At 46.7% G+C, this 288358-nt stretch overlaps 2 protein-coding genes across 8 annotated transcripts; one reads left to right on the top strand and one right to left on the bottom strand.

Annotated features, from left to right (window-relative positions):
• Positions 1 to 118048: 118048 nt before the first annotated feature.
• Positions 118049 to 235639, top strand: CBFA2T2 (CBFA2/RUNX1 partner transcriptional co-repressor 2). Of its 6 annotated transcripts, none has more exons than XM_006271336.4 (11): positions 118049 to 118150; positions 206333 to 206476; positions 211880 to 212115; positions 215640 to 215729; positions 218511 to 218692; positions 219226 to 219479; positions 220216 to 220301; positions 222998 to 223193; positions 226777 to 226845; positions 227951 to 228141; positions 232424 to 235639. In XM_006271336.4, exons 1-11 carry the CDS (start codon positions 118123 to 118125, stop codon positions 232712 to 232714), a joined length of 1767 nt encoding a protein of 588 aa, XP_006271398.1. In that variant the 5' UTR covers positions 118049 to 118122; the 3' UTR covers positions 232715 to 235639. The 6 variants fall into 6 exon arrangements, with proteins under 6 accessions (XP_006271398.1, XP_059589238.1, XP_019337880.2 ...); XM_059733255.1 differs by lacking the exon at positions 118049 to 118150 and adding an exon at positions 118161 to 118244; XM_019482335.2 differs by lacking the exon at positions 118049 to 118150 and adding an exon at positions 143417 to 143571 and having other exon boundaries at positions 227954 to 228141.
• Positions 235640 to 273026: 37387 nt separating this feature from the next.
• On the bottom strand, positions 273027 to 286835 carry LOC102575791 (interleukin-17D). Of its 2 annotated transcripts, XM_006271334.4 has the most exons (4): positions 286572 to 286835; positions 282464 to 282679; positions 274967 to 275214; positions 273027 to 274400 (listed from the first exon to the last, which is right to left on the bottom strand). In XM_006271334.4, the coding sequence occupies exons 1-4, from the start codon at positions 286581 to 286583 to the stop codon at positions 274178 to 274180; spliced, it is 699 nt and encodes a 232-aa protein (XP_006271396.1). In that variant the 5' UTR covers positions 286584 to 286835; the 3' UTR covers positions 273027 to 274177. The 2 variants fall into 2 exon arrangements, with proteins under 2 accessions (XP_006271396.1, XP_006271397.1); XM_006271335.4 differs by lacking the exon at positions 282464 to 282679 and having other exon boundaries at positions 286572 to 286829.
• Between the last annotated feature and the right edge of the window lie 1523 nt (positions 286836 to 288358).

Below are 288358 nucleotides of genomic sequence, written 5' to 3'. Positions count from 1 at the left end.
GGAGTGACATCTGAAGTGCAATACTAGGCGCATCTACATGAGACACTTACTGCACAGTAGCTTGTTACAACTGTACAGTAGCTTATTACTGCTGCGCAGTAACATCACCAGTTACAAACTATGATGCAATGCTACTGTGCAGTAGTAACAAGCTACTGCACAGTAGTAATGAGCTACTGTGCAGTAAGCATCACTAAGCAATTGTGCTGGGATACTACTGTGCAGCAGTCATTTAGCACTTGGTTATGCAAGTACTAAATGACTGCACAGTAACAACTGAGCAGTGGGTGGCTCATATAGATGAGCCCACTGCTGATTCAAACCATGTAAGATAAGGAAGGACCCTGCTGAGGAGATATGCACAACCTTCCCAGCCAGCTTGGCAATCACAGTTCCATAAAGGATTGGCATTGGCTGGTTCCTCTTACAGTCAAGAAACTGGCACATCCAAGGGGCCTAACAGAAACTTACAGGGTATTTGAGCAAGATTTGCCCTAGGAACAGTGGCCAGACACTATGTATAGCTACATGAATCCTTCATGCCTCCTGAGGCTGGGGGTCGGGGGGTGGGGGGGGCATGGTGAGCCCCTGCAGGCAGTGGCGGCAGTGCTGGGAGAGGGGCATGGTGGCAGGAAGTTGTGGTGACTTTAGCAGTGCGGGCGTGCCAAGCAGGGGCTGCCCACATGTGGTTGCAGTGACTTAGGCAGAGAGGGTGGGCTAAGCAGGGACCGCCCACAGGCGGCTGTAGCAGTGTCGGCAGTAGGGGGGTGAGGTGGGTGGTGAGCTCTGAGTGGCAATCAGCGATCACCCGCAGATGCCGCCGGCAGCATTGGCGGGGGCGAGGCGAGGAGTGGCAAGAGGCAACTGTCCACAGCATTGGACCAACCAATCTCAGGCAGGGCACAGCCAATTTCAGGGGATGCACGTGCACCTGCATGCACTCCCTACGCATCACCAATGCATAGCCATATTTTGCACAGCTGTCTAGTCCAGCAGCCAGCAGTTTCCTAGGAGTGAGCCAGAATGACTTGGCTCAGATTGAAGGCATGCTGGCACCAGGACCTGGCCTCTGTCACCACCTGTGTTGCTACTTCTCCCTGTTGCCTGACTGTAGCACAGGTGACGCTTTCTGCTGCCCAGCCAAAGCTACCAGCATCTGGATACTGCCAAAGGCATCCAGCAGACCAGATCCAGTGGCTCAGCAGGAAAGACCCAATGGCTCCACAGGCCAGATCCAGTCCTCAGGCACAGGTTGCTGAACTGTTCTCTACCCAGTTAAGTGCGTCTCTTTTGAGCATCCCTATCCTTTGGGAAGGATGTTTTTTGTGGGCAGAGCATGTGAAAGAGTCACTGCTGTTCTTTTTTTCCCATTTCCAGTTATTTTTTCAGAGCTGAGGCTGCATGAGCACCAAGATCTAGAAGCAAAGCAAAAGCAATAACAGGCTCAGAGATTAAATGCTTTTCCTTCAACTGGTTTTGGTTACATTTTAGCAACTTTCAAAGCCCTTTATTCAATGATCTCAGATTCCCTTTAGACAATTACCAGCCCAGTTAGATATTTCTGATGTGCAGTTAGGAAAAGGAAGATGAGGCATGCAATATCCCATCTTCCAGAGGCCTGAGAGATGATGAAGATCACTTAGGGTCAGAACTAGCTCACTGAGAAACTGTTAGCCCTCATCATCTTGGATTCGCATTCATGGATACTGATTGCCACTGAGGCAGCAAAAATGTGATTTGTGAAGCCTCTTTTATAGCACAGCACTGCATATAGGCAGTAATGCTTCGAGTTATTATAAGCTTAATTTCACTAAAGTCTTTGCTCTTGTTTTTCAGATAAAATCTACAGCTCCCTATGACAATCTTCAGGGAAGAGATTTTAAGTTAATGACTTCAGATTTTTAGCCATGCTCCTGAGCCAGCATCCATTCAGGACTCGGGAACCAGCAGCGGGAAGGAGAGGAGCCAGGCACACGTGTGTCCTGCACGCACGTGTGCCCCCTTAACCAACTGACTAACCGGAGGCGGCGACGGCAGCAGCAGCAGCAGAGGAATCGGCAGCGGGGGCAGCAGCAGCTGATCCCCCGAAGGTAAGTGGGGCGGAGGGATCCGGCGCAGCTGAGCCAGATCCGGAGGGGAAGCCCCCCAGGTCCCATATAGCTGAGCCGGTAGGGAGCCGCGCTCCCGAGCCACGCAGCGCGAACAGAGCATGCAAACAGGTGTGCTCTGTGAGAGCGCGCCGGCGTTTGCGCAGGCGTTCGCGCCGGCGGGCGGGCTGGGAGGGCCAGGAGTGGGACTCCTGTAGGGGTAGGGAGTAGACACCACACAGGTCTACAAACAGCAGTTCAGAATGGTGTCTACGAGGAGTGCTGCTAGGGCCTCTGCCCAGGGGGACAAGGCTAACTGGGGCTGGTCTGAGGCCTCCACCCAGACTGAGCCCATGGGGGACCTGATGTCCCCCTACCTCCTGGCCTCTGGGGGATCCCCAGCAGGGCCGGGGGGGGGGCAGAGATTGGGGGCCCCCACACCTGTCCAGCAGGTGCCCGTCTTGGGGCTCTGGAGGCGCAGGTGAGGGAGCTCTAGGAGGAGGTTAGCAGGCTGAGGGGTATCAGGGAGGTGGAGGATGAAATTGACAGATATTTCCTTTCCCTGCAGGACCAGGCACCGAAGGAAGAAGCAGCCCAGGGAATGCCCTCCGCAGCAGAGTGGCAGACGGTCACAGCCAGGACCGGAGCAGCTCGCAGAGAATCGGTACCAGCTTCTCCAGTTCGACTGGAGAACAGGTACGAGGCCCTGGCGATCCTGCAGGAGATGGAAGGGGAGGAGGAAACCCTTGGGCAGGAAGAAACACCACATTCTTCACACTCCAAACAGATCAAGAGATCCAAGAGGACCCAGAGGAGGAGGCGACGAGTGCTCGTCATAGGCGACTCCATCCTGAAAGGTATGGAAGGGCCCATCTGTCGCCAGGATCCCTCAGCACGAGAGGTATGCTGCCTCCCTGGAGCAAAGATTCGGGATGTGACGGAGGTAATCCAGGCCAGGATCAAGCCCACCGATTACTACCCCATGGTCCTAGTCCATGTGGGTACTAATGATGCGGCCAGGAGAACCCCTGATCACCTGATGGCGGACTACAGTGCTCTGGGCGGCGTGCTGAAGGAGTTTGGTGCACAGGTGGGATTCTCTTCCATCCTACCAGTGAACGGACGCGGAAGACGGCATGAGAACTGCATCCGAGAGACCAACTGGTGGCTTCGGCAGTGGTGTCTCGAGGCAGGCTTCGGCTTCCTGGACAACAACCTGCACATCACGATGAGGGACATGCTCAGTTGGGATGGGCTTCACCTGTCCCCCAAAGGTAAGTGTGTGTTTTCTTCTAGGTTGGCAGATCTCCTCCGGCGGGCTTTAAACTAGGCTCATCGGGGGGAGGGGAAGATGAGGGTGGGGGAAGCTGTGGACCACCAAACCATGTGGCACCCACAAGGACAGCCCAGCCTGAAGAAAGAGAACATTGGGAACCTGAAAGCCATGGGGAGGCCAGCACTACGGCACAGGTAAGAAACAAAAAGGTAAGAATCAAAGGGCCCCTTGGGACTCGGAGCGGGGGGGCAGCAAAGGCACCAGTCGCAGGGCTCAAGTGCCTATATACTAATGCTAGGAGCATGGGAAACAAGCAGGATGAACTAGCGCTCCTGCTTGCGCTAAACACCTATGACTCAGTGGGGCTAACAGAAACCTGGTGGGATTCATCCCACGACTGGGCGGTACATATTGAGGGCTATAGATTGTACAGAAAGGACAGGGTGGGGAAGAAAAGGGGAGGGGTTGCGCTCTATGTCAGTGAGCAATATACATCAACCCTCATCAAGACAGAATCCAAGGATGAGGAAGTAGAAGGATTGTGGGTTAGGCTACATGGGGGGCAAGGAGAACGGGATTTGGTGGTAGGGGTCTGCTACAGACCCCCACATCAAGGGGAAGAAAGAGATTCGGGGCTCCTGAGGCAGCTCTCAGAGACCATAAAAGCTAAAGAGGCGGTAGTCATGGGGGACCTAAACTACCCGGACATCTGCTGCGAGTCACAGACAGCAAAGTCCCACTGCTCACGCAGGTTTCTAACCTGTGTACAGGACCTCCACCTGACTCAGGAGGTACACGGTGCCACTAGGGGGAATGCCATACTGGATCTGGTATTGGCAACGGGAGATGACATGGTAGCGGACCTCCAGATCGGTAGCCATCTGGGGGACAGTGATCACCTAATAATAGAATTCACCATAAGACGGCGAGTGGGTAAGGTAACTAGTAGGGTGAAAGTGCTAGACTTTAGGAAAGCTGATTTCAATGAACTCAGGTGATTAGTCAAGGATGCACTGCAGAGTAGGAGATTTGAAGAGATGGAAGCCCAAGAAGGGTGGCTGTGCCTTAAGGAAACGATCCTTCGGGCACAAAGCAAGACGATCCCCAAGCGAGGCAAAAGAGGGAAAGGGGCCAGGAGGCTTCCCTGGCTGACCAGAGAAATCCAGAGCAGCCTAAGGGACAAAAGGGGAGCACATAAAAAGTGCAAACAGGGAGAAATCACCAAAGATGAATATACCTCCTCTGCTCGTGCTTGTAGGGAGGCAGTTAGACGGGCCAAAGCTACCATGGAGCTGAGGATGGCAACCCAAGTAAAAGACAACGAGAAATTGTTTTTTAGATATATAGGGAGTAAAAGGAAGGCCCAGGGAGGAATAGGACCCCTGCTAAATGGGCAGAAACAATTGGTGACAGACAGGGGGGACAAGGCTGAACTCCTCAACGAGTTCTTTGCCTCAGTGTTCCTAAGCGAGGGGCACGACAAGTCTCTCACTGGGGTTGTAGAGAGGCAGCAGCAAGGCACCAGACTTCCATGCATAGACCCTGAAATGGTGCAGAGTCATTTGGAAGAACTGGATGCCTTTAAGTCGGCAGGCCCGGATGAGCTCCATCCGAGGGTGCTGAAGGCACTGGCCGATGTCACTGCAGAGCCACTGGCGGGAATATTTGAAAGCTCGTGGCGCACGGGCCAAGTCCCAGAGGACTGGAAAAGGGCCAACGTGGTCCCCATTTTCAAAAAGGGGAGGAAGGAGGACCCGGGCAACTATAGACCTGTCAGTCTCACCTCCATCCTTGGCAAAGTCTTTGAAAAAATTATCAAGGCTCACATTTGTGAGAGCCCGGCAGGACAAATTATGCTGAGTGGAAATCAGCACGGGTTCGTGGCAGGCAGATCGAGCCTGACCAATCTAGTCTCTTTTTATGACCAGGTTACGAAACGCCTGGACACAGGAGGAGGGGTGGATGTCGTATACTTAGACTTCAGGAAGGCCTTCGATACGGTATCCCACCCCATACTGGTGAACAAGTTAAGAGGCTGTGACTTGGATGACTACACAGTCTGGTGGGTGGCGAATTGGCTGGAGGGTCGCACCCAGAGAGTCGTGGTGGATGGGTCAGTTTCGACCTGGAAGGGTGTGGGCAGTGGGGTCCCACAGGGCTCGGTCCTTGGACCGATACTCTTTAATGTCTTCATCAGTGACTTGGACAAGGGAGTGAAATGTACTCCTTCCAAGTTTGCAGATGACACAAAGCTATGGGGAGAAGTGGACATGCCGGAGGGCAGGGAACAGCTGCAAGCAGACCTGGATAGGTTGGACAAGTGGGCAGAAAACAACAGAATGCAGTTCAACAAGGAGAAATGCAAAGTGCTGCACCTAGGGAGGAAAAATGTCCAGCACACCTACAGCCTAGGGAATGACCTGCTGGGTGGCACAGAGGTGGAATGGGATCTTGGAATCCTAGTGGACTCCAAGATGAACATGAGCCGGCAGTGTGATGAAGCCATCAGAAAAGCCAATGGCACTTTATCATGCATCAGCAGATGCATGATGAATAGGTCCAAGGAGGTGATACTTCCCCTCAATCGGGCGCTGGTCAGACCGCAGTTGGAGTACTGCGTGCAATTCTGGGTTCCGCAATTCAAGAGGGATGCGGATAACCTGGAGAGGGTCCAGAGAAGGGCCACTCATATGGTTAAGGGCCTGCAGACCACGCCTTACGAGGAGAGACTAGAGAAACTGGATCTTTTCAGCCTCCTCAAGAGAAGGTTGAAAGGTGACCTTGTGGCTGCCTATAAGTTCATCACGGGGGCACAGAAGGGAATTGGTGAGTATTTATTCACCAAGGTGCCCCCGGGGGTTACAAGAAATAATGGCCACAAGCTAGCAGAGAGCAGATTTAGACTGGACATTAGGAAGAACTTCTTCACAGTTCGAGTGGCCAGGGTCTGGAACGGGCTCCCAAGGGAGGTGGTGCTCTCCCCTACCCTGGGGGTCTTCAAGAGGAGGGTAGATGAGCATCTAGCTGGGGTCATCTAGACCCAGCACTCTTTCCTGCTTATGCAGGGGGTCGGACTCGATGATCTATTGAGGTCCCTTCCAACCCTAACATCTATGAATCTATGATCTAAGTCCTATATTTGGTCCAACAGCCTACAATCTCCTCAGGGGCATGGTGTTATGTGATCTGTGTGAGGATCTGACTAGAGCGGAGGGAAGAAAGATTCATGCCATCCAGAATCAACCTTTCTCTTCTATAACTATTCTGCTGTTGACTTCAGGCCTTCTTGAGGTGGGGGGTAAACTGGAGGATGAAGTTTGCCCAGGATATTATCCAACCAATCTCAGTGATGCTTCTATGTCTGAAGCCTCTTGTTGAAGAAGTCACAGATGGCCTGAAGCTTGTTGACCACAGGAACAGTGCTGTGCTAGGAGGGATTCCTAGGTCCATTCTGCCCTCCTCTCTGGGCATTTTCTAGCTGGAGAGAGAAGAATGCATGCAGTAGTGATGCTGCTCCTATTTGTGTTCCAGATGCTTCAGATGCAACAGCACATCGCTGGGACAAATGTGCAAAGGGCTTCTACAGGAGTATATTCCCCTTTTCCTGCACTGGCTGTGTGTAAATGAACCTGGCTACTAACACAGTAGAGTTAGTGGTCAATGATATACAAGCACAGCAAAGGGAGTGCTCCCTGACGTAAGAGTCAATGGCTCCTGTTCCAGCCCATGCTACTTTCTTAGAAACAAGGAACTGTCACAGAACTGCTGCATTGTGAAACTATATCCAAAACAAGTGAACACTGAAATAGCCCCTAATGTTTCCTACAGAGACAGGAGGACTAGCCAGGCATAGCCTGAACCACTGTGTTTGGAAATAGCACCAGTGACCCTTCAAGGCTCATAGAAAGACGCAGTCAGAAATAGTTTTTGTTCCTTTCTAAACAGATGTTTTAATTTGCCTTCTCTGTACACTAAATTTCATCCAAAGCAATTCCCTAGTCATTTCTCCAAATCACAGTAATTACCTCATTATGCTGATATTAAAAGAATTCATATGGCACAGAGAAGCTAATTGAAATTAGCCCAGTGCTGTTTGTGTTCAGGAGAGATGTGGGGACATGGACAATCAAGGCTTGCTCTGATCCAAAAGGTGCTGTGACAAGTACCAGTTGTTCCTCTGTCTGAATAGGCAAGCATCTGAGGTTCCCATTTTTCTACTAGATTAGTGCACTGATGCACAAACAGGGACTGCAGAAATGTTCCTGGGAATAAATGTGAGACATTTCCTGTCCTTATGACAAGCATATCTGATCATTTTTGGGAGATCATCATGGCACCAGACATGACACTAAAGCCATTGGGAGATGAGGGCTCCTTATAAGGTTAATCCCATTCATTTTTCACAAGTGTTGTCCACTGATTATGGAGGACTTAGTGCTGTTATAAGAAAAGAGATGGGAAGCCCTCACTACTAAAACCTGACTATTTATCCAATTGAACCCAGCACCAATGGAAAAGAATGGAAATTTTCTCATCAACTTCAGAGGGAATCAAATATGTCATGTGTACAGTGCAGGCAGCCTGGTTTTTCTCATCAAAGCCACCAGTCGAAGCATACCCTTGGTCAGTAATGATAGGGAATTGATGTCCTTTAACTAACTGCTCAGTAGGGCTGTGCGAAGCTTCAATTCATGATTCACTTTGGAGAAGATTTGGCCTGATTCAGAGGCTGAATCTCTGAATCTGAATCAAATAGCTAGAAGCTTAAAACTTTCTGAAATAATTTGAAGCCTCCAAATCAATGCGGAAAAGATTTGGAAGAGATTCAGTGTTTCAGAGATTTGGAAGGCAGTCTTTGAGGGGAAACAGAAACTTAGAAGAAGGAGGGAGAGAAGGGGGGAGGGGGAGCAGTGTGTGAAGGACTGACATGTCTAACTGGCCAGTGAGTGTGATTTCTCCCTGAGTCCCCTTCCAAGTACTGTCTGGGAGAGGGACATAGAGCCAGCATTAAAGCCTCTGTCTGCAGGATTTCTGTGCCTTTTGTGAACTGGTTCTGAGCAACAGTGTCAGAAAGGTACTGGACTGGCTTGCTTCCTAGTCAGTTCCCTACTCCTTTTTGTTCTTAGAAAGGATTGTATAGGATATGGCAAGTTATGCCTATTAGCAGCTTGAGGTGCAGGGACCCAGAATCCAGACTCCCCCTGCACCTATCTCTTTGACAGCAGGCAGGCTTCATGGCCACAGCAGGGCCTAGGAGGCCTGCAGTTTTTCACTCCATTGTGCCTTAACACACACACAGTGTCACCCATGTCATGAGTTTTGCTTGTCAGCAGCTTGTCGTGCATTTTCCCAGAAACCCCTGCACCTATCTCCTTGAAATTTCACAATTTTTGTGGCCTCAGCAGGGGCTACCATCCCTGCAGTTTTCACCCCACTGTGGCTTAACACACAGGTGACACAAGTTTTGTTTGTCAGCAGTTTGAGGTACAGTTTCCTAGAAACCCTTGCACCTATCTCCTTGAAACATGGCAGGCTTCATGCCCTCAGCAAGGGCTACCATCCCTGCATGTTTCATCTGAATCATCCAAAAAATTACAAAGTTATAGATACTTCATCGATTCCTCATTATACTCTATGGCCGAATCTCTGAATCTCTCTGAATCGGCACCGAATCTTCCGAAGCCGATTTCATTCAGAAAAGCAATCCATATTTCCAAATTGAATCACTGGCCTCCAAATTGGCCAAATCTGAATCCAAATTGAATAGTTCTCTATTCTCACAGGCCTACTGCTCAGTAGCCTTTAGGAATGAGTTGTTGGGCCTCATTTGCAGGTAGAAAGTTGTAGCCATCAAATCCCCACCATCAGAACTGGCACACCTCTTGGGTTTAGCCAGAGAAGCCCAAGGAATGAGTGTCACTCAGACAACACTCACTCCCAGGGGGCCCGAATCAGTGTGGAGCTGTGTATACATGTGTCCAGTGGGAACTTTATTCTCCAGAATGACCAGGTCACTTTGCCTCTTTCTCCTGCACTAACTTTGCTAAATAAGCAGAAGCAAGGACACACTGGTTATCTTTGGAGAACATATAGGCTGAACAGATTTTCCAGCTTCTGTTCTTTATGTCCTTTCCACCTTGAGAAAGAGAATTGTTCAATGTGGGCTTGGCTTACCAGTCTGGATGTTAATGTTTGCTGGCTAATTACACCTCCTTGAAATTTATGCTATGCAGCAGCTTCAAAACACAGCTTTTATTTTAGCTTATTGAGGTTGAAAGCCTGGCTTTTTTTTCTTGTCCATAATGTTTAGTGTTAGACCCCAACTCCATGCGGTGCCCAACAACTAGGGAGATGATGATCCAATTGCTCATGGGTCCTCTTACTCATTAGCCAGAGCAAGCAGGGAGCAAACACCAGCACACATTGCTTGCAACAGCTTTATTCAGAATGGAGACAGCTTCAGACAAGGGTCCCTCACAGACCCACAGCCCATGAACCAGGGGACCCGCACCAAACAATAGTTTTTTCCCACATTTATACACTTTGATTTATGCTCGTTACCATTTATTTTACCCTCGCTTCTCCCATGTTCCACCCATTTCTCCTCCTATCTCAAGCTCCGCCTGTTTACTGTTTGCTTCGTTAGCATGGAATTGCCTATGCATTTTGTTCATTTACATGCCTTTTTGCTATGAGCGCATATCTGAGGCCATGAACTCCCTTCTTTCAGTCAATAGGCGGACTCTGGAGGCTTCTTTACCAATCACTATTCACCCTTTTGCATATGTCTATCTCGGTTACATGTTATCTTCCATGTTCCAATCTGTTTTTCTGTCCCATGTTGTACCATCTTCCACCTTTTTTGGGCCCCTGTATCTTATTTCATTCCTTACTGTAGCTGGTTCACAGCACAGACGTGTTTGCTGCCTTTTCCAGAAAAATGATTAACACAGTTAAGATGATTACTTAACGTAAGCACTCATAAACAAAATCTTATATATAAAAGCTATATATTGCACAACAATACTATTATATGGTTAAAACCTACTTGCCTAAGCATTCACAAAGTTACTTTTGATATATATCATTCTGCCTTGTGGTCAGCAGCTTTGTTGAGACACAGATTAAAGCCTTGTTGCAGCTGCAGGTCCAATAATCCGCAAAAATCCACATAGTGATACCCTAACATTTAGTTAAGGGACACAATACCTCTGGAGGCAAGCGTTCTGAGCTGAGACCAAAGACCAAGTGGTTGGTGAATGGTAAATTTCCAAAAGCACCAGGGAAGTTGTCACCTGTCAGCTGTGTGTTCCTGGGGAACCCTGGCACAGTACCCAGCCTATCTGATTCACGATGGCCCATCCCCATCCTCTCCTACCACCTTTGCCTGAATCAGAACTGATCAGAAGAAGGACTTACGAAAGGCAATGAAGATACAGTGAGAAACACACCTAGACCCTTCTGGATAAGGGTGACAGGATTAAGGCAACTCCCCTAGTCCCATTTGCATCAGAGATGGGAAAGGGAGGCACATCCATTAGCATTCAAAATGGAGAATAGAGATTCTAAGGCATGGACCGCACTGAACTCTGGGAACAGAGAATCAGGGGAGCACTGTATGATGAGGGATCCCTGATCCAAATGCTAATCAACCCCTGTCTGCACACACCCAGATCAGCATTTATCAGACCAATTCTAGTAATGACTCCTTTTGGTACCCAACACACTGAATCTGCCTGCCTGTATTGTGAGCTCCCTCAGAGTAATACCACCCATAGCCAGGAGTGATCAGTTCCTATTATCCAGCATATGAGCCATCGTTTACCCATAAACAGACCTAGTGTTCTCCCTTCAGCCATAGTTAGTTCTCTACAGAAACCCCTACCCAATCTCAAGTTTCTGTTTTGGTGCTTGGATCCAAACACTGGACCAGTGCCACTTCCCTGCCTGTAACACCTTCACTGATCATGCTGAGGGCTCTGCCTGTCTGCAAGCTCCAACAAACACCTGGGAACCTTGACCAGTTCAAGCTTTGCTGAGTGGCGAGACCCCAAATCTCTCTCTTTCTTTGTTTAAGCCCACTTTCTAAACCGCAGACTTGGTTTAATGTCTCTCTCTCTCTCTTACTCCAGGCATAGCTTTCTAAACCTGACTTTTGCTGATCACACTTGAGTAAACACACTTTCTAAACCTCAAACCTGGTTTAATCCGTCTCTCTCTCCCTCTCTCCCTTACTCCAGGCACAGCCTTCTAAACCTGACTTCTGCTGATCAAACTTGAGCTAGGCTTCCCCAATTACCCAATTGAAACGGTGTAATAGTGTACCTGATTTGTTTGTTTGTCTCTCTTTGTATGGTTATTATTACTAGTAACATTATAAGTTTCATATACCTGGCAATAAAATAACTTTTATGGTCAAGCTGGTTGCCATACTCTCTCTGAACCTCATTTACTCTTCCTTCTCCTCAACCTCGCCATTTGCTCTGAAGCAAAACTTCTTTTACCTAAGCCAAAGATCCCTGTAAAGTCCAAAACTCCTGTGGGGTTTGCTCATCAAAGGAGTTACTACCAGGACAATTGGGACAAGAGATTGGGAAGTGCTGAGTTCAGGGCAGGTGAGGGTGTCAGCCTGGAAATGCTGAGTAACCCTGCCTGCTCAGACTTGCTCTGTTAACTTGTGCGTGTGCATTGTGTCTGATGGCATTTTATTGCTGCCCTGCTAAACCAAACTCTGTGCTGAGTCCAGGACATATGAGGGTTTCAGCCTATAAATGTTGATTGACCTAGCCTGGCTTAGACATGCTCTGTTCCTGTGCTGAGTCTGGGGCACGTGAGGGTGTCAGCCTGGAAATGCTGAGTAACCCTGACCATTCAGATGTGCCCCGTTAATGTGTGTGTGTGTGTGTGTGTGTGTGTGTTCAATCGATTCAGTGGCTGGAAGAACCCAGTCCCATTGAAACTAATCACTAATGCAGAAGGGAGAGATAGACCTCCGTATAGAAACACAAGTGACACAAGCAGCACATTGACAGAATTACAGAGACCCCAGAAATGTAACTCTAATAAATGAGCACACCCCCAAGGGACAGGCAAATCTGGTAACAAAGTTAACCCAATACCCTAGCTAAATTTCAATACAAATTATTACATTTTTACTTCCCTGAATTCCCCAGATAACTTCACTTCTGTTCCCAACCAAATTGCTGTCTAATATGGGTCATCACTGTTAAACAACAGTTGTGGTCCTGGTCAGTTGTGGCGGGTAAATGCACTGTGGAGTTTGTAAAGCACTTTGATTAGTCTAAAGGGTCTATAAAAAGGGAGAGTATTTTCTATATATGCTGTCAAACTATTGTACGATTAAATTATTCAGTTACCTTAACTCTTTTTTTCCTGTCCATGGATCAATCCTGATTGCTGCAAATGAATTAATTAATCAGGAATACTTGCTGAAGTCCTGGGACAAATGTGTTCTGACTCCCTGGGTCTGAAGCTGTTCCTGTTTGTCTTTCACTACTCCTGGCATGTGCCTGGTCACCGAAGGCCATGTCAACACAGTAAATTTACCATGCTGGCAACTGTATGGTCAGGCATACTTGGGCTGCCCTGGGTGGGCAGGTTCCATGTGGTACTTTGGATGGGCTCCTTAGCACCTGAAGTACCATTCAGACAATCTATGCTGTTTCCAATTTAGGGGGCAGCCTCCATGAAGCAGCAGTGGGCTTCAGGATATTTCTCCTGGGCATGGGAGGTTTACCCTATAAATATCACCCATGGTACCTGGAACACTTTCTGTTCCCTCTCTGGGTGACTGAAATGTTTTGACTAAGAGAATAAGGAAGAGGCATAATGACAGGAACAGCAGACCCGTGCAGGACAGGGCACTCTCATGCCAAAACGGACCCAGAAATCAGAATTTGGAAATGTTTGACAAAGTCAGGTGTTCAAAAAAAAAAATCCATTTGTGGAGAACCGAACAGAATTTTTCCAAAAAGATTCTGAGGAGTAGGGAGGTTGAGAAGCTGGCTAGCCTGGACAGCAGCTGGTAGGAGCCCAGGCAAACTGGCTCTGGCAATTTCAGTGGAATTGACACATTCCCACAGAACATTTCAGGTCTATCAAATCAGCATTTTGCACTGATTCACTGGAAAATGTTTGCCCCACTCTAGTAAGAAGCCTTGTCCACATGCAGGAATGGGGAATTGTATGAGGAAGACTCAATCCCCAAATGGTCATGCAAGGAAAGCCCTGCTGGTATGGCTATTCATGAATAGTGAATATAAAGGATCAGGCTGAATAGGTGGTTAGAACTGAAATGACTGCTTGTGACCACTGGATTTTAGAGCATTCTGCCAACTCTAACTGTTTAGGACTGGATTTTGTATCTGTGCAGGGGATCCAGGGAGGTTGATGTGTTCCTTTACTCCCCTGTATTCCCCACATACATCACAAAAGAGGAAACAGTTTCTGCAATGCCATGACCCTCCCTTCCATTTAGGTGGGTGGTGAGAGGTTGGCCCTGTCTGAGCCCAGTGACTCTCACACCACTGGCACTGCAGCTGGGCCATATATAGGCCTGGCACATCTAGGAAGCATACTGTGACCGCATCCTGCTCTGTTCCTTGTACAGTGCAACTGTGTGCTGCCTCTTGTTCAAGGCTTGTGGCCAAGACACAATGTATTGTTACCATACCATACATTCTATTCTAGTCCATTCTGTTCTATTCTATTCTATATTGAGACAGCATCTAAAAGTTCCATTCGTGGACTAGGATTATAGAGTGCCAGGCACAGGACAAGAAACTGCTCCCTTCTCCATATAACATTTTCCAATGTTCTTTGCTACAGTATATTTATTTATGTTTATCTGCCAGAATCAGGCTTGAAGTTTTCCTAATTGCTTGAAAAAAACTAGCAGCATCTAATGCTCCAGTATCAAAGATCCTTCTTTCCCAACCCTACAGATCCTGCTGAGGTGGATGTCTGTGCCCCTGTTTACATGAGAATTGATGCATGTGACCATTATTTATTGTATGGTTCTCCGCTTTCAGCTGTCTCTGCCATGTACTGGAGGCCTGCCTAGTAGTGCCTGGACACTGCCATTGACTGTTTGCACAATGGGAAGGATTCAATTCTCTCACCAAAAATTATTCATTATCTGCAGGAACCTCAAAAGCAGTCTGCCTTGAATAGGATTTCCCAGACAATTCCTGTGCCCCTTGAGACTGTCTGCTCCCCTTTCAGGGGCTAGATTGAATCTTCTCATCCTCCCCAATCCCATGCCAACCCCTGCGGCCCTAGATGTTAGGCAGAAACTAGTGACACAGTTCTGTTCCCACCTGCTGTCCAGTCAGATGGAAAATGATCCTAGAGACAAAAGCCAAAGCTACCCCTCCCCACCCTTCTGCTTTGCCCTGACACGTGTCTCTTTAACCTTTTCCCTGTGGCCAGCTGCTATGAGGAGACCCTCCTTTGTAATGACTAATAGGCCCTAGATCACATGATTAAACAGACAAGTCTCCCCATCTGGTCAACAATCCCTTGTCTGTTAGAGACCCTGTGCCCCCAGTGATAATGATATTAACCTTTCGGCTCACTTCAATATGCCCCATCAACTGTCAGCAAGCCTCCTAAGAGAGAGAGAGGGCTGGAGAGAGACATTTATCCCATCAGCCTCCACTTTGCTACTGACTTGATTAAAGTTAATGGTAGCCCTTCCTGCCAAGGCAGAGATTTATAATTACCACTCATCTTGGTTTTATGAGGCCATCCATACATACCCTTCCCTCTGCTGCTAGCCCAGCCATCTGAGCTGCTGTCCTCAGAGGAATGTGTACTGCCTTTAACACTCCTTAGGTTAAGACATGATTGATTTAATTTACATCACTGCAGAGCCAGCCACAGCATCTTTGGCTGAGACTGAAAGAAAGGCCTTCCTTCCCCTTTAAATGTAAATTAACCCCTGTCTACAGTGACAAGGGATGGATGTGACAGCTACTAGGCCTTTGGAATGTGGTGGAGACTAATAATAAGCCTAATCAGGTAGTGCCACACTCTTCTCTTCTGTATGGCATCACATATCAATTTCCAAGTCTGTGAGCCATTGTCTGGTATTATTGCTTAATGTGTAGATTCTATCTCTCCGGCCCAGTAAAGACTGCAGAATCAAAGTTGGAAAAATTGAAAGTCCAGTTGCCTTAGTAGTGACTCTTAGTTTCACTTTACAGCTACTTATGGGAGACATCACGAGAAGGTAGTCACTATTGTCCCCAACGCCACATGAATTAGCTTTCACGCTAACTGGGAAGGAGAAGTAAGGGTTATTACTCCCTTTTTACAGGCAGGGGAAACTCTGACAAGCCAGTGGCCTGGCTTCCTGAACTGTTTGATCCCACTGACTCCTATGGAAGTCCTGTCTTCTTATACCACTGAAATCCAGCCCAGAAGTGACTTGGCTAAAGATAGAGCAGAGGTTGTCAGAAAAGCTGGGACCACAATGTTGGAGCCCCTAACTCTCCCTCTTGCTCTCCCTGGGAGGAGATAATAAGCTTGTCCTTTCTTCTTTCTGAATTGTGCTGCCTCTCCCCCTGCTAACTTTGCCTGCATGACTGGAGGCTGCCCAGCAGCACATAGCCAGGTTTCTTGTAACTCCAGAAGTCACTGCAGGCAAAGCAGTGCTGACTGTCCCCAGAGTAAGTGGGTCTGAAATTTTTCTCTAGCATTGAGACCCCAATATCCCAGGGTTACATAAGGTTTATAGGTCAACCCTGAGCCACTCTGTGGGATTGCTGCTATCTGTGTAGCTCCACTGAAGTTAATGGAGCTATGCCAACTTCCAGTGGTTGAGGTGCTGGACATGGTGTCCAGCACCATGTGGGACTAGGGACTGTTGTCCCCTGGGGACAACATGCATGTGGGGCTAGGGATTGTTTGTAGGTGAGACTAGGGACTGTTGTCCACTAGGTAGCCTCTGACAGGAGGGGAACAGTGTTTTAGTGAACTAAGCATAGCACGATGTTCTGACCACAAGTTTTGCATCAGCTTCTTCTGAACTGCCAGTCAGAAGGACTGACTGTGTGAGTGCGTGTGAGAGATGGACACCTTGCTCTGCAACCACACAACAACCTTATGGTCCCAGTCCTTAACACATTTGAGGAAACAAGTAAAGGGAGAGAGACAGAGAAGGGGAGGGATTCCAGCCCAGAAGAGCCAATAGCCCAATGTTTTGGTTGCTCATCTGGACTACAAAAGACTTATGTGCTTGTTTGTTGGTGACTGAGAAGCCCTCTCTTTCCCACTCTCTCTCTCATTTTTTGCAGGAAATTTCCAAAGCCTTCTTCTAGTTTCAGGCTGGAACAAAAGATAACTTGAATCCCCAAAAACATTTTGAGAAATGAACCACTTCTGCTTTCTACTTTAGCTTCCCTCCAACTGCACAACAGTGGCTATACAGAAGTGATAAAGCACTAGCTGGTCAGGTGAGCCCAAGAAGCCTGCCCTGGTGAAACTCACTTCAAAGAATTCTAACAGGAGGAGTCAAGGAGGAGCAGTAGACACTCCCAGGCTATGTCTGTATGGCCTCTGGAGTGAGCTGGCAAGAGATTAGCTCATTTTACTCTCTTTTCTGCATGCACCTAAGCCCATAAATTAGGTGGAGCTGATAGCTCAGGAGCAGACCCAAGCAGCTCAGAGTGGCCCTCTGTACATTTCCTAGTATCACACTCAGGCTGTCTGAACACAGAAAGCCTGATGGCTCCTGCTCAGGGCAGAATCTGAGGTGTGCTTCTGAGCTATCCCTGCTGCTGAAATTGCAGATTTGGGTGCATGTGGAGTGGATGCAAGTAGGCAGGGCTTAGCCCTCAGTTGTGCTCCTGGGAGCAATAGCTCCAGAGGCCAGGTAGACATCACCCTACAGATGTGTCACCTGGGCTGGGCTTATTCAGATAGGTGACTGCTGAAAGCCAGAGAATGTTGTGTGCTTTATTGAATGCTATGCAGCGAGGATGCAGATGGCTGTTTCATCTAAGATACACAACGGGCAGAGATGCAAGCTTATGAGAAATTCTTGGGATTTTTAAAGCTGTTTTACTGGATGAGTCTTGCTTTGAAATTTTGCATCTATTCAGTCTCAGGCAAAACTCAGGAATCTAGTGTCAAACAAGAGACCACAGCTGTACAGACACCAGGCCAGGGAAACCAATCCCATAGGTTTAGGCTCTCTTTTATCCTGACTCTGGTCTCATGCTCTAACCCCTGCTCCTTGTACACCAAAGTCTGGTGTTAATGCATAAAGACATTAACCATAAAGACATAAAGATGCTAACCTCATCACCAGAAGCAAACTTCCTCAGACCCAGAACACACCAAATGGATCCAGACCATGCCATGACAAGACATGCAAAACCAGCCAACACATCTCCACCACCCCCACAATTACTACACCCCACAACAGAGCCATCAGCATTCCCAAATCTTACAGCTGCATGTCCAGAAATGTTATATATCTCATCCAATGCACCAAATGCCCTGATGGAAAATATGTAGGAGAGACCAAGCAACAACTGCGCACCAGAATGAACGCACACAGGAAATCTATCAAAGACAGGCATACCCAATTACCTGTGGGGGCACATTTCTCACAAGAAAATCACTCTCTCTCCAATCTCTCAGTCCTGATCCTCAAAGGAAACTCACAAAACACTTCCCAGAGACGAGCCTATGAACTCCACTTCATCAACCTCCTGGATACTAAAAATCATGGACTAAATATAGACATTGGATTTATGACACATTATAACCTGCCTGACATCTGACTCCCCAGGTACTACTTCATTATTCATCCCCCTTCTCTCCCCCCAACCCAGCCTGTCTCTTACCCATTGACGCCTCTATCTACATCTTCACTGACTGCTTATCTTGTATGCATACCAGCCCAGCCTCTGGCTTCTTTACTTTTCATTCCATCCAAGAAGAGCACACACCAACTGCTGAAAGTTCCTCAGCCTGACAAAGGATTTTTTAACCTGAAAGCTTGCTTAAATTTTTTTTTCCAACTATTTAAGTTCATAGATTCATAGATTCATAGATGTTAGGGTCGGAAGGGACCTCAATAGATCATCGAGTCCGACCCCCATTTTGCATCTATTCAGCCTCAGTTGGTCTAATAAAAGATATCAGATTCACGGAAAGAACCTTGTCTGCCTAAAAACATTAATGCACTTTGTGCCTGAATCTCTCCTGCCAAGTCCTGAGAAGGAGGGATCACTGAGAAGGAGGAATTTCATGGAAATGTGGAATCAAGTGATGTTAGCAGGCATATACGACTGATGCCTCCCCAGACTGTGGGGGGACACTTTGTGGGTGGCAGTGCCAGTGGCGGGGTGGAAAGTGGCGACTGCTTGGAGAAGCCAGCAGCAGCAGCAGCAGGGGGCGGAGAGGGAGGGTGGCAAGTGGGGACCACCTGCAGAAGCCAGCAGTGGCAGTGATGATGGCCAATCCCAGGGGGGCATGTGCCCCCCCCCCCCCCCATATCCCCTCTACAAGTCGCCTATGTTAGCAGGCTTTACTACAATGTCCAGGGCTTCTTGCTTCAGTGAATCACAACAAAGTAAATCACTCCCACTGGACAGGGGCTGTCAGCCTTCCAGCTGAGAGCACAGCAATGTGGGCAACAGGAATGTTGCAGCTGAACCCCTACAATGGCCCAGAAAGCAAGAGGAAGGAAGGCTCAGGGAGTAGCAACAGCACAGTCTCCCTCCCTGTGAGGCTGATGTGTATGGAGCATAATGATGGATGGAGACAGCAGTGCCAGCAGCACCAAAGGGACTTACCCTCATTAGTGAAGCCCACAGGGAATGCCTCCAGCTCTATGAATGTGGCAGCACCTGGAAAGGAAGGAGAGAAAAGAGTCAACTGGAGTTCACATAGAAAGTTCAGTTCCAAAACACAGGCCTTCCAAGCTCATGGTCTCCCAAGGCCAGGCAACAGGTGACCCCAGGCTTTGTTCTGCTGGCACCAGTACCACACATCCCAAAGAGGACCTTATCTGTTTATGCTTTGTCACATGCTCACAAATGCTTGTGGGCTTGGCAGGATGCTGAGAAACAGAATTTTCTCCAAATTGATTCTATCACTAGGATAATAAAGCACTGGAGAGTTTTCAAAGCAAGTTGTGTTCATAGCCCCAGAACAAGCCAGCCAGCATCCACCAGCAGCAGCTTCTCCATGATTCAGCAAGTCATACAGCCTGTGTGAAAGTGAGGATAAAAGCAGGCCTGATAATAATCCAGAGCTTTAGTTTCAATAATGTATCACAGCCTTAGCCTCTCAGTTCCCACTTCCTCAGAGGATCTGTTTTCAATTACTTTTAACCAGGGTCAGGGGTCCCTGTGTCTTTTGAAGCAAGGCTAGTTGGAAAGGAACTGTTTTAATTGGGCTGGCTATAAAACAATAGCTCCATTTTACAAAACAATGTGCGGGATTCAAATTTTCTTTTGTTCCAGCTTGAAACTAGAAGGAGGTTTTTTGGAAATTTCCTGTGAACAAAATAAGAGAGAGGGGGGTGGGTTTCTCAGGGCACAGACAGAAGTTACATTTGTCACATGATCAGCCCTCTGAAAGTGCTCTACAGCCATGCTGTGACACACATGGACAGCTGCAGAGCACTTTTAAGTGGCTGATCACACAACAAATTGACCCTTATCAAATGAGGGATCAGATGAAGGCGCTCCATTTTTGAGCACCTTAGGGAACTTGTTTTCCCTAGAATTACTTTGTGGCATCAGCCCAGCCCAGCCCCTGGGGCTGTCTGCAGGAAGGGAGTAAGGAGGGGGAGTGAGCTGCCAGCTGGGGTTGGTCCAGGCTGAGCTGGAGAGGGGATGGGTAGATTAGACTCCACCCAGCCTCACGCCCCCCTGTCCAGCTCAGGCCCAGCAAACCCCAGCCAGCAGCTCACTCCCCTTTCCCCCTCCCTTACTGCAGACAGCCCTGGAGCTCAGAGTGGGAGGGGGTGGGGCTGGAGGAGAGAGAGAGTTCCTCAGCTGCAGACAGGGTCCTTGGGCTCCTGCAAGCAGACTCAATACCTGCCCACCCCCACCTCACCTTGGCCCAACTTTATGTAAAATGCCATGAGTTAGAGCAGGGGCCTGCACATCTGCTAGCACCCTGTGAGTCACCCACAAGCAAGCACATTGTTTTCCTCCAATCCAGACAACCAATTGCGGCATTGAGCTACTGACTCTTCTGGGCTGGAATATCTCCCCCTTTCTGTCTCTCTTCCATCATTTAAAAAAAAAATGTTAAGGCCTGTGACCATAAAGTAGTTGTGTGGTTGCAAGCAAGGGTTCCATCTCTCTCACACACTCACACAGTGCCATGGTAGCATTTAGATGAAGTTCACAGTTTCCAGGTAATTCACCAATTTCTTCCAATGCAGTGTAGTCTCAAGCACAGTGGAAGGTCTGAAAGGGGCATGGCAGGCACCAGAAGCCAGGTTGGTCAGACTGGCAGTTGGAACAGGATCTATCAATGTCCAGCTAAGAATCCCCTTTTCTGTCCAGCAAAAGGTCCAAGCTGTGTCCTTCTTCTACCATGAGAGACTACATTGACCCCACAACCTCCTGAAGACTCTTCTGAACAGCAGCTCTGAGAGATCTACCTGATTAAGGAATGAACTTTAGCTCATCAAGCTCATCAGCCAGGAACCCTGACTATTTTCTGGGGAACATGTCTGCTAATTTCCCACTTCTCTAATCACAGTCAATGGGAAATTGATGTAGGTGCTTAGCACTGTTGGAAATCAAGCCCCAGCTCTCTCTATCTAGGCACCCAGTGCTTTAGAAGTGTCTATCTGTGCTGAGTCTTGGTTACAGGGAGCCGAGAAAGCACAGAGACTTCATAGATTTAATAGATTTCATAGGCATTAGGGCTGGAAGGGACCTCGGAAGATCATTGAGTCCAGCCCCCTGCCTGAAGGGCAGGAAGTCAGCTGGGGTCATAGGATACCAGCAACATAAGCATCCAATTTTCTCTTGAAGGTGTTCAATGTAGGTGCTTGAACCACCTCCAATGGCAGGCTATTCTAGACCTTGGGGGCTTGGACAGTAAAGAAATTCTTCCTTATGTTCAGCCTGAAATGGTATTGCAATAGTTTATAACCGTTTGACCTCATCATCCCTTGGGGCGCTCTGGTGAACAAATGTTCCCCAAGATACTGGTGGTCACCCCTGATAAACTTATAGGTGTCCATCAGATCACCCCCGAGCCTGTGCTTTTCCAGGCTAAAGAGCCCCATAGCTCTCAGCCTGTCATTGTAAGGTCTGTTTTCCTGACCTCTGATCATGAGCATGGCTCTTCTCTGGACTCTCTCAAGCTTCTTCACATCCTTTTTGAATTGTGGGGCCCAAAACTGGACGCACTACTCCAGCTGCGGCCTCACCAATGACGTCCCAGGATTTACTTGAGAAGCATCTATGGATGCAAGCCAGCATTTTGGTCGCTTTCCTAGCCAGATCATGGCACTGAAGACTAATGTTCATCTTGTGGTCAATGATGACCCCCAAGTCTCTCTCTTCCATAGTGCTAGCCAGTGTAGCACTGCCAAGCCTATGCTACAGGTTTTTCCTCCCAAGGTGGAGAACCTTGCATTTTTTGGTGTTAAACACCATCAGGTTTTCTGTCCACCCATTTGCTGAGCCTGTCCAGGTCAGCCTGGATCGCCCTCCTGTCTTCAGGTGTGGATGCTTTGCCCCAAAGTTTGGTGTCATTGGCAAACTTGGCCAGTCCGCTTCTGACTCCAATGTCCACATCATTAATGAAGATGTTGAACAATATGGGTCCAAGGACAGAGCCTTGAGGGACCCCACTGGTCACAGGACACCATGATGATTGACTTCTGTCAATTACCACCCTCTGGGTCGGACCACGGAGCCAATTTCCCAGCCAGTGGATCGTGGTGGACCCAAGGCTACAATTGGCCATTTTTGCCAAGAGGGGATCATGGGGTACCAGATGGAAGGCTTTTTAGAAGTCAAGGTATATGATATCAATCTCTTCTCCATTGTCCAGGTGATAGGTCACCCGGTCATAAAAGGAAATGAGATTAGTCAAGCAAGACCTATCTGCAACAAACCCATGCTGGCTATCACTCAGGATGTTGGCATCGGCCAGTCCATTAAGGATGGCCTCTTTAATAAACTTTTCTAAGACCTTCCCTGGGATAGAGGTCAGGCTGATGGGCCTGTAGTTTGCTGGATCCACTTTCCTCCCTTTCTTGAAGATAGGCACCACATTGGCCTTCTTCCAGTCTTTGGGCACTACACCAAAGCACCAGGAGTTCTCAAAGATCTGTGCCAGAGGCTGCGCTGTGATGTTTGCCAGCTCCTTGAGTACCCTGGGGTGTAAACTGTCAGGGCCGGCTGACTTGCCTCAAGGTGTTCCTTCACGAGGTCAGCATTGATGGAGGGCAGGGGATCTCCCTCACCCAGACCTCCCTGTCCTGTACTGGGCATGGGCGTCCCATGGGACTGATGAAAGACTGACACAAAGTACTCATTTAATAGGTTGGCTTTTTCCTGGGTGTCAGTTTTCAGTTGTCCCCTCTGGTTTAGCAGGGGTCCAATGTTGCCCTTGCTTTTCCTCCGGCTCCCCACATATCTGAAAAAGGACTTTTTATTGTCCTTGATACTCTAAGCTAGTTGGAGTTCAGTTGCAGCCTTGACTTTCCTGGTTTGCTCCCTGAAGGACCAGGCCAGTGCAGAATATTCCTCCTTGGAAGTGAATCCCATCCTCCATCCTTTGTAGGCCTTTCTTTTTAGCCTCAGGAGGTCTGCTAGATCCCTGGAGAGCCAGGGGGGCTGCTGTGCCCTCTTGCTGCCTTTCCTCTGAGATGGAATAGAATTAGCTTGTGCATTGAGGATAGCTCCCTTGAGGAGCAGCTACTCATCCTGAACTCCCTTCCCCCTGGGGTCATCGTCCCTTAGGGCCTCACTGACAAGCCTCCTGAGCTTGTCGAAGTCTGTTTTCCTGAAGTCAAGGACTTCAGTGTTGCTGACTGACTTGCCAGCTTTATGGCAGATGGTGAAGGTGATCAGCTCATGGTCACTGTCACCCAGCTTCCCATCGATCACTAGGTTGCTGATTAGGTCATCTTCAGTAGCCAGGACCAGCTCGAGCAGCACTTTACCTTTCTTTGGCCCATAGACTTCTTGAGTCAGGTAGAAGTCATTCACACATGATAGGAAGCTTTGCAACCCCTTGGATTTTGCTGAGTGATCCTCCCACGAGATGTATAGGTAGTTGAAGTCACCCATGACAACCATGGTCCTGGAGCATGTGGACTCAGTCAGTTCCCAGGCAAACTCCTGGTCAAGCTCTTGACTTTGGGTGAGAGGTCTGTAGTAGACTCCCACCGTTGTGTCCCCTGTGCCGTGTTCCCCATGGATTTTAATCCAGACGGTCTCCAGTCATCCACCCTGGTCACCAACATCAGCTTGCAGGGATGCATATCTTTCCTTAACATAGAGAGCTACACCCCCGCCCCTTTTATCTACTCAGTCTGTCCTGTACAAGGTATAGCCATCTATACCCGTGGTCCAGTCATGGGTGGAGTCCCACCAGGTCTCCGTTATCCCTATGACATCATAATTATTTGTGTTAAGCAGGAGGATGAGTTCCTCCTGCTTATTCTCCAAGCTTCTGGCATTTGTGTACAGGCAGGCAAGTGTCCCCTTGGGGAGAACTTCATTCACTCACTTGCAGAAGCTGGGAACCTAGGGAGGGGGATTGAATGGGCAGATGTGCAGCCCTCTGGGAGAAAGTCTGCTGCACTGCTGCACTGAAGAACGCTTTCAAAGAGCAGATAGCTTGGAGAGGGCTTGATGCTCAGTAGCTGTGCTGGGTATGCCAGGGTTCCTATCTCAGACAGAGTATGTCTTTTGCCAGCTTATGCCAGAACACCTGCTGTGGCAAAGCCCTGCTTCTGCAGCTCCAGCTTATGAAAACTGTACAGAAGAGGGTAGGCCAGCAGGGCCTTTGCTGTTCGCCACTGATCTAGAGGAATCACTAGTGTGAGGGATCATCAGTGTGTGTCAGGCCTCTTGTAGATGCCAAAGCAGCTATCCCAGTCCCTGGGAATGTTGCTGTGGCCAGCAAAACCCCCTGACTCTTTATTGCCTGGGAAAGAAGCTGAAGAGAATCTTTGCTCAACTGCCCCAGTGAGATGGAAGTGTGGCAATGGCCTCACTGTGCTAGCTAAGCAAGTGCAGCAGAAGTACTTTCAAAGCTACTTCAAAGCACAGCAGTGACTGTTTCTCAGGGTTACCATATGTCCTGGATTTTCCAGACGTCCTCTTTTTTGGACCCTGTCCTCCTATCCAGGAAGGTTTTTAAAATACATGCAAATTTCCAGGTTTTTGCTCTGCCTCTGCTTTTTCCCCTGGCACTTCCAGCTTAGCTGCTTGGGGCTGGGAGCCACAGGGAAGGTGATTGGCTGTTGGAGGATCAAGCGCTCTGTGCGTGGGCCCTGGCAGCTGCTCACAGGTAAGAGAGACAGAGACACAGAGAGACAGAGATGGAGAGTGTGTGTGTGTGTGTATGTGTGTGTACTTACACGCACAAGCTGGGTGTATCAGCATCTCTGCACTGAAAAAATGGTGGCAGGGGCCCTTTAACTAAAGCTCATCAAATGAGCTTTAGTTAAAGCACCCCCGCTACCATTTTTCAGCACAGGGATGCTGAAGTTTACTTGAGTCCAATAATTGCCACACTGCAGCAGACTCGATTAATCAAGTCTGCTTCGACGCACTATAATTATGGTATGTTGGAGAATCTTCCCTGCATGTGTACAGGTGCCCTTAAACTGCAACTGGGACTGATTCTAGTTTGTGCTAAGGGCCTCTCTTCAGCAACCAGCCATGAAAAGGGTTCTTGAAGCTGGGCATAAAGAGCAATGCTAAAGGCTTTTAAAGTGAATACAAATGCTATTTACCTTTTTCAAGGCTTTTAGGGGCTGGATAGTAATTAGAATCTTTCCCCCAGTCTATGGACTTTACTGGGAAGTAGGATTTGCTGTACTCCAGGGATGCCCAATTCATTTGACCCTGCAGGCCAGAAACAGACTGAGGGATTCTCACAGCCTAGATGACCCACCCTGGAGGGGGGAATGGCACCATCACTCCCTTCCTTTTCCTCTGTTGCCTATTTTAGTCACCAACAGCAACCAAAGCCCCCAAATCCAGTAGTAGGTATGAGAGTGGAGGTCAAGTGGTAGCCGTGTTTACTCACTGGTTCTGGATCCGTGCCAATGCAGATGCTCCAGCAGCCATGCTGACAAGCTCTGTGGGCCACACGAGGCCCACAAGCTACCAGTTGGACAACCCTGCTATAGCCATTCAGATGTGAAAGATCTCAGGTGTTAAGAGAGATTTATACTAACAAAACTTCAAAGGGAACCTTCAGAGTAGAACATAGCTTCTGTACCATTGGGTCATGACTGCAAAAAAGAGGAAGTGTGTAGGGGTAAAATAGTATTTTCTTGAGCCAGCAAGCTGTTTTGGTTTTCTCCCTAGGTAGAAGCTGACAGCAGCATTAGGGTTTCACTAGGTGTGTCTACATGAGGCATGTTACTGTTCAGTAGACTAATTTACTGTGCAGTAAAGCATCACCATTTACATCACCTGAAGCTGGACAGCACCAGGATGGGGTAGCTCTCTCCCCACTCCTTTCCCAGTCGAACCAGGAGCTGAGCAGTGCTGGAACTGGGGAGTTCTCTACTCCCCACGCAGCCAGGAGCTGGCCAAGAGCTGTCCTGCTTCTGGGGCAGCTCCTAGTCAGTACCCAGCTGCCTGGAAAAATCCCCACTGGGTATGAGGCTTGTCCCCATGCGCATGGGGCCAGGAGAGCTCTGCAGCAGCAGGTGTCTCCCAGCCCCTTGCACATCAGGACACCTCTTCAGCTAGCAAAGCTGTCCTGGCCCCATGAACATGAGGACCAGCCCTGTGCTCCCTACCAGCCCCCATATTTGCAGCACAGGCTCAAAATTTGATACCTGGATATCTAGGTATCAAAAAATAAAAACCCACTGAAAAAAGTGGGGCAGGGCACAGTCCAGAACCATGCCCTGAGGCAACTGGAAGCTTTGGTCCTCCAAATAGATGTTCTGGTAGCCAGCCAGAGTGTTTCTATGGTTGCTTCTTGCTCCAGTGCTGCAGCAACCTGGACCAGGGCTCCATCCCCAGGTAAGTAGGGACCAGGGTGGTGGGGATTTGAGCTGGGGCTGTGTGAGTGCAGGAGACTGGGGGGGAAAGGGACTCGGGGGTGGCTAATCAGGAGAGGTGGGTCCCCGCCTTTCCCTTGCAAGGCCCACAGCCCCCCCCCCCGAGCAGCAGGAGCAGCCATCAGGGTGCTTGGGGCCCTCCTGGCACGGTCCACCCCCCTACAGCATGGGGCAGTGCAGCTCGGCCCCGGCCACCTGGCACCCAGCACTGCCTGTGCCACATCACATGGGCCTGGCCCAACTCAGCATGGTGCCATGAGCTTTCAGACAGCTCCAGGCCACTCAGGCTGTCACCTGGGGGCCAGCACCATCTGTGGGGACCACGTGTTGTGCCAGGCCAGCACCATCTGTGGGGACCATGTGTTGTGCCAGGCCAGGTCCTGCATGCACAGAACCAACCCAACATGACAGTGCATGCATGCAGGACCTGGCCTAGTGTGATATGCAGTCCCCACAAGCAGCACCAGCCCCTGGGTGACAGTCTGAATGGCTCGGAGCTGCCCGAAGGCACATGGCAGTGCGCTGAGCTGGGCTGGGCCCGCATGATGTGGTGCCAGGCAGCTAGGGCTATGCTGCACTGCCCCACACTGTGCAGGGGGGGCTGTGTCAGGAGGCCCTGAACACCCCGATGGCTGCTGCTGCTGTGGGGGTGAGCTGTGGGCCCAGTGGGGGAACTGTAGCCCCTGTGGGGCGGGGCATGTGGGCCTTGCAGGAAGCATGTGGGCCCTGCAGGGGCTGTAGCCCCTGTGGGGGGGCATATGGGCCCTCCAGGAGGACTGTGGCCCCTGTGGGGGTGCTGTAGCCTGTGGGGAGGCTGTGACCCTGTGGGGCTGAGGGGAGCTGTGACCCTGGGCGGGAGCTGTGGCCCCTGGGGGGGGGCAGTCCATGAGCTGTATGGGGGGGCTGTGCCCTGTGGGGGTAGGGGACCCACCTCTCCTGAGCAGCGCCCTCTACAGCCCCACACACTCACAGAACACCCACAAACCCCACACCACCGCCACAAACCCCTCACCCACATACCTGGCCCTGTGGGTCAGGAGTGAGGAGACTGGGCTGGGGGGCAGGCTGCAGGTTGAGAGTGAGGAGAAAGGTCAGGGACAGGGCACTGACATATCAGTGCTGCTCAGTGCTGCACATCCTGGTGAGCGAAGTGGGTAGGACAGGGGTGGGCAATTATTTTGGGTGGAGGGCCACTTATTGAGTTTTGACAAGCTGTTGAGTGCCACATTGGTAGCCCCACAGTTTGATAGGTGCCCTGCCTCCTGGTTGCCATCTTATGACTGGAAGTCCCATCCACTAACCCCCAACCTTTGCCACCAGAAGTCCCCTGCCTTGCCCCAGAAATACTTTTTTTCAGCAAGGGGTTGTGCCATCTCAGAACCAGAAAAATACCAAATTATATTCTACAAATTGAACATCTACAACATTCATTAATTTGATTTTTAAAAAATGTTTGTCCTGATTTACACGCGTTTGTGTAGTGTACAAAGAGGTGATTACACAATAGCTTAAAATGAAGTCTTACACTTGTATATTGTGGGAGGTGGGGGGCTGTTTGTGGGTATATGGGGTGAGGTAGCATGTGGGTGTATGTGTGATATGTGGAGTGTGAGTGGGTATGGGGTTTTTGGGGGGATGTGTATGGGGGAAGGGTGGCTGTGGTGTGTGACAGGGTGTGGGTTTGGGGATCTGTGTGTATGGCAGTGTGAGGTGGGGTGTGGGTGCATGTATATGGTGGAGTGTGCATGTGTGACTTGCCCCATGAACACACACACAGTCTCACCCACACACACACAGTCTCTCTTTCTCTCTCTCTCTCTGACACACACACAAAGTCTCTCCCACACACATACACACTCACAGTCTCACCCTCCCTCATTGCTCTCTGTCTCTCCCTCCCCATCCCTCATTGTATGGACAAACACACACACCCCTCCCACTTGGTGGGTGGAAGGGGTGGGAGGGGTTAGGGATGGGGCTGAGCTGGCCTCTTTCTGGCTCCTGCAGGTTCCCCTTGGGTTCTACTGTCCCTGGCTCCTGTAATCTTTGACAAGTAGCCAGGCTCTAGTGCCTTTTGGCTGCAGATCTGGAAGGAGCTGGGCAGGGTTATTTTGCCTCATGGCACAACTTGCCCACACCAAAGTGCATGTCTGGGCACGTGCATCAAGGCAAAAATCCTGGCTCAAATGTATTCTGCTCCTATTTGAGCTGCTGCAAGCGCCCTTGTCTGCATGTGTGGACTGAGAGCAGATTTGCTCCAAACAGGGAGCATGTGTAGTCGTTCTTCCAGGGAAGGCTAATTGTACAGTATATTACTGCACGGTAAGCTTTTATAACATTAATAGTACATGTAGAGGCTTTGGAAGTTAGCTCTCTGTGGGAGAGCTGGGGGTGTCCTACAGCTAAGGCATTAGCCATGGGAAAATTCATGAACATTTCTTACCAAATGTCCTTGTTTTGTGAATTTGCTTCAGCATGAGATTCTGCATTTGAAAGCACTCTGGTGGTTCAGCTGGGGTTGGCTGTCCAAGCCTAGCAGTGGGCAGTCTACATTTCCTCCAGCTGACTCCAGCCTCCTAGAGTTACCCGAGATGGCAGGGAGCTCCTCTCCCACATCCACCCACACAGTGAAATAGCTGTGCTTCAGCTGCCTGAGACAGTCAGCCTGGAAAGTCTGAGTCTGACACATCTTCCAGGGCCATTACTGCTAAGACAAATCTGACACAGTTGTGTATTAGTCATATCTGGACCCGATTTGATAACAAAGGCATTTCTACAGTTCTGCGGCTAGAAATGTGGGTCTTGAATCTTTTGCAGACAGAGTCAAAAGGAAGCAGAAAAACCTGGCTGGGCTTATGGTGTAGAAGGAAAATTCTAGCCTGGCCTAAAAATCTGCTGCTGCCCAGTACCCTAGGGAACTGCTCTGAGATTGGGTTCTGCTGATTTACCACTTCCCATTATCAGTGTTTTCTCTCCTTATTTCTATGTTAATAGGCTCATTGCATGACATCACAACCTTTGGTATTTAATGATTTATCTATTCCTGCTGCTTTTACCCTGCCTATGTGGCTAATCCCATTTGTGACAACACAATTGTTTCCTTGGCAACCATTTGTGATGTCACAGATAAAGGATTATGGCTTTAAATAGGGAATAGGAAGCAGGAAAGACTAATATTGGTATAAAAACAAATGAGAAAACAAGGAGTGCAAAGCAGGAGCTATTAAAAACAGTCTGTTTCTTGATATAGATTGCTTCAGAGGTGTTTGTGTGGTTTAGTTTTAATGTACTTCAGGCTGTACCATGTACTCCAAGGAGGAACAGTAGGTGGTAGAGACAGCATAGCCCCATTCTAAAAGGGGCTGGATAAATTAATGCATGATAGATTTATTAATGGCTATTGAACAGAATGGTTGGAGATATTCCCTCCAGCATCTCTAACCCAATAAATGGTGGTTGCCAGGGGATAGATCATTCTAGACAAATCACATACAATGTTCTTTCTATATAGTATCCACTTCTACCACTGTCAGAGACAGGATACTGGGCTAGATTGACCATTGGTCTGAACCAGTATGCCACTTTTTCTGTTCTTATGAATGAAAGGAAGTTATGCTAAAAAGACTGGTAATAAAAATGATCATTTTCTTTTTAGCAAGAAGCTGGATTTGTGCATTTGTTGACATGCATGTGTTTGTGTGTGTAAAATTAATGCCTTGAGTGATCAAATACGTGCAAATATTTAAACTGAGACCATTTAAAAGCCACAAATCAAATACATGCATTTGAACTTATCTTGAGTGTGAAGGAAGGAACTGGGCATCCAACACACATGACCATAATAGCTACAAGTAGACTTGGTTAAAATATTTCCAGTTAATCTTTTTCCTTCTACTATATATTAAAACCAATATATACATATACATAAATATGTGTGCGTGTGGGGGAAGGGGACAGACTTAACAATTCAGCCCGGCTCAGAAAATCTTCATTCCAGGCAAAGACTTGGGGGGGGGGGGCAGCTTCACCCCTTACATGGGGGGGCAGGTCAAAGAGCCTCCCAGGCCTGGTTGAAGCCTGCGTTCCACAGGTCTGGCAACTCTTCAGAGGCAGAGCCTCTGGAGTGAATAAAAGGTGCTGTGTGCCCAGCATGTGGCAGACGCATTGAGGGACAAAGAAGAAGGCAGGGCTAAGAAGAGCTGGGGAGACCTGCTCAGTGGGTGGAAGCTGTTGCCCAAAAGAGCCCCAGAAGACTCCCTCAGTGGGACCAGAGCAGTGAGTGGCTTTGGCTACCGCCCCAGCCAGTGCACAGCACGGTGCATGGGGTAGACCCTGGGAGCTGTGGGAGGCAGCTTGAGTCTCTGGACACTCAGTGCACATAGTGGTGCATGGGGCCACTGGACCCTGGGAGCTGCAAGTGGCAGCTCGGGTCTGCTATCCTTGGCATGCAGCCGAGGACACTGGTGCACATGACAATGCACAGAACTCCCAGATGTGCGGGAGCCAGAACTCTCAGACCCTGGGAGCCGCACATGGTGGTTTGGGTCTCCTACCCTCGGCGTGTGGCTTAGGGCTCGGCGTGTAGCTGAGTGCATGTGGTGGTGCATGGCGTCCCAAACCATGGGAGCAGCACCAGGTTGCTCGGGTTTGTAGCTTGGACAGCCAACCCCAGCTGAACCACCAGAGTGCTTTCAAATGCAGAATCTCATGCTGAAGCAAATTCACAAAACAAGGACAGTTGGTAAGAAATTTTCTCATGGCTAATGCCTTAGCTGTAGGACACCTCCAGCTCTCCTGCAGAGAGCTAACTTCCAAAGCCTCACAGTGGGTGCGTCTACATGCGCTATTAATGTTATAATCGGTCAGTCTTAGTCCCAATAAACAGTTTCCTAATAGGAGACACTATAATATGAACTTAACTCTATTTTCCAGAAGTTCTGGTTGAAGAGGCAGAACTGTATATGCACAGGAAGGAATTAAGCCTGAAAGTTACACTGTCCTGACTCAGTCCCCTGGATCCTGGTTTTAAAAGACAAATTCTCTGATTTAAAACTCCAACATCTGCGATTAAAATGAAATGCTACTATATATAAGTGTATCAATTGAATACAATGTTTCATTGTAATATTTACTATTTTAAAGCAATTTGGAAGCCTACCAGTGCCTCAATCACTATAATAAAATAAATTTTAAGTACCTATACATTTTGGTATTTGATTTTGGGTTTTTTATTATAGAAAATCAGTGTTCCCCCTCCCCCCATCTCTCACCAGGATGCAGGACCAGGCCCCTCACTCCCAAGCTAAAGCCCTGCTAGTGCCCCTCACCCTCCACCCACAGCTCCCCGCCTCCCAGCCCTGCCAGATGGGGGCTACAGGGCTAGAGACCCAGGTCCACAGCCCTCTGCCCTCCCCACAGCAGTGCCCAAGCCATGGCTTCCATGGAGCAGACCCATGCTCCCCCTTCCCATGGTGCCCTTAGGGTCAGGGGAGGTGGTGCAGGCTGCCCGCTGTGAGCTCTGAGCGCTCCACCCTGCTGCCCTCCCCCTGTGGCCTCCACAGCCCAGTGAGAGGGACCTAGTGTGGCAGGGCAGAGTGGACCTGGGTGGGGAAATTCATTGCCACTGCTCAGAACTCTGCACCACCCTGGCAAGGCTCCCCCTGCCTGCCTGGCAGCACTGAAGGGCAGAAGTCTGCACTACCATCCCCTCTGTTTTCAGAAGGGCAGGGGGCACCTCATCACAGCAGTGCAGGGCTTGCAGTGGCAAGATTTCCCACCCAGTCCCACTCTGCCCTGCCACACTGGGTCCTGCCTGCAGGGCTGCAGAGGCCCCAGAGGGAGGGCAGCAAGGCATGGAGCTTGTGTCCACAGCAGGCAGCCTGCCCCCGCCCTGAGCACAGATCTGGGAGGTATGTGCACCACCCCAGGAGTATGCGCAGTGGTGGGAAGCCAGTCCCACCTCTCCCCACAACCCATGGCTCCATCCCGCTCCCTGCCCAGGCCCTGCAGTTGTGCATTGTGACCCCAAGCCCCATGCACTGCCCATGCTGGGCAGCAGCCCCAGCCCTACCCAACTTACTCCTTCTGTCCCTCCCTATGGGGGCCTCAATCCTGCCATGCCCCTCCACCCCCAACAGACTTACCTGCGGGAGCTGCTCTCTGAGTGAGCACACACAGGCACACAGTGCCCCTGCTTGACTGCCTTCCTCCTGCTCCCCCCAACCCCCTGCAGACTGGAACACTGCCAGCCTGAAGAGAGCTCTTTGCAAATGTAGAAAATCTATGTGTTTCTCTGTTAAAATGAAAAATCTGCATTTTCCTTGGTCAAAAGGGAAAATCCACAGGTTTTTTTTGTTGTTTTGTGGGAAATGGAAAACTCAGATCCCTGCTGATGATCACACAGAGGATAGGATGTCAGCAATAAGTTGGATCCAGTAGGTATATAAAATCATAAACTAGGAATACCAGGGGAGAAGCACCAAAAAAAAAAAAAAAGCAAAGTGCAAACAACCCTAATTGCAGCAAGCTAGATTGATGTCTCCAAGCAGATACACGTGAAAGGAAATTTGTTTAGCAACTAGAAATGCTTTAGATCACTATAAGAAAACTATGAAATTGTAGCTGACCTGGATGAAAAGGAAAACAAAAATAAGAAAAGCCACTAAGGTTGTGCAAAATTTTCCTGGCTGTTTCGTTTCGATTCGTTTCGAGCTTGAAACAGTGAAATTGAAACAAACTGAAATTGAAACAAAATGAAGGGCTTAGAAACAGCCTTGAAACAAAACAAGGGCAGTCAAAACATTTCAAATGTTTTGAAACATTTCGAGTTTCGAAGCTGAAGCTGAGCTTGCCTGCAACAGAAAGTAAGTGAACCAGAAAGTAAGAGGGAGGGACATGGGAGACTGGCGCCTCTCAAGGTCTGGGGGGGTACCAGGTTGCCAACTGGCGCTGGAGGGGGGGGGTCCCCTAGTGGCCAATCACTGAGCCTGCAGCAAAACTGGAAGTGCGTTTCTACTGGCACTTCCGGTTTTGAGGCTAACACTTCCAGGTGGTGCATGGCTGATCTCAGGGGGTACACATGTACCCACTTGCACCCACTATATGTCACCAATGGGGAGGAGGAAGAGGGGGGGATGGACTGCTCTGATATTGACTGTGTAGTTGGCCAGTGAGTGTGATCCTTCTCTGAGTCAGTGAGTGAATGTGATCCTTCCCTGAGGTCCCTTCCAATCCCAGTGCTCTAGGGGAGGAATGGAAAAACAGCATAAAAAGCAGCATTGTTTGAACTGGGCTGCTTTCTGCCTTGGGGCCAGTTACTGAGCTGTCTTCCAGAAGCTCAGCAGCATTAGACAACAAAGGCTACTACTACCACTGATTTCCTACTTGCTAGCCTAGCAAGTGGGATTCAGCAATACCTTTTGCTTTCTTTCTATACCCTTTTATTTTATTATTATTACATTCATTGATTGATTCTTTTCAATTAATTCCTCAGCCAAAATCCTCTCTTTTCTTAGTCTATTTTGATTTTTTTCAAATCTGTGCTTTCTCTCACCGTGTATATTCCATTCACTATGCAGGGAAGCACAGCATAATTTTATTGCATATTATAATATAGAATTTGTATAGGAAGACACATCATTATTGATGCCAAAATGAACATGGGACGGCAGTGTGGGGTCAGGAAGGCCAACCACACCTTGTCATGCATCCACAGATGCATCTCGAGCAGGTCCAAGGAGGTGATCTTCCCCCTCTGTGTGGCACTGGTCAGGCTGTAGTTGGAGTACTGCATCCAGTTCTGGGCGCCGCACTTCAGGAGGGATGCGGACAACTTGGAGCGGGTCCAGAGGAGGGCCACTTGCATGATCAGGGGCCAGCAGGACAGGTCCTACGAGGAGAAGCTAAGGGACTTGAACCTGTTCAGCCTCCACAAGAAAAGGCTGAGGGGGGATCTAGTGGCCTGTTACAAACTAGTCACAGGGGACCAGCAGGCATTGAGGGAGTCCCTGTTCCCCTGAGCACTACCAGGAGTGACTAGAAATAATGGTCACAAGCTGGCAGAGTTTAGATTCAGACTAGACATCAGGAGGTGCTACTTCACAGTCAGGGTGGCTAGGACCTGGAACCAACTTCCAAGAGAAGTGGTGCTGGCTCCTACCCTGGGGGTCTTTAAGAGGAGGTTAGATGAACACCTTGCTGGGGTCATTTGACCCCAGTACTCTTTCCTGCCATGGCAGGGGGTCGGACTTGATGATCTGCTCAGGTGCCTTCCAACCCTACCAACTATGAAACTATGAATATATACATGTATATATTTTTATTTATTACATAAAAATACATAAAACAAATATACATTACATAAATACAGATACATACAATTATTTTATATCTACACATATTGCATAAATCATATAAATAACATTACAGAAGAAGACAAAACAGATTTTCCAGCACACCAAGGCAAAGAAAAGACACTATGAAACACATCATGTAGCATGCTGGAAAGGCAGCTAGCAAGGGGGGGGGGTTGTGGAAGAGGGGGTAGAGGGAGAGGTGTAGGCCCCCCGCACCAAACTGACATGCAGCCTTTTTGCTACAACAAGCAGGCATGAGGCTTCCACTAGTACAAGCAACAAGGAGAGGGGAGCAGTGCCAGTGACTCTGCCTGTGCCAGAGTCTGCATCCCCTCCAAGAGCACCAGCCATAATCCCCACCACCACGACCATGACAACAAGCAGTAGTACCAGCATAACAGTCTCCTCCACTCCCATTTCACTTCCCATGCTGAGCCTTCTAGTGTCAGAGGAAGAGCTGGAGCTGGAGCTGGAGCTGAGTGCCATAGCAAGGGAAATTCTGGGGAAAGAGAGGGAATCATCGGCGTTCATGCTCCACACCCTTCAAGTTTCCCCTAGAGGAGGGGCAAATTACAGCATCCACACATGCATCCCCAGAAGTGAGCGGGTAGTGTGGTCTGGGATCATTTTGAGCTGGCAGATAATCCCACATATGCTATCTGCCTGCACTGCTGAGTCAAAACCAGCCAGGGCAAGGGATCAAAACACATGAACACCACAGTGATGCTGATGCATCTCCGCAGACACCACCCCCTTTCCCTTGCTCCTCCTCAGCCTGGCACCAGTGGGAGCATGCCCAAAGGGAAGTCCCCCTCTCACTTCAAAGCCCCTGTCCCCTCAAAGCAGAGGCAGGCCACCCTGGAACAGTGGGGGAAAGGTGGACAGAAAGGAGGCTCATTGCAAGGATGAGCAAGATCACCCAGAGCACTGGGGAGATGCTTGCTGTGGATGGCCAGCCCTTCTCCTTAGCTGAGTGGCCAGGGTTCAGGCAGCTCATGGTGCTCATGGCCCCATCATACCAAGTGCCTGCATGCACTACCTTCAGCAGGATGGTGGCACCCTTCCTGTATGAAACATGCAGGGAGTACTTGAAGGAGGAGCTGAGCAAGGAAGGTCCGTAGGTGGCCTTACACTTAACCTTGGACATCTAGAGCAGCCAGGGTGATGATCATGCATACCTCTCCCTCACAGGGCACTGGTGCAACCAGCCAGGCTGTCGGTGGGCTTTTCTTCAAGCCGAAGTGCTGGATGAGTCCCACATGGCCACAAAGATCATAAACTGCTTGGTGCAGGAGTGGCTCATTGGGCAAGGTGAGCTCGCCCACAAGTTCATGGTCACCAACAATGGGGCCAATATGGATAAGGTGGTCTGTGATGCCAACTTTGTTGGCATCCTCTGTGTGGCACACAAATTCCATCTTGTAATCAGGGATGCCTTGGAGGGGGATGGGGTTGCCAGCACCACCAGCAAGCTCATTTCAAAATGCAGGAAGGTGGCTGGCTACTTCCATGGAAGCATCAAGTGGGGCAAGATGCTGCAGGACAAACAAGCAGAGCTGAATATCCCACAGCCCAAAATCATGCAGGATGTGGAGACTTGGTAGAACCCCACATACCTGATGCTCGAGAGGCTGGTGGAGGAACAGAAGACCATCCATGAGATTGTCTTCCTTGGGGAGATTGGGATCAGCGGCTCCCTTAGCAGAGCTGAGTGAGATACCATCTCCCAGACCTTGGTGGCCCTCAAGCCCTTCCTCGAGGCCCCCGAGATCCTTAGCGCTGGTGATGCCCTCCTTAGCCAGGTGATCCCTGTAGCGAGGGAACTTCAGAGCCAAATGGAGAGCTTCCAGGGGATCAATGTTCCTAGCTGGGGCAAGCCACTGTCACCAGACATGCAGGCACTGGTGAGGCGGCAGAAGGTGGGCATCAGGAAACAGCTTGATACCTTGCAGTCCAGTACAGTCCACGTGCTGGCTACCATGTGTGAACTGAGGGTGAAGGGCAGTGTATGCAGCAGCCAAAGCCTGAATCAGTGGATGGAGGTGCTGCTGAAGAGTCAGGAAGGCAGAATGGTGAAGGCAGGGGGACGTGGAAGAGGGGAATCCATTGTCCCATGCTAGCATGCCATCCACCAGCCAGTCTCCTTCTCCACCACAGGTGCTGCCAATGTGGGCAAAGGGCTTGGCTTCCATGGTGGTGTCCAGAGGCACCAAACCCCACCATCAGGCAGGTAGCACTCAGGCCTTCGTGGCTGCCTATCTTGCCGGGGATGTGGAGCCACTGGACTGCGACCCCTTGGCCTACTGGACAAGCTGCAGCCTGATGTCGGCAGATCTGGTTGTGGTTGCCTGGAAACACCTGCCCTGTCCACAGGCTACTGTTCCAAGTGAGAGAGTGTTCAGCATTGCTGGGGATGTAGTGACACCCCACTGCACCTGCTTGGATCCTGGTTTGGTGGAGCAGCTGACGTTCCTGAAGGTGAACCTCCTGCTGCTGGGGTTCTTCCTCACTCCATCTGCACCTATTTCCTTTTTTCATTTTTTAAAAGCCATTTAATGCCCTGCTCTCAGAGCTTGAGGGGGCACTAACTGCATCATCAGCCAGCAGGAGAAGAATATGTCCCTGCTGAGCTCCCATGCCAGGATGAACTTGGAGGAATGGTCTGGGGATACAGGGAAGGAGGAGGCCCCAGGTCCTGGGCATGACCACTAAAACTGTGTTCTGTCAGGGTTGGAAAGCCTGGTGGGACTGCTGTTGGTGTGGTAGTCCCAGGAAATGCCAGAACTGAGGATCCCCCTAGAGAAAGACAGGTAGGAGGCACTATAACCTCCAGCCACTGCGCGCACACACACAGTCCTGGCTGGGGAAAGCAGAGACCTGTCATGTCTTTGACAGGCCTGAGGCTTGCTGATTGCAGTGGAATTGGATGAGGATCCAGGTGAGCTCAGGTGAGCTGCCTAGGATGCCAGCTTTCGGGTTGAAAAACCCTTTATCAGGCTGAGGAAGCACCTGCAGCTGGTGCGTGTGCTGTTCCTGGATGGAAGGAACAGTAAAGAAGCCAGAGGCTGGCATGCAATGCAGGCAAGAAAGCCAGTCAGTGAAAATGGAAATGGAGGCATCAGGGTGAGGTACAGGCTGGGGTGGGAGGGAGAAGGGGGATGTAGTAACGCAGGTAAAAGTGGAGAGGTACCTGGGAAGTCAGATGTCTGGCAGGTTGTAGTGTGTTAGAATTTCAATGTCTATATTGAGTCCATCAGTTTCTGTACCTACTACCTAGGAGGTTGATGAAGTGCAGTTCATAGGCCTGGCTGTGAAAAGTGGTTTGTAAATTTAAACAAGCACTGAACCTTGATAACCTCATCACCAGAAGCCAACTTCTTAGGAGTGAATGAAGAGTGGTCGTTCCTTAAAGACATGATCCTCAGAGCACAAAGGAAGTTAATCCCCACGTGGAGGAAAGGTAACAAAAGGGTTGGGAAGCCTTCTTGGCTAAACAGGGATATCACGGTCCTCTTAAGAAAGAAGAAAAAGAAGTACAAACAATGGATGCTTGGGGCATGCCCCAAGGAGGACTATACTTGTAGGGAACAGATTCGAAGGGCTAAGGCAGCAACTGAATTAAAATTAGCAACAGGAGTCAAGGACAGCAAGAAGTCCTTCTTTAGTTATGTAGGGAACAGGAGGAAAACAAATGGGAGTGTGGGGCCAGTGCTCACCAACTCAGGACAGCTGGTTCCTGTCATTCAGGAGAATAGTGAACTCCTGAATGACTACGCTGCTTCAGTCTTTCACCAGGCCAAGGGCAAAATCATGCCACAGAATGAGCAGGGTAGGAATGACTTCCTTCCTACTATTACCATAGAACTGGTGTGTGATCATTGGAAAAAATTAGATATGTATAAGTCAGCAGAACTGGATGAACTTCACCTGAGGATGCTAAAGGAGCTGGCTGAAGTCATCGTGGGACCACTGGTGAAATTTTTCCGAAGCTCATGCTGCTCTGGAAAGGTCCCTGAGGACTGGAAGGCCAATGTTGTGTCCATCTTCAAGAAAGGGAGCAGGGAGGACACAGGTAACTATAGGCCCATCAGCCTAACTTCTATCCTAGGGAAGATCTTGGAAAAAATAATCAAGGAGTCTATATACAGTAGGCTTGCAGATGGTAGGATTCTGAAAGACAACCAACATGGCTTCATCATGGGGAGGTCTTGTCTTACCAACCTCATCTCCTTTTACGATCAGGTAACTCGCCACCTGGATAAGAGAGAGGAGTTTGACAGTGTATACCTTGACTTCCAAAAAGCTTTTGATCTAGTATCCCACTATGTTCTCATGAGAAAATTGGAGGACTGTGGGCTTAACCGTGAGACAGTTAGGTGGGTAGGGAGCTGGTTGTGGGGTAGGACCCAGAGAGTTCTAATAAACTGATCTTTGTTGTCTTGGTGAGAAGTGGCCAGTGGTGTTCCTCAGGAGTTAGTGCTTGGTTCAGTGCTTTTCAACATTTTTATCAATGATTTGGATGTGGGGGTGAAGAGCTCACTGGCCAAGTTCACGGACAACACCAAGTTATAGGGAAGTGTGATCGCGCTTGAAGATAGGCTGCAGATACAGGCAGACCTAGACAGGCTAGCAAGTTGGGCGGATCGGGACCAAAAGAAGTTCAACATCAAAAAATGTAAAGTGCTCCATCTAGGGACAAAACCCCCACTACACACCTACAGGATTTGCAACACCAAACTTACCAGCACCACAAATGAAAGGGAGCTGGGGGTAATAATAGACCACAGTATAAATATGAGCTGGCAGTGCGACTCTGTAGCCAACAGGGCAAATAATACCCTGGCATGTATGAATCAATACATCTCCAGCAAAACTAGGGAAGTGATTCCTCCACTCTACTTGGTATTGGTAACACCACAGCTGGAGTACTGCGCCACACTTCAACAAGGATGTGGTAAAGCTTGAGAGAGTCCAGAGAAGGGCCACCCACATGATCAGAGACTTGCATGGCAAATCATACAAGGAAAGACTGAGGGACCTGGGACTCTTCAGCCTGAAAAAGAAGGCTGATAGGGGGCTCATTAGTGGCTTACTGCTACATCAGGGGCGTACATCAAGGGCTCTGTGACCAACTGTTCACCAGGGCAGCCTTGGGGAAAACCAGGAGTTATGCCCATAAATTCCTGGAAGACCATTTCAGGCTCAATATCAGGAAAAACTTCTTCACAGCTAGGGTGTCCAGACTATGGAATAAGCTTCCTCCAGAGGTGGTGCAATTGCCTACCCTGGAAATCTTCAAGAGCAGACCGGACGGTCACCTTGCTGTGGTCATCTGACCTCAACTGTCTTTCCTGCCTGGTGCAGGGGGTCGGACCCGATGATCTTCCAAGGTCCCTTCCAGCCTTGCACTCTAAGAATCTATGAATCTGTAAGTTCATCGGGTCCCCTAGATGCTCATTGTCAGCATCTGGTAATCATTAGAAATAATTGCAGGATGACATGAGGGGGAACAAACCCTCCTCCCCACCATGCCACATCACCAGTCTTGTGTTAACTTGTGCTATTTGTCTCTGTCCTGCAGGAGTGCTTTCCTCAAACTATGGGGTACTGCTGCTGCCCAAATGGTGTTGGGTTCCTCCATTCTGCTGAATTTCCTGCAGGGTGGGGTGGCTGCCACTTTGAATGCTTGTATTTTAAAAAATGTAACTCAATCATGGTTTTGCTAATGCGGAAAATAAAATAAAAGGTTGAATAGAAACATTAAAGGATTTTTATGTAAAAGAGAATACATGATCTGCCTCCTGTCATTTGTATCCTCTCATTAAACAGCATGGCTGATTGGGGTGGGCAGGGGATGGTTTGGTGTTGTTGTAGAGGTGGATTAAGATTCCTTGGGTACTGGGGATCCCTGTGCCCAGAACAGCTGCCCCACATGCGGGGGGGATCTCTGATCAGCCTACTGCACCTCCTGCCTGGCAATCACCACACCGTCCAGCATGCATGCATGCTGGTGTGGGCACAGGGGACCTGCCCACCAGTGCAAAGACAGCTTGATGAGCTGCCCCATCCCTCCTCCCCTACCTTGCACAGCAGGGGATGGTGTGGTTGAGGTGATACAGAAAACAAAACCCAGGATCAGCGAGAGGAAATTTCTTATCACTTTCCCTATTTGCATTTCAATCCTATTCCTGCTTGCATTCCAGATCATCGCCTGCAGTCATATCCCCTTCTCCCCCCCGGTTTTACTCCTTTTCTTCTCAAGTTGCCTGCCACCCCAAAACAACCCAGACCTATCCCCCATGCCCCCCACCCACTGCAACCCCTCCACCCTGCAGGGAGCAAGTTCTCTTCAAATCCCATACAGATACCTCCCAAAGAGCCTGTTGTGAACCAAGTATCCAAAACTTTATCTCAGTAAGAATTTATTCAATTATAAAGTAATAAGAAATGCAAGATGAAATATAAAAATGATCCATTTACACAATTACAGAGCACATTCCCCCTCCTCAGCAACCAAGATGTATGCCGCCAGGCAATTTGTGATGACAGCTCCCATGCTGCTGTTTGCATGCATCTCTAACCCCCTCCCCCTTGCTCTCTGTGTAAGTCTTGCAGCTTCAATGGCTTCCCTTAAGTTTTCATTCCAAGACTCACTGAAAACCTCGCCCCTTGTCTCACAGATATTATGCAGCATACTGCTATTATGAATAAGGTGATGTTCTCAGCCTCAACCTCTAGCCTGTAGTTGAGTGATCTCCAATGGGCTTTCAAGCGCCCACATGAACACGCTACACTCATGCAGCACTTGCTTGGTTGATGGTTGAACAGTAATTTTTGTGGGTCACACACTTGCCTGCCATAGGGCTTCATAAGCTAGGGCAGAAGTGGGTAAGCCACATCAGCAATTATCAATGGGGGCGCTGAAACACCTTGGATGACAACCTCCTCCAGTACTGGGGCATATTGGCCCTTCTCATCTTCCCAGGCAGTGATGAGTTTCAAAACACACACGCATCATGGGAGCTTCCTGCCCATCCTGTGTAAGTGTTTGTAAATCTACCTCGGTGATCCACTACGGCTTGGAGAATGACCAAAGGAAATCCCTGTTTATGAATGAACGGTTGTCCTGGGACTGTTTTAGGATGGGAATGTGTGTGCTGTCAAGTGCGCCCATGCAGTTCAGGAAGCCCACTGCCCAGAATCCTTCCACCATCTCCCGTGGGTTACTTAGGCAGATGAATTTGTTTGCTACCAGCTCCTGCAGCAGGTGGCATGCCACTCTGATCACCCTCACAGCAGTGCAGGGAGCCACACTGAACTGATTCACAACATGGCACAGGCTTATTGGAGTGGCCAGTTTCATCACAGCCATGGCAACGTGCTTCTCTGGGCTGATGGACTTCCACATGACAGTTGTCTGGCTTTGGATGTATGGTGCAAGCAACTTAATAATGTGGAAGAACGTCTTTTTGCTCATTCTTAATGTTTCCAGCCACTGGTCATCATTCCATGTGGACATGATGATTCTTTCCCACCAGTCCGAATTGCTTCCGTGTGCCCATATCTAGTGAGGCTTGCCCTTAATGTATGGCCAACACGCCACTGTGGTCTTATGAACCCATGCTTTATGTTTGTTGCAACATGAGAGTACCTTGTACAGTTCAGTCCAGAACCTTTTCTTCAAAGCAAGCATCCGAAGTTGTCTATTCATGAGTTTTACAAGACACCAGCACAGGTGCATCAAGTTTATAAAGTACTCTTGTAGAACCATACTTCTGCGATGTGAATCTTTGATGGCCTTCAAGATTAACTTTTGCTTTCTGCTTAGTCCATCAGGATTCGAGGAAGCCATTTTCTTTAGCAAGTAGGCCACAAACCCAATTCTGCCTCTGTTCCCTGTTGTTCAAAGCCTGCAACAGTCAGTCCTATGTTACCATGAAATCACTTGTGTCATTTACGTGTCAATAGCTACACAAATCTTATGCTTTTCCAAATCCTCCCTGTATCTTTCCAGTTTTGGTTGAAAAGATCTGAAATGTTACCACATTCCTACTAAATCCCCAATCCTTCCTTAGCTTCCTGCTTTTCACATTTGATGTGTTAAACACCCCCTGCCCCCACAAAAGGTAGGCTACGTTTGTCTGTTTTTTGTGAAAATTGCCTGTCTGCTTGAACACTAGATCAAACCATACATCATCCATCCTACCTCAGACACTACATGGCATTGGCCCAATAATTAACAACAGTTTTCAATGCAGTGCTGCGAATTCAGGCTTCAGGCTTCCCTGGTGTTCCTTGTAAGCTGAAGGTCAATGCTGGCTAAGCAAACAATTTTAAATGGTGTTATAATTATGGTCTCCCCAGAACAGCTTCTCAGTTCCCCAAGTCAAGTCATGGGTGGCTGTTTTAGGAAGCAGATGGGTGCAGGCTGCCAATGTCTTTGCATGAAAAAATTGCCAGAAAACCATTCAAACGCTGTGACACACTCACTGCTGAAGCCTGGCAGCCAACAGCACCCTGAGCACAGGAGGGGTTTCCATTCCATTCCACAATTTACCCTCAAGCACATGGAATATTCAACTTCTATGCTCTTCACCCAAAAATGAGATTAGGGACCACCACTCAAATTGTACCCCCTCCCACACTGTAAGAACCCTGATCACCTTGTGGAAACTGTTTTTGTTACTGCCTGCATATCTAACGGAAATGTGTTACAATCACCCATTCTAACACATTCGCAGTTTTTCGCCTGCAATGATTGCTAGGGTGACAATATTTAGATCTTGGAGAGCACTGGATCTGCAGCTGAATAAAAGGCAAAACCTAGCAAAGCTGCTAACCACAAGGCAGAATGGTATGTAAAAAGTAACATTGTGAGATACTTAGCAAGCATTTTCCTAACAATATAGTAGTGTTGTAAGATATATAGCTCATTGCGTAAGAAGAACAGGATACAGACCAATGGCTATTGTTAGGAGATAAACCAGAAGTAAGACCTTGGAGATGGTGAAGAAATCAGCAAGAAACCACAAATGACCGAAAGAAGCTGGGGTCAGGGTTCTAGGCATGAGCTCATAGCAAAAAGACATGCAAATAAGACATGCATAGGCAATTACATGCTAATGAAGTAAACAGTAAACAGAGGTGGAGCTTTAGATAGGAGGGAATATGGGTGGAACAAAGGAGGGACAAAGGTGGAGTAAATGTTAATGAGCATAAACCAAGGTATATAAATATGGAAAGAACTAATGTTCGTGGCTGTTCCCCAGTTTGTTGGAGCTTGCCCAAAGCGGTCTCCTTTTTTAATAAAACTGTTGATGAGCAATGTGTGTAGGTGATGCGTGATGGCATCAATCCATTGTCTCCCTAGTCGTTGGGCATCGCATGGAGTTGAGGTCTAACAGTGATCATCACCCACCATTTTCACCAATCGCCAGCACAATAGTTGTGTGAGTATCCTTCTGAATGCCAGCGGCTAGACTATCAAAAGTGAAGAACTAAATGTCTGGAGATTGCACAAACCACACTTGTATTATGCCTCTCTTCATAAAAGGTTCACAGGTCTCAGGTCCTTGGATATACCCCAGAAAAGGTCATAGCAGGCTGTACTGCAAACATCACTATCTCATCTGCTCTGCTATATGTTTTGCTGGCAATGGAGGGGACCAAGAAAAGGCAAAATTTGGAAGACATGCCAGTTACTTTGCAAGGCCGTGGACCAAACTAGGCTTATACAGAAATTGAGGCACTGATTGATATTTGGGGTGAAAGTGCTGACACAACTGGAAAACCAAAGAAATAAGCTAGTATAAGTGGCTATTGTGCAACTATTAGAGGAACGTGGCATCCATTGGGACTGGGAACAGTGTCACAGTAAGATCAAGTCTTTTAAAGTGTGCCTTCCATCATGTCAAGGACAATAACTTTAATTCGGTGCCTCACATAGAATTATTCCATTTTATGAAAGCTGTCTACCATGCTTAAAAGAGACGCTTCACAGGCTTGCCTGAATGAGTTTGGGACAACAGGTTTGTTGCACGAGGAACCAGAAACTCCTCGGTGCCACAGTATGTTGGCAGCCACTTCTCAAGCTCCACACAATCAGCCTCCTCAGTCACTGACTCAGTCACAGACTAACGACCTCACTTGGGGCTGCTCAAGGGACCTCTACGGCATGCAGCCTGGAATGAGCTTGCCCTCTGCTCTGGTTAACCCATGCCTTTTCGTACCAGACGCCCACGATGATGAGCAGGGGACCTGAAACAACTCTTCTGCTCATGATGAGGAAGAAGACTGTGACTCAACCAATATTCTGTTGCAGGAGTCTTTAGGTTCCTAAGCGAGTCCTGTGCCAGAGACCCCACAAGCCTTGCTAACAGTGACCTGTAAGTTACAGCAGTGGTGTTAGCCATGAGGCTAAAATATTACTGCTGCATGCATCCTTAGTCTCTCAGGGTTGGGGAGACTGGTCCCCTTAAACAAATATAACCTATTCCTGCTGGGTGGATGATGATACATATTTTTCCAGACAGAGGGGTACCAGGCATAGGCAGATGAGGGACAGGATGCCTTGAGACTGGTCAGAATATTTTAGGGGTGCAGCCTTCATAACACGGTTGGGTGATAGTGGGTTTTCATTGTTAATTCTTGTGGGGGGGTGACCTGTTAAAATATTTAAATAATGACTGTTTTTAAAATGTTTAAAATTAGCCTAACACCTCATGAGAGCCTTCTTTTCCTCTTGTATACAACAAACCCCACTACTACAGCTGTGTTTCCCGGATCATCAAGAGCAGCTGTTAATGTTCAACGTCAACACAATTATAGAACAAATCAAAGACCAACTAAGAAAAATATTTTTCAGATACTGGCAGAAGTGTCCCAAAATATATCTATGTGCACTGACTGAATGACATCTGAAATTCATGATGTCTTCAATAGGTTAACGAGGAGGGAGAAAGCCAATTTTGATCTTATGGAAACCAGGACTAATGAAATGTTAGAATATTTTAAGGAATTCAATAAGAAGGCTGATCGTAGTTTGCAGCTGGAGCAAAGGTTTAGACAGCAGCTTCTAACACAGTTGAACAATTGCAACAGAACAGAGAGAAGCATTGCTGATAGGCCACCCTAACCAACTGTTCATTTTCTTCCAAAAGAGAGCCGTGCATCTTCTAGCCACAAGAGGAGATCCCCAAGATGATGAAGGGCAGGAGGATACTGAGCGGCCCTGGGGAGGGTTCAAGTAGGGGGCATCTCATGGGGCACCAGGTTCTCGAGTGTACAAAAAGCTGAGAGACATCCTAATAGAATTCCCATTCAACAGGCAGTCCTCAGTGATCAAGCTCTAACTGATGAATGCATGTATTTTTTCCCCAATTTCAATTAGATAGGCTTTTAACACACAAGAGGGGTGATGAGATGCTCTATTACCCCCTGTGGTGGTATGCTTCTTAGGCAATGCTCCCTCATACGCTGTCACCCCAATTTTCTCAAAGCAGATTATACTTCTATCTAGTATTTCTCTTTAACATTAAAGGTTGGGGGTGGGAGGGTGTGAGCTCAGTTAGGTTCACTCTCTATCTGTTTGTTGGTTTAACTGCTTTAGTATTTTTTTGAAAAATGAGAAAGAAATAAAGTTCCCTGAAGGACTTTTTAAAGTGTCTTGTACTGTTTTGTTTTTTTTTCCATACAAGGAAAGGTTGAAATTCCACTTTAAATCCACCTATGTTCCACACTCCAAAGAATACCAAAATTGCATCAACTAGTAGCAATCCAATCCCCATCCTCTAAAACCAGAAATTCCTGTGTTCTCCCACCCTGGCCGCCCAGACAACCCTGACATTTCCCTAAATCTTGGATGACACAGGTAGGCAGCCTGAGGGATGCACTATGACAGGGCTGGCCAACCCCATTAGAAACACCCCCTGATTCAAAATTACTAGGGTTCACCGTGGTCACCCCTACAGTTGCCCAAGTCATGCATGGCACAGTTCATCAGCCACCACGGTGGCTGCACGATGCCAGGCCAGGTCGGAATACACACCAAAACATGCACACTAAGTTATTGACAAGCAAGGTCTTTAAAGGGAAGTGACACTACCAATGGCAGCACCAGCTCTGCACTCAGTGCCAACAGTCATCAACACAACCCCATCGCAGTATGCTTGATAAGGCTGGTTAACCCCAAGGGACATTACTAAACCTAGTTTAGCATATTAGGGTGTTATTTCTTCTGTCCACCTTGCAATGAGAGAAAAAAAAATCCTATTCACAGTACTTATTGCACAGAGCAATCATGTGGTTGCAGCATCTCCCTTCATTGCAAAATTTTGTTAATGATGCCTGCAAAGTGTGCTGCTTTTTTAGATCTGACCTTTCCAAGGACAGGTCACTCAGAACTCTAAAATTGTTGGTGAAAAAACATTTGGGGGTACACCACATACATGAGTCCATCTTTAATAATACACTGTGCCCTGTCCTGCACAATACACAAATGAAGAGGCTTGTGTAAATCTTTAATGATGCAAAGGTATCTTTGCAGGGTGGGGTGAGCAGCACAGCAAAAATTTGCCTTTTAACTGTCTTCAAGATGCTCCATATTCCCTGTGTGGGGTGGGGGATAATTTTCCTACCATGGAGTGCACAATCTGGCCTGGGTGCAATGAACCACTTGTTATTATTAATATTTTCAATAAGCTGTTTTCACGACCCTGTCTTGAATAAGATGAAGTACCTTTATTGAAGACCAAGACAGCCACATAGAGAGGAGGGAAGAGCCTTAATAAAAATCTATTGTGAGGCTGGGTGGGGGGAAACCCCATAATACTAATCACAAGACTGGTGACAACCAGCTTGGGGCCTGTATGACCAAGGCTTCTGTCTTGTGGCTCAGGGCATGTATCACCTAATGACTAGCCATTAGCCCTTTACAAAGGCATTAGAAAACACCCTACATCACGTAGGATAAATTGGACAGGATAACCAAACTGACACAGCAGGAACCCAGAAATCCCCAAGATGCCTTTCAACTGGCCACAGTGTTATGGAAACCCTACTGGGAATAGAGTACGTTTGCCACTGCATCAGGCATGGGCACCCACTCGTGGTCCTACCTTACCCACTCCACGGGTGCTATGGATAAGCCCACCCTGGTACAGATGACTGTGTACATGGTTCTGCACTACTGCCTGGCCAGCACGGCAACACTGGCAATGCTGTGAACACAAGCTGGGGTTCAGGGACCAACAGCCCCAAGGAGAGTGCAGGACAGTGGAAAGTTTCCAACGGTGGAATACTTTTGAAAATGACAAAGATTTTTAGTAGAACTTTTGAATGGGCTAACTGCTCAATGTCATCTCCCCTGACAGCTGTTCCTTGCCCTGACATAAAAGATGCTGCAACCCAGACAGAGGAGCAATGGTATGAATCAGGATACTGACTGATTATGTAGGTATGTAATTGAAAGACTTCTAAAAATAGAAGTTATAAAATTATGGTGGGTGAGAAGAAAGCCCAAGTACTTGGATTCTTTCTAACTATCATATTTACTACCTGCAGAATAATATTGATAACACATTGTAAAGATTTCAAATGTGTCTTTTGACAGGAGTGAAAACAAGATCAGTGTCAAATTCTAGGAGGCACCACTCTTTACTGGTGTATTTGATGAGCATGGTTGTTTGTTTCTTTTTTTCTTTCAAAATAGACACCAATAGGAGTGTTTGCTCAGAGCTCTGAAAGCTTTTTCCTGTTTTGTGAGCCTTTCTTCTTCTTGTTTTGTTTTCCTTCCCCTAGACAGTCTGACCCTTTTCCCACTGTAGTCCCCCATTTTTCATTACTTTTTCCTGCCTTTTTTCTGCTTTTCTCAGCCCTTTCTCCTGCAGTCACCATCTTCCCGTCCCCACCACCTCCCTCAGGTTTTTTGTTTTCCCTCCTTCTCCCTGAAGCTGCTCTGCTGTTTATTGTTTCCCTTCCCTTCCCTCCCACATTGCTTACCTTTCTCCTCTCCCCTGGGGTTATTTTGTTTGTTTCCAGCTTCTTTGTTCCCTGCCAGCCGGCAGAGGGTTGCCTATCCCACAGGTGCACTCTGTGGGGCGAAGGCAGGGAGCAAGCTAAGGAGGGGACTTCCCCCCAGGTGAGTGGGGATTGCCCTGAGGCTGATCCCAGGGGCAGCAGCTACAGCCACCCCAAGAGCTGGGGCTCTCCCCTGTGGGAGGGGGGAGTAGGGAGCAGGGCAGCCAGCAGGCTGTTCCAGGGAAGCCCAGAATGGCCTGATTGGGGCTAAGTTAGCCCGCAGGAGACTGATTGGCTGCTGAGCCGGCACGGGAAATTCAGACTGCAGCCCTTAAAAGCTGCAGTTTGATTAAGCCCCCAGCAATTAGGGCTTGAATTCAGAGCGGGCGCACGTGTGCCTCCAGTGCACATATGCCCTCGTACTTGCAGCAGCGGAGGCAGCAGCAGATCCTCAAAAGGTAAGTGGAGGGCAGAGGCAAGGAGGAACTGGCACAGCTGTGGAGGATCTGGAGGGGGAGCCCCCCAGAACCCTCTTAACTGAACCAGCAGGGAGCCATGCTCCTGAGCCGTGTGCGAACAGAGTGTGCAAACAGGTGTACTCTGTAAGGGCATGCTGGCGTTTGCGCAGGTGTTTGCGCAAGGCGGGCAGGCAGAAGTAACTGGGAAGGAGTCTCCAGCAGGGGAGTGATGAGGACTCATTCATAGATTCATAGATGTTAGGGTTGGAAGGGACCTCAATAGATTGAGTCCAACCCCCTGCATAGGCAGGAAAGAATGTTGGGTTTAGATGACCCCAGCTAGATGCCTATCTAACCTCCTCTTGAAGACCCCCAGGGTAGGGGAGAGCACCACTTCCCTTGGAAGCCCATTCCAGACTTTGGCCACACTAACTGTGAAGAAGTTATAGACTCATAGTTATTTATACAGACTCATAGTTCTGCAGATATGGTAAGGAGACGGCGCATTGCTGCTGGGCACCCTGCGCCAGTGGTGCTGCCTACCCATGGCTCCTCTGAGATCTCCACCCAAACGGAGCCCCTAGGGGCACCCTGCCCCCATCTGCAGGGGTGCCCTGGTGGGGACCCTGCGGCCAGGGGTGGGAGGGGGGAGTGGGAGTTCCCTCACCTGTTCATCTTGTGTCCACCTACAGGCCTTGGAGGAGCAGGTGAGGGAACTCCAGGCGGCAGTGAGCAGGCTGTAGGGGATCAGGGAGGATGAGGTTGAGATTGACAGGTATTTCCATTCTTTATAGCTCCAGATACCTACAGGAGAAACCCCATGAGAGGGATCCACAGCAAAGGAGAGGAAGACTGTCACCTCCGGACCCAAGCAGTGGGAGCCGGAGTCTGCTTCCCCAATGTAGTTGGGGAACAGGTACGAGGCCCTGGCAGCTTTGGTGGAGGATGCAGCAGAGGAGGCCATGGAGGAAGTAGTCCCTGCGACCCCCACTGGACAGACTGGGGGGACCATTGCCCAGTCAGTGGAGGAAACGCCGCATTAATGTGGCCGGTGACTCACTCCTGAGAGGCACTGAGGGGCCAATCTGCCGACCAGATCCTATGGCAAGAGGTTTCCTGCATGCCTGAGCCAAAGATCAGTGACATCACTGAAAGGATTCCTGATCTCACCCAGCCCTCCAACTACTACCCCATGGTCCTTGTCCATGTGGGTACGAATGATGCAGCTGGGAGTAGTCCAAACCACATCATGAAGGACTTCCATGAGCTGGGGGCCAGGCTTAGGAAGTCAGGGGCACAGGTGGTATTCTCTTCCATCCTTCCAGTTGGCAGCAGTCAGCGGCACCAGGATGCCTGCATCAGGGTAGTCAACCAGTAGCTCCAGAGGTGGCGTCTTTGTGAGGGCTTTGGATTCTACAGCCACAATCAGCACTTCCAGCGAGTAGGCTTCCCAGGATGGGATGATCTTCATCTCTCTCCTAGAGGTAAACGTCTATTCTCCTACAGGTTGGCTGATATCCTCTGAAGAGCTTTAAACTAGGTTCGATGGGGGAATGGGGAACCAGTGGTTGAGGAGAACCCAGGGTTGGTGAGCCACAAACAAGGCACTGGACCAAACCAGGTAAGCTCTAAGTGGCACAACTAGACATCAAGGCAAAGGGGCACCAAGGGCACCCATCGGGGGACTAACATGTCTTTACACAAATGCCAGGAGTATGGGGAATAAATAGGAGGAGCTCACACTCTTACTTGCTAGCACCCAGTACAACCTGGTCAGCTTAACAGAAACATGGTAGGATTCTACCCATGACTGGGCAGTAGGCATTGAGGGGTACAGGTTGTATAGGCAAGACAGAGTGAGGAAAAAAGGCGGGGGTGTAGCTCTCTATGTTAAGGAGCAGTACACGTCTTCTATCATCAAGGTAGGGGATACTGAGGTATTGTGGGTTAGGGTACAGTGGGGTCCAGGGGAAAAGGACTTGGTAGTGGGGAACTACTATAGACCTCCTGATCAGGATGATGAGCTACACTTGGTATTCTCCAGGCAGCTCTCAGAGGCCGTTCAGGCGAGAGAGGCGGTGGTCATGGTGGACCTAAATTACCCAGACATCTGTTGGGAGGAGCAGATGGCCAAATCAAACCGCTTGCATAGGTTCTTAAACTGCGTGCAGAACCTCCACCTAACCCAGCAGCTGTCCAGTCCCCCCAGGGGTAATGCCTTGCTAGAACTGGTCTTAGCAACTGGGAATGATCTCATGGGTAACCTGCAAGCAATAACCTTGGAAACAGTGACCGTCATTTGGTCAAATTCATGATCCAGAGAAGGGTGGGAAAAATAACCAGTGAGGCTAAAGTGTTAGACTTCAGAAGGGCCAATTTTAGTAAGCTTAGAAGGCTAGTTAGTGAGGTGGTTGAACTCAAGAGTATTGAGCAAAAGGGAGTTGGCAGTTTCTCAAGTGAGTGATCCTTGGGGCACAAAAGGAGACTATCCTATTTCGCAGGGAAGGGGGCCAGGGGATAAAAAAGCCCCCTTGGCTGAACAGTGAATTTCAGAAAAGACTAGCGTCAAAGAGAGAGATGTACAGGCAGTAGAAGCAAGGGGAAACCACCAAGGAGGAATATACCTCCCTGGCGCGCTATTGCAGGGAATCAGTTAGGCAGGCCAAGGCAGGACTGGAGCTTAGGCTGGCTACAGTCAAGGACTATAAAAAGTCCTTCTACAGATACATAGCAAGCAAAAGGAAGGCACAGAGTAGCAAAGGGCCCCTACAGGACAAATCAGGGCAGTTGGTGACAGACAAAGGGAAAAAAAACGGAGCTCTTCAATGAGTTCTTCGCTTCAGTATTCCTAAGTACTGGCCAAGACAATTCACCCAACTTGAACATAGATAGATGTTTGGGAGACACTAGACCGCCAACAATTAGTGCTGATTTAGTGAAGGAATGCTTGGAGGGGCTGAATGGGTAAAAGTCAGCAGGCCCAGATGACCTCCATCCATGGGTGCTGAAGGAATTGGCCAGTGCCATAGCTAAGCTGTTGGCATGGCTGTTTGAGCACTCATGGTGCTCTGGCCAGGTCCCCGATGACTGGAAAAGGGCCAATGTGGTACCCATTTTTAAGAAGGAGAGGAGAGATGAGCCAGGTAACTTTAGCCCCATCGGTCTTACCTCTCTCCTTGGGAAAACACTGGAAAAAATCATTAAAGAGTACATTTGTGAAGGCCCAGCAGGGCAAATGCTGCTGAAGGGAAACCAGCATGGGTTCATCACAGGTAGATCCTGCCTGACAAACCTTATAGCCTTTTACGACCAGGTCACACAGTGCCTAGACACAGGAGCTGAGGCAGATGCCATTTACCTGGACTTTAAGAAGGCCTTTGACATGGTTTTGCATCCTATTCTGGATGCTTACACAGTCAGGTGGGTGGCCAACTGGTTTAGGGACCTCACCCAGACAGTGGTGGTGGATGGGTTGTTTTTGGCCTGGAAGGAGGTGGGTGCAGGGTTTGGTCCTTGGACTAGTGCTATCTAATATCTTCATCAGTGATTTGGACGAGGGTGTAGAGATTACCCTGTCCAAGTTCGCAGATGACACCAAGTTATGGGGCAAAGTTAACACACCAGAGGGCAGGGAGTGGATACAGGCCGATCTGGACAGGTTGGATCAATGGGCAGAATGCAACAGGATGCAATTTAACAAAGACAAATGCAGGGTACTCCACCTGGGGAGGAGGAATCCCCAGCACACCTATAGGTTGCAGGATGACCTCCTCAGCAGCACAGCAGCTGAAAGGGATCTTGAAGTCATAGCTGACTTCAAGATGAACATGAGCCAGCAGTGTAACAAGCCATCAACAAAGCTGATCGCACCTTGTCGTGCATTAGCAGATGCATGACCAACAGATCAAGGGGGCAAGGGGGCACTTGATCAATGCTCCCACTCTATGCGACATTGGTCAGGCCGCAGTTGGAGTACTGCGTCCAGTTTTGGGCGTCGCACTTCAAGAGGGATGCAGAGAACCTGGAGAGGGTTCAGAGGAGGGCCACTCATATGATTAGTGGCCTCCGTGCAAGACCCTATGAGGGGAGGTTGAGGGATCTGGATCTCTTCAGCTTTCACAAGAGACGGCTGAGGGGTGACCTTGTAGCCGCCTATAAGTTTATCGAGGGAGGACAACAGAGAATTGGAGATGTGCTATTTACCAGGGCACCCCTAGGAGTAACTAGGAATAATGGGTACAAACTAGCGGAGAGTAAGTTCAGGTTAGACATTAGGAAGAAATTTTTCACAGTAAGGGTGGCCAGAATCTGGAACAGGCTGCCAAGGGACGTGGTACTCTCACTTAACTTGGAGGTCTTCAAGAGGAGGCTAGATAGACACCTGGCTGGGGTCGTATGACCTGTTTTTGCCGGAGTGGCTGAAGGCAGCTCCTAGCAGTTCACTGCTGGGGCTTCAGCCCCTCTGGACCAGAGCTTTGGTCTCTGGCTTCATGCCCCTGCCTCCACTGGAGTGGAGGAGTGTGCTGCTGCTGTGGGGGTGCTCATAGGCTGCAAGCATGTCCTCTGTGCTGCCCGGGTGAGTTCAGTCGTCATCATCTTTGTCAACTCCCCTATTTTAGTGAATGAGGTTTTGGTAGCAGGTGTGTCGGTCAGGGGTGTTTTTTGCCTCGCAGTGCCTCTAGACACACTGGCTGTTCATGTGGTAGCCTCAAACATGCCTTCGTTTCTCTTGCACTATGACCTCACTAACCGCCTGCACCCTTATGGCATAGTTACAGGGCCAGTCCGTAGACTGCTGCTTGGCAGCAAGGTCCCTGAGCTCCAGCATGTCCTGTCCTTCAAAAGGCAGCTGTTCATGCTGCTTAACCAGGAGGGTTAGGGTTTGCTTCAGTCCATGTCCTTCATGATTAATGGGCAGCAGTATGAGGTCTACCTCACCATTGGGGACACCTCATGTTTTCACTGTGGTACCAGGTTCCACCTGGTTACTCAATGCCCAAAGAAGTTGGCCACAGTGAAGCCTTCTGTGGCTGTGCCTGACAGTGGCTCATCCACCTCTGGTGCAGCGGTTCCACTGGGTGGTGCAGAAGGGCCTTCCTCCCAGTCACTCCCTGTTTCATCAGAGTCAACTAGCTCTGTGGCGGTGGACCTGGCCCTCCCTTTTCCTCCCCACTCAGGGGAGGATTTGGCCCCTCCTGCTGGGAAGGGCAAATCCCAGAAAAAATGGGGTCTTCTAAAACGGCTTCGTTATCCCCTCAAGACCTCCCCACCACTTTGAGGGGAGCTGAGGTTACTGAGCAGGGCCCCATTTCTCTGCCTGCCTCCTAGGCATCCCCCCCAGACCCTGTAGTGCTCGGGGGTGACCTGGGGGTACAGGAGGTGGTAAGGGAGTCCAAAGGCCCTCCTCCCACCTCTCAGATCCTTGAGCCTGATGAGGTCGACATGGAGGTTGGACCTTCTGGGACCTGCGAGTGGCTCTGGCATCAAGAGTGCTGGGACAACGAGAGTGCCCCACCCAAGAGATCAGGGACTGAAGTCCCTCCCAGGACCCCTCAGGTGATTCTGCTCCCACAAGGCCTGATGCTGAGAGTCCTGGTGAGGGGTCAAGTACTCCCCCTGGGGCTCAACAGCTCTTGGTGCCTGATGTGTACAGCTACTTCTCCTCAGTCAGACTTTGATTCTGCCTCTGAGAATGGGTTGACAGAAGTCCTCCCTTAGGAGGTAGTGTTCCCCAAGTCAGCTAAAGTGCCCCCCTCAATAGGGAGCGTCCCCACCCTGGAGGCAGAACGTGTTTCTACTTCTTAAGAACTTCCCTATGCTGGCTACTCTGTTGAACATCTCACTGAGTTTTAGACCAGACCAAGCACCACTGGAGGGTTGCACAGCATATACGTAAATGGTTCCCATAACCTGAGACATTTGTGGTGTCCCCTAAGGCCACAGCAGCAACGCTGCACTCCTATTCAGGGATGCAGCATTATAGTTTTCACCTTAGCAAGCTTGCGGGTGATGTTGGGCACTTGTTACGAGAAGCGCCAGGTGGGGAGTTGTAGGCCTGGTCTTTCCCTGCCCTGCATGTTTGCTCCTCTCTGCTGTTTCTCTCTCTGTTTTTTTGGTCTGTCTGTTTTTTTGGCCTTGCTTGTCCCCACTTCTACATCTTTCACACGTGGCTGCCACAACCTTTGATTCTCTTAATGCCAATGGCTGCAGGGACCCTGTGAAGTGGAAGACACTTTGATTTCCTGCACGAGAAAAGGCTGGATATTGCCTTTCTGCAGGAAACACACCGATGCAGCTAACCAAGCCAACTGGCATGCCGTCTGGAAGGGCTGCAATTTCTTGAGTCATGGTACCTCCTTCAGTGCAGGGGTTGCAATCCTTCTGTCACCACAGCTGACGCCTGACTCAGTGGTAGCCCAGGAGGTCATCCTTGGCTGCCTGTTCACCATTTGCATCTTGCTCGCACAACATCGCCTCCTCCTTATTAACATCTATGCACCCACTGCGGGACTTGAATGGGCTGTCTTCTTTGAGATCTTGACTGATTTTTTGCAGAGCACTGTTGATGGTGATGACTTTCTCCTCGGCAGGGATTTTTACTGCATGGTCGATGCACAGCTTGACCAGAATGGGCCGGAGCGCCATCTATCTTCAGCCCGGAAGCTGTGGACAGCTTTGGAGGCAGCAGACCTTGTTGATGTCTGGTGCTATCTCCATGTCGATGTGAGGCAGTACACATGGCTGAAGGCAACCGTTGGTGGGCTCTCCACGGAATGACTTAACTGCCTGTACATCACCAGGCACCACCTACCACTCCTGCACAGCAGCTGCATTACCCCAGCAGGACTATCAGATCACAGCCTGGTGTGCTGAGTCTTCCTGGCAGGACACATTCCCAGGTGCCCTACTGGTGCCTCTTGGAGGACCACTCACTTCTGTGGCTGCTTTGCTCACCTCTGGCAGATATGGGAGGCTGCAAGAGCCACCTTCTCCTCCTGGAAGCAGTGGTGGGATGTGGGAAAGGTACAGATTAGAGTTTTCTGTCAGCAGTACATACAGTTGGCAACAAGCAAGCTTTGCCGCTGTATTTGGGAGTTGGAGGATGTGGCGCAGCTTGAGGTGGCCCTGCATGATGCGGGGCTGCTCGAGAGTCTTAAGCACCGCAAGAAACATCTACGGGAGCTGGCAGAGAGTGCAGCCCGAGATGCAAGGGTCCACGCCTGCTGCCAAGAACTCGCAGAGATCAATGCCCCAACTCACTTCTTCTTCAGCCTTGAGAAATGACGAGCTACACAGAAGGTCATTGACCATCTTAAGACCCCAGATGGCCAAATGTTCACAGATCCTGTTGGCATCCAACGCCATGCCATCACCTTCTACCAGGAACCATTTGCAGCTGAACCAATTTTCCTAGAGGCTACTAGGTGCTTACATGACATCCTCCCTAAGCTTTGCTCATCAGATGCTGACCATCTTGAATGAGAACTGTCTTTGGAGGAACTCATAGATGCCGTTGGGGACCTCACCTGGGACAAAGCCCTTGGCATTGAGGGCTTGCCTGCTGAGTTTTATAAGACCTTTTGGCCTCTCCTCGGCCCCTGCCTCCTGCGTGTCTTTCATGAGAGTCTCATGGAACAGACAATGCCAACCAGCTGTTGCCAAGCAGTTATCACCCTGCTACCTAAGAAAGGAGACCTTGGCTGCATCAAGAACTCATGACCAGTGTCCCTCTTGTGCACCGATTACAAGATCCTGGCCAAAGCTTTGGCTAACTGGCTGCACACTGTTATGACTTCCATCATCGGCCCTGAGCAGAGCTACTGCATGCTGGGCAGGACCATCCAGAATAATCTGTTCCTGCTTCGAGACCTGCTGACAGCTGCAGACCTCTTAAGTCTCAACATTGGGCTTGTCTCCTTGGAGAAAGCTTTCAACTGGGTCAGCCATGAACCTTTCTTTTGGACCCTTGAGGCCTTTGGCTTTAGACTTGTCTTCACCTCTGCCCTCCAGGTCCTGGATTGAGACATTTTTAACCTCCTGAAGGTGAATGGCATGCTCTGTGCTCTGTTTCTGGCCTACAGGGGCATCTGCCAGGGCTGCCCTCTGTTGGGAATGCTGTACTCCTTGTCCATCGAGCCCCTACTCCACATATGCTGTCCACCTGATGAGGTGGACAGCATATGTGGACGACATGACTGTCCTCATTAGCACCCAGGGTGATGTCCAGTCTTTGGTCAACAAACCTATGAGCATGCCTCTTCCGCATGTGTAAACTAGACCAAGAATGACACCCTCCTTCTCGGTCTCTGGGTCAGCCCCCTCCCCCCCAACTTTCCCGGGGGTCTTACCTGGCGCTGGGAGGGTCTCAAGGCCCTGGGGGTGTTCCTCGGGCCATCAGTCTTCTGGCACGGAACTGGAGGACCTAGGTGCCAAGGTGGAGGCATGCCTGCAGGCATCTGCCCAGCCTCTCCTACTGCAGACAGGTCCCTACTGTCAACAACCTGGCAGCTGCGGCATTGTGGTACCATTGTGCTGCATTGGACCCCCCACTGGACCTTCTTGAGAAGCTCTAGCTACTGCTTGTGGACTTCTTTTGGGATGTGCGTCACTGGCTCCCCTGAGTCGTTCTTTTTTTGCCGGTGGCCAAGGGGGGCGAGGGCTTGGTTGACCTGGTGGGCAGGATGGCAGCCTTCCACCTACAGACCCTCCAAAGGCTCCTCTAGTACGAGGACCCCCTCCCCTGGTGGCAGCTCGCTAATTTGTTTTTGCACTGGGTGGGGGGCCTTGATTTCGACTGAGAGCTGTTCCTTCTGGACTCCATCTTTCTGGACTGGGGTGTCCTCCTGCCCTTCTATCAAAGCATGGCACGATCACGGTGAGCTACCTTCTGCCTCCTGCCCCAAGCCAGGCATCTGCGGTTTCTGCAGTTACTGCAGAAGCCCCTAGTCCATAACCCCGCCCCGCAGAACAGTCTGCCAAGCCTCACATCTAGTAGCCTTGTCGACTCTCTCATCCAGTCACATACCATCCAGCTGGGACACCTCCTCAATATGACCCAGTCCAATTGGTTGTCAGCTGAGGCTCTGGCCACCTGCTTGGGCAAGCGCTCAGTCCGCTGTGCTGCTCACTTCCTAAGGATGTGCGAGCCATTCTCCCGGAGGATACGGCAGCTGCCCTTTAGGAGCACCTTTGAGCACAGAAAGCCCTCCCTGCCGGGGTGTCCTGGGCGAGCCCTTTCTACCACTGCCTGTTATCCTGGTTGTGGATAGTAACCTGCATGGTGGGTCTGCCACCTTACTGGCTCTCCCCATGTCTCCTGACAGTGGTACCGGGATTTTCTTCAATGCGCTCCCCCAGAAGGCCCTGTATCTGTGGGTGATTCGGGTCCGCCATGCCCACATCCTTGCCACTTGTCTCAACATGGTGTGGTGGAGGCAAGTAGCAATACTGGTGCTCATGCCAGCCCACCCCACGTGGCACATGCTTTATAAACCCCCTATCTCAAAAAAGATTGGTGACCTCCACTGGTGGTTGCTACATGGGATACTGGCCACCAGCACTCTCATCTGCCACATGGACCCGGCTGTGTCAGCAGCCTTTCCCTTATGTCTAGGGAGAGTGGAGGAGGATCTTAACTATGCCTTCCTCTGATGCCCTCGGCTGTCACAGCTGTTTGCTGCCCTCAGAGCTTTGCTTGAGGCGCTAGGTTTGGACCATTCAGATGTCACCTATTTCTTTTCCTTCCTGTACCGGGTGGCCAATGGGGGTGTCATCTGCCTGGCCAACTTCTCACTCGGCCAAGCTAAGATGGCCACCCTCAAGAGCCACAGGAACTGGCTTGCTGGGGCTGGCTCAGATGATGCCCTGAGGGTCTTCCAGTTTTGGTGCAGGCACACCTGTTGCTGGAGTTTGGGCACGCTGTCCTCCAGCAGACGGTGCCCGCCTTCCAGGCAGGTTGGACAATTCAGGAGGTGCTCTGCAGTGTCAAGGGTGGCCATTTAGTCCGCTCAGTGTGATGATGCTAGCCCCCTTCCTGGGGTACTGGCAGGGGTCTCAGCAGGCTGATGTTCCACTGGATATTTTTGTTTTTTGACTGTGAGGGCAGGGCTTGCAGGCCAAAGCCCTAGGCTCTGTGTGTTGTACCTGGGCCTCTGCATGGGCAGTATTTTATTACTTTGTTGAGTTGTTACCCCCTTTTCCCCTTAATAAACCTTTATAAAAAGTCAAAACAGAAGTTTTTCTTTCTTTCTTCATTTGTCATTTTCATTGATTGAACTATTGATTTATGGTTCATAAATAAAATTATATTATTAACATTTTTTGCTCTGTACAAGACAGTTTTTTGTGTGCTTGCTCAAAATAAATAAGAAGAGTGGGAGAAATACAGCCCTCCCCAGTACTGTAGGCATGCATGGCCTGGCTGTGGTGTAAAAGAACACATGCACTGCAGGGGTGTGGGGTCATCCATGCTTTGTGTCGGGGCAGAGAAGCAGAGCATGCGAGGAGCAGGGGGAAAGTTGGGGTGCTAGGAGAGACTTTCCAGCTTTGAGCAGTGGCAATTGGAAAAATGGGCATTGCCTGTCCCCGGGGGTGTGGTGTGAGGGAAGAGGAGAGCTCCAAAATTCATGGCAGGGCCAGCCAGCCCACCCCAGAGGTGTGGGGTCAGTCACCCTTTGGAGGGGGGTACAGGAAAGCAGGGCATGTGAGGAGCAGGAGAAAAACTGGGGATCTGGGAGTGGCTTTCTAGCTCTGAGAAGCCACAACTGGGAAAATGGTCATTGCCAGCTTTTGGAAGGGCATATGAACACCAGGAATAATTGTTTTGGAGTAGAAAAAATAGTATTTTTAATTAACCTGAAACTTGAACTAAATGACCAGTAAGAATTTGCAAGAATTGCACCTGGTGTCTTGTAGCCACATTGCAATAGAAATTCTATGGATTTCTGAGTGAACCCAAGTGGCACCCTCTGGTGATATCATTGCAAGACAGAAAATGCCATTTTTGCCCGTCTGTCAGATACACATTGAAAACATAATACGATAAAAATAATCCTCTTGGCACAAATTACCATGCTAAAAATAAAACATGTTGAGGTGGTTTATCACTATACAAAATGACTAACACAAAAAAACAAGGTGAAAACATAGATTGTAAGACACGATTAAACTAGTGAAATGACGATTTTTGTCACGTGGAAACAGGAAAAGTACTATGTGGATAAGCGACCACAAGTACTATCCTGTGGTGGAGTTCTTTGTTGTGCAACAACACACATGTAGACACTGACAGGACTGGCTGGGGCACCAGGGTGCTTCAGTGCAGGGGTTGCCTGCTGGCTAGTTCTGCACTGAAGCACGCTCATGCCCCAGCCAGCCCCTCCACAGTATATTGAACTGGGGCAGAGTAGCCCTGCACTGGCAGGCTGACCCTCCAGGCTCCCTGTCAGCCAGGGCTGCTCTTACCCCGCTCAACATGCTGTGGTCCTGTGCGGACATGAAGACATAGCATCCAGAAGCAAATGAACTCCAATGAAGTAAGACAATCGCGCCAGAGTTTATTGCTGATCATTAACAGCACATGTAGACAAACCCAGTGTTTGAAAATCTCAGATTGGCAGCAGACATAAGGACCTGGCAAGCACATGGGAAATTGAATGTTACAGGGTCAAGTAAATTCATGAATTCCTTCATGCCACTACAGAAAGACCTCAACAGGTCAGAATGGTTTAACATTATGAATTCCATTTCTTTAAATCTGCGAATTATGTTTGCACACCTAATATTACTAATATTATACTGTATACTAGGGGCAGGCAATTATTTCAGGCAGAGGGCCGCTTACTGAGTTTTGGTAAGCTGTCAAGGGCCACATGGGTAGCTCCACCCTTTGACAGGTGCCCCACTCCCTGATCACCATCTTGTGACTGGAAGTCCCGCCCCCTATCCCTTGACCTTTGCCACCAGAAGTCCCTCACTTTGCCTCCAGAAGTACTCCTTTCAGCAATGGGTTTTGCCATCTCAGAACCAGAAAAATACCAAATTATATTCTAAAAATCAAACTTCTACAACATTCATGATTCCAAAAAATATTTTTGTCCTGATTTACACGTGTTTATATAGTGTACACAGAGGTGACTGCACAATAGATTAAAATGAAGTCCTACTCTTGTATGTTGCGGGGGGTGAGTATGGGTTTGTGGGAGCTATGGGTGTGTGTGTGTGGCTATGTGAGGTGGGGGCGGGTATGGGGGAAGGGTGGCTGGGGTTTGTATATGCAGTGCAAGCGGGTGTGGGTGCATGTGTAGGGTGGGGTGTGTGTGTGGGACTCACCCTATGAACACACACACACACACTCTGCCCTTGTGCCTGCAGACATGCACACACTCTGCTCTGTGCCTGCAGGCACACACACACTCTACCCTGTGCCTGCAGACATGTGCGCATGCGCGCGCGCGCGCGCACACACACACACACACACACACATACACACACACTCTCTCTCTCTCTCTCTCTCTCACATTCCCTCCCTCCTGCTACCAGTGTGGTCCCATGCTCTGTGGTTCAGTGATGCAGCTGGGAGCCACAGCCAGGTGGTGCTGGAGCAGGGTGGGGGCAGGAAAGCAGGGAACTGGCTGGGGGTGGGCGGGGCTGGGCTTCGCAAGCCTACCCCACTGCCCCTGGCTCCTGTCCATACTGAAGGGCCACGCTCATCTGGATGTGGGCAGTGGGTGCATCTAAACATGCACTTTACTGCAGAGTAGACCAATTTGCTCTGCAATAAAGCATCACCATCTACACATGTACCCATATTAGGGTGCAGTAAACTAATTAACTCTGCCATAACTCGGGGACAGTAGTATCATACAACGGAGTAATTAACTGCACTGAAATGCATGTGTAGACAGTGACTGGGCAGGGGCCAGACTCCTGGGTGCTGTCTAGCCACATGGCTCCACAGATTCTGGACCCTCATGCCCCACCCAGCCCTTCTGCTGCCTGATGCTGCCATCTGGAGCCCAGGGCAGACCCCCTGTACCCCCTGCCATCCCAGGCCTGGTCTGCCCCAGCTCAAATTGCTGCTGTCCCAGGTGCACATGCAGACGCTGTGCCCAGGAGCAGCTTACTCTGGCTTAAACAGCTCCAGACTCTATTGCTTTGCCTTAATTTCACATGTAGATGCACCCAGTGAGATGGATCTTGTCCTGGGAGGATGGAGCCCTGGGCTTTGGCCCCTAACCCTAATGGATTTTCTATGCCTTGCATGTAAAGACACCATTGGATAAACAACAGTGGAATAGTTTCTGCCCCCATTGGAAGCAGGAATAGCTTGTCATTGTGCTATTAATAAAGTCTCTTATAGTAACTGCCTCATCTCCTGAACTCTTTGGGTCCTTAGAATATTTTCTCAAAAGACCACTTGTTAAAATCATCTTCCTAAGTCCTTTTAAAAAAAATATTCTGCTCTCAGTCCCTATTTTCCTTAGAATAGGGAGCTCTCCTGTTTTGTGATCATTTTTATCCATATTACCTTTCACCTTCATTTTTCCACCAGTTCCCCCTTATTAGTCAGAATCAAATCTAAAATATTTACCTCCTATATTGATTTATTCTACCTTTGAACATCAAGTATTTCTAACATATTCCAAGAAGTTGGTAGACTGTCATGTTTCCTGCCATATTGTTTTTCCAGAGGATACTCACTTGATTGAACAACCACATTACCAGTTGTTACTGTCTACTGGATGTCTGCTAGGGCATGTCCACACTGTCACTAAGCCACTTTCAAGATTGCTGCCAGAAACAAAGCCCTTTTCACCTACTCACACACTGTAAACTCAGGGCTGAGACACTGAGAATGCTCCCACTGAGAATGCTCAGGGATGTTGCAGGGACTGCTGCACTGGAGAGCTCAGCATCTTGTATGCTTGAGAGTGGTGGCAGTTCTGGGTTTGAAAGGGACCAGAGCTTTGTTTTAGGCTGCAGTCTTGAGAGTGCCTCAGGCTGCAGCATGTTCTTAGTTGCTCAAAAAAAACAACCCGTCATCCATCTCTTCCAGCTGGTTTGATGGTCTATATTATACCACTACCATAACATTATATCTCTTTTTCCCCATTTTCTTTTCACCCAGAGACTTTCAACAAGTTTGCTTCTCACCTCTTCCACTATTTCAGGGAAAGTATCTATAATCTGTCTATGAAATGCAGTACCTCCTCCTTTTCTCCTTGTCTGCCCCTAAACAACTTATATTCCACTACTGTATCAATATCCCATTCCGCCAAATACACAGTGCAGTAACCAAGGTGCTGTAGGGACATGTGTAGATGCGCCCATTTTGTGGTAAAACTTTCTTCCCAGCACTCGTATATAGACATCTCAGATGTTTAGCTGGTTGTCCCATTACACTCCCTTTTTGTCTCTCCCGTTTCGCTAGTGTACATTTCCATTTCTCCCCTCATTTTGGTAGTGTTGAAGTGAAGTAATCACGATGGTCCAGGAAATATTCAAGAGACTTAGTCTATCCCAGCCAGGCAGTTGGCCTGATAAAAGGTATCACACACAAAAATCCTTGCCTATTACATTTCCCCACATGAGATATCATCCCTTCAACCAACACTTTTTACTCACCAGTGTTCTTCTCACCTAGTTTAAAGCCCTCTTCATGGAGGGCTTGTGCTAGGAGTTGTTGTGCTAGGATGCTTTTCTTCTTCATTAGATGGACCCTATTTCTTCCTCCTACTTGGAATACAGCTTCGTGGTCAAGGAAGCCAAATCTCTCCTGTTGATGCCATCAGTAGTGCATCTGCCTCCAGTATTCATCTGTTTTGTCCTGGGCTGTTGCACTCAACTGAGAGATCTGACAAAGTTTTTCATAATAAATATAAATAATCTAGACAGGTTTAGAAATACATTGATGGCTAACTCTCAAACTGGCCATAAAGAAAGGTCTTCCTCATTACATCCTACTCAAGAGTTAGTTCCTTTCATGCACTGACAAAGAGACTGTTTAAAATTCTGAAAAATACGAAAAAAGAATCCTTCTGAAGCTCAACAAAACACAAATTACTAGTCATTTTGAAATCTACATGCTCTTTGTTTTTTCTAGTTTTGATCTATTCTGCCTGTTACATCACTGAACCTATTTCACTGATTATGGAAACCCACTATGCCATTTTTACAGTGTTATCTTTCTAAGTGAAATCACACCTTGGGTCAAGTGATCTCCCTGGTCCTGTGTTGTAAGAAAGCGGAATAAACTAAACCTGCCATGTATCAAAACTCAGCCTGCTTGTTTGTGCACTGAGAATACTCTTAGGCCTGGAAAGAAAGGAACCTTATATACACTCCCTTCCTTACACCTTCCTGTATTGAATTTCCCCTGACTGGTAGAACCAACCAGAGGAAGGAAATGCATAGGCAAGTTTTAATCCTAAGCAGTTGTCTCTTATCACCAGTTTAGAAGGAAAATATTCCTCTACCTCAGGTACCAAAGTAGGCAAAGAAAAGCATTTCTTCTTAATTGCCGATTGATTTGTTTGCATTTTAGACTAATGCAAAAGTACTCAAGCAAAAGAAAACTTAATCCATGCCAAAAGAAGGAGGATATTAGTGAAGAAGATGCCATGCTTTTATTCACACTGATTTATTTGCTGGCTTTAGGATAGCCTGTAGGCAGTAACTGCACCTAAGAGTAGGTTTTATTAAGAACTTTTCTAGACTCAAGAAATGCGCATCCATGTAACTCTGATACACTAACACAGGTGCAAACATAATGTAGGCACACTACATTAGTACACAGTAGAGTTTTTGCCTGTGTGATTTACTTTGGAAATTTCTGGAGCATATCTTACCCCCAAAATCATAGCAGTTCAAGCTTCATCTTATCTTGGTGCAAAACATGTGCTTCTGGTTTGTATGTGTGTAAACAGACTGAGGGAAAAAATGTAAAATGATAGAGCCCATGAGAAAAGGATTAAAAAAAAAAAAATTTACTATGTTAAATTGAATATCTAAAAGGAAGTGCAGTATAGCTAACAATTAGTATTTCCTCAGAGCTAGCTACTTGCACATTTGGATAAATCTATAACTCCACCTCTAATAATGTTGTCCCAGGTTTCCCAAGAATGTTTGTAAAAAATGAACTTAACCCAAATGCGACTTGCAGTGAAGGAAAATGTCCATTATCAATTTCCCATCTGGTCTTAATGTCCAGTGCTCCAGGTCTATTGGGTTTTTAATATTCTTATGGGATGCTGTCATACATACAGTAATAGACACCTGTATGCCTGCTTATGCATCATTGTGTAGGACGCTGATCTCTAGAACTCAGGCCCTTCATCTTTCTGTTGTGTGTTTCATAGCTTTAGATGTTTCAATCATTCTGTCAACTCACATATTCCAAATTAAGGCCAGAGTAGTGTCTCTGTCTTATATAAAAATATCCCTATAAGGAAAAGTATGAACTCAGAAATTAATAAGGCTGATTGACAATCCCGCTTTGGAAACTCTTGTACCATATGGCATCCTTGAACGGCTGCAGTTCTGTTAGGATGGAGCTGACCAGCTGGAGAGTTACTATGGGATGTCTGTAATTGTAACAATGGATATCAGATGGCTGGTGTGGAGAAGTTTATAAATGAGAATAGACAATAAGCTGCACTGTTTGTCAGGAATCATTTCTGATATGGTTTTCATTGAATGAAAATGTTACTCAGTTTTTCCCCATTTGATCTGTTCTTGTAAATTTGTTTCACAGATACAGTACATCAGATGTTATGTTTCACAGCATTTTCATTCCGTCCTATAAAGGGAAGGTAAAATCATAGAGTGGGTAAAAGCTTGCAGCTGGGCTAATCATTACAGACACAATAATAACCAGATTGGACCAAATCTCAGACCAAACTGGTACAGAATATTTTCCCAACCATAAACTAGAAGGCTGTTCTAACAGTATTTCTGACTGTGATGGCTGATAATGGACAATCTGACCACTGATCCCATTCTGAGATTCTAGGCTTTCTTCCACACTAAGAGACAGATATATTTCAGACAGGCTGCCAGAAATCCAGGACCAAGAGCTTCTATGTGGTTTGTTGAGGAAATGGATGACTGTGTTGCCCCTAATGTGCTCAGGAAGTATTTCAAGAGGTACAAATTTAAGAGATGCAAAGAATGTCTCCTAACCAAGTTCCCACATCACAGAGTAGTATCACGATAGGCACTGTTTGCCTTTCTAGTCTACCTGGCCCCTGTGCTCCCTGTCTGATGTGGTACCCTCTGTATTGAAACATCCTTTTGTACCTTGCATTTTGATGACATTGATGACATTAATTACCTGCTGAGATCAAGACCTGAGTTCTCCTTTCCTGCTGGCTTTATCCAAGGTTTGGGTCAGCTGGTGTCTTCAGCATATTTATACACTGATACAGTCTTGTAACCTAAAGACCTTTTTTTAAGGGAAATGTATTGTTTGCTTGAGTCTGGCTTGCTGCTTCTGGATTGGCAGGTGCTGGTAGTACTGTGCTTTTGGAGGCTGGAAAGTGAGTGCTCTTTCTCATGTTGTTGAAATGGAACAGGACTGGCCCACATCAGCTGGAAGGGTTAGCTAGCTTGATATGAGTCTCCGAGGAGACTGCCAAGTGTGGCAGAGCTGACAGTTTCTTGTCCTGCTTGTTCACTAGAGTTCTATGTCGCATACGAGGAAATATGGGTAATTGTAGGAAGAATGGAAGACTTCAGTACTTCATGAGAAGCCACGGGATCTCTCTAGAATGACACTGAGATTAATAGCAACACTTTGCCTGTCTATAGCAACTTCTTGCTGAACATCTCATTATGCTGTGCAGGCGATAACAATGAGTGAATAATCTCTCTGAGAGGCAATGGCTGTTTTTGAGGGTTTGAAATGGTGATTTCATGGATTCCTTCAGTTAATGAGTACCTGAGAAAGTAGACAAGACTCAAAACCCTAGGAGGTCCTTTCCAATCTTCTGTTCCTATGGAGATCATTAGACCTATCCTTTCTGTGTGGACTAGGAATATGAGACACAGTGAAGAGAACTTTGCCCAAAGTCACAGAGATGGGAACAGAATAAGTGGGTTGAAATTCACAATGGCAGTTCTGTAAGGAAATTCTATCATTTCAAAATTTTCCCTTGTTCTGAAATGGGAAAAATAAATCCATGCATTTCAGAACTTTCCAGGAAATTAAATTAAACATTTTGATAAACTTGAAATGCTTTATTCCCATTTCAAATCTTTTACATTTTACTTTATTATTTATAAATAACATACATTTCTAAATGAAAAGTCAATTTGGAATGACAAATTGAACTACTTCTTTCAATCTGTTTCTACAATAAAAATGTCATTGAAATTGTCACATTTTTAAAGAAGTTTCAATTTAGCCAAAATGGCATTTTCTGCCTGGAAAGTTTTAGCTATCTCTCAAACAGAATGCAAACACTGTGTTGTGCATTTCCATAACTCCTTCCATACTGTGTTGCCTTCTTTCCATCAGCTGGTATAAATCACTCAAAAAGGCCTCATAATACCAATGTAGTGTTTTTGTATAGCTAGAGGGGAGGAATCCATGAGGCATGGATCTCTTCCATGCACAGCAATACAAGTGCTAGTCTGAGCAGGTGACAGCATGAGAACCATTGCGCTCTGCAGCTAGACACTATCAGAAGCCAAGTGGTAACTGCAGCATCCATTTGTCTAGTTTATAGATGCATAGATTCATAGATGTTAGGGTTGGAAGGGACCTCAATAGATCGAGTCCAACCCTCTGCATAGGCAGAAGAGTGCTGGGTTCAGATGACCCCAGCCAGATGCCCATCTAACCTCCTCTTGAAGACCCCCAGGGTAGGGGAGAGCACCACCTCCCTTGGGAGCCCATTCCAGATTTTGGCCACTCTAACTGTGAAGAAGTTCCTCCTAATGTCCAGTCTAAATCTGCTCTCTGCTAGCTTGTGGCCATTATTTCTTGTGACCCCCAGGGATACCTTGGTGAATAGAGCCTCAGCAATTCCTTTCTGCACCCACAGGATGAATTTATAGGCAGCCACAAGGTTGCCTCTCAACCTTCTCTTGCAGAGGCTGAAAAGGTCCAGGTGCCCCAGTCTCTCCTCATAGGGACTGGCCTGCAAGCCCTTAACCATACAAGGGGCCCTTCTCTGGACCCTCTCCAGGTTATCCACATCCCTCTTGAAGTGTGGCGCCCAAAACTGCATGCAATATTCCAACTGCAGTCTGACCAGAGCCCGATAGAGGGGAAGTATCACCTCTTTGGCTCTACTTGTCCTGCATCTGCTGTTGCATGATAAAATGCAGTTAGCTTTTCTGATGATTTCATCACACTGACAACTCGTGTTCATCTTGGAGTCCACTAGGACTCCAAGATCCCTTTCCGCTTCCATGCTACCGAGCAGGTCATTTCCTAGGCAGTAGGTGTGCTGGACATTTTTCCTCCCTAGGTGCAGCACTTTGCATTTCTCCTTGTTGAATTGCATTCTATTGTTTTCTGCCTATTTGTCCAAACTGCCCAGGTCTGCTTGTAGTTGTTCCCTGCCCTCCGGTGTGCCCACTTCTCCCTACAGTTTTGTATCATCCACAAACTTGGACAGAGTACACTTCACTCCCTCATCCAAGTCACTGAAGACACTGAAGAGTATCGGTCCAAGAACCAAGCCCTGTGGAACCCCACTGCCCATGTCCTTGCAGGTCGATACCAACCCATCCACTACCACTCTCTGGGTTCGACCCTCTAGCCAATTTGCCACCCACCGGACTGTGTAATCATCCAAGTCACAGCCTCTTAACTCGCTCACCAGTATGGGGTGGGATACCGTATCGAAGGCCTTCCTGAAGTCTAAGTAGATGATGCCAACCCCTACTCCTGTGTCCAGGTGTTTTGTAACCTGGTCGTAAAAAGAGACTAGATTAGTCAGGCAGGATCTACCTGCTATGAACCCATGCTGGTTTCCCCTCAGCATAATTTTTCCTGCTGGGCTCTTGCATATATGAGCCTTAATAAACTTTTCAAAGACTTTGCCAAGGATGGAGGTGAGACTGACTGGCCTATAGTTGCCTGGATCCTCCTTCCTCCCCTTCTTGAAAATAGGAACCTCATTGGCCCTTTTCCAGTCCTCCGGGACCTGGCCCGTGCACCACGAGTGTTCAAATATTCTTGACAGTGGCTGTGCAACGACGTTAGCCAGTGCCTTCACTACCCTCGGATGGAGCTCATCCGGGCCTGCCGACTTAAAGGCATCCAGTTCTTCCAAGTGACTCTGCAACATCTCAGGGTCAATGCCTGGTAGTCTGGTGCCCTGCTGTTGTCTCTCTACAATCCCATTGTGAGACTTGTCTTGCCCCTCTTTTAGGAACACTGAGGCAAAGAACTCATTGAGGAGTTTGGCCTTGTCCCCCCTGCCTGTCACCAATTGCTTTTGCCCATTCAGTAGTGGTCCTATTCCGCCCTGGGCCTTTCTTTTACTCCCTATATATCTGAAAAACAATTTTTTGTTATCCTTAACTTGGGATGTCATCCTCAGCTCCATGGTAGCTTTGGCCTTTCTAACTGCCTCCCTGCAACTGCAACCTGAGGAGGTATATTCATCTTTAGTAATCTCTGCCTGTTTCCACTGATTATATGCCCCCCTTTTTGCCCTTGGGCTGCTCTGGATTTCTCTGGTCAGCCAGGGAAGCCCCTTTCCCCACCTTCCCCTGCATTGGGATCATCTCCCTGTGTGCCTGAAGGATCGTTTCCTTAAAGCCACATCCACCCTTCCTGGGCTCCCATCTCGCCAAATCTCTTACTCTGCAGTGCATCATTGACTAAACGCCTGAGTTTGCTGAAGTCAGCCTTCCTGAAGTCTAGCACTTCCACCCTACTAGTTACCTTACCCACTCTACGCCTTATGATGAATTCTATTATTTGGTGGTCACTGTCCCCCAGGTGACCACTGATCTGTAGGTCCCCTACCATATCATCCCCTGTTGTCAATACCAGGTCCAGTAAGGCATTCCCCCTAGTGGGACCGTGTACCTCCTGCGTCAGGTGGAGGTCCTGTACACAGGATAGGAACCTGCATGAACGGTGGGAATTTGCTGTCTGCGTCTCCCAGCAGATGTCAGGGTAGTTTAGGTCCCCCATGACTACCACCTCCCTAGCCTTTGTGGTCTCCAAGAGCTGCCTCAGGAGTTCCAAATCTAGTTCTTCCCCTTGGTGTGGGGGTCTGTAGCAGATCCCTACCACCAAATCTCTTTCCCCTTGACCTCCACGTATCCTAACCCACAATCCTTCTACTTTCTCCTCCCCCAATTCCATTTTGATAAGGGTCGATGTATAATGCTCCTTGACAGAGTGCAACCCCTCCCCCTCTCCTCCCCACTCTATCCTTTCTGTACAGCTTATAGCCCTCAATGTGTACCACCCAGTCATGAGTAGAGTCCCACTAGGTTTCTGCTAACCCCACTAAGTCGTAAATGTTTTCTGCAAGCAGAAGTGCTAGTTCATCCTGCTTGTTCCCCATGCTCCTAACATTGGTGTATAGGCACTTGAGCCCTGTGACTGGCGCCTTTGTTGCCCCCCGGCTCTGATACCCAATGGGCCCCTTATTGCTTACCTGCTTATTGCTTACCTATGCTTTACTGCTGGCCATCCCATGGATTGCAGTTTCCTGATGTTCTCCTTCTTCTGCCTCCCCATCCCCCGTCTGAGCTAGTTTAAAGCCCAACGTAGGAGATCAGCCAACCTGTTGGAGAAAAGACTTTTACCTTTCGCTGAGGTGAAGTCCATCACGCCCCAGGAAGTCCCTTGCCAGGAAGTGTGGGTCATGGTCCAGGAAGCCAAATCCTGCAGTATGGCACCAACTCCTGGGCCGCAGGTTGACCACTCTGATGCAGGTGCTGTGACGCCTACTGTGACCTCTGACCGGGAGGATGGACGAGAAGACCACCTGTGCCCCTGTCTCTCTAAGCCTGGCCCCCAGAGCCCTGTAGTCACCCATGACATGGTCAGGACTACTCCTGGCCGCGTCATTGGTTCCCACATGGATGAGGCTCATGGGATAGTAGTCCGACGGCCGGATCAGGTCAGGAATCCTTGTCATGACATCCCGGATCTTGGCCCCTGGCAGGCAACACACCTCACGTGCCATGGGATCCAGGTGGCAGATGTTTATGACCACCATCATCTTCAGTTCAGCAGCCTGATAGGAAATGGCTAGAATAGCAATATAGCCATCGCTGTTTCTGACACAAATCTGTTTGCAGGCAGAAGACACGAAGCTGGACTGGAGATATTCTTACCTTTATTAATATAATGTAAAGAAACCTTACCTTTGTGCAAACAAAATGGCTCCTCTAATTCCCATGTTTGTTTTCATACTTTCATTCCAGTGTTGGTAAATAACTAAGAACCTTCTAGCAGAAAGTTATTATTTACCTAAGCAAAGCAGCTTTAAATAAGTTTCTTTCACATGCTAATAAAAAAGTGAGTATAGGTAGATTATTGTAGATGTGATATTAAGGAGTGTAGGAGGGGAGAATCTGTAATGAAACCCCAGTTCTCTTGCTCCTGACCCACACAGATCCACGCCTACTGGGGAATTGGGTGGGCACAAGGGACATCTGCACATGCAGTACCAAGTCCAGGATCGCTCAGTACCCTCTGCAGTGTTGGAGGCATGCAGCAGCACCTAGGTCCAGATGTTAGAATTGTAGGTCTTCTTAGCTTTTCCCTTTTAGTCTGATAAAGCTAGGGTTTGTTGTGGCAATGGGTATGAATAGGGATGCAGTGAGGACAGCAATGACTTACTGAGTTTGAGGAACTCTCTCACCATTATAGATATTTCTTCTTCATTAGCCCATTGCTTTACTTTTTCAGCAACTCTTGTTTGTAAAAATAATAAGGATGAATATACATAGAGTTCCATGCCCGCCCACCCAGCCACATGCACACACACATGTACCTCCTGTCCACAGTCCTTCCAAAAAGGAGGGGAAAAACAGAAATAGCATTTCAACTTCTCAACGGCGACCACAAATCCAGAGCTCTGCATATCTGTGAGGGCAGAGCATTGAAATATACAAGACATCTGCTCCCCAGAGCTTTCAGACATCAAAGTTCATACATGTTCCAATAATCTGCTTGCTTACAAGGCTGGAGGAAGAAAGGCAATGTGGCAGGTAGATGGATTACATACATGTGTTGTGTTACACACGCATGTATGCCTGCAAATCCAAATAAAGCTGGTAGCTATGACAAAACTAATTTTAGGCTCAGGAGCACTGACAACACCAAAGGAGGAGGAGTCCTGATGAATGGACTGTTACCTTTTCTCTTAAGACAGTTACATTGTTTTCAGTAGTCAGAGCTCAGGAGGGGCAGCAAAGAGAGCTTTCTAGGAAAGTGCTCCTGCAGGAATGTTTCCAGAGCTGAAACAGTTTATAAAACAGGTAACACAACAAATGCTGATAAAGACCTTCTGTACAGTAGGACTGCACTGAGGGCTATGCTGTGCCTTTAAGGGTCAGCTCCAAACTGGACATCTAGGTTTTTTTCCAAGAGTGTAGCATCTGTTCTTCTGTGTGCCCGGCTAATTTTACTAGATGTGGAGGGAAAAAAAGAGACTGGCAACTTCTCCTTACTGCCTTCACCTCCAACTCCCTTTGCAGAGACTGTTGCTTGCACTGACAAGAGCTTCATTTGTGCTCCCAAGTGCAAAGAGTGATTGTGACTGGGTGGCAGTGGGACATTAAAAATGCTTTATATCACTTTCATCATCCCCTCCCTACATACTCTGCCAGAGGCCAGGGCCTGAACAACTTATCATAAACACCTAAGAGATCATTGGCCCTAGAAAAGGGCTAGAGAAGATCATGGCTAAACTAAGGCCTCAGAGTGAGAGAACCTACATTTTAGTCCTGTGGCTGGCTCTTTATGATTTTATCACTTCCTGGGTGCATGGAGCTTAATTTAAATAACACTGTAAGGGCAGCATCAGGCTTATCTGGCATAGGGCCTGTTGGGAATGGCTGAGGACAAGGGATAAAACTCAGCCTTCTCTTCCCATCTTGTGGGGGTATAAGGGCCTTTGCAGAAGAGATATTTGGGAGAGTGGATGTGCACGCTTTATGGGAGGTGGCTGGCTGAAAAGTACAATCAGGTTATGTATCTAAAGGGCTGCCCTGTTCTGTTTAGTTGACTCTGGACCCAGTCCAGTCACTAGTTCTCACCTGTGACTCCTAAAGTGTCTCTGTGCATAGTGGCAGCCACACCCGAGGCAGTAGGCTGGCCTGGACCAGTGGTTTTCAAACTTTTTTATTTGTGGATCCCTTTGGAAATTTCAAATGGAGGTGTGGACCCCTCTGAATTGTAAGTGTGGGTATTTGCATACTTTTAATTGATTATAGTAATCTTTAGCAGACCCCTTCAACATAGGCTGTGGACCCTAGGTTGAAAATCACTGGCTAAAGGAACACAGCTGGAAGCACATTCCTAGGAGTGAATGGACTCTAGAGTACACCGCTTGGAGTGACTGAGGTAGTACATAAGTAGCAGATAGGTGTCCAATGATACCCCTCGCACAACAGGAATGAGTTACCAGCCCAACAGTGCAGACACTATAGCCAAAATCTGTGTGCTGGAGGTACAGCAGGCAGGTGGCTGGAGTAAAAGTGTTAGCACTCAGAGGCACTGGGTTCCATTCCTGGCTCTGCCAGTGATGTGCTGGGTGAATTTGGCCAAGTTGCTTGAACTCACTGTGCCTCTCTTTCCTTATTTTGAAAGCTGTCATAATGACACTGATGTTCTTTGCCATTCACTGATGAAAAGTGAAAAAACAGATTTTTTTTTTCTTTGCCTAAGTCTTTTGTTTCATGGGGAAGTCCTGGGCCAGAAGCTGAACAAGCTGTGGCAGAGTTAAGGAAATTGGAAGGTGAAGGATTGTATTGGTTTCGGTCTAGAACTGAGTCAGCATCAGGCCAGTGGGGTTTCTGATGTCACAATCAGAGTCAATTTATTTAACATTGTCTGTTTTCCAGAGACCAGAAGATTTTGTGTTGTTTCTGCATAGCAGCACCTGGGCAGTGGAAGCATCTTGGCACATGGGAAAGGGCTGCTGTTGACCTTTGTTTCCCCATCACAAATGGATTTGGAAGTGATTTTAAACCCGAATGCTGTTCTTGTGTTACTGCAAATGCACTGCTTCCATTAGAGTGATACAGGACACTCCAATCCTTTGAGATGAGGCAGGGACAATCTTTTATATCAAGCAGTAGACTAAGACCCAAGAATTCATAGCTGTACCACTGCCTTTGCCCTTTACTCATTGTGTAGCTATAGGAGCAAGTCCTCCTCTCAGTGCCTCAATCAGCAGCCAAGTAATGAGACTCCACCAAAACACACAGATTGTTTGCACAACTTCCCAACAATGAGAGCTAAGTTCCTTCAATAGTAGCATTCTGTTCCCTTCCTGATCATCTAAGTGTCCAGTTCTGGATGTCTATGTGGCATTTTTGGTCATCTAAGTGCTCAAAATGTCACTTATGCACAAGTAGGACTCTATCCCTGGGCAAATAGCCTCACGGCCATGGATGGCTCCATGTGTGCAGATTGGGCATATGCACTGGCAACAGAATGATGGAGAAGGGGCACTTCCATTGTTTTTTCCCCAGTAACTCCATGTCTAGTGCATTCACCTGGGTTCTAGTCCCTCTCACCCAGACAATTTAAACTTTGGGTTCTTTGACTTGCCAACACAGTGTTCTTGCCACAACAGCACAGGTCAGGCATTATCCAATGCCCTGTCTGGCATTCCTTTTGAACCTGAGCTACTAGCCTTTGTCATTACGAAAAACGGATGGAGGTCAGTGCAGAGAGAAGCTTCTGGGGTTGGTGGGAGTAAGAACTTAGACTAGTCGGAGGGCTCCCTTCCTGCCGGGCCAACAGTCAAATTACTGAGCCACACAGCCCCTGGCTTACCTTTTTTTTCTTCTGGCCCCAAATATTTTCGACATACCTCCCTTTTATGGCTGTCAGCAGGGTGGGGGTGGTGAGCACTTCAAAACAAATGCCAGAAATCAGACTGGATAATACCTGGTCTGTGGCATTAAGTTACTTGGGGAAGTTAGACCAACAACTTTCAGGTGAGTAAAGCCTAGAACCCAGGTCTCCCAGCTTGTCAGCAAGTGTCCTAACTATGCCATTAGTGGGGGCAAAAGATAGGAAAACCTAAATCTAAGTCCCTCACATCATATGCTTTGGCTTGGTACATTTTGGGGGCCTTAAACACAACTATGCACCCACAAGCAATGTGCATGTGTGTCTAATTATATATGCAGCCAACACATAGCTGACATAGATATGCACAAACTGGGCAAGCTCAGTGCAAAGGTTATAAGGTCAGGAATAAAAAAAAAAAATGATCTGTGTATTAGTGGCATTTTGGGCACTTACATAACCAAAAATGCCAGGCAGAGAGCAAAACTGGACATATAGATGACCTGGAAGAGAATAGCACCTGAAGAGGTTGCCCTGATACTTCAGGGTTATTTAATATCCTGAAGGTTAATTCAAGTTTATAAAGCTCTTAGGAATCCTCTGATGTAAGGTGATCTTTAGACCAGTCAGTCTTACCTCTATTCCTGGGAAAATGCAAGAGAAAATAATCAAAGAACACATTTGCGCAGGCCCAGCAGGGGAAACGATGCTGAGGGGAAACCAGCACGGGTTTGTCACAGGTAGATCCTGCCTGACAAACCTTGTAGCCTTCTATGACCAGGTCACACAGTCCCTGGATGTGGGAGCCAATGCTGATATCATCTTCCTGGACTTTAGGAAGGCCTTCGACACAGTTTTGCACCCTATCCTAATTAGGAAGCTAGCAGACTGCGGAGTGGATGCCTACACGGTCAGGTAGGTGGCCAACTGACTTGGTGGTGGATGGTTCCTTCTCGGCCTGGGGGGAGGTGGGCAGTGGGGTCCCACAGGGTTCAGTCCTCTGACCAATATTATTCAATATCTCCATCAGCGATTTGGACGAGGGTGTGGAGAACACCCTCTCCAAGTTCGCTGATGATACCAAGTTATGGGGCAAAGTTAGTACACTGGAGGGCAGGGAGCAGATTCAGGCTGACCTGGACAGGTTGGATCAATGGGCAGAGAGAAATAGGATGCAATTTAATAAAGATAAATGTAAGGTACTCCACCTGGGAAGGAGGAACCCCCAGCACACCTATAGGTTAGGGAGTGTCCTTCTCAGCAGCTCGGAGGCAGAGAGGGATCTTGGAGTCATAATTGACTCCAAGATGAACACGAGCCAGCAGTGTAACAAGGACATCAACAAGGCCAATCGCATCTTGTCGTGCATTAGTAGATGCATGACTAATAGAACAAAGGAGGCGATGCTCCCCCTCTATGCGGCACTGGTAAGGCCGCAGTTCGAGTACTGTGTCCAGTTTTGGACGCCGCACTTCAAGAGGGACATGGGGAATCTGAAGAGGGTCCAGAGGACAGCCACTCGCATGATTAGTGGCCTTCATGATAGACCCTACGGGGGGAGGTTGAGAGAGCTGAATCTCTTCAGCCTTCACAAGAGACGGCTGAGGGGAGATCTTGTGGCCGCTTATAAATTTATTAGGGGAGGTCAACGGGGAATAGGGGAAATGCTGTTTACTAAGGCACCCCAGGGAGTGACTAGGAATAACAGGTGTAAACTAGTTGAGACTGGATTTAGGTTAGATATTGGGAAGAAATTTTTCACAGTGAGGGTGGCCAGGATCTGGAATGGGCTTCCAAGAGAGGTGGTGCTATCACCTAGCTTGGAGGTCTTCAAGAGGAGGCTAGATAGTCACCTGATTGGGGTCATCTGACCTCAGTCCTCCTTCCTGCCAGGGGCAGGGGGTCGGACACGATGATCCATTGTGGTCCCTTTCGACTCCACAATTTATGAATCTATCTATACTAGACATTAAGAAAGCATTGCTGCTGTTGCAAAAGTATTGCCAGGTATTGGCCCATTGGTCTGGAAAAGTCCTTTATCAGGGGGACTTCAACATTTAAAATCCTCAAAAAAGAATCAATGACAGGTTTTGCTGGTTTGGGAACCCCGTTGGGTATGTACAGATGCACAAAGACATCACTGGGTATTTCATATGGCATCTCTCATCCGCAGAGCACAAGGCTCTATTTATGTATTCTTTATTTATCTCTAAATGGGAAGGCCTCTGAGGCTAAAGTTGTGCTCTAGGAACTGAAGCAGACATGAATACATAATAGCCCAAGGGAAAAGAAAGATGAATGACGAGGTTTTGCTGAAGAAAAGAAAGTGGGCTTAATCTTCCTCCCTTCTACTCTGGGGAGGGTCACCCTGGATGAATGGGAAAGCAGGTGACTGTGCTCTGATTGTCATACAGGTCAGGCACAAACTTAATTCTCTCTGCCCTTTCATCCATCAAAAGCCACAGCCCTTCCAAGCAAGCCTTATGCAGCCCTGCTGTCCACTGCCATGTTAAGGCCAGGAAGTTATCTGTAGGCAGCTGCTCCCAGAGACAAACTGAGCATCTGAGCGTGACAGCAGTATCCTGGAGAAGATATGAGCTTTCTCTGGCCATCTGATCAGAAAAGGCATTAATTCCACAGAACATTATATGCATACATATTCTAATATTATGAAAGCCTAAGTCTGTCTGTCTGTCTGCCCATAACGCTTTATTTGCGCTCTGACTGGCTGTCTCAGCAGCCAATCAGAGTGCCATACACAGACACAGACAGACAGCAGAGCCCCGCCATGACAGTGGGGACTGAGGGACCAGAGGGGAAGGGGACAAGGCCAGCTCCACTGGCGTTGTCCCCCTCCCCTGCTCCTTGGAGGCAGAGGAGGACAACGAGGACTGGAGTGCCACCATAATGGAAGGGACAGAGCGGGGGGCAGGGCAGGGCCAGGACCTGGCACCTCGCTGCCCCGCCCCCCCCCCCCCCCAACAACAGCTGGCAGGGAGGGGAGGCAGTGGGGAGGTGGGGTTACTGGTGGCTGTGTCCCACTGCCACAGTGAATGCCACTGCAGTCGCAGTTGCAGGCCCCAGCCCTGGTCCCAGCCTGAAGTGGCAGGGGGAGGAGGGGAATGGCCCTGGCCCCGGCCCTGCCCCTGCCCCAAAGCAACCAGGGGCGTGGGGAATGGTCCTGGCTCCGGCCTGAAGCGGTGGGGGTGGGAGCAGCCCAGGCCACAGCCCTGGCCCAAAGCAGTGGGGGGAGGGGAAAGAAGGAGAATGGCTCTGGCCCCAGCCCCGGCCTGAGGCAGGGGGGGAAGGGATGCAGGCCTCTGTCCTCATCCACCCCCCACATCATTCTTGATAGGGAATTGGCTAGTATATTTGCCTAGAGCAGTGGTCTTCAACCTTTTTAAGTACAAGATCACCTTTTGAATTAAAGAGCAATCCAGGATCTACCACATGACACCCCCCCCTCTCCCCTGCAGGTCAGTCTGTGGGGGAGGAAAGGGGCAAAGTGGGCAGATTGAGGCTCCTGCAGTGAGGGAGAGAGTGGGGCAGAGACAGGGGAATGGGCAGGGGTGAGTGGGGCCCTGGCCAGGACAGGTGGTGGGAAGATTGGAGCCCAGGTCACATCACATGGGTCCCACAGCTGGGTGGGCAGGGGGCATGGCTCAGCCCAGCGGTGGGAAGCACATGACGTCGCACCACTCCTGGAGCAGGTGCAGCTTTGTATCTCAGTCTGGGGGGGACTGAGCATGTGTGCGCACTCAGCCCCCACCAGACTGAGACTGACTGTCAGAGGCTCCACAATTGACCAGTCGATCACAATTGACTGGTTGGTGACTACTGAGCAATTTTTAGAACTGGATCCTACTTAAACAAAACCTGTGTGTGTGTGTGTGTGTGTGTGTGTGTGTGTGTGTGTGTAAAATATATGTACACCCCTAACTTCACACATATACATACACCTACACACACATTTATTTGGTGTAAACAGATATATTGCATATATACATTAGGCATAACCATTTAGTCCTGATCCAGACACAGCTCTCAGAGATCAAACGTATTGTTTATTATTCTTTGCTTATTATGATAATTCATTATATACACTCCAGCAGCCCATAGGCATCAGTCCCACTGTGTTAGATACTGTCCAAATATATAAGAACAACACAGATCCTACCCCCAAAACCTTAGAGCACAATTTATGAGGTGTGTATCTGGACTGCAGGACTGGGAAGGTTAACATCATAGAGGAAATAAACTATTTCCATTTGGTTATTAGTAGGGCTCAATACCACCTTATAAGAGAATCACTAATATCCTGTTTTATTCAGGTAATAAAAGGGACCCAGGATTATATAGATCATGGACCCAGACAAAACCTTTTAGGTAGCAGTAAACAGTGTCCTTCCACCATTTGAGTATGCAAAAAGCAAGAATTGATTACAACCAAAGTGATTTAAATGAGTAAACAGGAGAACATGAAATTTATCTATGAATGCAAAACCAGATTACAATCAATGATTAAAGGTTAATTCTCACAGTTTAGTAGCTATTAAAACACACTCATTTCTCCTCCTCCTCCACCTCAACTGGAAGGATATGCTTGTTTTATACATGTTTATATAAATGGTTCAAAGCTGAACATATGTTTATTCATATTTTTTAATTTTTGCATTTTTATTATTTTAGAAAATGGTGAATGATTAATTTCTTTTTTACTAGAGGATATTTAAGTTTTTATTCATTATTGACATCAAGGTCTATCTGGGTACAATTTAGAATTCAATTTAAAAGAAAGCATCTTTACAATTGTTTTTAATTAAATAAATAAAAATACTTGTAATGTGTTGGATACAGTACAAAAAAGTAAGTTTATCAAAACCAGTTTTGCATTTGAAACTAATTTAACTAATGGACAAAAGCAGTATGATGTGTTGTGAATAAACTGAACTGACTGCTTCTGGTCATTATGTTCTTTATGAAATTAGAACTCTGATATTTCATCCTCTAACTTCCCATGTTCAGAGAATACAGGAAGATGATAACCTTTCCTGCTTTTTCATCCCCCAATCAGCTTCTCAGCTTTGAGTGAACTTGTCCTTGGGCTGTAATGACCAGGGATCCTGGTTTTCTTCATTTAAAAATTGCAAATTCTCTGATAAAAATGTATTGCAAATTCTCTGATTAAACCTCCTCAAAATCTGCAATTTTCTGTGATTAAAATGAAATGCTACTCTATATATATAGTGAACACAGTGTTTTATTAACATATATACAATATTAAAGCAAATTGGAAACCTACCAGTGCCTCAATCACTAAAATAAAACAAATTTTAAATACCTAAGTGATGGTGTTACTATGAGGGCCTCAATCCCCACCTCGCCAACTTACCTGTAGGAGCTGCTCTCCAGGCTGCCTGGTGGCCATGTTCATGTGTAAGCGCATACATGCACATAACTCCAGCCTGACCACCCTCCTCCCACTCCCACTGGAACTCTGCCAGCCTGCAAGAGGAAACCTATGGTTTCCTGTGTTTTCTCCTTTAAAGGAGAAAATCCGGGTTTTTCTCCTTAAAATGAGAGAATTTGCATTTTACCACATTTTACCATGCCAAATGGAAAACCTGGATCTCTGGTAATAACTGAACGAAGTGAAACAATAAAAACCTCTCTCTGTGCCTGCAGAAAAAGCTTGTTTGGCATCAAGAAAATCTGGTTCCAGGTCCCAAGCCAATACTTCTACCAGCTAATTGGTTTCACTCTCTTTAGAACCTTAGCAGCTAATATGTGTGGCTTGATATTTTTTATGTTAATTTAAAATTACTTAAATAGATTATAATAACCTTACGTTATCAACATTCCAAATGGACCTATTTAAAAAAAAATGTATTTAATTTAATAATTAAAAAAAATCAAACCCTGATGCATATCTACCCTGAAAATAAGGTTGTCATTATATTTGAGGGCCATATTCAAATTTTGGAAGCACATTTTCTGCTTTGTTCTACTCAATACAAAGGAAGCAAAAACCAACCACCATTTTTCTAAAGGGTCCCATGGGCCCGGAAAATACTCACAATTGATAATCATGTATACATTTCTTACTGCAGCCACTAGAAAGGCCTATATCTCAAAACCCTGAAGACCACAAGAGACATCATTGGTACTGGCTGGCTGCCAGCATTACAAAGTGTATCAGTATAAAGGGGCCAAATCTGAGGTGGGTTTCAAGATTCCCAGTGATGTCAGTGGGCATTTGAGCAGGTCTTAGACCTAACCTTGAAAAAATCTTACACCCACACTCACTTTCTCACTGACCTCAGCAGGACTACTCATATGACTAAAAACCAGCCACAACTGTGTGCAAACGCTACTGGAATATCATATCTAAAAAAGTAAATTATACATTTGAGAGTGAGGAAATTCAGAGCCAGAGTCAGAAAATGAGGTCCTTTGAAGTAAAAAAATCCAGAAGCTATTTTCATTTTAAGTTCTCAAATCATCCAGAAGTTTGGAAACATTTAGGAATAGATTCTATTCTGCCTAAGTATAACCCTACTCCACGCTGCTTGAGTCCTCAAAAACAGTTAATAGAAAATGAGATCCCTAAATGGAACAGAATCTGGCCTTTGGTGAAGGTTCCACAACAGCCTCAATCCTTGCTCTCACTTCTCTTCATAGCAAGAGACATCCTGTTAATTGCCACCTGAAAAGACTTTAAATACTCCTTGCTATGTGTGAATATTTAGAGGTATGCTTCAGTGGTCAGAGTAGGTCAGAAGATTTAAGTGTCAAAAGATTTGGATTCAATTACCAGCCCAACACTACCTCAGTTTTCCTCTTCTTTTTAATTGCACATAATACTTACCCACCTTTCAAAGATATTTTAAGATCCACAGTGGTAAAGCACTATCCTTCCTTCAACTGGAACTGAAGAGCTACACAGGAGCTTCCTTCTACTTTCTAGATGCAGCAAAGTCTCCCCTTTTCTCTGTCCTCAGGCAGAGACTTCACATCAGACTCCCCAGCCCAGTGCATAATTAGGGTGTTGTTATATTAAGGGCTACATTAGACTCTTTTAGTAGCAAACTCCAATACAATAACTCAAAGTTTAATATTACTGGCAAAGAGCTCAACACACAGCTCTGGTAGCAATGTGCTTTTTTTACAGTAGGTAATCAAATCTACCCACCTCATTATGCCTTGCTTTTCTTCCTGGGCTCTTAGCTGATATACTGTCTTGGGTTAATGGGTATACTTTGTTATGCCTAGTAGGTAATGGCCTCTGAAAGTGGGTGTTAATTTGTTATTTTAAACCAGCAGCTGTGTGGTAGGATTGAGAAAGCAGGTGGCAGCCCAGCAGCAAAAGCAGGCAGGACTTCTTTCAGTAGAGGAGGTTAGTCATGAGATCACTATATCCTGTATTGATGGATTAGACAATGACATCATGTGATACCAGCCCTTGGCATCATGCCAGTTACATTATTTCACTTAGATGCACTTTTCTGGGGCTACCAACCCCCACTCCATGCCCTGCAGAATAAAGATTAATTTTGACCTGCTCTCTTTTTTAGTTAAAACAACATGCCCTAAGATTTCAATGTAAAGAGTTTAAAATTGCCAATTACATGCTGGAATTTCCTTGGTAAATCCCAGAGTCTTAAACCAACTCTGGGATGTTCTGATAGACCAGAAAACTTGAACAGAGGGTGAAAATTCTTTCCAAAAAAGAAAGAATGAGACGCACACAGGACTCCTGATTCGCATGATGGGAGTTATCCGAGTGAAGTGGTGGAGAAAGGAGTGTTATTCATGTTGTCTGTTCCATGGTGTTCCATTGTGAAGCTCTTGGCAAAGTAAAAGTCATGCTAAAGGAATCTTTAGTCTCTTGGGCTGCATCTCCATTTGACCTTTCTCCTTGAAATGTCCCAGTCTTTCTGCCAACAGCAGCTCCAGGGCCGATGGCAGCCTTTAAAGTGCTAACATTTTAACCATCAGGTTTATCCAACTCTGTCTAGATCAGGTATAAATTAAGCAGAAATTAAATTTCTGGTGTCTTCCAGTGCTGTCTATCTTTGGTGCTGGGGGTGGAGCTGCATGGCAGATAGCAGCACTGGGAAATCTTAGGGGGAAATGGCTAATGTAGGCAAGGCCTCCATGACTTAGGAAACAGGTCAGCCAGCCACCTGGATGAAAAGCACTGAAGGAGGAATACAGCAACAGCCAGATACAGAGGTTAACAAGGGTTTGAAGGGGCTAAACAGTAAGGTGGGAGTCAGATATAATGATGAGCAATGGGATAAAATTAAGGAAAGGAAGCAAGTGGAGCAGAAAAGGAAAAAAAAACAACCTGTCTCAAGGGTAGTTTGTTAAAACCTTTTTACTTTGGGTATGAGGACAGAGCTCAAGATGATGCCCTTTTCCATCTGATGTTCATCACCTTTATTAAGAATGCATTTTATTTCCTAGAGAAAACATTTCTTTATCCACAAGCCATCTCTTTTTCCTCCCTGCTCTTTGTATTGTTGGTTTTAGTTGAAAACACTCCAGGGCAGTAACTGTCCCTTATTTAGCTGTACAGGGTGGTATTCTGTTCCCTTCACATCATGAACAGCACATGCCCCTGGAGGCTGGGGGAGCATGGTGAGCTACCGCAGGCGGCGGCATTGTCGGTGGTGGCAAGTGGGGAACTCCCACAGGCAGTCACAATGCTGTTGCGGGGAGAGGGAGAGGGGAGGGAGGGTGGTGAGCGCCAATTGGTGATGACTCCGAGATGCCGCCGGCAAATCCCACTTATGCACAGGTAAGAATTCTATTGCTTCATGCACAGCTCTGCTGAATGCATGGACTCTGCTGAATGCATGCCTGCTGAGTAGGCATGCACACTGACGCCAAAATAATGGAGGATGCACGCATCCATCCAGGTTTATCTTAAACTAGTTTCAGCCATTTTAAAAGTGGTCTATGTGCAATGAACTTCTGTTGTGTTACAGATTTGAACCGGTTTCTGATCATTTATACTCGTTTATGTGCAATTTCTGTCCCTAGCTCTGGTGATCACTACACATACCACAGAATTATGGTGAGATTTTGGAAAACGTTGAATATTTCCCATACCTTGAAAGCCATCCCTCACAGAAGGCTGACATTGACAAAGAAATCCAACATCACCTCAGATGTGCAAGTACAGCCTACGGACACCCGAGGAAATGGGTGCTTGAATATTGCAACATCAGATTAGAAACGAAGCTCATGGCTTATCAAACAGTTGTGATCCCTACCTTACTGTACAGAGCTGAGCTGTGGATAATGTACAGGAGATACCTTAAATTACTGGAGAAGTACCATCAACGGTGCTTATGGAGGATTCTTCAAATCCAGCAAGCGCCAACTTTAATGTCCTCTCACAAGCAAACACCATGAGCATCAAGGTGATGATCATTTAACATCAACTTTGTTGGGCCAGCCACGTCACCTGGATATCTGACTCTATACTCCCGAAGCAAGTTTTATTCTAAGTGCCTCAAGGACATCCTCAAGGCCAACTTGAAAAAATGAATCACTGACATCAACTTGTGGAAGGCTATCACCCAGGACCACCTCAAATGGCAGAAGAGTTTGCTACAAGGATCTCTGTACTTTTAAAACTCACAATGACAACAGGAGATGGAGCAGGAGCAGCTAGAGCCACCCCCCTCCCATATGGAACACGTGCCCAAGTTGCAGTAGAACCTGTTGCTCCCAAATTGTCCTTGTCAGCCATCTTTAGACCCAAAGATAAGACAATCATGTAAGACAATCATCCTCGACTGCAAGAGATTGCCAATGATGACTACACACAGCACAGGTCAAGCATTATCCAGTGCCCTGTCCGACACGCCTTTTAAAGCTGAGCCACTGCCTCTTGTGTTTATAGACCTTCCAGGCCAGTAGCTACCTCACTGATCTCACTGGCTACCTCACTGTATCTACACACTCTCTGATCATCCTCCACTCGTAAGTCTAAGTCCCTCTATGTCCATGTTTCGGCCAAGCACATTTTCAAGCCTTAGGCACCACTTTGCATCCATGAGGGGCAAGGATGTATACGTACATGCCTGGCTATGTACGCAGGTAGTGCATAGTCCATTGCGCATGCCTGGTCTGTCACTTGTGGGCTTTACATGCAGTTGGTCCCTCCCCAGTGAGGTCTGCTAGCTCAGGGTCAGGCAATTATTTTGGGTGGAGGGACGCTTACCCAGTTTTGGCAGGCTGTCGAGGGCTGCATGGGTAGCCCCGCCCCGTGATAGGTGCCCCACCACTTGCCAGGTGCCCCACCCCCTGGTCACCATCTTGGGACCAATGTCCCAGGGCCAGCATCGGTGGGCCCAGAGCAGGGCACAGGCTGGCAAGGGTCTGTAGAGCCGGGCTGGGTGGGGGGAGCTGGCCCGGCTCTATAGAGCCCCTGCCAGCTGGGACCCTGCACTCCTCCCACCCTGCTCTGGGCCCCACCGGCACTGGCCCTGGGACACTGGTGCGGGCCCCATGCTCCCGCTGGCTCCCCACCCGCTCACACCCAGTGCCCCCCAGACCCGTGGTACAGGCAGGGGGCAGCGCTCAGCCCTGACCCCCTGCTCGCCAGCAGGGAAGAAGCTGGTGCTGAGCAGAGGGAAAAGTGGCCCCTCGCATACCCCATGGCCAGCGCTCCCTGCTGCAGCTGCTTGCAGCCCATGCGGGGCTGTCTGGAGCAGGCACAGGCAGCTCCAGGCAGGCTGAGAGTGGGTGCAGTGCAGGGCGCTGGCCATGGGGTGGGCGAGCGATTTTTCCCTGAACTCAGCACCAGTTTGTAACCTGCCCCACTGCCACCCTGGCAGTGGGGCCAGGTTACAAAGTGGTGCTGAGCACAGTGGGGTGGAGAAAGCAGCCCCTCCCTACCCCATGCCTGGCGCCCCACGCTGCAGCTGCTCGCAGCCTACCTGGGGCTGCCCGTGCCTGCTCCGGACAGCCCTGCGCAGACTGTGAGCACCTGCAGCATGGGGCGCCGGGCATGGTGCAGGCGAGGAGCCACTTTTCTCCGTGCAGGGAAGGAGCCTGGGGAAAAGCTGAGCGCGGGGGAACGTGGCCCCTCCCCCGCTCCACGGCCTGTGTCCCACGCTGCAGACACTCGCAGCCCGCATGGGGCTTTCCGGAGTGTGCACAGGCAGCCCCACACGGGCTACAAGCAGCTGCAGTGTAGGGCATCGGGCATAGGACTGAGCCTCTTCCTCCCCACCCCCTGTGCTCCTTCCTTGCCTGGGGTCCCCCCCCCGCCCTTACCTGAGCTTTCCGTGCCAGGGCAGCCACGTTCCCATCCCAGAAACCGTGGCTGGGGCTTCTGGCTGGGGGGCGGGGCAGGGCCCGCTGTTGTGGGAGTCTGCTGGGCTTCCCCTGGGTCCTACTGCCCTTGGTTCCTGACATTTTTGACAGGAACCAAGGGCAGAGAAATGTTAATTTTCTACATTTTTTTTAGGGGCCCTGCGGGCTGGATAGAATGGCCTTGCGAGGAAGGTGTGGCTATATTTTGCCCACCCCTGTGCTAGATAAACATTGCCTCTTCAAGGGCTCAGTCAGCTATGTGATACTGTACAGATGCAGGGAGTTTGGTCTTAATAATCAGCACACACATATGAACATTAGGGCTGTGTGAAATGGGCCATATTCAATTCAGATTTAGCCTGAATCGTGGACAGTGATTTGATTTGTTGATTTGGATCACCGTACCCGATTCGATTCGGCTGAATCTGAATCTGAAGATTCGATGTGCAGGAAGGAAAGTGCACTGGAGGGGCCTGCTGCCATCACCGAGCAAACTGAGGGCTGGCCAGGTAAGCAGAAGAAAAGACGCCACGTCATAGTTGTGGGCGACTTCTTGCTGAGAGGAACAGAGGGACCCATCTTGTCGTCTGGATCCCACTGTGCGTGAGGTCTGCTGCCTGCCTGGAGCCAGGATCAGGGACACCATGGCAAGAATTCCTGACCTCATTCGGCCCTCTGACAACTATCCCATGGTCCTCATCTGTGTGGGAACAAATTACGTGGCCAGTAGTCCAGACTGTATCATGAGCGACTACAGGACCCTGGGGACCAGGCTTAGGAAGATGGGGGCGCAGGTGGTCTTCTCATTGATCCTCCTGGTCAGCAGTTGCATCACATCATCCATGTCAGGGAAGTCAACATGCAGCTCCGGAGTTGGCGCCATTGTGCGGGTTTTGGCTTTCTGGACCACAATCCGCACTTCCATGCAAGGAACCTCCTGGGATGCAAACGGCTTCATCTCTCCACAAAACGTAAGAGTCTTTTTTCCTACAGGTTGGCTGACCTCCTATGTTGGGCTTTAAACTAAGTATGATGGGGGATGGGGAGGCAGGAAATGGAGAGAGTCTAGAATCTACAAACTGTGAGACATGAAGCAGTACACCCCATGTAAGTACCAAGGGGCTCTTTGGGCATCAGAATGGGGGGACACCAAAAGCACCGTTTGGAGAGCTCAAGTGCCTCTGTACTACTGCTAGGAGCATGGGGAACAAGCAGGAAGAACATGCATTTCTGCTTTCAGATAATAACTTCGATTTAGTGGGGCTAACAGAAACCTGATGTGACCCTACCCACAACTGGGCAGTACAAATTGAGGGCTACAGGCTGTACAGAAGGGACAGAGTAGGGAGGAAAGGGGATGGGGTTGCTCTCTACGTAAAGGACCATTATACATCTACCCTAATCAAAATGGGATCAGAGGAGGAGAAAGTTCAGGCACTGTGGGTTAGGATACATGGAGGTCATAGGGAAAGGGACTTGGTGGTGGGGGTCTGCTACTGACCACCAGACCAAGAGGAAACGCTAGATTTGGAATTCTTGAAGCAACTCTCAGAGGCCATATAGTTTAGGGACATGGTTGTCATGGGGGACCTAAACTACCCTGACTGACATCTGCTGGGAGGAGCAGTCAGCCAAATCCAACTGTTCACATAGATTCTTAACCTATGTGGAGGACCTTCACCTAATGCAGGAGGTATATGGTCCCCCTAGATGGAATGCCTTACTGGACTTGGTGTTGGCTATGGGGGATGACATGGTAGGGGAGCTGCAGATTCGTGGTCACCTTGGGAACAGTGACCACCAATCAATCAAATTCACCATATGGCGCAGTGTGGGTAAGATAACTAGCCCCTATTTTCAAGAAGTGGAGGAAAGGGGATCCGAGTAATTATAGGCCAGTCAGTCTCACCTCCATCCTTGGAAAGGTCTTTGAAAAGATTATGAAGGACCATATTTGTGGGAGTATAGCAGGAAAAATAATACAACAGGGAAACCAGCATGGATTCATAGTAGGTAGATCATGCCTGACCAATCTGGTTTTGTTTTATGACAGGGTCACAAAATGCTTACACACAGGAGTAGAGGTGGATGTCGTTTCTTGGACTTTACCAAGGCCTTCGATACGGTATCTCATCCCATTCTCATAAATAAATTAAGAGGCTGTGACAAAGATGTCTACGCAGGCCGGTGGGTGGCAAATTGGCCTAGTGGTCGCACCCAGAGAGTAGTAATAGATGGGTCAGTATAGACCTGGAAGGATGTGGGTAGTGGGGTTCCACAGGGTTCTGTCCTTGGACTTGTACTCTTCAATATCTTAATCAGTGCCTTGGATGTGAACTGTACCGTGTTCAAGTTTGCGGACAATAAATTGTGGGGTGAAGTACACACTCTGGAGGGTAGGGAACAGACCTAGACAGGTTAGAAAAGTGGGCAGTACACAATAGGATGCAGTACAAGTGCAGAGTGCTGCACCTAGGGTGCAAAAATATCCAGCACACCTACTGGCTGGGAAGTGATCCTCTCAGCAGCACAGAAGCGGAAAGGGGTCTTGGAGTCATAGTGGACTCCAAAACAAACATGAGTCAGAGTGACAAAATCATCAGCAAAGCTAACTGCACTTCATCATGCATCAGCAGATGGATAACAAACAGAACCAAGGAGGTGATACTTCCCCTCTATGCGGCATTGATCAGACCGCAGTTGGAGTACTGAGTCTAGTTTTGGGCTCTGTACTTCAAGAAGGATGTTGATAGACTCAAGAGGGTCCAGAGGAGTGCCACTCATATGGTTAGGGGCTTACAGGACAAGCCCTATGAGGAGAGACTGAGGGACCTGGACCTCTTCAGCCTCTGCAAGAGAAGGCTGAGAGGTGATCTTGTGGCTGCCTACAAATTCATTAGGGGGAGACAGAAAGGGATCAGAGATGCTCTGTTCACCAGGAACAATGGTCACAAACTGACAGAGAACAGATTTAGGCTAGATATCAAGAAAAACTTCTTCATGGTAAGGGTGGCCAAAATTTGGAATGGGCTTCCAAGGGAGGTGGTACTCTCCCCTACCTTGGAGGGTCTTTAAGAGAAGGCTGGATAGGCATCTGGCTGGGGTCATCTGACCCCAGCGCTCTTTCCTGCTTAGGCAGGGGGTTGGACTCGATGATCTGTTGAGGTCTCTTCCAACCCTAGCATCTATGAATCTATGTTGATTCAGAGAATCAGTGATTCCGCTATAGACTCAGCTTTAAATGTTTTTTCTACATACCTCGAGGTACTAGGCATGGCTCATGAACGCTGTGATGCTGAGGCGGATGGAGCGTCCCACAGGAGCGTGGGGGGCGGGGGAGGGCCCGCGTGCTTAGCGGCAAACTCAGAAGTGGACCAGAAGTACGTCTGTGCCCTAAAAAACATTTAAAGCTGTGTATATCTGAATCTTTCTGAAATGATTCAGAGTGTTCCAGTTCTATTTGGAGAGATTAAAGGGTCTCCTGATTCGATCTGGATTCAGAGATTCAGCCACCAAATTGGGCCAAATCTCTGCCAAATTGAATCAGGAACCAAAGCTTCGCACAGCCCTAATGAACATACTAACTCCCATAACAGAACATTGTATTCTATTCCATCTCTTATCATGATGAAAGTGAAGCTGAGTTGTTTTGAACCTCAGTTAAAAGGATTCAGGTGAGTACCTGTGACCTGATCTCCCCTACCGCTACTCCACTGACTCCCACATATCATACCTGCCAAGGGTCAGCATCACACATCCTGCTCCAGAACTGTAGACCAAAATTCACTCTCTCTGAATGCTGCAACACTCCCCTGCCCCATGGTTACTAGTCTAATGGGGGTCCACAAGCTGATGACAGGGAGGGGTGGTGACCCAGTAGCAGGGGAGTGATATCACACATGATGGTATGCTTTGCAGAAGAAAACCCTGAAGAGCCATAGACTATTAAACGTTTGGAAGATGGGCATGGTGGTGAGAGGGAGGAGGATGAGGAGGAAGAAAAAGACAAGCAGGAAGGGGTGGCATACTGCAGGGGGCAAAAAACAAATAAGAGGAGAAGAAAAGGGTTCTGTCATCAGGGGTGGGGGGGAGAAAGGGCTGAGACAAGCAGGGAGGGAGATGGGAAAAGAGGACACAGGAAACAGCAGGCCTGGATGATCTTCATCCAAGGCTGCTGGAGGAATTGGCCAATGTCATAGCAGAACCACTGGCATTTGTTTGAGCACTTGTGGCACTCAAGACATGTCCCAGAGGACTGGAAGAGGGCCAATGTGGCCCTATTTTCAAGAAGGGGAGAAAGGATGACCCAGGTAACTACAGGCTGGTTAGCCTGACCTCTATCCTTCAGAAAACCTTTGAAAAAATTATTAAGGATCACATTTGTGGGAGTGCAGTAGGAAAAATAATGCTAAAGAGCAACCAGCATGGTTTCATGGCAGGTAGATCCTGCCTGACTAGCCTTGTTTCTTTTTATGACCAGGTCACAAAATGCTTAAATGCAGGAGTTGACGTAGATGTCATCTACTTGGATTTTAAAAAGGCCTTTGATACAGCGTTGCATCCCATTCTTATAAATAAGTTAAGCGGGTGTGACGTAGATTACTACATTATCAGGTGGGTACAGAATTGGCATATGGGGTGCATACAGAAGTGGGTGGTGTACGGGGCATTTTCAACCTGGAAAAATGTGGGCAGTGGAGGTCCCCAGGGTTCGGTCCTTGGACCAGTGCTATTCAATATCTTCACCAGTCACTTGGATGAGGGCGTGAAAAGCACTATGTCCAAATTTGCAGATGTCACCAAATTATTGATGCAAAGTAAACACACTGGAGGGCAGGAAATGGATTCAGGGAGATTTGAACAGGTTGGGAATGTGGGCAGAATAGAATAGGATGCAGCTTAACAAGGATAAGTGCAAAGTGTTGCATTTAGAGAGAAAGAATCAGCAACACACCTACAGGCTGGGAGGTGACTTTCTAAGCAGCACAGCAGCAGAAAGGGATCTCGGAGTCATAGTTGACTCCAAAATGAACATGAGTTGTCAATATAACGAAGTGATAGGGAAAGCCAACCACACTTTTTCGTGCATTGGAAGGTGCATCACGAGCAGGTCTAGGGAGGTGATACTTCCCCTTTATGCGGCATTGGTAAGACCGCAACTAGACTAATGCATCCAGTTCTGGGCACCGCACTTTAAAAGGGATGTGGATAAGCTTGAGAGGGTCCAGAGGAGGGCTACTCATATGATTAGGGGCCTACAGGTAAAGTCCTATGAGGACAGATTGAGGGACCTGAATCTCTTCAGCCTCTGCAAGAGAAGGCTGAGGAGATCTTGTGGCCATGTACAAATTCATGGGGGGGAAATAAGGGAGACTCTGTTTACCAGGGCATCCCTGGGGATTACTAGGAACAACAGCCATAAACTGACGGAGAGCAGATTTAGATTAGACATTAGGAAACAATTCTTTACGGTGAGGGTTGCCAAAATCTGGAAGGGGCTTCCAAGGGTGGTGGTTCTCTCCTCTACCTTGGAGGTCTTTAAGAGGAGACTAGATAAGCACCTAGCTGGGGTCATCTGACCCCAGAGCTCTTTCCTGCCCAGGGCAGGGTATCAGACTCAGTGATCTACTAAAGTCCCTTCTGACTCTAAAAATCTATGAAAAAGATGACAGAAAGGAGGGGGAGATAGGAATGGGCAGGATCAAAGGGGACTCTAGGGTGTGCCAGCCAGCAGGTGCTGCTTCCAGAACAGCTAACCCAGATTGCCTAGAGCAGCAGGGAAGGGACAAGGCACCTAAGAGAAAAAAAAATTTGGTGTATTTTCAACAAAGGTTTAGAAGCCACAGAAAGCTCACCACTCTATCAGCCTTCAAACTTTGGCACTGAAAAAAGACACCTGCCTATCCCCCAATAATATTTCTAGTTCAGCAAATTCAGCCTCACACTAACATTGGGTATCTCACTTTCTCACTACCACCTCCTCTTTCAAATCAACTGCAGAACCCACTGGGCGTCTCTACACATGCAAATGCTGCTGGAGGAGTTTAGTTCACAGTAATTTACGGTAGAGTAAATCCACCCTGGGCAGGTGTCTACATGTGTGGGCATTTGGGAGCTGGTTTGCTGCTCCTGACAGCAGTCTGCTCCTGACTCATCTGGCCCTGCACCGGTCCCCTGCAGCAGCCAGGGGGAACTGGAGACTATAGGCAGTGGAAGGCTAGGGCTAATGGGCCTTAGCCCCATCAAACACAGGGTAATGGTGGCAGTGCAGAGGCCTGCAGGGCAGCTTGGGTGCAGGCTCCAGGCACCTGCAGCAGGGGACGCGCACAGACACAGACAAGCAGCTGCAGCCTGTGTGCAGCCAGAATCACATGTGGAGCACTACCCACCACAGCAGGCAAGTCTGCAAACAGAAAGGGGCATGGGGGGGGGGGGCAGATCAAGGCCCCCACAGTGAGGGAGAGAGGCAGGAGCAGGAGCAGGTGCTAGGGTGAATGGGGCCCTGGGATGGGTCGTGGGATGGTCAGAACCCAAGCGGCTTATCCAGAGGTGTGGTGGAGGGGAGGAGGGGGGCTCCTGCTGCTGTGCGCACCCTGGGGGAGGCATGCAGGGCACATGCCCTCCAGATTGGTGCACAGGGCGGAGGCGGCCTGCTGCTGTGGGCTGGGGCTCTGTGCCCCTACTGCCCCTGCCCCTGCCTTGGGAGCCATGTAACACCATGTGCATGCCACCGCCAGGTGGGCAGGGGGATGTGGCACAGCCTGCTGGCAGGAGGCACATGACACCGCATAGCTCCCGAGGCAGCAGCAGCAGGGTGGAGAACCCGCCTCCCCAGCCCACAATAGAAGCTCACCTCCACCCCACACACAAATCCAGGAGGCATGTGCCCCCCATGCCTTCCACAGGGTGTGCAGTGGCAGGAGCCCCCCTGTATCCCTGGATGAGTCGGCTGGGCTCCAACTGTCCCATGACCCACCCTGGGGCCCCATTCACCCCAGTCTCTGCCCTGGCCTCTGCCCCAGTACCTCCCTAACTATGGGGCCCTCAATTTTTCCCCCCATGCTCCTTCCCTCTCCCTCCACCCCTTCCTCTCCATAGATTTACCTGGGGGGGTGGGGGTGTGCGCGTGCATGCACTCTTCAAATAATATTTTATCCCTCTGCCTATGCTGGAGGTTCTGGCCACAGCTGCCTGCAGCCAGGAGCCATCCTTAAGAGCTAGCCCCATGCATTGCTCCCTGGCCTCCTGCCTTCCTGGCCCAGAGCAACCTGCAGCCTGCTGGCACAGCACTCTGCAGCTCTATCACCAGAGCCTTTCCTACCACCTGATGACTGCTCCATTCCCAGACCTCACCGGTCTTGCAGATGTGCCACGCCCACCAGGATGTGCTGGGGCACACCATGCTCTGGCTGCATGACTCTCTGGAGGTGGTGGTTGGTTCCATGCCACACCCTGGGCTTCCCTGAGTGCATCAGGACCCTGGACAGGACCCACATCCCCATCATCTGCCTGCCCCATGCAGATTACCCCTACTACAGCCAGCTGGGCTTCCACTCCATCATTCTCCAGGCCATCATCAACTACTGCAGTGTCTTCAAGAACATGAGTGCCAGGTGGGTGGGCAGCATCCACAATGCCTGCATCTTCCACAACTCCACCATGCCAGCCCTGGTGGAGAGTGGGCACTTCATGCCAGGGCTGTCAGACTTCCAGCTGGGAGCAGTGGTGGTCCCACCCCTCCTTATCAGGAACACCACCTACCTGCTTCTCCCCTGGCTCATGCGGCCCCACAATGGCCAGCTCTACCCCCAACAGATACACTTCAACAGGTGCCTGGGCTGGACCTGTGCGCTGATGGAGCATGCCTTTGGTTGCTTGAAGGGATGCTGGTGCACCCTCACTGCCTGCCCCAAGGATGTTGAGGCTGACATCCCCTGGATCATTGTCGCAGCTTGTGTGCTGCACTGTGGACAGTTCTCAGAAAAGCCCTTTATTCCCCTCCACAAACACAGATCCCCTCTCCTTCCTTCTCCATCCCCAACAAAGTCCTTCCCCCCTTCCTCTTGAACCACAGAACCCCTCCTCCCCCCTCCACCACTCATGCTACCCATCACCAATAAAGCACCCTTTTCCCCATACAGACTATGTATAGTGCATGCTGCATGTACCCTTCCAGGGTGGGGGACAGTGGGGTTAGGGCATCTAAGGAATGCAGCAGGTGCCCAGCACCCCCAGAATCACCCCTGTGGGTGTGCATGCTGCGACGTAGCCAGTGGGCAGGGGGCTTGCCTGGGGGCAATGGTGGGTGCTGCTCTGCTAGTGCATCTGGCTCCTCATCCTGCAGCCAGCGGGCTGATCCAGCAGGGCCCGCATGTAGTCCTGGCTCTGCTGCAGGCAGATCCTGCTCTGGGGCCACATGGAGCCCAGGTTAGTGGCAGGCCAGGGCCCAGGTGGGAGGGCTAGCTGATGCGGGAGCTGAAGCAGGGGCACCTGGCTGGTGGAGGCGCTGCTGCATCTCAGCCCAGGCCCAGTAGGGGGCCTGCTGCTGGGCAGCAGGCAGCTGCCGGGCTGCAGGCAGTTGCCATGGTGCAGGCAGGATTGTGGCTGGGGGCTGGGCAGTGGGTGGCATGAAGGCGACTGCCAGGGCCAAGACGGTGTCCAGCACCCAGCAATCCTCCTTCGTGGCTTCCACTACCCTGGCCACCATGGCAGCCTGCCATTCCTGGGCGTCCAGGTGCCAGGACCCTGCCCTGGAACTTCTGGTCCACCTGGTCCCTCTCCCCCTCATGTGCAATGCCCTTCACATAGCAGGCTGGCGAGTCTGCTGGCCACTCTTCGGCCACCATGACCAGCTGGTTCAGCAGCTGGGTCTAGTCCTGGGTCCTCTGCTGCCTGATCTGGCTTATACAAAGGGCCCAGGCCTCAGGCTGGCAGTGACCCTGAAGGCACATCCTGGCTGCCAGCTGGTGCCTCTCCCCCAGCATGCAGCTGCAGGATGTGCAGAGCCAGGAGAAAGAGGTTGTTTGTAAGAGTTTGCAACATTTCTGAGATAACATGCTCTATACCAGGGGGCTGTGCACTGCCTGGCCTCAGGTTGAGGGTTGGCCATGCACGGGTGCCCATGGAGCATGGAAAGTTGGCTGGGCAGGCCCTGACACAGGTGGGTACTGGCTGATCCCCCCCATCCCTACTTGCTCCATAAGGGCAGGTGGGCCACTGGGTGCTGGCCATAGGCAGCCTGCCTTTCCCACCCCCTTACCAGGCTGAAATAGGCCTGGCTCCTGGCAGCACTTGCTGCTGCAGCTCCAGACCTAACTCCCCCCGCCACCCCCCTGCAGGCCAGGCTGCACTGCCGCCAAGTCCACATTGCCCAGGCTTGGGGAATGAGGGACTCCAGATCGACTGAGACATGGAGCTGGTGGTGTCCTCCCCCCAGGGAGCCTCCTTGGAGAGGCGCCCTGGGACCAGTCCCCACCCCCACCCCGTGCCAGCTCTGAGCCCTGAGAACGCCCCTGCTGAGAGTGTCATGGGCATTCCACAAGGAGCTGTTTATTCAGACCAAGGGGTACCCAACCCAGTACACCCTGCTGTTGCTGCTCACCATGACCTAGGCACATCAGAGAACCTGGCATGAGACCCTGAGCTTTGATGGTGCAGTGGGCAATTCCACACTGCCCCACAACCTCTGCCACTGCCTGGAGGGCTACCTGTGGCTGTGCTACATGCTCCTGCAGCTGAGGAGGACACCACCACCAGCATCAACATGTTCCTCTGCATGTGAGAGGCCCATGCCTACCTAGCTGAGGAGGCTCAGTCTGCTCAATAAAGTTTTGCACTATCTCCCAGCTGCAGCAGCTCGCCTGGCCCCCAGCAGAGCATCACCATGTGCCTGCCAGCACCGGAACTGTTGAATGGAGGCCCAGCAGGTTGTCGAGGGAGCCATGCTCGCATCTTCCCCAATGCCACATACAGCCCCCTGGGGCCAGAACTGGTCCCAGGAGACCATGAACCTTGTGACACTGTGGGAAGATGCTGAGGTCCTCCACCAGTTTGCCCAGACCGGGCACTCCAACGTGCATAGCTATGAGGGCTTATCAGGCCACATGTGAGAGTTTGGGCATGACCAGTTGGTGTACCAGTGCCACATAAATGTCAAGACCTTGCAGGCACAGTGGGTCACTGTCACCAACCACAATTGCTGGTTGGGGGCTGCCAGCAAATCCATGCCCTTTATGCAGCAGCTGGACGACATCTTTGTGACCCAGGACCCTGGCTGGAGTCATGCTGGGCTACCTGCCCAAGCCTCCACTGCAACCTGGCACCTGTGAAGGTGTCAGTAGGGGATGGCCCCTTGGGCCACCAGGAGCCTGTCCTACCATCCCCATGCCTGGCCTTGTTCAGCAGCTCTGACAGCCTGGGCCAGAGTCTGCCCCACCAGCTCTGGGTGTACAGCCCCACCTAGGAGGCCAGGACAGCCATGGCACCACCCCCCTCAGTAGCTCTAGCTTCTCCCCGGAGGGGGCCTCTGCCTGGGCACCCTGGTACCACATCCCCGCATCCCAGGACACCACCGGGAGCTGCATGTCCTTGCTGCTAGCAGGGACAGACTCTGGCCAGCAGGCACACCTGCCTTGCCTACCCAGTAAGCCGTGCACTGGCTGGGGGCCTCTGCTGTGCGATGCAGAGGCTAGAGGCTGGCTGCAGGTAGCTCAGGGCCCTGGCATCCCTGTAGGCTTTTAAAGACCTGCCTCATGGAGAAGTTCCAAGCCCCGTGGCCCTGAGGCTAGCCTTCAGGTGTCCCCCTGGTGGTGGAACTGATTGGGAAGAAATTTGCTCCTGGTCATCATCTACACATGCCTTACTGAGCAGTAACTGCTCTGCAGTTGATTTGCTACCTGCAAATGCATTTGCAGGTAGCAAGTTAACTGCAGAGTAAAACAAATTACTGCACATAGTAAGCATCTGCATGTATAGACGGTGACACTTACTGTGCATTAATTTGCTGTACTGCACAGTAAAGAATCTTGTGTAGACACCCACTGAGACCTTCCTGCTACAATGAAACTCATCTGAGCTGGTAGTAGCTCCCCAAGCCTTCCATGTTCTCCACTATTTTGCAGGTGCGCTCTGAACCACTGCTGGCCCCCAGCAAGGATGTGCACTGTGCATAGATCACAGCATGTGCGAGTTCCAAGGGTTTGCTCAGGCTGATGTTCCCCTTCTAGCTCTTCATCTGTCTGGCCAAGGACAAAGCTCCCTACATACCTCTGCACAGCAAGAGGTAAAGACTGACAAACACACAATTCAGTTTGTTCCAGTGTCTGCATCCAGATTGCTGGCCTCTGATTTGGAGCAGCTGAATTCCCTTTTACCTCTGCAGTAATAGTTTTTAAAGCAACACATTTTTTAAAGGAGAACAGGGTTTAGCTGACCATCACCCCCAAAGCAGCAGTAACATCCAGCATGTGTCTGAGAGCCTCTAGGCTCCTTCTCCATCTTTAATTCTACCATTTTAACACATGGCTAAAGGCCTACTGCCTTGTCAAACACTAGATTGCCAATCCACTTTGGACCAGGCCTGATTGCTACAATAGATAATCCCTTCACACCAACCCCCCGCACATAGCTCTATCACAAGAGCTCCACCTTCTCTGATGAGCATGACTAGAGAGGAGATGCACAAGGTGGTGTCCAGGATGTGTTGCAATTGCTCAGCAGTGCAATTTGGTCTCCCCACTCTATCTTCTTATGCTCACAGGGTCCCAGACAGCATAAACCCCAGAAAAAGAATCCAAACCTCCCACTTCTCCAAAGGGCTGAAATTATTCAGTGCTCCCCCCAACAAAGACCCTCCCTCCATTTCAGACTCAGGGCCTGTCCCACAGAGACACACCAATACTTGTTTTTTAAATGCTAATTAGTTGAGAGGTGCCAGACTAACAGGACTCATCAGCATTGGCCTCAGCTTATCCACACTGTAGGCACAGTACAGTCAGTAGTATTCCAAACTCCACTTGTCCCAAACTCATCTCAAGCCAACTTTTTTCAGTTTTTACCCGAAGGCACTCTCACAGGTTAGAGACAGTGGACAGAACACCATATTGTAAATCCAGGGACATGGCTTCTGTCCCCAGTTCTGTACGTGATTCACTGGCATGACAATAAGCAAGTCAAAAGTCATCTTGAGCTTCTATTTCCTCATACATAAAATAAAAGAAATGATACCAGTCCTTTTGTACAGTGGGCTGACATAAATGGCACAATCAACAATTTTACAAACTATGATAGTGCTTTTTGTCTTCACTAGGCTCCGTCTGAAACCACTAACCTCACTCAATAGACCTAAACTGCATGCAACAAAAACTGTGGAAGTACAGAAGAATAAAGTTAATTATATTTATTACAAGGGTCAAATTCCGTTCTGCTACATCAGAATAAACCTGGAATAAATCCTCCAAGCAGATTTAACTTTATGAGCCTGAAAGCAGAATTTAGACTAAACTTCTCCCTACTTATTACTGGTCATTTTCCAAAAGCCTATTTTTTTAATCTTCTTCCCTTCCCCACCTTTCATCTTGTGTTTTTTAAAGGTACTGGGCCAAATCTATAAAGCCAGAACAACTCTATTAGGGTGCCTATACACAAGCAGCAAGGCTGCTTCAATACACTGGAATTTCAGCGCAACACATGCAATGTGGCAATTGCTCTGCTCCAGCAGCCTCCTGTGTCTTATGTATCAGTGTGCCCATGCTTAAAAATGATGGTGGGGGCACTTAAACTAAAATGCTGCCTGCCTCTCCCCCCCACGAGCACATGAAAAAGTGCCTTTCAGGTCAATGAGATTGCTCTGGATTCTCTAGCCAAGAGTTTGCAATTTTGCCCAGTTTGCCACTCAGCCAGGCAGCACTACACTGGGAAATTCTGACAGTTTAGAACAGCAAGAAGGCAGTACAGTGACAGTTACTACCAGGTAAATGCTCACTTATAATACCTAGCCCTTATACAGTGCTTTTCACCAGTAGATCGCAAAGTACTTTATAAGGAGATCAATCTAATTCCCCCTTTATACAGATGAGAAACTGAGGCACACAAGGGGAAGTGCCTTGCCTGAAGTCACCCAACATGATGATAGCAGAGTCAGAAATACGAACTGGGTCACCCAAACTCCACTGTAGTCAGTATCTATTCAATAAGCCACATCAACTCTCAAATCGTATTCATCCTTTCTCTTGTAGAACTGAGCCTCTCTGGTCTCCCCACAGCAACAATCAGGATTAAACTGCTTCTGCCACTTGAGCAGCACAAAGTGAGGGTCCAGAACTGGATTTTTCGTAGAATAATTTTTACTGATCAGACTGCTGGCCCATCTAGCACTAATTTTTGCTCACTGGCTGAGACTTGAGAATTTGCTCTCTTCCTCTCTTTGGAAGTCACAGCTGGTGTGCAATGATTAAGCAGATGATTGTAAGAATGTATCAGCTTGAAAAGAAAGAGACCATCTCTGGCCCCCAAGCTGGAGTGCAGTGGGAGTTTATAGTCCCTTGAGCTATGAAGTAAATTCTCTCTGGTACAGAGCTGTTGTTCCTGGCATCTGCTAAGCAGAACATTCGTCAAACACCCAAAATATCCATTTGCTTTAAAAAGTTAATATTAATTTCAGGACGTTGTTTACATAATAAGACTCATCTAATTTTAAGTCAATGCCTTTTGCTAGTTGCCACATGGCAATACTGTGTATTTAACATTTATTTAACTCTACATAGTTTTGCTTATGGCAGATGGCAGGCAGTCTGCTAGGCTAGCCACTGAGATAGATTAGTGCCACTTTGAAACTAAAAAAATTAGATGGTTTGGAGAAGACCGAACTGTCATCTGCCTTGGAGATCCGAGAGGATATAAAAGTTTGCATATTCTTGTTGTTACCCTTCTCTGAATGTTGCAGATGTGTGTGTCATAACTGGGCCTAAATTCATGCTGATGACTCTCAGACCCCACTCACACAGGGACGACGTCTGAGACGAAGGCAGAAGATGTTGAGCTGTGTATGGCTACTGTACTGGATTCTGGGAGCTTGTGTAATAAGGGGCCAAAGCAAACAACGAGAACTATTCTTCCTGCCTCTACAGAAGAGACAGTCCCCTTACTGCTAAAGAAAAGTCTCAGCCAGCTTGACCTAGGTGCAGAGAGTAAGATGTCAAGAAAATAAACTTAAATGGAAAAGGTCTAAGAGCCCAATACACTTGATGAGATACTCCCATCAATCCACATGTGTTAAGGTATTAGGCAGGTCCAGGTAGTAACTTCTGTCCCCCATAAAGGTATAAAAGTGCTCAACTGACAATAAAATTAGTATAGAAACTATATGTCTTCCTCTGAAGTACACAGTATAAGGCAGAAGCAAAATGCCAAATTAGGCAGACCAGTGATGTTTGGCCTTATGGCTATTCTGAAATGTCTCACGGGCCAAACCACTGGGTATATTGCTGTTTAAATGATAGGAAAGATGTGTTTTTCAGTAGGCAGAACACAGTGCAGGGCTAATACAGGAAATGATATCACACACTCTCCTGTTTAAAATATCAGCTCAATAAATGATCCAACATTTCCTTTTATTTGAGTATTTTAACTGACAGTCCCATCTATTAGAAGTGGTCTTGGCGTCAAAGTCACCAGGGCAACAGGTACGAGCACAGCTCATGAACACAATACACAAGGGCTGATGAAACATTTGGTGTTGGTGAGCTGAGGCCTGCCACAGTGACTGAAACTGAGTCACCAACAAAAACAGTGGTTTTAAAGCGAAAAAGAAGAAGAGGAGCAACTTAAACAAAGGGTACTTCCTATGGATTAAATGAACATCTTGAGTCCTTTTTGGCAATCAGTTTTTTATACCCTAAGGGAGAACCAGCCTCTTCTTTGTTAACTTGTTAACATTATTAACACTCCCTTCATCTTAACCAGTTTGATCCTGTAAGGGACTGAGCACAATCTTCAGCTCTCACTGACTTACTTCAGATATATAAGGCTAGGGACAGACACTACACATAAACCAGATTAAGTGATCAGAAACTGGTCTAAACCTGTAACAGAATAGACATTCAGTGCATATAAACCAGTTTGAAAATGGCCAAAACTGATTTGAGATGAACCTGGTTGAATGTAGCATCAGACTTAACTGATTTGGCTAAGACCGGTTTATGCATTGTCTGTCCCAGACCCCTTCCTGGTTTAAATTAAGCTAGACATCTCCAGCATCCTGGCATGCTCTCTGGGCTGGGCAGGGCTCTGCTCCAGCCTCAATGCTGACCCTGCCCCTCTGTTCTCTAGCCCCAGCAGGGACCAACCCTAGTGGGAGACGCTGGTGGGCATGGCCCCATTAAGGCGAAGTAGGCAGGGAGGGGATTAATTCTTCCCTCCTTCCCTTCCTCCTCCACTGCAGCTGGGGTCTGCCTGTTTGCTGGAAAACAGAGGGGAGGGAGCTGCAGCTGTGGACCTTGGGGCTGGCAGACCCTGGCTGCAGGGCAGAAAGGATGGAGGGAAGAATTAACCCTTCTGCCTGCTGCCTTCATCTTAACAGGGCCACGCTAGGACTCTATTCTGTGCTGAGCTGAGCAAGACTCTTCCCTCTCCTCCACCCCACAGTGTTGGGGGGAGAGGGCTCCGTGTGGCGCTGGAGGGGGGACTCCAGCTCCTGCTTCCCCTCCCTCCTCCCTGCCCAGCCCCCAGAGGGGCTCTTTTCCTGCTCCTGCCCCTGCAGGGTGGGGAGGGGGCTCTATGCCAGGTTGTCCAGACCCAGATGGGGGCTCTTCCACAGGGCAGGGAGGGGGGCTCTGTTCAGTGCTGCAGGGTACTCTTTTCCCTCCTCCTCCCCTCACCCCCATAAGGCAGGGAGGGGGAGTGCTGTGCGGCACTGCCCAGCCTGGCCCAACTAAACAGGGGCAAGGGGAACAGCTGTAACGGAGCCGCAGCTGCCAGGTGTGGCCCCACAGCCCAGACTTGCCTCGCTCAGGCCCAGCCACAGCAGCTGCACGGTCTGGTCAGGCCGGGCCACAGGGCCAGGGCCACCCCTGGAAGCTGCAGCTCAGTGACGTTTTTGTTGAGCTCTGTCAGCTAGCACAGCCCAGCTTGGCCCAGCGCATGGCTGGTGGCTATTAGCCAGACTGGCTAGAGGCACTGCAGGGGCTTGTGAGGCTGCAGCCAGCCCCTGTGGTGGGCAGCTGCCAGGCTTCAGGCCTGCTGGTACTTCTGACCCAGTCCAGCTAGCTCACTGCCCAGCCAGCCACGGCTGCACATTGGGCTGGGCCAGGCTGCACTCTCTGACAGGGATCAACATCCCTGTTTCTGAGCCACAGCTGCTAAGGGTGGCCTGCCCCCATGGCCTGGCCTGGCCTGGCCAGACTGCGGCTGCTTCAGCTGGGCCTGAGTGAGGCCAGTCTGGGCCATGGGGGTGGGGCCACCCCTGGCAGCTGCGACTCAGTGACAGTTGCTCGCCATGCCTCAGCTGAGTTGGACCAAGCTGGGGAGCGCAGTACAGAGTCCCCCCTCCCCACACTATGGTGGCTGGGGGTGGGGAGTGGGAAGAGCCTCCCCCCAGCACTGAATAGTGACCCCCTCCCCTTCCCTTCAGCCCCGCGGCTTCAGGTTGAAGCTGTCGGGACCTCCCCCAGCCCTGAGCTGCGTCGCACAGTGCAGCAGGAGCTGCACCTGGAGGCTCCAGGCAAGGGGAGAAAAACGGCCCTGCCGAGCCAAGCTGGCTTTCTCTTGCCTGCCGTGGTGACTCCCCCTCCCATTCCTGCTGCTCCTGTGCTGCTCCAAGAGGCAGCTGGGGGAGCTTCAGCCCAGTGGTTCGTTCCCCGTGCGTGGAGCTCTGGCTGCAGCCCCTGGGCGGCTTCTACCTGGCTGCCTTTTGCCTTCTAAGGCGTCTAGGACCTGGAGCCGGAGCTCCATGCATGGGCAGAAGCTTCCCACCCCCCACACAGAGCAGCTCAGCATAGCCATAACAGCAGCAGCTGCAGGCAAGGGAGGGCAGAGCAGCCCCATCCCGGCCAGCCTGCAGCTGCTTGTTAGGCTGCAACCCCGGGTGCTGCACAGCACAGGGGGCATGGTGGTGGCGGGTGCCAGGCTTAGGGTCTGCCAGCATTTTTGAGCTGGCTGGGAAAGCCCACTCCCTAGCCAGCCCCCACCTGGCAGGGCCAGACAGACTGGCAGGGCCAGTGGGGTAGGGGGGCAGGGTCCAGGGTTATTCCCCCTCCCTCTGGCATCTAGCAGAGTGGACAGGAGGGGGTTTATTCTGCCGCTCAGCAGCAGGGGTGGGGGTCAGGGTGGGCAGACCCAGCTGTGGTTCCCCCAGGGACAGTGGGGGTAGAGGGGAGAATAACCACCCTCCCTGCCCCCTCTGAGTCAGGGTGGGGCCCGCTGCTGCAGCAGCAAGTGGGTGTGCCTAGCAGACCCAGTTCAGGTCCCTGCTGGTAGGACAGGGAGGGGGGAATTAAACCCCTCCCTGGCCAGTTCAGCCTGGACTGCCCCACCACCTCCAGCCTCCCTGCAGCTGAAGGTGTGGTCTAGTGCCCCTGGCTCCTGGCCTGAGCCGACATGTCTGTGCAGTTACAAACCAGCTCAGCCTAGCCAGGTTAGACTAACCTGTAAAGGTTGAATCAATTCAGGCTCTGGCTTTTTGTATGTCTGTCCCTAGCCTATGAGATTGCGTCCATAAAGTGCCTATCACCAGAGGATTTCAACATGCTTTACAAAATGGTCCAGTCCACAGCTTCTATTAGGAAGAAACCAATCGACAGCTTTTTAGATACACCAGTCAGGGAACTCTCTAGTGGGAAATGAAACAGATGGTCAGGCAACATTAACAGCAAGGCAACTTTTCCCTATCACCGCTGTTCCGTGGAGCTTTGCTCCTCTCCCTTTGTTTGCCTTAGCTCAGCCATGCAGTAATCCAACAGGAGCAGATAACAGAAAATGACTTGCTCTCTTTTCCTGAGATCCATTACAGCTGCAGACCATTTCTTCTTTCTATGAAGGGCAGAGGGAAGTGTACATGCTCATTAATCAGCTCTCATGACTCAACGAGCAGGTTTTCCTTTGGCACTTGCCAGTTGTTTCCTGGTTATGTTGCAGAGCATTTTCATAGTCAGAAAGCACTTCCAGAGTCCTTAACGATTGACCAGAGATGGGATCAGAAAAAATGACCCATGATGTTAAAGCCACTGATGGCACCTTTGTGGCTGCAGCAGACAGAGCATACAGATGAGAAAGATCAGAGACAATTTTAGGGATGGGATTCTGATTTATGATCTGAAATGTCAGTGGGCACCATTAAGTTAAAAGTCACACATTTAAACAGAGTCCATGTGTGTGTTACAAAAGCCTCAGGTTTCAGGAATGGGAAGAATTTTATATCAGTGCTGTAGGCTTACTGTTTATATTGCCCTAAATCTGGATGATGAATGTAGGTTAGTCAGGCTCATGCACAGTCATTTGCTAGTTCATTTAACTTGCAGGTTCCCATGCACTGCACTACTGTAGCTCTAAGAGTATGGACAAACATACATTTTTAGCTGCTTTAAAAACGGGAGTGGGTTGCTAATGAGGAGTGCACCTTGGCTCTAACAGTTCATAATCCTGTAGTAATAAAAGTTAGTGAAATGGCTTGAGCAAAAGGAGAGCTAAGACAAGTGGTTTTGCTACATCTGTATTGCTACAGAATCAAGCAGTTGTAACAGCTGAATTATGATACTTTATATTGGCCTACTAGCCAATTGCCCATCAAGAATGATGAGCTGGGATGGAGTGCCGCCACCTAATCCCCCTGCTGCCACTGTTCTGCTTCTTGCAAGGAGCAGGCTGGGGGAGCCAGGGCCAGCACTACTGGCCTCAACTCTCCCACCCTCTGTCCGGTCCTCGGCGGGGCTTTGGAATCATGGTGGCACTCCCCCATACTTGAAGCACTCTGATTTGCTGTTTCCATCAGCCAATCAGAGCATGAATAAAGCATTACAGACAGACAGACTTAGGCTTTTATATTATAATTCTGATATCAACACAACTGTTGCACCCTAAGATTGCACTCAGCTCAGAGGCTGCACCTCCAGCATAGGAAAGCTCATTTATTTTCATTCCCAAACCTTTTAATTGATCTGAATCTTATAAAATTTTAATCAAGCCGTTGCCCAGATTTGACTCAGTTCCATCCTTTTACCATGTTAAAGACTCCTTTTTAACATCTCGAGATGACTTGGTTCCCTGCTCTGTTCCTCTATTCCCTTATGAGATGCAGAGGCAAAGTTCTCTGCCCTTCAGAGAACCACCAGCCCTGCTGGTTTTAAGTGCCCTACTGAATTACAGGTGAGGCTGGTAGTGCCACCTGTTACTGAGGTTGACCAGCAATTACATATAAGCCCCTGTTTTCAGTTGCTTGCAGTTTTGCCAAAGTTCACCTATTTGGGTTGAGAACAAATCAATAATGCGTGATGCTCTCTCTTTTTCAATTCAGTTATAAAATTTGAGCCATTTCTGAAAACAAGGCTAGGGAAGACTATATTGTTTTGTCCTAAACATTAAGGAATTCTGGAAACCTTTTCTTTGAGATGCTCCAATGCCCACAAGCGTTGCAGCAGACACTTGAAATTTCACAAAGAGCTCACTTCTATGTCACAGGGTGGGGAAGATCCTAGAACTGGGAACTCTCTCTTCTGTGCTCCTTACATTCGCTTCTTGGGGTTGGACCCTGGGAGCATGGGGGAAGACGTCATCTAGTTTGAATGCAGACGGGACTAAAGCTGGGTGGAAGATGAAAGTACAGTACTTGGCACAAGAAGCTGGAGAGAGAAAACTGGGACTGGAACTAAGGGAGGGGAGAGAGAAATTGGGAGCTAAGATATGTGGGAGTCAGACTGTGAGGGCAAGAAGCCTAAGAATTGGGGAAATGGATTGGGAGCCAGTAGTTGGGAGGGAAATTATAATTGGATGAGTTACAGCAGGGGGGAAACCTGGACTGCCTAAGCAAGAAGATCAGCAGTGGGGGAGAAGGATGTGAGGAGAAGACGATACATGTATGACAACCACAGCGTGTGGACAAAGCTGGGACTGGATTAGGGAAGAAGAGGAGAGGGACAAATCAAGAGAGGGATCCTGGGACTCAGGGGCCAGAGGAATTTAGGAATATAGAACATAGGACTGGAAGGGACTTTCTGGGTCACAGAGTGCAGTCCTTGTTCTTGCAGACACCATGTCACATAATAATTTCCACAGATTTAGCAAACTCCATTTTAAAGCCATCTTCTCAGATGTCAGGCTTTTCCAGAACCTCAGTCCTCTGATGGCTGGAAACTTTCTTTAACTTTCAGCATCAGTTGTAAAATCAAGTTTTGAAAAGTTGGGAAATACCAGAAAGGAGGCCTTTTTCAGTGCAAAAAGATGACCCTGGGGATGACTCAGTGTTCGGTACCAAGACAGATTTTGCCTGTAGGACCCCTGCCTCATTCACAGAAGACATTAGAAGGAGCATAATGAACAAGACAGGGAATTGCAAAAGGAGAAAGGATGGCTTTATGGCTATGGCAGCTGTGCTCCTCTGGAATCAGCTTTTATCCCCACCTATGCCAAATTTCCTATGAAATGCTTGGAAATTACTAAAGCCGAGATGTTCAAAGGTGGTCATTTCTTGCTTCTTCATTTCCAGGATACCTCACTTGAGCTCTTGGAGTCTGATTTACAGAAATGCTGAGCACTCTCCATTGCAATTTTAATGTACGATGTGACACGGGTCCATCCCTGGGCCTGCCTAACATAGGCCTAAACCCTCTGTCTCTGAGCTACCCACCCACCTATCTCACCTGATATGCCTTGGTGGAACAATAATTATGATGTTACTCAGGTGAGAGGCTGCCCATTTACAACCCCAAAGCTAGGGGTCGCCATCCACCACTCCAAACCTCCCCTACATGGTGGCCCACACCTCGCAGATGGTATATGAATGTTGACCTGCGCCCTAGGGCATTGGGTCAGCTCACTCCCTGTCTCTGCGCCCCCTGGCGCTGGGGTCTGATCACCCCCTGGCGCTGGGCCTTTGCACAGTAGTGTGCCCCAATGAGGCCTCTTCTTCCCCCAATAGCCTCAGTCCGATCCACGGGATAAAACAACAACATAAATATGAGCCCCTGGGCTATAACATAATACGAGTCCTACAAGCCACACTCTGGCTCCTTAAAAACTCCAAACTGCTCCTCGAGTATTGAGTACCTCCCAGCTCTGGGTACCTTGTAGACTCCTCGAGCCTCATTAGCCATAGCAAGTCTGACCAGCAGCCACAATGTTCCTGGGTAGTTCTACCATGCAGGAGCTCTCTTCCCCTGGCCTCTTGCCAGAGACCTCCCCCTGCCAGCCTCAGCCCTGGGGTTTATATGTACGCAGAGGTCTATCCCCTTCTTGTCAGCTGACTGGCCTGGGTGGTTGGGCTTTTCACCCCTTGTTACCTCTCAGCTCTGTGTTCTTGGGGAACCCTGGCACAGGACGCAGCCTGTCTGACTCTCAAAGAATTTTCCCCTCCTCTACCTGAACAAGAACTGATTATAAAAGACAATGAAGATGCAGTGGGAGATGCACCTAAAGCCCTCCAGATAAGGGAGCAACTGCCCCTGGTCTCATTTGCATCCGAGATGGAACCAGATGACAACTCATTTAATTGGGAGATGGGACAGTTTTCCATTAGCATTCAGGATGGAGAACAGAGATTCCAAGGCAAGGGCCGCACTGAATTCTGGGATCAGGGAAGCAGGGGAGCACTGCATGATGGGGAATCTGTGCTCCAAATGGTAATCAACCCACATTTACACACACCCAGCTCAGCATTTATCAGACCAATTCTGATCTGGATTTACAAAGGACATTCCCTCCCCCCCCCCCTCCCCCCCCCAACACACACACACGTACCTCATCTAACCAGAACTAAGCAGAAGTAAAGTTTAATAGGCATCCTGGGCCGTACATTCCCCGGTCCCACTATGGGAGGCCTATTTAAACCTGATTGACTAAAACTCGGTCACCGGGTTAAGGAATGCTGAGGCAAGAGACCGAGTCAGAGGGGGTATGGGCAACTTTTGAACAATGGTTAAGGGTTCATCACAGCATCCAGCTTGTCGGATCCCTGACCACAAATGCTGTCATACTTTTCCTGGGATGACTGGTGGAAGTCCTCCCCACAAAGTTTATGAACACTCCAAGTAATCCCCTTAAGTCTGTTAAAAGACTACAGTAAGATCTGGAAAAGTCATGCTAAGCTGAGGCCTATTCACAACAGGTAAAAATACAAAACCCTGATGCTGCAAGCTATCTATTGTTTCTGAAGAAACAATGAGGTATCCCATCCAGTATATCTGCTATCCATAAGAATCTCAAGCTGGCTCCTAAGTGTCTGGTTACTCCTTAACCATATGTTTTTCTTGGTTATTGATCAGTTTCTTGAGATGTTCCAAACCAGATAACCCCTTGTCAATAGAAAAGACAATTATTTACACAATTAAAAGAATGCTTTGAAGAAGTTGAACTGAGGGTATAAAAATCTGTAAAAGCAGCAACCTGTGTGCTTCAAGAGGAGATATCTCTCTGACACCATCTGCTGTTGTTCCTGAAAAGCTGCCGCTTTTCCTGGCCCATGCTGACCCGGGCTGGGTCCGTCCCATCCGGAGCAGCATGCAGCTGAAGCCAGCTTCCTACATGCTGCTGGGGACAGGAGGAGCCTGGCCGGGTCTGCACCGGCCAACAGAAGCAGAGGCAGAGCAACGTACTGCTTGGGATGGGATGAGCTCAGCCTGAGCGGCAGGGGTTCAGCTGCATTTTCCCCCTATCTGCGCTGGTCAGTCCTGAGCAGCTCATGGCTCCACCGCCGCTTCTGCTGACCCAGCCGGGGTCATCCCATCCCCAGCAACTTGTGGGAAGCCGGCTTTAGCTGCATACTGCTCCGGATGGGATGGACCTGACCGGGTCTGCACCAGCCAGCAGAAGCAGCGGCAGAGCTGCGTGCCACTCAGGACTGACCGGCACAGGTAGGGGGAAAGTGCAGCTGAGCCCCTGCTGCTCCAGCAGGGCTTGTCCTGTCCTGAGCGGCACATGGCTCCACCGCCACCTCTCCACCCTGGTGCTGACTGGGCCAGAGCTGCATCCCAGCTGCTGCTTCTCCTCCTCAATGCGGGCCCAGCCCGACCCCACACAGCCCAAGTGGCACGGCACACGCCTGCCCAGCAGCCGCTTTCCTGGGCTTACCTGTAGGACAGGGCCCTTTCCAGTCCCACGCAGAAGGCAGAAGCTGGCCCAGACACTCTTTCCCCTCATTTCCCCTCACCAGCGCCACAGGTTCTGGCCCAGCTCCCCCTGTCCCTCTCAAGCTGTAAACGTGGCCTGAGCCAGGGGCGGGGCGAGGCCAGCTAGGTCAGGCTGAGGTCAGGGTTGGTTGCCTCCCAACCAGAACCCAAGTAAATAGCCTGGGATGCTGTAGCTGGCGGCTCGTGCCACCAACTGCCACTGGAAGCTTTTAAGGAGGCAGCCACCATTACCTGGGTTTTGAAGGGGCTCCGCATGCCGGAGGGAAGTGCTTGGCAGGCCAGAGCCAGTCTGTGGGCCGTATTTTGCCCACCCCTGTGTTAAGCACACCTCAGACTTTCCCTTTCCTAGTTAATGTTATTCCTTGGATTCTTTTCACCTCTAGAAATATGAACATGGGATAGATGAATTGATGTTTTTTGCAGCTTGGAGGAATAAGCATCACTACTTTTGTTAGGGCACATATACAAAAACAGAGCTAGAAGGGGCCTTAACAAGTCATCTAGTCCAAACTTCTGCTCAAGACAGGATCATCCCTGTTTACACCATCCCAAACAAATGTTTGTCCAATCTGCTCTTAAAAACTCCCCAAAACAGAGATTCTCTAACCTCTTTAGATAAACTGTTTCAGTACTTAACCATGCTCATATTTAGAAAGTTCTTCCTAACATGCAACTTAAATCTTCCATGTAATATAAACGTATTTAATCTTTTTGAGATCTAGGCCAAGTACAGATGTTATACTTAATATGCGTTAAGCATGCAGAAAGTGCTTGGAAGCTATAACAGATGTTCATGGCACTTAAAGTGCTTTAAAAATGGCGGATCCCATTTTAAGTTAACTGCCGATGGATGTAATATTAGACTGAAGCGCTTTAGGTTAGAGCACTTTTTGAACATCTGTACCATATCCACCATGCTTTACTGTAGCACCAGTCTGCTGCCATGCCAGGGCCCCTCACTGCTAGCCTCAGTTGGTGCTTGTCTGCTCCAAGCAAGGCCCAGCTCCATCCCCAGGCTGTCACAGAGAAGAGACAGAAAAGGCTCAGTTCCCTGCCTGAGCAGCTGGGCAGGGGAGTGGGGAAATGGAGCCTTTCTGCTGCACAGATCCCGTCGCGCCCCAGTGATGGATGTGGTGCAGATGTTCAAAAAAGCGTTCTAACCTAAAGTGCTTTAGTTTAATATTACATCTATCTAGAGTTAATTTACAGTGGGATCTGCCATTTTAAAGCACTTTAAGTACTCTGAACATCTGTTCTGTGACCTCAGGTCTTGGTGGGGGCCAGGCTGGGTCCGCATGGCAGAGAGGCTCTGTTTTCACCCCCTCAGCTCCAGTTCCTGGCCACTGTTGGGGGGCTGAGGTGGCAGGGGGAAGAATGGAGACATCACCCCCCCCTCCACCATGGGGGCCCTCCCAAAGCTTGCTGGCTGGGGTCTTGGGTGGGGTGGGGGTGGGAGGAGCAGGCTAGGTCTGCGCAGCAGGGGGCTCCCTCCCCCACCCCAGCCTCTTGACAGCTGCAGCCTGGAGCTACAGTGTAGGGCTGGACCCTGCTTTTCACTATGCCAGGAACTAGGGCCAGGGCAGGAGAGGAGAAGGAAGCCTCCCTGCTATGTGGACCTGGCCTGGGTCCCTCACCCCGAGACCCCAGCCAGCAAGCTGTGAGGGGGAGGGGCCTTGCGACAGTGGGGGGCCCCGTTCCCCCCAGACCCAGTTCCTGGTGCAACAAGAAGTTGGGCATCCCTGCAGTGCAGCTCCTGGCTGAAGCTGTCAAGAGTTGGGAGCAGGGTAGGGGACACCCCCTCCTACGTGGACCCAGCTTGTTTCCACCCCTCTCCCCGGAGACCCGCAGCCAGCAAGTTGTGGGATGGCCCTTGTGGTGGCGGGCTCCCTTCCCCCCCAGATGCTGCTGACAATCACCAGCTGGCACAGGGGCAGGGCTAGAGAAAGAAGTCACTCTGGCAGCTTCCTGGGAGTTGTGGGGGAGCACCCCCTGCTTGCTGGCCTTGGCCAGTCCAGGCAGGAACTGATCCCCACCCCCACCAAATGGCGAATGTCGCTTCTGTTCATTCCCACACTAACTTATAGAACTTTAAGTAAAGTGAGATACTTAGAATGCTTCCACCAGGAGCTTTTTGAACAACAGTTACAACAACTTTATTTTGCATTTAAAGACTTTTCAAATCTCTCCTGTTCTTCTCTTCTCTAAATAAAATAATTCTGGTTCTCAGCCTAGCTTTATTTATCTGTCTAGACCACTGCTTTTTTTCTAGACCTCTAACCATAATCCAGTTAAGAAGAAAACAGGAGAATGTTCTGTTTTAGATGCACTAGCAAAAGTCAGAGAAGAGGTAGAGACCAACAAAGTCAGAGAACGATAGAGAAAAACTATTTTGAAAATAATGGTGGTTATCAGAAAAAGACTTAGAATCCTAGGCTGTTTCAGAATTTTATTGGGGGTTTTGAAACCTCTTGCAGTAGCACTTAAATACCACAGCCGAGATCGGGGTGCACTTTGCTATGTGCTATACATATACAGCACCAGACCCTGTTCCAAATATGTTCCAACACCTTGGCTGTTGGTTTCTTCTTTGAATATTTTTATTACTCCTTAACAGAGAGAAACTGTTTTATATCAGTGATCTGATAGGCTTTTTCAGCACACTTCTTGTCCTTCCTTTCTGCATCAGATATTTTTCTTAAAATAAGATGCCTTCCTCCAAGGCCAGGCTGCCCAATAGCAAAGAATAAAACAGCACTGGCACAATGAAGAGCAGGAGGTGCTGCAGCAAAAACTGTCAGCACCACAGCTGTTTTCATATCATGTTTGAATGCCACAGCATATGGAGGACCCCTGAGCTGGGTAGCACTCTTTAGGGAAACTCAGTCTGCCTCTGTTTCAGGAGATCTCAGACTGTGGTCTGTGGAGCATTTCCAGGTGGTCAACAGAGCTGCTTCTGTCACGTTGGTGAAGCATCTGTCAGTGTTCAAGCAGTGATGCTTCCTGGGAGATTAAGCCAAGTCAATGACTCGTTTTGAGTTTGTAGAGTCTTTTGTGACCAGCTGAATTAAAAAAAACAACCTTTGTCAGCACCTTGTTTAACCTCTCTCCTGTTTCACTGGCATAAATTTGAAAATAAAGCCTGTAGATGATGCTGAAATTAGAAACAAACCAAACTAAATGGCAAAGAATCTGGCAAGAGATAAGAGTACTGCAGACATGTTGACTGTGAAGGAAGGTTTGGTCCTAATGAGAAACCCTGATCTCAGGAAGAGATTACAAACTTACACAGTTAAAGGAGGAGATATGACTAGTCAACCACACCTATAGCTTTAGAGAGAGTTTGGACCAGATCCAATATAAAGACTTGGGGGGCCTAAAAGCCAGGCACTATAATACATAACTTTTAACTACCAGGCTCTCAGAGTGGATTCCAGACCCCCGACTGAGACACACAGGCTTCCTAGATGTTGCACAGGAGTTGATCTTATTCTGAGGTGTCTGACAACAGCAGGACCCTGGCTGGGGAGATGATTAATGGCAGCATGCTCAGTATGCAACTGGGGAGAAATAACCAATAGGGACTCACTGAAGCAGGAGTGAGCCTTGAATGTTGCCTTTCCAGTAATGTATCCTTGAGATCCACAGCCTTGAATCTTCCTTTGCAGGAAGTTGCTTGGTAGGGCTGTGAGAAATGACACACTTCCGTTTCAACTTGTTTTGAGGTTTGGATGGAACAGTGTTTTCTTTTGAATTTCATTTCGAGTTCAAACAGCTGTTACGTTTTGCTTTGAGGAAACGGGGGCTGTTTTGACGTTTCACCTGACCATCAGGCTGGGCTGAGTTCCCAACCCAAGGCCCACAATCAGGCCAGGGAAACAAACTCAGGCCAGTTGGGCTGAGTTCCCTTCCCTAGCCCAATTGTAGGCACCTGTGGGGCAGCTGTTGTACCACGAGGGTAGAGCTTGGTTCGGTAGGGCGCTGCGCGCTGTCTGGGAACTGGGACAGCTCCAACAGTCAGCCAGAGCCCAGCACTGATCAGCTCCAGCTACTAGACAGAGCACAGCGCCCTGCCGAGCCATGTCGCACCTGCACCATTGGGCAACTGCTGCACGGGTGCCGGGCAGGAGGGGAGGGGGCAATCCCTGCTGCCCCCCACTGTGTTGGGGGGCTCTGCCTTGAGCCCTCAGAGGTCCTGATTGCCACTGCTACAGCTGGTGAGTGCAGGGCTATTTTTTAAGTGCTGGAAGGCTGGGGCTGGGCAGGGGATGGGGCCGGGCAGAGCAGCCATGGCAGCTTCTCCCACGGCTCCCCACACCTGGGGAGAGGCAGGCACACCTGGAGGAGCCAAGAGAGAACCTGCAGCCACCCAGCTGTGCCTGCCTCTCCCCAGCTAATCTGAATCTCTGGATCAGTGCCAAAACAGCACTGAAACTCTGAAACAGATTTGGCCAAAACGGAACAGTGATCCAAAGCACCAAAACGAATCACTGTCCTTCTGAAATGGCTGAATCCAAAACGGAAACAAAACAGCCATTTCGCACAGCCCTATTACATATTACATATGGCCTCTTGTTCCTGGATGATCTCAGATATGAGCTATCTGCCAAGCTACACAGCCTGTCAAAATTGAAGTGCTTCTGTGCATGCACTGGTCTCGCATGTCAAGGTCACAGAATGCAGTGCCTAACGTGCTTAGGTATCTGCACATCGAGATGCCAGATGAATTGGGGGGGGGGGGGGGGGGAAAGGGGGTGTTCAGGACTGCAACTTTGGCCTCAGGAAGAATTCAGATGAATAGATCCATTATTTGATTTGGCTGCTAGGAAAATTTTATGAAAAGAAAATAATACAAAGTGGTGCGGTTTGATCATATGACCAAACTCTTAGGGTGCTACAGGTAGCATAGGAAATAGGAGACTGGTCTATGAGAGAAGCTTTGTCATAGAAAACAGCTCAGCATATGATAGAGAGAGAGGGCAGTGAACCTAGTTTAAACATAACAGCTCTGCAAAGCCTTTCCCTTAACATTATATGAACTGAGCAGTTAGCCACAGCCACCTCTGGTGGAGAGCCCTGTTCCATAGACTGTACAAACATTTTGTCCATATTTTCAGTGCTCTGAGTAGAACTGCTACATGTGAACCATTTGAGTCTTTCCTATAAGCAATCTGGCTACCAAACCTACACATTGGAAAAATCAGCCTCATTTTGTGGTTGTAGGACAATGATAGTGTGTAATCTACCTCCTACTTTACAAGAACATCTGGCTGCAGCTGGTGTAGGCAGCACAAACATACTGAAACTCTGTCAAACACATCCAGTAGTATGCTACTACATTTCAAATTAAAGCATAGTGTGGTACTCTAACAGATGGGCTAGCAAATCACTGTCCACCCTTACTCTCAGGCTCCTCCATCCCACATACTCCCCAGTAAAGCAGCCAGGCACCTCAACCTGGTGATACTAAAAACAGTACAAGTTTACAAAGGGTTTTTTGAGCACCTTGAAGAACTGGGGCCTCCTGTGTTACAAAGTTGCCCATGACATACCTGTGTTATACCTCTGCTAAATGCCTCAGAAATACTAGATGACCTCAGCAAGGCCAAGAAACCAAAATAAACCTTGAATTTAAAAATGAAGTAACTTCTGAGATTGCAAAATCCAAATCTGGAATAACATTTCAAATGCATTTAGATAACATGTTCAACTTACCTTACCATTAAAATCTCATTTCCTAACTTTTATCCCAGGAAACGAACCCAACAGATATATGGTATACAGTATTTCAAGGTGCATGTGGGGTGGGGAGGTTCCCCCCTCTTTCCTTCTTTAATCAGTTTTATAATGGAAAACTGGCTTGTGCTAGAACATGGAGCCTGGCATCCTGTCTTCAACTGTAGTTAGTATCATTGAAAGAATAGACAAAAAACCCACGTTATTAAGAACTATGATGCCCATAACAGTTTTTTTATCCTCCTCCCCAGCTCAAACTTTACATTAATTTGAAATGTTTATCTTGTCTAATATAATTACGGATGGTCTCATGATTCACAAAGTTGGAATCCTGCATTGTTCCCAGCCTCTTTTACTCTTTTTAAAACCTCTATTGCCTTGGTTATCCACTTCTACAACTATCTATGACTTCTCCTGCGGTTCCTGCACTGGAGCGAATGCCTTTCTAATACTGGTTCAACAAGCCATTACCCTTATTCCAGTTAAATATCAAGATTCACTTCTATGATGCCTACAAAAAAGCAAGGCAGAAGAAAAATTCAACTGAATCATCAATCTGTGCATATATCCACTTTGTCTGATCATATCTGTCAGTCCTCTGTTAAACCATTTTCTCCCTCATTGCCAATTCTACTCATTTCACTATGTGTAAAATAAACTAGTCTCTGCCCTGAAGGCTATACTATGCATTTATGAAACGTATATAGAACATTTCTGGCAGCAAATCCTTTATGATTGTAGAAGGTGAAGAGATTAGCTCAGGAATACAGAAATATTAAGAGAAGCTAATGCAACAACAAAAATATAAATATTGAAAATCATAAAAGAACAAAGCCTAAGAATATGTGAAAGTGAATAGGTAAGAAAACACAAGTACTGTCAACCACATGGAAGCTGCTACCACAAAGGCTGAGATGTAATGGTTAGAGGAAAGAAATCTTGCCAGCATAAATCTAAAGAACAGAACAAAAACAAAAAAGGAAGAAAGAACATGAAACAACTGCATCGAAGCAGATAGAAATTGTGTTCACAAAAGCTAGAGGACAATAAAAGAAAAATATCCTTAAAACAAATGAGAATATTAAGAAATTGCACTCGTTATCGAAGTACGGAAACAGGAGTCTGAAAAGCATAATTCTAGTCTCTTTGTACAGTTTCATTCAAGAGATCAAAAGACCCATGGGACTGTAAAAGAAATAAGGCAAGGGCTGCTTCTGGCACCTAGGCACTACAATATGATTTACTTATTAGATTTGTTCCTGGAAATTCACTGTCTTTTGTCCTATATGAAAAGGACAATGATTTTGCTATTTTCTGTTACAGCTAAAGATGTAGAGTCAAAATAAGTAAATGAAAATAAGCAGATCCCATTCCCAAAGTTTAATCTGAAAAAAAAATGACGATACTTCAACCTATTCTTGGTCACATGTCCAATTCCAGTGAAAATTGAGGAAGTCAACTAGTGTAATCAAAGGTAAACTGAAAGCAATAGGTTTATACCAGTACCTTTGAGGACAGAATTTGATTTACAGATTTGTTTTTTTTAGTACATTAGAAGGAAAGAGCCCAACCTGATTTTCACACTGCATCAGTAATGAAATTTGGGGGGGAGGGAGCTGCAGGGCACCATCATCAACCACTCTTTTTACTTGTAAGATTAGTACATTTTGTTTGCAGTCAACAAGACAACAAACACACGTGCCATCAGAAAGCACCACCTTTACAGGCACTTTTGCAAATCAGAAACGACACTTAATATTAAAAGTGGAATCTTAAGGGTTGTATTCTCTTCTTAAACATACTAGCTGCAAAAGCTTCACCAAGCAAAAGCTGTGCTGGTGTTTGTAATGTACCTGATGATCACAATGAGGGCTCGGGCTCCATTCCACTGGATACCCTACAACAGCACCCTGCAACTGCACGGGCATCGTTTGCGCGAGGCGGAGGGTCCTGGAGGAGAAGGAGAGCAGCATCAGACCGGGAGCGCGGGGCCGGACAGGCAAGTCCAGCTCCAAAGAGCTAGGCCCTTCACGCGGCCGCCTGGCCTCGCAACCTCCGAGAAAAGGCAGGAGCAGCGCCCACAAACCCCTCGCTGCCTGGCCAGTCCCGGGCTCCAGCGCACTCAGCCCCACGCGCGCTGACGTCACACGCCTCGGAAGGGGCGGGGAGGTTGGGGGCGGGGTTACCGCTCGCCCTGTCTGGTGCGCGCGCAACCACGGCGCTGGCGTAGAGAGGAGCGCGTACGGGGCCGGCGATGGTGGGGATCCCGGGAGCCTTCCAGTGTAAGAGCGCCCCCGCCCCCTGGCTCGGCTCGGCTCGGCTCGGCTCGTCGCGTCGGGTCGGGCTCGCCTGTGCCCGTTGCTCAGCGGGCCGAAGGTGCCGTCTGGTGGGCGGGGCGGGGCGGGGCGGGGCGGTGGTTCCCACCCCGCAGGGGAGCGGCGGGATGGCCGCCTGCGTGTCCGGACTGCTGCCTGTGGCGCGGGCGCCGCTCTGCGCACTGGGCCGGGGGCTGCAGCTCCTGACTCTCGGGGCCTGGCCCCGGACCTGGGGCAGCTGAGGGGTAGGGCCCCTGTCCGAGGCGGCGGGCCGCGGGCGCCGTTGCCTTCCGGAGAGGCTGCTCCCGGGACGCCGAGCCGCGGGCAAGTGTAGGCGGGCCCTCGCGACTTTCCCGTGGCTCCGCTTGAGCACGTGGGTTTCCTTTGGGAGCGCAGTTGCGGGATTGTTCGGGGTGCTTTGGGTAGGGATGGCTACATGCCCTCCTGAGGTCCCTTCCGGCCCTGCTTTGCTGTGATCCACTCATGCCTGTTGCTCTCGGGGCTCTTGATGCTCTGTCCCTGCCTCCTGAACACTAAGCAGTGTGTCGGTGACATGTATATCTTAGCTCAATCTTTTCAGGTCTCACTGAAAGGAAACTTTCCCCTGTGCCATTTTGTTAGGGCCAACATTTCAGATAACAAATGCAAAGTTTTCTGTTGCTCACTTGCATTCCATTGCTGGATAAGATATTTTTCCAAGAAGCTACAAAATCCTATTCACTTTAAAATAGGGGTGCACCGATAGAGATTTTTTGGGGCTGATACTGATGGCCGATTTTTTAAGGAGGCATATTGGCCAATACTGCTTGGATTCCAATATGCAGCCCAATATGGAGTCCAGCAGCTTGGAGACCAGTATCAGGCTGGTAAATCTGGTGTAGTGGAAGGGGTGGGGGGAGGTTAGGAAGGGGCGTGGGGGGGGGGGGCAGATTGAGGACCTCATGGTGCGGGAAACGCAGCTCAGCTGGGGTGGGGCATGGGAGCCACAATTGGCTTGTCCTGGGGGGTGCAGGGTGGGGCAGCTCCCACCCTGCATGCACCCCTGGAGGGCATGGGGAGGGGGCATATGCCCCCGGATCTGTGCGGGGCAGGTCAAGCTGCCTCTGCAGGCTGAGGCCGGGGCTGTGCCAGCCTGGCTATGCTTGGGGTGGGTGGCAGCAGCACCACTGGGAGGGGGGCTACAGAGGAGGAGAGCTGCAGCCACCCCAAAATTCACTGTAGCCCCCCCCCAACTCCCCCTCTCAGTGCCGTTGCCGTGCAGCTGAGCCCAGCCCCCACCAGGAAGAGCCCAGTGCAGCCCCTGGTCCCAGCCTGCAGCAACATCCTGCTCTGCCCTGCCCTGCCCTGCCCTGCCCTGCACACAGATCTGGGGGCACCCCCATGCCCATGCACTAGGAGCTGCCCCCACCCCGCAAAGAGCTGCTCCCAGCTCCTTCCTGCACCTGCCCCAGCTGAACAGCACCAGCCCTACACCCTCCCTCACCCTCGATCTGTCTTCCCCCCACCCTTTTCCCCACACCAGACTTACCAGACAGATGCTGGTCTCCAAGCTGCTGGGCTGCACTCCTGGCCCCTTGCATGCTGCAGCTGCGCACAGGCACAAGGCATTTATCGGCCACATTATTGGCCGCATCAGGGAAAAAAAGCCGATTTTGATGCTTTCAATTTTCTCTATATCGGTGCCGATCTGTTATGGGACTGAAGTATTGGTGCACCTCTACTTTAAAAAATAATATTAAGTAGACACATGCTTGCTTTTCACTAGAGTTGTCAAATGCCAAGGGCTGGCATTACAGAGATGGAGAAGTAGAAGCAAAGGCTACAGAGAAAATCCTGTGATAATTCAGTGGTTTAATCTCTCCAGTTTCACACATCTATACAGAGCATGTATTTAGGGGGAATGTTAACCTATAAACTGTTGTATCTTAACACTCTTCTGGATGGCTGCTTTAGCCCCTTATTACATTATGTAGTTCTTAGAGAGAAAAGGGTGATTTGCAGAGACGACTCAAGCAGGGTGCGGGGCCCGGGACAAATTAGCCCATGTGGGGCCCCACCCCTGTTCCGATCCCAGATCCGAAGAAGCTGTTGCTGCCGCCATCAGTGGCAGCCTCAACGGTGGGGAGGGGGGTTGTAGCGAGCGGCTGGATACGGAGCCGCTGCGCTGCCCAGCTTCGTGCCACTGCTGCTCCATCCCACTCTGCGGGGCCCCCCATAGCGCAGGGCCCGAGGTGGTCTCCTCAATTCACCCCCCCCTCCCCCTCCCAGGGACGGCCCTGGTGATTTGTCCCCAGAAATCTAAGCTCTCTTTTTTCCAGTAGTGACATGGCATTGTTCTGAGGTTTGTAAACATTCCACCACAAGCATTCTCTTTTATAAATACGAATTCATTTTTCTGGTGCTGAGCTGGTAAAACTGTCTTTTAATGCCTGCATCAAATGAATTGCTTGAAGTAACTGAAACGACTTTGGATCAGAATTTAAGATTCCTTTTTGTTTTGTTCTGCAGCAACAGTAGTTTTTCCTTTGGCCTCAGTGAACCTACCTACATGTGTATTTTCACATTTCTTTCCTATCAGCTCAGTGGCAGTGTCAGATGAACAAGTCAGAGCTGTGTGCCTGGACTTGTGTAATACGGGAAACTATGTGTCATGAAGTAGCAGCTTCTAGACTGCTCTGTTGTTTGGGTGAAAGAAAGGTGGTCAATTTAAGCTTTGGTTTTACTAAGTTTATCAAAACAGGACATGTATTTCTAGGAAGATTGGCAATACTTTGAAAGCTGTGAAGCTGGCAAGAGTACAGGGAAGTATGTTATTGTTGCCAAGGAGTATAATAGATGTTTAGAGGGTATATGTAACGGAAATAGCTTCCTGTTCATTCTTCTAATATCTTCTTACACGTGCAACATTTGTTTATAGATAAACGTGGGTGTTGAGAACTGATTTCAAGCAACAGTAGGCTGAATAATAAGGGGCTAGGACATAGAGAGATGACATTGTATGATGCCTTTCAGTAACTGTGAAATAGGGCTGGCATCAACTAATGTGAATGTTGAATTGTGGCCTCAGTACGTCTGACAAATGATGCAAGGCAGGCAGTGAAAGTGCCTCCCAAAGCTCAAAGGCAATGAAAGAATACTTTAAAATGAAGTGTGATGGCCTCAGAGGGAAGCAATGTGAATGCAGATGCCAGCACTAAAGTGGAGACGGCTCTAAAAGCTATATGCCTGGTTACTGAAGAAATTGCCAGGTGAAGAAAATTACAGATAGAACATAGCTTCTTTTTCATGTTGCTGGGCTCATGGTGTGCTAGAATGTACTGGGAATGCAGGCATTATGCAGTCAAGACAAAAAATATTATTCTGTCAAACCTCATGCATTCAAAATGCGTGAGGGAGGAAGGAAGACCCAGGAAACTATAGGCTAGTTAGTCTTACCTCGATCCTGGGTAAGCTTTTTGAGAGAATTGTCCTGGCGCATGTCCACGAGGGACCAGCAGGGGAGGTTATGCTTAGGGGCGACCAACATGGGTTCATTAGAAGCAGGTCCTGTCAGACCAACCTGGTGGCCTTCTATGACCAGGTCACAAAAGCCTTAGATGCAGGGGTAGCAGTGGACATAGTCTTTCTGGACTTCAGGAAGGCCTTCGACACTGTTTCTCACCCCATTCTCATTAAAAACTAGGGGACTGTGGCGTCGACACCTACACAGTCAAATGGGTTACTAACTGGCTGGAGGGCTGCACCCAGAGAGTGGTGGTGGACGGGACATTTTCAACCTGGAGGGATATGGGCAGTGGGGTCCCCCAGGGCTCGGTCCTCGGACCCAGGCTGTTCAACATCTTCATCAGTGACTTGGACGAGGCGGTAAAAAGCACCCTATTCAAATTTGCTGAAGACACTAAGATGTGGGGGGAAGTAGGCACACTAGAAGGGAGGAATAGTCTGCAATTGGACCTAGACAGGTTACAGGGGTGGGCAGATGAGAACAGGATGGGTTTCAACACTGACAAGTGCAAGGTGATGCACGTGTGGAGGAAGAACCAGCAGCATACCTTCAGGCTGGGGAACTCCCTTCTTGTCAGTGCAGAGGCAGAAAAGGATCTTGGAGTCATTATTGATGCCAAAATGAACATGGGCCAACAGTGTGGGGACGCGGTCAGGAAGGCCAACCATACCTTGTCGTGCATCCACAGATGCATCTCAAGCAGGCTCAAGGAGGTGATCCTCCCCCTCTATGCGACACTGGTCAGGCTGCAGTTGGAGTACTTTGTCCAGTTCTGGGTGCCACACTTCAGGAGGGATGTGGACAGCATTGAGAGGGTTCAGAGGAGGGCCACCCGCATGATCGGGCCGCAGGGCAGGCCCTACGAGGAGCGGGTAAGGGACCTGAACCTGTTCAGCCTCCACAAGAGAAGGCTGAGGGGGGACCTGGTGGCTGTTTACAAACTAGTCAGAGGGGTCCAGCAGGCATTGGGGGAGTCCCTGTTCCTCCGAGCGCTACCAGGAGTGACTAGAAATAACAGTCACAAGCTGTCAAAGGGTAGATTCAGGCTAGATATCAGGAGGCGCTACTTCACAGTCAGGGCAGCTAGGACCTGGAACCAACTTCCAAGTGAAGTGGTGCTGGCTCCTATCCTGGGGGTCTTTAAGAGGAGGTTAGACGAACACCTTGCTGGGGTCGTTTGACCCCAGTACTTTTTCCTGCCATGGCAGAGAGTCGGACTTGATGACCTGCTGAGGTCCCTTCCAACCCTATGAACTGTGAAACTATGAAAATACCAAATTGTAAAGATACAAGGAAGAAATTCCAGGGAGGGATCTTGACCTTCCAAGGGGAGGTCAAGCTACTGCAATATGAAAAAGATCATATGTCAAGCATTAACATACCAGGATTGAAAGGGAGTACTCTTCAGCTTGGGCATGTCATGTGTTTTCTGTTTGCTGGGTCAATGAAGTTGTCTTTGGGTTCCCATGGAGACCTTGGTATTCCACTGAGAATGACTGTAGACCATGGGTGGGCAAAATGTGGCCCAGGGGCTGGATGTGGCCTGCCAGGCCATCCTATCCAGCCCACAGGGCCCCTAAAAATTTTAGAGAATTAATATTTATCTGCCCCTGGCTGCCTACCATGCAGCCGTCAATGACTTAGCAAAACTCAGTAAGTGTCCCTCCACCCAAAATAATTGCCTACCCCTGCCATAGACTCAGTTTGGCCAAGGCTCATCCAGGTTTTTTACCTACAAAACACAAGCTCACTTAATACACTTGGCCAAAGGGTTGCAAGCTATTAGTCCTCAGTGCTTGTGGTAAGATACAGGCACAACTTGCCTGTAGCATTGCCTGGACATGGGGTTGGCAATCTGTGACCTATGGGCCATATCTGGCCTGCAGAACCATTGGATCTGGTTCACAGATATGGGGCTTCAGCGGCATTCAGCATCAGGAGACTTTGGCTGCCTTTGCTTTCCCCAGGTTGTTGCAGGGGCAAGTGCTGACTATGGCTGGCTCCTAGCATTTCCCACCTCTGACTCTGGGTGGATCATTCTGGCCTGCAGCCAGAAGAGGTTGCCTACTCTTACCCTGGACCTAATATAAAGTTCCAAAAGTTTACAGTCCTGCTTTTATACGTAGATCAAAACAATTCTGTTTCCATTAAGTGCTTACCTAGCAAATGTCAACATCTACCTAATCCTTGGACCCTCTGTCATTTTTATATCTTTTGGACTCTGGCACGAGCCTTTAAAACAGGGCATCAGCTTTTAGAACAGAGGTGGGCAACTATTTTGACTGGAGGGCCGCTTAATAAGTTTTGGTGAGCTGTTGAGGGCCGCAAGGGTAGTAGCTCTGCCCTTGACAGGTGCCCTGCCCTCTGGCTGCCACCTTGGGACCAGAAGTCCTGTCCCAACCCCTGACTTTTGCCACTGGAAGTGCCTCCCCTTGCCCTGAAAGTACTCCTTTGGGGGGGGGGGGGGGATGCCGTCTTGAAACAAACAAACAAACAAAAAAATATATATATATACATGTACACACACACTAAAAAAATCAAACATCTACTATAACTTATTTTAATTTTATTAAAAAAAAATTGTCCTAATTTATGTGTGCTCGCATAGTATATTTAGAGTCAATGCATAGTAGCCCAAAATACAGTCTTACGTATATTTTGTGTCATGGGTGGGGGAGGGGTGTGGGGGATGGTATGGGTGTGTATGTGGGTATGGTGGGGATGGGGGAGTATGGGACTGTTGGGGAGGGTGTGTATGTGTTTAGGGATGCACCTCTAGAGAATTTTTAGGCTGATACTGATAGCTGATTTTTAACAAGCCATATTGTCCAATACCAATTCCAATATGCAGCCAGACAGCGTGGAGAGCAGCATCCAGCTCGTAGGTCTGTTGTGGAGGAAGGGGCGTTGGGGGAGGGGGGGCAGATCAAGGCCCCAGTAGGGAGGGAGGGAGCAGGGCTGGGGCAGGGGGCAGGTGCTGAACTGTGGAGCGGAGTGCAGGATGGAGCCACGTGTGGTTCATCCGGGGGCGTGGCGAGGTGCAGCTCCTGCTGCTGCATGACCCCACGAGGGCGTGGGGGGGCGTGTGCTCCCAGATCTGTGTGTGGCGTGAGAGTGGGTTGCCCTTGTAGGCTGGGGCCAGGTGGCGCCAGCTCTTCTCGGCAGGGGATTGGGCTGGGCTGTGTTCAAGGCTGGCAGTGGTGGCGCTGGGCGGGGAGCTGCAACCACCCCAAAATTCACTGTAACCCCCCCATACTTCCCTGTCCCAGGACTGCCACCACCCACACTGAACACAGCCCCAGCCCAACCCTACTGCCAGAAAGAGCTCAGTACCACCCGAGCCCCTAGCTGCAGCGCAGCCCACCCTTCCCCACACGCAGATCCAGGCGCATATGCCCTCCCAGGGTGCATGTAGCAGCAGGAGCTGCCTCCCCCTGCACTCCCAGATGAGTTGCTCACTGCTCCATCCCACGCTCCGCCCTGGCTGGGCAATGCCTGCCCCAGCCCCACTCCCTCCCTCACCACGGGGGCCTTGATCTGCCCCCTTCTATGCCCCTTCCCTCACAACAGACTTACCAGTTGCACCTGGTTGCTCTCCACGCTTCCGGGCTGCACTCCTGGCCACCTATGTGCTGCACTGCAGCTGCGTGCATGCACAGGGAATTTATCAGTGGTATTATCGGCCACATCAGCCAAAAAAAGCCGATTGCTGATGCAGTCAATTTTCCTTGTATTGATGCCAATCAGATACGGCACCGATATATCGGTGCACCTCTATTTTGGGGGGTGGGTTGTGTGGGGGCTGTGGGAGGGTGTGGGTGTGTTTGTGGATATGCTAGTGGCTCGAATATGTTGGGGGGTCCTTAGCGTCTCTGAAGCTGCATGTGGTGGTAGCAAGTGGGGCCAGCCCTGCCCAGCACCATAGCATACAGTTCTCCATGCTCACACCCCAGTCCCCGGCTGTGTTGGTGTTAGCCTGTGGGGCCAGCCCCATCCGGTTCCGTAGTGCACAACTCCTGCACTGCTGCAGCATGCAGGGCCAGCCCAGCTCAGCCCCATAGTGCATGGCTCCCCACACTCCCACCCCTTTCCTTCAGTGGGAGTCCCTGGCCTGTACCTGCATTCCTAGGCTCTCAGGCAGGGAGGCTGGGAAGAGACTCGGGTGCAGCAGGCAAAAACCTCTGGCAGCCAGAGGCTTCTTTCTTGTCTTTGGCTTCTGCTGGCACGGGGCTAGGGGCAGGTCATGCCAGGCTGGGATGGGAGGGGAGTTGGTTAGCAACCAGAGCCACACCTTGTGCATGGAGGTGCTGCCTTGTAGAGAGGCAGTGAGGGCCAGAGTCTATGTCAGCTTTCTCAGAGGTCTGTAAAGCCTTACCTTGCAGGCCCTTTCCAGGTAAAGGCCCTACTGGGTGTATGATCATCCTTTGATGAGGCCTACTTTGCTCAGTACTTTAGTAATACGAGTTGTATATGCACTGATCAATGCTTATATTAGTCCAGGGGTGGGCAATTATTTCAGGTAGAGGGCCACTTAGCAAATTTTGGCAAGCTGTCAAGGGCCACATGGGTAGCCCTGCCCCTTGACAGGTGCCCTGCCTCCTGGTTGCCATCTTGGGACCAGAAGTCCCATCCCCTAACCCCCAAACTTTGCTATCAGAAGTCCCTCCCCTTGCTCCTGGAAACACTCCTTTCAGCAAGTGGTATTGCCATCTCAGAACCAGACAAATACCAAATTATATTTTAAAAAGCAAACATCTACAACATTCATTAATTTGATTTCAAAAAATATTTTTGTCCTGATTTACACGCGTTTGTATAGTGTATATAGAGGACAATAGAGCACAATAGCTTAAAATGAAGTCTTACTCTTGTATGTTGGGTCGGGTAGGGGGAATGGGGGGTGGGTATAGATTTGTGGGGGGCTGTGGGTGTGTTTATATGTGGGGGAGGGTGTGGGTGTCTGGGGGGTGGATAGGTGTGGGGGATAGGGTGAAAGAGCATGTGGGTGTATGGATATGTGGGGTGTGAAATGGGTATGGGGTTTGTGGAGGGTTGTGTGGGGAAAGGGTGAATGGCGTGTGAGAGGAGGGTGTGGGGGTCTGTGTGTATGGCAGTGTGAGGGGGGTGTGGGTGCATATGTATGGTGGGGTGTGCTTGAGGGACTCGCCTTATGAACGCACACATACACACTCTCCCTCTCCCCCCTCCCTCATTGCGCACACACTCTGTGCTTCCCTCACTACACTCTCTCTCTCTCTCTCGCTCCCCCCACTTTGCACAGACAAACACACATTCTCTCTCCCTCCCTCATTACACAGACACATGCTGTATGCCTCTTTCACTACACGCACACCCCTCCCACTCCTGGCCCTGGGGTACTGGTATGGCCCCGCAGTCCGGTGATGCAGCCAGGGGCAGAAACTTTTGGGTGCAGGGGGGTGGGACAGGGCAGGGGTGAGGTGGGGCTGTCCTTGCTTCTGAGTCCTGCTTTCTTCTCCTGGGTCCTACTGCCCTGACTTCTGTCATCTTTGACAGGCAGCCAGGAGCAAATAAATATGAATCTCAACTTTTTAGGTGCCCTGTGGGCCGGATAGAATGGCCTGGTGAGCAGGATCTGGCCCACGGGCCATATTTTGCCCACCCCTATATTAGTCACTACTCCAGTGAGCCCTACATCTTGCAAAAATAATTTACAGTCACATTGTGATCTAGTTCTGATGCATAATGACTCGCCCTAGTGAATAGAGAGAGTGCTAAGATTCCATGTTGCTGCAGGGTCAAGCATCAGATAAACAGGAGACTTGTTAAAGCTTTACTTTTAAAAGTGGTTCAATGAGAGGGCAAGGATATTCTTGTGATAAATGTTTAAATGTGGACTCTTGAAACTTGGGTTCAGTTCTTGCCCCTGTACCACAAACTTTGTGGGTGATGTTAGGTAAGTCACCTAGGCCGTGATCCAGCAAAGTACTTAAACGTGCACAATTTAGGGCTTATGAGTAGTGATGATAATGAAATTGGGCACATGCTTAAATGTAATCAGAATGTTTGTCTCTCTGAGTTGCAGTTCTCTCTTGCCATAATGGTAAAAAATACTTTGTGTGGGTGTGATGAGAAGTACCATAAGTGGGGGTTCCCTGAGTGATGCACTACCCATCTGGTGTGGGGCCCCTCCCCTCAACTTGCCTGCCATGACTTGGTGTTATGATATATAAAGAGAGGGTTTAGTGGAGATATTCTTCCTGGGGGCCCCCCAGGGACAGAAGTACTCATGGTTCGGGTGCGATGTTCCACAGGGCTCTGCCTCCCCTACACCCCATCCACTCGCCAATTGGATGGGCGCCAGCAGTGGTGGTTTGGCCATACTTGATCAACCTCGTCTTGCCTCAAGGGGGCGTCCCACATCTGGGTCGGTTCTGTTGGTACTTGTCAGGCTGCACCCCCCCACTTCAATGAGTAGCCTTCCCGTCTTAGTGACTGGCAGGTTATATGAATGTAGGCTGGCACCTACTTCAGCGCCTCTGAGTAGGGCGCTTGTGATCTTAAGCCTCTTCTCTCTCTTTTTTTCCTCAAAAGAAATAGACCCCTGGAGAGGAGCAGGGTGTGGAGTTGCCTCCTTTCCCCCAGCCTCCTACAGGGGGCTCAAACGCCTCCCCTGCTCTGCCTGCCAGCGTTGAATCGGCTACGCTGCTCCTGTTTTCTGCAGGAGCCTTAGCGTGTCTGATGGGCTCACTGCCAGCATGTTCCTTCTCCTCCTCCCCCACCCCCTGGGTTCTGGTGGGGCTTTTAAATCTTCCCACGGCGGCTGGAACGGCCGCTGTGATTGGCTCAGCTGTTCCCCGCCTGGGGAACATCTGCTTAAACAGCCGGTGTAACTCCGGCTCACGCAGCCACGGTTTCTGCTCCAGCTGCAGCCTGGGAGGTAAGTTCCCCCTGCAGGGGGGCTGTTTGTGGGGTTTGGGACTCACGGGGACTACCCTCTCCCCATCAGGAGCCTGTGGGTGCGTCTCGCCACCACAGTAGGGTTTTATTAGACTAAATACGTCAGTGGGGGCGAGGCACTAGACTGTTATGATGATAGAGGCCACACAAGTAGATGGAAAACAGGCAATGCATATTTTGTGAATACCAGTTATCATTGTTAACCAAGTGGACAGCAGCTGAACATTATCTGAGGAATCAGGTTCTAGTTCTCATTGCACAGCAGTGTTTAGTGTCTGTTCAAAAAGATGGCTACATTTTTACTTTGATCTTTAGAAAACAAGTAAGCAGGAGTGGACTCAAATTCTTTGAGATGGGATTCAGTAAAACCTTGTTAATTTGAAACACGGGGGACCAAAAAATACCAAATTCGAAATGAATGGGTTTGAAATAAGCATACCAGTAGCAATCTGCATGCATGCAAATTACTATGGCTATGTACAGACTTGGTTCATCCATGTGGTGACCTTATTAACTGATGAGAACAAAATGAGTTATCCAGTGACTAATTAAGCAGATTTCACAGGATGTAGCACAAGGAGTACCTAGTGTAGACAAGTAGACCAAGAGCAGTGATCTCAGACCCCTTTTTCTTCTGCTTAGATCAATCTAAGTGCAAGAATGTTGGGCCAGCCATCTGATTTACCCATTGACAGAATTTAAAGTTGTTCTTTTTTGGTTTCCTGTGTTTCAAATTAACAAGCTTTGAATTTCAAAGTAAATGTATTTTGAATTGTATATATCATAAAGGCAAACAAAAACATACCCTTTCAACTGAGGAGTGATGATAGCTTCAAGGTATCCAACACTTTGAACTCTCTGATATTGTGTTAACGTTTTACTGTACATATGTTGTCTTGTGTTTTGGCTAATTGTTTCCATTGCACGAATGGACAAATGATTTCCAGTGAATGTGATCAATAGACTTTCAGAATTTTCTCTATGAAGCTGATAGTGTTGATAGTGCAAATACAGGTGAGTGTTTGAAATGTGGTCATAGTTCAGACTAGTTTAAGACAGATACTGATCCTCACATAAATACCACTTTATGAAGGTGGGAACATGTTATGCACAAAAATAATTTTTTAGCATTTAATCATGGTTCTACCCCTATGTAAATTCATTCACTTCAATAGTTATTCTTCACTTGCAACCATCTGAATAAGACCACAGTGGGCCTTGATATTCTGAGCAAGAGAAGCCTGCTCTGCATTCCTTACTGCTGATGCAAATCAGAAATAAGTGTGTTCAACCTCTCAAGAGCTACAGAGACATAAAACCAGTGTAAGAAACAAGGGAGCTGCAGTGTGTTCTCTGGTGTAGAAGGTCATGGTTCCAGTGTCTCAGCCCTAAGTAGTGATTCACCTGGACGGCTTCCAGGCTGCTGGAAACTATTTTTTTCAAGGCCTGCCATCGCCTTCTCTGAATAGTATCAATAACAGTCTACAGGAAAAAAAGTTCTCCTTATGTCAGTTTTCTCTTCCCTACACCCAGGTCTAAGTCAACTGCAGAAGGTCAGCCAATGGTTCCTTGGTTGTCTGTGTCAAGGCTTTGCAAACCAGCACTTTTGATTAATACTGAAGTTCTTTCTTGGCCCCTATGAAAACATTTTTCTGGAAAAAAGAAGCACTAAGTCCTACAGCAAATGAGTTATCCTGCAGCTGACATTTGTTATATAAATCTTTTTATTTTAAGTTTTAGACAGAGACAAGATCAGTAGACACAGAAGGTGGCATAACTATGCATGGTAGTTTTTTCCCCCCTGAATTTACAGCATTTATGCTTCTAGTGTTAAGGTAAATGATATGCTGCTATCATGGCTCTGAAGTTATGAAATTGTTTGAAACATCTCATTCCACTTGGAGTATTACCTTGTTGAGGTATTCATTTTGAAACCCAGATGGCAATGTAAAATGTTAGGCATTTTTCTGTGATCATCTCTGAAATAGCCAACTAAACAAATACTTGAAACCAGTACTGTAGAAGAACAGTGCAGCCACACTTAAAAGATTAGAGCTGGTCGTCATTACCATAAATCAGGCTGGCCCATGGGCGTGAGACTTCAGCAGTGTTCAAATGGGGTGCTTCCTCTAATGGGGGGGGGGGGTGGGAATGGTGCTAGTGGGCACTTTCCCTAGTGCTGTGTTGGAGGGGAGCTGTGGCAGCTGTGATGGTCAGGTCCTATAAGAAGCCATACCTAGCATTTCTTTAATACAGGCTTGGCCAACATACGAACTGCGAGCCACCATGTGGCCCACCAAGGCATTTTCTGTGGCACACGGTGCTGCGACAGGAAATGAAAGTAAACACGGTTTACTTTTGTTCCCGCCCCTTGTCATCCGCAGCCTTGACTTGTAAAATGTTGGCGTGCCAGTGGCACACAGTGGGGGAGCCACAAGGGGCTCTATCCTTGTTGTGGCAGCACAGCCCTGGCCCTTCCCCTGAAGACTGCCCTGAGGCGCACGTGCCAAGCAAAATGCCTTTGTGTGCTATGCTCTGGCACCCATGGAAGGGGTTGCCTACCTCAGGACATAACCCTCTTGCCATAAACCTCTGGATTTGGTCCCAGAAGGAGCATTGGCACACCCCAGTCAAAGTCCCTAGCCTCGGCTGTAGCCAACACCCAGTACCTCTGAGGAAGACTTAAAAACACCCTGGCACATATAGCAGAAAGGGGAAGGGTGGTGGTGGGGGCAACCAGCAAAGCCCGGAAGCATGAGAACATAGGCATAGCTATGCCTAGATCAGGGGTAGGCAAAATATGGATTTTAAACCACATTTCCAGACCCATTTCATTGTCACTTCCTGCAACTTCGTTCGTGTCAAAGGTCACGTGACATCACATCCTGATGTTATACCACTTCCTGTGAGGTTTTTGAATATGGCTCACCCGCCCACTGGGTGATAAAAAGTCCGTGATCCGGCCCCACATTCAAAAAGGTTGGACGCCCCTGATTTAATATATCTCTTTTTCCTTTTAACAGGCCATGTTTCTGTAGCAGCAAACCCGTGTACACTCATCTGGTGCTTTTTGCACCCCCTTAGGCTCTTGTATTTACTTATCTCGCCACTTTTAATGTAGCCATTAATCTGATGTCTGGATACAGCTTTTAAGTGGGGTTTCATCCCTGCTATTCCTCAAACACAGCAGCTCTGTTCTTTTAGGGTACTTAACATGAAGCAGGATGGCAGGCACACTTAACATGCTGCCTGTAGCAAAGCACCTGTGTAGCCTTGTTTTTCCCCATCCCACCCGCTGCTGCCTTATCTATGAGACTTTTTGATCAGTAATCAAGGGAAGGACTAATCCCTAGATTCTCCGAGTCCCAGATTTGGCCCTCATTTTGAGCTGCCTGGATTGCAGCCCTGACCTCTCAAGATCAAGTCCAGGGGCTCGCTCTCCACCTGGCTCATTCACAGTGTTGTCAGATACAAAATATTGCCTTGGAGCCCATGTTGAGGTGGTAACTTTATATGGAACTTTTTCCAACAGCCATGAAGGCAATTTCTGTTATAAGCTTCTCACTTAGGATGTTTGATATCTTATTATCCTGCATTAAATTATAAGCATCGGATCAAGTAGAATAAGAAACTTCTTTCAGGTTTTGGGGAGCCTAGGCTTCTTGACATTTTTACTAAAATTCCCTGTAGATTTCAGCTTCTTGATTGTGCACTACCATAAAATGGAAATGATTAAAAACTCTGGTCTCTTCTTTCCTGGATGCCATGCCTCCTTAGAGCTAACACATGTTACACAGGCATTGTGGAAGAATGAAAAAGGCATTGTTGTATTTCTTGGAACCAGATTGTTAATTGGCTCTGTTATATTGCAAATTGGAAAACCCTGTAAGCTTATGCAAGACTCCTTGTTATCTACATCCAGCTGCAGATACAGGAAGCTTCAGAAAGTGAAGCTCTCTGCTTATTCTTATGAACACATGAATGAGGCAGGGCTTGCTGTGCCTTAGCTGGGTTAGAATGCTACAACACAGTGAAGCCAAAAGGCTCTCAAAGATATATCCCTTTCCCTCTCAACCAAAGATTGCAGGGGGAAGGGTAGGGGGAATGATGAAACCTTTGGGTAATTGGGACTTTACTATTCATCAGTTATTTGGGGGCAGGGAAAAATACATTAGTCTCTGTTTATACTTGAGTAGTGCACTAGGTTTATCTGAGGGCATCACTGAGACAAAAGACATTTCTGTTTTAGAAGCAATCCCTGTCTCTTATCCATCATCATGTTTTTCTAATTAAAGACCAAGCTCGGTAAATAGTTTTTAAATTGCTGCATTTCCAAAGCATGAAAAACACATGCTAGGAGTCAGACTTGCAGTGTCCCAAAGCCCCCCATTCCAGTATGCAGTCGTGCTGTCAGGTCTTGGAGCTGGGGGTGACGAGTTTATCTGGAATGATCAGCAAAGATTTATAAAGCTGTGGGATTTGCTTAGCCTTCTCCCCTCTGATGTTACTCTCAGAACTAGGAAATTGGGGATCACATTAAAGTCCTAATTAGTTTCGCTCCAGCAATAGTTTGGTGGCTGCTAAATAATTTATTGTGTGAGAGTTTGGCCACGAGTCGAGAAGTAGATTAGCTTGGCAGATGATTTATGTAAAATTGTACTGTGTATTCATCCCATAAGTCCTGTTTACAAGAGAACTCCAGGTGAGGCACAGGAGAAGAGTGCAGCTTGTTTTCCATAACAGTCAGCTCACAGCATGGCCCTCCAGCATGGCAGGGGAGGAGGAAGAGAGGGAAACTTGGGGTTCAGCTGAGCACCTCTCACTGTCTCTTTGAGGGATTCTGTCTGAACGGTGACAGGATTTTTCTCCATCTTCCCCTACCAAAAGGTTTTGGAAACAGTTGGCCTATCAAGTCATAAGAGCAGGTTTTTCAGTTTGACAGTTATTTGGAAATTTAAAATGAATATTGTAAATTTAAGATGAAGGTGGAGGAGGGGGAGCTGTCTGGAGAGAGAATGTGTCTGTGCTGGGTTGGCCAAGTGGGGAGTCTCCCCTCTGGTGGTTAGATTTCTCTTCCTGTATGGTAGAGGAAGGCCAAATTGGAATGTGCTTTTATCTGGCTGGCTTCCTGTAGCCCTGCAGAACCTGGGTTTGTTCTTGCCAGTAGCACTGTGATTCCAGTACCCTGAGAGATCACTAGCACTAACAATCATTTCTCAAATTAGATTTGTTATCCCAGGCTTTTTTCTGTTGCATCTGGTGGACCTAGTAATGTTTGATTCTTGCGTTGTTTTTTCTGAAAAATAAGCTCAGGGTGTCTTGGGGCTCTCACTTTAGCTTTAGTTATAAGCAATGTAGCTTATTTAAGCTATTCTCTTCACCTTCAACGTTATTTGCATGGGAGGTGTATATATTAAACAGGATATTGCAAACTGAGATTAAAGTATTGTATTCCTAGCGTGCCTCTGGGCTCAGAGTATAGTTTGAAAGAGACCATATAAGGACTAAATCATGGCTGTAATGTTGTTTTTCATTTATCACTGACAGTTAAATAACTAACTTCATGTTCAGGAGCTGCTTTCAGCTAAGTGGAAACAATATTGTTACTGCAGTGCCCAGCAGCACCTTTTTTATGTTGGCTTCTGCTTTCATTGTAAATTTGAACTCTTAAAGCTCAATATTGTGACCCTTTTAATTTTCAGCTGCTAAAATGTACTGTACATTCTAACTAAAGGGAGAATTCAAGGGGGAATTTGCACTACCCAGTGCTTAGGAGTTTGTTCGTTCAGATATTTCTAAGTGCTGAGTGTTTAGAAATTGAAGTGGTTGCAGTGCTCTTAGCAATACTTCTGTAACTTTCATCTACTCCTCCAGCAACTTCCTGAGATGTGATAAAATCCATTAAGTCCTGTTTCTGACCCAAGGCCAAATACAATAATATGATTTTGTTGTTAAAGTTTTTGTTGATAATAATTTTGTAGTAGCTTATTCCTGCTACAGAGTCAACAAAAGCTCATTTTTGGGCATGTTTCCACTGGATGTTTCATACGATACTGTCATGAATTAATGTTAACCAGATTTTAGGGAGGAATTGGAGAAATTTCAATTTGCCAATAAAATCAATCTGAACTTCTTTGTACCAGGTTTGTGCCTGGGGCTGCCACATGGTCTTCTGACATGCAGAGTAACACATTCAGCATGTGCCACCCTGAATTTGCCAGTTTTAGCATTGAGATAATGGCAGGTTCAGACAGCAGGTAACCCCTTTTGTACAGACAAAATTGGGTAGGTATTGAAGCAAACTGATCATTGTTTAGCCAGCATATTTTTATTTGATGAGATTTTGGAAAAGACTAATTTATCAAGGAATTTTGCCTGTTCTGTGCATCTTCCTTGGTTTTAAATGCAGCCATCTCTGGGGTGAACTACAATACTTATTTCACAGAACACAGTACTACATGACACTTTAAGCAGGAAAGGGAGAGGGACACAATATTCAGTGGCAGGCAAAATAGAAACAAATGTCAGAATTTGCTTCAAACAGTAGATCCATCTACTGTGCATCTTCATCCAAGTTGGATGAAAGCCATGCCTCCATTTCCCTTTTTGGACTTAAAGCTGCTCTTTAGAACACAGTCCACGTTAACAAGAAACTGATTTTAAAGCAACAAGTTCTAGCTGGCAAGTCTTCCCAGCGTTTTATATTTCTCTTGCTGTCCTTCTCCATGCTTTGTATTTAGAGTCCTTAACCAGTGAGTTCTTGTTGGTTTCAGACACTGATCACCCCAACTTTTCAAATCTGGTTGCTTAAGTTTACATTTCATACTGTGCTAGAAAACTGTATTGTTTTCAGGAAACTGCACATACATGCTCTTATTCACAGCTGTGCTGGCTAGGAATTATTAATAACTGGGTACTTGCAAGCCCAGCTTCGGGTCACAAGTCTCAATATAAGCACCTGCCTCTTGTTTGGACCTGGCATCTCCACTGCAAAGCTTTCTGCATGTTTGGGCATGTGTGCATATTTGTATACCCACACTTAGAGCTCATGTCTGGGGGTAGATTCACCCCAAGTTTGCGAGTTTGAGGGTGTGCATACATACCTATATTGAGCTGTGATCCATCCTGTTAGGGGGTGTGGATGTATTGCGATTCGGGTAATTGGGTATAGGCATAGAGACTCCTGCACTTGCATTCCCACAGTCTCCTGCCCTTGTCTTCTGGCCTTTCTGTGTACTACAGTGTTGCTTAACCTCTCAGCCTCTTATTCATTCCTTAAAAGTTGTATGGCACTTTAAGTAACAATACTTGGCATTTAACCTATCATTTACCACATGAACCAGTCCAGATTGACTGCACAGCTAATCCCTACTCTGCCAACTGGAGGATGACCATCCCTGTGCAGCTAGCTGGCCAGAGAAACATGCAAGGAGGAAATAGTTCCACAGCTGTGACTTTAACCAGTGTTCCAGGAATAGGCACCGATATACTGCGATCGCAGAGAAGCTACTGAATTTGGGCAGTGCACCTGCTTTGTGCCTCTGCTTCTCTGATGGAGCTTAGCAACTGTCTGTCAGAGGCCTGAGCACAGAGCTCAGTGCCTCCTAGGAACCCATTTTTCTACCAGGAGACCTGAGAGAGAGAGAGCGCGTGAGAGTGAGCAGCCTGAAGGAACAGTCTCCTCAGCAACGTCTTGTAAAACAATCCCTTGTTAATTGAGAGCAATCAGCCAAGCCAGCCATTCCAGGTGACATCCTGAAAGAGTTGCTGAAGGAACCTTTTTGAGAATGAAGCCATGGATGGCCTTAGAGAGAGGAATTCATTGAGAGGGAACAGCCCCTTAGCCTGGTAAGTACAGCCTTCTTTGTTATTACTGCATTGGAAATAATGGTGCTAAAGAGGGAGGGATTTCCTGATTTATGGCCAGTACAACCCCTGTAATGGAGGACATTGCATTCTTCTGAGCAGGTACTACTTTAGAGCATGTTCCACTTTTCTTCTGTTCAGATGAGAAGGGAAGGTGGAATGAATTTCCACCACAGTTTGTTTTCCTTCTTTTCTCTACTCTGCCTTCCATGGCCAGGTGATCTTCAACCCTTTGCATCCAAACATGGCTAGTTAGCAAGGGGAAAAAGCTTAATCATCCAAGCACTGACAGTTACATAGTGCTGCCTTTGCCATTTTAAATCCAATGTAGGGTCAATGGCTATTCAAATAATTATTTATTTGCACAAATAGACTTTTTGGTGAATTTGTTGCACTCATGCTGCTATTCATTTGCGTCTTTTGGCAAAAAGATTTGACAGTGGATTTCATCATTGTCAGCTTTGCTAGTCTGCTTAACCTGATATAATTCTTACATTTACAGGGGGCATTTCCATGAGATATTTACTGCAGAGTAGACTAATTAGCTCCACGGTAAACATCTTGTGTCTACTTGTCTGGCTGTATTAGTCTGCAGGAAATTAATAAACTCCACGGCAGGGTACTACTTGTAAATACAAGTACTTTCTAGCTGTGGAGTTTTTTGCTCCACAGCAGTGTATGTGTAGATGCTGATGTGGCTGGCTGGGTCATGAGGGTGCTCCAGTGCAGGGGATGCCTGCTAGCTAGCCCTGCACTGAACACCCTCATGGCCCAGCCAGCTCTTCCACAGCATGTTGAGCCAGGTCAAAGCAGCCCATGGCTGGCAGGTTCACTCCCCGGACTCCCTGCCAGCAGGGACTGCCCCAACCTGGCTCTGTGTGTTGTGTTCCCAGCTTCATGTTCAAATGGCATGCCTGGGCGCAATAAACTCTGGTGCATATTGTGCCAGAGTTTATTGCTGTGTGCTAATAACATGTAGATTTGGGATAGGCAAAGTATGGCCTGCAGGCTAAATATGACCCACCAAGCCATTCTATCCAGCCTGCAGCAGCCCTTAAAGAATTTAGAAAATTAATATTTATCTGCCTCTGGCTCCTGTCAAAGATGACAGGAGCTGGGGGCAGTAGGACCCAAGGGAAGCTCCGGCAGGCTCCTGCAACAGCGGGGCCTGCCTGGCCTGGGACCGTGGGGCGTGGGGCTGTTCGTGGCTGCACTGGTATGGGAAATCCAGGTAAGAAGGCAGGGAGGGAGGCAGGGAAGGACTGTGGAGATTGCCCCAGTCCTTGGGTCAGGCCAGCTCTGCTGAGCCCCATGGTCCGACTATGTAGCCAGAAGCTGGGGGGGGGGGCGGGAGTGGGAGCATGGGGCCTGCACCAATGTCCTGGGGCCAACGCCAACAGGGTCCAGAGTGGGGTGGTAGGAGCGCAGGGTGTATGCTGGCAGGGGTCTGTGGAGTTGAGCCAGGTTGCACCAGCAGGGAGAGGGGGGAGCTGACCCAGCTCCATAGTGTCCCTATCAGCCTGGACCCCACACTCATGCCACCCTGCTCTGAGCCCTGCTGGTGCTGGCCCCAGGTCACTGACATGGGCCCCAGATTCCCACCCAGCTGCGGCTGGCTTCTGCGTGCCCGCTCACTCCCAGTGCCCCCACCCCAGCGCCACGGTACATGTGGGGATGAGCTCGCAGTCCTGACCCCATACGCCCCGCGCTTGCCCATCTGGACTGAGCACGGCGCCAGGGATAGTGCTCAGCGCAGGGGAAAAGCCCCCACCCCTACCAGTGCTCCCTGCTGCAGCTGCTTGCAGCCCGCATGGGGCTGTCTTGCCTCTCCACTGCATCACCCCCGCCCCAGCAGTACCAACAGAGAGCAGGCACAGGCAGCCCCGCGCGGGATCCAAGTGGCTACAGCACAGGGCACCGGCCACAGGCAGGGGAAGTGGCTGCTCTTCTCCCACAGTGAGCACCATTGCCACCGCTGCTGGTAGCATGTGCCCCACACCAGCTCCAGGTCACCCGTTGAGGCTGAACTATGGCAGCAGCAGATGGGCACAAACTGCTGCTCAGCGTGGAGGAAAGCACCCTGTCCCTCCATGCCACCAGGCAGTGTTTGCTGCGGCTGCCTGCCTGGAGCTCGTGCCGCGCTAGGCTATGGTGCGGCTGCTTCACTGCTGCCTCTGTGCTGCCCAGCATGGCAGCAGTGGCCATGGTGGAGCAGCCACTGGACAGCACAGAGGTGGCAGTGAAGCAGCCGCACCACAGCCTGACATGGCGTGAGCTCCGGGTGGTCAGCCACAGCAAACGTTGCCTGGCAGTGGCGAGCAGGGGGTCGCTTTTCTCCGCCCCAAGCAGCAGCTTCTGCCCAGCTGCTGCTGCCACTCAGCCCTGATGGGTGACCTGGAGCTGACAGAGGGCCCAGGCTAGCAGTGGCAGCAGGGAATGAACTGGTGCTCAGCACGAGGGAAAATCACCCCCCCCCCTCTCCCCGCCGCTGATGCGTCATGCTGCGGGGCGGCGGTGACATGGTGGAGAGACGGGATGCCCTACGCGGGCTCCGAGTGGCTGCAGCTCGGGACACTGGCCACAGGGAGGGGGGAGAACTTTTCTCCTGTGCTGAGCACCATCTCGTTCCTCACAGGCGAGTGTGGAGTGTGTGGGGTTGTGGTTCCACACTGCTCCCTGCCTGTACTGCAGGGTTGGGGCAGGGGCACTGGGAGTGAGCAGAGCCAATGGCAGCCAGGCGGGAGCACGGAACCCGCACCAGTATCCTGCGGGGGCCAGTGCTGGCAGGGCCCAGGCATGGTGGCAGGAGTGCAGGGTGTCGGCCAGCAGAGGCTCTATGGAGTCAGGTCAACTCCCCCTTCTCCCTGCTGATGCAGCCCAGCCCAGCTCCACAGACCCCTGCCAGCCGACACCCCATGCTCCTACCGCCCCACTCAGGGTCCTGTGGGTGCTAGCCCTGGGACATTGGTGTAGGCCCCACGCTCCTACACGCCGATTGCTTCCACGCCCCCCACTTCCCCACCGCTTTCATGCCCCCCACCGGCCACTGTGCATTACATGGCTCCCATACCCCTACACACACATCCACACCCTCCACAAGCCCCCATATGCAATCACTTGTGCATAATACAGCACAAATCAGGACACATTTCTTTTTTTAAATTAAATTAATATATTATTATGGGTGTTTGATTTTTTTAGTATGTAATTAGTTTTTTTTTTCCCTAAGATGGCAAACCCTCTTCCCCAAAGGAGTACTTCCAGGGACAAGGAGAGGGATTCTGGTGGCAAAGGTCAGAGGTTAGGGGTGGGACTTCTGGTCCCAAGATGACGACTAGGGGACGGGGCACCTGTCAAGGTGCGGGGCTACCCATGTGGCCCTTTACAGCTTGCCAAAACTTAGTAAGCAGCCCTCCACCCAAAATAATTGCTCGCTCCTGGTGTAGTTGCACCCACAGTTACCAAGCTTCAGCCTTCACAAGCTTCAGCTTGTGGCTTGTTATTGGAGATCATAGAATCATAGAAATTAGGGGCTGGAAAGGACCTTGAAAGATCATAAGAGTCCAATCCCTCTGGTCTGGGCAGGAGTACTTCTAAGATCAAATGATCCCAGCAAGGTATCTGTCCAGTCTTGTCTTGAACACTTCCAGATGTCCCAGAGTGATTTTTTTTTTTTTTTTTTTTTCTGAGGCATAATCAGTCTGGATCTTGGCTAAAAGCAAAAATTTCTAGGTGCATAAATCAGTCAAGTCTTTGCTGGTAAAGACCTCAGACTTTGGTTCCTGTCCTTGTCTTGCTCCTTTCTTTCTAGGAAGCTTTTTGTGCTTTAGTGGGGAGCTTAGTTCTGCTTAGTTCAGCATTTCATCAGTATTCCTTGCTGATTTTTCTCCCTTCCTGGAAGGAGATGCCTGTTAGATTTGCTGCTGCATGAAAAGTTATCTGGTCATTTAAGTTAGAAGAGCAAACTTTACAAATCCTCCGGTGTCTCACTGGACCCCTCTCTTTATGCTTTTCTGTCACCAGGGTCATAAAAATATTCACTCCAGCCTAAAATGCTCTCTCCCTGTTCTATTCAGAAATTCCAGTGCCTAGAATTTAATGGGTCTTTAATGTCTTTATTGGGTAGCCCAGGTTGAAAAAGAGAGAGAACCTAATGTTGGTAATGGAGATCCAGTTACAGTTCAAACCTCCCAAAGTTGTAACAGCTGTTTTTAAAACAACTGCTCCTAGCTGTTATCTTGCTAAGTCTGCACCTAAAGCTTCTGAGCTGCTGACCTCAGAAATGAGAAGTGGTAAAAAAATAGTAAAATATTTTCTCTGCTTGATACAGAAAACAAGGCAGGGAGGGAGTTCTGTTTTCCCATGTTGTAAAAAAAGAAAAAAAAAAAAGAAAATGCTTTTTCTCTTCTTGTCTTGGCAGGTACTGCCAGATCTGAAGGGATGGCCCTCATTTCCAGGAGGCTGTGTAAGAATATGTCCCTCCTACAAAAGGAATAAGAAGGCCAAGGATGATAGTGGTGCAGGATTGAAGCCTAGGAGCAAGAAATACAAGGCAACCAAGTGGGCATGGAAGGTGCAGGATCCTGCAATGAATGCTGCAGCAATTCCTTGAGCAGAAGAATTTAATAGAGTTGGGACTTCTGTGTTCATAGAGTGGCTTTTCAACATGGTTGCTGAGACCTGCTCAGAACCATAAACACCTGTGAAAGCCCCTGTTCCTTTAGTCCCCTCAGTGTGCTGTCACACCCTGTAAATTGGCAAGATTGGAAGTATTTGGGATTCCTCAGATAGTGGATGATTCCAGGAACTAGAAGAGGGGAAGCAAACAGTACCTGTGTACTTTGCCACCTATACAGCCCTGCACATAAGATGCTGTGCCAGGAAAAGGACAGCAAGGGCACTGCAAACCATAGATGCCACTGCCAAGGGGGCTGCTTACAAGTGTTTTTGCTTTTGGTTTTTTTCTTTAATATGGATCTACCTGTTTTGCACTGCACTGTGCTACACTTACACTGTAGTATACTTTGAAAATGGTAACTAGGAGCTTGTCTTGTTTTTTTGGTTCCCATCTGTGTATTTGGGGATTTTGTTTATTTTAATAAACTTCTGCTTTTCCATTTGCCATCCTAGCTGCTTTCAGATTACTCTCAAAAATATGAAGGTACACAGTTATGCAAAAAAGTACTATTAATATATCAGCAAATGTAAATCACTTGGAAAGTAACATTTTAAAGTAAAATTGATGTAGGTATGAAGAGAAAGAAGCAACTCACTTCAGCACTGGCCTGGGATATGTGAAAGATTGATTACACTTGGTTTTATAGATAGGTAATCAAAGCAACTGTAAACATATTTCAGTCATTACTTCTAACCATCAGCCTGCCTGGCTAGCATGTAGGGCATGTGGCATCCCTCATCCCTTTATCTTTTGCTGCTTTGGAACCTGTACCAGTATTGCACTTTTGGGTTATGTAAACTACTTCAGCAGCCATTAGTGTGCAGGTTCTACTTCCCTCACCTTTTATCCTTACAGAGGTGATACAGGGGACAGCAGCCTACATTCATACCCATGGTATTAGCCACAACGATACCTGGATGATCAGCCTACTTTGGCCTCAGCTTGCTGAATGTACACTCCGCCGTCATTCTGCCAGTCAAGTGCATCACTGAATTTTCTTTTCCCGTGACTTTTGCAGTTAGGGAAGAGTTTCACAAGCCAGGGGGGGAGGAGGCTGCCTGTCGTAAGTGGCAACTGCTTCTCTCTTTCTCCAAGTATATCGGGACTAGATCTTTCCAGTACCCTGCTGCTATGCACCTTTCTTGTTCTTCCCATGTTACTCCTGAGCCTGCTTCTGTTTTTCAGTAAGTCTAGCAGAACCAGGGACTTTATCCCCCTCCTCCCCTCCCCTCATCCTTTTGCTGACGTATTTGCTTGCTCCTTCAGGATAGCAATCTGTGGATACACTTTCCATCAATGCCTCCAGCTCAATTTGGGTCACTGAAGCCAGTTGTTATTTCAGGCACATACTGTTCTGTTGCCTCATGCTGGTCATCTCATGTCTGTAAGACTAATTTATCATTCAGAGCTGGTTCTCCTTCAGAGGTGCTGGCACATGAATTCAGATTGCGCAGCAGTTGTCATGCCTGCCCACTGCCATGAGTCTTCTTCCATGGGCTTCTTCCTTTGAGTTTGGCACCCTTCCACAATGCAGAGGTCTGAAGGAGCATGGGGTATCTCTCAGGCTACCTATCTTACAGCATAAACAGTTGGTCTGAATTCAGAAACATCCAATCTAATGGTTTCATTGGCCTGCCTGTATGAACAGATGGAAGTGAGGGGGTTGTTGAAAGAGCCTCTGGTCACCACAGACTAATATCACTTCTGCCCTTAAGGGCTTGGAAGAATGACAGGTTGTTCTGCAGTACACCAATTCCTACCAAGTCTGTGTGAGAGTAGAAAATCTTGGATCTGCTTTCCACGTGTCAGTGCTGGACATGTACATGGAGTAGCAGTGTGGAGTCAGGTGTGCAGAGTGGAGCTTGTATGTGGCAATGTAGTATGGATGAGCAAAGGTGGGCTTACCTGGCTCTTGCTTGCTTGGACAAGAACCTGTAGACACATGCTTCAGTGTAGACATACCCTTGGGAACAGAAATGGCTGGAGGTGAATGTGGATCTATGGAGGAGAACATGAAGACACAAACATACATATACCTTTTTAAAAAAAAATAGCCTGCATACCAGTAACTGCAAGTTTGCAACATACGATGAACCTAGAAATTAGGAAGAGTAAATGGGATGGGTAAAATATGGAACCACCCTCCTGTCTATATAATTTGCATTGACAGTGGTTTGGATTTATAAACTAACATGACTTTCCAGATAGCTGCATTTCTTAGCATGACTTTTCCATCCCTGAACAGAGGTGCACCTCTTTGCCCTTCGTGGGAGAGTATGTCTGCCATTTCCTGCCCAGTACTCGCCTGCTACGATGAAGAAGATGGAAAATGAAATTATGTTAATCCCTGAGGGGAGGGATAAAATATGCCAGACCACCCAGTGGGCTGCTTTCACCAGTGTAAGTATTTATTTAAACAAGGAAATAAAAGTATCACCGTGCCAATTGTCATTAGCCAGGGCGGGGGACTCGCCACTTGAGTCAGTTTAGGTTTCCGTGGGGCTTAGCTGCCGACTGGGGGCGGGTTTCTGTAACTCTGGTGATGCCAGTTACCTCTTCAGGCATGGTCCCTGATGCCACGCCTTTCTTCAGGGGCTCTGCACAGCTGGCTGCTGGCCCTGCTGTCTCAGTGGGGATCCCGGCTTACTCTCTCAGAGAACTACTAATGCACCACCATTTAGGACGCCTCTCATCAGTCCCAGTGGAGAACTGGCAGAGGTTGCAGCTCCCACAACCCCGAGATCCTGCCAGCCATCGCACATCCTGGAGGTAAGAGTCCCCACCTCCCTTTCTCCCATCTCACCAGGGAAGGGCCCTCGTCTTCTTTTTCTCGCCCGTGGTATCTCCCAATCCTCGGGTGATCCTGCCAACAATAGTATCTTTTCTTCTCTCTTCTTCCAGTGCCCCGAGGGCAACGTCTAGTGCTGCCTTTTGTGTCTGGCAGTGGTCATTAAATCTTTACCTGCTCCTGGTGTGTGTGCCTTAGCCCCCTTATGCACCTGTGATCTGGTTTCACCCTCAGTTTCACCCTTATTAACAGGGGCTCAGCTAAAGTCCCCTGTTGCACACCTCCCCCTCATTTGTCCCCCCAAAATTATGATCTAACGGATCTTCTTTATCTTTGACCTGAACTGTTGAGCTTGTTGCTCTTGCATCCATGTCTGTTGTGGTTTCTGGACATGATAGGAAGTACACATTCCTGCTTTTCTTCCCTTCCCAATGTTTCACTGAAAAATAAAAGGATTGTAAAGCAACAGCCCATCTCATTAGCCTGGCATTGCCAAACTTGGCGGTTCGCAGCCAGCGCAGGGGTTCATGGTCTGTTATTAGTGTGAACTTCCAGCCTAGTAAGTAATACTGGAACAGCTCTACCCCCCCACCTGATAGCCAGACACTCCCTCTCGATTGTAGAGTACCATGTCTCAGCTGGTGTTCGCTTTTTGCTAGCAAATGCTGTGGGTCTCTCTTCTCCCTCATCCTCTTGGAAAAGGATGGGTCTTAATGCCGTGCCGGAGGCATCAGTTTGTAAGAAAAATGTCTTTTCAAAGTCTGGCGTATACAGCACTGGGTGTTGGCACAGAGCTGTCTTTACTTGTTCAAAGTCTTGGATGGCCTGGGGACTCCACTGTAGCCTGATTTTTTTCCGACCTTTCATCATCTCCATCAGGGGTGCAGTCTTTTCCGAAAAATCCTTGATGAAACCTCTGTAATAATTGACGAAACCTGGGAAAGATCGTAGTTGTTTGAGAGTTTGTGGTAATGGATGTTGTCTGATGGCCTCCACCTTATCAGCTAGGGGCTTTATTTTCCTTTGTCCAACCATAAACACGAGATACTGGGTCTCCTCCTTTTCCAAGGCACACTTCCAGGAATTCACAGTCAACCTAGCTTGACAGAGCTCTTTGAGGATCTCCTGTAGGTGCTGGCAGTGAGTTTCCCAGTCATGGGAGAAGACAATAATATCATCAGTATACGCAGCTGTGTACTCTTGTTGGGGAGCCAGCAAGCAGTCCATCAGATGTTGGAATGAGGCCGCTGCCCCATGTAGCCTGAACGGCATCCATCTAAATTGGAACAAACCCCATGGGATTCCAAAGGCCATTTTTTCTTTGTCAGCGGGAGGGGTCTAGTGAGAATGCTGTGATTACAAAGATCCTTTTTATATTTGAGGATTTACATCAGTTGAACATAGTGTGGACTATCTGCATGTAGGCTGCAGTCATGCATTGCTTTTACGTATAGGATTTTTCATACAAAAACCCGTGCTGGTATTAAAGCTAACAGAGGCTAGAAGGCTGAGCAGATAAGTAATGATATATGCCGCCTTTCACTTCTAGGTCACTAGTTCAACTGCAGCCCAGGTTGGCACTGACAAAGTTGTTACAATCTGACAGCTGTTTGTTGGCCTGTGTGAATGCATTGTCGGTTTCATTCCATTTCCTAGCAGACAGGTGACTGTATTGCAATTGGTCCCCTTTTTGGCAGTCTCAGTAGCAATGCCAGGTTTAAATAGATCATCTTGGGAACTCCTGAGAGTCCTAGAAGTGGATCTTCCTGATAAAGGGAGAGCCATGCTGATGGAGGGGTGGCATGGTGGGAACTTTTTGTTTGTTTTTTTCAGTTTCAAAATATATTCTATATAGAGCAGAGATTCTTGCATTCTTAGCCTTATGTTATGCTATGTTAACTCACATAGCTTGGGACAGCTGTATAGAAAATACTTCGGAAGGCTGTTTTCCAACTTTAAAGAGAAAGGGCTGTGCTGCAGTGTAGGTGAGGTCCTGCAGTGCTTTCATCAAAATCTTTGCACTACATGAAATATTCTGTTGTTCCTTCATTAAAACAGGATTATCCCTCTGAAATTTATTTATTCTGCATGGGTCTGGAAAGCAGCACTGCTCCATTTTGACAGTGACCTCCTCTTAGCTACAGAGATGCACTGTAAAATGGGAGAGGTAAAGGACAGGCTTTTAGAATTCAAGAGGCTGAGCAATGTAGAGTTTCAGAAATGTGACCCAAGAGGAACATTTACAAAATATCAGTTCAATTATGTTTAACTTTTGGACACCCAGGACAGTTTAATGGGTTGTCTCTGGCAAATGGCACCTCCAGCAATTCTTATCATTCAAGAATCCTGTCTCAGAGATTCCTTCTGGCATTCAATAATCTCTATTATTGATGTAGCTTCATAGATGTTAAGGTCGGAAGGGACCTCAACAGATCATTGAGTCCGACCCTCTGCCTAGGCAGGAAAAAGTGCTGGGGTCAGATGACCCTAGCCAGATGCCTATCCAGCCTTCTCTTAAAGACCCCCAAGGTACGGGAGAGCACCCTTTGAAGCCCGTTCCAAATTTTGGCCACCCTTAGGGGATGAGTATATAAGGGTAAGGATATAAACCTTAGGGGATGAGTTCAGAGTTTTTCCAGATGCCACAGCAGGCAAATCAGTCAGGCAAATTTCTTTCATTTGCATGGAGTTCTTGTGTAGTGATGCGTGGTAACAGTTCTTTTAACTTTATATCCTGATTGTCTTTGTGAGACAAATATTTGGCTCTTACAAAACTTAGTTCCATATTTCTCTCAAAAAATTGTCATTGATACAGTTTCATAAAGCTGCCATTCTACGAAAGGATTGCTTCAGAAATTGCTCCCAAATAAAACTTCTTGCACCAATATTTTAATACCAGTCCTTTTGGATACTTTTTTCCCCCTCATTGGGTTGGTCCAACTGAGAGAGTGTGCCACTAGCATTGTGTGCGAGTGCGGTCTTTCTCTGCAGTTTAATTGCATGTTCTTTACCATATGTGTACTCCCAATATAAATAGCCTAACCTTTTCAACGAGAGTTTACAGGAAAGTGGTGAGAGAGAAGCTAGAAATAGCAAATATTACTTGTGACAATCATATTTGTTAAACAATAATTTATAATAAAGATTTGAAGTTAGTAGTCCTCTTGATATTTTAATAAAAGTCTGTCCAGGCTGCAACATCAGGTGTAATTCAATACAGCCAGCATATCAAACCATGAAAAATGACTGGAATACTTTTTGTGTCAAGCTTAGTTACAGAAGTATACACTCTCCAAAGGACACACATTTGACCTTTATTTTCTCTGGGTTTGTAAACAAGTAAAAAGGGCCTACCCAAGGTTTTGCGTACTCTGGCCACTGGTTTCTTTCTACGCCTCTAATCCTGTCAAAAGTCAGCCTCCTTAGTAATTCTTGTGCCTTGCTATCCCAAACTATTTTGGAAGCCCTCCAGGAGTATGAATGCATAACATCTACTAGCCCCTTCTCTTTTTGCAGAGACAAGGACCCAATTGGAATACCTTTGCTGATTGCATGCCGCAGCTGTTGGAATTGCAGCTTGAGGAGAGAAATTGTCTTTCTAGTAGGAAAGTCCCAAGCCAGTTACCATTTTAACCTCTGTCTCAAAGTGCAAATGAGGGACAGCAGAGATATCATGTGCTACTACTAGGCAGGCTGCTGCACTAATTTAAGATGATGGATTGATTTAAAGTGTAGTCCCAGGTAGCAGTCCTGAACTGACAAAGCAATGGGTCCTGTGAACCTAGTAGTTTATATCTAGAACAGTGGTCTCCAATCTTTTTAGGTTGGAGATCACTTTTGAAATCTAAAAGGAACTGAAGATCTACTCCCCTCCCCCCCCCCCTCGCCCCAGCAGGTAAGTCTGTGGGGGGGGGGGGGGGGGCAGATCAAGGCCCCAACCCTAGCCCCACTCCCCCCCTCACCACTGGGCCTCAATCTGACCCCCCCCCCCCACCCCACAGTGGTGAGGGAGGGGGAAGTCTTGCACAGCTGGGGCAGGGTGAGGGATGGAGCCATGAGCAAAAGGCTCGTGGGAGGCAGGGGCACACAGACTGGGGGGGCACGTGCCCTCAGATCTGCATGCGGGGTGGGCTGGGGCCGGGGCAGTGGCAGCACTGGGCTTTTCCCAGCCGGGCTGCACTCTGGGCATGTCTGAGAGTATGGCTGCGGCGGCACTGGGAGCAGCCCTCCCAACCCCTGCTCCTAGCACTGCTGCTGAGCTCAGCATGGGCTAGGCCAGGCAGGAACAGCCTGGCGCACCCTTTCAGCCCACAGCTGCAGCGTACCCTCCCCTGTACCTGCCAGCCCCCATGTCCAGGGGTGGGGGAGAAGGAAAGGGGCGGGGAGGCTGTGTCAGGTTGTTCCCACTGGACCTGGCCCATGCTGATTTGTTACCAAATTTGCCCATCACTTTCGGGTGTGTTTGTTTATTAGAGTTACAGTTTTGGGGTCTCTGTAATTCTGTCAATGTACTGATTGTGTGTCACTTTTGTTTCTATACAGAGCTCTATCTCTCCTTTTTGCAAGTCCTCACCCCCAATGGAGCTACCCTGCAGGGTTTAGTCTCAGTGGGGCTGGGTTCACCACCCCCCCCCCCCCCCCCCCGAGTCAGCCTGGGTTACTCAGCACTTCCAGGTGATACACTCATGTGCCCCAAAATCAGCACAGGAACAGAGCCCATCTGAGCTGGCTGGGTCTGATCAGCATTTACAGGCTGACCTCCTCATATGCCACGGTTCAGGACAGCAGGACAACACTAAAACACATGCACACCGGTCAACAGGGCATATCTGAGCAGGCTGGGTCTGATCAGCACTTTCAGCTGATACCCTTATGTGATGAGCAGACCCCACAGGATCTTTGGGCTTTACAAGGAACTTTGGCTTGGGAAAAAGAAGCATTGCTGCAGAGGAAGTGGGGAAGTAGAGGAGAAGGAAGAGTAAATGAGGTTTACAGAGAGAGAGTGGCATCCAGCTTTAACCACACAAGTTATTTTATTGCTAGGTATAGGAAACTTATGATACTAGTAGTAATAGCCATACATGGAAAAACAAGACAGTTACAATATTACACCATTTCAATTGAGTATTTTGGGAAGTCTAGCTCAAGTTTGATCAGCAAAAGTCAGGTTTAAAAAGCTGTGTCTGGGGTAAAACACAGAGGTAGAGGGATTAAACCAAGTCTGAGCTTTAGGAAGTGGGCTTAAACAAAAGAGGGAGAGAGAGAGAGAGAGTTAGGGTCTCACCACTCCAAGGTTCCCATGTGTTTGTTGACAGGCAGAGCCCTTAGCATGATCAGTGAAGATATTCTAGGCAGAAAAGGAGAAAGTAAATTTCCAGTGAAACTGGTGCAGCTTTTTGGATCCAAGCACCAGGACAGAGACTTGAGATAAGGTGGGAGTTCTTATAGGGAAACAACAATACAGTAGACCCCTGATTTACATGAGTATTGCGTTCCTGGGGAATTTCGTGTAAGTTGAATTCACATAAGTTGGGACGACTTTCCCCATAGGAAATAATAGAATAGTGAGGGGTTGCGTACCCCAGACATACCGTAGTCATAGCCTTTTTTCCCCTTTTCTCAGCAGAATCACCTTTAGGAGGTGTGTCTAGTGTCTCACCTATGCATCGTGAAATGCTGGTACCACAATGGCAGCACAGCTCCGCTTGATTCTGCCTGCAAAGCTTGTGAGGCGTTCGCATATATATGCAAATCGCGTATATACGCATCTCGAGGGGCATTTTCCAGTCCAGGCGTTAATAAAAAAAAAAAATGTGTAAACACAAGTTGCACGTAAGTCAGAATCATGTAAATTGGGGGCCTGCTGTAGTTCAAGGGAGAACAATGGATTTGTTTATGCTGGACAATAGAAACTGATTATTCCTGGCTCTGGGAGGTGTTACTCGGAGCTCACAATGCAGTTGGGCAGAGACAGTATTTTGGGGTACCCGATAAAGGATTTATCACTAGAATTGGTCTGATAAATGAGCAGGATGTGTACAGGTGTGGGTTAATTAACATCTGAAGCAGAGATTCCCCTATCATGCAACGCTTCCCTGGTTCTCTGGTCCCAGAGTTCAGTGCAGTCCTTGCCTTGGAACTCTGTTCTCCACTCTTGATACTAATGAAGGGTGCTTCCCTTTTACCCATCTCCGATGTAAATGAGACTGGGGGAGAAGTTGCTGTAATCTTGTTTACTGTTATCCGGAGGGGTTTAGATGCGTTTCTCCCTGTATCTTCATTTCCTTTGGTAAGCTCTTCTGATCAGTTCTGGTTCAGGCAGAGGTGAGTTGGTGGGGGGGAAAAGTCCTTCATGAGTCAGGCTGGGTACTGTGCCAGGGATTCCCAGGAACACAGGGCTGACAGGTAACACTATGTCCTGGGGTGGGGGGATGATAAGGCTGTGCCAGTCTGTTCCCACCAGACCTGACCCGTGCTGCACTTGGGGGCAGCGCTGGGAGTGGGGGTTGGGGGGCTATGGCACCCCCTGTGGCCCTGCTCCCAGCAGTGCCGCCACAACCACCTGGCCTGAGTGCAGCCTAGCCAGGAACAGCCCCAGTGCTTCTGCTGCCCCAGCGCCAACCTGCCCTGCATGCAAATCTCGGGGCATGCGCCCTCCTGGGCTGTGTGCCCTCCCTCCCCATGCATCCCTCTCCCTGTGCCTCTTAGATAAGCCACTTGTGGCTCTGTCCCCTGCCCTGCCCCAGCTCCAGCTGTGGGCTGGACTTTGCGCCCCACTACACATGCCCCCTGGGCCTCTGCCCCTTCTCTCCTCCACTGACTGACCTGCTGAGCTTGTGGGGACGGTGGTGTGTGCGCACACTCAGCCCCCGCAGCCCAGGATCAACTTCAGGAGGATCTGAGATCCACTGGGTTTCACCATTGGTTGGTGACCACTGATCTAGAAGAAGCAGTTACTATCTCCTATCCAGACAAGGTGATAAAATATTTTCCAGGATCCAACTACTATCCAGTTACATGGCTGTCCAGCACAATCCACACACAAGGCAGATGTGGTACAGATCATTGCTTATTCCAATTTAACAGCATCACCTCAATATTCTCTGGGCTGTGTGTCAGCCTACTTAAGCCAATGCTTTAGTCTCTGGCACTGGGCCAGATATTCAACAGCTATTGGACAAAAACTTTTTTTTATTTATTTTTTTTTACTTTTAAACTTAATAACGGAGTCATTCAGAAACGTTCTTGTTGGTAACTAATTGATTATAGGACATTGAACAGAGTTGGAAGAAAATGTATCTGTTTAAAAATTTTAGGGCAGGCAAAAAATAGAGAACCTGAAGAAGTCATTTTTTGTTGATCTGTCAATCAAAAACTAACCTAGTTTAACTTTAAAAAGTCTCTGCATCAACTGTCTGATCTATGGTGTCTGAAGCAGCCAAAATGTTAAACATCAAACAGCATCTATAATCAAAATGCTGATATGGCCATATCTAGGTCAGTACTGCTGGGAGCTGTTGTAACTAATCTGCTTTTAAAATGCAAGGCATGGATGTGAAAGGCCAGGTGTTTGCCTTTAACTGCAGCTGTACCATCTGTGGAAACAGGTGGAGATGCACAGAGCAGTCAGCAAAATACAGCTGGTAAAAGTTGGGAAAATACTATCTCACCTAAGCAAAATGGGCCCCAAAGTGGAATTGCATAGTTAAACACTGCTTCACTGTAGCAAGGTGTTGGCTGTATTGGATTAATGAAATTAACACAAAAGTAAATGTATGTTTTACCCACATTTTTTTCTCTCTCAGTAGTAAAGAAATCAAATCAAACCAGCTATTGAAAGACCTGTGCTCCCTGGCTGTGTGACTAAGACTGTTATATGTCATTTTTTTCCAGCCAAGCAGGGGCCCAGCTTAAATTTTAAAATGTCTTGCAGGTTTAAAATAAAAAATCAGTAGTTTGAAAAATAATTGCATTTTTATTATTAGTTAATCGAACATATTGGTTGTTGGAGTCCTCCATGGAACTAACCATGGAACCCCCACATAAATTGGATTAATTTGACTTCACATCTAAGCTTTTGACTTACTTTTTGAACTTGCTGTGGACAGGTTGCAGCTCCATACACACAATCTCCCTGCGGGCTTAAGTATAGCAAAAGATGTGTGATCTACAATAATGTGAAGTCTTGCTCAAACACTTTTTTAATGGAAATGAAAACTCATTTTTAAGCTGTCTTCTCAAAGACATTCACATATATTATTTGTATTTTGGTAGAGAGGAGACAGGCTTTTATCAGCACCCCATTGGGTGAGGCAGGACACATGCACACAACAAAAGGGTAGTTCCTGCCCCTGAATTTTTTTTTTATTTGCCTGTCAAACTCTCACCTTCTTGAGTGTTGTATTTGCATTACTGTAGGAAGCTTTTAATCAAGACCTGCAAGCTATATGCAGGCCACCCTGACCTGTTTTAAAACTGAAAAGGCTTGATGAATCCTAAAAGGCTGCTTTGTATTCTGATGGCAATGTATATTACTAATTATGGGTACAGCTTAGTATTGAGTACTAAGCTTTATGTTGAGAATTGAAAATATGCATTTGTTTGACAGGCATACTCATAGCAATGAAGCATTTCCTGTTAGTGGGAAAAATCTGTGATGGAAAAATAATCATTCTCTATGTAATTTACTCCTATATATTTATTGCTAGATGGCTCTACTAGGAATTTTGATTGATTTAATATGGACAGCAGTAGGAGATCCTAAAGTAGCGAAGTCCGTTTAATTGTGTGTCAGGAGTAAATGAAGGCAAAACCATACAGACTAAATAGAAATTTGCCGAAGTTGGAGATGCATTTTTGTTTACTGTACGTCCCCCTTTTTTTTTTAACCAGGCCATGCTTTCTATGCAGCTGTATTGAATTTTTTAAACTTTGTGTAGGTAAGTCTATAAAAGGGATGGGAGCAGGGAGGTCAGCGTATGCTTGTTTATTTCAGTTGCTTTTTCTGTGCTCCCAGGTTTTATTTTTGAGATATAAGGGAACATGGAATGGAAGGGACACTACATAGTATCTGTTCAGTAGAGTTGATTAGGAGTTTTCTGGTGACGCAGTTTTTTTTTCCTGAAGAGATGTCAATTTGTTGAAATACTTTCCTTCGGAACTCATTCATTTCAGTGAAATGTGCGGGGGAAAGGTATGTTAGCTCCAAAACAAGATTTCTAACAGGGAAAGAAAGAGATGACTCAGAGTAGCCAATACCCTGCCAACCAGGGCACTCACTTGGCATGTGGACATGTAGGTTTCAGATTCTGCTTTGCTTGATTCAGACCACAGTCCTGAACAGAACTCTCCAACATCACAGGTACCCGCCCTAAGAACCTAATGTCAGAAGCAAGGTTTTTCTTGTGATTGCTTGTATTGGATCAGCTGTACACTGAGAGAGATATTAGACAAGCTTTCAGGCACAAAGTGCCCTTCGTCAGGTCTGTCCTGTTGGGCTCACTGTGGGGAAGGGAGCAAAGGAGTAGCCCCTTGTTGCCCTGTACCCTCTGGTTGGAGAGGACGCTTCTGCAGGGACTTTATAGCCACAGAGCTATTCCCCCATAGTGCTTTATTTCTATAGCTCAAAGCTGAAGGGCTTTGTAGCATTGCAGAGGGACATGTGCACATAGCCTAAGGTGCAGTTGTACTCTGAAAAGCTGGCTGTGTATGGGGAATTGAATACACAGGAGACTGATGTGTGAATTTACTGGCTGTTCTGCACTAAATCCTTTTGAGGGCATTCCTAGTGCACATCACTGGTGCCGTGGCTTACTGCAGTTGGAATAGAAGAAGCTGCCTGGCGTGAAAATACCTAATGTGCACTAATTGTATCCACATGGGGAATTAATGCAGAGTAGCTAGCTATAGCTCTAAAATGCACATGCTAGCTTATGGCATGGTAGATTCCCTATATAAACAAGCTGTCAGAATGCTCTTTTCCCCCATAATGGATCTCCCCATGTGTGTATTCTGAGCCATGTCTATTCACTAATACCTAATCAAGATTTTTTGTTTCTGCTTTTTCCCCATGGAGCCGTCAAAGCTAAGGGTGTGAGTTAGAGCTGATATTCCTTCTTGTCTGTCCTCAGTAGAATTGTTTACCAAGTTTCAGTCAGTTAACACCAGTACAAACTTTGTGATGGTAACAGGATCCCACAGGTGTGACTGACTGCAGACATAGTTTGTCTGCCAGCACCTTTATTATGAGTGCTGATGTATGAACATGAAAGGATACTATAAGATAAAGAAAAATTAAATACTGTCGGAGGGGAAGAAAAAATGCATATGGTTTAATTTTTTTTTTACCTAATTTGGCACTACAAACACTAAGATGCCTTAATCTTGTGGACATTGCATGGTGTAATATTCTAGTTGAGTTTCAGTTCCCTAAGTGTGCATTTCTAAACCTTAATTTATTTGGATTTCTTTTACCTGTGAACTTCCCATGGTCTTGGGACTAGATTTGCTCTAAGTTTGCGGTAAGTGTAGAATGATGGTAAGGGTGGCCAAAATTTGGAATGGGCTTCCAAGGGAGGTGGTGCTCTCCCTTACCTTGGGGGTCTTTAAGAGGAGGCTGGATAGGCATCTGGCTGGGGTCATCTGACCCCAGCACCCTTTCCTGCCTAGGCAGGGGGTCGGAGTGCAGAGGCAGAAAAGGATCTTGGTGTCATTATTGATGCCAAAATGAACGTGGGCCAACAGTGTGAGGACATGGTCAGGAAGGCCAACCGTACCTTGTCATGCATCCACAGATGCATCTCAAGCAGGTCCAAGGAGGTGATCCTCCCCCTCTATGCGACACTGGTCAGGCCGCAGTTGGAGTACTGCATCTAGTTCTGGGCGCTGCACTTCAGGAGGGATGTGGACAACATTGAGAGGGTCCAGAGGAGGGCCACCCCCATGATCAGGGTCAGAAGGGCAGGCCCTACGAGGAGAGGCTATGAGACCTGAACCTGTTCAGCCTCCACAAGAGAAGGCTGAGGGGGGATCTAGTGGCTGTTTACAAACTAGTCAGGGGGGACCAGCAGGCATTGGGAGAGTCCCTGTTCCCCCAAGTACTACCAGGAGTGACAAGAAATAACGATCACAAGCTGGCAGAGGGTAGATTCAGACTAGGTATCAGGAGATGCTACTTCACTGTCAGGGCAGCTAGGATCTGGAGCCAACTTCCAAGAGAAGTGGTGCTGGCTCCTACCTTGGGGGTCTTTAAAAGGAGGCTGGATGAACACCTTGCCGGCGTTGTTTGACCCCAGCATTCTTTCCTGCCGTAGCAGGGGGTTGGACTTGATGATCTGCTCAGGTGCCTTCCGACCCTACCAACTATGAAACTATGAAAATGTTTGTTTTACGGATAGTTACAACATCCTGTAATGTAATTTACACTTAATTATTGAAGTCTCACCTTTAAGAGTATAATAATAAGTTTTTATCTGCAATTTTTGAAGAGTTTAATCCATGTTTCTTATCAGTCCAAGAACTTCCGTGTGAGAAGCACGCTGTAGCAATATTAACATTTTTCCTGGAATCTTATAATGATGAACTTCCTATTGAAACAGTTCATAGCACTGAAAGAAAATGTTATCTGTGGCAAAAGGTGAAGTTAGGCTCCTCAATCTAGACTTAAATGCTTTAAGAAGGGCAGTCTGCTTTTGGAGGTGCTGAGCAAAGTGAAGGGTTTCTGCTGATATTTGTTTGTCACCTTTGAAAATCAGGCAACCTTTCTTTAGGTGTTTACATATGGACATTGAAGCCTAACTTTAGATCCCTAGGTTTGGCAGAAAATCTGACATCAGGTAGTCTTGACTGGAATGTAATAGGACAACATGAGAAGACAGTGCAAGAATCTAAAAACTTTTCAGTCTAAAGGATGATTTATCAAACGTGGTTCTTTAAGTCTTGTTTCACAGCCAATGCTAAGCTAATCCATCAGTTGTAGAGGCACAGCGTGATGGCTCACTTCCAAATAGCTTCCTTAGGAAAGGAAGTTACTGAACCCCAATATTTAATAGAAACATTTGTGAGCTTTTATAATGTCAAAGAAAATATCATCATTTAAACTTTCTTTTCTGCTACTCAAACATCAGAGCCAATAGGAAATGAGAAACAGAGTACTCCTAGAAAGTAAGAATTTTTATAATCTGTAATGCGTGAAATGCAGAAAAATGCAGTGCAAGTGCCTAGCAGTAAGTGAAAATAACTTTGGTGAAAAATTAAAGGCTTAGGGCAGATTTGAAATATACCTGGTTGCCTAATTCACATTGATTTAAATTCTCTGGTGCCCTGATCTGATCCCTTTCTCCTCCCACTTGTTAGCAAAATAAATGTGCTAGTAGGATAGCAGGTGAAGGAGTATTGTGATTGTCATACAGAAGAATATCCCAGTCATTCCCTCTTCCTTTCATTGTGTTTTGGGGGAGCATAGGGATGCAGTGAGTGGTTGAGTCAGGGAAATAATGGGTCAGAGTGGGTTAGATAAACTTGATGGAGATGGTGGGCTGTAACGTGTGGGGCAAACAGAGGAAAATGAGTTTATTTGCAGGATTGATTGTTGGATTCAGGATTGAATTTTTTTTTAATGTGCATAAAGAGGAATGGAATGGGTGAGATTAGACTGTGGGGATGAATGAGGAAGAAAGACACTCAGTGGAGGAGTAATACCCAGGGGATCAAGGAGGGAAAAGGGAGAAAGAAATGGTAGGGGTTGGAAAAAAAAATGTAGGAAAGGAGAGCAGAACTGCCATTGGGGGTGAGAACAGGATGTAGAGAGAGGAAAGGAACAGGCATAGAAAATAACAAGAGACATCAAACCGCGGACCAGAGGTAGGAGAAATTAGGGGAGTAGGAAGAGCAAATTAAAGGGAGACATTGAAATTTACATTCTAAAAAGTTATGACCTGGTTGGAGACTAAACTTCTAATGTGCCACCACCACAGTGCAGATGAAACTGGGTCATTCTTTGTTTGACCTTCTCTCTTTTCTCCCCTGACCATTCTGGTTTTTGATTGGCTTCCTGTATCTTAAGTGAAACCACAACCTTTCAAACTCCTCTAGGCAGAATGAAAGGCACATGGCAGCAGTGTAAAAGGAGCTTCATGCAGTCTTCTGTGCTTGGGTGGGTGTGCTGGTTCTTTCGTAAACTAATAGCTCCCAGCAGTGCTGCTAAATCAGACTTCATGGAGCCAGGAGCTGAGCACTTGGAATGCTACTGCAGGCACAAAGGTCTGCTTTTTTACTGAAAACTACTATTTGTTTTGTGCCTATTGAAGTAATGATCTAGAGTGCTTGTTGACAACACAAAAAAGCAGGCAAAGGTTGGCTTGGGGAAGAAAAAGCTTACATCAAGGTAAGACCAAACAAAAGGCTAAGTCACCATTTTTTAAATTTTGTTTGACAGAGGAGGGAGAGCTCCACTCAAGTGTTATAGCTGCAAAACTAACTGAACCTTGGCAACAATTAAGATTATATATATTACTTTACTGGAAAGTCCTCCTTAAAATCCATCAGTTGGTGGTTTTACCAGGTAAAAAAAGCAGTTGGAGATATTTTATACAGTCTTGATGCACATTTTAATTTTTTTTTAAGAGGTTTTTTAGTTTGTTAGGAACTTGGATTTCAGAATCCAGGTTATCCCATTAGTAACTGGTAGGAATCAGCATCTGCTAGGAAAGCAACTTCTGCACATCAACAGTACCATATAGTCCTGGGGTACACAATGAGTGCCACAAATGGCTTGGGCAGCCTCAGTGTGTGGCACTCAGCAGATCAGGGAAGGGACAGGCAGCACAGCATCAGAAAGGGCCAGAAGCAGAACGCAGAGAAGGGGGATTGGAGTAGCACATGAGGAGAGCGCAGGGCTAACTTGTGACACTGCTGCCAAAAAGGATGGCCTTCATGGATATAGTCCAGGGGCTGGCAACCCCCGGCACATGTGTCAAGCATGGCATGCAAGGCCATTTTGCTCGGCGTGGCACAGCCAGCCCCAGCTCTGTGTAGCTGCTGCCAGTGATGGAGCCACAGCTGCTCCCAGCAGGGCTTGCAACGTCCCAACAGCTCGGACTTCTGGCTGGCAGCAGCTCCCCAGAGCCGGGTCCAACTGCAGCCAGGAGGTTCCAAACAGCTGTGCCGGGCTCCAGCATGAGCCAGTACAGAGTGGGCGGTGGGGGAGGGGCCTGAGGCATTGCAGCCCCGGTCTCTCCCCTGCTCCTGGCACGGAGGTGATAGCAGGGTTCCAGAGCCCAGTCCAGCTGTTTGCAGCCAGCCTGGGCTCTGGGCAGCTGCAGCAAGCAGCTGACAGGCTGCAAACAGCTGTGCTGGGCTCCACAGCTCCGGCATCAGCTCCGTGCTAGCAACGACTGCATGGGCACCTTGGGGTGGGCTGCACTGCCCCGCTGTCCGCCCCAAGGTGCGCACATAGTCGCTACCAGCACGAAGCTGATGCCGGAGCTGTGGAGCCCAGCGCAGCTGTTTGCAGCCTGTCAGCTGCTTGCTTGGTACAGCTGCTCATAGCCTGGGCTGGCTGCAAACAGCTGCGCTGGGCTCCGAAACCCTGCTATCACCTCTGTGCCGGGAGTGGGGGAGAAATGGTACGGAGCTGATACCAGAGCCTGGCACAGCTGTTTGGAGACTCCTGGCTGCAGTCAGCTCCGGCTCTGGGGAGCTGCTGCCAGCCGGGAGCCTGGGCTGCTCCCAGCAGGCAGCTGGGATGCTGCAAGCCCTGCTGGGAGCAGCCCAGGCTCCACCAGCTACCCAGAGCCGGGGTAGCTGCTGACAGCCACAGAGCCCGGGCTGGGGGAGAGAGGTGCTTTGGGTGGGGGAGCACAGGGCAGCAGGGCTGGGGGGCAAGGGGCACAAGCAGGGCATCCTGCAATGTACCCCTTGCCCTCATTTTGTTTTTCTGCTATGCCGGCACTCCGGCACCTTCCGAGGTAGGCATTGTAGTGTTTTTTGGCGCTCCAGCCAAAAAATATTGCCTATCCCTGATAAAGTCTATAACCATAGGGGCAGTTTATCCTTGAAGAGTACGATACATGTGGAAGCAGCCATGAAATATCGTGGATTCTTCAACTACAATGATTTTGTTCCAGTATTTTTAGTGCTTTTTAGAAATGCAGTAACATTATTTCTGTGCAGTGCTTGTGAATTTCTCACTGGAGCAATTGCCTCTAGATAAAACTAGAAACCTAGGCTGAAAGGGAAAAAACCTGTTTGTTTTATTTCTTTGTGATGTCCAGGAAATAAAAGCAACTACTGGCTTGGTCTGGAAAAGTTGGTAGCATGATAGAGGGATATGCAGTACCAGGAAGTAAATTGTCTTTGAGGATCCTTAAGCCTTATAGCATAGTTGAGGCAGTTGGTACTATATTTGACCTGAATAGAAGATTCCCCCCCAAATAATTAGATTCTATATATGGAAAATTTATAAATGGTATAATTTTTTAGGAATAGAATTATTTATTGGAGGTTTGCCTTGAACCTGTCTCCCTCCAGCAGGCAAAATAAATCTGAAGGGTCAGATAGCCCCTTTGCTCTCTGCTTCCCCCTCTGCCTGCCCCCCCCCCCCACACACACTTTTCCATCTGGCAGCCCTTTTCACCCTCTTCTTACTGTCAGATGCTGTTCTCCCTGAGCTCATGGAAACAAGGAGCAAATATGAAAACAATAACCTTGAAAATAAACATGGTTGTAGCAATTTGCATATAGCACTCATATACTTAGTTCATCCACAATTGGTATATTTCCTTTTTTTTTTTATATTGCTGCAAGTTTTAGCACAGATAGTCCATAAATGCACATTTGAGCAACACTTTGGTACCTACTTGGTACCACCTATTTATACTTGTTGTATAAATTGGGTGAATCTACATGTGTAATTAATGTGATGTTATAAACTCCAAAGCAGTTTGTGCTGGAGTACACTGCTCCAAGTGCAGTGTTTACACATGTGCCCAGGGGCAGAGCAGCCCCAGGCTGGCAGCGGGCTCAGAGGGTCATGCACAATGTTGGCTGCATTTAATCAGCTTCATAGTAGGTTTTCATTGCTAAGACATGCTGCTTCTGGCACTGCTCTAATGATGGACGATGTGTTTAGTGAGATTTCTTTGGATTATACGTGTGGACTTTTTTTCCCCATGCCAGTTGGGAGAAAAACTCTGTCTTGTATTTCAGCAAATATGGTATATATCACATTCGTATTATGGTACATATCCTAAGTTGCAAGCACTATTCCTTCTATAATATGAAAAAGTTAAAACATTGCAACTTTGACTGTTCTTGCTTTGTTGAGTTTTAATGTTCTGTGTTGCTGCTTTCTTGGATCTTCTGTTTTTGGGGGGCTAAGACTCAAGTAATTGTTTGAGATGGTATTAACAAAGAGTACTCTGTGGGACTCTCCTAGTTAGTTACCCTATAGGTGGGGGTGGGGAAATCAGTGTTGTAACTGAACATTTAAAAAGACTTTAAAACAAACACTTGTGTAGTCACTTTTCCTGGCAAAGGGAAGACTGTGTTGACAGATGTTGCCTGCAGTGCAAATGTATATGATTGTTGAAACTCCTTAAACAATTAGCTCAAAATGTCAAAGATTTTCATTGTCATGTATAAAAGATTAATGCTGTGGCTTTTTTTAAAACAACCGGGAAGTGATTAGTTAACTACCTTAGAGAAAGATTTCAACCAGTTTATGTTCAAATACTTAGAAATATCCCTGATCTTCCTAGCTGTGAAATGCCTAGTTATAAGGTTTGCAGAGTTCGGAGTGATGATAAATTAACCTCTGAAGCTGAATAGAACTCTACTTGTTTGGTATCTTCTGACCCTGCCATTTGGAAAGTATTGTCTAGTTACAAAGCTGTTGAACTAACTGTTAGATTTCATCCTCTTCAGGCTGGGTTTTACTTTCTCCAAATAGGATTACTCATATTTTCCATATTTCCTTGTTTTGTTTAAATACCCATGACAGCTATAGGACTAGGATGTCTTGTCAGAGCAAGGTTGTTAGATCTAGGAATAGTTCCTTTTATTTGAAGGATATAGACTACAAGTATTTTTTCCTTTCACTCCCCCAGTCCAGTAGCAACAATAAAGATAACTTTTTCTTCCTTTTCTTTGTATGGTGAAAATAATAGTAGATTGTTTGTAGTGTCTGTCTGTTTAATTCATTAGATTTGAGCCTTCATTTTTAGCCCTTTATCTTATTTCCTGTTGGTGTAAAATTGCAAATTCCATGTACCCATGCAGTTCAAGCTACAAATGAACTGACTTCATTCTGGGTTTGTTCCTTTCTTTATGTGGTGGAAACTCAGTCATGTCAGCTAATCATGACTTGAGTATGAAGAGGTTTTCCCATTCTAATTTTCTGCTTTCTTGATCTTGAAATTGCTGTAAATAATAAACATCACTCACATAGTTACCAAAGAAAGCACTATGACTAGGCATGCTTGACATGTGAGCCTGTTAATTTACTTTGCCGTATGATAATTTAAATAATGAATGTTTTGAAAAACAAGGTGTATATTAAATATTCTGAATTTACTAGATCTTCAGTCTGTGCTCCATAGAGGAGCACGTCTAGCTTTGGTCCAGCTAATTTGAATGGGACTTAACCACATTTCCTCAGGCATCAATAGGCAATCATCCTCTCCTTTAACTTCACAAGCATCTCTTCTAAGTACGTAGTCCATTTTGGCACCAACAGCTTTTTGAATAAGGAAGGCAATAAAATGTTTGACTTCGCTGCCAAACATGGAGACTAGAAATGGAGGAGGATTCCAGTTGGTTTCCATCAGAACTATGAAATTCCATTGAGCTTGAATTTACAATTTCCATTTAGCCTGATAAATGACTTTGGCTGCCCTGGTGCCTTTGGATTTATTTTCTGTGCAGTAGAAAGTGGAGCAGGGGCTTTCCAGGATTGCCATGAATAACTGTGAGGCTTCTTTCCAAGGTAAGAGCACAGAAAGCAAAAAATAAAAACATGGAATTATAGAAGTCAAAATAAGTTCAGATTTTGTGTGCTTGCTATGGAAATTGGTTTGAAAGACAAAAAAATATGGCCAGAAGCTGAAAAAATTCTCCAATTTTACTTGCTTTCCCCAGAAACCACAGCTAGCAGCAGGTATCAATAGTCTTCAGTGTTCAGGCTTTATTTTCATAGTTCTTTCCATGGAACATTCCCATGTGAAGATAGTAGAACCAGATTAACGCAGAGACAAGGAAAGCAGTTTTTCTAGATACTGCCTGCAGTATTAGTTCTTTCAATGGTGGTGTCCATGCCTTCCACTGATGTCTGTGTTACAGAGTTTGTAGCAATGACTGTTAACAGCAAGCTAGCTAGTTGCCTGTTTTAACTAGAGGTTAGTTCTTTTGGTAGTTGATATTTTGCCTTTTCATCTTTTCCCCTCGTGCTTACAAAGGGACAATTATTAGGTGAATTAGCTCAGCAGAAAATAGCCTCCAGAAAAATCCTGCAACAATTGGAGTTGTTGCACCCTTTCTCAATGACTGAGTCTGTGATGGGAAAACATCACAGATGACCTTTTCCTCTGTGAAGAATCTTAAAGGACACATGAGCCTTGTTGTTTAAAGGATGGAATACTACACTATCTGTCTGGGGACCTGATTCTACTTTCAGCTGTTTCAATGATAGGTTTCATGACCAGAGATCCGGGTTGTCATTTCCCACAGGAAAGCAGAGAAAAACATGGATTTTCCCTGTACCTGAGGAAAACGCAGATTTCTCATTTTAACGGAGAAACCCACAGATATTGCAGTTTTGCAAAGAACACTTTGCAGGTCAGCAGGGTTCCAGCCTGCAAGGTGCTGGGAGGGAGCGGGAGGAGGGTGGTCAGACAGGGGGTGCTATATGCAAGTATAGGCAACCCCCGCTTAGCGCTCTTAATTGGTTCCTGAAAAACAAGAGTGTTGAGCAAAACGAGCATTAAGTGAAACCAAAAGTGGTTGACAATCCAAGATGGCGACTGCAAGTGTTTTTAATAACCCAAGATGGCAACCGCAAGCGTTATAACAAAACTTGTTGAGTGCTAAGTTTAATCGGGTATCAATTTTAAAATGAGCGCTATAGCGAAATAGTGCTAAGTGAAACAGCATTAAGCGGGTGTTGCCTTTATATATGTACATGGCCTTCAGGCAGCCTGAGGCCTGAGGCTGTGATGTGCTGCTGGAGGGTTCTGGAGGGGGGGGACTCAGCAGGGGGTGGTTCTGGCTCCCCACCACTGTATGTACTGGGAGGGGCAGGAGGGACCTGTGCCTCCCAGATCTGTGCATGGTGTGGGGGTGGGCGCAGGCTGCCTGCTGCAGGCCCAGCTTCTGCCATACTGTCCTCTGCTGGAGCCTCCACAGCCCAGCTGCTGCGACCCAGCGCTGCAGGGCAGAGTGAGGCCATACAGGGATCTCCTTGCTGCTGCAAGCTTCTCGCTGCCCTGGCAACACATCCAGGGGCACACATCTTGTGCACATGGCAGCAGCATGGACGGCAGCACAGGGTTGTGCCCCTCACTGCCTCATGCTCAGGGGATGCCTTGCCAGGGCAGTGCAGAGCTTGCAGCAGCAAGGAAATCCCTGCACAGCCTCACTCTGCCCTACCATGCTGGGTCACACTCTCTGGGCTGCAGAAGTCCTGGGAAGGGCAGCAGGTTTAGAGCCCAAGATCACAGTGGGCAGCCTGCCCCACGCACAGATCTGGTGGGGGGCACAGGTCTCCCCTGTGCCCTGGGAATGCACACAGCTGCAGGGAGCTTAATAAGTTGCTTAATTTATTGATGAGGATGGGGTGAGAGACAGTGTCAAAGACCTTCTTAAAGTCTAGAAAGACTACATCCACGGCAACACCATCATCCAAGGATTTAGTTACTTGGTCATAAAAGGCAATCAGGTTGGTCAGGCAGGACCTGCCTTTGATGAACCCATGCTGATTGCCCCTGAATATGATCTCCCCTGCAGGCCCCCCACAGATGTGCTCCTTGATGATTCTCTCCAAGATCTTCCTGAGCACCGAGGTGAGGCTTACAGGCCTATAGTTACTTGAGTCCTCCTTCCTGCCTTTCTTGAAAATTGGGACCACATTAGCCAGTTTCCAATCCCAGTGGGTGCTAGGTGTCCTCTAGCATCAGCTGTGGATGTGGCCAGCAGGTTCCAGGTGAGGATCAAGGTGTCTACCCAGGTCCACAGCTGATTCTGCTGTATTAACACTGAGCTCTGGTCCTGGGCAGTTGTCCTTATTTCCACTGGGAACTTGCCAGCAACAGCAATCTGATGCCAGCACCTTCCCCGTGCAAGCTGGTGTAAGCTGTAGATGGGGCTGGGACATTGTGGATGTCGCTGCAGGGATGGTTTGGATGGACAGACAGACAGAGATCAGGGCATGCAGTAGCTGCAGGGACAACTCAGGCAGGTAGTGGGCAGAGAAAGAAATCATGGTGTGCTATAGCTGCAGAAACAGTTTGAGTGAGGAGGGGAAGGAGAGAGGCGGAGAGATGGCCCACAAGAAGAAACCAAACTCATAAGTGGCTCTGCAGCCAAAATAATTGCCCACCCCTGGCCCAGAGGTACCTCCGCAGTACTGCATTGTGGTGGTGATGGTACTGTCCTTGTTTTACATCACGGGTGCTTAAATACCGGCCCATGTGGATAGTGGAGCCATTGCATTTGACCCTTGGGGCTCTACATGGGGCAGGAAATTTGATGATGTGGGAGTGGTGGCCATTAACTGTTACCTTCCCCCTGCCAAATTCCCAAGCCTCGCACTGCCAGTCAGTCGGGCCATGCCCCCTCTGCTGCATCTGGATTGAGGGCACACCTCATTCCCCCTACGGGGCCAAACCATGCCCTGTTTCTCCCCTGGAATTGGGCCATACTGCCCCTCCATACACACACCCTTTTTCTCTGCAGGGCCAAACAATGCCCCCTTTCCTCCATAGGGCTGTGCCACACGCCCTTCCCCTGCAGGTCCAGATTGCAACAGACTGCTTCCCTTCCACCCCCCACCTGGGCAGATGATGCCCACCGTGCCCACCCTGGTGCCATATTGGAACCACTGGTGAGATCCAGCCCACAGACAGACTGGGTACTATCCATCCAGTCCACACAGGGAAAAAGTTGAGCATCACTGTTTTATATAATAGTCCAGTGGTTAGCATGCATACCCAGGAAGAGGGAGGTCTGGGTTCTAGGTCCTCAGCTAAAAAAGGTTCAAACCTACATCAGCCCTCTCTCAGGCTGTAAACATTAGATTTTAGAGTAACCTGAGTAAGGACACCTTTCATCTGTCCAGTGTTGAGTGCTCAGCTGTGCCACAAGGCTGCATCATGGTGCTGGATGGATAGCAAGTAGGAAGATGGCTGACTTTTGGCCTAACAAGTCACTCAGCCAGGAAAAAATGTCCTTGATTTTTGGTATTTGCTCCCTGTATTGCTTATGCAGTTTGCTAGGGAGGCTTTGGAGGAGAAAACAGATAATCCAGATGTGCAGGCCAGGAGCGATCTGGGCCCTTTTGTACACGCGGGCCGTGGCCAGCAGCCCAGGCACGCGGGGTCGGAGAAGACCGGAGGCGAGCTAGAATTAGTCACGGATGCTTAATGGTTGATTTAAAGATTGTTTACTTACACCAAAGGTGATCGTGGTGTAGGCTGGACAGTTTTCCAGGTACAGCTCCGCTTAAATCCTTGTTAGAGGACTACGACAAGTTCGCTCTCTCCCACGGAGTTGTTGAAGCTCCGTGGGTTCGTCTGTTTCTCGTGCAGGAAGGGATATGTCTAGGAATCTATCGGCAACGGGGAGAGGCCAGAGGCTGTTCAGGCCTCTGTTGCCTTTTAAGAAATGCGTTGGGTCCGTAAGGATCCGCAGCGCTTAGAGATCTTCACGCAAGGCGAAGGTTTCTCTCTCACTCCGATTTCTCTCCAACTTGGGCGGAAACCACCCAAGCTCTTTATACGGCTAGCAAGCCAATCGCTAGCCACCACGTGTGCATATTTTAGAACTAGCCAATAATGTGGCTCGAATTCTCATACAAATGGCGGGAACTCTTTGCACCGAGCATTTCTTAGATGCAAAAGAAATGCACCATGCAAAGAAACCTACAAATTGGCGGGAAATTCTCCGTTGCACCGGGGTTCTCTTCTGCAGCAGAAAACTCCACCATGCAAAGAAGCTGCAATTTAGCGGGAAAATAATTTAGCAGTGCTGAAGCGCACACAAGCAAAAAATCACAACTTTGGGTTGTGACACCAGGAAGCAGGACTCAAACCCAGGACCTGCACCAACCCCCAGTTGAATGCCCCCTTGTTCCAGTAGAGAATCAGACTCTATTTGCTTGCTCTTTCTCTGGCTTCATGACTGAGTTTCTCTGATAGCTTCTCAGAAAGCTTTGCCATTTGTGATGAGGAGTATATTATAATAAAGTGCACAGACTCTCAGAAAAGAGAGTTTGTCGTATTAAAATGAATGCTGTTGTGACACATTTGGTGAAGCTTGCTTTTATGTGCAGCATGAATAGTGTCCCCATCATTCACTTCATGTTATGGGTACCTTAGTGTGGCTGCTCTGCAAGTGGTATTGTGCAGCTTCACATTTATATTTGAATGTAGGGGTGCACCAATAGAGATTTTTGGGGATGATACCAATGTCTGATTTGCTCATCGGCACAATATCGGCAAGGAGGCACATCGGCCAATATCTATCTGATTTCTAATACAGCATAAATCTGTTGTGGATGGGGATGGGGGAGGGAAGGGGCATGGGGGGGGGGCGGAGGGGACATGCTTCCCCCTTGTGGTGAGGGAGGGGACAGGAGCAGGGACAGCCACTGCCCAGCTGAGGTGGGGTGCGGGACAGACCCGTGTCTCATGGCAGGGTGCAGCTCCCACCACTGCGTGCAACCCCCTCTGTAGCTCTTGCCCCAAACCCAGCCCCCAGCGAGAAGAGCACAGAGCAGCCCTGGCTCCAGCCTGCAGCTGCAGCCTGCACAGATCCAGGGCACATGCCACCCCAGTAGGGCAGCACCTGCCCCAGCCTGTCCCCTCCCTCACCACGGGGTAGGAGCAGGGGTTGATCTGCCCCCTCCACATCCCTTCCCTCTCCCCTCCCCTTCTACCACAGCAGACTTACCAGCTGGAGGCAGGTCTCCACGCTGCCAGGATGTGCTCCTCGCTGCCTGTGTGCTGTGCTGTAGCCGCACGCATGCACAGGCATTTATCAGCCAAATTATCAGCCCCATCGGGCCAATCTCCAATACAGCCAATTTTCTTTATATCAGTACCGATCTGATATTGGACCAATGTATCGATGCATCTATATTTGAATGACTTAAAGAATTTAAATTAGATGATGAGCATTAAGATGTTCATCTAGCTCCATCATGGAGCCTGTTCATGCTACACTGCACTGTGGGTGGAATCCTGCCATGGAGTTGGTACCTTTGGTCCACAGGAACAACCTGCCTTGTGGAGTATCCACAACGGGCATTGAGGCTTGCATGTCACACCCTTATACTGCTACTGCCTGAGAGAATGGAAGGGAGACTGGGAGTGTCCTCTTTGACTCCAGTATTGGCCCCTTGGGGTTACTTACTGCTGAACTTAAAGCAGTTTTATGGGGTGTTGGGTAAAATTTACAGCAGCCCTAGGATCCAGTGAAAGGATGAGCTTTAATACTTGCTACCTTTGCAAACTTCCTTCTCCCCCCACCTGCAAGTTGAAATATACCCAGTGATAGTCTGTCTTGCTTCTTTTAAGTACCAGTTCTGCAAAGACATTCTGGAAATCAAGGTAGGTTATTTGGCTCATGAATGCACCACAGTCATTAACAAGGATTTTGTGGGTTTGAATGAGCTGATGAGGCAATTTGATTTCTAGTTCTTTTTCCCTGAGGTCGGATGGCGATTTAACTTTTGGGGGGGCAGATTTAAATCAGAAGCAGGAAGCAGATCTGTTGCCTAGCAGCCTAATTAAATTATGCTACCTTTCTGTGCATCTTCCTTCTCAGGAAGAGTATAGAGACATACTGCTGGAACCTGAGCATTTGGAAGAATGTATTTGGTCAATGACAGAGATAAAAATTGTATATTTTTTGGGAAAGCATCTAATTTTTTTTTCCCTATTCCCTAATTATGTCATCTCTAGATTCAATTACCTGTCCACATCTGCTAAAATGGACTTTTCCCCAAGTGGTGATTGGGGCTATAAACCAAATATGGGAAAATAATTCTTACATATTTTGAGTGACAATGGCTTGTGTGCATGTGTGTTGTATGTTTACCTGGTTTTGTTGCCTAATTTAAAGGTTCTATTTCGCCTTGATCTCTGATCTACTAAGCATGTAGGAGAAAAGGAAAACTTGACTGAACTCGCCACAGGTAGAGACGAGCCGTCTGAAAAAGCAATTGCAGCACCAAGGGAAAAGAGAATGCACCAGCAGCTGTGGTTCCGGAGCAGCTGCTCAGTGCGGCTAAAGCGACTGTGGAGAGTCTGTGGAGACGTCCCGGATGCCAGAAGAGTGGGGAGAGCTGAGTCCCGTACCAAGGGGTGTGGGATGGGAGGCTCCAAGCCCCAGAGTGCCAGCTATGGGCTGGCAGGAGAGCTCGGGAGAGCTCTGGTGAGCCATTGAACTCTGGCTCTGGCAGCGCTGCAAGGGGAAAGACAGCGCAAGTGGCGGGAAAGCTCCGTGGAAGATGGACCAGCCACGGGAGAAGCAGCCGTGCACCGAACACAGTCATGATTAGTTTCCTTTCAGTTTTTGTTATTGTTTCTTGAATTCTCTGAAGAAGGCCAGAGTGGGTTGGCCTGATAGTCAGCCAGACAGGCTGTGCCCTGACCACAATACTGAAACAAGAAAAAAAGAGAAATCAGCCACGAGCCAGAAGAAAATTTAGAGATGAGGGCAGAACACTCAATATGGGTGCAGCGTCCAGGAAGTGCCTTGATTCAACATGGCTGACCCAACTAGAGAGCATCTAGTCCAGAGCAGATGGACGTCCAGCTCAAGGCAGGTAAAACTGAGACAGGGTTCCTTCTTTTGTGTTAAATCTGAGAAGGCAAGCCCTACCAAAGAAGGGAGAGGTGCCTTGCCTTTGTTTTTCCAAGGGGGCAAGACTTACCTGGGCTTAAGGGAAATCCCATGATTCCTTTGTTTCGTGTTATGATTTGTTCCTTTGAGACGCTCGCAAGCCTATATAATGATAAAACAAAAGGACAGGACCACCCATCAAGATCCAAGGGCGTTATTGGTGGCATAACATTAGGGTGGCACTAGGATGGAGTTGAAGTCCCAGAAGAGGAAGGGGAGGTTGAAGTCCCAGAAGAGGTCCCCTATCCGGACCCTCCACTGTGGTGAAGTTAGACACCTCCCAATCTGAAACATCAGCAAATGTTAAGACATGGCAGGCTAGAGCCAAGTAATTCCGCAGTGAGTTGAAGGCAAGTAAAAGCGTTAACGACTATCTGGTCCAGGCGGGCACCAGACCACTGAGTTACTCAGCTTCCACTGGTGCCTCTCTGACACCAAGACATTCAGTATTTTACATACACTTTGTCAAAAGTGTCAAATGCACCAAAAAAGGGAACTTCCTCAAGCTAACTTTTTGTTTACACATCTTGTGAACAAATCCAATCTTTACCTGCTTTAATTTCTGATGATATAAAATATTAACTGACAAGTTACATATCTGTAACAAGCTGATTGTAATTGTAAACTGTGGACCAACTTTTAAGGGGCACAAACCTTGATATTTCAGCTCTCTAAATGAAACTCTCCACCAGCTTTTATGAGTGAGTGCTATCACTGCTACGCTAATAACAGGCTGTGGGCAGGTATACTATAGTGCGAAGGGAAACTTGTTTAAAGGGACACTCAGTAGTTCTAGGAGGTTATATTTGTTCTTACTAACTTGTGCCCAGTTTATTTGCGCCCAGTTTATATTCTTTTCCATCAAGTAAACTAAAATGTTAATTACATTTAATTATAATGAACTCTGTTTTCGGCTCAGATGTTTGACTAGTTTTTTTAAAACCAAATTTAGAAGATGATTCCCGCTAACTAAGGTTTAAAGCCTTGTGTTTGAACCATACTGTAGATTACTGGGGACTTAATTCTCCTTTGTAAGAGTATGCACCAGAGCACTGTATCTGATGCTTCAAAACATTTAATACCGACAGGTGCGAGAGTCAAACTCCACTGTTTGGGCCTTCTTTGATGACCATTAGCACTTCACCAATATCCACACTTATGTGCTGCCCTTCTGCTCTCACCTGCCATATCTTGTTATTATTCATTGAGCAGAAGGCTCCTGATAGTTCTGGGGCTATACCTGTGGGACCATAGGTTGCCTTCTCAGGGCTCCTGTCTCAAAAGGACTCCTGCCTTTACCCTGTCCACTCACCAGCCAGGTGTTCCCAGGCATAAACAAAAAATGGAAACTCCTGAAAATCAAAATAAGTGTTCTAATACCTGACAGATGGTCAGGCTTGCCCAAAGATCCTAGGACAGTACTTACACAAGATCAGTCCAAATTTCACACAGTTCAGTAGAATCAATGGTAAACAATAACGAAGAACGTAAAGTACTTGGAACATCTATGTTCCTGAACTCACAGTTAGATGTTCTCGAATGTCGTAACCTCAATCAGTGTCCTAAGGTTCTCTCTCCTTTCCCAGACCTTTTATTTCTGTGGCTCGCTGTTCTGGGATCCTGCTCCTAGGCCCTGATGCTGGACACTCCTCCGATTGTCCAGGCCTCCGGCAGTCTCCTCCAGCTCTCTCTGTGCAGTCGGCTCTCTCTAGCAAACCAGCTCTTGCTGTCAGGCCAGCTTTTCCCACTCTGCCAGCTCTCACTGTGCTGTCAGGTGTCCCCGGCGTGCCAGCTCTCCTTGGTAACCAGTGCAGGGCTTCCGGTTATACTGGAAGCTGCCGGATGTCCACCCACGCACACCCACTACACGCTTCTAAAGCGCGGCTGAGGCTGTTGGTCATGATTGCTGCTCCCCTGCCATCACATCTCCTCCCAAGAGGTAGGAGATACCACTGGCCCTTACTGGACCAGGCATTTTTCCATTGTGCCCCAAGGCTCCTTCCCTAGTCTCTCCTCATCCCACATTCTTCAGGACATGGGGAGGCAAGCTCCTAGAAGTACCAATGAGAGTTCTGCATTCATTCTTTGGTAAAGCTTAAAGGAAAGGTTAGAGGAACATTGGTGCACTTCCTGGGTCCAATAAATTCCAATTCTGGCCTTGCAGACTGAACCCCAAGGCCACATACAGACTTACACTTAAGTGATTGGAAACCAATCTAGACCTGTAACAGAACAGAAGTTCAGCACACATAGACTGGTTTAAAAATGGCAGACACCTGTCCAAGATTTGCCTCCCCCACCACAGGGCCAATGTGTGTTGCTTGCTACCTATATAAACTATACTGCTTACAGAAAACTTTATAGCTTGGATCGATTCTGCCTCAGGCTTTTTGAATATCTATACCTAGCCCAAGTCAGAGGTGTGGCTTACCTCAGGTGCAGTTACCTAATTGGTCAGGAGCACCCTCTTCAAGCAGTTTTATTTGGCTTTCAATTCGGTGTACTTTTAGGGCACGGAAAAATGTGCACTTGGAGCAGTTTCAAAAGGTGAGAGGAGCTGCTGCTCCTCCAAGCCTCACAACAGGTGTCTGGATAAATTCTGCTTCATCCAGGGTTAAAGTTGGGGCAGTTTAGCTCACTACAAGCTCATGCACATATAACAATTAGAGCGTAACAGCTGACACACACTCCTAAGCAGTTTGCCCATTATTTTTGAAACTACTCCAAGTGTACGTGTGGCCAGACTCTAAGGCCCAATCCAGCTGCCGCAGAAAGTATAGCACCAGCTTCCACAAAGTGTTTTTTAAAACCTTTAGAAGCTCCTTCTTTCTTTCTCCTTTTATTTTCTCCCCAAAGAGGAACCAGGAGTGCTTAAATCAGGGGCAGGCAAAATGTAGCTAGGCACTTTCATCCAGGTGAGACCCACCAACGAATTGTACCCTGCCCAGCCCTTCTGCTCATGAAGGTGGAAGTAAGGCTCCCATGTATACACACCCTGCCAACATACCTTATTATGCCTCACTTCTGTGCTCATGGGCAGAAGGACCTGACCCAGCTTACAGCAGCTTCCCAGCAGGGCTGCTGCTGCTGCCGCAGCCACTGGCAGATCTGTTTGGCTTCCCTGGGGCTGGGGCCAGAGGCAGCACAGAGTCCACACCCAGGGGGGCGGCAGCAGTGCGGAGCTCTGGTGGGCAGGGTGTGAGACAGTGTGAGGTCCCCCCAACAGCCAGCACTGACTCACTTAGTGGTGCTGTGGCTCATAGTGGCATGTGGGCAGCACATGGGATGGCTACTGAGCATGCTGCATCATGCCCCATCCTGTGTGGGCCCAGCTCCCAGTGGCCATGATCCCAGGACAGTGCAGCTGCAGCACCAACAGGAAGTGAGGCAGTGGGAGGAAATGGGGATGTAGGTGGCAGCTGGGGAGGGCGGAGGAGTCTGCGCACTGTGCAGCCCAGCCCAGCCCCAGCTGCAGCAGAGCAGAGTAGTGCCAGATGCAGCCCATCATCCTCAGGCTTCTGGTGGTGGCTGGTGGGCTGGATATAGCCCACAGGCCATATATTGCCTGCCCCTGGATTAGACCATTCAATCTCTGTAGGACTTCCACAAACATGGGGCCTGTTCCTCCAAATATTTATCATCAAAGCAGAGTGATCATTACTATGAATAGTCTCATGTGCTTGACCCTTAGATGTTGTTGTGCTGGAGCTGTGCAGCAAAATTCTTGGGAAAGCTCAGTAAACTTCTCTACTGTCAGTCATCCCCCTCTGCCAATTTTGTCCAAAATTCTGATTTTATGGAAATATTTAATTTGGGTTTTCAAGTTTTTAAAAGTCCACTATTGGTAGCTGTTTAGGGTTGTGTTTTAGCTTGTCATTACTTTAGCATAGCTCTTAAACGTTACCTGGTTCTTGTGAGAATGTGAGAAACCTGAATAATGTCCACAGGATTTTAGAAAGTACTGAATTGTTTGATTCTGCACAGCTTTAAAAAATGCAGGATGGTGTAGATGCTGTTTAAAATAGATCTATATTTCTCCAATTTTACCCCCACACAGCTAAGTTTTCAGGACGGAACATTTTATGCTGGTGGGGGAAGCGGACAAAACGCACATTCTGACCTCTTCTCCTTCTCCCAAGTCTAATGGGATCCAATTATTGAGTAGTCATATTAGTGGTAGCTCTGTCACCATTTCTCCCCTTAAAGAGCTAGAACCATTCAAACAAAGGCATCCTTTTATAAACAGCCTTGATTGGCAAAGTGAACAAAAAACTGCTAGTTGGCACACTTGCAGCATCCAGGTCCATATGTAAAGCACTGGTGTGATGTGGCCACTATATCTGCTGCCAGCTATGGTGGGTAGTCCACAGTTCACCTTGTGAAGTAGCATCTGTGAATCAAGATTCATGACAGAAGTATGTGTGTGTGGTAGGACTACTATATTTAAGGACTTGAGAAAATCTCTTCAGGTCAGTTATGTCCAGTGTCATCTTTTTTGAATCTTCTCAGTTACTGCTATATAAACCCCACTGGCTTCTCTTATCAGGTTATTAAACATGAAGGATGATGTTCTTTTACCATCTGGTCATGTAAGGGTTACTCTTTGGTCATCTAAGTGGTCATTAGATCTAATGGCCTAGACAACCAAATGGAAATAGAATCTGGACCAACAAATGGTTGTAGAACATTACCCTAAGACTTAGCTCTTCCTTTACCACTTCCTCTGTTATCTCAATAGCATGTTAGCCATTGAATTGTTTCCCTTTGAATTGTCCAGGTTTAGCTTGGTATCCTTGTAACATCAAAATCTTGTTATCTTGTTGTTGCTTCTGATTGTTAACACATGCCTGCTCTGTGTTGTTGCAGACTCTGGGACTGAGATTTGAAAGATAGTTTACATGAAAGATTTACGTGCTCTGGGAAGAGTTCAGAAAATTAATTTGCTAGTTTACTAAACAGCTTAGCAAAATCCATTTTTTTTTTAAATTGAGTGCTAAAAGAAAGGCTTTCCCCAGTCTTATAGGCTGTCTACCAGAGTGATTTACAGCACACACGCTATATAAACAAGACCTGCATCAGCATGAAAGAATCAAAGATTTTGGAGAGGGCAGTCCAGTTGATAATTCAGTAATGCCTCACCCTGTGAAACACCTATTGGCTGGAGGCTAGTGTTGACGGTTTTAGCATAATAGCATTGCTATTGTCAGCCATAAATAAATTACGTGTATTTAACAAGTTAATGTCAGACTGGCTGAGAGTCACTGGTAGGTGTGTACTTAGTGACATCAGCTGGCAAGGAGCCCTGGTAACAGAGCTGGGGGGAAAGAAGAGGCAGGGAGCTGGGAGGGTGTGTGCCTGTATCTGGGTATTCTGGCAAGGTAAAGAGCTGGTCTGTTTGGCAGGACTTCCCATCTGGGATCCATCTGTGTTTCCCTGGAATTGGACAGGCAGCTCTAGTCAGTGAGAAATCGCAGATGTGAGGGAACTGACACATGTCCAGCTAATGAAAGGAGAAAGGAAGGCTGGTCGCAGGCTGTGCTGGAAGATTACGAGCAGAAAAAAAGAAAACATTTCATTTATATTTCAAAGAAAATAGGTGTATTTGACAGCAGCTGGATTGTTGTAACCTCAGTGTTTAGGGTAAGCAGTATTTTTTAAATTGGATTGTTTTAAAAACATGCATTTTTGTCTGTTGTTTTAAGCTGTGTATTGGATTTGCAAAATGAATAATTTTCCTGAGGTTGTGAGGATCAATTCAACCTCAAGTACAGGTAGTGGGAGAGGGGGTGTGTGTGTGTGGGAACGTTCACATATGCAGTACTTTGCAACATCACTCTCTCTTGAGCCACCTCAATTTGACTGCAGTGGTTCTGCTGTGTCAAAACTTCAATAGACGAGTAGACTTCATGCATGGATTATGCAGCTGAAAAAATATTAAACTATTTCTGAAAGCACTGCAGTATAGCTTTTGCTCTCCTCTATGTTGCTATGGAAAGGTTCGGTTTTCCTGGATAAAAGGCTAGGACTCAGCGTTTTCTAGACAAACGGGAACTGAGAAAGCAGGAGGGATTTTTAATGCAATATTTTTTTTGATTATATCAAGTCTTATTCTCTTGTATGCACAATTATGTTTAAAATATAATGTGCTTTCTTATAATAGGAGGACATTTGTAGGGATTAGCTTCATAAACTGTCTAAGGTTCTCAATTTTAATGCTTGGTTATACATTTCACATTGCTTCTCTGCATTGTGTCTGAGAGTACTGCCTTTTTGTCTTTACACTCTTAACACAGCCACTGATGATACTTGCATTTAAATCTCTCAAATCAGTTTTGCAGTAGAGTAACATGCATAGTCCTGTGTTAAGATTTTCATTGCATGACTAGTTTGCTCTGTACCTTGGATTCCATTTTATTGTACTGTAATTCCTAATTATTTTACTTGCATCTTAAATGTGCTTTTTATTTTCCTTTTTAGAAAAGGTTTGGCAGTTTTAAACTGTTTCTGTTCTATCTAGACAGACCATTGTAAAAGCATACCCATAAGCACCCAACCAGCTCTTAGATCTGGGGCTGAATGGGTGTGTATGCCACTAAAAATGATTAGCGCTGTCTCTCTCTTTTTCAGCACTAAACTCCTGAGCAGCTGCACATGCAGTCCATTTTGTTCCCCCTGTATACATCAGTGAAATGCTGCCCAGAAGCGGCAGATATGCCAAAATCTACCCTCAAAGTTTGGAAAGCTCAAGGCGAGGGAGATCTTGCTGCAGAATCATAGCTGGTTGATAGTTGTTGGGTTGCCTACTAAATCCCCATGCCAGTGCAAGATTATTCCTTATTGTGTTCTTACTAGCGCTTTGTCCAGGCTAGTTCTAAATGTGCTAAGTGACAGGGCTTCCCTTGGGAGACTGTTCCAGAGCCTGAAAGATCTCACTGGCAGGAGAGGGGTCTCTCTTGCTGTTCAGACTAAAAGTCCCCATTCCCAGTCCCACTCCATTATTCCTAGTTGTATGTTATTTTACCCTTGGAGTTTACAGACATTTGGTAGCTGCTGTGCTGTTTCCTGCATCCCAGCGCTAGGTTGAAAAGCATATAGAAAATGACTTTGCACTCACAACCATACCTAAGCCTTTGTGTTTGCCCCTGCATTGCTAGCACCACCCTTGTTAGGGGATAGCTGTGTGACAGCATACAGGGCAATCCTGTGCCAGTTGCAATCCAAGTTTATAACAGGATGAAGGAAGCCATCCAAGGGGATGCAAATACTTAACAGTGACGTGTGTCGCATTTTATTTGTACCAGGGTGAACGTTTGTAACTTTATCAAATTCTGTAAGTTGTTGACATCTTATAATGCCTGATCTCGGTGCTACTCAGTGAGGCTAGCTAAATATATCTGGTTCTTGATCCTGCAGTCACTATGCAAACAAAATTGTGATTAAGGTAATGGAAATTCTGTCTACATTAAGACTACATAATTGAACCAGTAAGCTACATAGTTGCCAATTTCATCATCAAATTCTTCAGAAAACTAATGGATCCCAAGGAAGATGAGATGAAATGGTGGGGTTTGGGGGGAGGTGGATGTTTTGGGTTATTCAGGCAGTGTCTGGGGAAAAGCCTGTAGATCACAGGGATACAATCCAGCAATGTTTTTTTTTGGTTTGTTTTAATGCCTGTACCTTGTCCAGAATTATAAGCATAGTAGTTATAGAGAGATTGGACAGCTCATCTGGGCTAAGGGAAGATCTTTCCAAATAGTCTATTAGGTAGAATCATACACAGGTCAGATTTTTTAGCAGTTCAGAAGAAGTAGATGCTCCTTTGGGACAAGTTTCTTAAGGATCTCGTTCTGGCTTCTTTACACATACTGCATGGTAGCTAGTTCAGGGAGTAGTTTTGTCAATGTCAGTAGAGTCACTTGCAATATAAAGTGCTATTCCAATTTATTGTGGCAGAATCATATGTTGGTTTCTGTTTAAATAGAGAAAAGTTGCTTTTCCCCTGTGTATAACCATAATGAGACTTTGCCAGAATAGTGTTTTTTTTTCTGGACATCTGTATACCAGAGCAACGGCAAGTTGAAGGGGATTTAGAAAATGATGCAGAATTAAGCAACCTGAGGGCTGAATTGAGAAGAAAAGGTAATGAGAAGTAAGCATGAGTTGTTTGAGTAAATGATGTTTGAGAGAAATGTGATGACCAATGCAGAGGATCTGAAGGAGATAACTCTAAAGGCGGGAGCAAAGTTGCTACAAAAAAGGGGTGCAACAGAGCAGAGAAAAGCTTGAGCTAACTGTGGGTATGGATTTCATATCTGAGGCAGTGTTGGAGGGTATGGAGAGGAGGGAAGGGGTAGCCAATTTGAAACTGCACCAGATAAAACACTTGTAAATGCAGTTCTACTCTGAATATTGAATTTGGACAAGTGGAACCTCTTTCTGCACAGGCCTGCATGCTGTATTTGTGAGCCATGTCTGCTGATTTCTTCAGTGATCCTTTGTTATAATGAAAGACTCATACATTTCAGTAGGCTTTGGATTGGGCTCCAACTTCTTCTGTTTGATTCTCCTAGCTGTACAGTCAACATCACCAGGAGAGTTCCCTTGGATTTCTTTTAGTGTCTCATTAGGAGAATTGTTTACTAAGTCCAAATTGGTTACACCTTTGTGTACCCACTGGCAGTCAAAGTGGTTGTTCTTCTGCCATTCAGAGCTTAATCTGGCCAACAGAACTTTTGTTACAAGTGGTAATGCACAAGAAGAATAGAACAGTGCTTGACTGATGATATTCAGCCTAAGTCTTCAAGATAGGCAGTTCTAAAAATAATCCAGAAATCATGGCAACTGGAAATATGGAAACTCCCAATGTTTCATTTAATCACCTTTAGTAGATAGTACTGTCATTTATAATAGCACTAGTTAGGCATGAACTGAATAACCTGTTGGCTTTTACATCTGTAGTTTCTGTGATTTGGCCAAAAAATATTAATTTTATTGGTAAGCAGACATAACCCCCATAATATTACTAAACGGGCAAATAAAGTGCAACAGGCTCTCTGGGGGAATAAGTGGAGGGAAGTATTTGTTACCAAGTTTAAAGGCTGCATTAGAGATCATTTTAAATTTGACCAGTAGAGAGAATTGTGTTGTCTCCTGTGGTCTTTTACCATGTAAAAAAAAAAAAAAAAAGATTTTTCTTCACTTAACTCTGGTTAGATCATAAACCAACCTTAAATGAAACTAACTCTGCATTAATATGTATATATTCTATTGTTTTGCAGAGGTCAAATATAAAATTATTTCCAACAAAATTGCTGGATTTTTGGTTGTAGCCATGTCTCCTTGGAGACTCCTTGAAGTCTCAGACCAGCAAAGACTCCCTATGCCTGAAGAAGGGTGACTGCGCCCAAAAAGCTTGCTAAGAACTTTTTTCCAACTACTCAGTTGGTCTAATAAAAGATATCACAGCTACTCAACGAACCTTGCCTTCCAACAAAATTTGTGTGCTGATCCTTGGTGGTAGTACAGCTTTATCTTATACAGAGAAGGGTAAAATTTTCATTAAGTGTTTTTTGCTATGTTTTTCCAAAAGTTCTGGGGATGATTCCTGACCTGAATCTGAAACCATCTTCTTTCTTTTCACAAGCAATAGCAAGGACCTGGGAAGCAAAGATCTTGTATATAAAGTGTGGAATTAGGAAATTTGGGGTCAATTCCTGGTTGTATAAGAGATGTTTTATAAGACCTTGGTTATAAGATCTTTATTCCATCAAAATTTCACCATGTATAAGTTGGGTATCTTCTTCCCAGTGTTAAGACACTTAATTCACGGTATTTTTATAGAACTTTCCAGAGATTTCCAAGGACTTTATGACGTAATTACCTCCTTTGCTTCATTTTGGGCAGTGATATTTATGAAAACATACCCTGAGTTTTAAAAACAGCGCGTATTGGATTTTATCATTCTCTGCCAAAATCCAGACTGCCTCCTTTCATGTAAGTGACAATTGTCCTTTTGCAATTCACAGTCAATTTGGGGACATGATTTTGGACAGAAGACCTTTACAAAGTGCTAGAGCTTTTAAGAGCCTACTATTTCTCTTCAGTTAGTGTGGAGGCTGAAAAGCCAAAAATCTGTCAGTTTTCTTGCAAATAGTATGACTCTCCCAGTCTGACCATGGAACTTAAATAGTCATCTGTGCCAACAATAGCTCCTGTCTCAGGGGAAATGTATTGATAGCTGTTTGTCATTTCCCTAAATTTAAGTGTGGACAAGAAGGGAGTGTGCAGAGCATGCTGCAGCTTTGAAAGAACTCAAACCTGTTGCTGTGCTGCAAGCTGCGAATGTTTAAAGACCGTGTATTACTAGGCTGAGAAGTTGCAGTGGGATGAGGGACTGTGAGGGTAACAGATGTGCTCTGCGCTGTTGACGTGTGCCGGCTCTGTTTCTCTGCTCCTAACACCAGGTGCAGCTATTGTTCTGGCTGGTCTCTATTCATCCAGCCTCGTCTGTTACTCTGCTCTTTCTAGCTCATTGTTTTGAAGGAAATTAGCATTAAAAACCCATCCAAAACCCCCATGTCTCTCAACTGCAGGTGACTGTTATTGGCCCCAGCTGCCACCCTTGTGCTTGATTACTTCCATATGGGGTTGTAGTGAGAAGTAGTAGCCATTTATTGATTTTTTTTTTCCCCCCCCCCCCCCACCCCCCCACACGGGCTTTATTGCTCACAAAGAACAATACCCTGAAATCTATTAGACCCCCCAATAGGCTTCACATCGCAGTCAGTATTACAACTGTGATGAACATTTTACAAGCAAAGCTAATTACACCCTGCCCCCCTCATCCTCTTCCTTCCTCACCCTTTAAATGTAAAACAGCCAAGGGATGATTGGTAGTAAATTAAATCTTTGAAATAACCAGAGATGAGACTTCTAGCTAACAGGCAAATTCTCCTGGTCTTTGGATGATCTTTACTGTAAAATATTACTTTATCACACCTATGAACCAGATGAGCAGACTGCAACTTAGCGGGCCACAAGAGAAAAAATGTTGCTGTTTTTTTACAAGTTGGTTGTTAATTTCATAAGTTTCACAAATTAGTCAAATGGGGGAGAAGCAGAAGAGACACTTTTTGAAAAATACAGAAGAGGAGAGCAAAGCTCTTTCTTTTCAATAAAACTTATTTTAAGACTGAGGAGATGTAGAATGGTATTCATCTAAACAATTCAGTGTGTGATTTTTACCACAAAAGGGCATAATAGGTTCCCCATTTTTATATCTGTAACTCTTGGTTAAATATGCTAATTATATATTTTTTCAAAGTGTTTTATTTTTGTATGTTGGGGTGTTTGTTTTTAAGCAGCCAGCCCTTTTCAGCTAGGATTGGGAATTCAAGCTGTATCATTCTCTTTGGCTTGTAGACCAAGCCACTAGCTAGGTGGTGTGGAAAGGGGGAGGGTAACTCCTTGCCCTGTTATACTTGGGCAGCGCTGTAGCACAATTAACTCACATTTTGTGATGATACATGAACCAGAGTGAAATTAAATGCTGGCTCTCTCATAGAGCTGTATTGGCTTTGGAGACTTAACGGTAGCCAGAATGGATGACAATTTATGTGGTCACTAAAATCAGCCAAGGTAACAGTGAGGGAGCAAATGTTTTAAATAAAGGGGTTCATTTTTTTTTTTATATAACAGGTTTTCATAATCAAATTAAACTAGAATAGAATTAAAAGGCATTTTAAGAACTTAGTGCAGTATTAGTCCAGATAACTTCTCTATAGTTCCATCTATGTAATTTTACATGTGATAAAAGCAAATTACAGATTTATGGGTTGCTGCTTCCACAGGAAAATGTATGCAAGGTTTCCAGTATGGCACAATACTTACAGTGACTGCATAGAACCTAAGTCTGCTCAAACTGTAGCCTTATACTTTACCAGTTTCTAAATAGGTTACTTTTGGCCAACCAATTAAGCTGAAGTGCAGTGTTCCTCAAAGCACTCACATAGCAGAGCTATCCAGCATAAATAAACTCTTGCACCTTGTGTGGCAGGCTGCTGTGGGGAAAATTGACACCACTTATAAAATGGCTTAAGCACAGATGCACTTTCTGTGTGGTGCTCATTGAAGACAGAAGCTGATTAGGTTTTTGTGAAGCCCAGCCTTTATCAGTTGTAAGGCCAATTTTCAAAAGCAGTTGTCTGAACCTCATATACAAATCTTGCTTTTCTAGACACACAGGAGCACTTAGCTATTACTTATCTACCTTGTGTGTCTAAACATTCATTATGTAATTTAGGTGACCACTCAGAAAAACGGGCAGTTTGCATTAAGAACACGCCCTGTACTACTACTGTAACATAAAAGCATGGGCTGCTGGTTAACTACTGACTGGTGTTGAAGATATTGTGCTTTAGTTCGAACTCTCCTGCTGACTTGTTTATGATCTTGGGAAAAAATTGCCAGTTCCTCAGCCTACCTGTTCCTTCTTTTAGCAGCTGACAGACCCTCAACATCAGGGTAGATTTGATTTAAATCAAATCAATTTAAATCACTGGTCAGGAAGCCTCTATTTAATCATTGTGTTCTACAAGAAGTGCATTCTTGTTGTTTGATATCCTTTATTCATTTCACTTCTTGAAACATTGCACTTTTAGAGAAAGATAAGGGCTTGACTATGTGTGTATATAAATTTTCAGAGAGACAGTAGGGCTGATGGGTGGGTAATCATCAGGACTGTTATCTCTCATCTCCATATACTGCTGTGAATATGGATGGTACCTCTGGAGACAACAATCTCTCCCTATGCCTGAAGAAGGGTGTTTCTGACGGAAAGCTTGTAAAGAGCAATTTTTCCAACTATTTAGTTGGCCTAATAAAAGATATCACATCCACCCAAAGAACCTTGTTTGCCTGTGATCTCTGGAGACACAAATCCACAGTTTCAGAACTGGAACTAAGTACCACAGAGATGCTTAATGGGATCTTCTAGACTGAGCACTGAGTCCCATTAGGTAGAGTGGTTTTCTTTAATCTTTACTAATCTATAGAGGAGCCTCTGAGAACTCCGTAAGATTGGACCCCTAATATAGTTCATGCCTGTTGTGACCTTTTTATAAGACTTCAGGAAAAGGTTACATGGATATATTGTCTCAAATAGTATATAATTAAAAGTTATAAACCGCATTCCACGATGATATCTTTGAGCTTTAACATATTTTAAATTAAAACTATATGTTTTTTAAAAAGCATCTTAAATTAAAAAATACAATTAAATAAAAAAAAGATTTAAATTTAAAAAATCCATTTTTTATTATTATTTTTTTAAATGGTTAATTTTTACTACCCCCCCCCCCACATTAAATTGTAAGACTTGGAGTGCAAGCCCAATGGCATGAAAGCCATAGGATTGCACAATATCTGTGTGACCAGTGGCAATGACACCAGGAGGGATTCCTCTAAATTCACAGTGCAGGCAACTCCTCAATACCAGCAACGTCTGCATTTGAGGAAGGTTGCTTAAGCAGCTCCCAACTGGGGTTATGTTTCAAAGAGGGCAGCCTCATGGGATTGACTTTCCCCTCACGGTTTCAAGAGTCTATCCAAGGGTAAGTGGGCTACATCCTTTTTCCCATTCCAGTCAGTTAAACATTCTTCAGGGCTTAATAATGTACTGTTGTTGAGTGGCAGCAGTATATGTGGCACACTCCGCCATCCTTATTTCCAGCTATTGTAACATGTTGCCACCCCCCAGCATCTCCTGCAGTAGAATATAAGTGAATTCTTCCACACCCTCTAAAAAGTCATTTTAATGTTAAAATGTTAGTGGAGACCAGCCAGGCTTTTCTGGATTTCACGAGCAGTGAACAGCCTGTGGAAACAACCTTACGCCCAAAACTTCTTGCTTGAAGTAAATTCCATGTGGGCAAATCAATGAAGTGTTGGCAAAGAAGAAAAGGGGAATTCCCACTAAAACATAGATACTGTTCCAGTAAAGTTCACAGGTCTTCATAACCCTCCACCTACCCCTCTCAGGATATAAGGGAGCCATCCAGATATGATCAAGTGGAAGGAGCTTTGGAGAGATTATTCCCTTCATCTCCCATCCCTATGTTTCAGATTGCATTTAGAAATAGCCTATTTATCCCCCTGGGGTACCACGTCCCTAAGCAAAGGAGCTATGTCAGGATGGCAGGGGTGCTCAGCTCACCAGAAGTGTTTTCTTCTCATATCAAAGATAAGAATTGGCTTTCCCTTCCATTGCTCACCAGAACATCTAATCCAAAGAAAAGAATGGCCAAGTAAGGCAAAAGTACCTTTTGGACATTTTTTCTGATTGAACAGAAAAGGGCATTATTATTATCCTGAGGAGAGATGGTGCAGTGGCATCCCTGGTCAGGACAGAGTGATCTCTCTGAAAGCAATTGTTTCAGCTACCTTTTTGTTCTGTTTGTTCATTCCTCAGAATAATGGACATGGTCTTGGACCATGACAGAGTCACAGGTACTACAGTCATACCGAGATTTAATAACAACAACAGGTAAAAGAATAACTTGGTGATGAAATGAGGCCTCATTGCCAGCCTTTGGGACATTTATTTCATCTACTTACTTCTCCAAGATCATTCTGTCTTGGGCAGACGAGTTTAACTATGTAGTTCCTCACCAGGGTAAAATGAAAGATATTTCTAGCTTCTGCATTTATCGCTGAAACCTCTTTGGAGTTTTTTAGATTTGCTGGCCAATTTCTGGCTTTAAAGTCCATACAACGGAGATTTCTTCTTATCTGAATGGTGGAAATGTAGCCAATTCATTAAACACTGTACCTAGTTGGTTTTCACAGGGCAGACTTTTTAAGGGTTCGGTAGTAGGTATTCTGGATCTTGATGGATAAAATGTTGGAGTTTAGAAAATTATTTTGGAATGTACACAAGAATGGTAAGACGACCTTTCAGAACATCTCTAGCAACTTTCTTCACACTTCTATTAAACCTACAAAGTCAAATACTGAACTTAGGGGGTTTCTTCTCCCTAATTAAATTAACAGACCATATGGTGTTTACTGAGAGTGCCTGTGAGAGGGAAGGTGCCTACCTACTGTATCACTCTTTTTCAAAAGAAGCTGCTTTACCTGATGTCACTGTTCTAAAATCCACATGTTCTTTTCAGTAGCAAATGAGATGGGGATTATTTCAGTCACCTTCTCACTGCTGTTGGTATAACCTTCTGATCTTGCCGCTGTGTTGTTTCTTAACCTTGCCTGCATTTAGAAACCACCTGTTTTCTACCAACATAACCATCTTTGTTTCTTACAGAGACTCTACCCGGGCCAGTCTCTTTCACCCTCATATAAATAATTGTTGGTTTCAGGTACTTTGGGGTGGGAGGGTTGGAGCAGCATCTCCATTTTCTAAATGTCATTAATTACAGTAATTAGGAAAATAGCATTCCCTCTTCAGAGGGAAGTATGTGGATCAGGAAGGAATAAAACGTAAGATTTTGCTTTTATGGATTGTAAAAATCTCTTGTTAGAAATAGGACATGCAAAGTATTTTTGCATGACTTCTTAAGAAAGGAATTAATTAGTAATGTGAGGGAAGGGGGAAGGAATGCACGTGGCTCTATTGCTATCTGAACTCTGCACTTAAGTGAACAGAAATGTCAAATGGTATTCACTAAACCAATAGGAGGCACAAGTGAATGAAAGTTTCCAAAACGGGGGAGGATCCTTGGTGCCCTTTTTTGAGCTGACTTATAAAACAAATATTTAATCCATTAGTATCATTCTTGAATTAGCATGTCATCTGCAGAAAGCTTTTAATATACGTTACCAGTTTTGTGAGTTGTTGCTAGAGATGTTCTCATATTAAGAACAGAGATTTAGCTGTTAATAGTTATCCTGTCTCTATACCTCAAACACCCTCACCCAATTCAGTGCATGGTGTATTTGAAATATATTTATTTTATGGAAAGTGTCTGTAAAAAAGACATCACAAGGTTCTGTGTTGCCTCAAGAGGTTAGCAGAGCAAATGTCCCCAATTGACAAGGCCTGTGGATGTTCTGACAGGAGCTGGGTTTTCTCCATTTTGCAAACCATCACCAGTAATCAAGTTGCTGCAGACAAAATTAACACTTCAGCAGCACCTGTATAATCCTGTTGTTTTCAGATTTATGCCCTCATTGACACTTGTGTGAACTCAGTGCCTTCAGTGAGTTTGCACAGGTGTAACTCATCAGACCTTACCAAACAATTCTGCTGATAGTCACAAGGAGCAGAATCTGTAGTTTATTCAGCCTTAGATGGGTATGGATTATAAGTGGTGAAAGGAGTAGAATCTGGTTGGAATGGACTGAAATTCCTTTTGGTAAGTAATATTTTGATCTAGAATCAGCTATGTTGTGAAGAAGATACAAATCCTGCCATTATACCCCCAGCCATGTGACTGTATTTCAGTGTTGGTAGGTAAACTGAAACAGTGCCTATTTTATTGGCCTGTAATTCTGTATTAAAGAAAAAGAAAGAAAAATGTAAGCAACAACTGTAGCCTTCTTTTGAATAGCAAGATGATTATCCACCTCTATCCAAAAGACCAGCAGTTAATCTAAGTCTTATGTATACAATAAAATCTATTATTCTTAAAGGTCTCTTTTGGTGTGAGGTGGGGGGGAGGACCTTTCTAGTTATCTTCTCATATGAAAATCTAATTTGCCTAATGGTCTGGTGAATGTAATTGAAAGACATTCTGCACTTACATGATTGTGATAAGTCTCACCTGTGCCCAGGCACAGATGGGCCTGTGCCTCACTAATGCATCATTAGAGAAAATGTATAGGTATCACTTCATAAATTGTACTGCGGCCAGAGAGGAAAAATTTGGCCTTTCAAACAGACTTGGCTTCTTTAGTGCCTTTAGGTCCACTTTTTGAAAACCTGATTTTTGGCTCTGACTTTTAACACTGAAGCTGAAGCCTTTCTCCCTCACAAGCTGTTCAGGGCTAGTATGCTTACAGGAATTGGAAGAAAGGGCTTCTCTCTGTTTTTCTGTGTCTCTGACAATGCTTCCAGTTTTTAAACATAAATGCGGTGGCCTCACCTTTCAATGTAGGTTTAACAAACAAGTTTAATAAAACTGCTGTAGTTGTTCAATACATACTTAGACCCACAGGGCCAGATTCTCTGAGCTACTAAGCAAAGCACTGCATTGCTCATTCAGCAATGAAACAACTAAAAGTAGCCAGAAGTTGCCTGTGGAGTATCTCTCGCTCCCCACTCCTCCACATAGGGTAGCCTCTGTTGGTGGAAAGCTCCACCATCTCCTGCATATGAACACTTCTGCTACATAAGGGGAGGTGTTCTTAGGACAGGGAATAGGTATGTTGGAGAGAAGAAGGCAGAACAGGTTTCTGTGGTAACCATTTCTCTGGTGATGGAAGGTACCTGAGGAGGCTGAAAAATAGTGAGCTGCAGTCTGCTGCTTGTCAGGCCAGCCCTCATTCTCTACTGTTCCTGAGATCTGCAGGAGAATCAAGCCCAGGGAGTCTTAGTGCATCGCATTAAGGAATAGGTTTTTAATAGTTTTCCAGTGCTTATGGACATTTGTAAATAATCTAAATACCTTTAAAAATTTGGCCTTAAGTGCATTCCTGTTCAGGTTCCATCAGAGACTTCAACTCAGCAGGATTCTGGAGCGCTTCTACATGCTGATTGTGTTGGGGCAAGGGAGAGGGCAATTTATATGGTGATAAGTCCTCTTTGACAGGAGGAATTGTCATCTTGGCAAAACTCCTAGGCATGTCATTGATCAGAAGGGAATTTTAGCCACGCAGCAGTTAATGCACTTAGCTCCCAAAGTGAACCAGCACTTTCTCCAAAGAGAATGAACATGAATTAGTCGGCCTTGGATGATTAGTCGGCCTTGGATACATAGGCAAATTGACAGGGTAGCAAGTCTGGTGCTAAGGTAAGGAGCACAAGTGGCATGTGATTAATGGTGACAACATCAGTTTCGCCTGTTCATAAGATGAGGGACAGTAGTGTGCCACTTAAATGGTGCTGAATTAAAATGCCTGGCACTTGTAGCAGGGGTTTGAGTTGTAGCCAAGTTGGTCTAAGGACATAGGCAGACAAGGTTCCTTGGGTGAATTTCATATCTTTTATTAGACCCACCCAAATGGTTGGAGAATAGTTATTAAGCAAGCTTTCGGGTTCAAAAACCCTTCGTCGGGCTAAGGAAGTTTCAGCAGTTGGTGTGTGCTCTTCCTGGATGGAATGAAAAGTAAAGAAGCCAGGGGCTGGGCTGGGCTGGGGAGTCAGTTGCCAGACAGATTATAATGAATCAAAAATCCAGTGTCTATGTTTAGTCCATGATCTCTAGTATCCAGCAGGTTGATGAAATGGAGCTCATAGGCTCGTCTCTGGGAAGTGTTGTGTAAGTTTCCCTTGAGGATCAGGACTGAGAGATTGGAGAGAGAGTGGCCCTCCTGTGAGAAATGTGCCCCCACCGGTAATTGAGTATTTCTGTGTTTGATAGCTTTCCGGTGTGCATTCATTCTGGTGCGCAGTTGTTGTTTGGTCTCTCCTACATATCTTCCATCAGGGCATTTGGTGCATTGGATGAGGTGTATTACATTTTTGGAGGTGCAGCTGTAAGATCCAGGGATGCTGATGGCTCTGTTGTGGGGTGTAGTAATTGTGGGGGTGGTAGAGATGTGTTAGCAGGTTTTGTATTTCTTGTCCTGGCACGGTCTGGATCCTTTTGGTGTGTTCTGGGCTTGAGGAAGTTTGCTTCTGGTGATGAGGTTGGCGAGGTTCGGTGCTTGTTTGAAGGCTAGGATGGGTGGCTCTGGGAAGATCTTTTTAAGAATAGGGTCTCTTTGTAATATTCTTAAAAAGATGCAAAACCTGCCAACACATCTCCACCAACCCTAACCCTACTACTGTGTTGAAGAAGCTGAAAAGATACCAAACATTCACTACTGTGGACCCCTGTGACTATCCAGAGCTCTGCTCCATCCTGAACCCTCAGTGGTGTTACTCATAGACACAGATGTCTATACTAGCAGACCTTGATCTCACTTTGCCATCTTTTGTTTTGATTTTTCACTATGGGTCAGATCGAAAACTCATTTAAGGTAGCAAAGATGCTCCCACTGCCTTCAATGGATTTCAGATCAAGCTCATTACCTGACTTAAGAGCCAACGCATCTCCTTTTCGTGGCTGCAGAGTGAAGTGAAACTTAGTGAGGTCTTGTTCAATGCTTTTCCCAAGGCTGTGACTTTATTCATACTGTTACACCAATAAAGAAGCCAACAAAATGGCTTCATCAGAAAAGTAAGAGAAGGAAGATTTTTGTTCAAGAAAGACATAATCAAACTTAGTTTCAAACAATTTATTAGTCATTTTGAATGCTTGATAAAATTATTTGCTGAATGTTACCTCAAAACCATCACCAGAGTGGAAAATATTGTCAGTAACTAGACTTTGATTTACTTACTTCCTTACACATGCACACTTTCTGGAAATTAAGTAGGTAGCTACATCAAAGCTGTTATCTGCTACAGAAAAATTTCCTCTACAGAAATGAAATATGTGTAAAGACACAATTGTTCTACCATACAGCTTTAACTGTATGAATAAAAAAAAAAAAAAGCATCTCCCTCAGTCAAAAGCAGCTGCACTTAAAACTCTAACCTCTGGGTTTTCAGTAGATCTCCCTAGCACAGGGGTGGGCAGTTATTTCGAGTGAAGGGCTGGTTATCCAGTTTTGGCAAGCTGTCGACGGCCACATGAGTAGTCCTGCCCCTTGACAGGTGCCCCGCCCCCTGGTCACCATCTTGGGACCAGTGTCTCAGGGCCAGCACCAGTGGGGCCCAGAGCAGGGCGTAGCCTGGTAGGGGTCTGTGGAGCTGGGCTGGGCTGCACCAGCAGGGAGAGGGGGGAGCTGGCCCGGCTTCACAGAGCCCCTGTCAGGACCCTGTAGTACTGCCACCTGGCGCTAGCTCTGGGACACCAGTGCGGGCTCTGTGCAGCCACTCACTCCCAGTGCCCCCCAGCCCTGCAGTACAGGAAAGGGGCAGTGCTCAGCCCTGACCCCTTGCTCCCCAGCAGGGAACAAGCTGATGCTGAGCGTGGGGAAAAGCAGCCCCTCCCCCACCCCATGTCCAGTGCTCCCTGCTGCAGCCACTCCCAGCCCACGTGGGGCCACCTGTGCCTCCTCAGGACTGCCCCGTGCAGCCTGCAAGCGGCTACAGCAGGGAGCGCCAGCTGCGGGGTGGGGCAGGGGCCGCATTTCCCCAGGTTCCTCCCCTGCCCTCCCCGCTTACCTCAGTTTCCAGTGTGGTGCAGCCACGTGGTCCCTGCTGGGGCTTCCACCTCGGGGGGCGGGGCCAGGCGGGCCCTGCTGTTGTGGGAACCCGCTGGGCTTCCCCTGAGTCCTACTGCCCCTGGTTCCTGTCACTTTTAACAGGAACCAAAAACAGATTTAAAAAAAAAGTAGAAAATTAATATTTAGGGGCCCTGCGGGCCAGATAGAATAGCCTCGTATGCCGGATCCGTCCCATGGGCCATATTTTTGCCCACCTCTGCCCTAGCACATCAGCAGATCCTTGCATGATTTTGTTTTAATTCAGCGATTAAGTAGTTGCGATGTCTGGAATTTTGAAAGAAAGCAGGAACACCTTCTGCATCTGCCATTATAAAAACAAATTATTTGTCGTGCATCTTATACCTTTCCTAGCTAGTCTTAGTAACAATGAAGGACAGTGGTTTGAACTGCAAGAGTGACAGTCTTTGGAAAGGATTCAGATGACAAAAGCTAGTTACCTCCTGATTATTGCGGAAACTCAGCTACTAAATAGAAAATATCTCCAAATTGGGCCTCCAAAACCAGAGACTAATACTGAGGAACTGTGAAATCTTTACCAAAAACAAAAAAGAAAGAAAGCAGAAGAGCTATACTATACCTAAGACGACACATGAAGTTACAGGTTTCCCTCGCTTTATGCTGTACATGCATTCCTGGAAAACGGTGCATAACTCAAGTTTGCATAAAGGGAACATACTTTACAATGTAACAAATAGGGCTATGTGCCAAGACCTCAACTATACTGACCCCCATGCCCATTTTTACGACTTTTACAAACAAATTTTGGTACTTACGAACAGCAGACAGTACAAACAAGCACAGGGCACTGTCAGAATGGGGATGGCAACTACAGAAACGTGTCGCAGACAATGAGCTAGGAGCACAGATCCACACAGGAGACTATATTTTGGTGCGCGTCACTCCCACAGTGCACCGCACAAAGCAGCTGACTGTGAGCTTCCACCACACCGATCGCATAAGAGTGAATTTACCTCGCATATAAGGAATTTTTGGTATATGAAGCCAGTGAACTCAAGGGTACTGGCTTGCCTTCATGAAATGGTTGTTGAATTAGGGCCTAAATGAACAGAGTATCTCCATGAGATGCAGGATTTAGGTAAGACAAGGTCTACAAAACATACCTAAAGGTACAATTGGGCATGGAATTTAAGGAATGGCATGAGAGGTACAGCAGACGGTTCTAATATTTCAGCGCAACTGTTGCTGCCTTGGCACTCTAAATGGCAGCATCCACAATGCATCCAGACTTGTCATTTCAGCTCCATGGAACTCGAGAGAATCCCAACATTTGTAATATTACATGTAGCAGAAACACACTTGCTGTATTGTGCCATGAGTAATTTCAGATAATTTGGAGGGTAACAACTCAAAGCCAATTTACTTTTTAAGTAAGAGAAACTGGTTTCCTTCACACTTCTATACAATTAACACATACAGTAAGGGCACTTTATATCAGAAATGAGATTATTGTAATTTTAACATTTCACATTAAGGTTTTGCTTTCCTTTCACATGACACTTAATGTAAATATCACCACTGGACTCTTTCTATGCAGCAGTTTTATATGCATAAGCTTTCCATGTATGAGCATGAAAATGACCATAAAATAACCTAAAATCTAGAGTTGATGAGGGATCAGCAGTAGAAACTGCTGCTCTGAATCTTCCTATGTTGTATCCCATTTTTCCTTTTCTTGTCTGTGCTCCACTGGACTCCAGTCATTAATCTTCCTCATGTTTTCTTCACGTAGGCAAATGAGACACAGATGTTCACATCTGGAAAGTTAGTTCCAGCCATCATCATTGCACTTGAATAGTTTAAATTGCAGAAGGAATATTTTGAAACCAGCAAAGCAAGAAGATATTTTTTAAGGAATTTTTTTTTGTTTGCTGTCTGTTGTATATTTCTTACTCTTGTTCTGTATTTTTCTGATGTTTTGAAGGAAAAATTACATCTGTAAATAGTGCAGAAGAGTAAGTATTTCTTAATATTACATCAGAGATACTGTTTTAAAAAAAGAAGGGAAAATCTTGTAACCCTATATGGCATAGTAAAGCAAGTAAACATTAACAAGATGTTTAAGCAATAACTAATCAAGCTAATTAGCAAGGATTTCCTCTTTTGCTCAACCATGTTTGGCCCAGAATGTGTCCTGTTGTTTATCTCTGATTATAGTGGTGGGCAGCTAGTTCTTAATGACGGTGGGACTGTTCCTTTTTGGAGGGAAGCAAGTTTCCATGGAGAAGGGGCTCAGAGGTATTTCATCATTCTGTCGGTGCCAAAATCCAGGCGCAAAGTCTAGACAGGTTTATTGGCTGCTTTCAGTGGCTAAGAAATGGGAAGGATGGGCAGCAGCAGCTTCACTGCTTCCATTCATTACTAAGTTTTGCATACCCTGAGTATATTTTCATAAGGGGATTGCTTACCCTGCATCCACTTTCACATGTTGTTTGAATAATTAGAAATTGGAGGGGATATTAAATGCAGAAATTAAATGTTATGGGACAGCCATAACAGTGCCGAGTTTCCTGCTGAAACATATAGCCCATGCTATCCTCACCTTGGGCCTTTGCAAGTAGATGAACAGGCCCATATTTTTTATGTTGGCTCTCATCCAGCATTAACAGTGATGATAGTAAATTATAGAGCACCTGAAAGTGGGAGGCTGCTTTTCCTGAAGTAACAGGAACCCTTACAGTCTTGTTGGAGGCCTGGGCTTCTCCTAGAAGGGTCTCCTCCCCAAGCTGCTTCTGCCACTTTTTCCAGCTTCTTCACTGGTATCGCTTTAATGCTGACAGTAGGGTGTTTGCTTTCACAGTGATATCATCTCAGCTGTCCCCATTGAGAGCTGATGCATGGATGTATCAAAACCCTAACCAGTGTCTGCTGGTGCCCACATTCATGTACTCTCATGACTTGTTGCAGTTAGGCTAAGACTGATGATTTTATTTTAGATGGGCTCCAGAGCTGAGTCAAACATGTTAACTGTTTCCCTGTCCAGCTCCATAACAAGCTCACTAAATGAGAAGAAACTGTGGGGAAAGCAGTGCTCATCACAGATCTTTTTAATAGAAAATCAATCCTCTGATATATGTTAATCATTAACAAACATTTCTTGACAAAAGCTTCATTTGTGTATAGTAAGTCAGAGAAATCATTTTCAGCATACTTTGGATATGCATTTAACAATTCTCCATTATGTAGGCCAGGGCTATCCAACTTTTTTCAACCCCAGCAATATCTTCTCCATAATTCTGCCTCCCACCCGCTTCTCCCCAGCCATGCAGGCCCACCCCCAGCACACAGCTGTGAGAGGTGGGTGCAGGGGTTCACCCAGGTTGTATGCTGGGCCCTTGCAAACCATATGCAAGCCGTGCATCATGAGTTAGCCAGCCCTGTTCTAGCCCCAAACTGTAACCTTCTAGATGTGCTGGTGGGTTGCACACCAGACTTCTGCTGCAGTCCATTTGCTAAGCACTGCACATGGTACAAATCTGTAAGCCAAAGTGTAGCCAGATCTCTGCCATAGACTGTTAATCCTTGAGCCAGTCACTTGTCTTGATGGGTGCAGCACTTTTTGCAGGAAGAAAGCAGCATCTGACACACAATGCTTCAATTAAATGTATGACAGCAAAATAAAAAGCATCATCATGAAGTCCAACAAATATCACTGATAAGTTTTTACTGTCAAGTATATCAATGATTTTCCATAAAAACCTATTAAAAGGTGAGATAGATAAGGATCTGCAATCTGCCTTCAATTTTATATAGTCTAATATTATAAAAACCATAGTCTGTCTGCCTGTAACGTTTTATTCGCACTCTGGTTATCTGAAACAATCAATCAGAGTGCAAGCATTTGGACAGGAGCTGGCGGCTGTGCTGCCATGATGGTAGCGATGGAGCAAGGGGCAAGGCCAGCAGAGCTGGCCTCACCTCCTGTAGCCTGAGGCAACAGTGGCGATGGACCAGGGGGGCTGGGGGGGGTGAAGCCCCAGCTCTGGCCTGAAGTGGCCAGGGAGAGAGGAGGGAGGGGACCGGTCCTGGCCTGAAACGTCCCTGGGGGAAGGGAACCCGACCCTGGACCTAGCCCAAAGGGGGGTGGGGGGCGGGGGGAAATGTACACAGTCCTCTGTCCCTGCCCGTCATTCTTGACAGGCAGTTTACTTGTGTGTGCGTGTAATATAAAAGGGCCTTAGTCCGTCTTTCTGTGTGTCTGTTTGTCTTTCCATAATGCTCTTGGGGGGGCGTGCCTCTAGCCAGTACTCTGTCAAGAATGATGGGCAGGGCATGGTTCCTGTGAAGCAGGCCGGGTGGATGCAGGGGGGAAGGGGTGGCGCAGGACCAGACACGGAGCCGGGAGTGGGGTGGTGCAGGGCCGGATGCAGAGCAGTTAAGATGGGTGGCGCGGGGCCGGACACAGCATGGGGGCGGCTTGGGATGGTGGGTGGCGGTGGCCGCAACATGCAAGCTTCCCCCCCTCTCCCCTGCTCCTGGGAGGCAGTGGCAGCACGGGGTGGTAGGTGGCAGCGCTCTGTCCTCGTCCCTGCCCCTTCCCCTGTCATTTTTGATTGGCAATTCACTTGCGCGTGTGTGTGTGTGTGTAAAATGCAGTTAATAATAAGGAAAAAAATTATATAATTTTTTTCTTAACTGCTTTCTGGATTGCTTGCAAACGATAAAATGTTCTGCTATTTTAGCTGCTTTTATCTAAATTTTACATGTGAATTGAGCTTGGCAGTGAAGCAGCTGTGTGTGGGAGAGTATGAGATGGCAATGAAGATGCATGTATTTATTTTTTATTTATAAAATGCTTATCCCAAGCTCAGTGACTCACTCCTGTATGGTACTGAACACTCCTGAGAGGTGCAGGGTTCCCTCCACTCCCATGTCATCTCACAGGATCAAAATTTTTGATGTTTTGTAAAATTGAAATCTGCAATATAAAATAGACTGAGCACAGTTAGTGATGGATGCATGCAGCAAGCATCATGATAGATTTCCATGTTTGCCTTTTATAAAACCCACTTGGAATATAGGGGAAGGCTTGTAGGCTCACTGGGAGCCAGTGCTTAGACTGACCTAGATTTACCACAGACTCATGTGTCCTTGGGCAAGCCACTCAATCTCTGTAATCCCCAGATTCTTTAACAGTAAAATTGAATAACATGTACTTCCTTCACAGAACATTTTCCTGCCTTATGGAGCTGCTTTAAACACAGATAATTATTGCTGTTTGTATACATGCAAAATCTTTACTTTTGTACATTTTTTTTAAAGTTTTTCCTCCCCAGTCTCGCAGGTTAAGATTTTATAACAAAATTCAGTTTTTCTTTCCAAGTCTGCTTTTATTCATTACCTTTATGCTACTCTTTTAAGTTTTGTATCTCTTTTTTTTCCTTTTTCACTTTTTTGATATAATTATTTTGTGCAGTGACAAAAGGTTTGTTCCTTTCTAAGCAAACTGATTTAGTTTGAGCAAATGAGAAGTCATCAAGCATCAGACTGCAGGCAGATGTGTTCCTGAGCTATTAGAATAGGGTAGCAAAGAATTGCATCTGCAGGAAGTCTGACTAATAATACTAATGCTTTGCATTCATGTAGCTCTTCTCATCTGAGGATCTCAAAGAACTGTGCAAAGGTGGAAATTCTATAGAAATGGCTTGATGCTGTCAAGGGGAAGGGGCAAATAGACCTCAAAGAGAAGGGAAGATGATAATAAAATTTCAGTGTAATTCCTCCCATTTCCCAGTTCCCAATGTGAAAAATATTAGCTTAGTGGAGACTGAAAACAGATGGTGAGCATTTGGAGCAGATAAGCATGTTATTCAAAATAAACATTCACTAAGTCTGGGGAGGTGACAAGCCATATTTCATTTCACCCTATTTACATTAGCAGGTCAGGTTACACTGATGCTACTTTTAGTTTGCATTAAAATTATCCTGAGAAGCAGGAAAGCTACAGCATGTCCTTTTAATCATGGAATCAATTGGGTTGGAATGGCCATCTAGTGAGCCATCTTGTCTGTCCCTCTGCTGCAGGACAGTATTGATTTAATTATCCTAAACCATTGCTAGTAAATTGTCAGCAGAGTTTGGTTTACCATGGAATAGCTCCAGAAGTGGTAATTCCATTCTGTCCCTTGTTCTCTTGTTCTGTTTTTGAACTGTTTCTCTCAATAGTAGTTATACTAACTCTTATTTGCTTTATTTTAAACCTGTTACCTCATTTGTTCTTTTAAAGATGAGATACCACAAAGTAGCTGGAGTGGGTAGTTTAACTGCCTTAAACCTCCAGTACAGAATACTGTGACTCCATGTAAACTACAGTTCAAAGCCCAGCAAGGTTATCCCAATCGGAGTTCCGTGCAGTTCATTTCTGAGGGGAGGGTGGCTCTTTAGGATGAGTGAAAATCCTGCCTACACTTTAAGGATGTCAAAGATCCCTGGGCACTTAGTGTAAGAGAAGGTCCCTGGTGTCCTAAGCAAAGTGGTCCTTTTCCTCATTGTTGTGATGTGCAGATCCTATCCTTTTACCCAGGAAGGCTGCATTTCAGTTGGTCTGTAACAGTTTGTTTGTACAGTTCTTCAGAATTCTTTGCTCTTACAGGCAGTACAAAAACAGAATGCTATTACTTTACAGAATTTAAAATCCTATCATTTAGTGGCCACTTTCCCTGCTGCATAGGTTTCACTTTGAGACTGGTCACTCCAACTCTAATTAGAGAGGAAGGGAAGAAGAAGAAATTTTACTGTAATTCCACTGTTAGTAGCCTGCTGACAGTAGTTTACTTTGCATGAGATACTTTCATCTGCCTTGTTCCTTTGAATATGCTTATTTTTTTATGCAGAATAGAAAAAAATCAATTGGTAAGTAAAATTGCTTGAATCTAGTGAACAACTTTGGGCAGATGCAGGCCAGGTTTATAATTAGGATGTACAGAGTCAGCTCATATTGAACAATGTTCTTCTTTAATCTTTTAACTTTTCCAGCACTGAATCAATATGACTGTTTCAAAAGAGGCTTGAGAAAATGATGTTCATAGTGAGAAATCCCTCCAAACCATAAACCCCAAATTAAAAATGTGCAGAAGACATATCTACGCAAAAGAAGGAAAATGTTCACCTTGAGCTGATATGCAATAGTACAAAAAGTCTGTTAACTATTATTTATATCCTACTAACTTTTCTGTTCTTCTGAACACCAGATACTTGTGTGCAAGCTAACTATTGTGTGACTATTGTATAAGGGCAACATTTCTTCTTCCATTTCCATTGCTCGTTTAATGCCAATAGCTAGTTTTGTTGCTGGGAACCTGCTTGTGTGCACTATTCCCAAACCAGATAAAGCCCTACAAGGAACAATCCTGCCCTGACCAGTGGGACTTCCTACCCAACACTTCAACTCTGTTCATCATGATTCAGACTCATCCCTCCTGTCCAACTTCCCCTGGTCAATACTGTATTAGTACTATGTGAGAACCAGTGGCAAAGCAGCCCATGCTCAGCTGGTGCTGCTTCACTTCCAGTTGGTTCTTCTCACATCTTAGCAACTTGCTCTTTCTCCCTGTAGTGTTGCCACTGCCTACTGGCACTTCTGTTATCTTTCTTCTGCCATACATCAGGACTGTGCAGTTCTTAGTTGTCAGGGTCTCCAGCATTTTATACTGTTAAGCATGGTGTCAGCATTAAACAGGTTCATTAACCACATTTTATTAACAAATGTAAATCTCTCTTCCTGATATCCTACTAGTCCTTTAAACTATAGAGACTTGGAAAGCAAAAAAAAACAAACGGGTTTTTTAAGCAATCAAAGTCCCTCCAATATCCACAGTTAGATCTTGGCTGTGCTCTAGTGTCCTAGTGTTCTTCCTTTGATTATTGTGTAGTACTTTTTTCCTCTTGCTTGCTTCCATTTTACCCCCTCATTGCCCAGGGCTTTTAACAGAAACTTATAATCTATTTGACAAAGCTCCTCCCCTAGTGACACAGCTGCTTTGCTTGTATTTTCATCTTTTCAGACCTGCAAGTGTGCAAGAGCTTATTAAAACAGACTTCTTTATACAGTTTACAAAGTGAGGAGAAGGTAGGCAGTCTGAAGCTCACCATCATAGCAACACTCTCCTTTTACTACACACACTTCTGAGAAGGCTCATTTAACAGAAACAAACATAATGAAAATATACCTTAGCTGGATGTTTAGACAGTTGAGTTTGAAAAATGTATATAATTGTAGATCCAGTGAGGAAGCTTTGCTCAGGTTTTGCAGGTGCTCAAGTCCTTAGGAGTAGAACTTAGATTTATGACTAAAAAACAAAGGTTCCCAGATAGTTACCTACAGGAGGTTCTAATGCATTGTTCATTTTTTTTTAAACTTATCCTTAAACACAGTGGATTCTCCTCCCATTAAAGGATGAGGTTATCAGTGCTAAATGTTATCTCATCCTTTTTAACCTTGTGTAATAGGACAGCAACTGAGGAGAAAAAACAAAATATACAGGATATGACCCAGCTACCAGAGAGGATATAATAACAACAATGGTTGAAGTACTGTGTGGTGTATAGTTTGGATAGACAAAGTACAGAACAGCGTCTTTGTGGTCCTCAATGTTTCAAGTGGATGTGGGCACAAAGTCTTGAATGCATTGGAATTTTCCATCCCGTCTGTGGGGGCCAGAGAGCAGGTATGGGTTTCTTAAAGGGGATGCCCAGAATACATGGTCTTCCTGTTTCCAGGGAATCCCATGTTTGGATGGATGGAAAAATCAGAAGCACTGCTGCATCTGAATTCTAAAACTATTAGCTGCTGCAGAATCTTGTCTTTGCACTTTCGTCTCCGTGCTTTTTCCCCATCGTTTTTGGGGAAATGAGATATCAACTTGTGTCAAGACAAGAATGAAACAGAATCTCAGTGGTCAGGATTCTCTTAAATGAAGTAAATCTTGTTTCCTGATAATATTATAGCACTATTCAGGTCAGTTCAACATATTTCCCCCTCTCCCCCCGATCTTGGCCGTAGCGCACACAGGTCCGTTTCATTGCATCTTGGTTAAATAGTTTAAATTTGTTGTCTTTGGGTGTAAAGTTAGCACATGTCATCAGAAAGTTTTGATGTGTGGCAGCTTGATGGCAAAAGCTGTGCTATAAACATGTTCAATCTGTGTCCCATAGGCATTGTTTGGGAAATAACACAACTGTAAATGTTTTTAAAAGAGATTCCATCATTGTCAGATCAAACCGTTGCAGCCAACATTTCCATTCAAGAAATGTTACAGAAGTTTGATGAGTTTGTAGAGAAGCAGGGATTAGCAGTGAATTTCAATTGGGATTATGAAAGAAAACCTGTTGGAAGACTAACAGATTAAGACAGGTAGGTAAAATACTTCACGTGGCCTGCTACTGCATCTAGCAAAAAAGAAAAAAAATCTATACATATTGTATCTCCCATCGCAGCAGTGCTGGTGCCAGCGGCACTTGCCAATGGGGAATCAAGGAATGGGGCCACCCGTAGGACTAGCCCTGGGAAGCTGCCATCACTTGCAGGGAGCCACATGCCCACCTGTAGCCTAGCCAGAGGAGTTGCCTGCGCATCCTGGATGTCTGCAGCCAGTCTTGGGATGTGCTGCCGTTGGTGCTACCTGTGCTCACCCCCACTAGCATGTGGATCATGCAAGTTCCCTAGGCTGGCTGACTGAACTGGGGCTGGGGCCGAGCCAATGAGTCTGGGGAGGCTATGATACGCCAGGTACTAGACAGGAGCCGTCGGCCGGTGCTGCCAGTGACTGGCTCCCCCAGCAGCCGGTGGGAGCTAAGCCAGGGTTGGAGCTACTCCCCGGAAGCATTCCCTGCAGCGGAGTCGGCTTCTCCCACCTGAGTTTTCCTGAGTGTGTTTCTTCATTTTTCTTTAACTTGTTTGATTATCCATAATTTGTTAAAATTATATCTTCTGAAAGTTTCTAACTGCTTTATACTATAAATGCCACAATAATTTTTAAGTATAGCTGTTGTTAAACGCTATTAGTTTTGTGTGCTGCCTTCAACAGCTCACCAAAATTCATTAAGTGGTCCTCCAGTCCAAATAATTGCCCACCACTAGATTAACATCTCAAATGTAGGTAATGACATTAAACTGATATTCAGAATAGCCAGGCCATCAAGCATACCTACTTTCTGTAAAAGGATGCTGCAGGAGCAGATGCAGGACTGCCCTCTGTGGGGTACTTTCCTGAAACTTGTAGATCAGGAAATGGAAAGCACTGTAACTTGAATATGCATCTTAAACTGTGTTGTTCTGCCTCCCAGCAACACTACACTTGACCTGTTTGTTCTTTGTGATTTTGGATGACTGGCAGCCACTGTGACTTGCACTGAGTTTGAATAGATTTGGGGGGCAAGATCCTTTCCTACGTATTGGGTGTCTTAAGTAGAAGTGGCACCTGTTATGTGTGTCTATTCCACCCTGAAAATCTATTAATGTATCTACTTTTGTAACACACCATAGTCTTACCCTTAGCCTGAATCAGAGTTAAAAGAAAGAAAAAAAAAAAAAGACTCAAGGAAGAAAAAGACTTTTTGTATTAACAGGTTTTAAGGGACTAAAGCAAGGAGGAGTAGGATCATACACAGGTGTATAAGTCCATGTACATGCCTAATACATGGAATAGCATCTGGTCCTGGGTATCTCCTTTCCCTCATATGTGCAGTAGAGTGGCTAGAGACTATTAAAATCATGTCATCAATGAGGCTACATGTGTTTCTAAACTGTTAAGCGTGGGAGCTGATTGTTTTTTCTGTCCTGGATCGGAGACATGCTGTTCTATATTACTATCTAAATAAGTCTCATTTTAGCTCAATCTTCTGCTCCCAGAATGAATGAAATCCACATTTTCAGTCTGGTTTAGTAAAACAATCCCAGTAAACAGATTAATTTAGGGTAACAATCAGAAATTTTAGGAAGGCAATAACTGTGTATTAGAAGCACCACAAATCATTAATGGTAAGCCTTTAAAATCTAATGATGCTGTTTGTTTTGTCATTATATGCCATGAAAATAAGCTACTGAGGTGCTTGTACATGTGATGGAGGTTTAGTCTGCTAAACTGAAATGGTGGGTTTTTAATTGTGACAATTAAAAACTGACCTTTTCAATGTAGGAGCTTTCGTCCCTGTTGCAGCAAGGGGCCCGATCATTTTGGGGGGTTTTTTGCAAAGCCTGCCTGCCTCTTCCATGGCCAAGGGTGGGGAAGGGGGAAGCTGCCAGCAGGCTGGGCAGCCCCTGAGCTGCAGGGGGCTTGGTCCTTCCCTCCATTGCAGCAGTGCCCCCCAGGGCCTTTCAGGCAAGCTGCTAGTGGGTCGGGGGCTGCCCCAGCTCAGGGAGCAGTTGGATTGGGCTGGGTGCTGCCTCCAAGCTGGGGCAGCCCCCAGCCCACCGGCAGCCTGCCTGGGAGGGGGGGCACCTCTGCAGAGGGAGGAACCAGGGTCCCTGCAGCTCAGGGCCCTCTAGCAGCTCACCTCCCAGCCACAGAAAGGCTCTGCAAAGAGAAAGGAAAAAAAAAGGGTGGGGGCTGGGCCCATCGTGCCTTTTTTTTTTTTTTTTTTTCTCTTTTCTTCCAGCAGAGTCTCCCTGCCCGAGCTGCTGGTGGGCTGAGCACCCCCTGAGCTGCGGGGGGCCCTGCTTCTTCCCTCCACAGCAGTGGCAGCATCTCCCAGGGCCACTCGGGCAAGCTGCTAGCAGCCCGGAGGCTGCCCCAGCTCAAAGGTAACACCTGGCAATCGAACTCTTTCTCAAGCCTGCCGGGGCTTCCAGTGCCACATGCACCGTCCTCGCTGCCTTACCACTACTAGGTTTGCTTTCTCCTGAGGCAGTGTGGGGAAGCAGCAGGACGGCATCTGGTGTGCTGTTGGCCAGAGAAGGTGACAGGGATGGTGCATGGTACACTGGAAGCCCAGATGGGCTCAGAGAAGAGTTGGATCTGGCAAGTGCTGCCTCTGAGCTGGGGCAGCCCCCAGCCTGATAGCTACCTGCCCAGGCAGCCCTGGGAGGTGCTGCTGCTGCAGAGGGAAGGACCAGGGACCCCTGTAGCTCAGGGGCTGCTCAGCCCGCCAGCAGCTAGCACACGCAGGCTCGGCCAGAAAAAAAAAAAAGCAGCAGCAAGGGGCCTGATTTTATTTTTTTCTTTATTTTTTCTGTGGAAAAAAAATAAATATATATTCTGAGCTGCCAGCAGACCCTGAGCTGCAGGGGGCCCTGGTCCTTCCTTCTGCAGTGGCAATGCCCCCCAAGGCTGTCTGGGTGGGCTGCTAGCGGACCAGGGGCTGCCCCAGCTCAGAGGTAGCACCTAGCCCAATCTAACTGTTCCCCAAACCCAAGCTTGGACAGCCGTTGGCCCACTAGCAGCCCACCTGGGCAGTCTCAAGGGGCACTGTTGCTACAGAGGGAAGGACCAAGGGCTCCCGCAGCTCAGGGGCCATTTAGCTCACTGGCAGCTCACTGCCCCCCACCTCCCCGGGCCACGGTGGGGCGGGGTAAGGGATCGGGCTTCTCTCCACTTCTGCCTTCAGCCCACCTCAAAATGTAATTTTGCTCTTAATGGAATTTTGACAGTATATTTGTCATGTCCTGCAAATGGTTTGGAAACAGAACTAGAACTCAAGGAAGTAATACAAGGGTGCCCAGCCTCTGGTCCATGGGCCAAATGCGGCTTGCAGAATCTTGGAAAATCTGGCCCACTGGGCTCCCTGTGGGTCAGGAAATTTGGCGGCGGCAGAGCAGTGGCCATTAATACAGCCACCCTCCCCATACCACCAAATTTCCCAAACCCCAAGCCCTGCATGACTGGTCAGAGCCAGGCTGTGTCCCCACCCTCCTCCCCCCCTGTGGGGCCAAGTTGGGGCCATACTGTGCACCCCCTCCCCTTCCCTGCAGGGCCAAACCACACTCCCTTTTCTTTGCAGGGTGGGTTGGGGCTGGGATGCCCTCCCTTGCACTCTCTGCATGGCTGGATGGTGCCCACCATACCTTCCCTGGGCACCCCACCAGGACCACCAGCTGGATCTGACCAGCAGACAAACTGCACTGTCCATCCGGTCTGCTGGGGGTTGGGAATTGAGCACCACTGCTGTAATATGACACATAGTGAGAAATTTTACATCTCATGTAATTCCCCATACATGGCTACAGGAAAGGGTTTTATAAGAAAGGGGTGAAGAAAGCAAGGCAACGAGAGGATCTTCTGGAGTATGAGTTCAGGAGAGCTCTGGTGGTGGAGGTAAAAGTAGGAGAATGAAACCATTTGCCACATGGTGGACATCCATGTGACACTATCATTGGTAAATACTGAGCTCCATATACATTGAGCAGGGCAGCCAATTTACAGCAAATAGTATTAGTTGAATTCAGTTTCTTTTCTGTGCATGTATAATTTTCAGTAATTAGTTAATCTTTTTCATTTATTCAGATATTCTGTGCAGACATATATTATTGCCTTGATAGCTTGCAGACAGACAGTTGGCAGCAAGTGTTGAACTGTTAGAATTAGAACTGTGTGTTTCTGTTTCTTGGTTGGATGAATGAAAAATCTTAGAATAAGGTCTCTGGTATGAACACTTGGTTACAAAATCAAAATTTGCTCTGCATGATATTTGGTAATACTAGCTTAATTTGCTCAGCTTTTTTCTAAACATCATGGTAGTCATCTTGCTTGCTTGATTATATGCAGAAAATGAACATGAAAGGACCCAGACACATGTAGTTTAAATTTGTTTAAAATTTTGAATGAACCCCTGTGAAGAAGTTTACTGGATATTATCTGTCGATTTGGTAATTTTTCTAGACTCATCTTGGAGAATTAATAGGATATCGCTTTTAGAAAATGGGATTTCAATCCACTAAAACACAAGCCTGCTGTTACGCAAATCATTTTAATTTTGAGCTGTCCTAGATGCTTTGAAGTTGCCAGGGTTTCTTGGTGTTTTGAAAAAATTGGTTTTCAATGTGCAACTCTTAATGTCTCTTTCGTAATTCAAATAGGAAAAATACTATGAATGCAAAAACCATTTGTTACCTTACTGGCCCTGATGATTTTCCATAAGGAAAATAAACAAGCCAACTATTGCACGGCCCATGGAGGGGCGGGGATGAAGCAGGTGCTTGTGACTTAACAGAGTGGATTTCAGGCTGTGGTATTACTGCCAAATGCTTTGTATGGAAGGCCTCTGCCAGATGATTTGTTCTGTTTTTATAAACCAGCATCTTTGCTGCCATAAGTTGCAAAATGTCAGGTTTTGCAGTTAGAATTTTTTAGTGCCAGTTGATATGTGTAAAAGAAAAAAAATGACCTTGTTATGTAGTATTTGTGTGTGTTATGCAGCAGTAAAAGATTAAGATTTCCATATTAAGTCCCTTCCAGTAGCTTCTATCTCCAGTGGGGGGAAGGATTTGAGCGTAGATTTGGGAAGCAGGAATTAGAGTTCTAATTCAGAGGAAGACACTGCCTCCCTTTAGACAGGTCTTAAACCCAAGTTATTTCTACCAGCTTAAAAGGAACTTTCTGCCTACTGCTAAGCTTAACAAAGGAGACAGCACCTTTACTGCTGCCTAATGCTTTGAAAACAAAGAAGAGCTATACAAGTAATCTTGATGAGACTTTTCTAAATGACCAGTCCCAGAAGTCCAGCTGGATTTTTCTTCTGCTATTACATCCTTACTGGTAATCCTGATTGCACAATCTTTAGTTTGTTGGCAGTTCTGTCAAAGTCACCCTACAGCTGTGGTTTTCGACCTTTTTCCATTTACAGATCCCTGGAAATTTCAAATGGAGTTGTGGACCCCTCTGAATTGTGAGTGTGGGTAGTCGCATACTTTTGATTGATCATAGTCATCTTTTGTAGACCCCTTAGACATAGTCTGCAGACCTCCAGAGGTCTGTAGACCACAGGTTGAAAACCAGTGCTCTACAGGGCTAACAGAAGTTAGAGGATTGTCCTTTGGCAGTGACAAATGAATGACAAACGTACATGGGCCATCTTTTTCCCATAGCACCTCCCTAAAATAAGGGGTTTTTGAGGTTTCTTAAGCAGTAGATTCTTTGTTACATGCAAACAAAGACTGTGTTATCCTTGTGTGAAAAGTGAAATTCCCTGTCCTTCTCACTTACTTGCCTTTGGAAGTTCCAAAATGCCTTTTATTTCATTATCTCTTGGCCAGTCACTCTTTGAAGGCTGTTTCAACTTCAGCAGTGAAGAAAGCATCCAGGAGCTAGGAACCATTTTTTTTAAACCACAAAGAATCAAAACTTTTTGGTCAACATTTCAAGGGACACTTTTGTCTCTTGCTTTTAAGCTGTGCTGAATTCCAGCCTATGCCAAGTACTGAAGGTTGAAACATGTTTAACTGCTAAGCTCTCCTCCAGGCTTTTGGCACCCTTGCTGAAAAAGCAGGTGGTCTGAAGTGATGGTTCCCTTTAGGTTCTCACACGCTGCACACAACACATAGACGTGAAAGACAACTGTCAGTTCCTTCCTTCCCTTGTTCCATTCCTTTGCGCCCCCCCCCCCCCCCCCCCCCCCGAGCAAGAAAAAAAAGTCAGGACACAGATGGATGTGTTGGAAACCTGTCAACATTTTTATAAAGGGCATGCTAGAACATAGTCACAACTCATTAGTAAGCTAATCAAATGAGACGGGCATCAGTTTCAGGAGCAGAAAGTGGTCAGTATGTTTTTGAGGGGGGATAATTTAGATTGTGTCATCTCGTGTTGCTCATTTTGAGTTGCAGATGTATGAATGAACTACATGCTGGTGTCACCAGCAGATCAACAATAAGCATCCATGCTCTCTGGTTAACATGATGATTTTAGGAGTCCTTTGTTAAAGCAGTCACACTTGGGTCTAGTCTTTACTGCACAAAAATGTGTTTTAAATCGATATGGTTTTCATAAAAATAATGTATGGATCATTTTTACCTTGATGTAACCCAAGAGTCAGTAGCCTATTGCTTGAGGAGCAATTTTAATCTGGCCCACAAAGGCCAGAGATCAGTGGTGATTCAGCTGGAAGCTTCTGCAGTGGCGGCTGAAATTCGCACACATCGTGGCTGGACAGCAGTGAGGTGTTAGTGTTTGGGTCAGAAGTGCAGGCCTGCTGCTCCTAAAGGTTATGTCAGATGTAGTCAGTTTTATGATCATCCTTGTAGTCTCCCCACTTGGGGTTGACAAAACCCAGAAACAAGAGCTTTAAAAATGTCTCCTTTACTCATCTGTGAAAACCCAAGCTCTTTCTTTCCAGCAGCAGCTGATGGCATCAGAGGCACTACAGCAGTTTAAACGATGCCACCTGTCTCACATTGGGTGGGGTAATGCTCCAGAGCTAAACATGTGACCTCAAGTTTTAACAAGGTTAGGCGCAAAAGTTACTCATTTTCAGCTGCTGTTTTTCTTTTCTTTTTTACTGCGAGCCCTATTTCCCAAAGCAGCTCAGTGCCTTCAGAGCATGAAATTGATTGAATTTCAGTGGGGTGTGTGCTTCTGAAAATGCCAGGCAAAATTCTTTCATTTGAAAAAGCCAACCAACTAGAAAACATGACTGGTCCAGATTGTATTGCATCAAATCCCAGCGTCCTCCATCCGAATAGAGCATCCTTTGAATGTCAAAGGCAATGCCTTAGTTGAAACGTATTAATATATTACGGTCTGTTTCTTATGATACAGGCAGGATGTAGCATCTGAGAACCTTCCAGCACAGTCCCATGCCGTTTGTCTCTTCTCACCCTCCACAGATGATATATGCTATGTTCAGTGGAATGTTTAGATTAGGAAGGGTTTTCTTTGAATTTCATGGAGCCTTAAAGACTTTTTTCTCTCCCAACAGTTGCTAACGAGAAGAGGTTGCCAGTGATGCCTGGATCCCCTGTGGAAGTGAAGATACAGTCAAGATCCTCTCCTCCCAGCATGCCGCCTCTGCCACCCGTGAACCCAGGAGGCCCTCGGCCAGTGTCCTTCACCCCTACAGCATGTAAGAGCTTTGTGATGTTAGCAGTCTGGTGTTGGGAAACTGCTTTTCCCTTAGGATTTTCAGCAGGACTCTTAATCTCAGCAAAATGAACACGTAGTTTGTGAAATTCACTGCTAGTATTTCAGTTGTTTTCCAGAGCTAATGTCCAGTGTTGAGAATTTGGCAAGGCACTAGAGAGGCAGTGACTAGGAGGGAAATTTCTGTTGTGTGACTAGGTAGATTACCCGCTCCTTCTGTCTGCCAGTGCAGAATTGTTCCCTGCGGCACATTGGCTTAAATGTAGAAATGCTTTGTCCAAGTGAACTTGAAATAACCAGAGAACTAGGGCTCATTTGTCCACCCTGAATCTCCTCTTTCCATCTTTACTGTTTATACTTTTCTCTCAAATGTAGAGTAATTTTCATGATCCTTCCCAGCCATAATTTCAGTCCCTTCGCATCCCTGTTCTGTTCATTTGTTCTTCACTATCCTTCCAGTTTTTCTATCTTTTTCCTACAGCAGTGCCTACTGTTTCAGATGCAATAGCACCAGCAAAATATAGACAGTACTTTCTCCTTGTTACCTCGTTTAGGGAGCTTCAGAAAACTACGGCTTTTTCCCTTATGTTGCAAACTCCTATCCAGTTTACCATTCACCATCTCTCCAAGGCCTTTTTTCAGCATCATGACTTTCCAGTTCTCTTCCTTCCGTTCAGTAGCTATGTTAAGAATTACGCTTCCCCAGATGCACTTGTGATTACACTCTTTTCTGCCCATGCATCTCATCTCTCCAGGCAACTTTGTAAGATGTCACTGTTCTAACAGATGCCTACATCCCCCTCACAATTCAGTGTCATCTCTGAATTTCACAGATTAACATTTTAATCTTCATTTTGGAGCATTTAATGAAATATTCAGCAACAGTGGCCTTAAGATTGGGCCCAGGGCTAGCCCTCCACATACTTCTCCCTGATCTCAATATGTTGATTTTTTTTTTTTTTTTTAATGCCCCCATTGTGTGTAAGGGCTTTCAGTCCTACCTAGACCAATATATATGAATGTCTTGAGAGAGGCTGTGACACACTGTATCAAATGCTTTATTAAAATACAAGTAGGTTGCATCTTCAGCATAAATTACCTTTGATTTTAAGAGAACTGTGCTGAAGTAGGTGTGGCAAAGTTTAATTCATTTAAAATCAGGGCCCCTTTGTGACTGATATTGTACAAGGTACAGATAGCTGTAATTGTATTGCTACTGAAGGATACTGATATGAACTATTATCCAGCAGTTGTAATGCCTGCATGATTTTGCAGTGATACAAGTATAGCAAAATTAACCCTGCAAGGTCAAAGTTAAGGTAATTTCACTGTTTTATGTTGCTGCAGGATCATGCAAACACATGTTAGATCATAACACCTGATGCATGCTCCTGGGGAGGCGCTCCCCCTCCTCTTTTTAAAGGGGCTAAAAAGTATGTTTGTCTGTACCTACAGGCACGCAGCACCCTGTCCTAAAGTGCTTACAATCAAAAGAGGATAGACAGTTGTGCAGAAAAACCTTGCGTGATGGTAGACAGCAGGGCAGTGACAGGTAGGGAAAATAAACTTGGATCTCTTGACACCTAGTCCAGCAGCTAGTTGGTAGACCCTGCTGTTTCCCTTTTAAATCCCTTATGACAGGTTTAACTTCTATAGAGTGCAGATCACCTTATCTGGTTTCTTTGATTGTGTTCAGAATATAGAATTTTTCCTTTATAGAACAAAAAGTACTTTTATTTATAAATGCTTAGGGCTTCCTTATGCATAATACTGACACAGAATCACAAGTGCATTTTTCACTTTCCTTTGCAGGTCACCTTTTAAAACAGAAGCCCTGTATGTTGTCACTAATACAATCTCCTCTCTCTTTTTATAAACAGATACCTTATCTCTAGAATTTCAACCATCCCATCTCCTCCTCCCCACACCCATAAAGCCCTTTCACCAGTCTGGTTAGCCTGAACCAGCTCTGCTGTTTTCTGCCCTTATCTTTCCTTTGAATCTATAACAGACTCTGATTATCTGTGCTTGTCTTCCCCCTCTCCACTGCTGCTACAGGTGCATGGAGCTTTTATAACCTCAGATCTCTGAACAGCTTTTGAGCAGTTTAACTACTCTGAGCCCTCCCTTCCCATCCTTTGAAAAGGTTCCATTAATGTAGTCTTTTAAAAGATGTGAGGATTCTGTTACTATCACTAATCTGCCATTGTTTGTAAACTTTGAGTTGCACAAACCATTTTTACCTCCTGTTTTTCTCTTTACCATTTGGTAAATGTTATTCAGTTCCCATGCAAATGAAGTGTTCGCAGACATTTTTCTTGAATGGCTATCTCCATTTAGTCATCTTTTCCTGCCCAGTATCTGCTCATCAGCATGCTAGGCGGTAGCACCACTCTGGGAATCTCGTCTGCATGTCTCCTCCAAACAGTATCCTTTAAAAATACAGTAATCAAGTATTTTTATACTGCTTAGAGACTAAACCTTCGTTAAGTATGTGGCCAATGTTCTTTCTAACTGCAGTACATATCTGTGTGCACAAGAAATCTGGGATTGACTAAAACTTTTTATAACCTAACGTACTTCTCCTCCGCCTCAAAATCATTTGGGCCTAAATCATTCTTGTCTGTTATCAGAGCTTCCTGGATGAGACCCAAGATTGCACAGTTGCTGTATTGGTATTTTTAATCACTTCCCGTATTGAGTTCCTAAATTTTGGTCACTGTAGTCTCATTTAAGTAAAAGGATTTTGAACTAGACAGCCAATGTTGTTGACATTAGCAAAACTAATCCCCTGGGAAGTCTGTGGGAATGGCCTGGTTCTGATTCTGCAGTGGGGTGTTTTTTTACCCAGCTGTTTACAGTTGTCTAAAGTTATACCTAATGCAGGGGTCAGCACTCTTTTTGGGCAGTGCCAAAAACATCTGTAACTTTGACTGTACAATGTTGGCGTACCAGGGGCGCCGCAAGTGTCCTGACCCTTGTCCCCAGCCCCAGCCCCTTTCCTGTCATCTGCCTCGATGTACGCGTGCACCCGCCACCAGCAACAAGCTGGGCTGGGGCTCCACGGACCCCAATGCAGGCACTTGCAGCCTCCCGGCTGCCTGCCACAGCTGACCCAGGCTCTAAGCAGGCCACTGTTGTCCTCCACAGAGCCTAGGATCCTCAGCCATGGAGACCATGTGCAGCCAGAATTGAGAATCCCTGCACTTGAGGGGGCTCTTGGTCCCGGCTGCACTCCGCGTGTGGGGTGGAGCCAGGACTGAGAGTGCCCTCGGGTGCAGGGATTCTTGATCCCAGCTGCATATGGCACATCCACAACTGGGCATCTCCCAGCCACAATGGTGCATGGAGCACCCTGCAGCATAGAGATTGCAACTGCTGCAATCTCCCAGCCACTGCCTGAAGTGCCCCTGTACTCGTGTGCCTGGTAGACCGCATTGGCTGCGATTTCCCAGCTCTGGGTGTGCATTGTGCTCCCCCATGGCTGGGAGACTGCATCAGCTGCATTGTCAAGCAATAACTTTATACTTAATTGGACTTTTTTAAGGTGCAGTAGTTAATTTGCACTGTAGCCTGTCTAAATTTATTGTGCAATTAACCAGGTAATTGCGGAATAGATAGAACTGTAGAGGGGGGCTAATATACATATTAACCCTACCCTACCCCACCTCTTCTAAGAGCTAGCCCAATTAGTGGAGCAGCAGACATCTATTTAGAAAGATTTTCTTTTAAATCTTATGTTTAGCAATGATTTAACATCTTTAGAATCTAAGCAAGTTCTTACCTGTTCTCGTAGTTCAGTGGTTCTCAGCCAGGGTGTTACGAGACCCTTTCAGGGGTGCTGCAGGGTGCCATGCAATGCTAGCACTGTTAGATGTTCAAACATAATTCATAAAACAGACCTGGAGACTTCAAATAGGAATCCTTGTGTTAAAAACATTCTGCTTTTGATGTAGTATTTCTCAGTTCTTTGCAACAAAGAATTTCTCTATTTTTCTGTAGTCAAAAACTAAGTGAAAAGTAAGAGCTGGCATTTCAAAAGGTGCCTCAAGTCTAGAAAGGTTGAGAACCACTATCTTAGTTTCAGTAAGATTTAAATGACAAAAACATTTTAAAAAAGACTGACCAGTGTTCATTTAAAATCCTCTACAGCTGGTCTGGCCTGCAGAATGCTACAGCTAATCTGCAAGAGGCTGAGCATGTGAAGTTCTATATCCAAGTAGTACAGTCCAAGCTAGTCTGCTTTTAAACAAAAAAGGAAAAAAAATGCACATATGTGCCATTCAGCAAATCTGTATTTGTATCTTCTTTGAGTTTACCAGCAGGAAACTCTGTTTTCATCATGACTCAGAGAAATTGATATAGGATTTGAGGAAACAGACCCAATATTGCCTTTTGAATATTGTATGCCATCCTCTGTTCAGCGTTCACAAATTGGCATGACATTGCTGTGTGAGGTTCCAGTGCTCCAAGGATTTCAAGGTTGTGTTTAAGCCTGCCTTTCTTTAATATATTTGTGCGTAGTCTCTAAGGCAGGGGCGGGCAAAATATAGCCTGTATGCTGGCTACAGCCTGACAAAAGATTTGATCTGGCCCATGGGTGGATGGCTGCCAACTCATTGGATCTGGCCTTCAAGCTGCTGGCAACTCTGCCTGCTGTATGGTGCCCAGTGGACGAGACTGCTTCCACCCAGCAGCATCAGCCCTTGAGGCAGCAGCATCAACTGTGGACTTGGGCAGGGCTTCTGCCACAGCGGACAGGTGGCAGCATCAGCTGTGGACACCACCGGCAGGTGCAGAAGCCCCAGCAGAACCTGCCGGTGGCGTGCATAGCTGATGCTGCCCCCCTACTAACTTAGTGGAAGCTCCCACCTAGAGCCCCAACCTGGAACCTGCTGGCAGTGTCAACTGTGGACCCAGGCAGGAGCTGCTACCATGCTGGGCAGGTGGCAGTGTCGGCTGTGACACTGACAGCAGGTTCTGCGTCAGAGCTCCAGAACGTGCTGGCTGAATCAGTAGCTGATGCCACTGCCTGCCTGCCATGATGGAAGTTCCCATCTGGGTCAACAACTAAGTGTCAGGCCTTCTGGTGAACGACAGCTCCAGCCAGGTTGTAGAGGAAGGGAGAGAGAAGAGGGGAGAGGGAGAGACAGGGAGGGAGGGGAGAGGGAGACAGGGGGAGAGAGAGAGAGATGGATATGGCCCTCAACAGGTCCCCAAAACTCATTAAGTGGCCCTCCAGCTTAAATAATTGCCCACCCCTGCTCAGAGATGTAAACAAGACCTATTTCTTCCCTAAGTTGAAAGCCTGGCATGAGTGTTTTGATACACAATGTGATGGCAGTAATCATTAATGCAAACATCTTGGTTTGGCTATGCATTGCAGTGCCTAATGGTATTAACCATTCACCCCCAACACTCAATGGGGCACCATCTCCGCCCCAGAGGTTCAGCAACGCTCCTGCCTCCTCCTCCTCACTGACCAATCAGCAACTTCCAGCTACCTGTGGGGCCCGGCAACTCAGCAAACTAAAGCGCTTCCTTACCACCCTTCAGCAGTTCGGCAATGACATTTCCCCAGAGATTGGGGAGAAGGTGCGGACACTTGTCCTAGCATTGGTGGTAAGTACTTTTAAAAACAAAAAAACCCCCTGGAACTCAGAAATGTGTTCAAACACAAAACCTCTTTATGGCAGTAGGGGCCCCTGTTGCTTGTGCCAAAGCTTTGTTAATGCCAGGAACGTGGCAGCCAGTGTGCATGTCTGTTGCACAATGCTATTTATGTGGTTTTGGATTTATGGGAATGCTATTTACCAAGCAAGTCTAAACTCTTTCTAATGTTTACCTTCTCTGGTAACTTCTTTGTTTTCCACGATCTCTGGCTGGCTTCAGTAAGCTATTTGACTCTCATCTGCTTTGCCTTCAGCTACTAGCTGGGCACCACTAAATTTAATGAAATCCAAAAGAGTTTGAACTAAATTCTATCATGTGGCTCTCAGATCTTCTATGATTGGGGAGGGGGGAGGCGGTTCTAAGCAAAGGGTACACAGAACACATACTGCAAGCTTCAAACTTCTCCTTTGTGCACCTGAGAAGTACACTGTTATTTGTTAGGCAAAAAGTGACCTCTTCATGTCTTGTAACTAACTAGGGCATGGACAATTCGTGATTTCCTGAGTGTGCCTGTTGATAGATTTAGCTCTTATCTACTTCCAAGTAAGGTACAGAGAAGGGCACCAAGGATTATTAGCAGTATGCAGGGGCTTCCATATGAGGAGAGATAAAAGAGGCTAGGCCTATTTCGTTTAGAAAAGAGATGCTTGAGGGGAGACATAATAAGTATTTACGAAATACTAAATGGTGCAGAGAAAGTAAATGCAGATTTATTATTTACACTCTCCCTCAATGTAAGAACTAAGGTTCACAAGATGAAACTGGTAGGTAGTAAGTTTAAAACTAACAAAAGTAAGTTTTTTCACATTGCGTGTCATTATTTACAACTGTTTAGTACAAGGGTTTTCAACCTTTTAAGATTGGTGTACCCCCAGCGGCTGGATATGCGGGGGGAGGGGGCAGGTGCCTGTGTGGGATGGTGTGTGGCAGTGTTCTGTCTCCATCTGCCCATGTGTACCCCCTAGAGCCTTTTCTAGTACCTCCCTGACAACCCATGGTCTAGTTGGTCTAAGAAAAGATATCGCCTCTACCACACTGACTGCTTTTACTTTTAGACCAACATGGCTGCAGCCTTTATCATTAAAGTATGGAACTCATTGCCACAGGCTTTTGTGGAAGCTGACACTTAGCCAGATTCAAAAATGGATTGGGCAGATTCTTGGAGGAAAGGGACATCAGTAGCTATTGAGCATGGAAGTTGGGGATACAACCTCTGAATTAGAACTTCCTAGAGCTTAAGTGCTGAAGGCTACAAGTGATCGAGAAACAGTGGGGGGAGAGGAAAAACCCTGATTGTACCCTGTTCAATCTCCCTTTTAGCATCAACACCCTGCCACTGTGTGGCACAGGATACTGAGAAAGATGGACCTAGGGTCTGACCCTGTAAATGGCAATTCTTATGTTCTTATGAAAAAATGCCAATTTTGCACACTATTTACTAAATACTGTTATTGAAACCTCAGGGTCATCAAACTTAAAAATTCCTTGCTGTGGGAGGCAACATGGTCTAAAGGCTGCAGTGGTGAATGAGGTATCGGGAACTTGCAAATGGAAATCCTGCCTTTGCCAATGACTTGCTGTGTGGCCTATGGAAAATTTGTGACTGTTTCCCTACCTCACAGGGCTGTTGATAGGATGGGTTGATGGTTTTTTGCAATGGTACTGTACATAAGTGCTAGGCCTTATACATACAGGCCACCATGGTAGTTCTGGGAGCTCTGCAGCATGTGGTTGAATGTATATACTTCTAAAAGCAAAAGAGTCTCTTCTGAGTTCTTGGGGATCTCTGGCTACAATCTGGCTGCACAAAAAGCTTCTTCAAAGTCCAGATTCACATAACATCAGAAGAAATCTGATTGCAAGTGTTCAGTGAATACAGTCCATCATAACACATGCTACTTTTTAGAAGATGAAGCAGTGCAAATCACATGTGCTATGGCTGTTTTCCCTGAGTGGCAGAACATTGCTGCCTCATATATTTTAATCCAGAAACACCAGCAAAGAAATCTGAAATAGTTCCAAGCTGCCTTAAGTGTTGAATATCAGCTATAGTATCTGAAGGCATATATTTTTGGTGTCCTACCTTTTGCATCTGGGTTCACATATATGCTTACATTATAACAAATTGTACAAACGCTTTCAGTGGTCTGAACTTCTTGGTTGTTCAGAAATGCAAGTTCAAAACCTATGATGCTGGGGCACAAGCAAGGGTTTGATAGAGACAAATCCCAACATGCACCCAGGTGTTTGTGCAGGAGCAAAAAACAACTTCAGTGCAGACTTGTGTTACATCTAAAACCACACAGGTATTTGTTCACATGTAATTTTGCACATATGGAGACCAGGTAAAATCTAACTGAAATATGACTCTGGAAGATGGAGAAATAGATTTTATTCCAGAATTCTGTTATATCTGGTGAAATGCTGTCCAATTAGACTTTCCAATTGCTTTTTAAATGCCAGATATTGAACTGGACTGTGATGGTTCCATAGAACAGAAAAACAGCTGCCAGGAGGTGATAACTGCCACCACCTAAAATACAGTAGAGTGTGTTTCACCATTTGAGGAAATTTTCCAGAATTTATTTCTATGACAGTCAAGTGATAGATCATTTACAGGGTAAGCTGCTGCTGGCTATTGCGGCTAGTCAAAATTATTACTGTAGTGTCCAAGAACCAACTGAAAAAGGGGAACCAGTATGCTGAATACTGAATGAATAGAGTGGCAGACAGTTCTGCTGCCTGGGCTGTGCAGTCTAAATAGACAAAATGGAGTAGGGGCAAGTGTATAACACACTGACAGAACACTGCGATGTCAGCAAATGTCATGGCAAGGCTGTGGGGCATGGATTTAGTTAGAGGGGGCTGGCTAAGTAGGTATGAAAGGGTTGAAGAAGATGAGGTGGTGGAGGAGAGGATAGGAGACAGGTGTGGGGTGAAGCTGAAGTGAGGGACCATGAGAGAGGGAAGGGTTTTAAGTAAGCAGTCAGCACAGGGTAGAGGGTGTCCATTCAGTCCTGAAAGATTTCCAAATACCCAAAGGTTCCTGTCTTGGCAGCTTCTGCAGCTGTTTAGACCAACTGCAGTCTGGCTGGCTCCTTCCTGCAGTTTTACCTCAAGCCAGCTGGTGAGGGAGGGGAGGGGTTAAAAGAAACCCCTTGGGTGCTAATGCCTTCAGGATGCAGAGGGTCATGCTCAGTCATGAATCTGGAGAAGTGCTGAAGGGAGGGGATGCCCCTGGTCTCTATTTTCCCTTTCCTTCCAGTGCAGCAGTCCCTGTTTTGGTGGCTGCTGCTTCTTTCTACTGGAATGTCTGGCTCTGAATGGCAGGATTTGATGCAATTCTTTTATTGATCCTGAAGTGGCTGATGCGAAATCTAACTTCAGATTTCTTTGCTTTCCTTTCACACACTGAATTTTTTTAAGGACTAAACTAGGAAGTAAATAGATTTTACTTTTATTTCTCTTGACAGAACTCAACAGTGACAATTGAAGAATTTCACTGCAAGCTCCAAGAAGCCACCAACTTCCCTCTACGTCCCTTTGTGATTCCATTTCTGAAGGTGACGGCTTCGTATAATGTTGGGCAGCATGTATCTGCTGGGAGCCAATAAACAGAAAGCTCTGCTTTCAAGTGGTAGAACAATTGCACTTAAAGTCTAAGGAAGACCGTCTAGAAGGGGTGGGCAATTATTTGGGCCTGAGGGCCATATAGGGAGTTTTTGGTGAGCTGTCATGGGTCAGGTCAGCACACCACACCCCCCCCCCAACACCCCCATTGCACAGCAACTCACTAAAACTCCTATGGGGCTTTGGGTGAGTGGTGAGCAGTGTTTGAGGATGGGTGAGGTGGGGATCATGGGGCCAGGTCGCAGGGCAGTCACAGCTCAAGGCTTTGGGATGTGTGGGGGGAGGGGTGCGGTGCAGGGGCGGGGGCATGGGGGTGGGGGGCTGCCTGGGTGCTAGATTCCAGGAGCCGACCAGAGGTGGGGGAAGGTAGGGAGCATGTGCAGCAGAGCTTCCCCAAATTGCGTCGTCTATGGCTGCCCCAACGGCACTCTGCAACAGGCCAGGCCCCACCCACTCCCCTCTAAGGCAGCTTCCATTAGCCCAGCCCCAGCCAGAGTACAGCTTCTAGTGGGGCTGTTTTCAGTGGGGCTGCAGCTGGACAGGTGCTGCTTTGCTCCCTTCAGTGACTCCTCCTGCCCCTGCCACACCACTCCATGGGGGGGGGGGGGGACGACTTCAGCAGCAGGGTTCCAGTTCCAGCTCTGGCTCCCAGCTGCCTTCTACCTGTTCCATTTGTGGGCGGCTGCTCATCATGCCAGGCAGTTGGAGCAGGTGGAAACCAGCCAGGAGCTGGAGCCACAGCCCCGCATGCTGAGGCAGGAGCCACCCGGCTGAAGCTTCCTGCCCACTCAGAGTGGCACAACAGGGGCAGGAGTGGGAGGAGGAGTGGTTGCTGGAGGTGAGGGGAGCGGAGCAGCACCTGGCCAGCTGTAGCTGCTCTGGGAACAGCCCTGCCGGAAGCTGCGTGCACTGGCCAGGGCCCGGAGCTGGAGAGACTGTTCTGCTCGCCTTGACTCTATCTGTAGCTCCCCTTTCTGCTTCTGCCCCTGTTGCACCACTCCATGTGGGCGGAGGGGGGAAGCTTCAGCCAGGCGGTTCCTGCCCCAGCAGATGGGCTCCAGCTGTTGGCTGCCTTTCACCTGTTCCACCTGCCTGTAGGTGGCTGGTCATTGCGCAGAGCGGGTGGAAGGCAGCTGGAGCCAGAGCCCCACATGCTGAGGCAGGAGCCATACAGCTGAGTCTCCCTCCCCACCCACCCCCCTCCCCCCAAGTGGCACAGCAGGAAGAGGAGCCACAGCTGGAGGTGAGGGAAGCACAGCAACCACTGGCTGGCTGCAGCCACACCAGGAACAGTGCCCCCAGAAGCTACGCACACTGGTTGGGGCCTGGGCCAGCAGGTGCAGGCATGAGTGCAGCACACCATGGAGGCAGCTGTAGACTGGATTCAGTCAGTTGGTGGGCCAGATCTGGCCCACAGGCCATATTCTGCCCACCCCTAGTCTAGAAAATAAACTAGTTGTGACCCAGTATGACAAGCGTCGGTGGAAATTATAACTTGACCATGGGCATCCTGACAAGGTCTGAATTTCCAAATACCATATTTACCCAACTTTGAATTTCAGATGCTTTCCCAATAAGTAGATTCTATACAAGGAAACTATAAAATTGTTATAATTTTTTATGTATATAATCTAATTAGGCTGCAGGGGGATCAGGGGGTCGCTGAGGCAGAGGTTGAGGGGGCAGGCATAGGTAAAAGGAGGCAGGGGATTGTGAGGGGGAGGTCAGGTTCCCCCACCCCCATCTCCACCTCACGGTTGTCCCCATGCTCTCTCCACCTAGCGAGCCCTTCCTCCACCAAACAAGCTTGGAACAGGCAGTGGCTCAGCTTCAGCCCCAATCCCAGGGCCAAATATGGAGCTGAGCTGGTGCCTGCCCTGGGCTGGTATTCAAATCTAAGATGAAGCTGTCTTTTTTACTGTAGTGTCTGGGGGAAAAACTTGTCTTTGATTTGAATAAATATGGTACATTTCTCACACGATTCATATTTCCCTCACTGCTTATTTCCAAGTATCAGAATTTATTTCTTATTTACTCCATAGTACTTTCTGCAAATGAATTGGACATGTTTTGACCAGAAGACATAGGAGTACCTAGAGAAGCGATCTTCTGCAGTTTTAAAGAAATTATGGATTGCAGCAAAAAAAAAAAAAAAAAAAATCAATAAGTGTAATTTAATTTTGAATCCTCTCTGCTTTGGAGAAGTGCTAAAGGTATAAAACCTATGCTAAATGTTTATATAGCAGTCTGGGATAGCCCAATCAATATATATTAGGGTATATATCACAGACCACATAATAGCCCACTGTATCTAGTTATGTGTTTAAAAAAAAAAACAAAAAACAACCAAACAAACAAAGCAGAGCTCATCTGTTGACTTGATCAAGTCTCACTTCCAAATTTAAGTCTTCAAAATGATTAAGGTGATGGAAGCACAGAAAGATCCTTGTGTAACTTATTTTTATTAGGAAACAAATTTTAGGCCATCTCTAGGTCTCATGAGAACAGTTGTCTTTACATAACTATATATTACCTCTACAAACAGTTTCAGGACCTTTCTTATGAACAGCAAGATTCATTACTGAAGAGGTAATGCTGATTTAAGCCAGAGGTTATAGTCATGGTATCTTGACCAGTAACTGGAGTTGAACCATAGTCTAGGTCCAGCATTCTTGACCTTACAGACTGAAGCTGAACTGCCTCTTGCTTTCTAGGCCAACCTTCCACTGCTGCAGAGGGAGCTGCTGCATTGTGCCCGAGCTGCCAAGCAAACACCATCCCAGTACCTGGCCCAGCATGAGCACATTCTTCTCAACACAAACACCACATCCCCAGCTGACTCCTCTGAGCTGCTGATTGAGGTGAATGGAAATGGAAAAAGACACAGTCCAGACAGGTAAAGGGAACTGCATATTCTGTTCAGCTCCTCACCTGTCAACCTGTTACCAGAACAACTTGCCCCAACATAGCTCTATCCAATCTGAAATATTCTGTGCGTGGGAGGCTGCAGCTCGTGAGATTTACTTTCCAGGTTGCTGTACTATCCAGGAGAATCTCTGGGAGAGTGACTTGTGAGCTGAAAGCTGTAGTTTCTTCTTCAGGCTGACCAGATGGCTGCTTCCTAAAGTTTTTTGGGGGGAATGGCACACACAGGGTGTGTGGTAGGGTGTTCTGGTGGATGTTCTGGAAGTCAGCAAAGCTTCTGCATCAGAAGTTGTTTTCAGTCTTTCCTAGTCCTGTTTTGACTCCTTACAAAGGAAGTGCTCAGAGTTTAGAGAACAGCAACTAGAAGTTCCTTTGAAATAATTCTAGAAAAACAAAAAAATTATTGGAAACCAAAATTTCTTGCTTCAAAACCCGAGATCTTTCCATTCTTGAACTTGTCGTCTTTCTGCTGACAGACACCTGCCTCTCTTGGTTTGTTTGTAGAAGAGAAGACAGTAGTTTTGAGAGAGATCCACTGCCATCTGAGCCTCCTGCCAAGAGAGTGTGCACCATTAGTCCGGCTCCTCGGCACAGTCCCGCTCTGACCCTTCCACTCATGACTTCTGCTGGGCAGTTCCACCCAACCCCACCTCCTCTTCAACACTACACCTTGGAAGACATTGCAACTTCCCATCTTTACAGAGACCCCAGCAAGATGCTTGAGCACAGGGATATGCGTGACAGACACAGCGGTCTTGGTAAAAAACAAAACAAAACACATTCCCCCTTTGTTTTGTAATATCTGACACATGAGGATTCTTTTGGAGTTGTCCGTTATATTAAATGGCACACCTGGGCAGCATATAGTAGCGTATTTCTATTTCTAATCCTCCAAGAAAAAAAGTGTATTTTCCAGAAAGATTTTTCTGTAAGGAAATCCATCTTTGAGGGCCTATATTTTAGATGTCCCTTTCTCACAACTGTTTGAAATACAGTGTAAGTGGAGCTGTTTGCAGCCATTCTAGTTGTGCCTTTCCAGTTTGGGGACTAAGGGGAAATTTTGTTATACAAGAACCAGCTCCTCAAGATGAACAAATCCAAAATAGCAGCTAGAACTTTTATCTCCTGCACGAGAGCAAGTACAGGCTCCAAATACTTTTCAGCTAGGCCAGCTCCTTTTTGCCTGGGTTTGTTTGGCAGTAAATACATTCATTTAAATTTTAATTTCTATTGTGTTCAGAAAATAAAAATATGTTGGGATAGGATTTTTAAAAGCAAAAAAGGGCTCCTGTGTCATAATGTTTTGCTACCATTTGAGATGTCTGCATGACTTCTTAGACACATTTGAAAATTCACCCTTCTGTTGTTGAAATACATTTTATTAGAAGTAGTATTTAACCCTTACACTGTGGTACTACTCAGAGGTCACAACTAGGTTGTCTCATAAATGAACTAATCCTGTCTGATCATCATTCTGGCTGTAATTCATAACAGGTTTGAATGGAGGCTATCAGGATGAGCTGGTGGACCACCGGTTAACAGAGAGAGAGTGGGCTGATGAGTGGAAGCATCTTGATCATGTAAGGAATGGGAGTGGAATTCTTTTGGGTATGCAACAGCCAAGCTCCTCCCCCTCTCTCACAGTCATAGCTGCTATGTTTTATATGATTCTGGTATGAATCTGATGTTTCCTAAGTGGCCCATTTTTATGAATGATCTGGGCAGTGGACAGTAGATATGGCAGGCATAACCTGTTACAGAAGCTGGTGCACATATCCCAGGCATTATTTACCTAGGGTCAGTAGAAAGTAAGGAGGATGTAAGTTTGCCATTCCTTATTTCCAGTTTTTTTCCTGATCTTTATGATTCCTGTAGTTCTTATTAATTCTTCTGCAGTCTTCTCTTATTCAGTGCAGACAGAGAAAGTGCCTGAAATGCTTCTCCTTATATAGTGTTTCAGGATTGGGTTTGACTAACGCTCATCCTTCCCCTCTGCACTGCGCTGAAGCCTGTAGTGTTAGGAAGCAGTGGTTAGTGCTCCTTGAGTGCTGCCCATGCCATTTAAATAGAAAATCTGAAAATTATTCTTATAAATCTAGGTCTTCTCTGTAACAGGGTTGGCCACAGGTATAAAGCCGTGTGCCTTACTACATTTCTGTATGTAATGAGCATTATCTTTTAATATACTGTGTGGCAGCAGCAAGAAATCTCAACATTGCACCTTTACTACCACCCATGGCTGCCCAGTCCAGCCAGTTTGCCCTAACATTTTACCTGCCAAGCATGGGCTAAAATACAGCTAAGACCCCAGCATTTTTCCATTCTATACAAGTGTGCATTTGGCACAAGCATCTGTTGAGAAGAGGCCTTAAGGCTAAATAGTAGAGTTTTACAGAACTATGCGTAGAATGTCTCATGACTCATACTTGTTCCATCACAGTCTGCTCTGTCTAGGAGTCATCACTATGATATATGAATAGTACTATTCAATAATCAGGTTCACACTTGCATGGGCACTAAAATTCCTATTGTATTTAAACGGTGCCACTAATTTGTTCCTAACAAAGCTCTGATTACTTGTAATAGCTGGGTTTGGGCTAAAGTATGCAAATGGCTTTGTTTTTATGAAGGCAATTGAAAGAGCATTCTGCAAGGAAGAAAAGAGCAGGAGGTAAAATATTTTATGGACACTACAGAGCAATGTAAGAGAATTGTAACAGTTCCATCTAATTATAAAAAATGAATATTTTTAATGTAGCATTTAGCAGAAATGTGGCACGCTGCCTCCTTGGTTCTTTTTGTAAACCAAGGTCTGATAATACATGTGCCCACGTGGCACAGACTTGTGCGTGTGTGACAGCTGTCATGTTGGCTTGCATATGTGGTATTGAAATTGGGATCTTGAGAACATCAGCTGCTATGGCTTGACTTAAAGAGCAAACACAGGGCTGTAAAAGGTTTGTGTATTGGGTAGATTAAGCACTTGAGAGTTGTCCTGTAACATATATTCACCACAGAGGAGCAAATACCCATGTGCATCAAAACATGCATGTCATCTTTGAATAGGCTACTACCTGTACTAGTGCAGTTAGTAACAAATGCACCTGGAATATTAATTGGGGCCAATGTCTGAAGGTGTTAGCATGTATAAGTGGAATACAATTTAAAAGGTGTGTAAAAATACTGGCATTTTAGTAAATTTTATGTACAAAGTATTGAGTAAATTCTTATGTAATTTTTTACAAATAAAGGCTGGGTAGAGGCCTAACTGAAAGTTTAACCCCAAATGCTGCCCTTTATGAGATTCTGCAAAAGCAATGAAAAATTGTCAAACAATTTCAAATATTTGCATAGAAAATACTCTATGGCATATCATCTAGGTAGTTTGGGATACAGTCATATGATAAAAGAGAGAGAAACATTTGAAGAAAGTAAATGAATCCTAAATTACAGCAAGTAAATGAATCCTGTCCATAATTAGGATATGCCAGTTTATCAGCAGCTATGCATTCCTTCTGCTAGAAAAATCCATGGGAAGCACCATGCTCTCCCTTGCTTCTGTGGTGATAGCATGTTGATCCAGAATTCTAAAAACAGCCTGCTCCCACTTAATCCTTTCAGGTATATTTTTATAAGTATTAGGACTTCATCCTTTTGTATGTTTGATATGAAATAGGCAGAACTTGTATGGCCACAAGAAAGTTCTGCTTTGCAAAGTAGTGGCTTAATAAAAATTGGCATGGAAAAAACCAAATACCCGCCCCCCCCCCCCCCCCCCCGTTATTTTTAAAGTACAGCTTGGTTTATTTATATTTATATAAATAAATATCAATATGATTTATTTATATTTTATATACCCCTTTCATATATATATAAAAATAAACTTTTTCTGCAGCAGCAGTGGATTTGAATTCAGTGGCCCAAAATATCCCTTTTAGTCATAAGTACTGTGCTCCTAGGAACCCACCATCGTGGATCTGAAGATGGTACTGCATAACCTATTTGAATAATACTATATCAAAAGTAATGAGGCAATCACAGTCAACATAAAATTATACTCTTCTTTATTTTTTTTCCCTGGAATTTTTGAATTTCTGCTCTTCTCCTCACATGCAACTGATGCCACAAGTTCTACATGAACAGAGTGGTTTAGTTGCTGGGAAAGTAAATTCTCATTTTGGCAGCTCGCACTAAGAAAATATTCTCTAATATGAAGGAAAACAAATAAAGTTGTCTTTCCCCAGTTCTGAATATCCATCCTTCCATCCGCACGCAGGCATTGAATTGCATCATGGAAATGGTGGAGAAAACTAGGCGCTCCATGGCAGTTCTGCGACGTTGTCAAGAGGCTGACCGGGAGGAGCTGAACTACTGGAAAAGGCGTTATAGTGAGACTGCAGACACACGGAAGGGTGGGAGTGAACTCATCTCAAGGCAACAGAGTCCTGGGAGCTCCGACTCCATCAGCAGCGGTAAGAGGCAGCGGCAAATGGTGCTGTGTTGTACTGTGACCAAAATTGTAGGGGTTGCTTGCTGGTCACTAGAGTCTATGGTTCTATAGCAACATCCTTCAGATGTGGAGAAGTGACCAAACCTAAAGTTAAAATGTAACCCTTTGGTTCATCAGATGTCTGATCTAAAAACTGCATAGTAACACTGAAAGCAGAGTAGACAAAAATCAGTAATTAAAAAAAGATTTTTAAATGTGAATACAGTTTTCCTTTTTAAAAATAAAACTATTTCAATTCACGTAAAAGCATGAAAAACCTTTATTCAGGTTTAAACTGACTATAACTACTGAAATACATTAATCAGACATTTAATTTACGTTTGCCGCTAAAGTTTTTTTTTTAAGGAAGTCAGACCACAAATCTAGTGGAACTCACTGGCTAAACAAACACCTGAAACCAGAGTTTGTTGAAATGCTAAACCATCTTTGGATATTAGTAGCTGTTTCTGCAGGTGCAGGGAGTATCTTTTTTTTTCCATCTCCTGTTTATTTATCTCAGGGCTGCACACCCTTTCCCCCCCTTGCCTCCTCACCCTCCACTGCTGCACCATACTGCAGACTCCCCTGGTGCTGGGGGCTCTGCTGCCCTGCCACCTGTGCTGGGAACAGGAAGTGAAAGCTGAGGGAAGGGGATCCTAGAGACACAACAGCCTGGTAAGAGCTTGGGGCTGCATATTAACTGTTTGTTGACTGCATGCAGCCTGCAGCTGCTAGTTAGGCCTGACTTAGGTAGTTTAATTGAATGACCTGTTCATTCACAATTGGGAAACTAATTAGAAGATGCAAAAGCAGAAAAGCTAATTTTCCTCTTCCAATCTATGAAGAAAGAGAAGAAGTTTCAGAAAATGAAATCAACTAGTTCTAAAATTTTGAAAGTTTTGGGGCCTACAGATGATTTTTCCTTTATTAAGTAAAACAATTAGTTTGAAGTGCAAAAAAGGTTTTGATAAACTCACTGATTTCCTTCCACAAAAAGCACACTTATGATACCTTTTATTTAACTAATAAAATCATTTTGAAATGCTTATATGTGTATTTGCATTGAACTCCATTTTCCATTTAAATACAGCTTAATACAAACCATGAATGAAAAATGAATCCTCTTCCAAGAAATAAGAAATGTGGTGTTTGTCATAATAATACATTTAAAAATTAAGAATCTGAATATATTTATGTTAAACAATATAGCCTCTTAAATACTGTGCATGTATGCATCCTTCCACCTAGCAAAATAGTGTACCAAATTTAGTGTCCAGACTATATTTAATTGTAAATCATGTTTTAATAGCTTACAATGAATGAAACAGTCTTCTTGGAAAATTACTAACAGGTACAAAGGCAAAACAAGACTAAAAATGATTATTCAGATCTTATGGGCTGATTTTAAAACCTGATTATAAATCCATGTTTAATTTACTTGATTTAAATTTAATTAACCCTTCTTGCAAGGCAGATTCAGATGGTATCATATGCCTTGAAACGCATGTGATAGCGAGTGAATGAAAAGAACTAAAAATAGTGTGTATACTTTGAAACTGAAAGGGATTTTCCAGACTAGACTTTGCTCTACTTTTGTCATATAATCTACAAGTTGATAGCTGAATATCTGCGTGATTTTTGCATTCTGGTTGCATCCCAGATAATAGTGCATGTTCTCTTCTCTTCTTTAGATCTAAAATATAGGAAACTATTTTCACTTTAATTTTTTAGAAACTGACAAAGAACTTGATTTGTTTTTTGAGGCAAATTTTCATTATTCAGAAATCCTTCTACACTGAATCCATTTAAAGTAATGATGAAAGTACGGCCCAGTATTTGGGCGCACTTCATAATTCAGAAGTACTGTCTTTAACGGCATACCAAGGATTCTTTTTGAAAGTATGTTTGGTATATTAAAAAATGGGGTTATCTGTTTGTCTCCCAAATTCCAGATCAAATAGGTTCAACTTTATTTTAAAAATTTCTCTTGCTTTTGTCTTTATATTTCACTGCCTTCCAGACTCACAGGGGCTCTGAAAGTCAAGCAGATTCTTTCCTTTTTTTTTCTTTGCCATTGACAATAACAGTTCTATACACAAAATTTCTGCTTTTTGACACCTGTGCAGTTTTGTTGCTTCAGTGGTGTTATACAGATTTTACTGCCAGGAGTTCAGCCTAAATAGTCCTATGGATAGAGCAAGAGGAACAAAACTAGGCAACCTCCCTCCTTTAAATTACTCTGTATGGCTAACTGCAGTATAAAAACCAGTGAGAACTTATCCTACTGCCTTTCAATACTGTTATAACTGGAGAGCAGACCTGTTAAGTACAGTAGATTACATTGAACATGCTCACATTTTAGAGGAGAACAGTGGTTTAAGGCAGGTCAAGGCCATAAATATAGCTACAGTACCAAGGTATTAAAATTTACTTAAAATGAGGTATCTTGTTGATCTGTTTTCTCTTTATGGGCCAAAATGTTGAGTTCTGTAATTTCAATGCTTTTAAGCCAGAGGGTGCAGTTAGATTAGAAACCTCAATCAGTGAAATAAATTTAATTATTTAGAGTATGTCCTCCAATGATTTATAAGAATTTGAGAAAAAAAAATTCTATGAAATTGTCCCTCTTCCATTACTTTCCATTACCTTTTGTCTATTTTTATTTCTCTGATCTCAGTTAGATGTTCATTAGAAAATTGTTTAAGTACCAGAAAAGGATTTGAATAAAAGCCAAAGTACTGGATTGCTAAATACTTAGTGTATTTGATCACGCATTTGCATTAGGAACTATTGAGCATGGGAGCTAGGGGTACAGCTTCTAAATCAGAACTTCCTTGGCCTTAAGTGCTGGGGGTTCTGAGTGAAAGAGGAACAGTGGGAAAAACCTGGATCATACCCAGTTCACTCTCCATTTCAGCATCTGCTCTCTGCCACTGTGTAACACAGGATACTAGGTAAGATGTACCTAGAGTCTGACCCACTAAACAGCTGTTCTTATGTTCTTGTTCATGACATCAAATAAAAGCATACTTTACTAGCAACTATCACTTTTGATCTCACCAGGTTTGTTCTAGTATTTAGTTTTGTACACCTATATCTTTAAAAGATCCCAAAGTATGTTTATATATCAGTTAAAGTCTTTGAATTGCCTTTGGGCTCCTTGTGAATGAAATGTGCTATATTTGATGCAAGACATTCTTAATATAGATTGATGTTCAGAATCACTGGACAGTGTAGATGTTTGGAAGATACTTTATACTAATACACTATATTTAAAAATATCAGAAGATGGAAATGGAATGTGCTGTGCAATGAATTATGCAGGACACTAATTAAAAGATGTAATTTATCATCTAGCCATTTGATGAATGTGCTTAGCTGAAGATTTTCCCTTTTGCTTGCTTTTGATTTTCCCTGTTAACCCTGCCTATTGTTGCTTTAGCTAGGTGTATAGATATTGTTAACGGACTCATAGCTTTCCTGAGGGGTTTAATGTAGCTCTTAAGAAACTTCATTCCCAGAGAGAAGATGCTACTGATCCTTAAATCCCTCTCTTGTTTCAACAGATTCCCTGCGGGAGTTCAGCAGCAGGTCGGGGACAGGCTATGTCACTGAAGAGATATGGAAAAAAGCTGGTAAGTATTTATGGATGTTCACTTAATAGATTTGCCTTGAGGTAAGTGAATGACACATGACACAACAAAGAGCCCAATGAAATAGAGCAGTTGTAGAAAAATGCCATGAATGTGCAGTTCCTTGTTGGCTGTTACATGCTAGACTGGAGTTCATAAAATCATAGAAAATTAGTCAGGTGAGACCTCAGGAGGTCATCTAGTCCAACCCCCTGCTCAAAGCAGGACCATCCCCAACTAGATCATTCTAGCAAAAGCTGTCAAGCCAGGCCTTAAAAACCCCCAAGGATGGAGATTTTGCTACCTTTCTAAGTAACCTGTTATAGTGCTTCATAACCCTACTAGTGAGAGAATTTTTCCTAATATCCAACTTAAACCTCCCTTGCTGCAACTTGACCTAAGCATAAACTTGATGTGCTTGTACATTTTGGAAATTATCATGACACATACCTACCCAGAAAGGGAAATGTATGGTGCCATTGCAGACACACATTTTTGCAACTTGAGAAAATGCGAGTTTGAACTTGCAGTGCCCTATACCTGAATATGCCAGTTTTGAATAATAAATGCGGGAAACTCATTGCAGCACAGCTTTATTTAAACTAGCCTCAGTTCTTCTGTTTCTTGTGCCTTCAATCTGCTTAGTTTTCTGGCATCTCTTTTTGCATTCTCTTGCTTTTTCTCCTGCCTTGATTTACAGCAATATATTGATTCACAGCAGCTCCTCTTGATAAGCTACTAACCAAACATAGTTAACATCTGGAGGGCAGTTGCTAAGGTGCACAGAACCAGTTGGTTGGTTTAGTAAGGTTCCTAGTGGTCAGACTTATCATAGTGCCAACTGTCTTGATTGCTAATTGCACTTCTATGGAAGCAGCCTCAGTTGACCAACCTTCCTTTTCTTAAGGTGACATTTCCAGGTCATGCTGAGGTACACTGACACAGGACACTGTTCTTATCTGCTTGTCTCCTCAGTATGTCTGATCCAAAATTAAACAATTGGGAATCGCTTCCATCCTAGAGATTTTTCCTTCCTATCTGCAGTCTCTTCCCTCCAAAGCTTGTTTCGCTTGAGAAGCTGGTTGACAAGGTTGTTGTTTCCTTCCAGAAGAAGCTGTGAATGAGGTGAAGCGCCAAGCCATGTCTGAGGTACAGAAAGCTGTTGCTGAGGCCGAGCAGAAAGCATTTGAAATGATTGCATCTGAGAGGGCTCGAATGGAGCAAACCATTGCAGATGCAAAGCGCCAGGCTACAGAGGATGCTTTCCTGGTAATAAATGAGCAGGAAGAATCTACGGAGGTGAGGAGCTAAAGTAGGCTTGGGACCACCGGGGCATGTTCTCGGGTGAGAGATTCAAAGGTACAGAAAATGGATTGGGCCCTGAAATGTCATTGGTCTCTTTAAAAACCTCATCTGGTCAACAAATAATAAACTGATCTACAGTACTGGAGTCTAACAAGAGTTTTGCCAGTGACTTTGACTGTAGTTTTAATCTAGAAATAATGGGCATTTTTGCACTTGGAAGGACCGCAGCACTGGGCACTTTGAAAAGTGCCTGGCGCTGCATCGCTTACAGTTGTATAAGCAGCAAAATGCACATCAGCGCTGAGAAAATGGCGCCGGTGCACTTTTGAACTAAAACACCTCCCAAGCGGCAGATCTCCGATGCATCACGTCATGAAAAGGTACACGTATAAATGCCCAATTGCTTTTGATGTGCTCTGAAATGTGTATAGGTGGCCACCTATTTATCTGTTGAAAGACAAGATCTAAAAGGATCATCATGAATTGCAGACCTTACTATATCTACTATAGAGTTGCTTCAGATTTATGCAGGTATAAGCAAAAGGAAAATGAGGCCCATCAAATAGTTCTGCTCCACTTTTCTCAGCCTACAACTAGTCTTAAGCAACTAATTTGTTTTAGACTCTGCAGGAGTCTGTGTGAGGGAGTTATTTTGTATTTTACAAATTGGTTTGTATTTTAAATCAGTTTAAAATCCTCCAGCATTCCAATTTGATTCCTCACTTTGTTCCAAATGAATATTCAGAATGACACACCTCATTATTTAATAGTTGATCCTGGCATCCATCTGTCTGGACAGACCACTGTGGTGACTATCATCTTGGCTACGGGACTGTGCATTGTCTTTTAAAACACGTGCTATACGGCAGATAAACTGCACGCACAAAGTGTCAATAATATTATCTTTAGTCAGATCCACAAAATCTAATGGAGCCTCAACAATCTTGAGCAACTTAGTGTGAAATTTTAATTCATGATGATCCTTCCTGGACCAAAGAAACACAAATTACACCCAGCAGAATATTTGCCTATTTTATAGAGTGCATTTTGATTCTGCCAATGAGAGATAGAACTGGGAGAAATGACAAGGAAAAAAATTGTTTTAGAAATTATTTCTAACCTCAGCCACTAAACACCTAATATTATTAACATGGAAATTTGGTTCTTATAATTTTAAAATTTTATTTTCAGTAAAACAGATAGTTTGGTTAATTCCTTTTCCTAATTTTTATGTACCATGACAGTGCCACCACATTAAAAGCAGGACTAACGTAATGGTTTCACCAGTATTTCTCCACCACTGGTAACAGCTCCAGTCCTTCCCAGTATTCAGCTGATTGGTTACCTTAGATTCCTCTCTCTCCTCTAAACCCCTCTTCCCTCCCCAACATTAAGGCTTTTACCAAATGATCTGCCCAGGATTTTTTCTAATGCTAATTACTTACCCCTTTATTTCCCTTCTGTGATAGGTCCCTTGAAGCATTTTGTGCACAATGATAATCAGGGAGATTTGAATGCAAATGCACAGAGGTAATGGAGGGCAGATAGTAATTTTATGTTGAAAATTGAGATCCATACAAGTCATCTTAAAGATAAAAACAAAGCTACGTTTCAGAGATGCATGTTTTTTTAAAGAAGAATTTTGATATGTTTTTCCCTAAAGTACTGTATATCTTAATAAATGAAGTGGATTTGTGATGAGGAGAGTTTAGAAAGTGAAGGTTGAACGGCAGGTTGCAAGTACAAACTCTTTGATTGCCTGAAAGGTCAGAGAGAAAGGAACTATGCTTCTCTTACCAGTTTTGTGAAATAATAGATGCTGAATTAGATTTCTGGAACTCTTGTTCTTCCAAAGGTTTTCAAAGCATTTTGCAAGCTCTAGCGTGAGCATGTTGGTGTGTCCTTCTGCTTTATTTCCTGCCCGCATTGCCCCAGTTGCTATTAGGCTTCTGGAGCATTTCCACATTTGTGTTTCTGACTCGTTTTGGTTCTGTAATTTCCACGGGAGGATCTAATGACATCCTGTCTGTGGGCTAGCAGGTTTCCTCCTTGTTCTTTGCTAGGTGCTTAGTTCATGTGAAACGATGATTGTTTGGGAGAGAATAATATGACCTTCATCTCCTTGTTCCTTGGAGTGTTGTATAGTTCAAAACACTTCTTTCCTGTGATCATGCTGTGGCTCTACGTGGAGAGACTGGGCTGGAAAATCGTATCTGAGTATAATGTACCAGGAGCTCTGAAGAGGCTTGTTATGATAGCTTTCTGTAGTGGCGTCAGGGATCTCACTGTTGATCTTCAGAAAACCTTCTTGGCTGCTTCTGAAAAATGGGGATGTGGCCAAACTTCACTCATTAACTCAGATTCCTCCATTGTAAATGGCTGGGTATGGCCAGACCTATTGTAAATAATGTATCACCGTTGAATGGCACCGCTTGCCCAGTTCTCAAGGAGTCTTTATTATGGAAGGAGCTATACAAATATTCAGTGCCATTAAGAAAAGAAACTAAAAGAACTTAATATAAATATATTTCCAAGCTAAACCTATGAAGGAAAGATATAGCAAACATCTGAAGTGAGCAGGTAGAAAGACTGGAAGGAGGTACTTAGGGAGGTACAGAAGTTGAAATTAAGAAAAGGATTTCTAGTTGAAATATTGAGGCATATATTTTCTGAGTGAAATGTGTTAGATTGTGCAGTGTTCTCCATGGAAGTGGTGAGAGCACCCTGAGGTGATGCATTTAAAACTAGATTGTTGAGGGTGAGGGCACGTCTACACATGCATTAATGCACTTTTAGTAAAGCACGTTAAATTTATTACCTCTAATATGAGGTATTAAATAAATGTGCAGTAGGTTGTACTAATGCTTAGTAGCGCAAGTGCATGCTTTTTAGGTGACAATACACAGTAGCCTATTCTACTGTGCATTAGCTTATTAGCATGGTTTTATATGCACCACTTGAATGTGCAGTAGAATAGGGTACTGTTCATTAAAGCGCACATGTAGACACGCCTACAGGGACTTACCCAGGTGAATCTTTCTCTCTCTAACTTCTGTGTTGCTTCTGTGGTGTGTATTATTCGTTAAGCAACATTTAAACACTAGAGTCACTCCAGTTTATTCTGTAATTCATTAAATATGGATTAAAAACAAACTGGTTTTGGCAGAAATGTTAAGCTGTGACCCAGTTTCTCAAGAGTTACTGCAGACTTCAGTGGATTTTTTTTTCACATTCTGCCTCTCCTGGAAGATAGATTAATCTCCAGTACATGCTGACTCTAGAGCAATTCCAGGACCAACTAGCTGGCTTTGGCTCTTTGCTACAAGCCAGCAAAAAATATTGCCAAGGGGTTTGAGGTGCAAATCTGCTGGGCTGCCAGAGCTCTTATTAACCTGTACCTTGCCATATTTTACAAGTGGCTGTCTTGCACAGGACATCTCAACGGGCTGCTTTCCCGGTCTCTTAGCTGCTTTTTGTTGAAGTGGCAGAAATGAGGAGGTCAATGAAATATGTTTTCTTGGGCGGGATTAGAGTGAGGCACACGGAAAGCTGCTTTTCCACAATAGACTTTGTTCTTCCAGTATGCCTTTGCTAATGCAGAAGTCCAGCTGCAGAAAGCTAATCCTCCAACTCCGCTTCTGTGACCAGCTGCAGTCAGAGCTCCCAGTTTTGGCCTCCTGCCCTTGTGGTCATAACAAACCAGTCTCACATGGTAAGCCTGCCAGCTGACACATCTTCCAGTGTCCAAAGATGTTTTGTTCATCTTCCAGATCAGGCTCCCACACTCCGGGAATGGTTTCTCCTGGCGGGCAGGCTTTCAAGTGAGCCTTTTCTTTTCCAAATTAGTTTGTTCCAATCTCTTATGCAGCTAAGCAGGGGACTAGGCAAATATTGCATGGATTGGGCTGATAGGGAAACATTGCTGCTTAGACCAGGAAATGGAAAGGAGCAGCAGCATATGCAGTATTTCATTTCCTTGCTTGAGGTTGCCTGCACTCAGTTGGGGCAGATGAAAGGGGCTAACACCGGGTGTATTCTAGCGGGTTATTTCAGTTTTACCACAGAAGTGCAGTCAGTGCCTGGACAAGAGCCTGTGTGAAATGACAAGAGACGGTGGGTTTTTAATTGCTCCTTGCACAAATCAGTGCCTGAAAATTCTACACATGTCCTGTAACCCCTTGTCTTGCAGCCCTCAAAACTGTGAGCTGTATTTTACAGCACTGTAAAATACAGCTTCAGAACTGTATTTTACAGCAAAGTGTTTTCCATCTTTCAGAGCTGTTGGAACTGCGGCCGCAAAGCCAGCGAGACCTGCAGTGGATGCAACATTGCCCGGTACTGTGGCTCTTTCTGCCAGCACAAAGACTGGGAGAGGCATCATCGAATCTGTGGACAGGGGTTACACAGCCAGGTGAAGCCACTTGCCCTGCCCACAGGGCGCTCCTCTGCAGCAGCTGCCAAAGCAGTTGATGGAGTACCAAGTCCAGCCCTGGAGAAGACCTCTGCAACCACCTCGCGATCTTCTACCCCAGCCTCTGTGACAGCAATAGACACGAATGGACTCTAAATAACAAGGTTTTGTTTAGTACATTTTATTAATTTTCCTATTTTTAGACCTAAAACCCCCTTGCAGTTCATGACAATTTGTCAAAACTATACCAACTACTCTAGAACACTGATACTCTGGCTAATGTTTGTGGGGCTTTTCCCATGCCGTTATACTCTCTTACAGTTCATAAGGAACTCATGCCAGCCTTGCCTCAACACTGGTCTCTAACAAGTCTTGCATCCAGAGAGCACATCACTAGGACTGTAAGGACTATGGTGTCTCCCTTTTTATTTTAACTTAACTTTATGGAAAGAGTTTTTGCAGTGGCACGCGAGAGAACCAGGCTAGCCACATACAGTTAAGGATGTTCTAAATAAGGGTGATGTGTGCTGTACTCCTTTCTACAGGGCAGCTAGGTTACCTGAATGGTCACCTTGCTCAGCTGCTCCTCTCCTCTTGCTGGGTAGGCATTTAACTTATTTCAGGACACTGCATCTTATATGGCGCTGTACCAGCAAAGCCAGCAGTCCCCACCAGTTATTTGGCAGAGCTGTTTATCCTCATGGAAGATGCTCATTTGCCAGCACAGTGTAAAATGAGCAGGTTTTTTTGGTTTTAACTCTCCCCACCTTCCCCCATATCTCAGAGACTGCAAGGACTGGGTACTCCAGAAGAGAGGAGGATTCTGTTCTGCTGAAGAAAGAATCTAAAACAAGTCACAAAACCTGAGTTCATAAGTTGATTGCTTTTATATGGCCCCCTTTTTAACTCCTTTCTCTAACTGGACAGTCCAGTGTTTTATCAGTTTGGGTAGAAACCTCTACGTTCATGGACTGAATTCAGACCATACGCAGACATTTCATAGTTGTCTAGTGCCCCTTCAGAGTGCATAGAGTTATTTTTGCTGTGCAGAAAGCACTTGTCCACTACATGGAAATTGTTGGGTTTTGAGTTCTTGATTTTGTTTTTATTAAGCAAATCTTCACACTACTGCAAATCATCATTTATAGTCTATTCTTTCCAAGCATATTAGCCAAACTATTTAAAAATAAAATCAGAGCTTCATATTTCACATCAATTTTTAAAGCATCCAAGCCTAATGGAAATAGCAGAGCTCTGCTCTGTGCTCAACCTTAATTCTAGCCATGTATTTTCCTTACAGGGAAATGCAACTCTTAACACCTGGTTGCACTGCAGTGTTTAATCATCTTGTTCAGCATTTGAAGCTGTTCTAAAGATGACTTATTAGACAATTGAAATCTAGCCGGATTGTGACATTCTGTCCAAATTTTGCTAAACTGGCTATAAGTAGCTGTTTGGGTGTGAAGGGAATTTTCTAATCTAGGACGTGGTATGTGTCCAACATTGACCAAACTGGTTCAGTGTGTGCAAGGCGTACAGAGTTTGCCTGGAGGATTCATCTAAAGATGCCCTACAAGAGCTTGTTAGATGTGTAGCTAATTCAACTGGAATCGGCATGTGCTTGATTCAAGATTCACACAGATTCCTCATGCTGCATACCAGTAAGATCTAGAACATTGACTGTTGAATAGGATTTGTTACTTAGACTTTTCTTGTGTGATCTTTGGATTGGTGCCAAACAAGACAAATAGTTCCCAAATTCAATGTGATCATTTAAAAAAAAAAAAGTAGAACCTGGTAACAAAGATGTACTTAATATTCCTTTGGCTGGCAAAAGGCAAAAAGCTAGCTCTCCACTGCCTGTGTGTCATTGGTATGTACTGGTAACAAAAGGAGGAAAGTTCAATCCAAAAATCTTCTGGTTTTGAAGAAAGCCCCCAAAATATAATATTTGGAACCTGTAGTTTTGTCCTGCAAAAGATTATTACTCACCACAATTCAACCACTTGCTGCAGTTATGGATTACAGATGCATGTAACGGCTGCTCCTGAAACATGATGAATATCAACTTTGCTGCTTCTTCAAGGAAGGACAGACTGGGCTTGCTTGTAGTGGGCAGGGAGGGAAAACTGTTGTTAATGTCATGCTAATCTGAACTTGGACTTAGTCCTTCCCTGGGTGTGTACTGTGGCTATGTTTGGGTACAAGGATGTTCAGTTTATATCAGCTAAAAAGAGTAGCTGATACCTCCTGGATAATGGAAACCTATTTGGAAACTGTTCTTATTCTGTGTAAAATTCTCATTTCTGTTCCCTTTGTTCCTAATTGCTCTGAGAGTATTTGTGGAGAAGCAGTTTATCATATGTGGAGTCCTAGTCCCCTGGTTTGGGATCAAGCCTTTTTAGAACTCAAATTTATGCAGGGTTGGGGAGGAACAGAGAAGAAACTAAAGTATCGGTTTTCATGAAAAGGTCCTTAGTCATGTACAGCTAGATTCTGCAGCCCCTAAACAATCAGTGCTCCCCCTGAAGTCACAGGGAGATTTAAAGATCATCTTGATACAATGGGAACCCCTAAAAATATTTAGTTGCCTCAGGTACCTAAGCTACATTGCCACAATTAGTTGCAGCATCCCCTGCACTAGGCTACAGTTTTGAAATAATGTTGTTAAATTTACCTAAGGGCAACTGCTATAAAATGAAGCCCAAAAGAGAATGAGAGAAATACAGCACTATACGGAATTGTTTGTAAATAGACCGTCTTCCATAGTTTTCATGCAACTTCAACAGCTCTCAGTGTATTACAATAAAACTTAACCCCAGTGTAACTGAATGAATACTAACAGTCATGATTAGAATGATTTTTTTAATGGAATGATAAATGTGAAATTCTGGTACGGAAAGACATGTTGGATTGAGTTCTCTATATTTTTTTGTTCATTTAATTCTGTAATAGGAATTTGTTATTTCATTCCTGTGCATAACTTATTTAATGTACTGTATAAAGGAACCCAAACTGTTACAGATGTTATTTAGTTTCTTCTACTCAAAGTAGTCAATAAAAAAGACTATATTCATCATACAGCTTCTACTTTGTTTCTCTCAAAAGAAATAGGGTTTTATGATGCAAAAAAAAGAATGCCAGAATCCCTGAGGTTTCTTTAGGAATTCTGCCACAGACCCTCTTGGCTAACAAGAACAATGGGAGAGAAAAACAGTATGTCCAATTTAGGTTGAGCTGTCGATGTAGCTGTGCCAGTGTACTGACACACAAAGGGCCCCAAACCAATCCCACAAATGGCAAGCTCCAAACCTACTCAGGAAGACTGGCTTTTTAGTATGGTAATCAACTACAAATATTTTTCTTCAGCCCCGGATTCCAGTGATACACCCCATGTATTCCAGAATACAAAACGCATATTTATTAACCATATTCAACCAGCTGATAGCTGAAAGAGCACTTGAATATGGAGATAAATATCACAGCCAAGATACTGGCAGGATTTGGGAATTCTGTGTTATAAACACCGTTTCCGGTCACCTTAGTTTCACAACTTAATATTCTTCTCTTAAATAATTTGACATTAGCAAAGGAGAGGGGACAGCCATGGTGATTTTCTTCATCTGAAAGAAGACTAGACAGGTTGTTGGACTGATAACTGGCTACAGAGCCTTATACCTTTACCTCACCAGTTCACGTCCTACTTGAGCTTATGCTGGCCAATAATTTAGCTATTTTATAGCCTACGTGAGCTGAATTGCTTTCAGCTTGGTCCCTAATAGTCAGGGGTCTCCATCACACAAACCACCACCTTCACTAACTGATACCTCCCCTAGAAGCTGTCTCAGCAAAGAGACCAAAAATTTGTGATGGGCTTTGGAAACCAAAGGATCTTCTTCCCCCTTGAGAGCTCCAGGAGAGAGGTGGGAGAGATCAGACAGATTCATAGATGTTAGGGTTGGAAGGGACCTTAGCAGATCATCTAGTCCGATCTCCTGCCGTGGGCAGGAAAGAGCACTAGTGTTAGATGACACCAGCCAGGTGCATCTCTAGCCTCTTCTTAAAGACCCCTAAGGTAGGAGAGAGCACCACCTCCCTTGGAAGCCCATTCCAGATTTTGGCAACCCTTACCATAAAGTTCTTCCTGATGTCTAACCTAAATCTGCTGTCCGTCAGTTTGTGGCCATTGTTCCTAGTTACTCCAAGGGGAGCCCTGGTAAACAGAGCATCTCCAATTCCTTGCTGCCCCACCCTGGTGAATAAGATCACCCCTCAGCCTTCTCTTTCGGAGGCTGAAGAGATCCAGGGCCCTCAATCTCTCTTCATAAGGCTTTGCCTGCAGGCCCCTAACCATGTGAGTGGCCCTCCTCTGAACCCTCTCAAGGTTATCCACATCCCTCTTGAAGTGTGGCACCCAAAACTGGATGCAGTACTCCAACTGCGGCCTGACTAATACTGTATAAAGGGGAAGCATCATCTCCTTGGACCTGTTTGTCATGCATCTGCTAATGCATGATAAAGTGCAATTAGCTTTATTGATCACTTCATTACATTGATGACTCATGTTCATCTTGGAGTCAACAGCGACTCCAAGATCCCTTTCTGCTGCTGTGCTGCTGAGAAGGTCCTCCCCCAGCCTGTAAGTGTGCTGGTGATTCCTTCTTCCTAGGTGCAACACCTTGTATTTGTCCTTATTGAACTGCATCCTATTCTGTTCTGCCCACTTTTCCAACCTGTCCAGATCCATCTGGATTTGTTCCCTACCCTCTGGTGTGTTAACTTTACCCCATAATTTGGTATCATCTGCGAATTTGGACAGAGTACTTTCCATGCCCTCATCCAAGTCAGTGATGGAGAGATTGAACAGCACCAACCCAAGGACCAAGCCTTGTGGGACTCCACTACCCACATCTTTCCAGGTCGATACTGACCCATTCACCACTGCTGTCTGGGTGCAACTCCTAAGACAATTTGCAACCCACCTGACTCTGTAATCATTTACGTCGCAGTCGCTCGGTTTACCTATGAGAATATAATGAGATACTATATCAAAGGCCTTGTTAAAATCCAAGTAGATGACATCTACCTCCGTTCCTGCATCTAAGCATTTTGTGACCTGGTCATAAAAAGAAACAAGGTTAGTCGGGCAAGATCTACCTGCTATGAATCCATGCTGATTGCCCTTTTAAAATTGCTTTCCCCTCTGGACTCCCACAAATGTGATCTTTAATAATTTTTTCAAAGGTTTTCCTGAGGGTAGAGATGAGACTAACCCATCTATAGTTACCTGGATCCTCCTTCTTCCCCTTCTTGAAAACAAGGACTACATTGGCCCTTTTCCAGTCCTCTGGGACCCAGCCTGACCACCAAGAGTGCTCAAACAGCTGTAGCAGTGGTTCTTCTATGACACTGGCCAGTTCTTTCAGCACCCTTGGATGAAGATCACCCAGGCCTGCTGACTTAAACACATCCAGCCCCTCCAAGTGTCTCTTCACTAAGTCAGTGCTAACAGTTGGTGGGCTGGTTTCCCCTTTATGCCTGCCTATGATCCAATTGGGAGATTTGTCCTGATCTGAGTTCAGGAATACAGAGGCAAAAACTCATTAAAGAGCTTAGCTGCTCCCCCCACCCCCCAATTGCCCTAGTTTGTCTTGTAGGGGGTCTATGCTACCTTGCACCTCCTTTTTGCTCCCTATATTCCTGAAGAAGGACTTTTTGTTGTCTTTAATTTTTGTTGCCAGCCTAAGTTCCATTTCTGCTTTGGCCTTTCTGACTGCCTCCCTGCAAGCACAGGCCAAGTAGGTACACTCCACTTTGGTAGCTACCCCCTGCTTCCACAGTCTATATGCTTCTTTTTTGCCACTAGGTTTTCCTGGACAGCATTATGAGAAGCCTAAATCTAGTTATTCATTCAGGTTAAAAAAGAAACTTTATCAACCCCAGTGGTCAAACTGGTACCTAGTGTATTTTCTCACATATAACATGCACCTTTTCCCCAAAATCAGCCCCCTGAAATTGGGGTGCATGTATTAACCAGGCGAACTTATTTTCTGCTCAGTGCAGAAGCACCCTGTTTTGATTGCTACTGTACCGTGTAGCAGTTGTGGCTTTACTATCCAGGCAACTGAGGGAGTCAGTTGACTTAATGGCTTCTTATTCTTCACTCCAGTGATATTAATGATTGTTTCTCCTTTTAATGGTCTTGATGTCCACTAATCAAAATTTCTTAGGGCTATTTTGCTGTCTGTTAGCTGTTCCTAATCTCTCTCCCATTATTTCACAGCCTTGGAGACTCTTTAGGCCTTTTCAAAATAATATCCACCCATGGAGATTCATCTTAAGCAGCAAGCTAGGGTTTCAGCTTTAGCTGAGCAGGAAAAGAGAGGGTAAGTGAACTGAAGATAAGGCTTTGTCCCCACTCTGTGCAGATGTAACTCTGGAAAATTTCTGTTTCTTCATTCTGCCTTTCAAAACCACACTGCATGTTATATTCCAGGGTGTGTTGTATGCAAGACTGGAAGCAACCTACAAGCCAAAATGGAAGCCAGTCCCCCGATGCTCCAAAGCTGCCAGCCACAGTTGAGAATGAACACTATCGCTTCGCTTCCCCCTCCACCCCATCCTCCCCTGGGTGAGCAGGGACTGAGGCCAGGGAACTAAATAGTGCTCAAAGATAAAGATTTCCCAAAGCTGTCCCCATGATACTCTGATTCTATTTGAAACATATCTTTATTTTACCCCACAACTCTTGCCTTTCAGTTGAATCTGTAACTTTGAGGTGCTCCGAGTTGAATTTCCTTCACTAGTAGTAAAATAGGGAGTAGCAGGATATGGGAACCTAGTTATTATTGCATGTATTTTTAAAAAAAAACAGGACTCTCCTATTTAATTTATTGATAGGTGTCATAGAGTGGTCTTATGCTTATAGCACAGGAAAGGGGCTCCAAAGATCCCATAGTAGTTTGTAGCCCTGACCCTAAGCAAGTTATTTAGAGCCAGATCTGATACAAGGCTAACCTGTGCCAGCCAATGCAGTACACAAGCTGGTAGAAAAGACTGAAGTGTTGCATTGCCAAATTGGTGTTGAAGTGCTAATAGTTTTCATAGTTTTCATAGATGTTTTCATAGATGTTAGGGTCGGAAGGGACCTCAATAGATCATCGAGTCCGACCCCCTGCACAAGCAGGAAAGAGTGCTGGGTCTAGATGACCCCAGCTAGATGCTCATCTAACCTCCTCTTGAAGACCCCCAGGGTAGGGGAGAGCACCACCTCCCTTGGGAGCCCGTTCCAGACCCTGGCCACTCGAACTGTGAAGAAGTTCTTCCTAATGTCCAATCTAAATCTGCTCTCTGCTAGCTTGTGGCCATTATTTCTTGTAACCCCCGGGGGCGCCTTGGTGAATAAATACTCACCAATTCCCTTCTGTGCCCCCCTGATGAACTTATAGGCAGCCACAAGGTCGCCTCTCAACCTTCTCTTGCGGAGGCTGAAAAGATCCAGTTTCTCTAGTCTCTCCTCGTAGGGCTTGGTCTGCAGGCCCTTAACCATACGAGTGGCCCTTCTCTGGACCCTCTCCAGGTTATCCGCATCCCTCTTGAATTGCGGCACCCAGAATTGCACACAGTACTCCAACTGCAGTCTGACCAGCGCCCGATAGAGGGGAAGTATCACCTCCTTGGACCTATTCGTCATGCATCTGCTGATGCACGATAAAGTGCCATTGGCTTCGTCACACTGCCGACTCATGTTCATCTAGTTGTGAGGCATGTTACCATCCTGAATGCAGGCAGGAGGAACAACAGAAGCAACAAGTCTCTTGTTCCCACTCACATATGGAGATTGTGCAAGAAGATATTCTTTTTTCTCTTGAAGCGAGAGCATGGCATCAAGTGATAGATGAACTAGAAACCAGTTTTGCATGGAAAAAATGTGTAGAGTCTAAAAGATATACCTGAAAGATATTGCAATTTAATAGAAGATGAAGGTAGTGAACATCCTCTGACCCCACGGAAGCAAATGAAGCAAGGACTTCAAACCTATTGCAAGACAGCAGTTCATTTTCAGCACCAAAGAAATGCAGATGTTCCACTCCTTGTCTTCTGAACTGTGACAACTGGTAACACCATACAAGCAGTTGTAACTTTGCATATAAACGATGAGGAAGCTATTGGTCTGTAGTTCAGAGAAGAGTTTTTGGTTATACAAAACTTGTACTATACTGGTCTCAAGATCAAACAGATTTGGAAGTTATAGTCATCATAAAGGGATACAGCAACTTGAATGAAGAGCAAACCCAAAAATGTGTTCCTGATAGCCTTTACACATTGATCTGTTTGATTTTTGGAAGATGACAATGACAACTTGGGTGTTGAAAGTTGTGTGCGAGATAAGAATCTAGACAGAGACATACTGAATATATGTCAGGATTTGGTTTACCTGCAATCAAGGGGCAAAAAGCTAACACCAAAATATGTTTGTTTAGACTTGCTGATAAATCAGGCAACTAGATCTAAGAAGCTGGTACAAAACTGGTACAATTAAATATAGAGGGAAGTCTGGGTGACAGTGACCATGTTCACTGTCAGACATAAGCCAGACAAATCTGATAGCAGGATTGAAGTCTCAGACTTCAAAAATGCAAATTTCAATAAGCTTAAGTCATTAGTAGGGGAAGTGCTGTAGGACCAGGGACCGAAGGCAAAAGGTGTGCATGAAAAGTGGTTGTTCCTTAAGGTCACAATCCTTAAAGGACAAAGGAAATCCATTCCCATGTGGAGAAAATGTAACGGAAGGGCTGGGAAGGCCTCTTGGCTAAACAGGGAAATCCTTGCTGCTCTTAAGAAAGAAGAGGCTTATAAACAATGGAAGCTTGGGGCGGGTCCCAAGGAAGACTATTCCACAACAGCCTACATTTGTAGGGAGCAGGTAAGAAAGGCTAAAGCGGTGACCGAACTCAGATTAGCAACAGGAATCAAGGACAACAAGAAGTCCTTCTTTAGGTACATAGGAAACAGAGGAAAACAAATGGGAATGTGGGGCCATTGTTCAACAACTCAGGAGAGCTGGTTACCAGCATCCAGGAGAAAGCTGAACTCCTGAATGACTACTCTGTCTTGGTCTTTCACTGAACCAAGGGGAAAACAATGCTAGGTATAGTACAGGATGAGCACGGTAGGAATAATCACCTTCCTACTATTGCCATAGAATTGGTGTATGACCAGTTAAAAAAATTAGACATATACAAGTCAGTGGAACCGAATCGTCTTCATCCAAGAGTGCTGAAGGAGGTGGCCGAAGTCATTGCGGAACCCCTGGTGAAACTTCCACAACTCTAAAGGAAGGCCCAGGGTGGAATAGGACCTCTACTAAATGGGCATAAGCAATTGGTGATGGACAGGGGGGACAAGGCTGAACTCCTCAATGAGTTCTTTCCCTCAGTGTCCCTAAGCGAGGGGCAAGACAAGGCTCTCACTGGGATTCTAGAGAGGCAGCAGCAGGACGCCAGACTACCAAGCGTAGACCCTGACATGGTGCAGAGGCACTTGGAGGAACTGGATGTGTTTAAGTTGGCAGACCCAGATGAGCTCCATCCGAGGGTACTGAAGGCACTGGCTGACGTCATTGCGCAGCCACTGGCGGGAATATTTGAACACTCGTGGCGCATAGGCCAGGTCCCGGAGGACTGGAAAAGGGCCAATGTGGTCCCCATTTTCAAGAAGGGGAGGAAGGAGGACCCAGGCAACTACAGGCCAGTCAGTCTCACCTCCATCCTAGGCAAAGTCTTTGAAAAAATTATCAAGGCTCACATTTGCGAGAGCCCGGCAGGAAAAATTATGCTGAGGGGAAACCAGCACGGGTTCGTAGCAGGTAGATCATGCCTGACTAATCTAGTCTCTTTTTATGACCAGGTTACAAAACAAATGGACGCAGGAGTAGGGGTTGATGTCGTTTACTTAAACTTCAGGAAGGCCTTCGATATGGTATCCCACCCCATACTGGTGAACAAGTTAAGAGGCTGTGACTTGGATGACTACACAGTCCGGTGGGTGGCGAATTGGCTAGAGGGTCATACCCAGAGAGTCGTAGTGGATGGGTCGGTATCGACCTGGAAGGGTGTGGGCAGTGGGGTCCCGCAGGGTTCGGTCCTTGGACCGATACTCTTCAATGTCTTCATCAGCGACTTGGACAAGGGAGTGAAGTGTACTCTGTCCAAGTTTGCGAATGACACAAAACTGTGGGGGGAAGTGGACACACCGGAAGGCAGGGAACAACTACAATCACACCTAGACAGGTTGGACATATGGGTGGAAAACAACAGAATGCAATTCAACAAGGAGAAATGCAAAGTGCTGCACCTAGGGAGGAAAAATGTCCAGCATACCTACTGCCTAGAAAATGACCTGCTTGGTGGCATGGAAGCGGAAAGGGATCTTGGAGTCCTAGTGGACTCCAAGATGAACATGAGTCGGCAGTGTGACGAAGTCATCAGAAAAGCTAATGGCACTTTATCATGCATCAGCAGATGCATGACGAACAGAACCAAGGAGGTGATACTTTCCCTCTGTCGGGCACTGGTCAGACCGCAGCTGGAATACTGCGTGCAATTTTGGGCGCCGCAATTCAAGAGGGATGTGGATAACCTGGAGAGGGTCTAGAGAAGGGCCACACGTATGGTTACGGGCTTGCAGGCCAAGCCCTATGAGGAGAGACTAGGGCACCCGACCTCTTCAGCCTCCGCAAGAGAAGGTTGAGAGGCAACCTTGTGGCTGCCTATAAGTTCATCATGGGGGCACAGAAGGGAATTGGTGAGGCTTTACTCACCAAGGCGCCCCTGGGGGTTACAAGAAATAATGGCCATAAGCTAGCAGAGAGCAGATTTAGACTGGACATTAGGAAGAACTTCTTCACAGTTAGAGTAGCCAAGGTTTGGAATGGGCTCCCAAGGGAGGTGGTGCTTTCCCCTATCCTGGGGGTCTTCAAGAGGAGGTTAGATAGGCATCTAGCTGGGATCATCTAAACCCAGCACTCTTTCCTGCCTATGCAGGGGGTCAGACTCAATCTATTGAGGTCCCTTCCAACCCTAACATCTATGAATCTATGAAACTCGTGGCGCTCTGGAGAAGTCCCTGAGGACTGGAAGAGGGCCAATGTTGTGCCCATCCACAAGAAGGGCAGGAGGGAGGACCCAGGTAACTATAGGCCTATCAGCTTAACTTCGATCCTAGGGAAAATACTAGAAAAGTTCATCAAGGAGTCTATTGGCAATAAGCTTGCAGAAGGTAAGATTCTGAATGACAGCTGGCACAGCTTCATTGCAGGCAGGTCTTGCCTTACCAACCTCATCTCCTTCTATGACCAGGTAACTCACCACGTGGACACGTAAGAGCATGTGGACATTGTATACATAGACTTCCAAAAGGTCTTTAATCTAGTATCCCACAATGTCTTCACGAGAAAATTGGAGGATTGTGGGCTTAAACTCCAAGACAGTCAGTTGGGTGAGAAACTGGCTGCAGGATAGAACTCAGAGAGTTGTAGTGAATGGATCTGTGTCATCGTGGCGAGAAGTGGGCAGTGGTGTCCCACAGGGGTCGGTGCTTGGTCCAGTTCTTCAACATCATTATTAACAATTTGGATGCAGGGGTGAAGAGCTCACTGGCCAAATTTGCAGACGACACCAAGTTATGGGGAAGCCTGGTCACACTTGAAAATAGGCTACAGTTACAGGCAGACCTAGATAGGCTAGCAAGTTGGGCAGATCGAAGTCTGATGAAGTTCAATGTTGAGAAATGTAAAGTGCTCCACCTCGGGACGAGCAACCTCCAACACACCTACAGTCTTGGTCGCACCGAACTGACTAGCACCATGAATGAAAGGGACCTGGGGGTAATAATAGACCACAGTATGAATATGAGCTGGCAGTGCGATGCTGTAGCCAGTAGAGCAAATAATACCCTGGCAGCAAAACCAAGGAGGTGATTCTTCCACTCTACTCAGCACTGGTGTGACCACAGCTGGAGTACTGTGTCTAGTTCTGGGCACCACACTTTAACAATGACATGGACAATCTTGAGAAAGTCCAAAGAAGAGTCACCTGTATGATCACAGTCTTAGACAGCAAGCCATACAAGGAAAGGCTGAGGGATCTGGGACTCTTCAGCCTGAGGAAAAGAAGACTGAGAGGGGACCTGGTAGCAGCTTACCGCTATACAAAAGGAACACATCAAGGGGTCAGTGAGCACCTGTTCACCAGGGCACCCAAGGGGAAAACTAGGAGTAATGTCCACAAACTCCTGGAAGACCGATTCATGCTCAGCATTAGGAAAAACTTCACAGTCTAGGTGTCCAGACTGTGGAATAAGCTCCTTCCAGAGGTGGTACAATCACCTACCTTGGAAAACTTCAAGAGGAGACTAGACAGTCACCTGCTGGGGGTCACCTGACCCCCAGTTATCTTTCCTGTTGGTGCAGGGGACTGGACCTGATGATCTCCCAAGGTCCCTTCCGGCCAATCGATGAATCTATGAAAAGTCTCCACAATGCTGGATGCAGCATACTGTATGACACAGTTTATCATATCAAGACCACCATTGCTGAGAAAAAACTTGATAAACAGTCATAATGTTTGATCAGGCATTGTATTACAAAGTGAATGAACTTCTGTGGGCTCAGCCAGAAGAGATTGAAGGGGTAATCATTCAACTGGAAGGCTTCCATATCATCATGGTTTACCTAACAGCAATTGGTCAGCATTTCATCACTTCAGGACTTGAAGATTGTTGGACAGAAAGCAGATTATTTTCAGACAACACTTCCCAATAGAATGAAAGGAAAATTGTATAACCGTGTTATCAGAGCACACAAGGTAACATTTGAAGCAATTTGGCAAATATTGATAAACAAATTAATTGTGTGGTTGTCCAGTTCAAGCAAAGGATTAGATCATGTTGTTGTTGACCTACTTTCCAGTAGCATAGCTGTAGCATTCAGAAACATTGACTGCAAAGCAGGAAGGAATACAACGAAAGAACTATTAGTGTATTTGCCAACAATTGTCATTCTACTTCAAGAATTTGAATGTACCCACCAAGGTACATTCAAGCACTGGATGAACTATTTGGAAGTTTCAATACTCTCTTGTGCTTCACCAGGGCTGAATGTGAAGGAAACTGGCATGAGCATTTACATGCCTTTGAAGAAATGCTTCTGCTGATAGCTGTGCATGATCATACCAATTACGCAAGTTGGGGTCAAGTATGTTTCCTTGAATGTATAAAGGATTTAGCAAATTTTGCTCCTATGGTCTACACTGAGTTTGTGGAAGGAGGATTTGGGGACAAGACAAATAATGTCCCATTCCAATAGAGCACATTAACAAGGTCTCCAAAATTACTGATGGCATAGTAAACATAACACACAACAAATCAGCTAGACAATGATGGGAGCTGAACTACAATGAAAGAGGTCACCTAATCAAGATGGTAAATGAAATAGTTGGGATCAATACAACAACATCTTTCAATCATAAGGAAAGATGAAGGATATGATTGAAATGAGATTACAACAAAGTCAAGTTGCTACAAGAGCAGTTCAAAAAGTTCCACTTATTTAAGGTTTCTGTGAACGTTGAGCTGCTACTGTAGGTGTTGCTGTTACTCCCTGGTGCATAGTCATGATGCTCTTTTTACTCACCCACCACATCTTGATGGAAAAACAGATATAATGAGAAAAGAGCACAGAGTTTAGGAGGTGTTCTCTTTAAGATGCCTCGGGATACTGACTGTAGTCTCTTCACAGGGCTCCTACCTCCCCTTCACCCTGTCCTGACCACACCTATGCTATCCCAGCCTTTGATGTCCCCTCAGCTGCTTCATCCCTCTCTCTTTGTCTGGTGGGGTCTCGTGGCCAAGATAGTCCCCTTGGTCCCCTTTTTTGTCCTGCCGCAATTATCCCTAGGGAGATGGCATTTTGCTGCGCTCCCTTGTACGGGGCTGTTTAATTCACAGTGAGGATTAAACACGAGTCCTTCGCTCGTCAATTTGTGTGCACTGGCCCTTTAAATCCTTGGGGTAACAGCCTCTGGGATTCCTTAGTAATTTAGGCAGCTGCCTACAGTTATGTTGTTGGCTACTGATCCTTTTCCCTGAGTCCCCCCGCCCTGCAGCTCCTTACGCTGGCTCCTTCGGTCTCTTCGCCCACAGGCAGACCCTTCCGTGGGTCAGCACTCACCTGCCGCTAGCCTGCTCCTTCTGGCTGTTGCTTTGGGTCCTCCAGCTTTGGTGAGTACCTGCCTCTGGCATTGCTTGGCTCATCACTTCTGCTTTGCGCCTCATCATGGCACCATCCTCTCCAGCTGGCCCCTGCCCTGGGGGCAAATTGCCTTTTCCCCCCCATATGCCTTTTTCCTCCTGACTCTTCCCCCAGGGGCCAATCTGCCCAGTCCCTGCTTCCACATGCGGTCCTGCCGGGATCTAGATAGGGCTTCATTGGGAACGCCTGGGTTCCTGGTGCCCAACATCATTCTAGCTTTTCTGCTATGGTCCAGCCATGGGTTAGTTTTTTTTCTTTGTTCTTACTGGTGTATCCTCTTTTCCCCCATAACAGGCACCGTGTCTGGTGCCCTGTTACAGTTTCCAATGATGATCTGTTATATATTTCTGTGGCAGATGTTGTGCTGGAAGATATTGCATTAGACATTCTGAATGCATGTGACAAATGGAAGAGAAATCATAAACACCATTATCCAGAAATGTCTGACTGCAGATGCTGCTGAGGTTTCTATGCAACTAAACCCAAATCAAAATTGATAACCTTCAAGGATGTAAAGTCAACTATGGGACAGCCCAGCAAAATGAAATAGGCACAGGATGCAAAGGAGGTCCAGCAAAGACTACTCACAGCAGTTGCAGCAGGTAGAAGGTTCAATGTGCACTCTCTCCTATAGTATGAACTATCTGGAGACGCTCTCTCACTTTTTAAACCTGACAAATCGCTCAACATGGCCGACAAAGCAGCCTTGTCACAAATCTTGATTAGCAATAAACCAGTAACTGTTCTCCCAGATGCTATTTCTGAGAAATCAGCTGTTATTATTGACAGTACAGCTCTTGTACAGAGAATAGGAAACCCAAAAACTGCATGAACATTTGGAAATTTGGCTGATTCCTTTGCACAACAAATGTTTGCCAACTATTCCAACACGTGTGACTGAGTCAACATCTTCAGTTGATACATATCACCATCCATAAAGGCAAGCACAAGAATATTACGGACTCAAGATACTAGGCCATCTGCAGAATCATTAGCAGTAGATCTCTTCCGTCCAGCATCATGGAGCAGTTTCATATCTTTATCATCAAACAAAGAAAACCTAGTTCATTTTCTAAGTGTGGACCCTTTTAAGGAATCACACTGATGTTTCAAAGTGAATGGGTAGTTTTCCTGATAGAAAAGCAGAGCACTCTGGTTCATGTGACATTTCACATCTACATTCACAGCAAGAAGAGGCAGACACAAGAATATGCTTACATAGCAAACGTGCAATTGGTCAGGAATACTCCTCTCTAGTATACTTCTGTGATGACACAGATGTACCAGTTCTATAGCATAATCTTGCACTTAAGGTTTGGATGAAAAAATGCAACCTTGTAAGATTAATTTCAGTTCAGTTTCTCCTTGTTACCCCTTGTATTAATGTTATATACAATTAATATACTATTGTATCACTGTTTTATTACCATTGGATTAGACTATTACATTTTCCTATTGCTTCAAGCTGAACGTATGGCTGTGTTTCATTGCCATTCAGTTATATATTATTAATTTTGGGCTGTACAAAACGGCACCGTTCTGTTTCGCCTTGAGTTTCGACAGTTTGACAGAAGACTGTTTCGTAATGTATTTCATTTTGAGTCAAAACAGCTGTTCCATTCCATTCTGTCAAAACAGAAAGGCTGTTTCGATGCTGTTTCAACATTTCACTGGGGATGGGAAGTCAGCCCAGCTGGGCTGCTTTCTAGTCTCCACCCCCCCCGCACTGGATCATGCCAGGGGCAGGAGGCAGCCCAGCTGGGCTAAATCGTGCCCGGCTGGGCTGCTCTCCCATCCCCTGTGCTAGATCACGCCGGAGGTGGGTGGCAGCCCAGCTGGGCTGCTTTCCCATCCCCTGCTCTAGCTCATGCCTGTGGTTAGGATCAGCCCAGCTGGGCTGCTTTCTCATATCCCCTCCCCCCCCCCCCCCCCAGCTCTAGATTGTGCCCGGGGCGGGAATCAGCGCAGCTGAGCTGCTTCTCCATCCCCCGCGGTAGATCACACCCCACCCACAGCCCCTGCCCCCCAGCCCTACAAGAGGGGGCCCCGAGCTGCCAGGCTATAGGGCCAGGGACCAAGGTCTGCAGCTCCCTACCCGCAACAGAAGGCAGCTGCTGCTGCTGCAGAAGAAGCACAGAGCCAGCTCCCCCATTGCTGCCTGCCTGATGCAGGCTTAGGCAGGGGCAGGGCTGGCTCCTGGCTGCAGCACACAATCCCGGGGGCAGGGGGGACCCACGCCCCCCAGATCTGGCAGGGGGCAGGGCGGGTGCATGCTGCGGGCTTGTGCTCCCCACCCTGCTGCCCTCCTCTGGGGCCTCTGCAGCACATCGTGTGTGACCCAGTGTGGCAGGGCACAGCAGGGACGCACAGGAAAGCTGCTTGCCGCTGCGAGCTCCACAATGCCTTGGGCACACTTCCCCGGCAGGCAGGGGCAGCAGCGATGGGCACAACCCTGTTCTGCTGCCTGCACTGCCCCTGTGCACACAGGGGAAGTGTGGCCAGGGTAGTGTGGAGCTTGCAGCAGCAAGCAGCTTTCCCACGTGGCCCCGCTGTGACTTGCTGTGCCGTGTTGCATACACTGCACTGCGGAGGCCCTGGGGGAGGGCAGCAGGGTGGGGAGCATGAGCCTGCAGCATGCACCTACCCTGCCCCCAGGGCACACACAGATCTGGGAGGCCACGGGTCCCCCATCCTCCGGGAGTGCATGCTGCATCCAGAAGCCAGCCTCACCCCCCACCTCCAGACAAGGCTGCTCCAAGCAGGCTCCATACCTCCTTGTGCAGCTTCCCGTACACCTGGGGTGCAGCTTCCCACTTGGCCCTGCCCACCCTGCAACACATGGACCAGGAGCTGCATGCTATTGGCCCAAGCAGGCTCCACACTTCTATATGTGGCTTCCCTGAAGGGCCGATAGCGTGCTGTTCCTGGTCCACATGCTGCCAGCCAGGCAGGCACTCCTGCAGGAAGCTGGCTGAGGGAGGTGTTGGGGAAAGCCCCACATGGAGTGCCCGCCCAGTCGGCCGTGTGTGGACCTGGAACAATGTCCACCCCAGCAGGCTCTGTGCTTCCCTGTGTGGCTTCCCTGAAGGGTCAACAGTGTGCTGCACCTGATTTATGTGCTGCCAGCAGGTATTCCACATGGGGCTTCTCCCAACACACACCTATGCCCTGACCCCCACCTGCTCCACTGGTTCTTCTCTCAGCCCTGGCAGTCACCCACACGCACCACCCAGGGCCCCACCAGCCTTGCCAATGCTCCCCAGCCATGACCCACAACCCCAACCCTGCCAGAGGGGGTCCCCAACCCCCTGCAAGCCCCACTTACCTTAGGCTCTAGGAACCAATAGTAAGCCTAAGCCAAGCCTTGGGTGACTGAGAGCCTCAGGCCCCCCCTCTCCCCCACTCCCTCCTCCTCCTGATGGGGTTGGGGGGTTTCCTGCCCTTTTTGCAAGAAGCTCTTGCAGGCTAGAACTCTGCCATCCTGAAGAGCTCTTTGCAAAGGTGGGAAATCTGCAGGTATCTCTGCTAAAAGGAAAAATCTGTTTTTTCTCTTATAAAGTTGGGAAATCTGTAGTTTTCTGTTTTTCCATGGGAAACGGAAAACCTGAATCCATGCAGATCAGGATGTAGCTTCAGGGTCATGGGACCCTCCAGGTAAATAATTCTTTATATTACATTGCATTTTGCAGTAAGAAGACCTGGTCCCTATGGACTCCATACTGCGTACAGATACCTTGCCCTTGGAATGTGATTGCTTCTGGGCTAGGCTGTCATGCCTCTGATGATACACAGCCAGTGATGGTTCACTACTCCATAGGACAGGAAGTGGACAGTAACTTCTCTGGCTCATGCTGCAGGAGGAGAGGCGGGAAGCCACAATCCTCACCTTTGCTTACTTTCTCTTGGCATGTGTTCCCAGCACAGGTGAGGCTCAGCAAAGGCCACTTCAGAGGGGACTTGGATTGCAGCTGTCTCCTGCATTTATTCTCCTCCTGATCCAAGAGTGTCTGCCTCCAGGGTGCTCAGTAGCACAACTAGCACTAACATTTAATTCTCTTGTTTAAAACAAATCCTAAATCTAGGGCAAAACCATGCGTAATCCTAGCCATGGTGCTACCCATGGTCACGTCCAGATTCAGGGTCCTGAGGTGTCAAGTAGCCTCGGTCAACCTCCCGGCCCATAAGGCTGGGGCCACCTCTCCATGGACTGGTTTCTTATGGTTTCCCCACACACGAGTACATACAGTCTAACTATTTACAGTTTATTATTTACAAAACAGTCAACATATGAATGAGGTTAACAACAGAATCGGATATCAATAATCTAATTGTCAAAGGCAGGTATCAATGAACTAAACACTCGATACAAATTGAATCAAAGACACCCTCAGTACAACTCCCCATCTTAAACCTTGAGACTCCAGTGAATTTCAACAGGAGCACACAGGGTTACCAAGACATCCGCTCTCCTTCACACTGGCAACACAATAGCTATGGCTGGTGCTGCTCCGGCATTCTGTTGTATCTGCAAAGAAACACACACTGTCCCCTTTCCCCAAAAGCACCTTTCTCCAATTCCCAGACATGGTCCCTTGTGCTGAAAACTGAAACAATCCTGGGTTTATCACCCACCCAGCTTCAGGCTGTTTCTCAGTTAACTCTCCCCCAAGCCTTCCCAGATCAACACCCTGCCCTCCTACGCAAGTCTATCTTACTACCCTTTTCCCTCCACACGGGTCCCTCTGCCTCACAGAGGGAAAAGGGATAGGATACTAGGTTATCTTCTCCCCATCACTAAGTGCAGGCTCACTTCACAGGCAGGGTTCAGGGTGGTTCTTCCCCAAGCTCTGTGGTCCCAGAGGTTCCTTCCTTTCTCTGAGCCTGGCTGAGTTCCCAGGGCTGAGTTCCCTCCCCTCTCCTGCATCAGGAGGCAATCAAAAACATGCCTATGCTCTTGCAAGCAACAACTTTCTGCAAACTTTTCCCCTATGCCATTACCATTACAGGGATCCTGAGCCCTGTTGCAAATCCAGCAGCAGCTGTTACACATGCATTTGCCTACAACTATCAAATGGCTTGCCCTATTCTGCAGAAGGCACACAGTAAAAAATCACACAGCATGATTTGCTCTGCTCCCAGATTGTCAAGGTGAAGTTGCGTCTCTTTTTGGATCCAGTCTGAATATTGACTGTGTTCTGCAGAACTATTACAGTGGTCACTGCCACTGCAGTGTCTTGGTGTAACTGGGAGACAAACCATATAATCCAGAGAGCAAGTCAGTCTGCCCTCCAACTGGAAATCCCTAACATCACCTGCTATACCTTCTCTCACCACAGTGTGTAGTCTGTGACCTGTGCATTCAGCATAAAGGCACTGGAAGCTGTGCCAAAAATTCTATGTATTCCCATCTATGTATCCCTTTATACATGGACTCTGTATATACTGGATATACCCTCTCTTGTGGGCTACAATGCCAGCAGCTGTGCTATGGATGCTCATTAGTGTGTTTGATGAAGAATGGAAGTCAGGGCATTTCCAACAGAGTTTCCTAAACATTCATAGATTCATAGATGTTAGGATCGGAAGGGACCTCAATAGATCATAGAGTCCGACCCCCTGCATAGGCAGGAAAGAGTGCTGGGTCTAGATGACCCCAGCTAGATGCCTATCTAACCTCTTCTTGAAGACCCCCAGGGTAGGGGAGAGCACCACCTCCCTTGGGAGCCCATTCCAGACCTTGGCCACTCTAACTGTGAAGTTCTTCCTAATGTCTAGTCTAAGACATTAGACATTAGACATTCCTTCAGCTCTGTGTTACATTGGTATGACAAGGCCACAGTCTGATGACCTTTGCAACACCTTGCAATACCTCTGTATCTAGTTAGGATTCTTGAGTGGGTCATTTCCTGTATTAGGAGTGGAGTCCACTGTTGACAGCTTTGTATGATATAAGCACCTTGCCCCTGAGTTTGGTTCATTTTTCTGGAAAAAAAAAGCACTTAAATGGTTCTAGTTTCAAATGTCACACATACATGGTCACATACATGTGTCTGCACATGTGCGCATGCACACACACACACACACACACACACACACACACACACACGTTTCTGTTCCTTATTGCACCCATATTAGATTTATTTAAGAACTGGACATACAACTGCTTTGTGCCATACCATACAACTGCTTTGTGCTTTGTGCCATACCACGTATATCAGTTTTGTAGATCAATGAAAATGACACCAGGATTAGCAGTGGACATACGAGCAGGTGAACAGTGGTTTTAGTGTGCCTTACCACTAGATAGGAGAAGCCAGTGTTTATTTGTTTGCATTGATTAAATGGATGAGTATAGTATAGTATAGTATAGTATAGTATAGTATAGTATAGTATAGTTCACACACAGTAAGTAGTTTTGCCATCATCTCAGGGGTAATTTTACATTTGTTTGGGCAAAATTACCCTGGTGCAGGGCAGGGGTGGATCCACAGGGGGTATTTGCACCTTCCCCCCTACCCCTTTTATCCTTGATCCACCCAAAGTTTAAAATGTATTGCCTGGCAGTGGCAGTAACATTTCTATTCAGAAACAGCTAAGGGAACCAATTGATGCCATAGCTCAGTATGATCTACTAGATTCCTTATAAACTCTTCATTTATTCAGGTGTTAATGACCCTCCCTCTTTTTTAATGGTCTTGATGCTTGATCAACAAGCTATCCTTTGTCTTGGAATTCTGTTGTCTGTTAACTGCTGGTAATGATGGTCCTGTTTCACAGTCCTGCAGCCTTTTTTAAAGATTAAATATAACTTTAATGAAGTTATATTTATTTTTTGCTTATCTTAAACTGAATAATGCAGGCCTAGATCCCTAGCATATTAGTAAAGCTTCTAGTTTATTTTAACTAGTCAAAAATGTGTGTCATTTTATATGTGCTGATGCACTTCACACCCCCATTTCAAAATTTTAGATCTGCCCATGGTGCAGGAGTTTGTTTTCTCTCTGCCACTTATACACACCAATGTAAGTACGTTGTGCTCAGACTTTTACATGGATCAAAGGCTCCAGTCTGTCACTATTGTAAATGCTGGTTAAAAATAAGCCACATGCACAATGAAAGGTTGATGTGAATCCATATCCACAGGGAACTTCCTCATCTGCCAGAAAAGTAATGGACTCCTTCCTTTACCCAAACCATGTTTGCCCACCATCTTTCTCTTCAGTCAACCATGAATGTTACAGTGGCTTCCTGCATATCAGGCCTCAAACTAAACAGCTGCAAACTTTCCCAGGTCTTGCCTAGAATCTGATCTCTTTTCTCATTTGCCTACATGGCTCTTCTAATTCTCACTATTAAGCCCTTCAGCAGTATAAAAAATATTTACATATACAGTCCTTGCCTTCTACAGATACAGTCAACAATGAGGCATTGGGAACACTAGGTATTGCACTCAGCCTATAGTGATATTGGGTTCAATAAATACAGGCAAGTTAATAAGAAGAATTAAACAATGAACTTGATTGTGAAGCAGTAGGCAACCTTTACAGCCACTTTGTCTGACTCTTGCATACTGATTAACCTGACTTAGGGACCGTCTCCCAATAAATTATAACTTGTATTGCTACACAGATCACTTTGCACAGTCCAACAATAGTTAAGGGACCAGGACTGTACACTGACGCATCACAAGCTTGTTAATAGCACCTGCAAGTTAGTCCTACCACTTAGCATAATTCTAAACCTATGCCTCAAGGTTACTCCCAATCTGAGCCTGGCTGGACAGTGTGACCATCTTCCCCTTCTCAGGTTCCAGATCCAGCCAGTATCTGAGTAGTCACCTAGCAGTATTGCTGCCTGTTCTAACCATAAAACTGGTCTATAAGTTATTTAGGCGGAGGTATAGCTGGTCAGGTTTATACCCTGTGCCAAACCTGCTTCAGGGAGAAGTGTCAGGGAGGTCAGCCTGACATGTATCTCTGCTGCTTGGGTAGGTGCCACTTCTACTGAAGGAACTATCAGTGCAGTCAGCAGTTCAGGGACCCCTATTGCAGCTGCTGTAGGATTGCATTGTCAAGTGAGATCAGAAAAGGTGAATCTGGCAGCAGAAAAGAAAGATGACTGCAATAGGGATGGAGCAACACTCAGGGGCTGCTCTGTTAAACGCTTGCTGGCTACTCTGACACCTCCTTTAGCAGCAGCACCATGTGCCTGACACCTGCCTCTAGCCCTGCTGCCCCTGCTCTACTAGGACTGTCAAGGTGGCACCCTCTCTGGTACCCTCCCTCCCCCCCCTCACAAAGCTGGTGCCCAAGACTCATGTTCTGCTCACCCACTCCACATTACACTGCTGTATTTAGGGCCTGAACACATAACACATTTACCTCAGTGTAACTTGCCTTTACACTGGCATGTTAAAAACCCCACAGTTTGTATCCCTGCACTGGTGTAACTTAATTGCATCATAGGTAGGGTTACCCTGGAGACAAAACCAGTAAAAATACACCAGTGTAAGTTACACCAGTATAAGTATCATGTGTCCACTTCTATCCCAGTTTAGCTGTTTTCCCCCATCTCTTCCTCTCCCACCCATTAACAACGCACTGGAATAGCATCTACAGCAGTACTCACAGCGATAACAGGTTGTCTGCCCCCTCATCTCCCCTCATTCCTGTGTTATTTACATTGGTGAGCAAAACCAATGAAAATGACAACCCTGTTGACATGCCTTGTGTCTGGGCCCAGCTCTTTTTTTCAACTGAGCTGATGGCATGTTAATTGTAGAACCACAGTTGGAAGAAGAATGATCATGTGCTTGGACATGGGACTGGAATACAGTTCTAGGTAAATGTGAAAGTGACACCAACTTTCTGTGTGGCCTTAGGCAAGTCACTTAACCCCCCCTCAGTGCCTAGTCTATGAAACTAGGGGGGAAAGTACAGGTTCTGCCTGCCTTGCCTATTCAGCCTGGAAACTCTTTAGCAGAAAACGTGCTTTCTCCTGTGTATTTGTACAGCCCCATGTGATGTGTGGCCCTCATCTCACAAGGGATCTTAAGGTCCATACTACAATACAAATAACAATAAATAACACCCAAGAAGGGTAAGGACTTTGTGATAGTCCTACCAGCTCTTTATGAGACAAACATGCTCTTGGAAATAATGTGTAATGTGTTGAGGCAGCTGGGGTAGCAGCCTGTTGAAACAAGTTGTGCATGCTTATTACCACACTGCTCTCTGAGCAATCCCAGGCCTATGTGGCTTTTTCGATATGCCCTATCTCCAATTGACATCCTGCTCTCTCTGTTAATGACGCTACTCACTTTATATCGCAAAAAACCCATTAACTGAAGTGCGAGAATGTGACAGTTTTGTTTTTGTGGAGGGACAGTTTGAGTGGAAAATGTAAATAATGAAGACAGTGGAGTCAGTTTACAGTCTCTCTGAGCAAGGCCTCATGGGCTCTTTCCATTGCTGTGGAATCTTGCTGGCAGCAGAAGACTGCAGACACCACTTGCCAACAACATGCAGCACTTGAATTTCTAAGGCCTTCCCTTTCTACCTCCTTCACATAGTCAGAAAGCCACAGTGTATGAGTATTATCAGGGGCTTCTTCAGCCAGACACTGAGGGCTTTGTTCTGTTGCCCTAAGGTCTCTTTATACCAATCCTGCAACATAAAGAAGTCTTAAAGAGGTAAAAGTGGCCTCTGACATTTCTGAGCTGACAAAGAGCTGCAGAGATGTCTAGGAGGCAGCATCTTGCTGCACATGAATGACACAGGCCCCCATGACTGGGGGAGCACGGTGGCGGTAAGCAGGTTTGCTCCCGCAGCCACCGCTGGCACTGTCAGGCAGGGGGGGTAGGGGGTGCACCACCACACTCAGGGGGTGCATGTACACCCACATGCACCCCCCCACACATCGCCCTGTTGCTGCAGATGTTATTCAGGGTGTAATCCGGGTTCACCCAAGGGTGTGCCCTATTCTCAATCAGATGGGATGGGTAGGCAGGAGGGGGTGCTGTGAGAGGGATGCCAGAATTGCAAGCAGATCCCTCTTTCCTATATAGAGTTAGCCCAAGCCCAAAGTTCTTAACTATATACAATTTATTGAGTTATAATATACATAAACATAAAACTAAATATCATATACATATATTTACACAGCGAACATTAACCGATAACCAGGGTCAAACCCTAAATAACACTATTTACCCATCGCAATAAAACGATTTCAGCAGCATCAACACCATACAATGTCACAATACAACATTTCAATTACAAAATATAAAGCGCAAACATGAACAGTCTTAATAATATCTATTCCTTAATATAGTCCCTGACCCATGACAAGAGATAGTCCTCCTTCCAATGGGGTCCCTTGGGGGTGGGGGGTGTCCAGGAAGCACGAGGGGCCCCTCCCCTTAGGGCCTTGACTAGGTGGCGGGGGCTGCTCACCCAGCCCCTTCTCTGGGTTTGCTCACTTCAAATGTCTTTCCCCTGTGGGACCCAAGGGCCCAATGACTCATGCTCCCTCAGGTGGTGGCGGTCAGGGCACAGCTCAATGGGGTCTCCTCTGCTGGAACACCTCTCCAGGCTTCTCCCGCACCGCTGGGTTCCTCCCCACCCTGTACCCTGCTCTGGGCACCGAGGGCTCAGCTCCCCTCAGCTGCTGCACCACTGCTGCTGGCTCCTGGGTGCTGGGCCTCAAGCTACACCACTACTATTTCCCTGTGGCCTGGCTTGGCACTGAGGGCTCTTTTAGCACAGGCCAGGCCCTTCAGGCTCCAGCCGTCTGTCCTTATGCTGGGTGACTAACCCAAGTGCCTCCACTGCTCTTGTGCGACGCTTGCATACCTCTCTGCTCAGCTGCCTGCTGGGGTTACTCACAATGATGTTTGAGCTGCTCTCTCACCACTCCAAAGGCTCTGGCCCGTGTGCCACCCTGTGCACTGTGGGACCTGGACGCTTGCTGGGAGATGGGGACTGAGCCGTCTCACTGCGGCCCCCAAGGCCCTTGCCCTGTGCACTGCCCCATGCACTGTATGGCCCGCTGGCCCTCCAGGGTTGCAGGCTTGAGCTGCTGCTTGCAACTTCCAAAGCCTGGGCTCCATGCACTGAACCACACACTGTGATGGGCCCGAGTGGTGTCACACCACTCCCAGGACCAGGTCTCTGTGCACCTTCCCTGTGCGCCGTCAACAGCCCGAGCAGTCTTGCACCACTCCCAAGGCTGCTCCTCCAGTGGTGGCTTCAGGAGCCTTGGGCCTATTCCTGGTCTGCTGGACCTGCAAAGTGCAGTCTTCAATCAGGTCCAGGGGCTTCTCGCATCCCTGCCCCCCCAAACAGAGGCAGGGCAAGACCCTCACAGCTGTTACGTGATTGGTGGAAATGTTCCACCAATCCGAAGTGTTCTTCTCCAAGCTGGGCTTGTTAGGCAAAAGAAGCGTGCCCGCCACAAGGGCATATCAAGGGAGGAAATGAAGAGGATGAGTTATGAGCAGGGATCCAGGTTCTCCATTCACCACAGAAAACCTGGATTTTCCCCTTTCAAGGAGAAAAATGTGGATTTCCCCCTTTTAAGGAGAAAGTAATGGATTTTCCCCTTTAAAGGACAAAAACATGGGTTTCCCCTCGCAGGCTGGCAGAGTTCTAGACTGCAAGGAGCTGCTTGCGGCTGGTGGAGCAGGAGGAGGGGAGGTGGCTCCATGTGCATTTGCGTGCATACATATGCAGGTGGCAGCCAGGCAGCAAGGAGAACAGCTCCCTCCAGGTAAGTCTGGGGGGTAAGAGGGGAAGGATTGAGGCCCCCACAGTGAGGGAGGGAGGGAGGGAGGGAGAAAGATGGGCAGGGCTGGGGGCATTGCCCAGCCAGGGCGGTGCCTGGGGCCCAAGTCCAGAGCAGAAATGCAGAACCCATGTGGAAAGTGGGACAGAGCCATGGGCAGCTTGTCTGGGGAATGGCTGGAGGCCAGCTTTCCGCTGGTTCACACTCTGGGGGGGGCAGTACTGGGGGGCACATGTCTCCCAGATTTGTGCACCAGGCAGGGGTAGATGCAGGCTGCCCACTATGGGCTCGGGGCTCTCCGCCCTGCTCCTCACCCCCCAGGGGCTTCCACGGCCCAGTGGGCAGGACCCCATGTGGCAGGACTGAGCAGGGCAGGGAAGTTCACTACAGTGGCAGTGGCATGGACTTGTGCCCCTTGCTGCTGCCAGGATGCACCAAGCTTCCCCATCCGGCTCTTCCCTGCTATGCTGGGTCCCGCCTGCTAAGCTGTGGAGGCCCCTGGGGGAGGGCAGCAGGGTGGGGCCCCCAAGCCTGCAGTGAGCAACCTGCATCTCCTTCCCACCACCACACGGGCTCTGCTTTAGCTGCACTACCCACGAAGGAGGGGGAGCTGGAGCCGGACTCTGCACTCCACTTAGACTGCAGCAGCTGCCACTTCCTGCAAGTGGCAGCTGGGGCTCAGACACTGCTGGGGAGGGTGGGGGGCAGGAGGCTGTGGGCCCTGGTCTGGTAGCCCTGGCAGCTGAGGGCCCCCTCCAGCAGGCCTGTGTGGGTAGGGGTGTGTGGGTCATGAGTAAGGGGCACCAGCAGGGCTGGGGGGGCATTAATAGGCTGTGGGCTGGAGAGTGAGAGGCACTGACACTGCCAGGGGGCGGTGGGTTGAGAGTGAGGGGCACTTGAGGGCTGGGGGTGGTGGGTTGGGAGTGAGGGGCACCAGTAGGGCTGTGTGGGATGAGGGGCTGAGAGTCAGGAGTGAGGGGCACTGGCATGATCAGGGGTAGGACATCGACATATCAGGGCTGCTCAATGTCACAAAGCAGTTGGGGGAAGAATTCCCACAGCTGGACCTACATCCTAGTGAGCAAAGGTGGCAGGGCTAGCTCTGATTTTGCATGATAAAAAAACCCCAAATCAAATGACAAAATATATAGGCATTTAGAATGTATTTTATTTTAATGATTGAGGCACTCATAGGCTTCTAAATTGCTTTTAAATTGTAAAGATATCAATAAAACATTGTGTTCAACTGATACCTATATATATATAGCCGTGTTTCATTTTAATCATGGAAAAACACAAATTTTGGAGCTTTTAATCAGAGAAGGGGGAGGGAATCTGAGAATTTGCCCTTTTTAAACAGATAAAACCAGGATCCCTGGTTTTGAGGCACTGCTAGAGCATCCCTGTGCTCAGCAGTCCAGCAGCCAAACCGTAAGTTAGAACAACTCTAAGGTGTCTCTTATTTACATGGAGGACTAGGCATCTTTTTTCCACACTTTTGGGCTGAGCACAGTAACTGAAAATCAAGCCTTGCTGCTAAGGCACATTGTACTTGAGCTTTGAGAATGTGTGCCCTGCAGGGGTATCAGCCCAGTACTGACTGAGCTCCCAGCAACAAAGTAGACTACCACATGTGATGCTATCTGGGGACTAGCTGTTTCAAGAACTTAAAGGGGTTTGTATATGCATGTGTGAGAGCAATAGCCTCTTTCACATGTGTCCATGTTGTCTGAATGGACTCTAGGTGCTTTGAGGCCAGTATCTTATGCTTAGGAAAAACACTAATGCCATACTGTGTTACATTAATAGGAGCGTTACCAGCAGATCAAGGGAAGTGATTATTCCCCTCTATTCAGCACTGGTGAGGACTCATCTGGAGTACTGTGTCCAGTTTTGGGTCCCCCACTACAGAAAGGAAATGGACAAATTGGAGAGAGCCCAGCAGAGGGCAACAAAAATGGTTAGGGAACTGGGGAATGGTTAGGGGACTTCTGAGGAAAGCCTGAGGGAACTGGGCTGATTTAGTCTCCAGAAGAGAAGACTCTGGGGGGATTTAACAGCAGCCTTCAACTCCCTGAAGAGGGGTTTGAAAGGGGATGGAGCTAGACTGTTCTTAGAGGTGACAGATGACAGAACAAGGAACAATGGTCTCAAGTTGCAGCAAGGGAAGTTTAGGTTAGATATTAGGAACAACTTTCTCACTAGGAAGGTAGTAAAGCACTGGAACAGGTTATCCAGGGAGGTTGTGGGATCTCCATCCTTGGAAGTTTTTAAGACCCTGCTAGACAAAACCTTGGCTAAAAAATCTAGTTTGGGGTGGTCCTGCTGTGAGCAGGGTCTGGACTAGATGACCTCCTGAAGTCCCTTCCAACCCTAATTTTCTTTGATTCTATGATCTTTTTTGCTATTGGTCTGTAAAGTGCTGGCACTTTTTGCCACATCATCCATAACACCATCAAAATACTCCAGAACTCACAACTTAAGTGGGTTGGTGTAACAGGGCCTGGCCTCAAATGTGTAGCATGTTGCTTGTGATACATTAGCAAATCAAAAAATAGACCCAAAATTGTGCGACTGGCATAACTCAGACTGTGGATGTCCACAACAAATCATTCACAACCTGCTGAGCAAGAATCATTTCCTCAAGAGATTTGTAGTTAGTTGGGGATAGACATTAAATACAAGAATTTGGCAATTTGTTTTCAGGCAACTAGCAAACAGCAAAAGTAGGTGGAGTCTATGAAACAAATGCTTAATTGTAAACTGTTTGCTCATCTCTGATAATGGAGTAGCTGAATACATTAGACAAATGGGATAGCCTTGGAATAATGTTACCAAATTTGCCCATTACTTTGGGGTGTGCTCATTTATTAGGGATGGTTTCTAGGGTCTTGGTGATTCTGTCAATGTGCTGCTTGTGTTACTACACGGAGCTGTATTTCTCCCTTCTGGAAGCCCTCGCCCCCAGTGGAGCTATCTTGCAGGACTCAATCTCAATGGGACTGGGTTCCTCCAGTCACCAAATCAGTCATACACACAAACACACACAAATTAACGTGACACGCCTGACCTGGCTGGGCTGATCAGCATGGACAGGCTGACACCCTCATATGCCAAGAATCAGTTCATAAGAGCAACAATAAAATGCAGTCAGACACAAGCACACAGGTGAACAGAATCCCTCTGAATCCGGCTGGGTGTCCAGCTGAAACCCTCATGGGCCAGCATGCAGTTCATAAGGGCACGTCTGAGTCAAACTGGGTCAATCAGCCTGTACCAGCTCATCCCTTTATGTGTTTCAAACTTAGCACGTCCCAATCTTTGGCCTCTTGATGAGCAGACCCCACAATATTTTTGGGCTTCACAGGGATCTTTAGCATAGGTAAAAGAAGCATTGCTGCAGAGCACGGGAGGAAAGAGAAGCAGAGAAGGAAAAATATACCCAATTACTACCAGTTTGACTATAAAAGTTATTTATTGCTAAGCATATGAAATATATAATAGTACTAGTAGTAATAGACATGCAAAAGAAAAACAAACACAAACAATGACAATACTACCCTGGTTTCACTAAGTATTTGGGGAAACTTAGCTCAAGCTTAACTAATACAGTTCAGGTTCAGAAGTTTATGCCTGGAGAGAAGAGAGAGAGAGCGCTGGGATCTCACCTACTCCAAGGTACTCAGGCTGCAAAGCTGACAGGCACAGTCTGTAGCACAATCCTTGAAGAGAGAGATAATCTGTTCTTCCAGTGTCCCAAGAACAACAGGGGATGGTGTCAGCACAGGAGTTTTCTTCTTCTTTCTTCTTCTCCTTCTTTCCTCCTGCTTCTTCTTCTTCTTTTCTTCTTGCAGCACACACACTTACAGATTTTTATACCCTCAGTTCAGCTGCTTCGAAGCACCCTCAGTAGTGTAAATCATTGTCTTTTCTATTGACAAGGGGTTATCTGGTTTGGACCATCTCAGGAAACTGATTGATAATCAGGAAACACTTAAGATTAGGGAGTAACCCAAATACTTGGGAGCCAGCTTGAGATTCCTATGGATGGCAGATATACTGATGGGATATCTCATGGTTTCTTCAGGAACAATAGATAGCTTGCAGCATCAGAATTTTGGATTTTTACTTGTTGTGCACAAGCCTCAGCTTAGCATGACTTTTCCAGATCTTACTATAGTCTTTTAACAGACTTAAGACAATTATTGGGGTGCTCATAACCTTTTGTGGAGAGGACTCCCACCAGTCGTCTCGGGAAAGATATGACAACACCTGGGATTAGGGCTCCAGCAGGCTGGATGCTGTGATGAACCCTTAACCATTGTTCAAATGTTGCCCATACCCCCTCTGACTCGGTCTCTTGCCTCAGCATTCCCTAACCCAGCAACCGTTTTAGTCAATCAAGTTTAAATAGGCCTCCCATAGTGGGACCGGGGAATGTACGGCCCAAGATGCCTATTAAACCTAGAGCTGTGGGTGTGTGTCTGTCGGGGGAAAAGTCCTTAGCAAATCCAGATTAGAACTGGTCTGATAAATGCTGAGCTGGGTGTGTGTGAACATGGGTTGATTAACATTTGAAGCACAGATACCCCATTATGCAGTGCTCCCCTGCTTCTCTGGTCCCAGAATTCACTGCAGTCTCTGCTTCAGGCTTTCTGTTCTCCATCTCTCATGTAAATGAATGGTCATCTGGTTCCATCTCGGATGTAAATGAGACCTAGGGCAGTTGTTCACTCTTGTCACCCTTATCTGGACAGTTTTAGGTGTGTCTCTCACTGCATCTTAATCAGTTTCGTTTAGGTAGAGGAGGGGAGGGAGGGTGAGTCCTTTGTGATTCAGACAGACTGCATCCTGTGCCAGGGTTGCCCAAGAACACAGAGCTGAGACGTAACAATAAAGCCTCTGCAACCCTAATTCAGTGATTATCAAAGTAAGTGTCATGATCCGAAACCACAATGCCAACACACATGAATGGGGTTTTGGGCCTCACTGAATTATTAATTCTTCTTAGTTCAAAATTACCAAGCATGCCCCTAATTAACAGGGAGTGGTTCTTTATTATGCCTCAACTGCTCTGGGATAATTGTGTGTCTGCTATTGCCCTGCAGTAAACCTCATCCAGGGGTAAGCTGCTTCAGTGTGGCTCTCACCAGGTGGTAAGACCAGGCACATGAACAGCAGAAATTGTTTACTGAGTAATATGTCTATCTGACTAAGTGGGATTGTGACTCGAAAATGTTTGGGGAACCATTGTCTTAAATGGAGCTTCAACGGCACATAATGATTTTGTCTGGAATGGTTCAAGGCCTTGAGTGTGATTGGACTAGGTGACCTCCTGAGTTTCCTTTAGCTCCATCCTAGGTCTTCTATGAATGCATAGGCAGCAGTTATAGTCTGAAAGGTTTGCGGAAAAGGCACTTAAGAGGGGACAGGATAGCAGTCTTCAAATACTTGAAGAGCTGCCATAAAGAAGAGGGAAAGCACCTTTTCTCTCTTGCTGCAAAGAGGAGGACATGGATGGAAGTTGCAGCAAAGTAAACTTAGGTTGGATATCTAGATAAACATCTTCACTTAAAACAGGGAGGCAGTGGAATAGATTGCCTAGGGAAGCTGTGGGCTTACCATGAGTGGAGGTGTTCAAAAAGAGACTGGACAGTCACTGGTCAGGGATAATCTAGGTGTAGCTATGCCTAAATTGTACCATGGGTTTTTCGTATGCTTCTGGGTTTTGCTAGTTGCCTCCCCTGCTCCACCCCCTCCCCTCCCACACACACACATAGGTGTTAAAAACACCCTAAACCATCCCAGAGGCATTGGGTGTTGGCTATAGCCAAGGTTGGAGACTTTGACTTGGGTGTGCCAATGCTCCTGCTGGGACCAAAGCCAGAGTTCCTAGTTCTGGGTCAGACTGATCACCATATTTGCGGTCAGGAAGAAATTGTACCCCTTGGTCAGATGGGGGTTTTTGCCTTCCTCTGTAGTGGGGGGTGTGGCCCTCTACCCAGAACCTCTTGAGCGTATTTTGACAACATTTTATATAAGTAGGATATTGGCTGGTATGGTTCCCCTGCTTTACCTGTGGCAAGTTATGGTGTTAGGTCTATGTTGTGTCAGGGTTGACAGTAGTTTTATGTAGAGTTTAGATTATGGTTGTATGGGATGGTTTGGATAGGGAAGGGGGGTTGGACTAAATGACCTCTGGAGGTCGCTTCCAGCCCTACTTCTCTATGACTCTATGACATAAGAAAGAAAAAAAATAGAGAGAGGGCTGGCAGGTAGATGGGACAAAAGAAAGAATAAGATACACACAATTGTTCAGCAACAACATTCCCAGTTCATCTGCTGTCTGCCTTGCATCTTCTCAGAAGTTCATCAGGGATGGAGTTAATGTTAAATGCACAGCTCTGACATCTGAAACTACCTTTAGTGTCACTGCCTAACTCATCTCCCAGCTGGAATCATAACACATCTCATACATTATACATCAGATACAACACAGCTTCATTCCATGACATTTCTGCGTGGGTTCCCCCTCTTGCATTATTCTCACAGGCAGTACTGTAAGGATAGCCCCTGGAGGGTCCTGTCAGTGAAAGCATTTCTTCCTCTCCATCAGTAGCATCTGCTCCCAGCCCCTTGGGCTTGTCTCTCCAAGTTTCCCAACAAGCTGGATGTGCACTGAAGCTGTGTAAAAGCATCAGCTTCTCTAATACCTGGTGTTTGTAACAAGTTACAGCATTGGAGGTGAAGCTAAGTAAATGTCAATGTATTTAAGTAGACAATTGTTATTCATATGTTAAGACATTGGTCCCCAATGGGTCAAACTGAGTTTTAGAGATTTCCTGATGGGTACTAGCCTTTGCCTTACATTTTGCAGGGGATGGAGTATCAAAAGATAGTGCTTAAGCTGAGAGTTGTCAGGAGTCACTGACACTTTGCTTGTTTAAACAGAAAAATTCAACTTCTTTGGAAGTGTATTATTTCATGACCTGCCTGTTCACAACCATATCTCAGGCAATGGTAAGGGACAGTAACATCTTCTGCTGAAGAAGTTTGTGGTTCAAGAAGAGTCTGGATAAGTATCAGTCAGGGGTGATTTAGGAGTAACATTCCTGCATTCATACAGGGAGTTGGACCAGGTGACCCTTGAGGTCCATACAGCCCCATAAATCTGATTCTGTTTCTATTTACCTTTCATCTTAAAGAATGAACAAGATTCCACATCATCCCTCACTGAAGTGTAGTCACAGTGGGTATGGAAGTCTGTTCACATGTCAGCACTCAGCAATTCAGGGCAAGGAAACTTGAAGAAAAATATTGCATCCAGTCGAGAACACAAAAACATTTTGGATACACAAGGTTCAGTTGCCCTACCTGGGATCTGGCTAACTTATCTAGTTCTGCAGAGTGCCATGAGGTCAGCAGTTGTGGGCTCCTCTGTGTGCAGCACACCTGAACAGCAACCTCTCCACTGATATGACACTGGAGCCTCACTTTACTACTGGCACATGTGGAAGAATGACCTACAGCCAAGACCCTAGCACCATTCCCATAGTACCTGGTACATTAGCTGTGACAGATGTGGTACAGAGCCAGGTACAGTGAGCCAAAATACATAACGGACGTGTCTACATGTGCACATTTAATGTGCAATAACTGAAATTACTGTGCAGTGCAGGTGAATGTCTACACATGCATGCCTGTACTGTGCAGTAAATATGGTGATTTATGCTAACTTGAGTGTAAATGTGATACCTGCATCATGCAGGTATCAAATTTACGCCCGATTAGTTACTGCACAGTAACGCTATGTGTGTGGACTGACTTGGGACTAACTTTAGTCCCAAGTCAGTTCACACACAGTGTTAATGTGCTTTAGTGCCTGCATGTGTAGATGCCAGCTGATTCCCACTTACTGCACAGTAATTTACTAAGCAGTAAATTTAAGCTAACATAAATGCATGTGTAGACATGCCCAATGTGTATAAAGTGAGATTATCCTTCTTCAGAAGAGACCTGAGCCAACTGCAGTTAGATTTGAGACTCCCCTTCACTTCTCCTGCAGCTGAATTAGGTTCACGTTCAGGAATAAGTAGGCACTGATATTTAAGACAAGTCTCCAGCTGTACCGCGCCCAGGAACAGTGTTGATTACCATGTCTCCTGGTGCATAGCGTGGGGGTGTCTGAACTGGGATATCAAGCAAGATTTATGGTCCTTCTGTACAATGTGCTGCATGCATGACAGGCAGGTTGAGCTAGGGACAAACCACAGCATTCGGGCACTATGAATTGCTGAAGGTCATTGTATCACCTCTACTGAACTCTTATGTTGCACCATTTACTTGCAAGAATTCCTGGTGCTGGGAAGCTTTTGGAGCTTTCTTCCTGGTACCAAACCTCCCACATGGATTCCTGTGGACTTCTCTCAGTATCAGGAAGCACTCAGGACATTCCTATGCTTAGAAAGCTATTTCTCTGTAGATCAGGCCTGCACCCACTCACCTTTGCTCATTAATCCCCTTCAGTCCCTGCTCTTCCCTTTAAAACATTTCCTTGTCATAACTTCTGGGCCCATGTGCAGTCTAGGGTGGCATAGGCAGCCCCTGTTTCTGCAGGAAAAAGTTGCTAGGTGGACTGCTATGTAGGTGATACACCCAGCCAACAGCCCTCCCAGCAACAGGGAAGCAGCCACATACACTCCCAGCATGCACCATTGCCCAGACTGGATCTTCCTGTCAGTTTGGTGAATAATGGGCTTGATGAGGGACTGAGATCTTATTACTGCTGGTAGGAACTCTGACTTGTGGAAAAGGAAGCTTTTCATAGGGTGGCATGTACTAGTTTTGACAAAGCTAGACTTCCTGGTCAAAGGAAGACAGAGAGAGAAAGCTACCTATGCCTGAGTAGCTAGCAACCCAGGGGTGAGAGCACTCATCTGGGATATGGGGAAACCCAGGCTCAAATCCTTTCCCTACCATACTTAGATGAAGGACTTGGATTTGTTTTTGTACATCCCAGCTGGGTACTGTGGCTACCAAGATAGTGGCTATTTTATGATTTGCAAGGGATTCTCATTTTCCACTTCAAAAGCTCTTGGGCTCATCCAGTGCAGATTGGGAAGCTGTTTGAAGTCTCCAAAACATTTGTGGGAAGGAAAGACTTTTCTGCCTAGGCCCAGTCTCCCCAGACACTGGCACCACTCCACTCTGAACTCTGCCAGTCAGCTATGATAGATTGCATCAATTAGAGGTGCCATATGCTCATTATCTCTGGGAGGACCCACTCCTGTCTTTAATCTAGTGGTTTGCTTCCTTGATTCTTCCTGGCTCTTAGGATATGGTCACACTGCAAGAGGTAGGGTTCTCTTAATCTAGGATATAACAGCAACTCACCTTCAACCCCAGACCCCCTTACAGGCTTAAACTCAAGGGGCCCCTACACATGTGCTGGACATCTGCTCTGATGTGTGCTAATTAGCATGCATTGTAGCAGAAATGATTAACTGAGTCTGCTGGACCGTGTTAATTAATGTACTCTAGCAGCCTCCATGTCTTGTCTATTCCACATCCTTGCACTTCAAAACGGTGGCGGGGACGCTTTAACTAAAGCTCATCAAATGAGCTTTAGTTGAAATGCCCCTGCTGGCATTTTGAAGCATAGGATGCTGAATACACATGATGCTGCAGGTGCTTTAATTAGAGAAGCTCTCAGAGCCACTCTAATTGAATCACCCCCCACTACCCGCACCGCAGAGCACGTGCATAGATGCCCAAACTGCTTATGTATGTTAAAATCCAAGTTGTCTTTTCAGTGCTATTTGAACCAGAATTAGTCAGCCTGGGATAAATGCAGCTTTCTGCATTGCAGACAAACCCTTGTAGTCTCAGGCCGTGTCTGTGTACAGAGCCAATCTACATCTTGAAGCCTCTTCTCTCAGCATCTGTGGTATCTGCCCATTTCACTGGCTGTGGCATATCCACAGCCCCCATCAAGCTAAATAGGACTAGTCTCTTCCAGGTTTATTTGAGGCTGTATGTGCAAGCCCACCCCACCCACCCCTGTGCTATCACTTCCTGCTCTATGGATCAGTAGCCCTTCACCAGCCCTAAGTTCACTGGTGACATGGCACATGGCTGCCTTTATCACATAGGCACTGGTGTAAGTACTCAACACTCCTCAGCCCTGGCTTCCAAGCTGATCAAGCCCAGTAGCCACACAATAATGAGCTCTACACTGTTCATTTTAATAGATTCACTAATAAATATTATAATTTATGCAGTGACTCATTTGGATCCTGGTTGCTATCATGGTGGAGCCTGACGTATGTTAATTATCCCTGACACTGCCGCAGCTGGGATCAAGGCTAATTGACAACCTCACTCAGTTCTTCACTGGCCCAGCAGGCAGGAGTGTGCTAGGAGTAAATAAAAACAAATCAGTATGTGGAAGGAGATTTTTGGTACCCAGAGCCTAGAATCTGGAAGGGAGAGGCACTGGGAAATGGGGCCTGACCTGTCATTCACAAAGCCACCAGGAGATGGCACAGTTGGAGATGGCCTTCCTCCTCCAAAGAGAAAGGAGGGCCCTCAGCAAACATATAGCTTTCCCCATACTTATGGTAACTGCATTTCCCATGGAAAGCAGGTGACACCTGATCTCTGGAACTACTGACTCCTCTAGGAGCTATGAAACAGTGAACAAAAGATTGTGCTTGCCAAAAATGAGTGGTCCTGGTCGAGCTGGAGGATTGCACAGACAATGGGACCACTCTGAAGCCAGCCAGACCAGCAGCGAGGGTGGTCACTATATTATACCCCCTAAAATTGGCACCCAGGGCTGGTGTCATGTCCCACTTGCCCACTCCTAGTTATACTGTTAGTCCAGGGGGCACATTTCTATCCTCTTACCTCACATGGGTATGCTTGTGATCTTATTCCACCCTGCTCAAGTCCCTGAAAAACAGTTAATACACTGTAATATGCTTTTTTTTCAGGGACTTGAGCAGGGTGGAATAAGATCACACTTAGCAGGGGTAAATTAAGATTAATTGGTGCCATAGGCCCGGGGCCCTCCCCATGGCCTGGGGTCCCCCCCAACCTGCACCCTGCCCAGTAGCCATGAGCTCCATCCCTGGATGATGCAGCGGGAACAGCGGCCAGAGCAGGAGTCATGGCTGCCTCCGCCCACAGGTCTGTACTGGAGCTGCCACCAGGGTTACAGAGCCACTGCCCACCAGGCATGTGCAGCATGAACCGAGCTCCGGGGGTAGCCCCTTGCCCCGCTGCAGCTCAGTCTGGCTGCAGTGCTGCCTGGCAAATGGCGCCCAGCAGCCATGGCCCGCTGCGTTACACATGTTAGGACTGGTTCAGCTGCTGGTTTTGTCCGTGCCGAGGCAGGGGCACAGTTGACCTGGGCCCCGCTGCCTCGTGTTAATCCCCCCATGACACATATGCACTTTTTAGGCTGAACAAAATCTGGCCTCGGGCCTGGGAATGGATGCTTACTTAACTTCCATGAGCACTACTCAGCAACGTGTGAAACTCACAGTATACAAGAGATCTGGATTCCTTCCACTGGGGACTGATACAACAACTTGCAACTCTACTTTGATGGTGCTAGTGGTTGCTCTTGAGAGGTCATAAAAACACCCTGAAATGTAGGGGCTCATATTAATCTCATTTATCAGGAGACAGGACAGTGACAAGGTGGGATTTTCCCAGCAACCAATGTACATAGGACTGCTGGCAGAATCCAGGGAGCCCAGAAGAAAAAAAAGGGTTGGAGGGAAGGCAAAACTGGTGCTATGGCATGGAAAACCCTCCTTGGTTATATTCATCCAATACTACAGGGTGTGGGGGGGCAGACAGAATACCCTGTTGGGATTGGAACCCTGTCATCATCCAACATGCACGCCGATCTGGAAGGCAACTTCCACGACCCCCTTGGGGCTGGCATATCTCATATTCTTTCAGTGCAGTAATGACATTCTCTCTAAAACAAGACAACTGCATCTCAGAACAACCCCATACATTTAAATAGTGACTGCTCCTTTGCTGTGCCATCCACCTGACTGTTTGTTCTCCTTGTGGCAGTAACAGTGTGGCCCCTTCTCTTCGTAGGGGTCCTAGTAAACAGCCCCTGGTGTAGGGGTCCAGTGGAGGGCAACGAAAATGGTGAGGGGGCTGGGGAACAGGACTTCTGAGGAAAGGCTGAGGGAACCGGGTTTGGTTTGCAGAAGATAAGACTGACACAGGATTTAATAGCAGCCTTCAGCTACCTGAAGGGGGGGTTGAAAGAGGATGGAGCTAGACTGTTTTCAGTGGTGGTAGATGACAGAACAAGGAGCAATGGTCTCAAGTTGCAGCAAGGGAAGTTTAGGTTAGATATTAGGAAGAATTTTCTCACTAGGAGGGTAGTAAAACACTGGAACAGGTTACCAGAAAGGTTGTTGAATCTTCATATGTAGAGATTTTTAAGATCTGGCTAGACAAAGCCTTGGCTGGGATGATACAGTTGGGGATGGTCCTGCTTTGAGCAGGGGGTTGGAGTAGATGACCTCCTGATGTCCCTTCCAACATTAATTTTTGATGATTCTATTTTTAGGTAGTCCATAAGGAGTACCTTTACCTTGCCTTCAGACTAACACAGCTAATTACCTCTCCCTGTTTTCTTCATTAGGGTTGCTTCAGTGTGCTGCAATCAAGCAGTGTTGATTGGGGGACACTGGGAAATTAGATGAGATCAAGCTCATGAAAAGCATGTTGAGTTCCATTATGTGTAATTACATGTGTAGCTCCAGGAAGGATTCAGGTGTCTAGAGCTTGGTGGCTACTTTGCAGTTAGAAGCCAAACCCATTAAGTGTGGCTGCAGTACACACTGCACAAAGCTGGTGTGGATTCCTATGGTGGATGGATTCCTGCAGAACTTGACTGAATAAGGCCTCAGTGCCCAGACACAAACTAAATATTCCACATCTCATAAGTGGCAAACTGGGAGAGGATCCTTTGGAAACTTGTTAACCTGGCTGAAGCAGCCCAGGCTGAAGCAGCAGGAGGATAAAGATAACCAGAAAAATCTTTGGCTAGCTGATTTATGATTGTCCAGAAGGATTTGACTGGGGAACAGGGAGGGTTCCTCACAGATTTGAAATAACTCCTTCAATCCCTACAGAGCAGGGCTGTCCAACCAGCTGGAGATGGCACAGAGAAGGTGTGCACACACAGTGATTCCAGCAGGCAGTAAACAGCACATTCTGGAAGGCCCTATAGTACAGGGAGCTGGGAGTAAGGGGGAGTATCTACACTGGCTAGTACTACAGAAGAAAAAGACTTGGGGGGCATCATTGACCACAAGATGAACATGAGCCTGCAATGCGATACTGCGGCTGGTAAGCGACCAAAACGCTGGCTTGCATCCATAGATGCTTCTCAAGCGGATCCTGGGACGTCATTCTCCCGTTGTACCTGGCCTTGGTGAGGCCACAGCTGGAGTACTGCGTCCAGTTTTGGGCCCCACAATTCAAAAAGGATGTGGAGAAGCTTGAGATGGTCCAGAGAAGAGCCATGCGCATGCTCAGAGGTCAGGAAAACAGACCTTACAATGACAGGCTGAGAGCTACGAGGCTCTTTAGCCTGGAAAAGCGCAGGCTCAGGGGTGATCTGATGGCCACCTATAAGTTTATCAGGGGTGACCATCAGTATCTGGGGGAACGTTTGTTCACCAGAGCACCCCAAGGGATGACGAGGTCGAACGGTTATAAACTACTGCAAGACCGTTTCAGGCTGGACATCAGGCTTGATGCCTACCTGACTGGGGTCAATTGAGCCCAGTTTTCCTCCTGCCCAGGCAGGGGGTCAGACTTGAAGAGCTACAAGGTCCCTTCCGACCCTACTTCTATGATTCTATGATATGATTCTATAAGGAAGAATTCCTTTACTGTCCGAGCCCCTGAGGTCTGGAATAGCCTGCCATCGGAGGTGGTTCAAGCACCTACATTGAACACCTTCAAGAAAAAATTGGATGCTTATCTTGCTGCGATCCTATGACCCCAGCTGACTTCCTGCCCTTCGGCCATGGTGCTGGACTCGATGATCTTCCGAGGTCCCTTCCATCCCTAATGTCTATGAAATCTATGAAATCTCTGTCAGTTCTGCAATTGGAAGGCTCTGTCCATACACACTGCAGTGTAGGAATGTTGCTTCTTGTAAGCAGTTTAGTGGCAGTCAAGTCCAGGCCTCTGACAGCAGCATTGTACATAGTTTTAAAATGTACAACCAAGTACAAACACAGCCTGTGTTTAAAGCCAAGCAGGCACTGATGTTACCAATTGATCCATCAGAAATGTTCATGTCCACCAAGAACGAAGCACAGCTCCAAGTCAAAATTCATTTATTAGTAGTGAGGATCAAGGTAATTCCTGGTTTCCCTCACAGCCCATTTCAGCAACAACCTGGTGGGGGAGGAGAGGAAGCAAGTCCACATGGGAAAGGAGCATAGGCTAAAAACAGGTGTCAGATTTATCTGTTGTCCCATGGTTTGACTCGCATCAATACAGGCATAGGACAGTCATTTACACATGCAATGTGAACTTCCATTAACTTGAATTAGCCCCAGTTGTTGAGGGGAGAGGGGTTATTTCAGTAAATCACAGGCTCTTAAAGTGAGACAATGGGCCTGTTGGTCAGTGGAATCCCAGAATAAAATGCTTTGTCCCAGAAGAAATCCGAGGTCTGTTTTAAGCCATACTTCCCTCTCCTGGAGGCCTCCAGTGAACAGTGCAGAAGTGAAGCTATTTCTTCCACTACTGAAAGAACTACTCCAGTGTTTTACATCTACAGCACTGGTGCCAAACATGTTGGTTTCAGGAGGCATGCTGCAGGCTTGCACTGACTGCTGTAAAATAGCATAGGCTTATTTTAAAAAAAATCTAACTGTGCAGATGCCTTTAAGTGGCATCAAGAAAGGACTTTGTGATTTCATCTTACTGTTATTAACGAACCATTTCCAAGTTCCAGGCTTAGAGTCTAACTGCAAATCAGCAGCTGCCATCTTAAGAGCTGTGTCTCAGGCTGCATTAAAATGGGTTAATTACAAACTGTACTTTGTAGGGAGAACTCTATGGACTGTAGATCACATCTGCCTTAGCATCAAGTGAAGCTGAGAAGGAGCCAGTCACACTTGTCTTTGGCCTACATCCCCATGGAAAGACAGGTCACAAGGAAACCACATTTTCAGTAAGGCCTGTCATTGTAAATACCCCAGAGAACATGGGTGGTGTTAGCAAATGCTGTGAGGCTGTGTGCTGGTCTGTAGATGTGTCTCTAGGTAGTGCTCCCTCTGGCGTTATTCAGGGACGGTATTAGAGAGCCTACTGATTGATGTTTCAGCATGGCATTGGCTCCTCCAGCTTTTCATCAGCTCATTCTGATGATGAGTGACAATGGCAGTGCTATGTTGGCAGCAGCAGTGAGGTTGGCTGCAGGGTGATGGGCAGAGGTGAAAGTACTTTGCAGCTCTGGCATGTCAGGGAAAACTGCAAAAACAAAACTGAGCAACCTGCAGATGGTTGGGCTGGTAAACATACTGCCCCCTTTTACACTGGTTGGATTTCTGCAGCACTGGCACCTCCAGGTAAAAGGGTTCACTGTTCACAGCCTTGTCTTCCTGGCCATTTACCAGGCAGCCCTTACACAGGCAGTAGGCTTCCACTATCTTCTGAGGGTATCGGTTGGGGTCTTCGCTCACTCTGTTAAAACAAAGAGAATTTGAAACTTGGTCCTAGTAAAACAGAGCACTTATTCAGGCACTTCAGTTAGGGGCTGCCAAAGCCATTCAAGAATGATTAATAATGCAGCTCTGCATTTGTCCAGTGCCATCATGTTAGGAGCAACAACAGAATCCAGAGGTCAATCCCTGCCCTGCTCTCCAGGTTAAGAGAGCTCTAGCTTACAAGAATGGGAATAGAGGCACAGAGAAGGGCAGAGTGCCCTCTCACACCAACAAATAACAGGTCAGAACTAACTAAGTGAACACTATATAAAGGAGTTATAGCTTGGCTGCTCCACCTCTGCATCCAGAACTATAAGCAACAAGAGGATGTCCATCTGAGGTGCAGCCACATAGCCAAGGAGACATCAACACTAGCATTCAGCTTCTCTACAGAGCATGGCCCTTTAATATTTAAGACAAAGGAAATGCAGATCCACATCCCAATGAATGAGAGCTGGAGGGTTTCCAAGATCTGAAGTCCAGTGACATGGCCTTATATTCAGAGTTGCTGAGACAGTCTTTGCTCCTCTATCAGCAGCTTACCTGTATGACCAGGGTGAGGTACTCTTGTCCTGGAGACGGGAAGAGGTCTGGTTGACATTTACAGGGCATGCCTTCAGTTCCTCATCAGGCAAAACCTCATCTGTTTGAGCCAATAAGCTAGCACCAGAAGCAAGATAGGGGTTCAGTATGGATTCTAGCTCTGCATCTGAAGGTTCCTGGCAGGGGATGTGGGCACTGAATGTGTGGCGAAAGACTAAGCATAGCAGAACTTGAGCTGTCACTTTTACCTGGGGAGCAAACATATATGGAAGAGAAAGAGATTTAGGGGAAATAGTTACTGAGACAGTACATCAAATTTATCTAGGCAGCTAAGTCCCATGGAAATCAGTTCACTAGGGTCTGAATTTTAGGCACATTTGAAAATGTTTCCCATACTAAGGTAATGTTTTCAATAAAGAGGTTTGGAGGTTAGGAAGATGCAGACAGTTTCAGTTACATCTCTGTGTTAAAATGGGGCCCAGGCTTCTTACCAAGTACAGACAGCAGTGGATGTCTTTGGTCACCAAGACTTCTTCTGTCAACTTTCATTTCTCAGACCACTAATAAATACATATTCTAGTATGGACTTGAGAGGCACATATGTTTAATGTTTGGCTGTGGTGAAAATGGCTATTTCACCGGGTAATCCTATTCTGGGTTTCATTGCACAAGAGATGTATTTTTCTATTGACATAGTTAACTTGAATTAGTGTTTTTGATGTAAGAAAACCACACTGTAGATAGACCAAACAAGCCATAATGGGCACGTACCCACATGCAGGGGCATGCAGTTGCTGCAGCAAGAATAGTAGTGGCACAAATCTATGCCACTGCTTTTTGCTACTGCTCATGCCCCTGCATGTGGGGTTAGTGTGGGACAAATTGTCCCAGATTGGGTAGGGGAGGCTGGGGCCAGCATAGGTGCTGGCCCCATTGCCTCACTTAGAGTCCTGGGGGCCTCCCAAGGCAGCAGCAGCATCGATCCAGCTGCTCAGACCCTGGCTGGCAGCCAGAATATGGCTCTGGCCAGCCAGGTTGTTTTTGGCAGCACATGCTGCAGCTGCATGCTCTGCACCACTTCTTGCAGCATTTTTTTTTATGCTGGGATCTCCCAGTGCCAAATTTTGGTGCTGCACTGCAAATCTGAAGTGTGACAAATGGGTGCACATGTGGTTTGCGGCGATTCAAACAGGTTTGAGGTGTCACAAACCACATGTGCGCACGTGTCTGGATGTGCCCAATAGGGTCAATCCCAATTAACTATGTTAAATTAAAAGATCACCTGCACTCTGGCTTTATTACTATTTTACATTAAAATAACAGTCTCAATGTAAAAAAACTTCTGTTTTCCATTGATACATTTTCTATCTGTCAAACAGTTTTTAACACTACTTTGCTCTTACCCCATAACTACGTAGTTTTCTTAATAGCTTTGTCTAAGCCTGTTATCAAAGTAATCTTGAAAGCCCAAAGTAAATGCCAGCAAGTTCTCCTTTATGCACTTTTTCTTTGACATGCTTGAAGAATCCTACTGGATTAGAGACACAGAAAATCTGTACTGGTATAATCCTGCCTTGATTGTGCTGCCTGAAGCAATGCTACATGGTGTCTAAGCATCTCAGTCACTCCCAGGGGTGTAGGTTGTAGCCGTGTTGGTATAAGGACATAGGCAGACAAGGTTCCTTGGGTGAATTTGATATCTTTTATTAGACCAACCCAAATAATTGGAGAATAGTTATTAAGCAAGCTTTTGGTTTCAAAAACCCTTCGTCGGGCTAAGGAAGTTTCAGCAGTTGGTGTGTGCTCTTCCTGGATGGAATGAAAAGTAAAGAAGCCAGGGGCTGGGCTGGGGAGTCAGTTGCCAGACAGATTATAATGTATCAAAAATCCAATGTCTATGTTTAGTCCATGATCTCTAGTATCCAGCAGGTTGATGAAATGGAGCTCATAGGCTTGTCTCTGGGAAGTGTTGTGTAAGTTTCCCTTGAGGATCAGGACTGAGAGATTGGAGAGAGAGTGGCCCTCCTGTGAGAAATGTGCCCCCACTGGTAATTGGGTATTTCTGTTTTTGATAGATTTCCGGTGTGCATTCATTCTGGTTCGCAGTTGTTGTTTGGTCTCTCCTACGTATTTTCCATCAGGGCATTTGGTGCATTGGATGAGATATATTACATTTCTGGAGGTGCAGCTGTAAGATCCAGGGATGCTAATGGCTCTGTTGTGGGGTGTAGTAATTGTGGGGGTGGTGGAGATGTGTTGGCAGGTTTTGTATTTCTTGTCATGGCACGGTCTGGATCCTTTTGGTGTGTTCTGGCCTTGAGGAAGTTTGCTTCTGATGATGAGGTTGGCAAGGTTCGATGCTTGTTTGAAGGCTAGGATGGGTGGCTCTGGGAAGATCTTTTTAAGAATAGGGTCTCTGTCTAGTATGGGTTGCAATTTTTTGAGGATTTTCCATACCGGTTCAAGGGAGGGGTGATACGTCATAATCAGCGGTGTGCGATTTGTTGGGGTTTTTCTTCTGTACTGCAGCAGTTCTTCACATGGTATCTGGGTGGCTCTTTCAAACGTGTGATCTATCTCTCTGGACAAGTGTCCTTGTTGGGTGAAAGCCTTTTTAAGATTGGTGAGGTGGCAATCCCGGGTGTTCTCTTCAGTACAAATGCGGTGGTATCTGAGGGCTTGGCTGTATATCACAGCTTTTTTGGTGTGTTTAGGGTGATTGCTGGTTCTGTGCAGATATGTATGTTGGTCTGTGGGTTTCTTGTATACTGCGGTCTGTATTTTACCCTTCTGGATACTGATCATTGTGTCTAAAAAGGAGATGTTGGTGCTGGAGTATTCTAAAGAAAGTCGGATGGAGGGATGGTGATTGTTGAATTTCTGATGGAACTCAATCAGAGATTGTAGGTTTTCAGTCCAAATGATGAAGATGTCATCAATGTATCTTAAGTATAGCAAAGGTTTGATGGGCAGTTCTTGAGGAAGTCTTCTTCCAGGTGGCTCATAAAAAGGTTGGCATACTGTGGGGCCATTTTAGTGCCCATAGCTGTTCCCATCATCTGGAGGAAGTGTTGATTATTAAAAGTGAAATTGTTGTGTGTGAGGATGAAGTGTATAAGCTCAGTGATATCTTTGGGCCTGTATTCTGAGTTGTAATCTTGTTCCTGTAGATATGTAAGGCAGGCTTGGATGCCATCCTGGTATGGGATGTTGGTATATAGGCTGGTAACGTCTATGGTGGCTAGGAGTGTGTTGCTGGGAAGGTGGTCTAGATTCATAGATTCATAGATGTTAGGGTCGGAAGGGACCTCAATAGATCATCGAGTCCGACCCCCTGCATAAGCAGGAAAGAGTGCTGGGTCTAGATGACCCCAGCTAGATACTCATCTAACCTCCTCTTGAAGACCCCCAGGGTAGGGGAGAGCACCACCTCCCTTGGGAGCCCGTTCCAGACCTTGGCCACTCGAACTGTGAAGAAGTTCTTCCTAATGTCTGGTCTAAATCTGCTCTCTGCTAGCTTGTGGCCATTGTTTCTTGTAACCCCCGGGGGCGCCTTGGTGAATAAAACCTCACCAATTCCCTTCTGTGCCCCCGTGATGAACTTATAGGCAGCCACAAGGTCACCTCTCAACCTTCTCTTGCAGAGGCTGAAAAGGTCCAGTTTCTCTAGTCTCTCCTCGTAGGGCTTGGTCTGCAGGCCCTTGACCATACGAGTTGCCCTTCTCTGGACCCTCTCCAGGTTATCCGCACCTTCTTGAAGTGTGGCGCCCAGAATTGCACGCAGTACTCCAACTGCAGTCTGACCAGCGCCCGATAGAGGGGAAGTATCACCTCCTTGGACCTATTCGTCATGCATCTGCTGATGCACGATAAAGTGCCATTGGCTTTTTTGATGGCTTCGTCACACTGCCGACTCATGTTCATCTTGGAGTCCACTAGGACTCCAAGATCCCTTTCCACCTCTGTGCCACCCGGCAGGTCATTTCCTAGGCTGTAGGTGTGCTGGACATTTTTCCTCCCTAGGTGCAGCACTTTGCATTTCTCCTTGTTGAACTGCATTCTGTTGTTTTCTGCCCACTTGTCCAACCTGTCATTCTGTTGTTTTCTGCCCACTTGTCCAACCTGTCTATGTTTTTAAGTTTCCGTAGAAAGTCTGTAGTGTCTTGTACAAAACTTGCTCTGTGGGTGATGAGTGGTTTTAGGATTGATTCAACGAAACCTGATATTTCCTCAGTTAGGGTCCCATGGTTGGATATGATAGGTCTGCCAGGGTTCCCTTGTTTGTGGATTTTAGGGAGCATGTAAAAAGTCCCCGGGTTAGGTAGCGGGGGGATCAAGGTCTGTAGTTTTTCTTGTAGTCTTGATGGAAATGATTTGATGGTATTGTTGAGTTTTTTGGTGAAAAGGGAAGTAGGATCTTCTTGTAGTTCTTTGTAGTAGGTGGTGTCAGAGAGGTGTCTCTTGGCTTCCTTTGTGTAATCCTCACGGTTTAGGATGACTATGGCTCCTCCTTTATCTGCTGGTTTTATTACTATTTGGTGGTTGGATCTTAGAGATTCTATGGCCTTTTTCTCTGGTAGAGAGAGGTTGTTGTGGTGGCTTGTGTTGCTGATTATTTCATTGTTCATTCTTTCCCTGAAGCAGTCAATGTAGCGGTCAAGGTTAGGGTTTCGTCCACTGTGAGGTGTCCAATCTGATGTTTTTTGGGCTTTTTGGCATTGATCCTTTCCTGAATGTTGTCAGAGGATGAGTTGTTGGGAGTGGGTTCATTTTGGTCGTGGAAATATTCTTTGAGGCGCAGGCATTGGAAGAATTCTTCTAGTTCTCCACATTGAAGTAGAAAATACCCTAATAAAATACTTCAATGTGGAGAACTAGAAGAATTCTTCCGACGCCTGCACCCAAGGAACCTTGTCTGCCTCAGTCACTCCCAGATATTCTTGAACAGTTAGATACAGAATTTGTTACCCTGTAGTCCTCAGGGATAGCAACTGATTTTAATAACCAATTGTCTATTTTTTATAGGACATCAGAATTTCTCTCTGAAGATTTGGGAAGGGAAAGCAACCACCTTCCAGTGATGTACAGATATTAATGAAGGAACCATTTTCCCTCCCTCCATAAAGATAGCTACAGAGAAGTGCCAATCTAAAAAACATTTGGTGAAGGTGGCTTCTGTGTAGAAAGGCCATCTGTCCTATAGTGGGGAAAAATGACTGCCCACGCTGCATGTTTTATGGGCTTAGACTGAGACTGTAACTCTCCAGGATGTTTGATGTGATTTCTTAACTTCCATGACCTTTCTGATGGCCTTGGGGAGTTTCATATTCATAATGCAACCAAGTGAGGTTTCACCAGTTTTCTGATTTTACTAGGAAAGGTCAGACTGGCTAGGCTGATCTCACCTCAGTTCATAGGTTACATAAGCAGTCAGACCCAGTCAATAGTGGCTGGGCAAGCTCCCCAGGACTGCAGAGAGTTGCATGGGTGCATCTTCCTCTGGCCCCACTGTCGTGTGCATATGTCAAGAGGGTGCCAAAAACAAGCTTAAATCACAGTGGAAGGAACCCTAACTCACTTAGACACTTAAGAAAAGCCAAAAACATTAGGCTGAAAACAGATGTTGGATTTTTCCCAGGACTCAGCTATATATCCTGGGATTTACAGGCAGCCAATCCTACAGCTCCACCTGAAGTACCTGTGAGATCCAAATGACACATTCCAGGGACAATCATGGCTAATTTTTTAGTTAATCGCCATTCAATCCACATGTATAAATGACTATCCTCCACCTATTTGAATGAGAGTCAAGTCAGACCTAGATTAAACCCAACTTCTGTTTTTATCTTCAGTATATATGTAAGAGGTGACAGGCAGTTTCACTGAAGGCAGAGTAGATTTGCACCTTATGGACTAACCATAATATATGTGTATACATACACACACACACACACACACACACACAAATACATGTATGTATGTATGTATGTATGTATGTATATAGCACAAGCCTTTGTGGGCTGAAGCTCACTTCATCAGAGGCAGTTGTATGATAGCTCATTGTGAAAACCTCAGGAGCAAAATTCTGCTTCTCAGTCAGAGTCCCCCCTTTCAGTGCCTGTATCACAAGTAGCCATAAATATAAGGCAGAAACACAGACACTACCCTGGGGGAAGGGAGGATCTTTTTAAACTAAAGACACATTTCTCATATTTTCATGTAGCATAGAGTATCTTTAAGCTGAGGAGATAGAAGGAATGGGAAGGGAGATCACATGAGTGCACAGCAAGTTTCCTTATTTAATACAGTACAGAGGGCATGTCTATATGAGATGCTTTACTGCTCAATAGAGCAAATTACTCGGCATGTCTACATGTGCACATTTACTATGCAGTAACCAAAATTACTGTGTAGTATGGGTATGCATCTACACATGCATGCCCATACTGCAAAGTAAATATGGTGATTTACACCGACTTGAGCATAAATTTGATACCTGTATGTAGGTATCAAATTTATGCCCAATTAGTTACTGCGCAGTAACACACTTGTAGATGCCTTACTGCACAGTAACACTGTGTGTGGACTACCTTGGGACTAACTTTAGTCCCAAATTAGTCCACACAGTGTTAATACTTTTTAATGCCTGCAAGTGTAGATGCGGTCCTGTTCCTGCTTACTGCACAATAGTTTACTGCACAGTAAATTTAAGCTATAAATGCACATGTAGACATGCCCGCTGTGTAGTAAGTGTCACAGTCTATATGTGCAGACCCTTACTGCATAGTAATTTGGTCTTCTCAGCAGTTAATTTGCTACCTGAAAATGCAAGTAGCAAATTAACTGCTGAGTAAAATTACTCTGCTGTAAGGCACGTGTAGATAGCTGACCAGGAGCAAATTTGCTCCCAGTCAGCCAGGCACCAGGGGGTGGGAAATTGCTCCCTGTCCGTGGAAGCTGCCTGCCGCCAGGGCAGGCCCTGCAACTGGAGTTTGGGCAGGGACAATGAATTTCCAGCCACTGCTCCATGATCCCCAGGGAGCTTCCAGCCACTGCTCCATGATCCCCACCAGCAGATCAGGACAGGGGGCTGGGACTTGCCTCTTCCCTGCAGCTCTTTCCAAGCCCCCTGCATCTTGTTAGGGAGCTGGGCCAGGAGCTCCCTGCTGCTGGGGCAGGGAGACATTGTCCCTCCCGGGCTCTGCCACTGGAGCCTGCCCTGGCAGCAGCCAGCTCTCAGGGGCAGGGAGCAATCTCCTAGCCCTCTGCCAGAAGATAGCTGTCTCCTGTCCCCATGCTCCATGCCAGCCCTTGAGCTAGCACCCAGGGGGATTCTAGAGCTCTCCCTGGCTGCTGCAGGGGGGCAGAGCAGGGTGGGAGCAAGTCTGCTGTCAAATACATGCATGTGTAGATGCCTGCCCATGGTGGGTTTACTCCAGAGTAAATTACTCTGGAGTAAATTCATACCACAGTATTTGCACATGTAGACATGCTCACCAAGATCAAACAGCATCTCTCTCCTGCTATGTAGTTGCTTCTGACTCCAAAGTTCTGTAATGAGCAGGACACTTCCTTATTGCAGTGCAGTGGGACTGTCCATCTTTGAATAGTACGTGCATGCACAAAGGGCACTTCCTCATGTCTAAAAAGGCTGCAGCTTTCTGGGTAGGTATATGAATTTCTCTCACCATGCAGTATAGGTCCAGTTCTACCCTGTGCATAAAACAATGGACATTTTTCATTAACACTGCTGGAACCAGAGTATGGCCCTTTAATTATTCTAGGTAGGGGGTAGGGAGAAAATAAAAGTTTAGATTGGATCAGTATGGGCAATACTGGCACAAGGGGTATTGACTTCAGAAGTGGCAGCAGTTCTGTGGTTACAGCAGTGTCCAGGTCTTGTCTGGGAGATGAGGAGGGCAAACCATTGCATCTTTCCCTGACTCAGTGCTCCTGTCCAGGGAGTGGTCACAGACTGTCCAGCCATTGGTGTGCTGTGCAGTCTGATGACTGGCACTATAGGGATGTGCTCTGGGATCTGCCACTTGCCTTCTGGGTGACATGGGGTACTGACCTTCTTCAACACCGATGGATGACAAGTGCAGTGTAAGAGCTCTGTCGCTGACAGGCCCTCAGCCCAGTGACCTGTACAGACCTGAGTTTCATCTTTCCTCTTCACTGGCCATGTCTACACAAGATTACACAAGATGGTTACTGCATAGTAGCTTATTACTACTGCACACTGGTTTGTTAATACTGTGCAGTAGCATCGCAGGGCACAAACCATGACATGATGCTACTGTGTAGTAGTAACGAGTTACTGCGCAGTAGTAATGGGGTACTGCACAGTCAGCGTCACCTGGAAACTGTGGGGATGCTACTGTGCAGTAATGCCGGTTATTGTGCAGTCATTTAGTACTTGGGTATGCAAGTAAATGCACAGTAACAACTGCATGATCAGCATCTCATGTAGACGCGGTTACTGTGAAAAAGATGAGACTTAGTTCCCTTTCTGGCTTTCTTAACACCAGTAGGACACACATACTGGCAGGAGAATAGAGCCCTGCCTAAGAGTCTCAGACTTCCCTGGCTACCTGGATCTTACTGATTGGCTCATCAGATGCTGATACCAGTATATGTCATCGCCTCAAAGACACAGTGGTGGTCTCAGTCAGTTTTTGCAATGATATTCATGGCTCCAAAAGACAGATGGGCTGTTTGCTGCTTTCTCTGCATCCAGGCAGCCAGATACAGGCATGGGTGAACTGGGTGGCCATCTGGGGCTTGGACAGAAAGGGGGTCTGAAAATCGTAATTTTTTGATTATTATTATCATTATCTCTGGCAAAGGGGGGCCTGATACTAAAAGTTCACCCAGGGCCACCAGGAGTCTAGGTACAGTGCTGCCTCCAGCATACTGGGCCCCCTCAGCCTGAGATTAGGTAGGGCTGGTTTAGCCAGCTGGGCTGCATTCAGAACCCAGCATTTTTCTGCCTTTCCCCATGCATTCTACATATGTTAGCAGAAAAGTTTCCGTACCTGCCACTGGGCTGAGAGTATCATGTCAGCCAAACTCACTGATTCAGAGCCATGCACTTGAACTCCCTGAGTTACTACTTTAAACCCTTTGTCAAGGAGCTGCAAATTCCTGCAGCTGCCTTTCCTTATACTTTGCCAGTTTGATTACCCACTTCAAGCTTATCAACATTGTGAAAGGAGCAACTCCTGGAATCAAGAGGCTTGAGTGTGCCCTGCCCACACCTCACTACTCAGGCCTGCAGGCACACTCCAGACCCAAAAGCAAATTATAGGCCTACTCTGGGCTTAACCCTCTGTGTCAGTTCTTGAGTTCTCCATATCCAGTGCACCTAAGAGCAGCCACTGAGGTCAATCCCAGAGCAACCTCATTGGTATACTTCTAGGTTTACTTCTAGGCATGTAAACAAACATAAGAGGGCCTGGGGTGGGTAAGCATCTTGCTGTAGGTTCACTGCCTCTGCAGTGGAGATAAACCATTCACTGGTTGTGTAATATATTGGATTGTTCTTTCATTTATAAGTCATCTTTGTGCAGGATTTACTTAGTAACCCACCCAATTCATCTACCAAGCTTCACATGCTGAAATACCTGTCTACCTCCATGGTGGTGATTTGGTGTAGGAGATGGGGGGATTTTGATCTCAGGGCAGGATTTTGGTTTTTATCCATAACTATGACCTCACCAAATCCAGGGCAGGCCATGTACAAGTAAAGGGTGCACTGTAAGATCACTGGCCTGGGACTCAGGAGATGTGGTTCATTTCTTGGCCCTGCTATGGGCCAGTTGGGTAACCTTAAGTCACATCAATTCTCTATTCTTTTGTTTCCTCATTGACTTTTTTCATGAGCACACATACACAAGCACCAAACAGGGCATTACTGTTCCAACTACACACAGTGAGCATGGCTCCAGTGGGTGGGTAGGTTACTGAGTCACTAGTAAGCCTTATTTCACTGAAGATGGTTAATAATAATCACATTTCACAGCTGAGACAATTATATTAGCAAGAAGCTATGTGGGAGGAAACCTCTCTAGAGACATGGCTCTTAGGAGACAATGCATAGGAAATGTTTTTAGCCCATGAGGTTTGAAAGAAGCTGAAGGAAGTTATGTGGTAGTTCTGGTGGTAGTCAGTGGAATTGGCTAACCCAGGGCATGCACATACAAACAAGTTACTGCAAAGCAAAAGGGGACAGGGCTTTACTGTGTGTCAGCTGCCTTGCACTAGCTGCTCAGGTACATGCTCTTATCCTGTGATAAGTGGAAGCTAAACTGTGGCAATTTAGCCCTCAATAAAAGATGGACTTGTTCTATTTCTATTTCATGTACTCCAGGCATAATTCTTTTGCCCAAACTGATTTTTCACTGCCCATTCACAAAGAGCAACAGACAAACATGTTTGCTGGCTTTAAACATGGGAGCAAAACCAAACTCCTTCACTTGCCATTTCTGTTGTGCTTGAGGCCTCTTGGATTCACGGGGCAAACATTTGCAACACAAAGTTGCACTGGAATCCATCAAACTTGTTGCATTCATCCAATGGCAGAGGAAATGTGCACAGAACCCGGATGAAAGGAAATAAACAGAGATAGTCTCAGGAGTGAGCAGCCAGAGCAATTGTCTAAGGCCTTAAGCTAAGTCAACACAATTTATGAATAAGCAGTCGGAGAAGGGAGAAGCCCACTCCTTAGACACTTCATGGAGTCCTAATGAGTCTAATGCTGGCTTTGGACACAGTGTACCACAAGGGGTTCAAATACAAAGATAATATTTGGAAATGCTGGCAGTACAACACCCTTCACTCAGAGTGATTACATATGTGCACAGGGATCACTGGATCCCTTGTCTCCTCCATTTGCTGTACAGTCCCCTTTGCAGTAAAAAGCAAAATTGGTTGCTCCTGCACCTTTACCAGGAGCTGGGCTCTTAGTTCATGGGTAGCAGCATCAGACATTACAGCAACACTGAAATTACTGCAGAGTTTGGCAGAAGAAGCAAAAATTCAAATCAGATTCCAGTGGTAATGCTGAGGGTATCTAAGGCTGGTGTGTGATCAGTCATATTCCAGAGGAAAGTCAGTGCCAAGTAACAGAACACAGTACAAGTTTCAACACAGAGCACTCTGTTCCTTCCAGTGACCAGCACCTTTCCCCCTCATGCCTCAGGGAAGGCTCTGGGCCTGTTTATCAAGTATGGTCCCTGCATGTGGAGGGGGATTATAGTCTAATCTTCAGTAACTGCGTAATGGAACTCTTCCTTCCTTACACCCACAGCACAAAACAGACACCAAACCAGTGGCCCTAAACTCTTCTGTGTTGATAAAGATTTTCTAGGATTAAATGAAAATTTCTAATCATCAGTCATGGTAATTTCCATCATGCTAATCTTCCTGAGGACAGCTTTGCTCCCTAGCATACAGATATCAGGTTGGATTCTTAATAAGAAAAAGCAGTCATAATGACACTTACTCCTAACATTTGCCTATGGTCTCTTTTAAAAGCTGAAATAAATAGGAATAAACCTAAAAATCATCAGTGTCATTACTGAGTTGTATCCCAGCTGCTCACCTGTAACTGCATGGTTGTTTCCACTTGAGTTGAATTCAGACAGAAAGAGTGGAGGCAGATCCTTCTGTTTCTCTGGGAGGAAAGGGGCTGGTAACAAAAATAAACAAATGGCAAGTGCCAGGCCTATGGAAGATGACCCTTGTTGGATTCAGTTGGAGTAAGAATTTGAGAGTGTGATGAGATTGAGAAGAAAACCTGTGATTTTTTTTCTTCCCTTCCCCAGCCCTTCCTTTCCAGAACAGGAGCCCTGCCCTCAAACAGGTTCTCCCTTTGCTGGGGAAATGTCAAGACCCACCTCCAGCTTCATAGATACCTGACACCTGTGAACCAGCCATTCCTCTCTGCTGCACAGTGACTCACTGCTGAGAAATGTAAGCAGATACTCTGAGACAAAGGGTTAGGCCTTAGCAACACGTTTTTTTTTACTCTAGAGCTACAAACAGACATCATCTTTGTGCTGCCATAAACATTTTTATGGCAGCGCAAAACCCAGGGTAACAGACGTTTTAGCCCTTTGTCACGCTACAAATAAGCATGATGATTTCTAGTGGTAGTTTATGCCATTTCTCATAGCTGACATCTGTTTGCTGCCTGCACTCTCCAACTGCCCCAGGTAGGCGGGCCCGGGGCTTCTGGGGGACACGCCCACAAGTGCAAAAGGAGAACCTAGGACACATCCTGGCACAGCTGATCCCACTCCAAACATGATGTCTGTTTATACCGTAAAGTGCCATATTAGTCCCATATACCGGTATGATTATTCCTTTTCTCATATGGAATTTCACAGACACATAGAAACCAATACAGCTAGTCTTCCCTCACCCAACATCTGATATCAGAATGTAGCCAACAGACTGATCCCCAAAGGCACAGCATGTCACACTTGCCACTGTTCAAGGAAATATGGGGTCCAGCCCACCACTGACTGTGAAGTAATGGCCCTATATGAAAGTGCTGCATGCTCTCCATCCAGCTGAGAATGTTACCAGCTCACTATGGAAAAGAGCAGTGGAAAATACTTCTACCACTGCCAAGAACTGCCCCACCATCATCAGGCAAGATGGACAGCTACCTACCCTTGGGCTCCCACCCTAACCCTGGAGCCAGTTTAACTGTTTCAGGTCTGAAGTTGTTTTCTGTGTCAAGATCGATCGTGCCTGTGGCATCATGGACTGCCGTTGGAGAACCTGTGAAGGATGCCAAACGCATCTGTGATTGGATTACTGCTCTTTCCTGGACATCATGAGCTGAACACTGCTGATACAGAGGTCTTATATTGGCTAGTGACCAGTGAGCCATTTTGTTGGTTTGTTTATTGTGTGTGTATGTTTTAAGTTGTGCCTGGCATGTTTTGCTAACACACACTCACTCTCATTTTATATATCTACAAAGACACAGACAGACTTTAGTATCACTCTACAGCAGTGATTCTCAACTAGAGGGATGACATATTTTTAAACATGCCATAGCATACTGCACAATATTAGGATCATAGCATCATAGGAAAGTAGAGCTGGAAAGGACCTCACAGTGTCATCCAGTTCAGCTCCCCACTCAAAACAAGATCATCCATGACTAAACCATCCTAGCCAAGTGTCTGTCCAGCCTGCTCTTGACAATTTCCAGGGATGAAGATTTCACACCCTCCATCACCTGTATACCAGAAAACAAAGCTGCTTGATCACCCTTATAGTCAGAATGATCACCCTCATAGTTCCTGCTAATCTCCAAGGACACAATTGGACTAACTCGTCACTGTGTGGTTACCCATAGGAAGTATAGCCCTC

Source organism: Alligator mississippiensis, chromosome 9 (assembly GCF_030867095.1).
Source record: "Alligator mississippiensis isolate rAllMis1 chromosome 9, rAllMis1, whole genome shotgun sequence".
NCBI lineage: Eukaryota > Metazoa > Chordata > Crocodylia > Alligatoridae > Alligator > Alligator mississippiensis.
Note: the sequence above shows the minus strand (reverse complement) of the source record. Positions and strands in the feature narration are given on the sequence as shown.

What these genes read in the sequence shown, in the direction of transcription:
- CBFA2T2 (XM_059733254.1), top strand. Translation starts at nt 143,538, where the DNA reads ATGCCAGACCACCCAGTGGGCTGCTTTCACCAGT. An exon ending in AGAGATATGGAAAAAAGCTG is followed by an intron (nt 226,846 to 227,950) that starts GTAAGTATTTAT and finishes GTTTCCTTCCAG; the next exon opens with AAGAAGCTGTGAATGAGGTG. An exon ending in AGCAGGAAGAATCTACGGAG is followed by an intron (nt 228,142 to 232,423) that starts GTGAGGAGCTAA and finishes TCCATCTTTCAG; the next exon opens with AGCTGTTGGAACTGCGGCCG.
- LOC102575791 (XM_006271334.4), bottom strand. An exon ending in AGAGATGCTGTTTGATCTTG is followed by an intron (nt 275,215 to 282,463) that starts GTGAGCATGTCT and finishes TTTGCTCCCCAG; the next exon opens with GTAAAAGTGACAGCTCAAGT. An exon ending in ACCTCACCCTGGTCATACAG is followed by an intron (nt 274,401 to 274,966) that starts GTAAGCTGCTGA and finishes TTGTTTTAACAG; the next exon opens with AGTGAGCGAAGACCCCAACC.